This window comes from Bos taurus, chromosome 26 (assembly GCF_002263795.3).
Source record: "Bos taurus isolate L1 Dominette 01449 registration number 42190680 breed Hereford chromosome 26, ARS-UCD2.0, whole genome shotgun sequence".
Taxonomy (NCBI): Eukaryota; Metazoa; Chordata; class Mammalia; order Artiodactyla; family Bovidae; genus Bos; species Bos taurus.
The window spans coordinates 42,604,529-42,891,796 of NC_037353.1; the positions used below are offsets into that span (position 1 = coordinate 42,604,529).

The 287,268-nt window shown below is 44.2% G+C and overlaps 8 protein-coding genes, 2 long non-coding RNA genes and 1 other non-coding gene across 25 annotated transcripts; 7 read left to right on the plus strand and 4 right to left on the minus strand.

Moving 5' to 3' along the window:
• The first annotated feature begins 2,936 nt into the window (after positions 1–2,936).
• On the plus strand, positions 2,937–85,480 carry LOC617705 (deleted in malignant brain tumors 1 protein-like). Its single transcript, XM_059882146.1, has 37 exons — positions 2,937–2,955; positions 3,049–3,366; positions 4,946–5,161; positions 6,047–6,364; positions 6,487–6,558; positions 9,632–9,949; positions 10,937–10,966; positions 13,033–13,104; positions 13,766–14,172; positions 24,416–24,784; positions 27,922–28,369; positions 29,003–29,035; positions 31,246–31,278; positions 33,317–33,470; positions 35,374–35,591; positions 37,888–38,229; positions 40,212–40,241; positions 40,973–41,126; positions 44,207–44,428; positions 44,626–44,674; positions 45,747–46,149; positions 47,787–47,813; positions 48,583–48,736; positions 50,592–50,809; positions 51,615–51,926; positions 55,288–55,408; positions 56,000–56,430; positions 57,206–57,229; positions 58,440–58,484; positions 67,702–67,740; positions 68,493–68,525; positions 76,110–76,421; positions 77,069–77,112; positions 77,776–77,920; positions 78,446–78,621; positions 80,889–81,256; positions 84,744–85,480. Exons 1-37 carry the CDS (start codon positions 2,937–2,939, stop codon positions 85,033–85,035), a joined length of 6,966 nt encoding a protein of 2,321 aa, XP_059738129.1. The 3' UTR covers positions 85,036–85,480.
• On the plus strand, positions 70,601–71,816 carry LOC132343973 (uncharacterized). The gene is made up of 3 exons (XR_009493018.1): positions 70,601–70,688; positions 70,869–70,907; positions 71,549–71,816. It is a non-coding gene; the product is annotated as an uncharacterized lncRNA (long non-coding RNA).
• Positions 85,481–85,546: 66 nt separating the features above from the next.
• LOC100295742 (protein FAM24B) lies at positions 85,547–92,121 on the minus strand. Of its 2 annotated transcripts, XM_024985957.2 has the most exons (4): positions 91,848–92,121; positions 90,935–91,055; positions 89,622–89,810; positions 85,547–85,735 (listed from the first exon to the last, which is right to left on the minus strand). In XM_024985957.2, exons 1-3 carry the CDS (start codon positions 91,927–91,929, stop codon positions 89,627–89,629), a joined length of 387 nt encoding a protein of 128 aa, XP_024841725.1. In that variant the 5' UTR covers positions 91,930–92,121; the 3' UTR covers positions 85,547–85,735; positions 89,622–89,626. The 2 variants fall into 2 exon arrangements, with proteins under 2 accessions (XP_024841725.1, XP_010818441.1); XM_010820139.4 differs by lacking the exon at positions 85,547–85,735 and having other exon boundaries at positions 89,479–89,810.
• An 8,909-nt stretch (positions 92,122–101,030) lies between these two features.
• On the plus strand, positions 101,031–120,324 carry LOC510536 (ATPase PAAT). Its single transcript, XM_002698555.6, has 6 exons — positions 101,031–101,345; positions 102,037–102,240; positions 103,050–103,122; positions 106,099–106,305; positions 114,359–114,813; positions 119,116–120,324. The coding sequence occupies exons 1-6, from the start codon at positions 101,182–101,184 to the stop codon at positions 119,348–119,350; spliced, it is 1,338 nt and encodes a 445-aa protein (XP_002698601.1). The 5' UTR covers positions 101,031–101,181; the 3' UTR covers positions 119,351–120,324.
• A 4,678-nt stretch (positions 120,325–125,002) lies between these two features.
• FAM24A (family with sequence similarity 24 member A) lies at positions 125,003–127,837 on the plus strand. Its single transcript, XR_001495233.3, has 3 exons — positions 125,003–125,506; positions 126,283–126,403; positions 127,527–127,837. It is a non-coding gene; the product is annotated as a family with sequence similarity 24 member A (long non-coding RNA).
• A 6,776-nt stretch (positions 127,838–134,613) lies between these two features.
• On the minus strand, positions 134,614–183,374 carry C26H10orf88 (chromosome 26 open reading frame, human C10orf88). 8 transcript variants are annotated; one of them, XM_010820142.4, is made up of 7 exons: positions 183,285–183,374; positions 164,009–164,099; positions 151,737–151,940; positions 150,861–150,933; positions 148,022–148,228; positions 141,108–141,562; positions 134,614–135,773 (listed from the first exon to the last, which is right to left on the minus strand). In XM_010820142.4, exons 2-7 carry the CDS (start codon positions 164,074–164,076, stop codon positions 135,539–135,541), a joined length of 1,242 nt encoding a protein of 413 aa, XP_010818444.1. In that variant the 5' UTR covers positions 164,077–164,099; positions 183,285–183,374; the 3' UTR covers positions 134,614–135,538. The 8 variants fall into 8 exon arrangements, 7 of the variants coding, with proteins under 7 accessions (XP_010818444.1, XP_059738079.1, XP_024841698.1 ...); XM_059882097.1 differs by lacking the exons at positions 164,009–164,099; positions 183,285–183,374 and adding an exon at positions 137,948–138,093 and having other exon boundaries at positions 135,685–135,773; positions 141,108–141,202; positions 141,352–141,562; positions 151,737–153,273; XM_059882096.1 differs by lacking the exons at positions 164,009–164,099; positions 183,285–183,374 and adding an exon at positions 153,494–153,954.
• PSTK (phosphoseryl-tRNA kinase) lies at positions 163,080–176,311 on the plus strand. Of its 3 annotated transcripts, none has more exons than XM_005225847.5 (6): positions 163,080–163,341; positions 165,925–166,216; positions 166,672–166,870; positions 169,500–169,575; positions 172,080–172,173; positions 176,041–176,262. In XM_005225847.5, exons 1-6 carry the CDS (start codon positions 163,126–163,128, stop codon positions 176,238–176,240), a joined length of 1,077 nt encoding a protein of 358 aa, XP_005225904.1. In that variant the 5' UTR covers positions 163,080–163,125; the 3' UTR covers positions 176,241–176,262. The 3 variants fall into 3 exon arrangements, with proteins under 3 accessions (XP_005225904.1, XP_005225905.1, NP_001193369.1); XM_005225848.5 differs by having other exon boundaries at positions 163,080–163,323; NM_001206440.1 differs by having other exon boundaries at positions 163,118–163,323; positions 165,925–166,180; positions 176,041–176,311.
• A 90-nt stretch (positions 183,375–183,464) lies between the features above and the next one.
• On the minus strand, positions 183,465–201,392 carry IKZF5 (IKAROS family zinc finger 5). 2 transcript variants are annotated; one of them, XM_005225852.5, is made up of 5 exons: positions 201,291–201,392; positions 199,637–199,759; positions 190,252–190,448; positions 188,131–188,313; positions 183,465–187,535 (listed from the first exon to the last, which is right to left on the minus strand). In XM_005225852.5, exons 3-5 carry the CDS (start codon positions 190,382–190,384, stop codon positions 186,592–186,594), a joined length of 1,260 nt encoding a protein of 419 aa, XP_005225909.1. In that variant the 5' UTR covers positions 190,385–190,448; positions 199,637–199,759; positions 201,291–201,392; the 3' UTR covers positions 183,465–186,591. The 2 variants fall into 2 exon arrangements, with proteins under 2 accessions (XP_005225909.1, NP_001077182.1); NM_001083713.1 differs by lacking the exon at positions 199,637–199,759 and having other exon boundaries at positions 185,128–187,535; positions 201,291–201,326.
• Positions 201,393–201,460: 68 nt separating this feature from the next.
• On the plus strand, positions 201,461–253,731 carry ACADSB (acyl-CoA dehydrogenase short/branched chain). 4 transcript variants are annotated; one of them, NM_001017933.1, is given in 11 exon segments: positions 201,461–201,652; positions 235,155–235,314; positions 235,529–235,629; positions 238,276–238,482; positions 239,191–239,361; positions 240,533–240,658; positions 241,988–242,080; positions 246,126–246,215; positions 247,596–247,733; positions 250,084–250,183; positions 250,911–251,384. In NM_001017933.1, coding segments are annotated over 11 exon segments (1,299 nt in total). In that variant the 5' UTR covers positions 201,461–201,610; the 3' UTR covers positions 250,982–251,384.
• LOC132343974 (protein lin-28 homolog A-like) lies at positions 221,754–222,651 on the minus strand. Its single transcript, XM_059882098.1, has one exon. It carries the CDS (start codon positions 222,649–222,651, stop codon positions 222,046–222,048), a length of 606 nt encoding a protein of 201 aa, XP_059738081.1. The 3' UTR covers positions 221,754–222,045.
• Positions 253,732–281,812: 28,081 nt separating the features above from the next.
• On the plus strand, positions 281,813–281,919 carry LOC112444541 (U6 spliceosomal RNA). The gene has a single exon (XR_003032897.1). It is a non-coding gene; the product is annotated as a U6 spliceosomal RNA (small nuclear RNA).
• The last annotated feature ends 5,349 nt before the right edge of the window (positions 281,920–287,268 follow it).

The following is a 287,268-nucleotide window of genomic DNA, read 5'->3' on the forward strand; positions in this document are numbered from 1 at the left end:
GTCAGGCACCATGAGCCTGGGTTTCTGGGCCTTGAGGTGTGTCCAGTGCGATAGTATCTCTCTAGAAGAGGAGATTCTGCCCCGTGGTACTCAGCTGGGTCAAGAGCATGCAGCAGGTCTGCTCTTTGCTAATGGCCTCAGCCATTGTGTCATCACAAGTCCTCCCCCCAGCACTTGGCCGCCTCCAACTTGCTTTCTATCTCTACGGATGTGCTTCATCTGATTAGTTCCTATAAGTGAAATCATACAACGTGTGGTATATGAAATCATACAACATGTGCCTTTGGTGTCTAGCACAGTGTTTTCAAGGCTGATGGTTCCTTTTTAAATGTTCTGTATTGAATGAACTTGTCCACAGCTAATTGAATTCTTCTCCTGGAAATGTGAAGCAGGTGAATAAAGTCCTTCTTTCTGTGCTGTGTTTAGTCACTCAGTCGTGTCCGATTCTTTGTGACCCCATGGACTGTAGCCTTCCAGGATCCTCTGTCCATGGGATTTCCCAGACAAGAATACTGGAGTGGGTTGCCATGCCCTCCTCCAGGGGATCTGCCCAACCCAGGAATCGAACCTGCATTGCAGGTGGACTCTTCACCATCTGAACCACCAGGGAAGCCCCCTTGTCTTCCTGTTTGGTATTAAATGTCAGGAGTCATTTCTCTTATACTGTTGCTTTCCCAGCAGCTCTCTCAACTTCTGCCGTCCCGGAAGATGTGAACTACCCAGCTGTATCCTCAGGTAGGTCAGTGAACTGTGAGGTAAAGCAATGAAGATGGGTGTGGTACGTTGTTACATGCCACTTCAGCATTTTAAGCCCAGAGGAAGGATGAGTTGTAGGTCAGGGCCGGGGACAACTCACTGCCAAGGGCTCTATAGGCAACGTGGTGCCCAGTGTCACCTTCGGAACCAGATTTTAAGCTCCAGAGGACAAGGGTTTTATCTGCCTTTCTCATCACTGTATCTGCAGCACTTGTCACAGTGGTTGGCACATTAGAGGCACCCAGGGAAAGTTCATTGGATCAGTAAATGAAGTGTAAGCCCTGCATGGGTTTCCCAGGTGGCATGGTGGGAAAGATTTCACCTGCCAGTACAGGAGACACAAGAGATGCAGGTTGGATCCCTGGGTCAGGAAGATCCTCTGGAGTAGGAAATGGAAACCCTCTCCAGTATTCTTGCCTGGAAAATTCCACAGACGGAGGAGCCTGGCAGGCTACAGTCTGTGGGGTTGCAAAGGGTCAGACATGATTCATCGACTGGGCACGTGAGCCCTGCATGTGTGGATGGGCTGTCTGGCCCTGCTGGGGTAGCTCTGGTCTTAGTTAAGAACAGTCCTTCTAGACGGTGCATAGTGGCGGCAAGTCCCTCTGCTCAAGAGACCCAGGCATCACTCTGGAAAATGCTGGTAGCCCCCTGTTGGTGCTCACATCCCTCCTCAGAAAGAAGTGCTAGGATTTCACATGTGAGCAAACTAATGAAGCCAAATTCCACCAAATATTTTTGTTTTTCCATCTCAGCAGATAATGAAGAGTTACCAACTGACATACCAGGTATGGCAATGATTTCATCACTGGATCTACAGATACACAGCCTTACCGTGCAGATGGGTGGTACCTGGATGGTCATGTCATCAGATTACACAGTGTCTTCCGAGGGGTCGACGATCAAATCTGTCTGGATACTATGATTCTTAGAACTTTTGCCCGATTCTTCCATGATTGTTTTATTACTGCTGAGCATCCTTATGCAGAAAGGGGACAAGGCTTTGGTTGGGGGCGGGGGGTCGCGGGCAGCAGAACACATTTACAAGTTTTCTAACAGCAGCCTGAAGGTCACCCCAGCCTCATTAGAAACAGGTCATTTGTTATGACATGTGGCCAGCCCAGAGGTTCTGGTAGTGCTGTGGCATAGCTGGCAGCTGTTCACCAGCTGCTGGTTGAGTCCTTTTCCAAAGTGCTCTTGTGTCTGGTCTCAGAAAGAGATGCTTCGGTCCTAATCACCGTTTTCCCTGCTGTTCTAGTTCTACCTGTGGTCGACTCACCAGCACAAAGTCGAAGAGCCAGTTTTCCTTGGCCCAGCCCATCAGGTCAGAACCTTCCTGGCAGGATGTACCACTGCTCTCGTGAAACCCTGGGGGGATTATCAGAGCCCAGGAAGGACCCTAGGGAGTTGCACGCTCAGAGGCCTCAGAGGAGCTCAGGGCAAGACCATAGTAAGACAAGAAGGGTCACGGCCTCCAGGACTGGGGTCGGTCAGCTAAGCCTCCGTCATGGTTTCAGCACTGGATCATCCTTCTTTCCAGAGAAACATTTTAAAGTTCAGAATACACAGAGAAACAAGAAGTCAACAACCACATTGATGTCCCCTTTACCTGGACATGACTGATGCTTACATTTTATTATACTGATGTTTCAGTCTTATCAAAAAATAAAGCATTATAAAAATTATAAAGATAAATTGAAGGTTCCCCAAATTCCCCAACTCCAGGCTCTGCTCTCTCCTTCCTCAGAGAAGCACTGTCCTGAATTCTGTGTTTATAGTTCATTTTTAACATTTTATGAATAGGAATCATGTCATCTTGGTGCATGTTATTTTGTGGTTTTCTTTCACACAAATTACATTAGTCCCTATATATCGTTTAGTACCTTTTATTCTTTACTCGCTGCACATTTGTGAGATTCATCCATGTTGATATACACACATATATGAAAATATACACATCTCACTGATTTGAGCTGCTATAATATTACATTTTTTGAGTAAGCCATTTATTTTCTTTTCCCCACTGATGGAGATACATTTTCCTAATTTTTCACACCTGTCCTGCAGATGTCAAGTCCTAAAGCTCCAAATCCATAGTCTACCATCTAATCTGCTTTGTTGAGTAGGTGGTAAAGAGCACGCCACTGAGCAGGGTAATTATTAGGCAATTCTTGCCTAGAATGCGCTCAGACGTGTGGAGTAATCAAAGGATTACCTTTAATTTGTAAGCCAGACAAAGGGCGAGTTCCATAGGGAAGTCTCATGAACTAACCTTGACGTTCTCTCCCGCAGGAGACTGGCCCACGCTGAGGCTGGTCAACGGCCCTGGAAGATGCTCTGGGCGGGTGGAGGTTTCCTACCAGGGCAGCTGGGGGTCGGTGTGCGGCAAGGGCTGGGGTCTGAAGGAGGCGCACGTCGTATGCAGGCAGCTGGGGTGCGGCTGGGCGGTGTCCACGCCTCCCGGTGCCCACTTCAGCCCGGGCTTCGGAAAGATTCTCCTGGACAATGTGCACTGCAGTGGCGAGGAGAGCCACCTGGCCCTGTGTGCCCACGACACCTGGTTCACTCACAGCTGTGGTCACGAGGCGGACGCTGGAGCCATCTGCTCAGGTGAGGGGTCCCAACGACTCCCCGACAGAATGGATCATGACAGCAAATGAGCAGTGAGGCAGGGACCCCCTCCCGAGAGGGCTGGTGGTTTCCTCTGCACATTAACAGTTTTCAAAACCCGGTCCCCTCCTGGGGGATTTGGGCTATCTCTATGTCCCATTCTGTTGTTGTTCATTCGCTAAGTCATGTCTGACTCTTTGTGACCCCATGGACTGCAGCACACCAGGCTTCCCTGTCCTTCACCATCTCCTGGAGTTTGCTCAAACTCACGTCCATTGAGTCGGTGAGCCCATCCAATCATCTCATCCTCTGTCATCCCCTTCTCCTTGTGCCTTCAATCTTTCCCAGTGTCAGGATCTTTTCCAGTGAGTCAGCTCTTCACATCAGGTGGCCACAGTATTGGGAGCTTCAACATCAGTCCTTCCAATGAGTATTCAAGGTTGATTTCCTTTAGGATTGGCTGGTTTGACTCCTAATCCTATCTGGCTAATACTGATCCTGTGAGATAGAAATGGGGTGAAAATGACCGTGTTAAATCATGCTTTAAAGCAGTTAATGGAGGCTGGTTTGCCTGGTCCATATCGCTTGAAGCCTAAAAGCTTTCCCAGTGCCTAGTTCAGTGCTCCATGCAGACGGAACTCACGGACGTGCGGCGCTAACCTGGCTCTCCTGTGCTCACGCTCTCCTCTAGGAAACTGCCTCATCCTGGGCTGCTTGGCCCCTCTTCTGGGCAGCTGCTAGAGGGCAGATCCCAGGCACTCTTTAGGGGTGGCTTGGTGGATAGCTCAACACTGAAATGCAATACCAGCAAAAAAAGGGAGTTAGAAACTAGCCAACTACCCTGTCACCCGGTACAGTAATCCTCCCCCATCAGAACTAAGTTCCCAGGCCATTGCAGACTGGGGCCACTGAAGGAGTATAAGTTAATGGTCACTGGGACTTCCCCTGGTGGTCCAATGGTTAAGACTTCATCTTCCAATGCAGGGAGTGCAGAGTTGATCCCTGGTCAGTGAGCTAATATCTCACATTCCTCATAGTCTCCCCCCGCCCCCAAAAAATCATAAAACAGAAATAATAAAGACTTTTAAAATGGTCCATATTAAAAAAAACTTTTTAAAAATGGTCATTGACTTTAGGATGTAATAGTTTTCTATGATTATGCCCACTAGTCATCATAATCACTTTTTTGAAAGAAAATGACCATCTATCTTCTGGAGTGATTAGATCAGAAATTTATCCCCCTGGAGTCTGTAAGATCTGATCTTCCTTAATAAGCAAAGAAACGACACCAGTTAAAAATGTATATTTATGTGATTTTAGAGTACTTTGGTCACTGGGAAAAAACTATGGGGCCATTTCCATCACTCCTTTTTATCCTAAAACAGCAGTTGTTGTTTTAAAATTTTAATGAGCATCAGAACCGCCCAGAGGGTTTGTTAAGACCCAGATTGCTGGGCCACGCCCCCAGAGTTTCTGATTCAGTAGGGTGGGGTGTGAGAATTTGCATTTCCTACACGTTCAGGATGGTTATGCTGCTGGTCTGCCGATCACACTTTGAGAACCACTGTCTGAAAACAAGGAATCTTTCTTATTCTGATAATTAGGAGCAGAGTCATCATCTTCATCATCCTCATTGTCATCAGCATCACCTTGGCCGTTGTCGTCATGGCCATCATCTTCACCATCAGCACTGTCATCCTCCTCACCATCATCAACACTGTCACCATCACCACTGTTGTCAGTGCCATCAGTATCAGCACCGTCGTCACCAACACCACCATCATCACCATCATCAGCAAAAACTAGTCTGTCTGGTAAGTTGAACTTTTTATTTGTGAGTCACTTCCCTGGTTGTTTTTAGTTTATGTGCTTTTATGGAAGGAAAGTTATGACCAACCCAGATAGCATATTGAAAAGCAGAGACATTACTTTGCCAACAAAGGTCTGTCTAGTCAAGGCTATGGTTTTTCCTGTGGTCATGTATGGATGTGAGAGTTGGACTGTGAAGAAGGCTGAGTGCCGAAGAATTGATGCTTTTGAACTGTGGTGTTGGAGAAGACTCTTGAGAGTCCCTTGGACTGCAAGGAGATCCAACCAGTCCATCCTAAAGGAGATCAGTCCTGAAATATTCATTGGAAGGACTGATGCTGAAGCTGAAACTCCAGTACTTTGGCCACCTCATGCGAAAAGTTGACTCATTGGAAAAGACTCTGATGCTGGGAGGGATTGGGGGCAAGAGGAGAAGGGGACGACAGAGGATGAGATGGCTAGATGGCATCACCGACTCGATGGACGTAAGTCTCAGTGAACTCCGGGAGTTGGTGATGGACAGGGAGGCCTGGAGTGCTTCTTGTTTCACTAGATACACTGAAATCTCTTATTTCTATCGCTGTCCATGGTAGAGGTAATAACACAGGTTCTTGTTGGGAGAATCTAGGAATTCAGGCAGTTTCTTAAAGAAAGCTTCACCTTTTGGAAAAGGGGAGGATAAAGTCTTCCTGAGGGGACTTGAAATTGAAGACTATTCTGGCTCTTCTTGCTATCTGGGTGGCTGAGGACTGCATGAGCTTGCCTGATTTTAAAATAGGGATGTGACCACCTGGAAATGATAAAGGATAAAGGGAGCTTTCCAGAGATGGGAGGGCAGACCCCAAGTGCCTCTCCTCCGTGTTCCTCCCAGGGGCCTGGGTGGCTGTGAGGCTGGTGGGTGGTCCAGGGAGATGCTCAGGCCGCGTGGAAGTTCTGGTCCAGGACACATGGGGGACCGTGTGTGATGACTTCTGGGACCTGGCCGAGGCTGCTGTCGTGTGCCGCCAGCTGGAGTGTGGCCAGGCGGTGGTGGCCCCCACGGGGGCCCACGTTGGGGTGGGTTCTGGGAAGATCGTGCTGGATAACATGCAGTGTGTGGGCAGCAAGAGCCACCTGGAGCAGTGCATGCACGGGGGCGAGGCCGGGCACAACTGTGGGCACCAGGAGGATGCCAGTGTCATCTGCACAGGTGAGTGGCTGGCATCTCCCAGGACATCACCGCTTTTATGCCCCTTCAGACATCTCGGCCCCTATTCACACCCGTTGTTCAGCTGTTCATAATAAGCCAAGCTGATGTGTTTCAACCCTCAGGTGCTGACGATCCACCAGCCCTGACTCCTGTCCCCGGGTCTGAAGCTGCTTCCTCTGCCCACACACTCACAGGTAGGTCCTCTGTGCCTGCTGTATTTGCTCTCAGCCCTATTAATCTTCCAGAAGACACCATTGTAAAGATACTTACTATAGTAAGTACAAACCGGTCAATCCTAAAGGAAATCAACCCCAAATATTCATTGGAGGGACTGATGCTGAAGCTGAAGCTTGAATACCTTGGCCACCTGATGCAAAGAGCCGACTCACTGGAAAAGACCCTGATGCTGGGAAGGATTGAAGGCAAAAGGAGAAGAGGGCAGGCAGAGGATGAGATGGTTGGATGGCATCACCGACTCAACGAACATGAGTTTGAGCAAACTACGGAGGATAGAGGAGGACAGAGGAACCTGGCGTGCTAGAGCCCATGGGGCACCAAGAGTCAGACGTGACTTAGTGACTGACAACAAAAGATGCTTAAGGGAATAGCAGTTACTGTGCAAGGACTGCTGATAAGAACAAAAAAGGGCAGGGTATTTGGGATGCTCATCCATCACCTGACATTCTTGAATGTTCCTTCCCCTTCAGTTATTTATGGGAAATCCATATTGTATCCCACTGATTTAGGAACTGAATCTACTGTTAGTCGATTTGAAAAGGATCCAAAGGAGTTAAAGGCATTATTAAAAGCAGACAATATTTGTACACCTGTCAGGTGGTGGTAGCTGGGCGAGCTCCCTCAAATTGATGTTCACAGAGGCCGCAAGGATGCAGAAGGCAGCAGAGCTCCTGGTGCTGAGGCAGCCCATGTGGGCACCTCTCCCCCGACATCTGACTTGTCTGAGTCACCATCTTCTCTGGCAGAAGCCTTCAGCACCTGCAGATCATTACTGAAGGCTGAAGCCAACTCCATCGGCAACTAGTTAAAATTGAAATCAGACATCAGTTCTTTACACTGAACATTCAGTTTGTTGGGTTAATTGCCATTTGACATTTTAAACACTGATTTGGTCCAACTGACCCCATAATTAGATGGCAGTAAGAAGGTTTGCTTGGATTGATGTTTTATGAGACAAAACGAGGTACAAGAGCTGCTCAAAGATGCCATGTTTGTCTCACGTTGCTTGGGTACCATGCAGTCTAGGCAGGTTTGCCAAACACCTAGGGAGAGCCAGAGAAGTCCATTCATTGATATGAATGCTGCGTCTCCATGATAGAACACAGCTGGTTGTTTCCTGAAAGGGAAAGAAGAGATGGCAGCAAAGAGATCCCACAATAAACTCATGGAGAGAGCACGGATGCACCGACCATGGGGAATATTCTAAACCCTCATCTTAGAGACTGGATAACTGAGCTTAAAGATGGGGGAAGAGAGGTCTTCCCTGCCTAGAACTTTGTAGGGGAGCCAGTGGAGGACCCAGTGCCTTGTATTTGAGTCTGACTTTTCAGAATGTTCTCATTGCAAGGATTTTCCTTTCCTACGTGGGGTTAGGAGGCTCCTGATCTCAAGCGATGTCTTGTTTGTACCTGTTTGCAGGTGCTGGACTGTCAGCTACCATACCCACAACGGGCCCTCCCAGCCTTCACTCCACCCTCCCACCAGCAGGTAATGCCTTTCTGTGACTTGGCCAGTCCTGTGCTTAGCATTTTCTGAGAAACTAGTGTATGCCATGCACAGAATTAAGTGTGGTCCACAGTAATCATAAAGGAAGCTGCTATTCCCAGCATTTCACAAGAAAATAAACAGAGACCCAGAGAACACAGTGAACTGCTCAAATAACTAGTCACACAGTCATAAGTGGCAAAGGCTGGATTCACCCAGACCTGTTAACTACAAGGATCATGTTGGCTTCACTGTGTTTTTCATGTTGGCTTCACTGTGTTTTTCATGTTGGCCTGGATAAAAGCTACCTAGACAAGGAGAAGGTATGAATAAGGACTAATTGCTCATGCCAAGACTATTTGAGAAAATTATATGGAAATGTTAAGTATATTATTAAGCTGTCTACGAAGCGAATTTATTATAATAAAGGATATGATAGATAAAATGTTAATTATTAATTCGGATTTTCCATGTTTCTCATCACTGTTTCATTTGGGTAAAATCGATCTCCTAAACTGGGCCTTCCCATGAGCTGATAAACCCTCCATACAACCATTCTTGGCATATTTCTCCAAATATGGTCTAGTACAATCTTTTCTTGCCTGGAGAATTTCATGACAGAGAAGCCTGGCGGGCTACAGTCCATGGGGCTGCAGAGAGTTGGACATGACTGAGCAACTCACATTTTCACGTTTTTCAGTCTTTTTGACATTGCCACGTAGCTGGGAGGATGTTGTTTCCATCTTACAGTTGAATTATAAGAAAAAGTGGAGTCAGGGCCAAGCTTTGGAGCAGAGAAGTGACGTCACTGTTCTGGGAGCTCAGTTGTGCCCCTGCAGTGGGAGCCCTAAACTACAAGCCTGAAACAAGGCTAGGAATCCATTTAGAAAAACAAGCATCCTTTTTTATAATTAGTCGGACAACTGCTTAAAAAGAAGTAGCTTTTCACTATTGATGGGAGCTGCCCCTCTACCTCTACTTGATGAGCTGACATTTCTACAAGTGCATCTCCTGTGTGATACCTTGATAGCATCACCAGGTAATCAAGGAGTGTGAGTTGCTCAGTCCTGTCTGATTCTTTGTGACCCCACAAACTATATAGCCTTCCAGGCTCCTCTGTCCATGGAATTCTCCAGGCAAGAATACTGCAGTGGGTAGCCATTCCCTTCTCCAGGGGATCCTCCCAACCCAGGGATTGAACCCACGTCTCCTGCCTTGCAGGTAGATTCTTAACCATCTGAGCCACCAGGGAAGCCCAGTAATCAATGAACAAATCCTTTAAAAGTGACCTGGGACTATCCACTCCCTGCTCTGCTGGGCTGATTCATAGAAGACAAGTCCTCCCAATGAAAGCAAATAGAAAAGCCAAATAAAGTAAAGAAAGCTGCAAAGCCTATTCTTTTACTCTTGGTGATAAGGATTATGTGACCCAGAAACACCATTTCTGAATAGTTTATTAGCGCCTACCCACGTACCCCAGTAGAGGAAACCTTCCTGACCTCAGAGAGCTGCGTCTCAATGCCTCTCCTCCTTGTTCCTCCCCAGGGGCCTGGGTGGCTGTGAAGCTGGTGGGCGGTCCGGGGAGATGCTCAGGCCGCGTGGAAGTTCTGGTCCAGGACACGTGGGGGACTGTGTGTGATGACCTCTGGGACCTGGCCGAGGCCGCCGTCGTGTGCCGCCAGCTGGAGTGTGGCCAGGCGGTGGCAGCCCCCACGGGGGCCCACTTTGGGGCAGGTTCTGGGAAGATCGCGCTGGACAACCTGCAGTGTGTGGGCAGCGAGAGCCACCTGGGGCAGTGCGTGCATGGGGGTGAGGCCGGGCACAACTGCGGGCACCTGGAGGACGCCAGCGTCATCTGCGCAGGTGAGCGGCTGCTGTCAGTACCTGCCTGGAGGGCTGCTCCTGTGGCCTCCCTACTCATCCCTACACACACACACATACCCCAGTGATACACACACACCCCACAGCCCAGCCTCAGGATGTCAGTGGGCCAGGCAGGCAGCCTGGCTCCTTCCCAGGTTGTTCAGCCACCCAACCACCCCCTTAGCTGCAGCGATTGCCGAATATGACTTATAGGCTGGATCTCAGCTCAGAAGTGGCTGGTTACGTTTGAAAATTCTAAGCTGAACTTCAGTTCAGTCGCTCAGTCATGTCCTATTCTTTGCGACCCAATGACCTTGAATTTAGCCAAATCAGAGTGTTCGGCATAAAAATCCAAATTCTTACATTTTGTGGTGAAAATAAAAGTAGAAGTGCATCAGGTTCAAAGCAGCAAATTCTCTTGTTTCATTAACTGACTGGACAGTCAGCTTTCTGGACAGGGCAGAAAGCTCTGCCCCTCTGGACACTGAACAGCTTTCCTGTGCGCACAACTCCCACCACTCAGGTCCCTTGTTTATTTTACCCCTGTGGGTCCTCACTAACGTTTGTGCGTGTGACCTCAGGGTGATGGACCAAGTTGTCAGCTGGTATGCCAGGCCTTCCACATCTGGGCCTGGTGACCTCCCCAGAACTATGTGTCCCTCTGGCTGACTCTCTGCCCCCCAGTCTTTCCCGATTCTGCCCCACTGGTGACTTGAATAACGTCCCGACGAATGACGAGCTCTCAGGCTGCACCTGCCCATGTGGAGCCACCCTTGTCAACTCCTGAGGCACCCAGGGAGCAGTGGTCCCGGGACAGCCCAGGTTTGCTGCCTGGTCCTGTGTCCCAAATCCCCAGGAAATGCCAGGCTCCTCATGGGCAGAATCTCTGCCTGTCTGCTGCCCACCCCTCTCTGCTTGTAGGATGTTCACAGTAGACGTTCTCCCATTAAGATGTGGTAACATGCATAGTCTGTCTCCATGTTGCAGGTGCTGATTCCACAGCTGCTCCGGCTACAGGTAGGGCCCGTGTTATGTCTTCTGCTAGACTCTGCATGATGTGAGAAGGTCATGAAGCTTAGAGTCAGATCCTGGTTTGATTTGCAGCTTCTTTCTTTCACTCATCTGTTCATTCAACCATGTGCCAGACTCTGTGCCAGTGAAGCACGGGGGCCATGCAGTGGTCAAAGCCCTGGACCCTTCTTTCATGGGGTTTACTCTCTAATGGGAGAGACAGCATGGCGTATGACCCCCTCAGTTAGACGACCACAGCCAAGACATGTCATCTCTCCTTCCCAGTTCATCTCCATTCCTCTTCATTAAAGTGGGAATAATATGGAGAATACAGAGTAAGCTCATGGACTGCGTGTGCTCAGTTGCTCAGTCGTCTCTGACTCTTTTGTGATCCCAGGGACTGTAGCCCACCAGGCTCCTCTGTCCATGGGATTTCCCAGACAAGAATACTGGAAGGGGTTGCCATTTCCTATTCCAGTGGACCTTCCCAACCCAGAGATTGAACCTGTGTCTCCTGCATTGACAGATGGATTCTTTATCACTGAGCCTCAGGGGAAGCCCTGTTGCTGCTGCTGCTAAGTCGCTTCAGTCGTGTCTGACTCTGTGCGACCCCATAGACGGCAGCCCAGCAGGCTCCCTCGTCCCTGGGATTCTCCAGGCAAGAACACTGGAGTGGGTTGCCATTTCCTTCTCCAATGCATGAAAGTGAAAAGTGAAAGTGAAGTCACTCAGTCGTGTCCAACTCTTAGCGACCCCATGGACTGCAGCCCACCAGGCTCCTCTGTCCATGGGATTTTCCAGGCAAGAGTAGGGAAGCCCCAGGTCACGTATTAGATGATACCTAAAGATTCCTGGCACCTGGAAGGTGCTCACACAGCCATGGTTCCTTCCTCTGGTCATGTGCCCACCTAAAGGAGGGCATGTGGGGATCAGAAGACCCTGAGCTGTTGGAATCTGAACCCAACTGGTTTCTCTTCAGCTGAATAACCATGGGCTTCCATGGTGGCTCAGATAGTAAAGAATCTGCCTGCAGTGCGGGAGACCCAGGTTCAGTCCCTGGGTCAGGAAGATCCCCTGGAGGAAGAAATGGCAACCCACTCCAGTATCCTTGCCTGGAAAATCCCATGGACTGAGGAGCCTGGCAGGCTACAGTCCATGGGGTCACAAAGAGTCAGACACGACTAAGCGACTTAACTAACTTTTCAGTCTCCGTGTCATTAGAACAGGCACATTGGATGCCGTGCTCCCTAAAATTCTATGCTTTTGATGTTCTGTGACTAACAAGGAGGGAAGAAATAGCCACATAGGTTAGCTGAATTAAGTGTACACCAGTGGGAAAGCAAAAGATGGTTGTCGAAAAACAGAGATGTAAGTCTTACAATAGAAATTGAGAGACACCTTACCCTCTAACATTTTGTTATGAAAAATTTCTGATATACAGAAAAGTTTGAGGAATATAACCATTAACTCCTACCTGGATTCTGTGATAAATTGATCAATCCATCTATCATTCATCAACTTACCTTTTGTTAAGGTTTTATTTATGTGCTGAAGGTTCACCCCTGTTAAGGTCCAGTTTGATGAACTTTGGTGATTTGTACACGGTTGTGTAATCACCACCGCGGTCAAGATGCACAACCGTTCCCTCAGCTCCAGAGGTTCCCTCGAGCATTTCAGACCTGCTACCCTCCTCCCTGCCCTCTCCCCCAAGGATTTGCTGAGTGACTCTCCTTGCTTTGTTTAGGTGAAGTCATTACGCCCCTGGGGCGAGGGTAACCAAGAAAGAGGTGATGGCCCCCTGAAAGCCCTCATGCAGCAGGCCACTTAGGGCCAACTGTCTTTGCTTTTGCAAAGTGGCCATGCGGCCCATGTCAGTTTGTCAACAGGCAGTAACGCCATGTTTCATCTGAAATGGGGATCTAGGGGATGGGAGGTCACTGGCCTTAGCAGTGTCATCATTATTCTTGCTGAATCCTGATGGAAGGCAGCTGCCCCTTGGAGTAGCTGTTTACCTTCTCGCGATGTTCTGACTCTTCCCTCACATCACTCCTTCCTTTTCCCTCCATCAACAGCCTATGAGAACCTACTTCCCACGTCACTGGCAACATCGGTGGCCCAAAACCCACCTGCTTCGGTGCCTCCAGGTAAGGCCGTTCCTTCTTGTCTTCTGTCTTTGGATGGGACAGAGGTGACACGGTCACACGCCTTTCATCGCCCAGCAGGCCCCCCAGGCTTATTCATACAACTGTCTCCGGGCTCCCCTGGAGCCTGTCATGAGGCCTTATAGCTCCAAACCATTACCTCTGCCACAGGCTATTGACCAGGCAAATCTCAGGCCACAAGCCCCAGGGGTTGAGGACTAGGAAAATAGACTCAGCCTCCTGGGAGGAGTGGGAGGGTCACACTGCAGAGAGTGCAGAGAGCGAGGCTAGAAGGTGAGCAGTCTTAACCCAGGTGCGATTAGCTTGGCGTCAGTTCTCAGACTGGTTGGCATCAAAGTGAAATTTTGAGCTTCATCAACATTCTGTTTTCAATTGGTCTGAAGTCTACATGGTTGCAGTCAGCAGTTTTCATCTGGTCAGGGTCCACTTCCTGCAAATACGACTTAGGATTCTGTGTCAGGCCTTTAAAGATGGATGCCATCAGACGCCTTAGAGCTGCACGTTGACATGGGACCCTCGTGGCAGCATGAAGGGTGTGGGTACAAAGCCACGGAAAGAAAGGAGAGCCAGGGTGACAGAGGGCAGTTGGTCCTCAACAGGCAGAGGGAGCAGCCAGCACCCTGAGACCCCTTTCCTCCCCCAGGAGGCTGGGCCCCCGTGCGGCTGGTGGGCGGCCATGGGAGCTGCGCCGGCCGCGTGGAGGTTTTCTACCAGGGAGCCTGGGGGACAGTGTGTGACAGCCTCTGGGACCTGCCGGAAGCAAACGTTGTCTGCCGGCAGCTGGGCTGCGGTCGGGCCATGGAGGCCCCGGGCAAGGCCCACTTTGGGGAAGGTTCCGGGAAGGTCCTCCTGGACAACATGCAGTGCAGGGGGCATGAAGAGCACCTGGACGAGTGCTCCCACGCTGGCTGGTTTGCCCACAACTGTGGGCACAGGGAGGATGCTGGCGTGGTCTGTTCAGGTAACCCCGCTCCCTTCCCGGGCAGAGCCCAGCTGGGCCCTTTGAGAAAGTCCTTTCCTAGGGACAGTGTAAAAAAATCACAATTGAGAGTAAAGCAGGACAGGAACTTCCCTGGCAGTGCAGTGGTTTAAAATGCTCCTTCCAGCGTGGGGAAATTGGGTTCGATCCCAGGTTGGGGAACTAAGATCCCACAGGCCACAGAGCAACTAAGCCTGAGCGCTGCAATTAGAGAGCCTGCAACAAAGAACCAGTGCAGCCAAAATTTTGAGAAAAGAAAAGAAAGCAGGATGTTTTTCACTGATAGCAGATGTTTTTATCTCTCCCACTTACAGATGCTGAATACTCAGTGGCCTTGCTACCAGGTGGGGAGTTCACATGTGCAGTTTCTTAAAACCTGGTGGGGGAGAATTCTGCAGGAAATTGAATGGGTTCTGTACTCTAAGCCCATAGAGTGGCTCAGAGATGTGGAGTCGCTGACTGTCCACTGGGAGAGAGGAAGAGCCCTTAGAAGTCATTTGGTCTCACCTCACCATCTACCTCTTCAATTCACTGTGCATTTCACGCTCAGGAAGCAGATTCAAAATTTCTTAAACTTCTGCACAGCGCTTTGGGATTGTGAGGGGCTGGCAGTGAGATGCGGGTGGGGAATGGTTGAGATGGGAGAGGCAGTTATGGACACTTTCTGTCCAAGGGCAGCAGAAGGCTGATGGGCCAGACCTGGCCCAAGTCAAGGCTCAGTTTAATTCCTACCCTCTCCTTGGCCCTCTCTCTGATCCTGGGCATTCTGGCCCCACATTGCTTCCTTGGTGTTGGTTTTCCCACGTGCTGTCAGCGTCAGTACCTGGAGTTTTCCACACTTGTGCCCCCTCTCCTTTATCAAACCCCTGGCCCCTTAATGCCTTGCCCTTGGCCAGCTCCTGGCCAAAGGGTGAGCCATGACCAGAGCTGAGTGGACAAGCTCTGATAAAGCTGCAGTCACATCCCTTCCTGGACTGTCAGCCTCAGGAGGTGGGAATGGATTGGTTATCGGAGAAAGTCTCCAATGGGAAGTTCTAGGTCAGGTGTTGCTGGCTGGAGAGATGTTGGGGACAGCAAGGAGCCACAGTGACCTTAGGTCCTGACCCACCATCTCTGAGCAGCACAGGTCAAAGGAAGCAGTCAGTCAGTGCCTCTTCCTGTACTTGCACTGCAGCCTCCTAACTCCCCACACTGGGGTCACAGAAATTGGCTACAGGAGCCAGAATGTCCCATCTTTCGTTTTCTTAAATTCCCAAATTTTAAAATATCTCATTTACATTCTCTGATTCTCTGTATCCTTCTCTGTCCTTTCTTTTTCATCTTCCTTTTTTTTTTTTGTTTTGTTTTGTTTTGTTCCTCTCCTCTTGCTGGTGTCTTGGTCTTTCAGAAGCTCCATTAAACTTTTCTTAGTACCTCTTGGAGATAAAGAGCTAGGATAACATGACAAGAGAATGTATGCGTCCACGTCGGAAAGATCTGGATCAGTGCGTCTTCCCTCCTGCACGTGACCACCGCCTGCATGCTCTGCTTCACCCCCAGAGACTGGCTCAGGAGCTCTGGGAGGGGCCCTGATGATGTGTCTCTTCCTGGCTCCTTGGAGCCTCCTTGTGGGCTGTGTCCCCCTCGGTGCCAGCCAATGACCCCACTGCGTCTGATGACGTCCTTTGTCTTTGACAGGTCCCCCTTTGGATGTTGTGGCGGAGACAGAGGCTACAGGTGAGACCAGGTTGTCCTTGGCTGCCCTGATCATCGTCATCTAGCTCAGGCCCTAACGTGATTTTTCGAGGAAATTGAGCAAAATACTACTGCCCTAAGTCACCCCTCTGAGCCTGCATTCTGAGAGATTTGTCCAGTAATGAAGGTCAGTGAATTTATGGTTCCAGTTCCATTTCTATTAGTCCAAGAAGGTAATCCAAATGATCAAGTGTGGTCAGCCTTCCTGGTCTCCCAGCATGGACACCACATGTGCAGGACAGACATGGGGCCATCAGCACAGCCACACTGCCAGGGCACTACCCCAGGGCGTCATTTCAGAGGGCTTTCACCACAATGGGCACCTTCTGTGCCCTCTCTCCTTCTCTGACTCTCTGTGTCCTTCTCTGTCCTTTCTTTTTCATCTTCCTTTTTTGGTTTCTTTGCTTTGGCCAGTACCCTGGGCTTTCAGAAGCTCAGGATAAGCTTTTCTTAGCACCACCTGGAGCTGAAGGGCTAGGATAACGTAATGCCTGGAGGGCCTGGCTGGTCCTTCTAGGGAGGAGCCAGCTGAGTGTAGGTCTACTTCTTACCAGGTAATCTGATGGAGAGTGCTGTTGCTGCAGCTGTCACCTCTCATTTTGAACTAAACATTGGACAGAAGACAAACAGACAAGCAGGTGGAGAATCAAATGGACAGGTGGATGGACAGGTGGACACAGAACAAATCAGAGCTGGAGAGGGTGGATGACTCAGGGCAACGTCTTTCCACTTAGTGGATTTTCAGTGGTCTAATTTCTATAAATGACAAGTGCTAGTGGGTAGAACACTGCCATCTTCATATATAGAAGCTCCACATGAGCCTGACCTTAATCGTGAAAATAGTAGTTTATTCATTATTACTGACGACATGGTAAAAATCAAAGCTATAGGATATAAGACGCAGTGTAACCGAAACTGGAGTCTGGCTGCTCACTCCTCAAAAGCCAAGAAAGACAAAGTTGGTGGAAAGGAAAGTTTGCCTTATCTTGGATGCCAGCAGTTGGGGGCTGGGGGAATGGCACCTGTCCTAGGGCTGACTCCCCTTTCCCCGACATTCAGGGGGCAAGAGTTTTATAGGCTGAGGGAGGGGGCTCCATGCAGAAACAACACAGTCAGCTCTGACCAGTGTCATCTTGGTACAGTTACAAACTAATTCAGTTCAGTTCAGTTCAGCCAGTCAGTCGTGTCCAACTCTTTGTGACCCCATAGACTGCAGCACTACAGGCCTCCCTGTCCATCACCAACTCCTGGAGTTTTCTCAATTCATGTCCATTGAATCGGTGATGCCATCCAACCATCTCATCCTCTGTCGTCCCCTTCTCCTCGCGCTTTCAATCTTTCCCAGAATCAGGGTCTTTTCCAATGAGTCAGTTCTTCTCATCAGGTAGCCAAAGTGTTGGAATTTCAGCTTCAATATCAGTCCTTCCAATGAACACCCAGGACTGATCTCCTTTAGGATGGACTGGTTGGATCTCCTTGCACTCCAAGGGACTCTCAAGAGTCTTCTCCAACACCACAGTTCAAAAGCATCAATTCTTTGGCTCTCAGCTTTCTTTAAAGTCCATCTCTCACATCCATACATGACCACTGGAAAAACCATAGCCTTGACTAGACGGACTAGACAAATTAACTACGTACAGTTAATTTTCAGTTCCGGGCTCAGTTTGTTTCCATTTCCTCTGAGGCCAATTCTCAGAATTGAGGCAGCTTCTGTCATGGGTACACTCTGCCCATCATATAGTTAACCTCTCCACCTGGTGGGGGTTTCAGTATCTACAAGACAGCTCACAGGATAGGGCTCAGAATATTATTTACAGCCCTTGAGGAGGAACTAAAGGTCTCTGACTTTGCTTACTAACTGCATTGTTATTATTGGGTCTCCTTTGACTGGTTTTCCTTTGTTTCTGCATGTTCTCCCCTCTCTGATTAAACTTAGTCTTTAGCTAAAGCTTTTCTGCAGACAAAAGGCAGGTGGAGGACGTGGGGGATGGGCAGGCAAGGACCATAGAGTCCTGATCCATTTTACCAGCACTGGGGAGTAACCAAGGGAAAGGTTCAGGCTGATTCTGGATAACTGCCCTACCCAGAAAGCGCATGTCAGAGGCAAAATTCTCTTGAGATCAAGAGATACTACAAACTTCAGACTTAATGTCATGTCCTAATTCCTAAGTTTACAAGAATTTTTTGACTAGGTTATACCTCTGCTACATCCTACGATGTACCCAACAAAGCAATGACCCATGAAACCTTTTGAGGGGGGAAAAAAATGAAAGAAAAAAGAATGTCAACTATAGTGAACTGAACAATGAAAAAAACTGAAATTCTGAAATATCTCTCTGCTTTTAGGAAAATCTCAGTGTGGCAGAATCATTACTAACTCATCTGGAGCGATCAGGAATCCCCCTAGGAATAAAATGCATGACAACATAACGTGTGTGTGGGAAATCAGAGCCAATGCATCTGACCACATACGACTGGCATTTCCGTACCTTAAGTAAGTCAGAAGGACTTTCCTTAAGTGCACCGTGTAGTGTAAGATTCCAGACATTTATTTCTTTGGTTGATTCCTGTAATTAAAAGAGTCTTTTCTTTTTAAGTTTCTATTTTGAGCTAACTGTTGGAGAAGACTCTTGAGAGTCCCTTGGACTGCAAGGAGATCCAAGCAGTCCATCCTAAAGGAGACCACTCCTGGGTGTTCATCGGAAGGACCGATGCTGAGGCTGAAACTCCAATACTTTGGCCACCTCATGCAAAGAGTTGACTCATTGGAAAAGACCCTGATGCTGGGAGGGATTGAGGGCAGGAGGAGAAGGGGACAACAGAGGATGAGATGGCTGGATGGCATCACCGACTCAATGCACATGAGTTTGGGTGAACTCTGGGAGTTGGTGATGGACAGGGAGGCCTGGCGTGCTGTGATTCATGGGGTCGCAAAAAGTCAGACACGACTGAGCGACTGAACTGAACAGACACATAAAAAGCTACAAAAATAACACAGAGTCCCATGTCCCCTTCACTCTTCTTTCTCCATTGGTGACATCTTATATAACTATAGAATAGTATCAAAAACACAAGTATAATGCTGTTAGCTGGAATATAGACTTACTCTGTTTTCACCATTTTTCACTTGCACTTATGTGTGTGTGTAGTTCTGTGCAATTTTATCCAATGTATATGTCCATGTCTAGGTCCTCTGCGTTTCCCCAGTGGCTCAGCAGTAAAGAATCTGCTGGCAGTGCAAGAACCGCAGGAGACATGGGTTCGATCCCTGAGTCGGGAAAATCCCCTGGAGGACGGTATGGTAGTCCTCCACTGCAGTATTTTTGCCTGGAGAATCCCATAGACAGAAGAGCCTGGAGGGCTACATTCCACAGGGTCGCAAAGTGTCAGCCACAACTAAAGTGACTTAGCACACATGCACGCATGCCCAGGTCCATGAAACCACCACTACAATCTAGAACAGCCATCCCCAACCTTTTGAGCATGAGGGACCAGCTTCGTAGAAGACAATTTTTCCACAGATGGCATGGGATGGTTTCAGGATGATTCACATGAATTTTATTTATTGTGTACTTTGTTTTTATTATTGTATAACTCCACTTCAGATCGCTAAGCATTTTAGGTCTCGGAGATCGGGGACCTTGGATGTAGAAGCAGAGAGTGTGTCCCCAACCACAAAGGGGTGACTACTTTGTCCTGCATGTTTACAGCCACCCCAGCCTCCGTCCCTGGCAGCCACTAAACTATTCTCCGGTTCTATGCAGTTTTGTCATTTTGAGACCCTTCAATCTATGGTGTCATACAGTATTCTTTTAAGATTCACTTTTCTCACTCTGCTTAAGGCCTTTGAGCTCCATCCAGGCTGTTGCCTGTATCAAGAGTTTGTTCCTTATCATTGCTGAGAAGGGTTCCGTTGTGTGGAAACCAGAGTTTGTCTAACCATTTCTTCCAGTGAAGGACGTTCGGGCTGTTCCCAGCCCCTCTATTGTAGGTGAAGCTTGTATGAGCATTCATACACAGGTTTTGGCATGAACTTAAGTTTTAATTTCTCTGGGATTGATGATTGAGAATCAATTGGTAGGTCATGTAGTATGTACATTAAAGAACACGTCAAACTATTTTCCAGAGTGACTGCCATTTTGCATTCCTTCCAACAACATATGACAAATATAATTTCTCCATATCCTAGCCAGCATTTGCTGTGATTTTTTGTATTTTTGTTGTTTTTGTTCAATTATGTCTGTCTCTTTGCGACCCCACGGACTGCAGGCTTCCCTGTCCGTCACCAACTCCTGGAGCTTGCTCAAACTCATGTCCACTCAGTTGGTGAGGCCATCCAGCCATCTCATCCTCTGTCATCCCCTTCTTCTCCTGCCTTCAGTCTTTCCCAGCATCAGGATCTTTTCTAATGAGTTAGCTCTCTGCATCAGGTGATATCCATTAATTTTTGTATTGGCAAAAATTTTTTAGCAAAAACCATTTTTATCAAGCAGGTCTTGTATATGTGTTGTTAAATGTATATGTTGGTGTTTCTTTTTTCTTTTTGAAGTGATTGTAGATAATACTGTTTTATAATTTTGGTTTCCACATGTTTGTTAGAAATATGATTGATTTTTGTGCCCATGAATTTGTAGTTAAAATGAAATTCACCTTGTATACTTTGTATAGGGGTGTGTGTGTGTGTGTGTGTGTGTGTATGTGTGTGATGGGGTGTGAGAGAGAGAGCTTGATAGTATGTGTGTATGTATTTCACCTTGCTGGCTGAAGATACAGATTCCATGGAACCCTCAGACCTAATAAAACAGGAAAATATAAGTTTTAATATTAGAAATTGTCAAGGTTGATATCATTCATAGGTGAATGTTTTATGGAAACTAACCTTCAGAAAAAAATTATTTATTGCTCTTGACTTTTGCTTCATCAAACTATGACTTGGAACAGACATCGCATCAGGCTGAGATGTGAAAATGGTTTTCTGATTCCCGCGTTCTGTACAAAACTTCACAATAAGGAACAACAAAATCAGATGACTTCCACAAAGCCAGCTGAGCCGATTTGGCAGTGCACCTCCCTCTCGGGCAGGTCGGCTGCTGAAAGCCTGGACGCAGGTTGTTTGAACCCTGGAGCCACATCCTAGGGGCTGCCCATTGGCTGGCCCTGCCCTTGGGCCCAGGTTTCAAGGTACCTGTGGCCTCAGGGTGCTCAAGGCCTCATCAGGGTTACACCTACGATTCCAGGCTTCTCTCCCCTCTTCTAGTTAAAATCCCATTCCCAAAGGTAATGGCTCTCAGAAAAAATGGGGTAAAAGGAATTGACTATGTTTGGGCCCACCCTCGTGGCTCAGGCAGTAAAGAATCTGCCTGCAGTACAGAAGACCTGGGTTCAATCCCTGGGTCGGGAAGATGCCCTGGAAAAGGAAATGGCCACCCACTCCAGTATTCTTGCCTGGAGAATTCTGTGGACAGAGAAGCCTGGCAGGCTACAGTCCATGGGGTGGCAAAGAGTTGGACATGACTGAGGGACTTCACACACACACACACACACACACACACTATGTTCGAAAGATGACAGCCTTTTGATCTTGCCCCAGCCTCTTGATAGCAGCAGAATAGTCTGCCTCACAGCAGACCTCTGAGATCTGCTGAGGGGGAGACTGAAGCTCCCATGGTGCTTGCTTCCCCAGCCTAGACTGCACCAGTGAGTATTTTGAAATCCTGGACGGCCCTCCATCCTCAGCAAAGTCCCTGGGGAAGACCTGCTCTGGAACCTATCTCACCTACTCGTCGTCCTCCAGCTCATTGACGCTCGTGTACTACCGAAGTTACAACAACATAGGGAAAAACTTCACTGCGTATTATTACTCTGAAGCCAAAGGTAAGAAAGGGTGGCTAAAGGAAAACGATCTGGAGCTGGGCTGTCTGCTCGGGGACTCTGGGATTTCGGGCGAGAGACTCAGCCTCTCCATGCCTCGGTCCTGCCCTGTGTAACGGGGAGAAGAGAGCCTTACTTCTTAGGTTTGCTGTGAGTGTTCCCGGAAAAGATGCAAGTAGAGCCCTCTGCACGGTGATGCATGTCATAAATGCTCAGTAATTGGCAGCCTCATCACGGGCTGGTCTTTCTCATGTAACCATCTGACATCAGGCAGCCCACTAGGAAGACACTGCTGAAGTTACTGTGAGTACTGGGTGGGTGTCTAGAGAAGAAGGTGTGATCCCAGCCTAAGGGAGTCTCATATACAACCTAGAAGGAATCCAAGACAAACACATGGCATAATTCAAGGACAAGTAAAGCACAGTGGCCCTAGTGGTAAAGAACCCGCCTGCCAACGCAGAAGATGTTCGAGATGCGAGTTCAATCCCAGCGTCGGGAAGATCCCCTGGAGAAGGGCCCGGCAACTCACTCCACTATTCTTGCCTGGAGAATCCCATGGACAGAGGAGTTGTCCCGAGGACATGCACTGATGGGTCCTGTACTATTTACCACAAAGAGGAAAGAGTCTGAACTGGTGAAGAGTTCTAGCATCCTCCGTGTCCAGGAAGCTGCTCATAAATCTCTGTAATCTTAGCAAGTGCCAGGGGAACTCACTGAGCGAGCCCGGGGAACGTGCTGTTAAACACAAAGGAGACACTCTGGGGCACAAGGTGGGCCAGGGGAAGTCACTGGGATTGGCATTTAACCATTACTGATGATGATTCTCTTGTGTTTGCAGATGCTGTTTCACAGACTCCACATCTAATCAGTGAGTCACCTTTACTGACATTACTTAATCTTCATTCGATGTTCATGGTTATTCGCTTGTCCCCGCTCCAGGTGTTTTTACTGTCATAGTCTGACCTCTTTTATATATGTTCCCTAATTTCCTTTGTAAATCCACCTTATTTGAGAGAGGCTGTCCACACAAGTTACACAAGTATGAAGACAGTAGTAGAACTAAGTTACACACAGTAACCGCTGGGTACTGTATATTGATAAATTAGTCATTTGATTTCCTTAATTCCTTGTTTTTATCAAAGACAATGAAAGGCATCTAATCAGACACTCCACATGCAGGGAAAGTTGATAACAAAAACCTAAAGCAGAAGCTTGCAGAAGAAAGAGCTGTTTTCCCCCGAAGAGCACTGATAGTCAATGTATTTTAACACGAAATGGCACAATGTAAATGCCAAGTTTCCATGGCTGGCCAGAGGAGGAATATTACTCTCGTTGGATCTCACAGCCCTGGCCAACATCGAGACTCACCTGTAAGGAGAATTTGACTTCGGAGGTCACAAAGTATAAGGACGATAGGAAAAATGAATCGGCCAGAATTTTGGCATTTAGTGGAGATCTCAGACTTGTCTGCATCCTCCCATTTTACTCAAGGGTGTCTTCTTGTATCCACAGCAATCCCAACAGCAACACCCAGAATGGTAACAGCAAGACCAGGTAAGCCACGGAACACACACACATACCCATTGTCCTTGCCTCTGGGTGGCTGTGTTTATGTCTGCATCTGTAGCTGCTTCGTAGGCAGAGGTTGGACCGACTGCAAGTGGTTCGTCTACTTGCAAATATTTGCCCGCTGATCCTGTGCAGACTTTTCAGGGCCATTCAGAGCTCTTGGGATCTTTTGGCTCTAGGATCCTAGAACGAGCAGAATTCATTTTTTCAGCACCTTTCGGAGTCATCAAAGTCTGAGCAACTTATAAGCACCCTCCAGTGGGTTTCTGCCTTTTCTTTTTACGGCCTGTCCTGCTCATTTTTAACCTCACACCTGTATCACTAATACACTTGTTCCAAGTGAGTAGAGTGCCAGATGCATTCTAGGGGCAGTGAGCTAAAATAGCAGAGAGAAGAAAAATAGTGAACTTTGGAATCAGGAGAAATGAGTTGAGACCAGCTACTGACCAGACATGGGATTTAGGCTAAGTCACTTTGCTTCTCTGGGCTTCCCCAGTGGCTCACCAGTAAAGAATCTGCCTGCAATGCAGGAGCCATAGGAGATACAGGTTTGATCTCTGGATTGGGAGGATCCCCTGGAGAAGGAAACAGCAACCCACTCCAGTCTTCTCCTCTGGAAAATCCCATGGACAGAGAAGCCGGACAGGCTATAGTCCATGGTATCACAAAGAACTGGACATGACTGAAGCAATTTAGCATGCACGCATGCACTTTGGTTCTCTAGCTATCAGTGCCCTCAGAGATAAAACTGGCTTATCTTCCTGAGTTACTATGAAGTTGTAGGTGGACACACAAACACATATACACACACAAAAGCACTTCAGAAAATCACAAATCACTGTGCAAGTTATTCTGTTTTTCTGCATTTAGCCAACACAGGTTGGCATATAGCTCTAGCCCAATAGATGTTCATTTAATGCATGTTTTAGGCTAAATGTTGTTTTGACAGTTTTAATGACTTTAGTGTCACTTTAGTGACAGTTTTGTTTTTTATTTTCGTGACTAGTTGACTGACCTTTTACTGAGTTCTCCATCCCGAGCAGTCGTGTGGGGTGAGGAGCTCAGCTAGCCCCAGAGGAGTGAGCATGCGCCCAGGAGGCTATGCTCACCCGGTCTCTGTCTGTAGGGGACTGGCCGGAGCTGCGGCTGGTGGGCGGCTCAGGACGGTGCTCAGGACGCGTGGAGGTCCTGCATGAGGAGGCCTGGGGCACCGTGTGCGATGACCTGTGGGACCTGAATGAAGCTGAGGTCGTGTGCCGGCAGCTGGGGTGCGGTCAGGCCGTGTCCGCCCTCGGGAAGGCCCACTTCGGCCCAGGCTCTGGAGACATCTTCCTGGACAACCTGCAGTGCGCTGGGGCGGAGCGCCACCTGGGCCAGTGTGCCCACTCGGGCTGGTCGGAGCACAACTGCGGCCACCACGAGGATGCTGGGGTCATCTGCTCAGGTAGCCTCTCTTCCTCCTGCCAGTCACCACCCAAGTGCCTCAGGACCACCCTGCTAGAATTCAGAGTCAGCCAGGGATGAAGACGGGCTTCCCTGGTGGCTCTGTGCTAAAGAACCTGCCTGCCAAGCAGGAGATGCAGGATCAATCCCTGGGTCAGGAAGGTCTCCTGGAGAAGGAACTAGCAACCCACTTCAGTATTCCTGCCTGTGAAATTCCATGGACCTGGAGGCCACAGTCCGTGGTTGCAAGAGTTGGACAGGACTTAGAGACTAAACCGCCACCACCAGGGTTGAAGACAGGAATCTCAAACATGTAGCATTTGATGTTTGCTTTATCCCTTTAGGGCTTCCCTGTGGCTCAGCTGGGAAAGAATCCACCTGCAATGCGGGAGACCTGGGTTCAATCCCTGGGTTGGGAAGATCCCCTGGAGAAGCGAACGGCTGCTCACTCCAGTATTCTGGCCTGGAGAATTCCATGGAATGTATAGTCCATGGGGTCGCAAAGAGCTGGATACAACTAAACAACTTTCATTTCACTTCACTTCACTTATCCCTTCTGAGTTGGTTGAACAGATAAGATTTCAACTGATTCCCAGAATAAAATCTTAAAATTTTCTAATTTGAGAGTAAGAATTACCAAAGGAATGTGTGCTTTACTGCACATAGACATATGAAAAAAAAAACATGATTAATTATGGGGATTTTTAAAGAGTATTTCTAAATATCTTTGTTTAAAGGGGCAGCCAATGTAGTAAATCTAAGGAAGATTGAGGAGCTGGGCAAACTCGAGTCTGGATCTCGGAACTGGTAATGATACTCAGACAGCATTTGATCAACTCTTAAGCTCTTGGAGCCTCAGTTTCTTCATCTGTAAAATGAGGAGACTGCTTGCTTTCTGGCAGGATTGCTGAAAGGGCTCCTTCAAGCTGTCTTTTGGATAGTACCTGCAGAGTATCAGTACCTGACAAAGGGCTGCATTTTTGGCAGTTTTTACTACCATTTTCCTCATTCAGTCATCTAACACCAGAGAATCAGTAAACTAAAATGGCTGATTTTAATTGCCTTGAGACAGCTTTTCCAAAGTACTTTGGGACAGAGACTTCCACAGCGGTCTAGTGGTTAAGACTTCACCTTCCAGGGCAAACGGCGAGGGTTCAATCCCTAGTGAGGGAGCTCCGATCCAACATGCCTTGTGGCCAAAAAACAAAACATAAAACAGAAGCAGTATTGTAACAAATTCAATAAAGACGTTAAAAATGGTCCACATTAAAAATATATATATATATATATATATATATATATCTTTAGGTGTGAACAGTTAGAAGTGAGTTAATCACCTCTGGAAGGTCTAGTAACAGCCCTTTCCAATAGCGAGATATCTCTGTAAACTAGCAGCTGTAATACCTGGTGTGATTCGAGAGATTTGGTAAGTAGAACTTGAAAGAGCACTTGTTCATAGACATGCCACATGAGACGGAGTTGGTGCCTGGAGCTTTTAACTGGTTGTTGTTGTTCTGTCACCAAGTCATGTACAATTCTTTGCAACCCCATGGACTGCAGCATGCCAGGCTTCCCTGTCCTTCACTCTCCCAAATTCATATCCACGGAGTCAGTAGTGCTATCTAACCATCTCATCCTCTGCCACCCTCTTCTCTTTTTGCCTTCAATCTTCCCCAGCAGCGAGGTCTTTTCCAGTGAGTCAGCTCTTTGCATCGGGTGGTTTAACTGGGGCACGTCTTTTTTTACTTAATTTATTTGTATTTGCTTGGCTGTGCCAGGTCTTAGTTGTGGCACTAGGGGTCTGAAGTCTTCCTTGAAGTGTGCTGAATCTTTAGACATGGCATGCAAACTCTCAGGTGCAGAATGTGGGATCTAGTTCCCTGACTAAGGACTGAACCTGGCCCCTTGCACTGGGAGGATGGAGTCTTAGCCACTGGACCACCAGGCAAGTCCCAGGAGGCACATATTTTAAAACACTGTCTTGTTTGCTGGAGCATTCACTCACCCATATGCTTACTTGGAGGTGTCTTATCTGTGGCACATCCAACCCAGTCACAGCCTCATGGGGTGTTTTTTATTCCTAAGTTTCAATGTACTGGGGAATGACTGTCCAAATCTGAAGTGTGGAGTGTTAGTCACTCAGCTGTGTTCTCAGACTCTTTGTGATCCCATGGACTGTAGCCCACCAGGCTCCTCTGTCCATGGAATTCTCTAGGCAAGGATACTGGAGTGGGTTGCCATTCCCTTCTCCAGGGGATCTTCCCGACCCATGGATTGAACCCATGTCTCCTGAACTGCAGGCAGATCCTTTACCATCTGAGCTACCATGAGATGCCCTCAATGTGAAACTCATCTGCTACAAAATCAGGAGTCTAGGTCATATCATCCCAAATGTGTGCATCCATCTGACCATTTTCTCATAACACAGTAACCAACCAACAACCAGCAAGAAACTTCCTATATCTATAGCCGAATCTGTTTCTCCCAATACTGTGATATTTACAGGGACTCATTTTTCCCATATCAGATGAATAATCATTTATAAGGATGTAAGGAAAAATTTTGCTGTTGGTTATGAAAGTCAGGATTTCAGAAAAAGACTGACATATTTTTTCTCTACGTGAACAGATGCGGGAGACTCATCTAACAGCTCAGGTAGGTCACGCCTTTTTTTTGATGGGACTTGAACATCAGCTCTTTGTGATTTATTGCTGGGCTCAGTTCATCCTTTGTCTAAGCTCTGATATTTTCATGGCTTTAAGATGCCATTTAAAAGTGTTATTTGGAATTACTCCTTTTGATATCGTTACAGGTGATGGCATCTCTGTGTGTGTGGGTTAGAGACACATACGTGCAGGTGTGAAATGGCACTTCAGGGTCTTTTTGCAAAAGCTTTCCCCTTACTCAAAGGCATTTCCCTGAGTCTGTCCTTGACCGGGTCCTTCTCAGTGTTTTAAGGGGAGTCTTGCAGCCGTACCCCATCACTCTCTTGAGCGAACCCTGGTCTTTCTTTACACGGCCTTGTACTGGTGTGAGAAAGCATTACACTCGCGTCTGTGTTTAATTAACAGACTGCAGGCTTCCTGAGGCAGGAGACATACCTCTTTGATTTGCAGCCGTATCATTAGAGCTTAAAATGAAAGGCAGTCAGTTTCACTTCGAACACTGTTGAAGTGACATTACACTGACTGAAGGCCCCACAGTCTGAATGCGACTCAGACACACATGAGAAACGTGAGGGACGGGCCCCAAGGGTCAAGACAGGGCATGTCCCCGCACACCGGCATTGCCCGCTGGCCTCCTGGGGACTCACGGGCCCCTCTCTGTCTGCAGGGGACTGGCCGGAGCTGCGGCTGGTGGGCGGCTCAGGACGGTGCTCAGGACGCGTGGAGGTCCTGCACGAGGGGGCCTGGGGCACCGTGTGCGACGACCTGTGGGACCTGAACGAAGCCGAGGTCGTGTGCCGGCAGCTGGGGTGTGGTCGGGCCGTGTCCGCCCTCGGGAAGGCCCACTTCGGCCCGGGCTCTGGAGACATCTTTCTGGACAATCTGCAGTGCGCTGGGGCGGAGCGCCACCTGGGCCAGTGTGCCCACTCGGGCTGGTCGGAGCACAACTGCGGCCACCACGAGGACGCTGGGGTCATCTGCTCAGGTAGCCTTTCCCCGCTCAGGCTATAATTTCAGATGTTGTGGTTGAAGACATTGTGAAACTATGCATCCCAGGTGGAATTTTTCAACCATCCATCTGCTCATTCTGTTGTCAGCCAATCCATGAGTGCCCACCGTGTGCCAGGCCCTGGGCTCAGGCACGGTGTCCAGTGTGCCAGGCACTGGGCCCAGGCACACGCCCTGCCCTGGGCAGCCCCCGGTTGCACGTGGGAGACCTCGAATGTTAGGGTGAACTGGCACCCCACAGCCCCGCCTTGCTGAATCCTGGGCCCACCCCACTCCTAGAGATTGTGATCAACTGGGTTTGGGAAGGGACAGTGGAATCTGCATTTTAACAGATGATCCGGGTGATCCTGCATAAGAGGGGCCACAGGTAATCCAGCCCTGGTGACCACGGAAGGGGCAGAGTTGACCCAGATGCTCTACCCCAAGCTCTGAGGCCAAGGACCCTGCCGGAGGAGGACTGGAATGACCCAGGAGCAGCGCTCTAAGTCCTGGGCCCAAAAAGACCATGGTCCTCCCCACTTCATCCCCACTGGCCTCCTTGTTACCCTACCTCCTCCAAACTTTGGATTCACTAAAGAGAGTGACCTGTTGTCTTTTTTTGTGCATTCAGATTCAAAAGACCTACCTCCTCCCACACCTCCAGGTATGTCCATATTTTTGTTGTTGTTGTTCAGGCAACTTTATAATAATAATAACATCGAATACTTATAAATGCTTTCAGGCACGGTTTTGGGGCCTTATACCTATGTAACTTATTTAATATGCACAATAACCTCTTAAAGTAAGTAATTTGCTTATTCCCATTTTCCAGATAGGTAAACTGAGATACAGAAAATTAGTAATGTACCAAGGTGTAGCCATTGGACTTGAACCACAGGTGTCAAGGCTCTTGACCACCAATCTAATATACCACATCTGTTCATTGGCCCCAACTACACAAAGACCAGGCAAAAACTAACACAAAAAGTGGGAGACATTTAGCTCAGGCTACTACTTTAATCTTCAGGAAGTGAAACTGTTAATCCCTCAGCATGTCTGACTCTTTGCAGCCCCATGGACGGTAGCCCACCAAGCTCCTCTGTCCATGGAATTCTCCAGGCAAGAATACTGGAATGCGTAGGCATTCCCTTCTGCAGAGGATCTTCCTGACCCAGGGACTGAACCCAATTCTCCTGTATTGCAGGCAGATTCTTAACCATCTGAGCCACTGGGGAAACCTGCAAAAAGGCATTTTAAATATTCTTTTACAGAAAGAGTAACTTGAGATGCACAGAGGTTAAGTGACTCTCGTAGGATCACTCAACAAGTTAGTGTGGAGACTAAGCTTTGATACTAATCAGTCTGACCCCAAAGTACATACTCTTGGGAATCTTTTGCTTGTTTTCAAACAGTTTTTAAAGTTAATGATTGAATGATATTCTTATATAATAAAAACTGAAGATTGGAAAAGCCAAACACCACATGATGTGATGATTCTGAAATGATGCTGAAGGCAGTGAAAAGGTGTTTTGTTTCATTGCAACAAACAAACAAGCCTGATGCTAGGGTTTCTGAATAAACTCGTTTATTTAATCCCTACAATTGAGGATTAGGGAGATCAAGAAGCCCTCCCAGGATAACTCAGTTAGAAAGCAGTAAAACTGGAATTTTAAGCCCCATCTCTCACCCTTTGAATCCTGTCCGCACACAGCCTCAGAAAACACCGCAGGGCACACGTCATTAGCAGGAGCATCTGACTCAGTCATCTGCCTGAAGAAGACCTGAATGTGTTCTGAGTATTCCTGGAGGGAGACCAGCTTTGTGTGTTGGGGTCGTGAGTGAGAGGAGAAAGGCCATCTAAAGTTAAAGGGCCAGCGCGGGGGTCAAGGGCAGTGGATATTCAAATTAAGCCTCATCTATAGTTTGCCCATTTATGTAATTCAGCTAAACTGAAAATTACATGGATGATGGTGAAATGGGGAAGACCATATTTCATGAATGTTGGCTCAGCGGTAAAGAATCTGCTTGCAATACAGGAGACTTGGGTTCGATCCCTAGGTTGGGAAGATCCCCTGGCGTAGGAAATGGCAACCCACTCCAGTATTCTTGCCTGGAAAATCCCATGGAGAGAGGAGGCTGGTGGGCTACAGTCCATGGGGTTACAAGAGTCAGACACGACTTAGCGTCTACACCACTGCCACCGTATTGCATGAAAGGAGCCATCTGGCCCTCTCTTGCTGCTCTAAAATGTAGTGGTTTAAAGCAGCAACCACTGAGTTATAGGCCACGGTTTGGTGGGTCAGGAATTGGGGCAGGGCTTGGCTGGGAGAGCCTTCTGCTCCACGCAGAGTACAGCAGGTCCTCCCAGGGGCTGGTCTGGAGAGTCCAGGACAGATGCACTCTCATGCCTGGGGTCCTGGTGGGGGCTCAGCCAAGGGCCTGCTTCCTCTCCAGGTGGGCTCAGGGCCTCTCCAGCAGGGGAAATCAGACTTCTTACAGAGTGGCTCAGGCTGGCTCAGGGTGCCGTGAGCAAGCCCGTGTTCCCAGAGACAGGAAGTGGAAGCTGCCAGTCTCTTATGGCACAGCACAGCTTCTGCCATATTCTGCTGGCCAGAGCTTCCACAGAGACCACCCAGGCTCCAGGGAGGGGACCAGGCCCCACCCTGTGACCAGAGGCATGTTGGAGAACCTGTAGTCTTCTTTAGCCTGCCCCAGGACAGTAGATAACATTCAGTCAGCACCTTCACACTTTTCTCCATTTGCCCTAAGTACATGGACATTTCTAAGGAAACCCTTTACATTTTGCTAACTTGTAGATGAGACTAATTCTCCTGATGTCAGCATTATCTTCCTTTTTATTTTTTTCCCTTCTAGGTCTTTCCACAGCATCTCAGGATCATGTAACAGGTAGTCGCTTGTTTTAAACTGATATGGTAACTCCATTCCAAAAGAACCATCAGAGGAAATGCTAGGGGGTGTGCCCTGGATGGGGCACAAAGGCTGGCTTAGTGTGGGTGAGGGGCTGCCTCTGCTGCCCAAGCTACACCCGCCGCAGCCCCTCCCACGAGAAGGTGGGGCGGCCAGGACTCAGCCTGAGGATGCCCTCTGTCCTCATATGCCCCGCCCCCACCTCGCTGAGGGTCGTGGCATTAGTATGGCCAATGCCTGGAAATGCTGACTTTTTAACTAAAGCAGCAGCTGGGAAGGGGTGTGTGGATCTGCCCAGATCAGAGTAGGCAGGAGGGTGACAAGGGACTCAAAGAAAATGTGGCTCAGTCCATCTGCCCATTCTCAGCCAGCCTCCTATGGGCACAGTCCTGTAATAGGTGCCCGCAACAGGTACCAGCCCATCACTGCCTGCCATGTGTAGTTCAGTTCAGTTCAGTTCAGTCACTCAGTCGTGTTCAACTCTTTGCGACCCCATGGACTGCAGCACGCCAGACTTCCCTGTCCATCATCAACTCCTGGAGTTTACCCAAACTCATGTCCATTGAGTCGGTGATGCCATCCAACCATCTCATCCTCTGTCGTCCCCTTTTCCTCCTGCCTTCAATCTTTCCCAGCATTCAGGGTTTTTTCAGATGAGTCAGCTCTTCCCATCAGGTGGTCAAAGTACTGGAGTTTCAGCTTCCACATCAGTCCTTCCAATGAACACCCAGGACTGATCTCCCTTAGGATGGACTGCTTGGATCTCCTTGCAGTCCAAGGGACTCTCAAGAGTCTTCACCACTACCACAGTGCAAAAGCATCAATTCTTCAGTGCTCAGCTTTCTTTATATTCCAACTCTCACATCCGTACATGACCACTGGAAAAACCATAGCCCTGACTAGACGGACCTTTGTTGGCAAAGTAATGTGTAGAGGCTTCGGGAAACCCAGTCCCAGGGGGTTTCAGTGTCAGTCTGACGTTTGTAACCTACAAACAGCAGTCCACACTAGCTCCCTGGGCTGCCTGTGTCCCTCACCACTTCCCACCCTCCATCGTGGGAAAGACCAGGAACCTGTGAGATTCCAGGAGGGTTGCAAGGTGCTCAGGGGAGAAAGAAGAAAGTTCAGCATCTTCATAGTTTGGGGTCAAGGTCAATAAAACGTTATGCTTTCAGATTTCCTCTAAAATAATTTGATGATTCTAAGCTTTCTGCTTGTTTATGTGGTGTGCTGTTTCAAATTTATATGTTTGTGTGTGTATAAATTAATTATATTACATAATATAGTTATAGTGATATGACAACCAGAATGGAAGAGTTAGATTTCACTTGTTTAATTCTTTAAAGTCCAAAATCTATAAGCTCCAGTCTGAGTAGATATTGAGATGAAGGAAAGACAACCTACCCAGAAAAAGTGGTGAAAAAGTAGTTAAAGGGAGGGCCCAGTCACACCCTCCCAGAACAGTCCACACCACCCCCGTTGCCTTTGTCTTCAGTTCCTCAGACCCTCAGATCCTCAAAGTCACCCCTTCCCCACCACGTACAGCTCCATCTCTGTCTCTGCCTCTCTTCCCCAAACCCTCAAGCCGATCAGCTCCACCTGTCTCCCAGCAAGTGAGACCTTCCACTTTAGAAAGAGTCAACAGGACAGAGATAATATTTTCTCCATTGGATGACAGAGGGAGGAGGGCAGGGACCTCTCGCGTCAGTGCGTTCTGTTGCTGCTGCTGCTTCTAAGTCGCTTCAGTCGTGTCCAACCCTGTGCGACCCCATAGACAGCAAGCCCACCAGGCTCCTCTGGGATTCTCCAGGCAAGAATACTTGAGTGGGTTGCCATTTCCTTCTCGAATGCATTCTGACCCATCACAATTAGACTGAATAGGCTCTCCTTCCCAGAAGATGCTTAGGCTACAGATCTATTTATTCAGACTACAGCCTGACTCCACCAGGTCCTTAGTGGGATGACGTAAGTGACGCCATGGGGACATATCCTGACATCCTTTTTCTTGCTGTTTCAGGAGAAAGGAACTCTTGTGGAGGGGTCATTTCTAGTCTCTCTGGCTCATTTTCCAGTCCACTGTATCCAGAAAACTACCCAACAGACATCCAGTGCGTGTGGGAGATCCACGTGGATAAGAAGTTCCGCATAGAACTCATGATTCCAACTCTGAAGTAAGAAAACAACTCTTTACAAGAAGTGCATGCATGCTATGTCACCTCAGTCATGTCCGACTCTTTGTGACCCCATGGACTATAGCCCACCAGGCTTCTCTGTCCATGGGATTCTCCAGGCAAGGATACTGGAATGGGTTGCCAAGCCCTCCTCCAGGGGGTCTTCTGAACCCAGGGATCAAACCCATGTCTCTTAAGTCTCCAGAATTGGCAGGCAGGTTCTTTATCACTAGCACCACCTGGGAAGCCCCCTTTAAGAGTCTACCTAAATAAGAATATTGCCTTGAAAAATTCAATAAGTGGTTTAATTCACGTATTTGACTTAACGTTACTATGAGGAGTTTTTTAAATTTATTTTAAAAGATTGTCCTTTTCAGCTTTGCCCTCATTGTACACTGGGTACCAGTATTTATCCTCTTAGACTTTTTCTTTAATATGAGTTTTAAGCAAACAGTAAAAGGCTTTACCTACACACACTTTAGGCAACTACTCCAGCCATGAGCCCTGCATCCTGTATATGTTGGCTTAAAATGAAGTGAGATGGTAGTCATTGCTTCATCTCTGACATAAAAAGACTCTTCCAAGTCACTGCCATTCTTTTATTATCAGTTCATAAAATAAAAACTGACATTTTTAGTGTGCTCAGGCTCTGTACTGTGTATTCTATATGCTTTGTCACATTACAGCGTCACTATAGCCCTAATAAAGATGTCCTTATCATCCCAGTTAAAGACTAAGAAGCTGAGACAGAGAGGTTACTCACCAAAGGCCAAGCTTCTAGGTCCATTGGATGTCAAAGGCCCCGCTCTTCACCAGTGTACAGAGCTGTAAGGAGAGTCTGTGCAAAGCCCTTCTCCTTGTTGACTATGACACGCACCATGCAACAAACACAGCAATACTGTGAAATGCTATGAAAGCCCCCCTTTCACATGCACTCCACTGTTGCCCAGCCCATGGACTCAGACATGGCCTATCACAAAGAATATTCTATTATCTTTGTCAACTGAAACCCTAAAGACACAGCCCACAATGAGGTGAGAACCTTGAACCCACACCTCTAAAACCTATCATGTTATCAGTTATCCATTTCTTCAGAATCAGCCCTCAGGACTTCCCTGGTGGTCCAGTGGTTAAGCCTCTGTGCTCCCAATGCAGGGGGCCCAAGTTCGATCCCTGGCTGGGGAACTATAAGATCCCACGTGCCATGTGGCGGGGCCAACAACAGCAACAACAGCCAATCAGCCCTCATACACATCCCTGTGAATAATTACAAAGTGCAAATACTGTTCCACATGCTGACATTGTTTTTATTTCAGAATCAAGTTTTTCCTCCCTAAGAATTTGGGTATGAAGAATGTTGTGAAATACAGAGTTAGGAAAATTGGGCTGTGATGTCACTTACATGTTGATCAGTTGGGATGACTTTATTGTTAAGATTTTATGTGTGGTGTACATTTGCATCTCCCGAGGTTTCGTGTAAGTTGTGATTGGCTAAAATCAGTATGATTTCTAAGTTTCTATTACTGAGTTGCGGCCATAAGCCTCACACATTCTTCAGAAAGAGATAAAAGAAGTTTTGCTAATAAGGCATCTGAGGTTAACTGACATTTTATGTATTAATATGCAATTCAAAGTATAATCCAAATGGTTAATTCTGTGTGTGTCATATTTTTCAAGCTTTAAGATCTAGGAAGCCCTGGGACTTCCCTGGTGGCCCAGTGGTTAACAATCTGCTTCCATTGCAGGGGGCACAGATTTGATCCCTGATCAGGGGAACTAAGATCCAGCATGTCACATAGCCCAACCAAAAGATAAATAAACAAAAATAAACCTAAGTAAGCAATTTTAAAAAAAATCTAGGAAGCCCTAACCAGCTGTTAAGCCTCCGCTGTGATTCCCCTAGACTGGAAGATATCCTTGGATGCCCGTACGACTCAGTCGAAATCTTCGATGGCCCCAGGATCGCCTCACTCTCCATGGGGAAGTTCTGTGCCTCAGCGGCTGTGATGTTTTTCTCCTCCTCTGACATCCTGACTGTGGTGTTCCGAAGTGATTCCAGGATCACCAACACTGGCTTTTATGCTCTGTTCAATGCGATACCCCAGGGCAGAAGAGAGTCAGGTAGGAAGCTTCAAGTAGGCTTTTGGCCTTGAAAAAAAAAGAATAGTTTTCTAATTTAAGGGATTCTCCTATTAGCAGAAGCATGGGCTTCAGTTTTAAAAGCTCCCCTACAATTAGCAGAAAGGCCCTGCTGTATCACTGCTAGCTTTTTCCACTAAGAGGGTCTCGTGGGCAATTGAAGTAAAGCAGTGATGGGCTTCCCAGGTGGTGCTAGTGGTAAAGAACCCAACTGCCAATGCAGGAGATGCAGGTTCCATCCCTGAGTCAGGAAGATCCCCTGGAGGAGGAAATGGCAACCCACTCCAGTATTCTTGCCTGAAAAATTCCATGGACAGAGGAGCCTGGCAGGCTAAAGGCCATGGGGTCACAAAGAGTCAGCCACAACTGAGCGACTGAGCGTATGTTGAGCCTATATGTGAATGGGCAGGCAGCTCCTCTCCACGGCTGCCTCCGTCACAGCCCACCGCCCGGGACCTGTTACTGTCCAGGGTGCTGAAAGGTAAAGTCTGACTTTCAAGAATCCTCCTCCCTCCACCAGATGGCTCACTTTACATCTTGCCTCCTTTGAACCCTAGACTCACCACATTAGAGGCTTCAGTTCAGTTCAGTTGCTCAGTCATATCCAACTCTTTGAGACTCCATGAATCGCAGCACGCCAGGCCTCCCTGTCCATCACCAACTCCTGGAGTTTACTCAAACTCATGTCCATTGAGTCGGTGGTGCCATCCAGCCATCTCATCCTCTGTTGTCCCCTTCTCCTCTTGCCCCCAATCCCTCCCAGCATCAGAGTCTTTTCCAATGAGTCAACTCTTCTCATGAGATGGCCAAAGTATTAGAGTTTCAGCTTCAGCATCAGTCCTTCCAGTGAACACCCAGGACTGATCGCCTTTAGAATGGACTGGTTGGATCTCCTTGCAGTCCAAGGGACTCTCAAGAGTCTTCTCCAACACCACAGTTCAAAAGCATCAATTCTTCAGTGCTCAGCTTTCTTCACAGTCCAACTCTCACATCCATACATGACCACTGGAAAAACCACAGCCTTGACTAGACGCTTGGGGACTCCTTAATGGATAGACCCTATAGCTCATCATTCCAGAGCCAGGTCCAGTTTGCACCCAAAAAAATACTTACTGCCAGTTGTGGGGCCACAGTAGCTCAGGTCGCTAGGAATTCAAGTAGAAACTTCCAGTTTGTCTTTTAAGGGTGGGGGGTGGGGGGCAGGGAGGGTGTTTCTGAATGAGGCAATTCCTTATGTATTTGACCTTCCATAGGCATGTGTGAGATCTTGCCCTGGGGAGGCTAAGTAAAGTCCAGGAGTTGCAATCCAGACCATTCGTTGACTCAGGATCATCATGTATTCATCCAATAGTATTCACTAAGGTCCTACTGTGTGCCAGGCCCAAGTAGAAGTGCTGGGGACGCAGCCGACAGTACAGTGCCCTCCCCATGTAGTTTACAGTAGGGTGGGTATGGGTGAGTGGGGGAGGATCAAGACACAGCAAACAAGCAGGTAACCAAGATGATGTGGGGGTGGTGATAAGGTTGGGAACACAGAGCCATGTGGGATGGAGGAGCTGCTACTGTGGACTGAAAGGGGATGGACGGCCTTGCTGAGCAGGCCATGTGTGAGGAGTGACCATAAAGGGGCATTCCAGGCAGAGAAGAGCGATGCATAGGCTCTCAGGGAGGAAAGAGTTGGACATGTCAAAGAAACTGAGAGAAGGCAGAGCCTGTGAGCTCAGTAAGGGAAGAATGTCCCCAGGTGTCGCCAGGGGACAGCAGGTGATTCCAGCGGGACACAGCCTGTCAACCCAGAAAGAGCTGGTCCCTTTGGGCTTTATGGAGTCATAGACTCCCTTGTGGCCAGGTGCCTTCAGGGGATTAAATCTACACTTATCCAAACACTTGTCCAGGACATGCCCAGAGAAGTAGCCAGGAGCCCATTGCCCCAGGAACCCAGCTATGTGACCCAGAGAAGCACACAGCAAGGTCTGCAGGACCCGAGGTGTATCGGGGCCGAGCACTGTGCTTCGTGCACGTGCTGTTGTTGACTTGGCACCCCATTTTACAGATGAGGAAACTGAGGCCCAGGGAGATGATTTGCCAAAGGTTACACAACTAGGGAGCAGGAGAGCTGGAATCTAAACCCACCTCTCTCATGTATTACAGACTCAAGACAGCCTTAATAAGGCTTCATTCTTGCATTTATTTGACTTAGCTGCAAATATGGGAGCTAGAAATCCTTCCTACTGAAAACTACCTAAACTCAAAGGTAAAATCTTATTTTGTTTGGAAGATGAGCCAGAGCTGCAGATGGTGGGCAGTTCTGAACAGTGCTCGGGACGTGTGGAAATCCTGCACCAGGGAGCCTGGGGCACTGTGTGTGACGACCTGTGGGACCTGAACAAAGCCGGGGTCATGTGCTGGCAACTGGGGTGTGGTCGGGCCATCACTGCTCCGGGAAAGACCCATTTCAGCCCGGGCTCTGGAGACATCCTCCTGGACAACCTGCAGAGTTTGGGGATCGAGAGCCACCTTGGCCAGTGTCCCAGTTCTGGCTGGTCAGACCCCAACTGCGGTCACCATGAGGATGCTGGCGTCATCTACTCAGCTACCTGTCTCTCTCTTCCAGGGGCAGGTTTTTTCTGATCTTTCAGCAGCTCAGATAGAGGAAGGTGCGCACAGAGCAGGGCTGGTGACCTGGCAGAAGGTGTCAAGGAATGCCGAGAACTAGGCTCTCCTGGGAACACACACTCCAGGGCCACATATTTGTCAGGGGGTGTTTTCTGCAGCTCCTCTCAGGTCTGGAGCTGTTTACCAAACATGCCCTTTCTTGCTTGTGTAACAGGAAACCTGCCTGCTTGGGACCTGCCCACACTGGAAAACCAGCACTTGTCCTGATATAATTTAACTCAGATGTCCTAAATCTATCTTTTTTTAATGCATGCAGATGCAGGGGACTGGGCTCCAGACGTGACTCCTGCACCCCCAGGTAGGTCTAACCCTGCATTTCCAATATCTCTGCAAAGTAAATAAGAAATCTAACCTCTTTCAGAGATCTAGGTTCAATCCCTGGATCTGGAAGATCCCCTGGAGAAAGGAATGGCAGCCCACTCCAGTATTCTTGCCTGGAGAATTCTATGGAGAGAGGAGTCGGGGGGAGGGGAGGCTATAGTCCTTGAGGTTGCAAAGAATCAGACATAACTGAGCAACTAACATGCACAACCTCTTTCAGCATCCAGACACAGGTGGACAGTGACCTAGACACTGGAAACACCCAGGGAGCTTTAAAATTTTATGATACTCAAGCTGCACCCCAGACCAGTCACATCAGAACCTCTGGGTCTCACCCAGTCACCGGTGATATTTAAAACTTCCTGTGTAATTCCAGTGTGTGGCCAAGGCTGAGAGCCAGCGGCTTGTATCATAAGCTGAGAGTAACATTGCCCAAATGAAATAGCATCCGACACTCTCCTCTCTGGACGGCAGATCAGGGAGGGGCAGGAGGGACTGAAAGAGGATGTTCCATCACAGTGGCGGAGCAGAGGGTTGATCTGGAGTAGAGGAGGTGGGAAGGTCTACCTCTCAAGAACACGAGTTAGAGAATGAAAGTGTGCAGGTAAACAAAGATGCACCGAATGTCGAACTCTCCCAGTGGGTCAAAAGCAGATTGGGCGTGAGAAGCATAAACAGTTAGGGCTCCTCTGTGGGCCTCCTGGCTTAGCCAACACAGCAGGGATAGAGGAAGGTACACCTTCTTCAGGTAGACTACTCAAAACCCATGTGATCCGCACCCCCCCACACTGGAGACTCCAGCTGAATCAGAGCCTCCGGCACTCGCCTGCCTCTGCAGAACAAGTTCTTAGCTGCCATCTTCCCTGATCACTGGCACCCTGGGCCCCAGCCAGCCTCCTCCCAGCCTTACCCAGTGACTGCTGCCACCCTCAGCCCTCCGTGGGAGCCTGGGTTGGGGAAGGTCAGGGGCGCACCTCACAGTGTTTGGGGGCCAGGCAAGGTGACTGGCAGCTGCCCCAATCCTGGGCTGGTGCCACTATGGCACATGTGGAAGGACACTTGGTGGGGGCCTCTTTTCCTCCAGTCCAGGTCCCGCGGGCATCCCAGGTGGAAGACACCATCCCTTGGAGGCTGCCCTTCTGGGGTGGGTTGCAGAGGTGGGCCCGTGGGAAGGGGCCTGTCTTACTTCCTTGGACTCTGTCCAACCTGCCTTTCCCCACCACGGCTCTCAGCTTCCCAGGTTTTGTCCCTTGGCATTTTGGCACCTGATAAATGTCTGCAGGGACAGTGGCATGTTCACGAGCCCAGTGCTGTGACTGTGGGTGATGCCTCATGACTGGTCACTCTAAGGACAGCCCTTAGGTTGGTGGACCCAGCACAGAAGAGAAAACAAATCACATGACTGCGTTGTCTGTGATTTTGTGGTGAATCACTGAAAGAAGGGGAGAAGCTACATCTCAGTCGGGGAGCAAAGAGAAATGAGTGTGTCCACACCATGTATTGAGACTCAAGACTAGTAGCAGCTTCATTCATTTGCACTTAAGTAGAAGGTCATGTCATTGGGTGAAGCTCTTTCCTGATTTTCTTTGGTTTTGATTTTTGCAGCTGCTGTTCCCCAGGTGTCTGTCCTACCAGGTAACTCTCTTGCATTGGAAGTATAACCCCTATAAGGATAGAATGATGATTGTTGTTCAGTCACTAAGTCATGTCCAACTCTTCGATCCAATGGACTGCAGCATGCCAGGCTTCCCTGTCCTTCGCTGTCTCCCGGAGTTTACTCAAACTCATGTCCATTGAGTCAGTGATGCCATACAACCATTTCTTTGCATGTTGATGTATGGCAAAACCAATACAATATTGTATAGTAAAAAATAAAATAAAATATAAAAAAACAACAATTTCTTCTACTTTTATGAATTAGAATTGTGGTGATAATTCATAAAAGTAGAATAGACATCCACTGTCCTGGTTGCATGAGGGAGAGGAAGTGGGGGATGGAGCCCTCCCAAATGGGTGGATTGTCTGCATCTCAGCTGAGCTGATTTGCATGACAGGAAGCTAGGACAGGATTAATGAAGTGTTTGACACCCCACAGCTGCCATGTATGTATCCAATCCATTTCCAGCCTCACCTACAATCTTAGGGTCCTGCCTACCCATCACACATCTTTCCTCCACCCTCACCCCCACCCCTTGGGGGTACAACCACACTCCAGCCAAGCCACGGCTATGTCTACACCAGCATGATCCCTTCCCATTTTGTGATTCACTCTTAAGCTTGGTGGGATTCTGGATTCTATACCTGGGAAAAGATAAGGTACCTGTCTGAAGACTCCAGTCATGGGTCTCTTCATCCCGTTTTCACAGGAGGAAGTAGCTCCTGTGGGGGTGTCATTTCAAGTCTGTCAGGATCCTTCTCCAGTCCCCGGTACCCAACCAATTACCCCACTGACGTGGAGTGTGTCTGGGTGATCCACCTGGCCGAGAAGTTCCGAGTAGACCTGACGATCCCCAGCCTGAAGTAAGAGTTGTGTCTTTCTCTGCTTCAAGAGCCGGTTTGGATTTGAATCTGTGCTTTCCCCAAGAGGTTGCCTTTCCAAGTGCCTGAGTCATTAGCTGCTATAACAAAAATTTAATAGACTGGGTGTCTTAATAAACAAAAGAAGTTTATTTTCTGTAGTGGCCCCATTGTGTAATGGTTAGCACTCTGGACTTTGAATCCAGTGATCAGAGTTCAAATCTCTGTGGGACATAACTATCTTTTGGGCTTCCCTGGTGGCTCAGATGGTAAAGAATCTGCCTGCAGTGTGGGAGACCTGGCCTCGATTGGGTCAGGAAGATCCCCTGGAGAAGAGACTGGCAACCCACTCCAGTATTCTTGCCTGGAGAATTCCAGGGACAGAGGAGCCTGGAGGACCGTGAAGTTGCATAAGTTGGACACCATTGAGTAACTAGATGACGTGACATGACGAACAAAAATATAATAGATTGGGTGTCTTAATAAACGACAGAAGTTTGTTTCTCACAGTTGTGCAGGCTGGCAAGTCCTAGATAAGTATTCCAGCAGGTTCAGTGTCTCGTGAGGACCTGTTCCCAGGCTCATAGATGGCTGTCTTTCACTGCGACTTCAGGTGAGAGAGGGGACCTGGAGCTTTCTCAGCCTCTTTATAAGGGCACTAATCCCATCATGAGGGCTCTGCCCTAACAACCTAGTAACTGCCCAAAGTCCCCACCTCCTAAGACTATTACTATTGAGGGTTAAGTTTCAAAAAATGAATTTTGAGGGGACACAAACCTTCTGCCTACAGCACCATCTGACAAATCCTTTCACATGTTAGGTGAAAACTGGTCTGGTCATCTGAGCTTAAGGAGTTTTTTTAAAATTCTTTTTTCATATTGTATTTTTTTATTAATTTATTTATTTTAATTGGAGGCTAATTACTTTACAATATTGTGGAGGTTTTTGCTTTACATTGACATGAATCAGCCATGGGTGTACATGTGTCCCCCATCCCAATCCCCCTCCCACCTCCCTCCACATCCCATCCCTCTGGATCATCCCAGTGCACCGGCTTTGAGTGCCCTGTTTCATGCATCAAACTTGGACTGGTGATCTATTTCACGTATAATAATATACATGTTTCAATGATATTCTCTCAAATCACCCTAACCTCACCTTCTCCCACAGTGTCCAAAAGTCTGTTCTTTATATCTGTGTCTCTTTTGCTGTCTCGCATATAGTGTCATTGTTCAGTTCAATTTAGTTCAGTCGCTCAGTCGTGTCTGACTCTTTGCAACCCCATGGACTGCTTCACGCCAGGCTTCCCTGTCCATCACCAACTCCCAGAGTTTACACAAACTCATGTCCATTGAGTCGGTGATGCCATCCAACCATCTCATCCTCTGTCATCCCCTTCTCCTCCTGCCTTCCATCTTTCCCAACAGCCTTGAGTAGTGTCAATAGAAAACAGCCTACAAAATTTTAAAAATTTATTCAGTTTGGTTCAGTTCAGTCGCTCAGTCATGTCCCCACAGACTTTTCAACCCCATGGACTACAACATGCCAGGCCTCCCTGTCCATCACCAACTCCTGAAGTTTACTCAAGCTCATGTCCATTGAGTCAGTGATGCCATCCAACCATCTCATCCTCTGTCGGCCCCTTCTCCTCCTGCCTTCAATCTTTCCGAGCATCAGTGTCTTTTCAAAATGAGTCAGTTATTCACATCAGGTGGCCAAAGTATTCGAATTTCAGCTTCAGCATCAGTCCCTCCAATGAACATTCAGGACTGATTTCCTTTAGGATGGACTGGTTGGATCTCCTTGCTGTCCAAGGGACTCTCAAGAGTCTTCTCCAACACCACAGTTCAAAAGCATCAATTCTTCGGCACTCAGCTTTCTTTATAGTCCAGCTGTTGTTACCATATTTCTAAATTCCATCAGATCAGATCAGATCAGTCGCTCAGTCGTGTCTGACTCTTTGTGACCCCATGAATCGCAGCACGCCAGGCCTCCCTGTCCAACACCAACTCCCGGAGTTCACTGACACTCACGTCCATCGAGTCAGTGATGCCATCCAGCCATCTCATCCTCTGTCTTCCCCTTCTCCTCCTGCCCCCAATCCCTCCCAGTATCAGAGTCTTTTCCAATGAGTCAACTCTTGGCATGAGGTGGCCAAAGTACTAGAGTTTCAGCTTTAGCATCATTCCTTCCAAAGAAATCCCAGGGCTGATCTCCTTCAGAATGGACTGGTTGGATCTCCTTGCAGTCCAAGGGACTCTCAAGAGTCTTCTCAAACACCACAGTTCAAAAGCATCAATTCTTCGGTGCTCAGCCTTCTTCACAATCCAACTCTCACATCCATACATGACCACAGGAAAAACCATAGCCTTGACTAGATGGACCTTTGTTAGCAAAGTAATGTCTCTGCTTTTGAATATGCTATCTAGGTTGGTCATAAGGGTGTTTTTCTTTCTGACTTACTTCACTCTGTATAATAGGTTCCAATATCACTTAAGGAGTTTTAATCACTGAGCTCAACTTCCCGTGCAGTTGGAGAAGACCCCATGAGCATCCCTGAGGCCATCATGGAGGGAACCCCAGCTGGGGTGACCCACACAAGGACCCCACCCCTCCACTCTCAGCCAGCTCCGTTTGGGACACAGCCTCTTCCTCTGGCTGAACCCCAGTCTGTTCATCGTCATTACCTTTTCTGACCTTTATTCTTCCGCCTGGTGCTACGCACAGTAGATCATCTTCCTCTTCCCTCCGAAAATGTCTATCCTGTTCCTACTAAGACTCTTCTTTTGCATATTAAATAGCCTGAGTTCATTCGTTCCTCATATTCCCCCTTGGTGGGGGAGCTGAAATAGACCAGGAAAGACAAGAGACTGGCTGACCTGGACCAGTCCCAACAAGGAGTGGGACAAAAGGGCAGACTCAGGCAGCATCAGAGGGGTCAAGTCCATGAGGGAGATGTGTGGTTGGAAGGAGATGCAGGGGTGACTGCAGTTTCTGGCTGCATGTGATTCAAAAATTTGACTTTATGTATAACATTCTGGCAGATTTCCTTGGGGAGCTTAACTCTGCCTTCACCTCCTCAGCTTAGAGGACGTCTACGGGTGCCCTTACGACTTCATCGAAGTGTTCGATGGACAGCAGGTTGCCTCGCTCTCCTTGGGCAGATTTTGTGCTGGAACTGAGCTCACATTCCACTCTTCTTCAAACATCCTGACCACGGTGTTCAGGAGCGACTCCAGGATCACAAACACGGGGTTCTACGCCATGTACAGCGCCATCCAGCAGGACAAAAGGGAGAGCGGTGGGTATCCTAACTTGGACTTCAGGGGGATGTCCTGTCTAATGTGCACCCTTTCCCTTTAAGAGAGGAGATGCTTTTGTAAATCTGACCTGTGGGTTCCACCCGCATTACTGACATCTGAGTGACATCACTCTGACACTGACAGCCCCCAGATCACCCCTCCCCCTGCTCTGTCCCTCAATGTCGTCTTCCTCCACCAAGATGTCCCCCTAAAGAGATAGAGAGCCGAGTCTCACGTCTTGCCATGGCCGTGCGTGTTGAGGGAGGGCCCATGACAACAGCCTCCTCTTCTCCAAAGGAAGCAGAAATGCAGTAAGGCAGATCTTTCTAGAACAAAGCCGTCTCAAACTACAACTGCCAACCCACCTGCTTCCAGCTGAGTTCAATACAGAAACCATCCAGAATACTTCCTATACAAGATAGGAAGATGATTACAGAGCTCTCAGCAGATAATGCTGAGGGTGACTGTGCAACTTATCCCTCAGTCAGGGGACTTCAGAGAGTATAAAAAGGACTCTGAAATAATTGCCAGTAGTAGTGTTAGTCGCTCAGTCATGTTCGACTCTTTGTGACCCCATGGACTGTAGCCCCCCAGGCTCCTCTGCCCATGGGATTCTCCAGGCAAGAATACCTGGGTGGGTTGCCATTTCCTTCTCCAGGGAATCGTCTCCACCCAGGGATCCAACCCAGGTCTCCCACATTGCAGGCAGATTCAACAGGCATTAATTGACCTTCCCCAGTCATAAACCAGGAAGCTATAACAAACCTAGACAGCCTATTAAAAAGCAGAGACATCACTTTGCCAACAAAGGTCCATCCATAGAGACAATGGTTTTTCCAGTATTCATGTATGGATGTGAGAGTTGGACCATAAAGAAGGCTGAGTGCAGAAGAATTGATGCTTTTGAATTGTGGTGCTGGAGAAGATGCTTGAAAGTCCCTTGGACAGCAAGGAGATCCAACCAGTCCATCTTAAAGGAGATCAGTCCTGAATATTCACTGGAAGGACTGATACGGAAGTGGAAGCTCCAATACTTTGGCCACCTGATGTGAAGAGCTGACTGATTGGAAAAGACTCTGGTGCTGGAAAAGATTGAAGGCAAAAGAGGGGGTGGCAGAGGATGAGATAATTAGCATCACCAATTCAATGGACATGAATCTGAGTAACCATCGGAAGATAGTGGAGGAACCTGGCGTGCTGCAGTCCATGAGGTCACAAAGAGTTGGCGGCAACTTAGTGACTGAACAGTTCCTGGCACATCAGGACATAGGGTCTCCCTATCTAGAGTCCAGCAGCTGAATATGCAGAAAGGTGCCCATAGGAGAATGTCAGAGATCCTCTCTTGGGCAGAAGGTTCCAGAGAGATGGGGCACAGCCCCGCAGCTCAGGAGACTCTGCTTTCCCGTCCCCAGGTGAGTCCCTGAGGCTGGGGAATGGCAGTCACAGATGTGAGGGTCGGGTGGAGGTCTCCTACAACGGCACCTGGGGCACCGTGTGCGACGACAGCTGGGACCTGACGGACGCCAGGGTCGTGTGCCAGCAGCTTGGCTGTGGCGAGGCCTTGTCAGCCCCAAAGCAGAGCTACTTCGGTGGAGGCACTGGCCACATCATCCTGGACAACGTGCAGTGCGTGGGGAATGAGGCCAAGGTGTGGCAGTGCCCCCACAGCGGCTGGTTCTCCCACAACTGCGGGCACCACGAGGACGCAGGCGTCGTCTGCTCAGGTGAGCCCCCAGGACACGGCACACCTTGGTGGGGGGGAATCTCACCCCAGCAGCCTCTGGGAAGGGGCGTGACTTGGGAGTAATTGGAGCTGTGGGCTCCAAGCCATCTTTTTAAGTCAGTTTGCTGAAGAGGTAGTTTGCTTTCTCTTGAATTGTTGTGCTTGTAAAATGCTCAAGTGAAGTGAAAGTCGCTCAGTTGTATCTATTTGTGACCCCTTGGACTATATATTAGCCCATGGAATTCTCCAGGCTGGAATACTGGAGTAGGTAGCCTTTCCCTTCTTCAGGGGATCTTCCCAACCCAGGGGTCAAACCCAGGTCTCCCGCACCGCAGGCAGATTCTTTACCAGCTGAGCCACAAGGGAAGCCAGAAAATGCTCAAAGTCCCACCTTAAAAGCTCTGGTGAGGAACTTTCCTTGGGGTCTTGTGGTTAAGGCTCCATGCTTCCAGTGCAAGGGGTATGAGTTTGATCCCTAGTTAGGGAACTAAGATCCCATCTGCTGTATGGCAAAAAAATAGTCATCATAGATCACTCATATTTTTTAAAGAAAGCTTCAGTGGTTAAATAGAGGGTTATATTACCAGGGTTTTGGAAAAGACCCTGATGCTGGGAAAGAATGGAGGCAGGGGAAGAAGGGGACCACAGAGGATGAGATGGTTGGATGGCATCACTGACTCGATGGACATAAGTTTGAGCAAGCTCCAGGAGATGGTGAAGGACAGAGAAGCCTGGCATGCTGCAGTCTATGGAGTCAAAGAGTTGGATACAACCTAGCAACTGACCAACAACAGCAACGTGTCCAGTGAGTCAGTGATGCTATCTAACCATCTCATCCTCTGCCGCCCTCTCCTCCTTTCACTTTCGATCTTTCCCAGCATCGTGGTCTTTTCCAAGACCTTGATGGATTTAGTGCTACACTCCTAGCTGCCCAGAACAGAATACGTTTGATAAAAAAAAAAAAAACAGGCAAATAAAAATTTTAAAAAGCCTGATTTCCTTTTGTGTGACTGTCTTAATCCATCTCTTATTCTCTCTTCTGTCCTGGAACAGACATTGATGGCAACCCCAAATGTTTTCACTTCCAAACATTTTAACCCACTGCCAGGTCCCCAGTATGAGTGAATCCTAGCTACTTTTTCATCCTGTAATTGGGACACCATCTGATTAAATTATTTCTTGTTAAGTAACAAGAGCAAGGCAGTCCATCAGCGTTGGCAAAATGGTGGGGCTTGGGGGCGGGGGGGCATCAGAGGGTGAGAGGAGAAAGAGGTAGGAGGGAAGGAAAATTCAGATTCACCAGAAATGCAGTCTCTGGTCACTGGGATTTCCTGAATCGGTGTTCGCATGCAGTGGGGTGGAGTCGCTGTAGGGGTTGGGTTGGTAACTGCCTGCAGTGGTGATCATGCAGAGCAAGGAAACAGAAACCCAGGGTCAGCTCTCGACAAGTTGTATCAAGCTACACTTGTCTGCATACTTGTCCAGACACCCAGCCTCTCGTAGCAAGGGTGTATCCCTGTCCGCTACCGCACAGAGCAGTCACAGATCTGCACATGGACGTTTTTGAGTACTTTAAAGGAGTTTTCTGAATAAAAGTCCTTGCTTACAGTATCATTTTTTTTCTCTGTATTTTCACAGGCTCGACTGATGACAGCTCCCCTACAGGTACTTCAGCTGTATTTAAAGGTTTCTTGTGATTTTATGTTTGCTTTGTTTTCAATTGTAGAATTTGAAGCAACCAAATGAATGCTATTGCTTCCTTTTACATATGAGAAGCTCCAGCACAGAAAACCCGTTAGAAAAGCCACTTCAAAGCCAGTATTTCAGCCACAAAGTGGATGCTTTAAGTAACTGTGGTCTTGACTTCAGCTAGGGTTTGGACATAACACAACAAAGCGTCTCCCAACACAGCTGCTCTGTGAGCACAAAGTCACGTTGCACTGAACAGGGAGCCTTTGGCTTGCATCGTCTTTGCTCCCTTTTCATTAAAACACGTGCTCAGACCTGTCAGTGCACATGGGTTCACAAAGCCCTCTCAACCTTGTGTCCTGATCATTTCTCCTCACAAAAACAGTATAAACTCGGGACTTTCCTGGCAGTCCAGTGGGGAAGACTCCACGCTTCCAATCAGGGTTCAATACCTGGTCAGGGAGTTAAGATCCCACATACTGTACACATGGCAAAGAAGACACACACACACACACACACACACACTATAAGCTTGAGAGGACACAGGAAATGATCTTATCTAACAAAGAGCAAGCTGGGAAACTCCAAGAGCCTCCAAAGCTATTTTTTTTTTTCATAGTTACTAGCAAAAGCAGCTCTAGAACAAGTCCTCCTTATTCTGTTCCTAGCCCCTCTTGATCCCTCTAAAAACACCAGCAGAGGTTGGTGCCTCCTTCTGATGGGGTTTCTTTACTGTTTCTCGCAGATGAAAATATCCATTGTGGCGGTTTGCTGACAAGTAATTCGGGCTCATTCTCCAGCCCCTGGTATCCTAAAAAATACCCCACAAATGTGGTGTGTGCCTGGGACATACAAGTGGATAGCAGGGCGCGTGTCAAACTTACCTTCGAAGTGATAAAGTGAGTACATAGCTCCTGCTTTTACTCTGCTCTTGACTTGATTACACTGCCTGCTACCACCACCACCACACCCCACCCTCGCCAAAAAGTCCAGCTTTCATATTCAGTTCTCAAAAGTAAGGAAGGCCTTGGAGACCCATCCAGTAATACTGATCAAAAAAGGTTTTTTAATTGTATGTATTTATTCATTTTGGCAGTGCTGGGTCTTCGTTGCTGCGTGGGCTTTCCTCCAGGTGCAGCGAGGGGGCTGCTCTTCGTTGCAGTGTGCAGGCTTCTCAGTGGTGGCTTCTCTCGTGGAGCACAGGCTCTAGGGCACACGGGCTCAAGTAGTTGTGCCCGGGTTTAGTTGCCCCTCGGTTTGTGAGGTCTTCCCAGACCAGGGATCAAACTCGCGCCCCTTGCTTTGGCAGGTGGATTCCTAACCACTAGACCACCAGGGAAGTCCCCAGATCAAAATTTAAACACGTAGATCTTTTAACCCAGCAATTCCAGTTCCAGGAAATTGGTCTACAGATAAAATCTTGTGTGCACTGAGAAAAATCTTGGCTTATAGTAGCACTAGGTTGGAAGCAGTCTTATTGCCCACCAGTAGGGGGTGAGTTAAATAGATTTGGTACATCTATCTATTGCTATCACACAGTTCAGTTCAGTCATGTCCGACTCTTTGTGACCCCATGGACTGCAGCACACCAGGCCTCCCTGTCCATCACTGACTCCCAGAGCTTGCTCAGATTCACATCCATCGAGTTGATGATGCCATCCAACCATCTAATCCTCTGTCATCCCCTTCTCTTCCTTCCTTCAGTCTTTCCCAGCAACAGGGTCTTTTCCAATGAGTCAGTTCTTCACATCAGGTAGCCAAAGTACTGGAGCTTCAGCTTCATCCTCAGTCCTTCCGATGTATATTCAGAGTTGATTTCCTTTAGGATGGACTGGTTGGATCTCCTTGCAGTCCAAGGGACTCTCAAGAATCTTCTCCAATGCCACAGTTCAAAAGCATCAGTTCTTCAGTGCTCAGCTTTCTTTACGGTCCAACTCTCACATTTATTCATGACTAATGAAAAAATCATAGCTTTGACTAGACAAACCTTTGTTGGCAAAGTAATGTCTCTGCTTTTTATATGTTGTCTATGTTGGTCACAGCTTTTCTTCCAAGGAGCAAGTGTCTTTTAATTCCATGGCTGCAGTCACCATCTGCAGTGATTTTGGAGCCTAAGAAAATAAAGTCTGCCACTGTTTCCATTGTTTCCCCATCTATTTGACATGAAGTGATGGGACTGGATTTTAAAGCCAGCTTTTTCATTCTCCTCTTTCACTTGCATCAAGAGGCTTTTTAGTTCCTCTTCACTTTCTGCCATAAATGTGGTGTCATCTGCATATCTGAGGTTATTGATATTTCTCCCAGCAATCTTGATTGCTGTCTCACATGTAGGGTGTATTGCTATGGAATGATCTGTAAGATCGTGGCCAGTAGTACAGGGACTGACATTATGCATAGACCATCTCTGGAAGGAAACAAATGGAAACTGTTCATTGGAGCTGCTTGTGGGAAGGGGACTAGTCAGAGCTCGAAGAAAAGTTGCTTTTAACCATGTGCCCACCATTACCACTTAAACTGTATTCCTTATGCTTGTAATACATATTCAGAAAATACAATTGAATGAAAACTTCAAAAAATTAGAAGATTTTTAGAGTTGTGAAGATATGCACTGCCTGCACCGATGGGGTTATGGCTCCCTCCATCCTGTTTGAAGAGATGCAGGTTCCAGGCAGCTCTTCTAGAGCGGAACAATCTTGGTGGTGCCTCCTGGGGGAAAGTCCATGGCTAGATCTGAACGCTGTCATGACTTCACAGATTGGAAAACTTCTACAACTGTCCGTATGACTTCATTGAAATCTTTGATGGCCCACAAAGTGAATCTTCTTCGCTGGGGAGGTTCTGTTCCGGCACAACCCCAGTATTTACCTCCTCGGCAAATCGCCTGACCGTGGTCTTCCAGAGCGACGCCATTGTCACCAATGTTGGCTTTTCTGCATCCTATGAGGCTGTCCTGCAAGATGAGAACAACACTGGTGGGTTCGCGGATCATCATAGCCCCTGGCCCTGCCTGGCAATGACAGGAAGGGTGGATGACTGACTCTGTGGTCAGGGAAAGGGGTCCCGAGCGCCTTAGTTTACCCTCCAGATCTGGCTAGAGAAAGTGGTTGAACGCCCAGTGCTGCCATGAAACCACACGTCCACATACATCTGACGACAGAGCACGTGACCCCGGGTGAGAGGGTGCGTGGCTGATGCTGTCCCCGAGCCTTTGCACTCAGAACGCCTGCCTAGACGATGTGGGTCCTGACTAGGGCAACAGCAGCCAGGTCCCCAAGCTTTGTGCTTCCCACATCACACAGGGAGCTTGGGGACCTCCTTTGGGCTCTGTGAGCAGGCAGTCCTGTCTGGGAAAGAGCTTTAAAAAGCACGTTGTCATTGTTTTGTTTTGTCACTAAGTTGTATCCAACTCTTTTGCAAACTCATAGACTGTAGCCTGCCAAGCTCCTTTGTCCATGGGATTTCTGTCAAAAATACTGGAGTGGGTTGCTGTTTCCTCCTCCAGGGGATCTTCCCAACCCAGGGATCCAACCTGTGTGTCCTGCATAGCAGGCGGATTTCTTTATCGCTGAGCCACCTGGGAAGCCCTCAAAAAAGCCTACGCCACCCCAAATCACATTGACCAGAATCATGAAACCCAAAGTACCTTTGTAGGCTCTTTAACCCACCTCAGTCCCTTACTAGAATGAGAAGAGAGCCCTGGGAAGCTTGTCAGCTCAGAGGAGAGGCACAGAACTTCCTTGAAGGCAGAGCAGTGACCCGGGCGTGTCTGTTTCCTAGACGCGATGCTCAGGCTGGCCGACGGCAGCCCTCCCTGTGAGGGCCGCGTGGAGCTGCACTTCAACGGCAGCTGGGGGACTGTGTGTGATGACAGCTGGGACCTGCAGGACGCCGAGGTGGTGTGCCGGCAGCTGAGCTGCGGCGGAGCAGTGTCAGCCCCCGGGAGGGCGAGATTCGGCCGAGGCCTGGGCCCCATCGCCCTGGACGACGTGAGATGTGTGGGGACTGAAGCCAGGCTGTGGCAGTGTCTGCACGGCGGCTGGTTCTCCCACAACTGTGGCCACCACGAGGATGCTGGCGTCGTCTGTTCAGGTGAGCCTGATGCTGGGGCCCGGGGTGGGCAATACGACATTCCTGCTCCATGAGTCTTCACCCAAGTGTACTTAGAGCCATGAGGAAGTCCTGGATGGTCCCTGTTTCCCAAGCTTCAGCCCTGCATGGTCCCCGTCATGCGCCACCCACAGTGGTTGTTGTTCTTGTAGTCGCTAAGTCATGTGTGACTCTTTATGACCCCGTGGACTGTAGCACAACAGGCTTCTCTGTCCTCCACTATCTCCTGGAGTTTGCTCAAATTCATATCCTTTGAGTCGGTGATGTACCTAACCATCCTATCCTCTGCCACCCCCTTCTCCTTTTGCCTTCAATCTTTCCCAGCATCGGGGTCTTTTCCAGTAAGTCAGCTCTTTGGATCAGGCACCCAAAGTATTGGAGCTTCAACTTCAGCATCAGTCCTTCCAATGAATATTGATGATTGATTTCCTTTGACTGGTTTGGTCTCCTTGTAGTCCAAGGGACTCACAAGAGTCTTCTCCAGCACCACAATTCAAAAGCATCAATTCCTTGGTGCTCAACCTTCTATATGGTCCAACTCTCACCACATCCACACATAAGTACTGGAAGAAACAGAGCTTTGACTATACAGATCTTGGGAAAGTGATGTCTCTGTTTTTTAATACGCCGTCTAGGTTTGTCATAGCTTTTCTTCCAAGAGCAAGTGTCTTTTAATTTCACAGCTGCAGTTACAGTCTGCAGTGATTTTGGAACCCCAAAAAGAAAATCTGCCACTGTTTCCATTTTTTCCCCTTCTATTTGCCATAAGGTGATGGGACCAGATGCCATGATCTTAGTTTTTTGAATGTTGAGTTTCAAACCAGCTTTTTCACTCTCCTCTTCACCCCCATAAAGAGGCTCTTTAGTTCCTTTTCACTTTCTGCCATTAGAGTGGTGTCATCTGCATATCTAAGGTTGTTGATATTTCTCCCAGCAATCTTGATTCCAGCTTGATATCTGAGGTTGTTGATATTTCTCCCAGCAATCTTGATTCCAGCTTGTGATTAATCCAGCCCGGCATTTCACAGTATGTACCCATAGTTGAGTTTTCTTAATGCTTTCCTTTATATCAACTCTTCTCTCTTCACTTAAGTGAATTCATTTTACAAGGAAAATTTATATCATCACAATATGGAGGGTCAGGATCACTTGCCATGAATAGAAAATACATAGGAATAAATACAGCAGCAATAAAACAAAGTTAAAATGGTTAAAAATAAATAGTGAACTACCTAACCAATTCACAACTACCTACATCTGAAAATATCCTTAAGCAGAACAGAACTAAATGCAAGCTTTTATATTTTAATTCAATGAATGCATGACTCTGAAAATAGAAGTCATGTAACCTCAGATTTTCTGGCCCCCCACCAGTGATGGGTGATGCCTTGGGAATGGTCTCTCGGTTCAGACCCTCACCCGCACCAGTTTCACAGGTAACCAGGGATGCTCTGAGAGTCACAGAGCTGGGAGCCCAGCTCCTCACCCAGCATTCTTACTCCTCAGTTGTATCCCAGTTGAGCCTCTGCAGATAAATTCAGTACTTGGAGTCAAAAGCCCCCCCTTTATCTCCACATCCTTCTGGCTTTGGCTGGCAAGAGGCAAACTGGTTCATCAGCTAGACTGGCAGCAACCACCTGAGACAGGAGGAAAGAACAAGCAGGGGGTGAAAGGCCTGAAAGGTTCTGAGAGGAGGAGAGAAGTGAAGAGCAGAATCAGTGCTCTCAGCAAAGCAGGAGCCATAGCATCAGAGGACAAGGCTGGGGACCTACGGGGCAGGAAGGTTTGGAGCAAGAGCCCTGGGTACCCAGGAGGTGGTGGAGGGGGGCGCAGAGGGGCCTGACCCAGCTCCACCACCCACTCTGGGGACCGTCTGCTCCTTCCCAGCGCTGACCTTGCCAGTGTATGTCTTTGAGACAAACGTGGTTCTGCCCTTTGCAGACTGACGTTTAGTCTGGGAGGCAAGACCACACCCAGGAAGAATTACCAAACCAAACCAACTGGCAAGATAGGTGCTCCACACAAGTCGACCATCCCTATGGCCTTTGTTTGCTACCCGCCCGCCCACCACCAAAATCCACAAAAATGACATTGCAGTTTCCGGCAATGGGACAGAAATAAAGTAGGACATATGGACATTGTAGCCATGGCAACTCAGGGCCATTCTCAGATGCCCAGATGGGGTACAGTTTCTTCCCCAAACAAGACATACACCTCATTGCTTCAAACAAGCAAATCTACCCCCTTGAATTTAAGAAGAATCAAGGGATGTAATCTGATTTACATGTCTCTTGATTTACGTCTCTCGTAGCCTCCCTGCCTTACTCAACACCGTCAGCGGCTGTGGGCCACCCAACTTCAGGTAATTGCAGTTGTTCTGAACTAAGTGGCTATAACTTGCCTTGGCAAAGTCACCATGGGAGATAGGGTTGTGATTCAAGGACCAGATGACCTGAGTTTGTTCCCCTGGCTTCACCTTCACCAGCAGTGGGACCTTGAGCAAATCCCTGAACCTCTCCATGCCTCGGTTTCCTCTTCTGGCTAAGGATGAGAAGGAAAATCATAGCATTGGTATCGTAAAGCCAGGCTGGGGTTCACTGGATCTCTCTACATAGAGTAGGGGGCTGCTTGCTGTGTGGGGCTTGCCAGTCAGATGTCAGCTATCTTCTTAACCCCACTTCCATCTCCCTGTCTTCTCACCCACTCCCTTCCATCACCCTGCAGGGTGTTGCGTCTGAAATTGCCTTCTGCTTGACAGAACTGTAAATGAAGGAGCCAAAATCACCACTCCTTAAGTCTTTCCCTGACTCTGATTGGCCCAGTCATTGTCACATTTTGAATTAGGTCAGCTCCTTTTCCATAGTCTTTAAGAATAAAATAAAATGTGCTGAGAAGAGTTAGAAAAAAAGAGAAGTGAACCCTAGCCTTTAATGAGCACTAGAGTAGGTTATACTGAAGAGCAGTGATCCCCAAAGGATGCTTGTTGACTTTAAAATATACCTACTGTTTGTTCATCTATCAACCCCTCTACTCCATGCTTTTATTTTCTTGAGCTTGTATGAGTTGGCTTGTACCTTTCCAGACACACCAGTTGGTGTGTTCTCCCCACAGAGAAAGGACTTGGGAAGGGAATCGAGTTAGAAACTAGATAATCTACAAGCCAGGGAGCCCTCCCCCCTCAAGCTTTGACTGACAGTTAGATATGTTTGACACTTAAAGAGGTTGTTGTATAATTTTTTCTTTCACGTTCTGTCTGTCCTTAGCGTCTTTTCCAGTGCCAACACAGGTGCCCACATCAACAGGTAATCTTTCCCACTTTCTTCAACTGCCTTCCCTTTCACAGTTTTAGGTCAGAAAAGCTCCAGCATTACCATGGGAGAAAACGTCCCTGCAGAAAACACCTTCCTCCGCAGCCTCAGGCCGTACACATGGCTGCTGTTGAAGGAAGGGCTGATGAAGTCCAGGTTCACCTAGAAAATCCGCCTTTGGAAAGGGAGAGGAAAGAGGCTGGGAGATGCAAGGATGGCTTGTGGGAACCGGAGTGGAAGCCAGCAAGGCTGGAATTGGTGTACCTGGCTGACCCCACATCTCCACCCAGTCCTGCTGTGAGCTTCCCTCAGCTGTGTTCTGAACATATCCAACCTCTACTCTTTTTTGTAACACTGCCCTTTGACCGTGGGGAGCGGCCTGTGATGACTGCCCTTTATACTTCCCAGAGCATCATTGCATGCGGTGACACCTGATCCTGGGGATGATGTACATGCAAATTATTGTTCTTGTCACTTGATCAGTGTGTACAAGGCTCTCAGAGAATCTTACACACACACACACACACACACACACGTCCACACAACAGTTAGTGTGTGCCTGATAGCTTCTCATGAAAAGTCCAACAAACCCTGTGAGTGCCAGAGACCAAGACGTCACAGCAAGAAGGGGCAGCTGTGCAGGGAGGCAGGGCTCTGGAGCAGCTGACTAAGGAGCAAAACCATTTCTTAGTCAGCTGTAATGCTGAAAAAACACAAAGTAATACCCAGGGCAAACTTAAAATGAAGAGGGGCAGTAGATTTGTTCTCATCCATGGTCAGTGCCCAAATTCCAAGAGATACGGACTCTTTCAGTGGCCTCTCTGCACAAGCCTTGATGGGTGTCATTGTTTGGATTGTCCACCAAGGTCTGGGCCTGCGGCTGGCTGATGGGTCAAACCGGTGTGAGGGCCGAGTGGAAGTCTGCCATGCCGACACCTGGGGCACCGTGTGTGATGACAGCTGGTCCATCGAGGATGCCCACGTGGTCTGCAAGCAGCTTGGCTGTGGCCGGGCCATGTCTGCCCTCCCGGGGGCCAGATTCAGCCCCGGGGCAGGCAGCATTCTCTTGGACGATGTCAACTGCACAGGCAGTGAGTCTTCCCTGGCGCAGTGCCCTCACAGCGGCTGGTTCACCCACAACTGCGGGCACCATGAAGACGCTGGTGTCGTCTGCTCAGGTGAGCACAGGTGTCTTCTGGGCCAGGCGCAGAGCTGCCCAGGCCAAGCCTGGAATTTTCACATTGAGTCTGGAATTCCTCCATGCCTTCAACCTTTCACTGTACTCCAGATGGCAGATTTCTATTCTAACTCTGAAAAATATGCCAGCTGCTTAATATATGGGAGGACACCATCCAGCTTGAGTGTCTGCAAAGATTAATCAGTTGTAAAATAAAGAAACTAATAGTACTTATTTCATAAAGCTGATGGGTGGATTAAGTGAAACATTCCTTGTAGAATACGTAGTCAAGCATATAACACATTGTCAATGTACAAAAAGAATCCTGCCAGTGCAGGAAACCTGCGTTCGATTCCTGGGTCCAGAAGATCCCCAGGAGGAGGAAATGGCAACCCACTTCAGTATTCTTGCCTGGGAAATCTCATGGGGAGAGGAGCCTGGCGGGCTACAGTTCAGTGGGTTGCAAACAGTCGGACATAACTTAGTGACTAAACACACACAAAAACACAAATGTGCAAAAACTTTAATTATTTTACTGTTGGCGGTGGTATTTTGGTTGCCAAGGCAAACTCTGTCTGAATCACTAGCTCAGAGATTTTAGCCAGGTGAGACAGCCCACAGCTGGCTGTGAAAACCCAGAGGCACAGCCCTGGATGCTTCAGGACAGTTGTTTCCCAGGCCTGTTGAGCAGCATGCTAACTGAGACTGTGATCTTTGAACCACTCCACCACCCTGGCTTCTGTTAATCCATCCTCCTGTTTCCTTTATCTCTGCAGATTCGGCAGCTGCTGGGAATCCAGGTACTTGTGTGCTCACATCCATTTTACTTGCTGATTGGTGACTAGCCATCTGGTGCAGGGTCCCCACGCTGGTCTTCCTTCCCAGTCTTAACTTAACCATGATGCTCTGAGGTCCTGACCCTTCCACCCTCCCAGAATGTGAAGCTGCCCCCAGTTCCGTGGGGGCCCTGCTTTGTACCCAGAAGGGAGGCTGTCCTGGGTGTTAGCATGCTGATATGTCATTGCTTCTGCATGTGAGAGCTGCACTTCGGTAAGACTCTGAGACACTAGTTCTTGACCCAGAACGGTGGCTCATGCTGCAGAGGCCATGGGGGCCAGAGACAGGAAGGTCTGGGGGCAGGTGGGCCTGGGTAGGAGCGGCTTCTCCCCTGGGAACACCCCTACCTGGGGCCTGGGATGCTGCCCCTGAATTCTGTGGCACTAACAAGATGCCCCCATCCTAGGGATCCATATCTGCATGATCCCAAAGTGAAAGTGAAAGTCGCTCAGTCCTGTCCGACTCTTTGAAACCCCATGGACTATATAGAGTCCATGAAATTCTCCAGGCCAGAATACTGGAGCGGGTAGCCTTTCCCCAGGAGATCTTCCCAACCCAGGGATCGAACCCAGGTCTCCTGCATTGCAGGCGGATTCTTTACCAGCTGAGCCACCAGGAAAGCCCAACAATACTGGAGTAGATAGCCTATCCCTTCTCCAGAGGATCTTCCTGATCCAGAAATCACACTGGGGTCTCCTGCATTGCAGGCGGATTCTTTACCAGCTGAGCTATCAGAGACAGCATCACTCTTAATTCTGCTATTTCCTTATTACCAACTGGAATGATGTGTACACATTTACGAGCTATCATATTTTAAATGGCAACTACTTAATGAGATATTAGAAGGGATGGTTTAAAGGCAAACTCATATGTGTGATTAGGATGGTACCTGAGAAAAACATGGGCTTCCCTGGTGGCTCAGACAATAAAGAATCTCCTGCGATGCAGGAGACCTGGGTTTGATCCCTGCGTTGGGAAGGTCCCCTGGAGAAGGGAATGGCTACCCACTCCAGTAGTCTTGCTGGAGAATCCCATAGACAGAGGAGCCTGGCATGCTGTGTTGGACACAACTGAGTGACTAACACTTTCACTTCACTGAGAAGAATATGAACTTTCATTGTGCTTGTTTGGAATGTCCTCATGGTGACTTATTTTTCTTTTTTATCTCTATAGTTACTTCAACTCCTGGGGAACAGTCACATGTTTACCAACCAATAGGTACTGTTTCCATTCTTATATTTTGAATCTGTTTTTCTAAGGCTGGGGTCCCGCCATTAGTGGCCAAGAGAAATGTAGCCAACATTATTCTCATAGTCCTGTATGGAGAAAAATCTGCTCATTAAAGGAACATGGGTGTTCCTCATGTAGGGACCTTTTCAGGGAGAACAAATAACCCACCTGCCCTGGGTTATAGTCATGGAAAGGCCTTATGAAGGCCCTGACCCACACAGGGCTCTGGTGGGTCCTTCTCAAAGAGGAAGCCCACCAAGCAGCCCCAAACCCTGGGACTCAGAATCTGAGGACTGACTTCGCCTGCTTTTAATTCAGGGCTCAGTGTCACTTAACCAAATCCTTACCTTCTTGAGCAATGATACCATCTCTTCTGCTACTTGTTCTCCTAACCTCTGACTTCCTCCATCATTCTCCAATGAATATAGTTTTCAAATTCAAGAAAAGTGAAAATAACTTTGTCCTGAAAATTTCATAATATACTTTGAGAGATCAGAGCTAGAAAAGCAGTCTGAATCCTAAGCCTTCAGCTGAACTGTGTTTAATTTTGAGAGAAACAACTTGAGAAATGACACCCGAGAGAGGATGAAGACTGGTTATTTTTATTTATTTATAATTTATTTACTTGGCCATGTCATGCCTTACCTGTGGCATGTGGGATCTAATTCCTAGATCAGGGGTTGAACCCTGATTCCCTGCATTGGGAACATGGAGTGTTAGCCCCTGGACCACCAGGGAAATTCGTAGAAGGTTATTTTTAGGTGTGTGTGTCTCCTTCAAGGGGCTTTCCTGATGACTCAGTGGTAAAGAATCTGCCTGAAGTGCAGGAGACTCAAGAGATGCAAATTCCATCCCTGGGTCAGGAAGATCCCCTGGAAAAGGAACTGGCAACCCGTTCCAGTGTTCTTGCCTGGGAAATCCATGGACAGAGGAGCCTGGTGGGCTACAGTCTGTGTGGCCGCAAAGAGTCGGACGTGACTGAGCATGCACACACACGCATACTACGTCTGCAATAAGCCAGCAAGGTCACTTGTGTTCCATAAAGAAACTGCCCAGTGAGGAAAGCACTGTAGAGTCTGTGCTAAATTTCAGATACAGAAAAGCCGTCCTTTTCTTTCTTCTGGGCATGTCATTCCCCGTGAATGTATGCAAAGTGCCCACAAACTGGGGTGGATTCTCTAGCTGGAAAGTCTTCTCATTTGAGAAGGGAGGGAAGCTTGTCAAGCCGGCCTGGCTCTGGGCTCCTGTAGATCTGCTGGTGGTGAGGCTGGCCAGCGGCAGGAAGGAGGTGTGAGGGCCGCGTGGAGATCTACCACCACGGCACCTGGGGGACGGTATGTGACGACCCCGGGACCCGCCGGCCGCCTGGGTGTTGTGCCGGCAGCTGGGCTGGCGGCCCTGAGGAGCAGTCTGTTTGGTGATGGCTTCGGCCCCATCTCCCTGGACCACGTGCCATGCGTGGGCGATCGGCCCACCTGGGCCGGTGCTGGCACCTCAGCCTGTCTATCCACAACTGTGGACCCCACGAGGATGCCGGGGCCGTCTGCGCAGGTACCGGACCTTCCCTGAGACCTGACCTCCTACCCTAGCAGCAGAGCCCCATCTGCCAAGCAAGCCGACCCCACAGGGTTTGGGACTCCAGGGCAGGCGAACGACTTATAAGGAAGCTTGAGTCCCATCAGGGTCCCCCAAACACAAGGTCAAGTCCCCTTCTCAACATTGTTCAGCAGGTCTCTGGGTCATTCCTAGCCTCTCTTCATTTGCTGATCTACCCAATGCTGAGTCAACACCCTTGAGTTCACTTTAGAGTCCAGTCCCTCCCATCTTCAAGGAATTGCCAGGTCCCCTCTGTCATCCACCCGCTGGGGTAATTCATTGCACTTCCTGTGTCTTGAAATGATCTGTTGTGAGCTTTAAAGCCGACTTAGTAGTGCTGTGTTGGGAAATTCCATGAACAAAACCGGCTTCCTCTCACCTATGTCCCTTGTGAAAGCGTCAACGCTACTTCTTTTGGCCCCAATGATTTGAGATAGTTTCCCTTTCTTCTTTTGATAATTCGGCCCAATTATGCACTATACGAGACTGCCAAAAAATGTAAAACAGAAAAGGAAATCTGATGAAAACACCCACTGCCCAGCTTCTCTTACTTTTTAAGAACAAAGACCGGAAGAATAGGATTCAGTCCATCCGTCCATTTATTTAACAGAAATTTACTGAGCACTCTGGGCTCCCCAGGTGGTGCTGGTGGTACAGAATCTCCCTGCCAATGCAGCAGATGTAAGAGATGTGGGTTCAATCCCTGAATTGGGAAGATCCCCTGGAGAGGGAATGGCAACCCATTCCAGTATTCCTGCCTGGAGAATTCCATGGACACTGGAGCCTGGTGAGCTACAGTCCATGGGGTCTCAAAGAGTCGGACGGGACTGAGAACACAGGCACTGAGCACTTTATATTCACCAGACACGACTCTAGGTGACTATAGTAACAAGAGCAGCAGACAGCCATTCTGCCCCCAGAGTGCTTACATTCCAGTGCGAGGCTTCAAGATCACGTCTGTGTTTCAGCCATGATAGATCATTACAAGAATAAATGAACGCTGAATTGGGGCTCATAATACCCTTTCTTGTGTTAAACAACCACTTTCTCCTAACACTTAGACAACTTAGTACTATGTCATAAGCTAGTTTGTTGGATGAAGATGAGAAACCAATGTTAGAAACCTAAAGTCAGGATTGGGAAGCTTCCTGTATGTGCGTGATCAGTTGCTTCCACCATGTCTGACTCTTTTGCAACCCCATGGACTGTAGCCCACAGGCTTCTCTGTATATGGGATCCTCCAGGCAAGAATACTGGAGTGGGTTGCCATCCCCTTCTCCAGGAGATCTTCCTGACCCAGGGATCAAAACTGTGTCCCCTGTATCTCCTGCTTTGCAGGTGGGTTCTTTAGCCACTGAGCCACCCTGGAAGCCCAGGAAGGTTCCTAGTACTTTGCAATTCTAGGAAATGTTTTCTCTTCACTGCATCCAGGAAACAGGCTTTCTGATCCACCCAGGGAGATCACACTGTTCCCACAATAATAAATGTTTGCTTCCCACTTCCTTCCTCATGCATCCCTGTCTCTGTTCCAGTCTCACCCAAGCAGCCTTTATCTTTTTTTTTTTTAATTTTATTTTATTTTTAAACTTTACATAATTGTATTAGTTTTGCCAATATCAAAATGAATCCGCCACAGGTATACATGTGTTCCCCATCCTGAACCCTCCTCCCTCCTCCCTCCCCATACCATCCCTCTGGGTCGTCCCAGTGCACTAGCCCCAAGCATCCAGTATCGTGCATCGAACCTGGACTGGCAACTTGTTTTTTACATGATATTTTACATGTTTCAATGTCATTCTCCCAAATCTTCCCACCCTCTCCCTCTCCCACAGAGTCCATAAGACTGTTCTATACATCAGTGTCTCTTTTGCTGTCTCGTACACCGGGTTATTGTTACCATCTTTCTAAATTCCATATATATGCGTTAGTATAATGTCACATTTCAGGTCTTTTTGTATCTAATTTGCATATCTGAGGTACAAATCTTTAAAATATTGGGTTGGCCATAAAGTGCATTTGGGGTTTTCCCTAAGCTGGAACCTGAAAACCCAAACGCACCTTGTGGCCAACCCAATCAAACAGTAGCTTCTAAATTTCTTACAAGTGGGTGGGATTTTTGTTTGGATTTTATGTTATTTTGGCCTCTGGTTTGTTTTTATCATTTCAGCGTCAGCCACAGAAATGATCACCTCACCTGGTAATTTTATTTTCTTGCTAGCTTGATATAAATCATAGATATATAGACTGCCTTGCATACAGTTAGGGTTAAAGTTTATACCTCATATGAAGATAACCAGCAAGCTCATATCAAACTAACATAAAGTACTCATATATTTCTTGAGTAACGTAGGCGTGAATTGGACAGATACTGATTACATGCCTTCAGTACGTAGGACACTGTTCATCATGCTTCTGAGTCCTTGGTGCCAGAGTAGGGAAGTCAGGAGCTTTGTTCATACTCACAACAGTGTCCACACATTTGGGAATTCAGTGAGTTAATTTTTAACTCACAGGACTTCAGGTGTCTCAGGCAAAAAATATACCTTTAGTCTGCATTTTCAGGAAACAATCTAGTCCCACATCTCCCATGTGTGTTTCACGTTATAGCACACCAATCCAATGATAGGTGAACTTTTATAAAGCATTTACGGGACTTCGCTGGTGGTCCAGTGGTTAAGACTCTGTGCTTCTGCTGCAGTAGACAAAGATTCGATCCCTGGTCTGGGAACTAAGATCCCACATGCTGTGCGGTCAAAAAAAAAAAGAAAGCATTTGCATGGCTAAGTAAGTTGAAAGTGGAAGTGAAAGTCACCCAGTCGTGTCTGACTCTTTGCGACCCCATGGACTATACAGTCCATGCAATTCTCCAGGCCAGAATACTGGGGTGGGTAGCCTTTCCCTTCTCCAGGGGATCTTCCTGACCCAGGGATCGAACCCAGGTCCTGCACTGCAGGCAGATTCTTTACCAGCTGAGCCACAAGGGAAGCCCATAATAAGTTGGGGAAATACAATACCCCTCTCTTGAGGATTCAGTCTATTAAAATGTTCAAGCTCTGGCAAGCCCTACCCTAAGGGATCTTCTTTAAACTTGGCAATATGGAATGTTTCTCAAACTTCTTTGACTGCTGAGACCTTCCGGGTTTGAGTAGAAATGCAGCATCACAGAATTTGGAGCCAGAGAACCTGGGATTATGGTCTGGCTCCAGCCTTATACCTTTGGGTGACAACTGGCCAAGTCCCCTTCCTTCTCAGAGCCTCTGTTTCATCATCTGCAGAATGGGAGGGTGGCACTTGTCCGAGGATTGGGTGGCACACTCCTGGGCAAGCTGTCAGTGATGGGAGCTTGTTGTCGCATCCCTGAGGGATGTGTGTGCTGCCACCTCTTGGGACCTGCCTGGTTCTCTAGGTGAGCAACTCACGTGTCCTTTGGTAAACTCCCCTCTTGTGGACACTGGGGATCATCTTAGGACCTGAGTTGATCAATATACAACCAAGCAAGTTGGAGAAATACCATCTCAACCCAAGTCAATTCAACTCAAATATTCTCTGAACTGTAAACAGTTATGTAAGTAGCTCACGGTTCCTATTTTTAAAGTCTCAGAGCCCTCTGCCAAACTTGATAGAAATGGATATTCTATGGAAAATCAGACGATGAAACAGATATGTCTCCTTGGATCTACGAGAATCAGCTACCAGATGTCTCAGCCAAGGACAAATTCAATATGGCATCATCGCAGTGTAACATCTTTACAAGAGTCGGAAGAAATCTTAGAGATTGTTCAGACCTGAAGTTACAAAGACGCAGCTGGCAGACTAGTTTTGACCTACAGATTGGTTTTGTTTCAGACAACAGAGTTTTGCCTATGCGAAGTTTCATTCTTTTTAATACCACATTTTAAAAGTAGGAGATTTCATATAAAAGTCCAGATTTCAAGCTTTGATGGGGAAGCCAGAGGCTGGGAAATACAAGTGTGAATTTTCACAGGGCACTGATTGTCCAGGGCAGAGAGGAGACGGGTTTCCCTTTATGGGCACATGCTGTTTGTCTAGTTTCCTCCTGGCCCGTGCCAATTATTTCTGGACCTGGAGTCATCTCCACTTGGATGTTTGGTGCCTCTCAAATTTTAATGTGTCTATAAATCACCTGGAGATCTTGTTAAGATGCAGATTACGATTCAGTTCCTTGAGGGAGAGTGAGGGGTGGGGTGGGGTTTTAAATGTCTGCCTTTCTCACAGGATGGTGCGGATGCTGCTAGTCCATGGACTTCATTTTTCAGATGCATCCTCTGAAGTTTCAAGATACAAAGGAACTTGTCCAAAGTCACATGCCTGTTTACACACAGAGAAGAGACTAGAACCCAAATCTCCTGGGTCCCAGACCCAAGTATCACCTCCTTCACTATTTATTTCCCTTAGCTTAATGGAAAGGAGAACAGGAGAATCAAATAGTAACAGAGCATAATCAAATATGAACAAGACTGGGACATAATTTGTAAGCAGGGTAATTCTTTTAAAAATCTTACCAATGAACGTGATTGAAAAGATTGGTATTTAATTACAGTTTTCTATAAATTGTGCTTGTTTTGACAGTTCCTGCCTCAGTTTCAGCCACAGATTTGGTCCTTGTGACTGGTAACAAGTTTTCTGCTGATTTGTCCTCTTACTAATGTTAAGAGATAATGATGTGTTGAAATTCTACCTAAAGAGTACTGTTGGCCCAGGGGTCACTTGGCTGAATTAATCCCTTGGAAAATAGACTAGAATCCAGAAATAGACAAATATACAGTGAAGTTGAGGTCCCAACACTCAAGGAAAGCACTTGCATACACCTGGGAGTGATCCACAGAATCTACTGTTCATACTTCCTACACACACTTTAACAATTGGCACTCTGGTCTCCCTGCTGACTGTGTATTATGAGAGACAACAGATTAGGGAGGAGGTGCAGAGACTGGGAGGGGGAGACCTCATAGAAGAGCCACAGTGGTAAGGGCAGGAAATGCTAACAGACAGCCACAGAAGGGTTCAGAAAACCGTTCAGTGTCACCAGCCTCCCAGGGTCCAGCCCGGGTTGGATCCAGGGATTCCCTCAGGAGTACGGTGTTGGCGATTAGAATAGCAAAGCAGAGATTTATTAGATGCTCAATAATAACTGGTTTATGCGGAAAATCAATATAATCTGTGACACCAGGTAGGCTCTGTCCACGGAGGCCGCAGGCACCCTCTCGAATAGCGGAAGGTGCCCCACCTTAGGCACCTTCTCGAGTGGGTCTTAGAAGCCCAGGCAAGTAAGTGGTCCCAGAGGACCCCCACGCTCAAATTATTTTGGCCTGAAGGAAGAACAGAAGAGAAAAGGAGGAAAAGGAAACAAGAAAGAACGACATGGGGAGACCAAGCTTTGAGCAAGGCCCATAGCTTTATTTTCAACAGGGGCTTTTATACCCTAAGTTGCACATAGAGGATAATCAGATCAGATCAGATCAGTCGCTCAGTCATGTCTGACTCTTTGAGACCCCATGAATTGCAGCACGCCAGGCTTCCCTGTCCATCACCAACTCCCCGAGTTCACTCAGACTCACGTCCATCGAGTCAGTGATGCCATCAAGCCATCTCATCCTCTGTCATCCCCTTCTCCTCCTGCCCCCAATCCCTCCCAGCATCAGTCTTTTCCAATGAGTCAACTCTTCGCATGAGGTGACCAAAGTACTGGAGTTTCAGCTTTAGCATCATTCCTTCCAAAGAAATCCCAGGGCTGATCTCCTTCAGAATGGACTGCTTGGATCTCCTTGCAGGGATGTGAAATCATGCAAAGTCAGCAGTCTTTGATCCTTATTGAGACCAGGCTTTCTTTTCTGCAAATTTATTGTATACAAATGGTTTAGGTGATTTATATCATCTTCTGGCCAGAAGGCCTGTTAACATTTTATGACTCTGATAAAGGTTTGTCAACCATAAGACTTATTTTCTCTAGGAGTAATTATTTTAAAGTTTGGCGCCATCCTCCAAAGGTGTTAGATAAAGTTGCATTCCGATAGGGCAAAGGTGCAATGGGTTTACAACAAAGGAAAGAATTTATTACCTTAAGAGTCTAAAGTTGTTAACACCAAGGCCACTACTTATTTTTTCTACATACCAACTGTATTAATTAATACACTTCCAAGGAGACAATACAGGGGATGTGGAAACTTGGCAGCAAGCATTGGCTCAACAATGAAATCTTCTACTAGTTCTATTCTGACAATTTCTAACTCTCTATACTATTTGAATATCTTAAGCTCCCCGTGCCTCTCACAGTTGGGAGACTGTAAACAATCGTATGCATAGCTGTAGGAGTCCAGGTAAACCTGTCAGGCAAGTTAGAGAGCCATCTATGGGGTTTGTAAACTAAAACACTCTTGTCATGCCCAGGAACTTTATTAACTGGAGCTGTAAGTTAACTCTTTTTCAGAGAGAGAGAGATGGTGGTGGGGGACAGCCCCCCGTAAAGTCAGAGGTATAGGTGAGAGCACAAAGCAGTAAAGTAGGCAGACTCTGGTTTTGGGGGTAGATGTTTGAGAATTTCCAGGGGGACTCCTGAGGCTCGGATCCCAACTTTGCATATGCCGAGCCTTCTTCCTCATGACCTTTGCCACGGGCGGAATTCCTCACACTGGCTCTCGGCACCAGCCTTTTTAAATATCACAATTTGAAGCAAAAGTACCCACTAAACTCAACATCCTTTGAGATACCTCCTTAATACAACCTTGAACAGCAATGGTTTCTTCTTAATGAGCCTGAATCACGCAAGTTAATATATGACCAGTATCTTCTGTTTAAGAGGGCAGGGAAACTTGGTTTCTTTCAGGAGAGTTTTAATTTATAACAGCTCATGTTTTTATTTTTGCTATCCAAAAAAAGTTTATTGAAGGATAGATGATTTACAGTTTTATTTACAGTGTTAATTTCTGCTGTACAGCTAGTGACTCAGTTACATACATATAAACGTATTTTTATATTCTTTTCCATTATAGTTTATCACTGGATGGTTCCCAGTGCTATGCAGCAGGACCTTGCTGTTGATCCATCCCATATATAATAGTTTGCATCTGCTCACACCATCCCTCTTGCCATTTTGCCAGAGGCTCTGATATTCTAATGAACAGAAGATCTGTATTTAAGAGACAGAGAAATGTACAGTTTATCTTGAAGAGATAGGATAAGTGATAAGCTTTAATTAGGAAGACAACAAAATAGGAAAATATTAACACAGAATACAGCAGACAATTTGACTGTGGTTAGCATTGCATAGAAAAGATTTAAAACCGCCTAATAAACATTTAACCTCAGAGCAGGGCCTGATAACAGAGAAATGGCTGCAGAGCGTGTTTCCACTTTGGTTGACTGCTGTGTGTGTACAAGCACAGTAGTTCAGGGCACACACCACTCGTGTTTTTATTGAGGTGCTTAAACATTTATTCAAGAGGGTGGGAGACAGTTCTCACACTTAAATTTTTCCAACAGCAAAGCCTGGTTAATGAGATAATAGGAAAGGTACAATCATGTGTATTAGAAAAAGAATAAGAACTTTCTGATCCACTGACTAACTTTGCTGTTTGTGTTTCATATTCAGGCATCCTTCCGACCTCAGCAGAAGTGACTCCTTCACCTGGTAATGCCCTCTGCCCACTGCAAATGTAGATGGATGAGACAGCAAGGTTGCCTGTGTATGCCACCAGGGCCAAGGCTAGGACAGCTCTGGGGAGGTGTATCGTCAGGGTATTGTTGTCTTTGGAGCAGAGTGCCTTGTCTGGGCCAGACCCTTTAGCAGGCGTGGGGACTCGAGGGGTCAGGCAGGCAGAGAGGGGGTCTCCCTGGCCAGGTCAGCTCGCCTGTTGCAGGTTCTCACAGCATCGCGAAGCTCTCCATAGTGCTTGTCACAGGAGCAGTTCTGCAGAGCAGGAGCCATACCTAGTTTTGTTGGTTGCCCCACTCTAGCGTTTAGCACAGTGCCTACCAGAATAGATAAATAAATCAAGACTTACTGATTAAATAATGAAGTCCGTGGTTTCCATAGGCTTCCCCAAAGGCTAAGTGGGTAAAAAAAAAAAAAAAATTGACCTGCAATGCAGGAAACTCAGGTGTGATCGCTGGGTTGGGAAGATCCCCTGGAGTAGGAAATGGCAACCCACTCCAGTATTCTCGCCTGGAAAATCCCATGGACTGAGGGCCTGGCGGGATACCGTCCATGGAGTCACAAGAGTCGGACACGACTAAGCACGCACACATGCACGTGTGGTTTACGACAGCACACACGCATGGTTTCTATGCTCCAGGGACAGAGAGAAGAAAATTAATTAACTGTAATACAACTATTTTTTGCCATTTGGCAAGTTTTGATCAATTGTCTTTTCTTATCTCCAGCATCTCTGAGTATTGCTGTAACCACCTCAACAGGTAATTAATTTTGATGTTATTTCGGGCTTTGTCTGTCTTATAAATTATTCTCTTATAAATTACTTGCTTATAAATTATTTGATTTTCCAATGAGCTCATTAAATAACTATTTATGTCATGATAAATTCTTTGAAAGTTTTAAAACATGTTTATGATAAATTCTTTGAAAGCTTTAAATATGTTTATACTGACCTGACTCAAAAAAGGCCACACTAACTGCCTGGGCCAAGGGTGAAATTAGTCCAGCCAATTCAGCCAAACACAAGCACTGAGTCATTCGCTGGACTGACTGGTGGTCGAATGTCAACCGTCCATGAAGGAACCTTCTCCTGAACACCAGCCATCATGTAGGTGTTGTGAGACTGGTGGAGAGTCAGACCACGGCTTTTACTGATCCTTCTGAATGTTCATCCAGCATTCATTGAAGATGGCCACGTGCCAAGGTAGTGAGGGATGCAGAATTGACCAGGGTAACAAATAACTCTCCTCTTGGATGTTGTTGGACTTTGAGTGATGCCATTATCTGAGGAGTTACTGTGTAACTTTTTTTTTTTCCTCTTTCTTATTTTTTAAATTATGTAAGTATGATAACACATTTACAGGAGACTTGGAAAGTACAGGACAAAGTTACATATAGTTCTACTAAATATTACAATTATTTTTAAGTAGATAAATTAAGAGTTTTAGTTGGAGTTTGAATATCAAACTCTCAAAAATTAATAGAATGAATATACAGAAAACTAGAAGGGAAAGAACCATGAAACAACTCAGCATAATTAAGATTTATACAATTTTCACACAAATAGAATACAAATTCTATTCAAGTTGCCACAGGCTGTAAACTAGAAAACACTAGAACATATCCAGGAACATGAAACGAGGTGCAAAAATTTCATGGTCTAAAGGTATTGAGCTCATACGGAGTCTGTTCTCTTATCACTCTGGAATAATGTTAGAAATCAGTATCAAAAGAGATTTGAAAATAACCCACATATTTTCACCCGTGTGACTTTGGACTTAATAATTTGACAAATAGTGTTAGAGATTTATTTGGGTGAAGGACAATAAAGAAGATGCTCTACACTACTCCAGGTGTTGAAGAATTATGATATAAAGCATCAGAGTCAGAACCAAAATATGGTCTTTATTACTGATATAGCTCAGAGAAGAAAATGGCACACCACTCCAGTACTCCTGCCTGGAAAATCCCATGGATGGAGGAGCCTGGTAGGCTGCAGTCCATAGGGTCACTTAAGAGTTGGGCACGACTGAGTGACTTCACTTTCACTTTTCACTTTCATGCATTGGAGAAGGAAATGGCAACCCACTCCAGTGTTCTTGCCTGGAGAATCCCAGGGATGGGGGAGCCTGGTGGGCTGCCGTCTATGGGGTCGCACAGAGTCGGACACGTCTGAAGTGACTTAGCAGCAACTGATAAAGCTAAGAGATGCAGGGCACCTCTTAGTATGAGACAAATGGACTTTTTATACTCCTCCTCACCCTCAGTCTAGATCTTGAGACAGCCTACCTAGGGAAAGTTCCGGTCTGCAGAGGTCACCCTTTCCTGGGTCACCATCTCCCACTGATTTAAGGGGAAGCAGGGAAAAAGCAAGTCCGCCATTTATGGAATCTTTGTTAGATGAACGCCATACAATGGAGAAACTTGGACCAATGGTTGTTGCCCTCTGAACAGCTAGCCTCCAAGGGGAGAAGGGAAGGGTCTCCAAGAGGAGACCCAGGGGGTAGAGGGGTTCCCTGGGGCAGTAGAGGATTTGGAGATGCCCTGCCATAGCTCCTGTCTAGACAGTAGGCAGACAAGCCAAGTCAGTCATACTGATCTCTGTTGGCCATTTTTACGTCTTTATTATCTTATAGAAACATGTATGCCTGGTGTGGCTGTCTTATTGCTGCCTTGTTCTTTTTGTTCATCTGCAGCTTCGTTGTCAGCCAGTGTGACCTCCACACCAGGTAAAACACTCTCTAGTGTCCCATAAGCATCTCTTCTTGGAGTTCCATTGATCAGACTAGGCTGTCGCACGGATGTTTTGTACCCAACACAGTCTCAGTAAAAACCCAGGAGTCTTCTCCACTGGTACATAAGTTTCTTCATCTCTTTTTCTACAGATCTCTCTTCAACCTCAGCAGATATGACCTCTCCATCTGGTAAATGCTCTCTCACTGTGGTGTTTAAATGAACCAGACTAGCTTCTTACTTTGTTGTCCTACTTAGAAAATAAGCCCGCTTAACGACCATTTTGGCCACAAAGTAAACCCCAATGAAAAGACACACAAAGTATCTTTTTTCTCATTGCTAAGTGTCCTATTCTCTTTGTTCATGCACAGATGTGTTCTCAGCCTCAGCAGAAGGGGACACCCTCTCTGGTAATGTTTTCTGCCTGTCACATTTCCTAAGTTTAAACTCCCCTCTTTAAGAAGTGAGCATATACATTGAATATTTTGTCTACAGAATAAGCCCCAATGTAAACAGAAGTCCCAGCCTCCTTTTCACAGAAATTAAGCTTCACGTTCTCGTTCACGCACAGACACAGAAGTGGTCCCTCCACCAGGGAACACCTCCTGCTTGTCACACTGGTCTTGATTGGATGTGCCCAAGAGGGCTGGGGGTCCACACCTCCACCTGCTGCGTGGTCCTGTGATGATTCAGGCGATACTTTGACCCCTCCACCCAGACACACCCACTAGGGGATGGACTGTGATAGTGTTGGTTTTATCCATTCACCACTTCCCTGGTGGCTCAGACGGTAAAGTGTGGGAGAACCAGGTTCAATCCCTGGGTTAGGAAGATCCCCTGGAGAAGGAAATGGCAACCCACTCCAGTATTCTTGCCTGGAAAATCCCACGGACAGAGGAGCCTGGTGAGCTACAGTCCATGGGGTCGCAGAGTCGGACACAACTGAGCTTTTCACTTTCACTTTCTTCTGTTTTCAACCACACTGTTTTTGAAAAAAATCATCCCATCTCCTTTTCACTAATACTCGAGTTTGATCCTTCTTTGTTTGCAGATATGACTCCCACTTCAAGCAAAGCTCCTTCTTCACCAGGTATCTCTCTGCTCTCTGTAGTAGCTCTGTGAGTGGCTTTCTGAAAGAATCCAGCCAAGAAGAAACGCTTCCTTTTTCCCTAACAGAGGTGGGGAGAGAGCACAGGAAAGGCTGGGGAAGCTCCAAGCCACTAACCACCCCCACCCCCACATTCCTGATTCACCTCGTGGAGCCAGAGCGAATGCGACTCCCACATCCTGTGCCCTGAAAGGCAGAGGGGTGTCAGAAGAGTGTGCTTTGGGGTCTCTTGGGTCTGAACTGTGGGTGATCCAGGCCTGTGTACAGGGCCTCCCAGGTGGCGCCAGTGGCAAAGAACCTGCCTGCTGATGCAGGAGATGTAACAGATGTGGATTCGATCCCTGGGTGGGGATGACCCCCTGGAGGAGGACATGGCATCCCTCTCCAGTATTCTTGCCTGGAGCATTCTATGGACGGAGGAGCCTGGCGGGCTACCGTCCATTGGGTTGGAAAGACTTGGACACGACTGAAGTGACTTATCACACACACGCACTCACAGACATGTATATAAGCTGAGTCTCCACATCTTCATCCATAAAATAGTGATAATACTTAGCTGGCATGTTTATGTTAATAATTAGAGTCGTAAATTATGACACATTGTAAATGCTCATAATGGGAATTGTTAATCTACCGTGTTAAAGACCAACTTCACATACACTGTTTCACCCCCTGCATGCACAAGTCCACAAGATAAATAAGCAGAGGGGATTCTTTTATATACAGCTTAAAACAGTCTTATTTTTTTAAAAATTGTGGTCTACAGCGTAAAATTTCAATGAATTCAAATGTTAAAGCTTTATTTTCACTAGAAATTTTTTTGGCAGCCACAGATCTGGTTTCAACAGAATCAACACCATCACCTGGTAACAATCATATGCCTGTTGCTAAATTAATCCTTAGTTTTATAGTAGTTTATACAACCAAACGCTGTCATAAAGCCCATTGTTACTCTTCCTACCTTGCTTCCTTCTGAATACTTTCATATGGGATTTTAATATTAGATATGGTCTCTCTCTTATCTAAAAATATTTCTGGAATCTCACTTGATTTTCTTCATTTCATTTTCAGCCTTTGTAAAAATCTAATGTTTTGAATTCCTCCTTTCAAAACTTCAGTGCATTTATAAAATTTTTCTGATCATTGAATAAATTGTTTGATAACTATCGGTTAAGACTCCATGCTTCCAATGCAGGGAGCACAGGTTCAATCCCTGGTCAGGGAAATAAGATCCCACATGCTGCACAGCACAGCCAAAAAATTTTTAAAATAAACCAATAATTTAATTTTTGGAAAATAAACAGCACACAACACTACTTGTTACATTTTGATGCAACTTAATGGCCAAAAAAAAAGTAAAATAAAACCTAATGAACAGTATTTAGGCACTCAAACTAAAGCAAAAAGTTTTTAAAAAGCATTAGTGTCTAAACTTAGAAAAAACATTTGGTTCATTTTCAGCTTTGAATATAAATATGTGACTTCGAGGATATGCATGTTTTTAAGCTTGTTTTTTCTTTTTTACAGTTTCAGTTTCAGTTGATGAGGAAGTGACCCCGTTACCTGGTAATTTTTGTTTGTTTCTAAGCACTAAAACTATCATATCATTATTAATACTGTTATTTCATTTTCATTGAAATTTCTTACCCTTTACAGAAAACTTTATAGCTTTTAGGTGCATGTGTGCAGGTACAGATGTGTGCACACACGTACATTTTGTAGGTTAGAAGCCTTGATGCACCTCTCAAGACCTCACTCAGATGTTTGCCTTTATTCATAGTTCAAACAAGAATCGTTATCTTGCTTCCAGTATCTCAGTAACAGTCAATGAGGAGAGCAACTCTCCTGGACAAGGGCATTTCAGTCACAGAGAAGCAGATGCCGGAGATGTTTGTTAACGTTCACTGAGCATCTTCTATGTGCTGAGCAGAGCAGGAAATTGAAAAATAGTCACTGGCAACCAATTTATATGAAGGCAAATCATCTTATACACATTGTGGGTGTAGCACCACCTACATAATATAGGTTTTCTTTTTAAATTAGTTTTACTTTTTAAATCACCTTTTTTGAAGTATAATTATGTACAGTAAATTGCACACATCTGTGAGTTTTGTCTCATATATACAACTGTGTGAGCACCACCACAGTCAAGACCTAGAGCATTCTGGGCCTTCAGTGGTGTGTGTGCGCGTAGTTGCTCAGTCAAGTCCCTCAGTTGTGTTCAAAGGTGGTCCAGTGGTTAAGAGTTGGTGCTTCCAATGCAGGGGGCACAGTTCAATCCCTGATCAGGGAACTAAGATCCCACATGCCTCAGGACAAGGCAAAAAAATTTTTAAAATTAAATTAAAAAAAAAAAAAGATTTAGAGTATTTCCATCCCCCAGGAAGTTCCCTCATGCCCCTTTACAGTAAATCCTTTCCACTTCTCCCAGGCCAACTGATCTGTTTTCTGTCGCTATAAATAGATTTGGTTTTCTAGAATCTCATAAAAGTGAAATCAAAGCGTATGTGTTTTTGTGTCTGACTTTTCAACCTTACTTAACAAATTTTGAAGAAACATTTATTTGGCTGCAATGGGTCTTCGTTGTGGTGTTCAGGATCTAGTCCCCTGACCAGATATCAAAGCCAGGCTCCCTACATTGGGAGCTCCGAGTCGTAGCCACTGGACCACCGGGGAGGTCCCAATGAATTGTTTCTAAGATTTGCCCCAGGTGCTTCCATATGTTGGTAATTTGTTCTTTTTTTTCATTTTTATTGTTTCTGCTTAGTAATGATGCATTGTGTGGACATACCACAATTTATTATGGACATACATATCACAATTTATTTGTCCATTCTTCTGTGGATGGACATTTGAATGTTTCCAGGTTTTGTGTATTGCTGAGAATTCTGCTGTTTATGCATCTTTCTGAGGTCGTGTGTTTTCTTTATCTTGAGTAAACATCTAGGAATGGAATAACTACATTACATAGTATAGAGGTTTTCATTGAGGTATAATCAATACCTCAATAAACATTAACATATTAACACAACATATTAATATATTTACATATAACATATCAACATAATTAACATAGTAATATAATTAATATTAACATAACATAAAAAATAAACATTAGTTTCAGGTGTACAATATAATGATTTAATATTTGTATATACTGCAGATGATCACCACAGTACTTTGAGTTAACATCCATCACCAAACATAGCTACAAAAATTTTTTTCTCAAGAGGAAAATTTGCAAGTTCTCTCTTCAGTTCAGTTCAGTTGAGTCGCTCAGTCTTGTCCGACTCTTTGCGACCCCATGAATCCCAGCACACCAGGCCTCCCTGTCCATCACCAACTCCCAGAGTTCACTAAGACTCATGTCCATCAAGTCAGTGATGCCATCCAGCCATCTCATCCTCTGTCATCCCCTTCTCCTCTTGCCCCCAATCCCTCCCAGCATCAGAGTCTTTTCCAATGAGTCAACTCTTCACATGAGATGGCCGAAGGACTGGAGTTTCAGCTTTAGCATCATTCCTTTCAAAGAAATCTCAGGGCTGATCTCCTTCAGAATGGACTGGTTGGATCTCCTTGCAGTCCAAGGGACTCTCAAGAGTCTTCTCCAACACCACAGTTCAAAAGCACCAATTCTTTGGTGCTCAGCCTTCTTCACAGTCCAACTCTCACATCCACACATGACCACAGGAAAAACCATAGCCTTGACTAGATGGACCTTTGTTGGCAAAGTAATGTCTCTGCTTTTGAATATGCTATCTAGGTTGGTCATAACTTTTCTTCCAAGGAGTAAGCATCTTTTAATTTCATGGCTGCAGTCACCATCTGCAGTGATTTTGGAGCCCATAAAAATAAACTCTGACACTGTTTCCACTGTTTCCCCATCTATTTTGCATGAAGTGATGGGACCAGATGCCATGATCTTCGTTTTCTGAATGTTGAGTTTTAAGCCAACTTTTTCACTCTCCTCTTTCACCTTCATCAAGAGGCTTTTTAGTTCCTCTTCACTTTCTGCCATAAGGGTGGTGTCATCTGCATATCTGAGGTTATTGATATTTCTCCCGGCAATCTTGATTCCAGCTTGTGCTTCTTCCAGCCCAGCGTTTCTCATAATGTACTCTTCATATAAGTTAAATAAGCAGGGTGACAATATACAGCCTTGACGTACTCCTTTTCCTATTTGGAACCAGTCTGTTGTTCCATGTTCAGTTCTAACTTTTGCCTCCTGACCTGCATACAAATTTCTCAAGAGGCAGGTCAAGTGGTCTGGTATTCCCATCTCTTTCAGAATTTTCCACAGTTTATTGTGATCCGCACAGCAACTTTCAAATACATAATACAGTCTTATTAACTATAATAGTCACCATGCTGTACATCACATCCCCAGGAATTATTTTATAATTGAAAATCTGTATCCATAATAGTTCTTACAATGTGACTTTAATTCATTAAAAGAAGCTTCACTGGATAGATGTGATGAGTTAGTGCCTCTTGCCTCCTGCAGACCTGCCCCTGCGCCTGGTGGGCGGGCGCGGCCGCTGCGAGGGCCGGGTGGAGGTCCGGCACGAGGGCGTGTGGGGCACAGTGTGCGACGACCACTGGAGCATCAGAGACGCCCGTGTGGTGTGCCGCGTCCTGGGCTGCGGGCGCGCACTGGGCGCCCTGGGTCGCGGCCGCTTCGGCCCGGGCTCGGGGCCCATCCTGCTGGACGACGTGCGCTGTGCGGGCACCGAGGATGCGCTGGAGCACTGCGCCCACGCGGGCTGGGAGCGCCACGACTGCCAGCACTGGGAGGACGCGAGCGTGGTCTGCGCAGGTACCCGGGCTCCCCTGCCACGCCGGCCCCTCCCCGGGGTCTTCCTAAGGCTCCACCCGTTCTTTCCTCTCCAAGCATCCCTAAGGTCAGAATTCACCAGCCCGAGGAATGTCAGGTGGGCCATGGCCCCAGATTCTAGAATAAAAGAGCATATTTTATTACATAGCCATGGTGGTAGATGTTTTAATCAGACAGAGGTGGCACTTTATTAGCCAGTTTTTCTAATTCCAGTTCAGCGCAGTATTTGCCCCGAAATATAGCTAAAAGTATATGAAGCCAAGAAAAGAAGTGACAACTTAAAAAAAATGATTAAAAAATATAGAATTTGTCTGTTGTCCCCTTATAAACCTCTGATAAGGGCACAGTCCTAGGTGGAGTCCCTTCCCCACCTTGACCTGGCCCTTGGAAGTCAGAACCCTGCACTGTCCTGGGTTCCCCTTGGTCCCTTTCATCCAAGATTCAGTGAATAGTTTTTGTCACCAGCCATTTGTCTTGGCATTTGACTTCCATGGGCAGACCTTCTGTGTGGAGTCATCCTCCCCTATATTTGTCCTTAATGTATCCACTAAATCTCACAGAGTGATGGAATTCTAAGGTTTGGTGAACAAGGTTAGCTCATTTTGGCTCTTCCATCCCACTTTTTATAGGTGAATCAAAGGCGTCCTTGCTGTTCCTTGTGCCTTATGTGCAAGTTTCTCTTGTTTTGCATAGAAATGGGGCCCAAATAGGCTATCAGAGCCCCCTTGAGACAGTTAATTCCACAAGGAGCCATGTAGTGTGAGTCAGCCTTGGGGCTGAGGGGTCCTTTTTCTCCAGATCCTCACTTTTACTGTCTGTTCACAGTTCCAGCTATTCCTCATGCTGTTGGGGGGCCCCCTGTAAATGGTAATTTAGCTTCTATTCTCAGATTATACACCAAAGGGTTTCTTTTTCATCAGGTTCAGCAGCCAAAGGACCAGTGGTCTGGGGCTGAGAGCGTTTGAAGGGCTGAGGGAATCTGGCCAGCCGTGCTTCCTTCTGGGTCCTGGCCCTGGGTTTCTGTCTTGCCTTGCTTCTGGGAGGGGAGGGCTTGATAGCCATGAAGTGTGCATTTCCCAGCCTGGGCTACTGTGCACGCCATGTGCATGGGAAGGGACGCCAGCCAGGGTTCAACCATGCGATGAGTTTTATAACCTGCAAAGCCCTGTATTTACTAGTCTCTCTCTCCAACAAATCTTGGTGTTGATGACACCATTCTCAACACTACTTTATCTATGCCAGAATCCCTCCCTCCAACTCCATCAGGAGGCCCTGGGCCCTCCTTTCCCTTGCATCACCCTGGAGTATTTCCAGGCCATTGCTTCAGCTTTAATAGGTGAATCCAATGAGCCCTTTTTCCTACAGTTCATGTCCACTGCTGGCTATGTTGTCCCCGTCCAGTGCTTCTACACAGATGACCTTTGCTTTTCTTTGTCCCCCTTCACCAGGTGCGGCTGACTCTGTGGTACCCAAGGACAATGGTAAAGTCTTCCTCCCTCCTAGGGTGTGAGAATCCAAAAAGGGGAGCTAAGAGACCCATTGTCTGTGGAAGAATGAACAGACTATGTGAGGGGACCAGTTTCTGTGTCTCCCCTGAGATCTCTTGTATCTCCATCCTCTTGCTGGGCTTTAGGAGGCTGGGGAGGAAGTCCCTTTGCACCCCCTCCCTTGGCTTCCATTCCTTCTTTCTAACTTAACCCTCATACAAAGGCTCAGATGGATGTTCAGGCTCAGATGTTCTTACCATATGAGATGAGCTGTCCTTTAAATCCTTAGAAGAGGCTCTGACTCTGGGACATGTTCTGTGGGTAGGACCCTGTGGGTATGACATGACTTTTGGAAAGAAGGGGAAATATAAAGTCAATGGAAGTCAAGTTGGGTGTAGTGGGTGATGAAAGCCAACCCAGGGCACTGTCCATGGTACTTTTATAAAGTAAACATAACTCACACCCCTGAGGGCTCCAGGTTCTCTTTGTAACTTTCTCCCCATCCTCCCCCTTCTGCAGCCCAGCTCTCCTGCTGGCCTCACCTTTTCCAAGTTGTCATTGACCGAGGCTACCTCCGGAGGCTGGGCTACTCGTCCTGGGACATCCATTTAAATGATAAGCTGTGTCGCCCCCGAGTCACAGGGCACTACCTGATCTTCAACGTTCCCTATGGCCACTGTGGCACAGTCAGACAGGTATGAAACTGACAAGGTGGTGGTACCCTTCTATGGATGGAGGCCGAAAAGAGAGGCTTGGGAGAATCAACCACCTGTTAAAAACCTGAATAGGGACAGAGGAAAGGCACAACCATGACTTTGGTTCTGAGTTCCATGAGACCTGGAGCAACTCATTAATTTGTCTAAAACTGCCCTTCCTTTTGGGAATTTGGAATACATAGTAACAAGTACAGAATGCTGATGATCTGATGGGTGGATGGATGGACAGATGGACGGATGGATGGATAGATGGATGCTCTTCTCTAAGCTGCAAAGCCAAAGCATTTTGTCACCACATGCTTTTTTATTCAGCACTAGTGCCCACCTACCATGTGCAAGCTGTAGTGTTGGGCTTGGGGAAGACAGCCTGAGTGCTGTGTTTCTAACCAGGTTTCCCAATGTAGGAAACAAATATTAAGATATTTATGTATAATGAAATGAATATGTTTATTTCATTTTGCTTAACCACCTACTTATTTCACAAACCAGTATCATTGAAATTAAGGAAACAAGTATACCAAAGATACAGGAAGCGTGTATAGCCAGAAAATCATGTTCATAGGCACATTTAATAATGTAACAGGATACAAAGCAAGATCCCTATGCTATTCATGTATTCTTTCACATCCCTGTTTAGACACATGCCCAAAAAAAGAGCACCCCAAACACTTGACATTGTTGGAGGTTGAATGCATTCCAGCAGTCTCCATGGTGCTAAATAGCCACTTTAAGTCCGTACTTCACATTGCATCTATCTGTGCAGACTGTGATCATTCGTATCCTCTTTGTTCTAAAAATTCTAATTTTTACCTCAGAGGTTTCTTCCCCAGCAGTCTGCTGGAAGCTCCCCAGTGTCTGGGAGGCCAGCAGGCCCTGGACATTTCCAGGCACTGGGGAGAACCCTGAGCTGTCCTTTCTGGCCCTGGCTGGCCCAGCTCCCTCTGCAAGCTTCCTGTGCTGACCACAGTTCTAGGGCCAGAGCAGATAGCAATTCAGGAACTGCCTGCAGTGGTGGCAAGTCCCCAAGCACCTATGGGGAAAGGCAGCTCTATTTCCCCATAAAAAGGGCCCATGTCCGATTTCAGAGTCAGGGAATGAGCATCCTTCTAGGTGCTGAGGACCCAGCAGCCACTGTGATTGACAGGACCGCAGCTCCACGGCTCTTACACTGGCGAGAAGGGAGACACAGGTCCCGAATAAAGACAGATGAGAGTCCTTTGTCGTGAAGAGGATTAAGGAGACCGTCAAACAAGGCAAAGGATAGAAAATGCTTTGGGGTGGAAGACCACTTTTGAATAGGGTGGTCAAAGAACCGAGGCCTGAAAAAGGACATAAAGCAGGTACAGAGGAAGAGGAGGAGGGCTCCAAGCAGGGGGTCAGCAGAGGGGTGCAGAGGCCCCGAGGCAGCAGCCAGCTTGAAGAGGTCACGGGAGAGACTCAGGGCTGTGAACCACAGGAAGCCCAAAGTCTGGTCGGAATTGGGCAGGCCCACACAGTCCTAGAGTTCAGTTTTTCTTCTAAGCTGTGCGTTCTCTACAAGGGTGACATCCCTCTCAAGGGGGAAGAGAGATACGGGTTCTTAGGGGCAAAAAGAAGAAAGGAAAACAAAGCAGACCAGTGAGAAACACTGCTGTAAGCTGTTGGGGCTTTCCTTGGAGGGTTTCAAGGCAGACTGCCACTGGACCTGAGTCGCACGGGCCAAGGCTCCCTGGAATAAACATCCCTGGCCAGGATGAGTCTCCATGACGCAGCAGGCTATGGGAAGGAGGCTGCTGGAGGCCCCTACTCATCAGCCTCCAGTACCTTCTTGGCCCCTTGAAGTCATGTTGGCTTTGAAGGAGCAAGGCTGAGTGAGGGTCCATAGGGCCAGCCCCGCAGCTCACAAGAAGCCAGGGCTGGTCTGGGGGTCAGAGCAGGGCAGAGCGGTAGAGGAATTCAGCAGCCAGAGTGGACCTCCCACCCTGTCTTGTATTCCCCAAGCCTGGCCCCCACAGAGGGCAGAAGGGAGTCCAGACTTGCATACTAGGGGTTCCCTGCGTGCACCCCAGACTCCCAGAAGCAGGGACATAAGGTCAACCCCTCATGATCTCAGGTACCAGAGAGGTCATGCCTGAGACCTCATGCCCTCCAGCTTCTCAGCAAACTGGCTCCGAGTGGTGGGCACAAAGCAGAGGTCTTCGCTCCTGAAGAAAGCACTGGGCAGGGAGCCGGGAGCACAGGCCACCAACTCTCCCCTCTCCTCCCAGGAAAGCCGCGGCTCCCTCAGCTACTCCAACTCCGTCACAGGCCGAACCAGGGGCCACCCGGGTCGAGTCGTCCTGCGGCACAGGGTGCCTCAGCTCAAGTTCACCTGCAGGGTGGATGGCCCGTCAGCAGTGGAAGTCGTTCCTGGGGAGAACGCTAGCTACGATGTGTCCATATCTTTCCTCGAGTTGCCCCTGTCCCAGCACGGAGAGAACACGGGGCAACACTACGCCAGCCGGAGGAAAGAGGTCTTCCTCCAGGCCACACTCCACAGCCCCAACCCCAGCCTGCGGCTCTTTGTGGATACCTGTGTGGCTTCTCCAGACCCCAGTGATTTTACAACTGTCAAGTATGATTTGATCAAGCAAGGGTAAGGAAAGTGGAAGGCCCTGTCTGGTTGATGTGGTTGACTATTTACTTATTATTCCTTTGGGGGACCTGTTTTGTTTTGTTTTTTAATAATTTTGTTTATTTATCTGGGCTTCCCACGTGGCTCGAAGGTGGTAAAGAATCTGCCTGCCAATGCAGGAGACGCAGGTTTGATCCCTGGGTCAGGAAGATCCCCTGGAGAAGGAAATGGCAACCCACTGCAGTATTCTTGCCTGGAGAATTCCATGGACAGAGGAGCCTGTCAGGCTGCAGTCCATAGGGTCACAAAGAGTTGGACACAACTTAGAGACTAGACAACAACAGTTTATTCATTTATGCTTATTTTTGCCTGCACTGGGTCTTCACTGCCGCTCACTGGGCTTTCTCTGGTTGTGGTGAGCAGGGCCTTCACTGCGGTGGCTTCTCTGATTGCAGAGCATGAACCCACAAGCACACGCGGGCTTTGGTAGTTGTGGTGCACAGGCTTAGTTGCCCCCTGGCACGTGGAATCTTCCGGGACCTGTCCCCTGCATTATCAGGCAGATTCTTAACCACTAGACCACCAGGGAAGTCTGACCGTTATCTTCTTAACTGGCAGTCCTAAATCAGAACATTGTGCCCAGAGTCTTCATCCTGTCCAGAGGTGGAGCCCAGACCCTAACCATCCCTCTGATCCCAGCTGAGGGCAGATAATTATAGGAAGTCTAGACAACATCCCTTGAATCCCCAGAGAGTCCTAGGCAGAGCCTGTGCTGTCTCAGGCTCTGCTGACTCATGCCTCTCTTCCCTCCAAGTTTTATAACTATTGCATTCCCCATTCCTCAGGGTATTTGGCCAGCACTGATGGGCTGCTGGGTTATCCTAGGCTAAGCTCTTACAGTGATGAGGTTTATTCTGGCACCTTTGGTTAGACATAACATTTGCCAAATTAGAACTCAGGCAAGATGTTTGCCTTTATAGCTCTTTTATCCCCCAACCAGCGCAAAATGCTTATGGATGGGTAATTGGCAACCAGTGTGAAGACATCAAAAACTCACTTTCTGATGGAAGCTCCAGAGTGGTAAGAGCCACTAAAGCGGTGAGCGCTTCCTAAAGCCCCTGAGAGGCATCATGGTGCCTGATTCCAAAAGTTGGGGAGGGCAAGAGGCAGCACCTTCCACAGGTAGAGTGAGCCACGGTGTGGGAAGTGCACAGATGTGGTACTAAGCCGCACTGAGTCAGAGAGAGAAAGCTCTTCCCTTTTAGGTCTCCCGTTTCAAAACTTGGCAAGGAGAGGGAGTTCCCTAGTGGTCCAGTGCTTAGGATGCAGTGCTTTCACAGCCGTGGCCCAGGTTCAATCCCTAGTCAGGGAACCAAGATCCTGTAAGCCGAGTGGCTACATATATCAGAGAGTCCAGAATTTAACAACTGTCATACTTCTGCCTATTTTATTAACAGGTTTTATTAGCTCTTCTTTCTCTAGTTTCCTAAGATGGGAGCTTGTTGTTGTCGTTCAGTTGCTAAGTCATGTCCAACTCTTTGTGACCCCGTGGACATAGCAATGCCAGGCTTCCCTGTCCTTCAGCATCTCCCTGAGTTTGCTCAAACTCATGTCCATTGCATCGGTGATGCCATCCAACCATCTCATCCTCTTTTGGCCCCTTCATCGTTGTGTAATGCCCCTTTTCATCTCTAATTATCCTGGCTCTGAAGTCTGTTTTGGCTGAAATTAATATAGCTAATCCAGCTTTCTTTTGATTGGTATTAACTTGGTAAATCTTTCTCTATCTTTTTACTTTTAATTAACCTTTATCTTTATATTTAAAATGGTCTTCTTATAGACAGCATATAGTTGGATCTTGTTTTTTTTTAATCTACTCTGGCAGTCTGTGTCTTCCAATTGGTATATTTAAATCATTCACATTTAAAGTGATAGTTGACATAGTTGGATTAAAATCTGCCTCCTAGTAACTGTTTTCTATTTGTTGCATTTGTTCTTTGTTTCTGCCTTCAATTCTCCTTTTGCTGCCATCTCTGGTTTTAATGCAGGTTTAATACATTTTATATGCTGGTTTTAATTGAGCATTTTATTTTATTCCATTTTATCTCCTCTAAATATATCATTTACTTCTTTCTTTAGTTTTTCAGTAGTTACACAAAATAAATTTTAAAATAAATTAAGTTCACCTTCAAACAATATGTACTGTGCTGTGCTTAGTTGCTGGAGAAGGCAATGGCACCCCACTCCAGCACTCTTGCCTGGAAAATCCCATGGACGGAGGAGCCTGGTGGGCTGCAGTCCTTGGGGTCGCTAGGAGTCGGACACGACTGAGCGACTTCACTTTCACTTTTCACTTTCATGCATTGGAGAAGGAAATGGCAAACCACTCCAGTGTTCTTGCCTGGAGAATCCCAGGGACGGGGAAGCCTGGTGGGCTTCCGTCTATGGGGTTGCACAGAGTCGGACACGGCTGAAGCGACTTAGCAGCAGCAGCAGCAGTGCTTAGTTGCTCAATGGTGTCCGACTCTTTGCGACCCCATGGACCATAGCCCGCCCAGCTCCTCTATCCATGGGGATTCTCCAAGCAGGAATACTGGAGTGGGTTGCCATGCCCTCCTCCAGGGAATCTTTCCAACCCAGGGATCAAACCCAGATCTCCTGCATTGCAGGAGGATTCTTTACCATCTGAACCACCAGAAAAGCCCAAGAATACTGGAGTGGGTAGCCTATCCCTTCTCCAGGGGATCTTCCCAGCCCAGGAATTGAACTGGATCTCCTGCATTGCAGGTGGACTCTTTACCAGCTGAGCTACCAAGGAAGCCCCTCGAATAATATAGCTACCAGCTTTAATCTACCCTTTTGAAAAAATAGAGTAGGTAATAGTTCTGGCTAGCATTTACTTTGTTTTGTTTTTCTGTTATGTTTTACAGTGCCTTTCTGTTTCTGGCTAGGAATGGTGGTTTTTTTCCTCTCATCAATTTAGTTCAGTTCAGTCACTCAGTCGTGACCAACTTTTTGTGACCCCATGGAGTGCAGCATGCCAGGCTTCCCTGTGCATCACCAACTCCCAGAGCTTGCTCGAACTCATGTCCATCGAGTCGGTGATGTCATCCAACCATCTCATTTTTTTCATAAAAGAAAGAGTGGGTAGTGGGAGGAACTCTGGTTGAAATTCAGAGGTTTGTGTCCAAGCCCAATTATTTGAGCCAGAATTAATCCACACCATGCTTTAAATTGGTACTTCCCAGGTGGCACAGTGGTAAAGAATCCAGCTGCCAATGCAGGAGACACAAGAGACGCAGGTTTGATCTCTGGGTCAGGAAGATCCCCTGGAGTAGGAAATGGCAACCCGATCCAGTATTCCCACCTGAAAAATTGCATGGACAGAGGAGCCAGGCAGGCCGCAGTCCCTGGGGTCAAAAAGAATCCACACGACTGAGCGACCAAACAGCAAACAACAGCGTGCTTTAAGTTAATCCTCTTGACCTGGGGTTTTTCTTCCCATCAGGTGCATCAAAGACAATACTTATATCAACCTGCACTCCCGGCAAAAGAATGTAGCCCAATTCAAGTTCAACATCTTCAGCATTCTCACCAGCTATGACGTGATCTATCTGCAGTGTAAGGTCACCATCTGCAAAGTGGGGGACCACTCCTCCCGCTGCTCCCAGGGCTGTGCAGGGCGAAGTAAGAGGGCCACAGGCCCCAGGAAGGCCACAGAAGAGCAGACTGAGCATTTCCAAATGGTGGGACCACTGGAGATCCACAAAGGAACTGATCAGAGAAAGACTCATGGGTGATTTCTCCGAGTTCCACATCAACCTGTTAGAAATTAGAAGCAAATTCTATTTCTGCTCAGCAAAATAATGTTGGATAAATCTGAGGTCGTCCTCATAGAGACAGATAAAAGGGCTAAAGAGGTTCTCTTCGAGGTTCTCTTCAAGGTTGATTGCTAAGTAAATCTTGTCTGACTACCAAATTTCTAAGGCAATTGCTGTCTTTGCAGCTAGGAGTCTTGCATTTTATAATTCTTCACTATCAAGAACTTGATCACTGTCTTAAACTGTACAACATGTCATAAAGAAAGTTATCTCTTGATACCACACTGCACTTAAAGGTATTTTTGGCTCCTTAATGTTTAGATGCTAGTAGTTGGATCTTTTTGTTTCTGTCACCCTGGTTGTGTGAGAATTTATTTTCAGATCTTGCCAAGGGCCCTGTGAAGAATAAACTAAGTGTCTATCAGAAAATCATTGCTTTTTTTTTTTTTAATATAGGCATTGGTCAGTTGAATCAAATGTCATTTACTCATTGTCGTTTACACAAAATGAGCTTTATTTGTCTGTTTCGAAGAAACCAAATTGGGCCTTGGCTTTGTTGAGCTTGGGTTAAGCTTGCAAATGAGAGCCTGAGCAACAATCACAGGAACCCTTGGGGACTGCTCTGTGGGGTACCACGTGCTTAGTCTGTCTCCCAGATCTTCAAAGCCTTACAGGAAACCTGAAAAGCAGACAAAGAAAGATTAGCATAGTCCCAAATCCTCCCTGAAAAGAAGGGCAGCACCCACATAATCTAATCTCTCATTATATCTGAACAGGAAGAATTCTGCATTAGGTTCAGTGCCCTCAAAGTTGTCTTTAAAGAAACAGACTTTTTTTCTCTTGTTTTTCAAGACATATTTAGTAACAGTATTTAACACATGAGCTCTCAAGTCCAGGGGATATACACTATTGTCAAGTCCCTCAGGGAGGAGGGCAGGGTTTGATGGGGCCCGGAAGTGAACCCCAAATTCCTGAGAGATAAAAATCTGATAAGTGACCGGAGGAGGGACATTGCCTCTAAAGTGAGACATGTCAGTTTCACTGCAAACACGCCCTTCACTGAAAACCATCTTGGTAAAAGTAAGTTCCCTGCGGATACATAGTAGAAGTTGATGTGTAATTAATGGTCAGTTTGATGAAGATAGCATCTTTATATCCAAAGTTAATTATCTCTCACAAGTAGCTTCATCCTCAGTCACATGAAACAGTGATTTTAGCATCTGGCATCTATTTTGTGCAAGTGCTTCAAATTAAAAAAAAAAAAAAGTTTTTCCAGATTACCAAGAGCTGCTAGAGTTTCCACTTTTAAAAGTTCGCCCATTAACTGTACTTATCTAAATCTTGCAGAGAAAGGCTAAGAGCTTCCAAAATTAGCACCTTATGGCCTTTAGCAAATCCCTAATGTGAAAAGTGTTGACAATTAATGCACTGAATTTTCAAGAATAAATAAATAAGGGACTTCCCTGGTGGTCCAGTGGCTAACACTCCACCCTCCCAAGGCAGGGGCCCTGGGTTCAATCCTCGGTCAGAGAACTAGATCCCACGTGCCACGACTAAGAGTTCACGTGGTGCAACTAAAGTTCCCACATGCCCAGCTAAGACCTGGCACAGCCAAGTAAATACAGAAATGAATTAAAAATAAATAAATAAATATGGCTCCAGTGAACTTCCAGTTCAGTACTCTGGGTGTAGTTCAGGGAATGGGACCCAGGAAGCTGCTCTTTCCAAAAGCACTCAGGTGATTCTTAGGAATGATGAAGTTTGAAAACCCCGGCTACTGTTAAGCACCTCATGTCGAACGGATCAAAATGCACTTAACAAGAACAAAGGTACAAACCGGAAGCTCCAATTAATACAGACAAAAATGGCCTGAGAGAAGCCTGCTCTCTCTAGCCAAAGAACCAACAAAGAGGCAGCTGGGCAGTTCTAGAAAACTCTGAGGCCATAACTTACTTGCTCCACGGGTGAAACTGTGGCCCCACCCCTTGCCTAGCCAGCAAAGGTGAAGTGGGGAGCCTGGACTTCCACCTGCTCTCCGTGCCCCTTACCTACCCTCTCCCCTCTCCTCCCCTCCCCTCCCCAGGGTGCTATCAGAGAAAGCAGAGTAAAGAGCTGGGCAATGAGGAGCCCCCTGCACCCTCGAGTCAGGTGGAGCCTGGACTTTCAGCTCCACCCAGCAGGTCAGAGACACTCCTTTGAGGCTGCTAAAACTATAGAAAAATAGCTTTGATATATATATATATTACATGCTAATCATGCATTGTATATAGCTCAATCACTCCACTACAAAGGAGTTTGTTTTTTTTTCAATAATTCCTGGTGATGGGATTTTACACTCTCTAGTGGGTCACAATATTTGACAGGTTTCACAGTATTACGCTATTACACCTGATGCATTTCTGAATACCCCTCTTGCATGGCCATCAGCAGGTGTTCAGTCAGTTCCTGATATCAGTTCCTGATAGAATGGTTGATGGGCCAGTAACCAGACAGTTTTCAAGTGCTGCTTGTAAATAATTTGATTTCCCCAACCTAGTTAAGTTCTTTTCACATTAGAAAAGATCTTGCCAGTAGCTGCGTTTAAGATGTATGAAGGAATGCAGAGGAGACTGACCTGCGTGGCCACTGGGGGAAGTATTTGGAAGATCTACATGAAACTATTAACAAGAAAATGGGGGGAATCTGTTTTGATTTGGACCTGGAATTCAATCAGGCACCTAAAGACTTGTTTGCCTTTATCTCCATGGTGTGTCCCCTGGCACACTGTATACTCATACGTAGGAGTAAAGAGAAAGCCTTTGGGCATCAGGAAAGTGGCTGCTGGTTAGGCGGCCCTCCCTCCCATTTTACATTAAGGAAACTGAGGCTCAGCGAGGCTAAGCAACTTCTGCAGTGGCAGGAGCTTGTGAAAGGCACAGTTGGTTTTGAATCAAGTCTGCCCGGTTCTAAAGCCTCTCTGTTATGTTCTGTTCCTACTGCCCACCAGAGGGGTGTCTCAAAGAACCCCTTACTCCATCCTGCCTCCCTCAAGGACCCTGCAATGCCTGGACTTAGGGTGTACGCCCCACATTTGGAACACACTTGCACAGGGCCTCCCGGGTTCTGGGCACTGTGCTGACCACTGAGTGGGGCTCAGAGAGAAATTGCACTGATGCTCAGGGGCTTGCTGGTGACAAGAGAAAATCCAAGTGCACTTGAACTTCTAAGATGAGGCAGGAAGTAGTAGATGCCAGGAGAGGAAATGCTCCAGGGACACTCAAGAAGGACTCGTCACTTCCAGCTGGCAGGTTTGGGGCAGGCTCCAGGGAAGGTGCAGGCTTGAATTTGCCTCTCGAAACCCTTACTGAGACTGGGGACACTCATGTCACCCTCCAGGCAGCTTCTCGGCCGCTCCAAGGGCTACTGTGTGAGAGCAGCTCACCTTGCTGGCTCTAAAGTGCTGAATGACCTTCCTCAGCCAAGCCTCAGCTAGATGAATGCCTCTCCGCCAGGAGGCGACCTCTTCCAAATGCTTAGTTCTACCATCGTTTTCTCCCTGTGAGCCTAGAGGTAGTAGTTATTTCTCATTATTTCCTGTTTTCCTTTTTCATCCTTTTTAGTAGGTAACCAACCACTTGTTACTAGTTAATTCCTTGAGTAAAACACGGGATGCTGACTAAGCAAAGGTTGTGCTAATGAGGGAAAGGACAAACTCTGGTTACAAACAGAGAGTCTGGGGTTGGAAGGGGGTTTCAGAGGCTCAGAGGAAAGAGCAGGGACAGAAAGGAGCAGCCCGAGCAGGAACGAAGAGGGGTGCATCCTCCTGCCTGTTGCTGAGACCAGAGGGATCGGGGCTTCACCACTCTTTACCACTCTTCACCACTTCTTTAACCTTCACAGGAGGTTAAAGACACTGCGGTTAAAGATACTGAAACAGCCGAGTCAGCAAAAATCAGTGTTAACAGTGATACAAAAAGAAGGAAAATCGGCTTCTGAAGATTTGGAGGATAGCAGGAGGAGGCATCTCAGGTTTTTTAAATGTCCTTTTGACACCACAGAGCTCAACCCCATCGTTACACAAATTAGGCGCCCTCCACCCAGAGAAACCCCGCCTGCCTAATACCCTCTGGGATGAATGGCGGTTCCCTCCTGGCCATGTAACATTGTCCACGGCACAGCAAGCTGGGTGAGAGTGAAGGAAGCCGGTAGAAGGAGAAGGGCTCGGGCACGGGAAGTTTACAGCAGAGTCTGAAACTGGAAACACTCTAACATCTATTTTTTTTTCCCCTGGGGTTGTATATATAGATGTATTTTCTACTCTTAACTCTCCTTATATTGCAATATAACATGATAAGCTAACTGCTCCAAGTCCCAAAGTAGGTAAGACACAAATGTAAGTACTTTTCCAACTAACAACAACAACAATACTGGAGGCAGAGAGGGTTATTTTCAATATTGCATTTATTCAAAAGCACATAAATATGGTATATAGTACATGATATAATGGAAACAGTATAAAACTTGACTTGAATAATAAAAGACTCTACTAAGAAAGAAATATTGTTCATGAAGATATTTGTACCCACCCAAGTCAGAGCCCCTCGTTTACATTACAGCAGCACGGAGGCAGGGCATCGAAGCCGGGATACAAGTTACATTCGTCACAGCACTGGAGGCTGGGATAAGACCCAGTGGTGAGGGCCGCACTGACCTTGTCCGGGTTGACCGTGGCTGGATTATTTTTTAAGGCCAAACAAACAGGTACCTTTGGCATGCTTAAGAAAAGACATACACAGAGCATAGGATTAGAATTTTTCTTCTCGGTCCACCTGTTACAACTGTCAGGGGGATCTGGAGAATTTGGGCCTGGAACCAATCAAACCCATGACACCAGCCCGAGATGAAAGCAGCTTTGCCCTCATCCCAAGTTCCTGTCCAACCCCTTCCTCTCCTAAGAGTGCCAGAAACGTAAGATGAGGTTCCAGCAAATGAGGGAGAGTGAGCTGCAAGTGCGGGTCACCCAGGTGATCACTGCAGGTCCGCCAAGTGCAGAGCACAACCCGGGAGGGTGCCGAGTCCACCGCCCCCGGGTGCTGGGGGTTACCTTCCTGCTCACAGGCTGAACTTCCCTAGAATGGGAACACGGCTGCTGCTTTTTTTTTGTTTGTTTGTTTGTTTTGTATTCTCCCCACTTATCACATAAAGAATCTGAGACATGGAGAAGCACAGTGCCTTGATCAAACACATACAAGTAGAGGAGGAGCTGGAAATAAAAACCGGGTCATTCAAAGCTTGAGGCAGGACTCTGTTCAACAAACATGCTGCCTTCTTGGAACGTTAATGCGTGGGAACACCACTGCTTCTGACGACCAGTCTCACCCATATTTGAAGGCTCCTTGCCCCCAAATTTAACGCTCCCTTTTCAGATCTACACTCCCTGGTGAGGCAAACCCCAGGATCTTCACACAACTCAGCTTCCCCAGGGTCCTACAGGCCCATCCCACTGTGCCCAGAGCCAGGGATCTGCTGAGAGCTCCCCAACTCAGGTGGGGGGAACATCAGCTCAGCCCATCCTCCGAGTGAGCAGAGGCAGACTCAGTCATGCCATCTTCAGTCTGCAATCCTATGGAATCAACCTGCTGAGGGTAAGGGAGGGCAAGGGACGGCAAAGCAGTGCAGACCCAGCAGCTGAGAACATTCTCCTTGTGAGCTCACAGCCCCAGACCAGAAGGGGTAGAAAGCCAGATTCTACCCTCCCCGCCATGATCCTCTCAAACTCTCCCACTGTTCCTGACCTCGCCCAGGGTGTGGCCAGAGGGCCAGGGATGACCCTGCTCAAGCACGGAGCCCCAGGATCCCATGTGAGGGGGTGTTAGCCCCTCTTACCCACATCACTCACTTCAGTGCGTTGGCTACTTTGTAGTAAAGACCGATGACAACGGCCATCAGAACGAGCATGGCCAACAGGATAGCGCCACCAATGCAGAACATAATTATCGCGTTAACTTTGGAGCTTTTATCTAGGCAGAGAAGTACAGGCAAGCAGTGAACCTGGCTTCCCTCCCCACAGTCACTTAGCAACCACAATATGCTTCCTTCAGTGGAAGAAGAATGAACCCTATGCTTGTAAAGCACAAATGAGTCTCCCTAGGGGGGTGCCCAGGACCATAAGTGGGCCCAGAGATGGGGAGAAAGGTTCATTTCTAAGTGAGATGGGACTGAAACACAAAGTCCAGAGAGAAGGAAGGAAAGACAGTGGGAAGAATCTTTTTCTCTCTTTCACATGCAGTAAAGTGCCGCTGTAAATAACCTGCCTACACTGGAGCAAATGGTTTTACTTCCAAACATCTGGGCCTCCAGGTTCACTTTCAGAGTCACCTCTGCTCACTTTCAGAGTCAGAATTAAACCCCTGCTGTACATTAGGCTTAAAAATCGCCGACAGCAATTATTAAGGGAACAACTTTCTTTAAATGTTATGTTCATTAATCCTAAGAATATACTCATCTCTTTTGTAAGAGATATGTGTTTCAGGAAAAGGAAGTTTTTCCATTCTCCCTCTGACAACTGCCAATTTTCTCCTAAACCCTAAATCTTTCCAGGAAGTCCAAGTTATGTGGAATAAGCAGTTTATTTAATCTATTTATGCTATTAAATAACATAAAATTTTATGTTATTAAATCTATGTTATTATATCTATTTAATCTATTTATTTAATCTATTTATCTATTAATCTGTTTATTTATGCCCTTAAAATGGGATAAAATGACCCAGAAGAGAGAATGAAACCATCCAACTGCCAAAGCATACTTACGAGAATCTAAGTCGTCAAAGCTGGATGAAGGCTGACAGTAAAAAAAAATTGCAATTAAAATAAACTTGAGGGAACAGTACATCTTATCAGGGATTTCTCAAACCTTTAATTTGAGAAAGAAAATTCTAACTGTCCCTGTTAGGAGTAAGTGAGATGTAAGTTTGAAGAGCTCGCTTTTAGAAGTGCAGCCTCCACCAGAGCAGAATGGAGAGTCAACTGTCCAGCTCCAACTTCCGTGCCAATCAGGCCATAAGCTGTGTGACATCAACTCTTTGGACATCAGCTCTCTTTCATGGAGTTCTGAATTCCATCCCATGTTCAGATTTTTGTGGTACCAATGGACATGTAAATGCCCAAATACTATTTTAAATCATTTCATTTCAAAATCACATTTTCAGGTTCTGTTTCTCTCAGAGGACTTTTTTAAGGTTTGACTGTTAATCAAAAGCAAATCTGGGGGTTCAATATAATAAAAAGACAGTGATGTGGGGAGGCTAATATCTAAAAATGGTCAATATTTCTAAAAGTACAATTATAGAAGGCTACTTAGACTCTGTTTTAGCAACACGAGGAAGTAGTATATACTTATAGCCACTTAAGTATATACTTGTAGCCACTTAGTAGGATTCAGATATAAGTTCACTGGAGGAGGGCACAGCAACCCACTCCAGTATTCTTGCCTGGAGAATCCCATGGACAGAGGAGCCTGGTAGGCTACGGTCCATGGAGTCACAAAGAGTTGAACATGACTGAAACAACTTAGCAAGCATAGGTTCACTGACTTCAGAATATTATCATACTTCATGGTTAAGACAAAAAGATTTCAAAAAGCAATTTGAATATCAGGATATCTTTTAAATCGGGGTTCTATGATTTCAAGGTACTCACATCAACAAAGCTTGTTCCATTAAATGAAAGAATTTAACTACAAAGGGTTAGTCCTTGTTGCTCTGGCCAAATCCTTTATGAGGTTACAAACAGCAAGGGAGTTATCACCAAAAATGGTGGCATAAGATCTCTGAAAATTCTCTCCTTTATAAAAGCAATGAAAATCTGACCAAAAAAAAATTGTCAGAATCAGGTTTTTCTGACTCTGAATACTAACTATAAGCTTTCAGCAGCTCAAGGAATATTTAAGAACTGAATTTCAGTATGAATAGCACACTTGCATGCTTTGTGGCACTGTTTCATTGTTCATTCTCCAGCTCCATGGAAGCCTTATTTTCAACAGCCCTGATTCCAATGCAGCCAACCAGATGGAGCAGAATAGAAGTAGAGCTCTTTCAAAGCCTCATTCTCAAGAACTGTCATTATCTGACTCATCTGCTGTTTTTCTGAAAGACCTCGCTTGCAAAAGCTATCTGTATTTGACCCAACTTGGAGTCCACTCAGTGCAAGAAGTCTTCTCACAGAACTTTCGGCAAAAAGTTTTCACTTCCTGGCTCTCTGAGCAGTGGATAATATTTGGGGTAAATGATTGTTGTTGGTCAGTTGCAAAGTCATGTCTGACTCTTTGTGATCCTATGGACTGTAGCATGCCAGGCTCCTCTGTCCTCCAGTCTCCCGGAGTTTGCTCATACTCATGTCCATTGAGTCAGTGATCTCATCCTCTGTCATCCCCTTCTCCTCCTGTCTTCAGTCTTTCCCAGCATCAGGGTCTTTTCCAATGAGTTGGCTCTTTGCATTAGGTAGTCAAACTATTGGAGCTTCAGCTTCAGCAAAAGTCTTTCCAATGAACATTCAGGGTTGATTTCCTTTAGGATTGACTGGTTTGATCTTCTTACAGTCCAAGGGATATTCAAGAGTCTTCACCAGCACCACATTTGAAAGCATCAATTCTTTGGTGCTTAGCCTTCTTTATGGAAAAACTGGTGAATTAGATCCATAGAGGTTTTGAACAAATCTAAAGGCTGTGCACATATGTAGAGCTGTGTGCATGCAGAGTTATGAGTATTCTCCAGAAAGACATGAGATGGCCCTGTGTATTATATCCCAGCTGACCTTTTTCCAAGCAGGAAATTAAAGGTAAAAGCAGTTTTCAACTTCTTGGCTGATACTACTGAAGGCATGCCCCAGTATGCACACAGAGCCCCTCATGAAAGACTGGGCAGTACACTGGATGCTGGTGGCTCAGATGGTAAAGAGGCTGCCTGCAGTGCAGGAGACCTGGGGTCGATTCCTGGGTTGGGAAGATTCCCTGGAGAAGGAAATGACAACCCACTCCAGTATCCTTGCTTGGAAAATTCCATTGACAGAGGAGCCTGACAGGCTACAGTCCATGGGGTCACAAGGAGTCAGATATGACTGAGTGACTTCACCTGTCCAATCATTAGCTGCCTATTAAACTAATCAATAAAGATTTCAGTGTTCACACATGACAAAGAATACTGACTTTATACAGAATTAGTTGAGAAAAGTCACTAAACAAGTATAACAAAACTTGGAAAATGGGAAGAACCTGATTTCCAGAGTTGCCATATTGTATTACAGTGTTTTATCTTGCTTTTGGGGGAGTAGGGGGGACACAGCATGTGACCTGTGGGATCTCCGTTCCCTAACTAGGGACCGAACCCAGGCCATGTGATAAAAGCCTGGAATCCTAACCACTAGGCCATCAGGGAACTCTATGTTATTTTAAATGTGCATTTTTCAATAAAAGGCAAGACGTGCAAAGAAAGAGGAAAGTATGGCCCATAAAATGAGGAGGAGGCAAGAAATCAATAAAAACTTTCCCTGAAGAAGCCCAGGTGTTGGCTCTGCTTGACAAAGACTTTAAATCAGCTATTTTAAACATGTCTAAAACACACCACTTCTAAAGAACTAAAGGAAAGTATGAGAATATGAAAAAAAGAAAAATTCACTGGAGGGGTTCAACAAATGATTTGAGCAGGCAGAAGGAAGAACTAGTAGACTTGAAGATAGGTCAGTTGAGATTACCCATCCAGTCTGAGGAACAGAAAGAAAAAATAAACTAAATGAACTTCCAATTTCCACTCCAAAATGTAAAGAGTTTGGGAACTGTCATCCTCAAAACAAGAAAAAAATCAGAACAAATTGAACACCAAGTCTTCTTAAGTAAACAAGAGAATTGAAGTCACAGGGAAAATAGCCACCTCTCCTCCCCAAGGGCTTCCCTTGTGGCTCAGCTGGTCAAGAATCCACCTGGAATGCAGGAGACCTGGGTTTGATCCCTGGATTGGGAAGATCCCCTGGAGAAAGGAAAGGCTACCTACTCCAGTATTCTGGCCTGGAGAATTCAGTCCATGGGGTCACAAAGAGTCAGACATGACTGAGTGACTTTCACTTACTTCACTCCCCAAAAAAGCTAAGAGGCAGGTAAAATCAGAGAATCATAGCATACAGAGTACCAGGAGCAGAAGCCACTGCTGGGACCAGCAACGGGTAGTAACACTTAAATAGTAATTGAGGAATTGCTGGAGAATCAATGAGGACTAACTTAAGAAAAAAGAAAAAAAAAACATTCCCCCTGAGGTCTCAGTTTTGGTTTTAGTGGACGGGGGCACACTTTCGTGAGCTTTATCTCTAAGAGATCAATTAGGTTCTTACGGTGAACACTGAAAAAAATCCCTCATGCTTTTGGTCTCCAGTGACACCATTGTGGAGGTGTCTTTGTTACTGCTGGGAGATAATAAAAATCCTGAATTTCCTCTAGGCTTCCTCTGATATCACCCCAGCAGTTAGGTGGAATAGTGTTTCATATCTACCAGGTGAGTGTGGGAGTCCAGAGTTCCCAAGGTCTCCACTGACACCACAGAGAATAGGAAGAGGTGTTACTTACTACCTAGGGATGAAAGCAATGGCAACCCACTCCAGTACTCTTGCCTGGAAAATCCCATGGACAGAGGGGCCTGGTAGGCTACAGTCCATGGGGTCGCAAAGAGTCAGACACGACTGAGCGACTTCACTTTCACTTTTCACTTTCATGCATTGGAGAAGGAAATGGCAACCCACTCCAGTGTTCTTGCCTGGAGAGTCCCAGGGATGGCAGAGCCTCATGGGCTGCCATCTGTGGGGTCGCACAGAGTCAGACACGACTGAAGTGACTTAGCAGCAGCAGCAGCAGCAGGGATGAAAGTCTCAGCTCTACTCAGCCTTCACTGGCACTAACCTGGAGAGAGGGGCTTGGGAAATCTCTTTACAGCCTGGTGGAATGGAAGTCTAGTTTCTCCACGAAGTCTCTGCTCGGAGAGGGGAGTAGTGGGGAGACAGGGAAGAGTAAGGTCATGGTTTTTTCTGTGATATTTGGCTGGAATACTGTCTTTTTAGGCTGCCTGTTTCCTACTCCTTTGGATAGAAACATAGGCTTTTGTTGGGCTTTTTTGTCTGCCCCCTGTGGTATTTGTAGGTTGCCAGCTTCTTCAGATCCAAGTCTGGAAATGTGAGGAAAAAACAAAATCCAGGGGACTCACCACTAGGTTTCCTTGAATCTAGCTAGTCTGTTTTCTTCTCTCCATCTTTCAGAGTCTTGCTTTACACGTTCAGGGTTTAGTTGCATAGTTAATACAAAACATAACGTAACTAGACAACATATTAAAAAGCAAAGACGTTTGCCAAAAAAGCCAAGAGGCAGGTAAAATCAGAGAATCATAGCATACAGAGTACCAAGGGTCCCTCTAGTCAAGGCTATGGTTTTTCCATGTGTGGATGTGAGAGTTGGACTATAAAGAAAGCTGAGCGCCAAAGAATTGATGCTTTTGAACTGTGGTGTTGGAGGAGACTCTTGAGAGTCCCTTGGACAGCAAGGAGATCCAACCAGTCCATCCTAAAGGAAATCAGTCCTGAATATTCATTGGAAGGACAGATGTTAAAGCTGAAACTCCAATACGTTGGCCACCTGATGCAAAGAATTGACTCACTGGAAAACACCTTGATACTGGGAAAGATTGAAGGCAGGAGGAGAAGGGGACAACAGAGGATGAGATGGTTGGATGGCATCACCAACTCGATGTACATGTCTTTGAGCAAGGCTTGGGAGTTGGGAAGCCTGGCATGCTGCAGTTCATGGAGTCGCAGAGTTGGACACAACTGAGTGACTGAACTGACTGAAGGAAAGGTACATCTACTCCATCTTACCAGAACATGTAGGATTTTGAAATCAACCCTCTATTTAATGATGAAAGCCACTTTCCCGCTGTATTTCTCCACACCCAATGTATCTTCATGCCTGAGCCTTGGCCAGATGGCTCGCTAGTCTCCTCTATCTGCTGAAATACTAATCCTGCAAAGCTTCACTAAAACACCGTCTTCTCTGTAAAATCTTCACTGATTCCCATCCGGCCTGCCTCCCATGTTCAGATCAGATCAGATCAGATCAGTCGCTCAGTCGTGTCCGACTCTTCGCGACCCCATGAATCGCAGCACGCCAGGCCTCCCTGTCCATCACCAACTCCCGGAGTTCACTCAGGCGCATGTCCATCAAGTCAGTGATGCCATCCAGCCATCTCATCCTCTGTCGTCCCCTTCTCCTCCTGCCCCCAATCCCTCCCAGCATCAGAGTCTTTTCCAATGAGTCAACTCTTTGCATGAGGTGGCCAAAGTACTGGAGTTTCAGCTTTAGCATCATTCCTTCCAAAGAAAGCTCAGGGCTGATCTCCTTCAGAATGGACTGGTTGGATCTCCTTGCAGTCCAAGGGACTCTCAAGAGTCTTCTCCAACACCACAGTTCAAAAGCATCAGTTCTTCGGTGCTCAGCCTTCTTCACAGTCCAACTCTCACATCCATACATGACCACAGGAGAAACCATAGCCTTGACTAGACAGACCTTTGTTGGCAAAGTAATGTCTCTGCTTTTCAATATGCTATCTAGGTTGGTCATAACTTTCCTTCCAAGGAGTAAGCGTCTTTTAATTTCATGGCTGCAGTCACCATCTGTAGTGATTTGGGAGCCCAGAAAAATAAAGTCTGACACTGTTTCCACTGTTCCCCCATCTATTTCCCATGAAGTGATGGGACTGGATGCCATGATCTTCGTTTTCTGAATGTTGAGCTTTAAGCCAACTTTTTCACTCTCCACTTTCACTTTCATCAAGAGGCTTATTATTTCCTCTTCACTTTCTGCCATAAGGGTGGTGTCATCTGCATATCTGAGGTTATTGATATTTCTCCCAGCACTCTTGATTCCAGCTTGTGTTTCTTCCAGTCCAGCGTTTCTCATGATGTACTCTGCATATAAGTTAAATAAACAGGGTGACAATATACAGCCTTGACGAACTCCTTTTCCTATTTGGAACCAGTGTGTTGTTCCATGTCCAGTTCTAACTTTTGCTTCCTGACCTGCATACAAATTTCTCAGAGGCCTCCCATGTTAGTTGCTTCTTTTTCTCTGCCTCCAGACCTTTGCTTGTACATCTCTGAAAATGTGAATTTCATTTACCTTAAGGTTTTCCAGCTCCTGCTTTAACTCTAAACAAACATTTGTCTTAAGTAAAGGAACCTACTATGCTCATCCTCACTGAACCCAATACTTTGAATTAAATTAACTGTGGGTTTCCTTTCCTCTCACTCAAAAACGTTTTATTTTTCCAAGTTTTTTTTTTTTTTTTCCTACTCCTTCCTGTTGAAGCAGCAATGATTCTGAGGTAAACAGTCTTGAATGAGTTAAGTCATGATTAAGGACACAGGCTATGTTGACTTTCCTTACAGAGCTGACCACTTCATCTCTTGGTTTCCTTCTATTCCTGTGGGTACTTGATTGCTGAGTTATCTGATAACTCTGTACATTGAAAGTGTTCTTTTCAAGATATGAATCTTATTAGGAACAAACTCTGGATCCCCCAAGTATCAGAAAGAGTCTAGAACCCATCAGGTGTTAGCATGTGTCATGGACAATGCCTCAAACATGAATTTTATCGAGTAACAATTTACCCCACCGGAGCCTCCAAATTCAGACATAGAAATAAATTCAGACATACCCATTTACCCCATGAAAACTTCATGAAATTAAAAATGTCATGTCCATAAAGATTCTGAAACACAGTGATACTCATTTGTTGAGAACTTGTCTACTTTTGCTGTCAAGGTAAAACAGCAGCCTCAAGTAGTGTCAATAGAAAACAGCCTACAAAATTTAAAAAATTTATTCAGTTTGGTTCAGTTCAGTTGCTCAGTTGTGTCCCCATAGACTTTGCGACACCATAGACTGCAGCACGCCAGGCCTCCCTGTCCATCACCAACTCCCAGAACATACTCAAACTCATGTCCATAAAGTTGGTGATGCCATCCAACCATCTCATTCTCTGTCGCCCCCTTCTCCTCCTGCCTTCAATCTTTCCCAACATCAGGGTCTTTTCCAATGAGTCAGTTCTTCGCATCAGGTGGCCAAAGTATTGGAGTTTCCGCTTCAGCATCCATCCTTCCAATGAATATTCAGGACTGATTTCCTTTAGGATGGACTGGCTGGATTTCCTTGCTGTCCAAGGGACTCTCAAGAGTCTTCTCCTACACCACAGTTCAAAAAAAATTTATTATCTGGCTCTTTACGGAAAGCTTGAGAATCTCTGATGGAACATCAGATGTATGCTCTCATCAGACTGTTACATCTCCTTTAACTTCTGTCTCATGTCTGAAAGTGGATAATATAAAAACTTTTAAAATAAAAAAATAAAATGCACATCACAAGAAAAGGATACAAGTCAAAATTTTTTTTCATAATTGCATATTTACTGAAAAATACATCAGAATAATGTAAATATGACTTACTAAAGCAAGTGAAGAAATAAAAATATACTTCAACCAAAATGCTAAAAACAAAACAAAAAACCTCCTCGCGAAAGAAATAAAAACCATAAAGATATTTGTTCCCAGCATTTCCAGGTTAGATTCCTTCACACAAATGAACTGTGGCAGGGGTGGGAAAAGAGAGCTCACCTGTAATTGGTGAAATGCCACAATATTATTCTCTAAGGCTCCATAACTTAAGTATCTAACAACTAAAGACGTAGGAGATACTAGATTTTTCAGGATTATCTTCTTCCAAACTCTGTTACATGCTTCTTGTGTCAATGTCATTGCTTTCAATGTTTTGCTTCAACAGTCTCGAGATATATTCTTTACAATTAGATTTGTGAAGTTTATTCTAAGACCATGCTGCTACTGCTATTTAGACCCTAAGTCTCATCGGAGTCTATGTGACCACATGGACTATCGTCTGTCAGGATTCTCTGTCCATGGGATTCTCCAGGCAAGAATATAGGAATGGGTTGCCATTTCCTTCTCCAGGGGCTCTTCCCGACCTGGAATGAACCTGAGTCTCTCGCTTGGCAAGTGGATTCTTTATCACTGAGTCACCTCTACGGTCCATTTTTTTCACAAGGTGGGGCTGACAGAAAGGCATTATAGGTTTAGCTATCCCCCGGGCATCTGGAAAGTTCCAATACCACTTTCCCGGACAAAAGCTTAAAGGCCCTTCAGGTCCAGCTCAGATTCTACAGCTCCACAACGGACCCAAGGCCGCCTTCCTAATTGCTCCTCCTGGGGCCTGCAGTGCAGACCAGTGGGGCAAGCCCCTTCCGGCCCTTGTCTTTCTCCACTTTCCATCCGGCCCGGTGGGGCCCGGTTCTGGGCCCGGGGGACACGAGAGGGGTTCGGATCGGTGACGTCCCAGGGCCCCAAACCATCCCTAGAAATTCGCCCCGGCCCCACAGCTGCGGGGTACACTGTCCAAACCTCCTCGGCGAAAGCCGAACTGCGGGCACCCACCTGATACCCTCGGAGGAAAGTGCGTGTGGGAGCCGGGTGAGGAGTGACAAGGCGACTCCACGGCCCGCTCGCGCAGTCCCCAACCCCCTGCACCACAACTGCCATCAGCAAAAACTATCGGCGTCCACTCCAGAGACACCCAGGGTCGAGAATAGTTCCTCCAGATCTCGAGAGGAACGGACACCACACCGAGGAACGGACACCACACCGAACTCGAGATGGACTCTCCTCAATGGACCAACCCAACTCGGTCAGGCCAGCAAAAGGGGAGCAACACCACCTGCTTCAGTTCTAGGGGTAACGTCGAATAACGGCGGCGTTCCCGCATGCTCTGCATCGAGCCTGCGCAAATCCCAGGGCTTGGACGAGGCTGCCAGTGCGCATGTGCCTCCCTACCGCTCTTTCCCCAGCGGCTTGGGAGCCCCGCCGCCTAAACCGGCCGATACGCGCATGCGTGTTTACGGTAGCTGGTCTCTTCCAGACGCCGCAGGGAAGCCGTGGCTGTCAGGTTTGCCGCCGGCCGAGCCGGAAGTTGCCCTTAACCTTCCTTGGTCTGGCGAAAATTAAAGAGCTATAAAGAGAGGTTCCGGAGCCGGCCTGGTCCGTAGGTGGCCGAATGGAGACCGAGACCGTACACGGGCCACTGACCCGGCGCCCGACCCTGGTCTCTTCCTGGGATGCCGAGTGCGGAGCCTTAGCCCAGAGTCTCCGTCTCATCCGGGCTGGTCTCGGCGCCCGGGACGCCGACTGGGAGGAGCTGCTGGCGCCGCCCGCCTCGGGGTGCGCTGGGCCGGCGGGGACTGGGTTGTGCTCAGGGACACAGCCGCGCTCCAGGGGGAGCCGCGAGGGGAGACGGGGACCCTGAGGGGAGAGGGTCTGCGCCCGAAATGCGGGAGCCGAGCGGGTGACGGGGCTGTGCGGGCGGCGAGGGCGAAAGGGCCGGGCCCGGGTGGCGGGAGGACAGAGGGGCGTCCGCGGGAAAGCTGAGGGGACTCGGGGGTGAATGTTGGGGGCGAGGGGGCAGGTGAGCGGGAGACACACATCCCCCTTGAGTCCATCTCGTCGGCTCCTGAGGCCCCTTGTCGGGATCAGAACCGGCCTCTTATCCTGAAACAAAAACCTCCTATCTACCAAAACAGGCATTAAAAAATCCAAATGTCGAAAATCTTCATAAGCTTGATTTTGAAAATGGCACACATTTGTCATTTATTTCACTTAACTATTCAGGCAGTAACAGGAAGTCACATACAATGTAGATAGAAGTCAAGGGAAAATAGTGGAGACCCTCGTCTAAAGCATCGTTTCGTCATGATTTCTTTATTGAGCATTCATTTGGTCAGTGTTTTGGAATGCACTTGGACTCCAAATGCAGACCTAAGTGAATTGGATAATATGTCAACCCTGTGGCCCAGTAAGTGGATTAACGAGAATGTTCGGAGGACTATAGGTATATTCTTCATTTTCTTTTCAGCCAGGATCAGGTGACTTTGAAAAGGAACCTGAACAACCAAGATGAAAACCCCTGCTTCCTTTACTTGAGATGTGACCCTCATGGAGGTGAAGAAATCGTTTCTATTGGCATTTTAAGTTCAGCAAGAAATATGGAAGTGTACTTAGGAGAGGAGTACTGTGGAACCAGTAGGGGCAAGAATGTTTGTAATGTTCTGGATAACAGGTTTGTGACTTAATGAATGTGGAAGTGTTCTTCTGAAGTAGTGTTTTATTTTCTTGAGCTTTTACAGTATTTGTTGATTCTCTGACATTGGTGCTAAATACTAGGAGAGAGAAGATAAAAACATACCAGCAGACGTAGAAGTTTAGGCCTTTAGGGATCTTAAAGACAGTCTAGAGCAGCCTAGTTGTTTTTATAAATGTGGAAATGGAGAGCTAATGGAAGAGAGGGAAGTTGAAATAAATGAATAAAATATCATAGCTAGTTAGTGGAAGAGTTTTATTAGAATGAAACTCTGGTAAGTGTTTCACATTTGTTTTATTTAACTTACAAGGCTCTGTTTTCCAAAAATTAATTTGTCTTATCAGTCTAGAACTTTGAACATTTTCCTGTAGGAAACCCTTTACAAATAGTGCATGAATTTAAGACTGCCATACCAGCGTACTTAACCCATTATTATACTTTTTGATTTTTTCCCCCCAATTTCTTAGGAAGATTCTGTCTTAATCGTTGCTTAATATGAATCAAAATGTGAACCGTGCATGTTGTATATAATGGATATATTCTTGAGCTTTATGGTGTGCCCTGTGCATGGTTATACAGTGGGTATAATTTAATTTTTGCATGTAGCTAGTAACTGGCAGTTAGTGTTTTTATATCCAGTGCAACTCCACAGGAAATTCAAACTGTTTATGTCTCACCAGGAAAACTGAATTTCAGGATTTAAATATTGTCCTGGAAACCTTTATTTTTAAATGTAACTCTTATAAATGATAATGTATGAAATTTTTTATAATTTTTTTTATTTTTAGTGAACATGAAAAGATTACTTTCTACAAAAAATATCTAAAATTGGAGTCTCCCACACATGCTTGTAAAATAAAGGTAAGTCATTCCTAAATTTTAACTAATTTGAAAACTATAGTTGTTTTTCTACTATATATACACTTACTTTCTGTTGATTTGGTAAAATAATTCAACTTGGTCTCTAGTTCTAGTTCAGAAATATTAGTAAACTGTAAAAAAAAATTATTTTCTAATATGCATTTGTCTTTTAAAATTTGAACATTTATTACATTGCTATGTCATGACATGTACTGTTGATAATACAGTGGTATTTTACTTTTAAGCCTTCAAAAACTGTGATTAAAAAAAGAAAATTTTTAACTAAGTTATAGTTTATTTACTTGAATATGTAAGTTTAAAAGATTTGTTACCTTTTTATGAAACTTAGGTGTCAAAAAAAAGCACATGCAGTTTTGGCCCCCAAATATTTAGAAAGATAAAATATAATTAGAGAACTTTCAGACAAGGGTAACACAAAGGTGAAGAGAATTGGACTGTTGTCTTCAGCATAAACAATATTGTTAAAGTGAAGTTTACTGATGTCATCGGGTGTAGGGAAAGGGTATAGAGCTGAAAACCATAAGCCCTGGCTATTAAGTAGGCTCTTCTGCTGACTAGCAGAGTAATCTTGAGCCAGTTTCTTCATTTTTGTTTGGACCTACTTTATGGGTAATATTAGGGAACTGAAGAAAATAAATTATTGAATTGATTATTTTTATCTCTAAAATTCTATGTTGATTATTCAGTTCAGTTCAGTTGCTCAGTCATGTCCGACTCTTTGCAACCCCATGAATTGCAGCACGCCCAGCCTCCCTGTCCATCACCAACTCCCGGAGTTCACTCAGACTCATGTCCATCGAGTCAGTGATGCCATCCAGCCATCTCATCCTCTGTCATCCCCTTTTCCTCCTGCCCCCAATCCCTTCCAGCATCAGAGTCTTTTCCAATGATTCAACTCTTTGCGTGAAGTGGCCAAAGTACTGGAGTTTCAGTATCATTCCTTCCAAAGAACACCCAGGACTGAGCTCCTTTAGAATGGACTGGTTGGATCTCCTTGCAGTCCAAGGGACTCTCGAGAATCTTCTCCAACACCACAGTTCAAAAGCATCAATTCTTCGGGGCTCAGCTTTCTTCACAGTCCAACTCTCACATCCATACATGACCACTGGAAAAACCATAGCCTTGACTAGACGGCTTTGTTGGCAAAGTAATGTCTCTGCTTTTGAATATGCTGTCTAGGTTGGTCATAACTTTCCTTCCAAGGAGTAAGCGTCTTTTAATTTCATGGCTGCAGTCACCATCTGCAGTGATTTTGGAGCCCCAAAAAATAAAGTCTGACACTGTTTCCACTGTTTCCCCCTCTATTTCCCATGAAGTGATTATTATTACTTATTATCCCATGAAGTGCTAATTATTACAGAAGAGCAAAGATGTTGTTTAGGTGTATATACTAATAGCTTCTAAAATTGTTTAAGGGATTCATTCATCCACACATATTGGAATGCCTATTAATGACAGCTATGGTACTTGACATTTAGGAATTAACAGTTATGAAATGAATTGGAATGAAGCCATCACATTACTAATATTATAGTGGGCAAGACAGATAATAGGTTGATTCAGTGTGGAAAATAGGCACTACATTCACTCCTGAGAAAGGTTTGGGGATTAAAAAACAGAACAGGAATAACATGGAAGTTGAAATGTGGGTGTATACATTTCATAAGGTATTTACTCACTTGCTGATGACAGTCGCATCTTTGGTGCAACACTTTTTAGATCATGGACCTGTATTCACCTGTGTCTTTGTGTGATGTATGGGTTTGTTGTCTCTGAGGGTGAAAGGGATTTGTAACTGTGCTGTGGAAGTACCTCGGAGTGCAGAGAGTTTCATTTAGGAAAATCTTTGGGTTTGTATGAAGGCCTTTTCTGGGCCAGTAGTACCTTTAATAGTATACGAAAGTTAAATGATAGTTACTGATGTGTATCTTTGAGCACTCACTCAGTGATATACACTGGACATTGTAACACACAATCCTTATAACAACTATGTGTGAACTGATTTTACCCCTGACTCAAGTTTGGCATCTGCCCAGGGTCACCCAGACACAGCCCTCACTGAGTTCAGGTCTGTCTGATTCTAAATCCTGTTTGCATTCCACTTTGAACTTCCCTGGTGGCTTAGACAGTAAAGCATCTGCCCACAATGCAGGAGACCCGGGTTCAGTCCCTGGGTCAGGAAGATCTCCTGGAGAAGGAAATAGCAACCCACTCCAGTATTCTTGCCTGGAAAATCCCATGGATGGAGAATCCTGGTAGGCTACAGTCTGTGGGGTCGCAGAGAGTGGACATGATTGAATGACTTTAATTTACTTTACTTGCTACTGTGCAGTCTACAGCACACAGGAAACATCTTGATTTAGAAGCATGAACAAAATGAGGCAGCATAAAGCACTGGAAAAGCTCCTGGGAAAGAAGTCAGAAGAACTAGGCTCAAAGATTGACCTTTATTTACTCTCTTGACAAATTAGAAAATCATTGCGAACTCATCTTTTCTATGTGCAAACTATTGAGCTCTCTTAAGTCATCTGGACATTCTGTTAGAATTCCTTTAGAATTTATTCTAAATTCTAAAATACTGAACTGTATTAACTATCAGCCAACACTTTGCATGGGCTTCTAGTGAGTCTTATTTAATATCACATAATATTATGACAAATTTCAGTATGTTAAGGACTCAGATTGGAATAGTTTATCTTTAATTCTTTTTTTTTTAAAACTATTAAGTAAAACATTATTTACACTTAATTTTTTTAATTACAAAAAGACTTTTTAAAGTTGATGTAGTTCTTTATAGCTTTTTTCTATGACTAAAGAAACTTTAAAATGTACTTGAGGTTAATTTTTAGACTTTTGAATGCTTCAGTGATACTTCAGTATTGACAAGAAATGACCTTAAACAATGGTTGTTTTTATTACCATTATTAATTTTCCTGGTCTTTTGTGTTATAATAGCTGCTCTCCTTTGGTGAAAAGAACTGTGTGTTCATCAGTAAAGTTGTGGTACACGTAAGGCAAGTCTCGGCACATTCTTCAGCAGGCTCTCCCACTCTAGGATCAAGGATAGACCTGGAGAGGGTCCAAACCATCATGGAGTCCATGGGGTCAAAGTTATCACCTGGAGCTCAGCAGTTGATGAATATGGTGAGATTCCAGCAGCAGGTGAGTAGGAATGGGTTTCTTTCCAGAAACCATTACAATTCTTTAAATGATAGCACTTTATTACAACATGTGGTGACATAAATTTTTTCCTTTTAGCTTTTATTATTGATTTCCCTGTTATCTTTACTGACTTATGTAAAAATTGCAGCTTGCAAAAAAAATGGTTTTTCAGACTTCACAATTTTCTGTGAATTCTCTAGCTCATTCATTCAGCAAGCATTTACTTAGCCCCTTTTTCATAAATAATGCACTGTTTCGATTACTTAAAAAAGTTCTAAGGTGAATTAGTCTACAGCCCGTCTGTAAGGATTTCTATAGACTTAATAGAGAACTCAGGGCATGGAAGTGGGGAATGTTGAGAAACACTGATGGCTGCTGCTGCTAAGTCGCTTCAATTGTGTCTGACTCTGTGTGACCCCGTAGACAGCAGCCCACCAGGCTCCCCCGTTCTTGGGATGCTCCAGGCAAGAACACTGGAGTGGGGTGCCATTGCCTTCTCTGTGAGAAAGACTAGGAAAGGGTTATTAAAGAAAGTGGCATTTTATCTGGGCCTTTAAAGAGAAAGGGTGGGATTAAGCAAGTGAATTTGGAGAGATGCAACTTAAGAGAGAATAGTTCAGATTAAATCTTCAGTGCTGGAAGAAGTAGGATGTAGCTAGGAATGGAATAGAAGTTCATTTCTCTGGAATGAAGATATGATAGGAGAAGCTTCAGGTGGACTGGGGCTGGATCATAGAGGATTTTGAATGCTGTTATAAAGTTTGTGGGTGTCTTTTAGCTTTGCATGACAAAATGTGGTCCACTGGAGAAGAGAATGGCAAACCACTTCAGTATTCTTGCCTTGAGAAACCCATGAATAGTATGGAAAGGCAAAAAGATAGAATACTGAAAAATGAACATATACTACTGGATATCAGTGGAGAAATAACTCCAGAAAGAATGAAGAAGCAGAGCCAAAGCAAAAACTACGCCCACTTGTGGATGTGACTGGTGATAGAAGCAGGGTCTGATTCTGTAAAGAGCAATATTGCATAGGAACCTGGAATGTTAGGTCCATGAATCAAGGCAAATTAGAAAGTGGTCAAACAGGAGATGGCAAGAGTGAACGTCGACATTTTAGGAATCAGAGAACTAAGATGGACTTGAATAGATAAATTTAACTCAGATGACCATTATATCTACTACAGTGGGCAAGAATCCCTTAGAAGAAATGGAGTAGCCATCATGGTCAACAAAAGAGTCCAAAAGGCACTATTTGGATGCAATCTCACAAACGAAAGAATGACCTTTGTTCATTTCCAAGGCAAATCATTCAGTATCACGGTAATCCAAGTTTATGCCCCGAACAGTAACGCTGAAGAAGCTGAATGGTTCTATGAAGACCTACAAGTCCTTTGGAACTATCACCCAAAAAAGATGTCCTTTTCATTATAGGGGACTAGAATGCAAAGGTAGGAAGTCAAGAAACACCTGGAGTAACAGGCACATTTGGCCTTGGAGTACAGGATGAAACAGGGCAAAGGCTAATTGAGTTTTGCCAAGAGAAGGCGCTGGTCATAGCAAACACCCTCTTCCAACAGCACAAGAGAAGGCTATACACATGGACATCACCAGATGGCCAACACTGAAATCAGATTGATTATATTCTTTGCAGCCAAAGATGGAGAAGCTCTTTATAGTCAGCAAAACCAAGAGCGGGAGCTGACTGTAACTCAGATCATGAGCTCCTTATTGCCAAATTCAGACTTAAATTGAAGAAAGTGGGGAAAACCACTAACCATTCAGGTATGAACTAAATCAAATCCCTTATGATTATACAGTGGAAGTGGGAAATACATTTAAGGGACTAGATCTGATAGTCAGAGTGCCTGATGAACTATGGACGGAGGTTTGTGACATTGTATAGGAGACAGGGAGCAAGACCATCCCCGAGAAAAAAAATGCAAAAAAGCAAAATGACTATCTGAGGAGGCCTTACAAATAACTGTGAAAAGAAGAGAAGTGAAAAGCAAAGGAGAAAAGGAAAGATATACCCATTTGAATGCAGAGTTCCAAAGAATAGCAAGGAGAGATAAGAAAGCCTTCCTCAGTGATCAGTGCAAAGAAATAGAAGAAAACAATAGAAGGGGAAAGGCTAGAGATTTCTTCAAGAAAATTAGAGATACCAAGGGAATATTTCATGCAAAGATGGGCTCAATAAAGGACAGAAATGGTGTGGACCTAACAGAAGCAGAAGGTATTAAGAAGGGGTAGCTAGAATACACTGAAGAACTGTACAAAAAAGATCTTCATGACCCAGATAATCACGATGGTGTGATCACTCACCTAGAGCCAGACATCCTAGAATATGAAGTCAGGTGGGCCTTAGGAAGCATTGCTATGAACAAAGCTAGTGGAGGTGATGGACTTCCAGCTGAGCTATTTCAAATCCTAAAAGATGATCCTGTGAAAGTGCTGCACTCAATATGCCAACAAATTTGGAAAACTCAGCAGTGCCCACAGGACTGGAAAAGGTCAGTTTTCATTCCAATCCCAAAGAAAGGCAATGCCAAAGAATGCTCAAAGTACCGCACAATTGCACTCGTCTCACACGCTAGTAAAGTAATGCTCAAAATTCTCCAAGCCAGGCTTCAGCAATACATGAACTGTGAACTTCCAGATGTTCAAGCTGGTTTTAGAAAAGGGAGAGGAACCAGAGATCAAATTGCCAACATCCGCTTGATCAAGGAAAAAGCAAGAGAGTTCCAGAAAAACATCCATTTCTGCTTTATTGACTATGCCAAAGCTTTTGACTGTGTGGATCACAACAAACTGGAAAATTCTGAAAGAGATGGGAATACCAGACCACCTGACCTGCCTCTTGAGAAATTTGTATGCAGGTTAGGAAGCAACAGTTAGAACTGGACATGAAACAACAGACTGGTTCCAAATAGGAAAAGGAGTACATCCAAGCTGTATATTGTCACCCTGCTTATTTAACTTCTATGCAGAGTACATCATGAGAAACGCTGGACTGGAAGAAGCACAAGCTGGAATCAAGATTGCTGGGAAAAATATCAATAAGCTCAGATATGCAGATGACACCACTCTTATGGCAGAAAGTGAAGAAGAACTAAAGAGCCTATATGAAAGTGAAAGAGGAGAGTGAAAAAGTTGGCTTAAAAGCTCAACATTCAGAAAACGAAGATCATGGCATCTGGTCCCATCACTTCATGGGAAATAGATGGGGAAACAATGGAAACAGTGGATGACTTTATTTTTTGGGGCTCCAAAATCACTGCAGATGGTGACTGCAGCCATGAAATTAAAAGACGCTTACTCCTAAGTTATGACCAGCTTAGCATATTAAGAAGCAGCGACATTACTTTGCCAACAAAGGTCAGTCTAGTCAAGGCTATGGTTTTTCCAGTAGTCATGTATGGATGTGAGAGTTGGACTATAAAGAAACCTGAGCACCGAAGAACTGATGCTTTTAAACTGTGGTGTTGGAGAAGACTCTTGAGAGTCCCTTGGACTGCAAGGAGATCCACCAGTCCATCCTAAAGGAGATCAGTCCTGAGTGTCCATTGAAGGGACTGAGGTGAAGCTGAAACTCCAATAGTTGGCCACCTGATACGAAGAGCTGACTCATTTGAAAGATTGAAGGCAGAAGGAGAAGGGGACAGCAGAGGAGGAGATGGTTGGATGGCATCACCAAGTCAATGGACATGAGTTTGGGTAAACTCCGGGAGTTGGTGATGTCCAGGGAGGCCTGGCGTGCTTGCTCCATGGGGTCACAAAGAGTCAGACATGACTGAGTGACTGAACTGAACTGATTACATGTAAAGATGGGTCAGCAGGAAGTGAGGCTGCAAGATGGAAAACATCTGTTATTTCTCATCCAGATGAAGGTTAAAGAGGGCCTAAACTTGAAGGAGGAACCTGGTGCTGGGCTGTGAGATGCTACAACAGTGGTCCTGGTGGGACTTGACCATAACTTAGTATGAATTTTGTGGGAGAAAAACAATCCAGTGAGAAACTGAAGTTTTGAAGATGCTGATACTAATAATACACATGGAACACAACAGAGGGAGTGACTTGGGGAAAAAGGAGTTTAATTTGGAAGTATTGAATTTTAGGTGTGAAACTTTAAAACAAGAACAAATTAAAAAATCAGATAACTTCTGTGAGATTTGCCAATATTAATTTAATAGGAGTATCACTGGAGGGACTTCCCTGGTGGCTCAGATGGTAAAGCGTCTGCCTACAATACAGGAGACCGGGTTCAATCCCTGGGTCGGGGAGATCCCTTGGAGAAGGAAATGGCAACCCACTACAGTATTCTTGCCTGGAAAATCCCATGGATAGAAGAGCCTGATAGGCTACAGTCAATGGGGTCGCAAAGAGTCGGACACGACTGAGCGACTTTCTTTCTTTGTTTCATTGGAGGGACGGGCAGACTTAGGAGAACAGGAGAGCTGGTGATGATCTTGGAAACCTCAGAATGGAGAGCTTCCAAAAGAACAGAGTCCATCCTCTTCGTTCTCTGGTACAGTGATCTCACCTGCACAGCTCAGGAGGTTCCTAACAGATGCTCCTGCTCCAGTGCTCCCTCTCCACAGAGCAACCAGGATGATCTCAGAGGGTCCATCAGACTCGACTTCCCCTGTGTAATGTCCCCGAACTGCTTCCCCTCACCCCAGAGTTAATCCAGATTCCTCACCCTCTCATCTCAGATCTGGGCCATTGTTCCCTCTTCAACACCATCTCCTGTCACATCTCCTCAGATGCTCGTCTCTGGACATTCTGAGGTGTGTGTTCCCCAGATATCCACCTGTGCTCCCACCTCAGGACCTCTGCACTCTTAACTGTTCTCTTTGGCCAGAATCCCCTCTTCTTGATCTTAGCAAGTCTGCCCTTTTCTTGTTCTTTCAGCCTCATCTTAAATGTTCCATCTTGAGCGATACTGTCCCTAACCACCCTGTTTAAAATAATTAGCCTCTTCCTCCAAATCTCTATCATATTTTCATCAGAGCTTTCTTGACTATTTTTGTTTTCATGTATTGTTCTGTTTATCTCACTCATATATAAACTTCGTGCAAATAGGACCTGGCTGTCTTGTTTATGGCTCCAGGTAAGTACATAATATATATGCCCTTCAGATTATCAACAAGTACTCCTCAGAGATCTTCAGGGAGTCGATTTGAATAATGATAAGGTGAAAGTGTTTAGTTACTCAGTCATGTCCACCTCTTTGCGATCTCGAGGACTATAGCCCTCCAGGCTCCTCTGTCTATGGGATTCTCCAGGCAGGAATGCTGAAGTGAGTTTCCATTTCCTCCTCCAGGGGATCTTTCCCACCGAGGGATAGAACACAGGTCTCCCACATTGCAGGCAGATTCTTTACTATCTGAGCCACCAGGTTGGGTGATAAGATGTAAAGTGTCTCATGAGCTCTGTAACTATCTGTTGAGTATAAAGTAAGAATGTTTCATAATCAGAACCCCTCCTCCTGTGGAAGGGGTGTGAAGACACATACTCTTTAGAACCTTCATGTGTTAATTGGGGCAGGGCTTGTCCAGAAGGGGAAAGGAAGGATCTGAGAGCAGCTTACCGGCCTCTCCCTGTTTTGCCTGTGCCTTGTGAAAAATTTTATTGAAGTGATTTCTTATTTTTTTGTTTTGAAGTTCAGATGTGCTGATTGTTTTTGCTTAAGCAGTTTAGAATAATTGAGTGGGAATTCTGTCTCTAAATTCCTGGTATATGATTGTCATTTAAAGTTATCTGAGTGAAAGCTGTGAGAAAATATATTTTCTCAAAGAAAACATATTCAGTTATTCAAGATTTTTATTGTTTACCTTTTACATCTTTAAAAAAATAAGATATTTTTTCTTGCTTTTTCAAAGTGATACTTATACACGCACATTCTTTATAATTAAAAAAACTAAAGATGATCAGAAATCCTACAAGATGTTCATAAAAAATTTTTCAGAAATCTTGGAGTATATGTATACATATATTAAATAAAATATACATGTATAAGTATATGGACACAATTCTACATAAATGCTTTCATGATTTTTAGCCTGCTGTATGTTTTTTCGCACATGTTAATAGCATATGACATGTGCCCTAAACAATCAGTTCATATGAATCATTTTATACATATTTTTCTGCCTACTTTAAAAAAGGTTTGATGTCCCTTGCAAGGCAACATACGACAGCTCAAGAAAATTAAGAATTGAATAAAGGCAAACAAAAGAAGTAGAATAGCCACCAGCATCTAAAGTTAGTTCATTTACTGCACTGTTGTATAGACTAACCTGTGAATTTCTCACCATTTAATACAAAGTAAAAAGTCACCTTAAGAGCTTTTCTCTAGAAGAATATGACTAATTTTTATGATCAGTGAATTTCTTGAAATAATATTATATCAGAAAAGAAAAATTCATATAGCAGATGCCTTAATTGCATTTACATTTTTCTAATTAAAATTTCTGGCAAATTGTCATTTACAGTTTTGACATTAAGTCCACTGTTTATGTAATTGCAATTTTGTAGAATTTTCAATTTTTTATCATAAAGTTTTCTTGTAGTATCAAAATTATGCTACCACCAAAAATAATCGAATTTTGCCTTTGTGATTGAGTAAAGCTTCTTTTCACCAAAGGAGAGTGGTCTAATTTTTAAATTTTATAAGTATGATTGTATATAATCATTCTTTAGGAATAATTTAATATTTACTTAAAACTTGCATTCAATAGAAGAAGATAAAATTTTGTTATAAAGGGAGTTTCTCCACTGGGCAGTTCAGTAGAAGTTCCTTGGGGCCCTATTGCTCCCACATACCAACTTCCCTGGCTCTCATTATTCGTATGTCCTGTTGTATTTTCCCTAAAGTATCACCGTCTGCATCCACAGGATTTCTTTCTTTCTTTGTTGTCTATCTCTCCCTGCTGCCTAGATTGTACTGTCCACACATCAGTGATTTTCTTTTTTTATTCACTGGCTTATTTCCAGGGCCTGAAACAGTACCTAACACAGAGTAGATTTCTGGAAAATATTTGTTGAATGAGTAAGTTTGAGGCTCACTTAATCCAAGAATCATTTTTCAAATATCCAGAAAATATATGGACTGAGTGTCTTCACCTAAGCTTGAATAATACTTTTCTTAGTCTCTCATACAAGGTATTGAACAATAATATCACTGTGAGATGATATTCCCTGATAAGTATCTCTAGTAGAGATCTGGGTTTAGAATTTAGGATGGCACCATAAAATGTAACAGTTAGCTAGGCTAGAGGTAGTTTTGCTTTTCTCTTGTGGAAAAATTGAAGAACATAGCAAGAGTATGCCTCCCTGTAGGAGACCGTGTAACCTCCTATCAGATGTGAGCCGGTCTTCTCAGGAACGAATATAGCCTAGCTGGTTGAGTTGAGGCCACAAAATGTAATCATTACCCTATAAATTATTACAGCAGACATGGCCAAAAGGTAGCTACCTCATTTTAATCACTGAAAATGTTAAAAAAAAAAATGCAGACTTTTAAGTATATAAGTAGAACATCAAACTTTAAGCAAGTAACTATCTAGTCTATCTTCCAGTGAAAACAAACTGTATTTCTTTAGGGTGGCCTACATTTGTGACAGTAAGCAGATGATTTTTAATTCTAGGAAAATTATCAATTATTGTGACTCATTAGAAAATACCATAGATTAAGGAGGGCTTTGTAGTAGAAACATTAAATATGCCTGTGCAATTTTACTAAGTATGCTTGTATTTACTTGAAGATTTTCCTTAGCAAAACTACACTGAAATGACTAGAAGTCTTGACTCTGGAGCTGGGTGTCCGGGGTTCCAGTCCTAGTTCTGCCACCAATGACCGTGTTACCTTGGCCGAGTTAGCTTTAGTCTTTTCTCCTCAACTCAATACTGGGACAGTGGCTGTGGCCTGCTCCACGTGAACGTTCTGAGGCTCAGATGGAAGAAGGCACCTTGCCTGACTCGAGGTCACTCCAGAGTTAGCTGTCACTATCATTAATGTTCCTGCTCTTTCCTCATCTGCCTTCCTTAGAATTGTGTTGCCATCGGAGAGCAGCTCCAGTCGATCCTGGGAAACACGGGACACAAGCACGTGATGGGGCTGCCGTCCTCGTCTACTCCGGGAGCCTTCGACAAGTCATCCTGCACACCTTTTCCTTTCAGAACTGGATTGACATCTGGAAACGTGACTGACGACTCGGAGGCTACCACTGAGAAGAGTCTGCAGCCAGCTGGTGGAGGAAGTATGAGCAGCCTCCAAGAGTGTAAAATTGGGCCACAAAGCCGTTCTATTCTTGAGAATGATCTGAAGAATGCAGTATCTTCTTTCTTATCAAAGAAAGCAGGTGACAGCTCACACATACCTAACTCCGAGTTGCTGCCTTTTCTGCAGAATTTGTGTGGCCAGGTGAGCCATCTCCGGGTGGGACCCGGCACCAAGTGGCAGGACAGCATCACCAAGCCTGGCGGAGGCGCCGGGGGTGTCACGTAAGTGTTTAGACCCGTGTGGTCGAGATGGGGTGTGGGGGAGGGTGCGGAGGCAGGTGGGGGAAAGAGGTTTGTTTCAGTAGCTTCTGCCTGAACTTGTTTGCGGAGAGAACTGTGGGAGCTTTGACATTTCACCACTGACACACGTAGAAGAAAGAAATATTCTGCAGAGTAGAATGTGTTGCTTTGAAAGAAGTGTGTAAATTGGAGGTGCCGAGCACTTCTCAGGCCTTTGGTGGGAGGAGTATAAGCAGCAGACAAGGGTCGGAGTAGAGAGTTACCTGTATGAAGGGAGAGGAGCTGTGGTAGCCATGATGTGCACACTGTTTGCCTGATTGTATGAAGTGAGCCATTGCAGTGGATTTTCCTTGTAGATCATGTGTGACCAGGCTAATTTTGGAGTCATCCAAACAGTTTCCAGCTAATTATTTATAGTATACAGCCTCTTATCCTCTGGTTTCATAATTCCAATTTTTTCCAGTCCTGCTCTGACTAAGTGGCAGCTATTTAGTATGTTCCCCATCCTTTATATAAATGGATTGTGTCCAAATATTGCACTGGAATTCAGGACTCTAATCATAGTCCTGGCTTAACTATTTGAGTTAACTATTTCAATCTTTGGAATTATACTTTTATTACGTATAAAATGAGGTAGTTCTGTTGGTTGAATTTTTTTTTAATGTTCCAATAGCATTCAGTTTGAGGAGTTTAATAAGTTATTGAAACAAAAAAGTGGTTCTTACTTGAGAAGGACAAGGAAAGATAACAGTAGTCTTTAAATTACTTTAATATTAGGTTGGTGCAAACTTAATTGTTTTTGGACCGTGAATTTTAAATCATTATAACTAAGCTCAAATACATCTTTATTAGTCAGAGTAGGAACCACTACAATCAACATATTTTTACCAACTAGAAATAAGTTTGTTTATTCCTGTAGTGTAAAAATCTGTGCCTCTGGATCCAACAAACTCTTGGAAAGCATTTTCTGCCTCTTGCTGGTTGTGGAAGCATTTTCCCTGCAAAAAGCCATTGAGATGCTTGAAGTGGTAGTCGGTTGGCAAGAGGTCAAGTGAATATGGCAGATAGGCAAAACTTTGTAGCCCAGTTTGTTCAGCTTTTGAGGCATCAGTTGTGTGATGTGCACTCAGGTGTTGTCGAGGAGGAGAATTGGGCCCTTTCTGGTGACCCGTACTGGCTGCAGGGGTTGCAGTTTTCGGTGCACCTCATCGATTTGCTGAGCAATCAGATGTAATGGTTTTGCTTGGATTCGGAAAGCTATAATGGATCAGATGGGCAGCAGACCACCAGGAGTGACGAAGACCTTTTTTGGTGCAAGTTTGGCATTGGGAAGTGATTTGGAGCTTCTTCTCAGTCCAGCCACTGAGTTGGTCATCACTGGTTGTCTTATAAAATCCACTTTTCATCATGTCACAATCCAATCGAGAAATGGTTTGTTATCATTACATATAGTAAGAGAAGATGATACTTCAAACCATTTTTTTTTGTTTTTGGTCAGCTCACAAGGCAAGCACTTATCCAGCTTTCTCACCTTTCCAATTTGCTTCAAATGTCAAATGATCATAGAATTGTTGACGTTGAGTTCTTAGGCAACTTTCTTGGGTAGTTGTATGAGGATCAGCTTCAGTGATTGGTCTCAGTTGGTCATTGTCAACTTCTGTGGCCGGCCACTGTGCTCTTCATCTTCAAGGCTCTTGTTTCCTTTGCAAAACTTCTTGAATCCCCACTGCACCATATATTCCTCAGGAGTTCCTAGACCAGCTGTGTTGTTGACGTTGGGAGTTGTCTCTACTGCTTTATTTTCCATTTTGAAGTGGAATAAGAATGTATTCCATTATCAAATAGCAGGTTTCAACAGTGCAAAACTGCAATTACTTGTGCACCAACCTAATACTTTAAAAGTATTAAATTACTTTAATACTTTAGACTTCCTTACTTCCTAATTATCAGAGAATTTCTTTCATCATGAATAGGTTTCTGTCAAATATTTTTCCTATGGCCATTTATATGATCATGAATTTTCTTCTGTAGTCTGTTCTTATGGTGAATTACGTTAATTTCAAAACTTAAACCCACCTTGCATACCTAGAGTAAATCCCACTTAGTTGTGGGCTGTAATTTTTATACAATGTTGGATCTGATTTGCTAATATTTTGTTGAGTATTCTTGCATCTAATTTATTAGAGGTACTGGTCTAAATTTTCTTGTCCTGTCTTTGGTTTTTCCTGTGAGGATAATACTGGCCTCATAATATGAGTTCCACATCTTAAAAGAGCTTGTGTACAACTGGCATTATCTCTTCTTAAGGTGTTTGGTATTGATAGGAGTCCTCAGTGCAACCAGCTGGGCCTGGATATTTCTTTCTCAGAGACTGTTAAATTACAAATTCAGTTTTTAACAGTAAAGTTGTCAGTTCTCCCCATTGATATGAAGATTTAATGCAATACATACTAAAATTTCACAATATTTTGTAGACATAGGATTATTTTAAAAATTCTATGAAAAGCAAAAGAGGAAAAATAGCTAAGACAACCATGAGAAAGAAGGATGAAGTGGGAGGAGTCCCTCTTCCAGTGTTGAGTCTTCTATAGCGAGAGTATCAAGACAGGGCAGTGATGGCGGAGGGGCAGACACAGGGGTCAGTGGAGCCCAGTAGAGGGTTCATAGACAGACCCACACAGGTGAGCTCAACTGAGTTTTGACAGAGGTGCAACAGCAGTACAGTAAAGGAAGAAGAAAGAGTCTTTCTGACTCATGGTGCTGGAGCAGATGGATATCCAAAGAGCAAAAAGTGAACTATGACCCAAACCTCGTACCTTATACAAAACTTCACTCAAAATGGATCAGAGCCGTACGTGTAAAACATGAAGCTATGGAAGTTTTCTAATAATCCATAGGAGGCAGTCTTTGGGAACCTAGACGAGATTTCTTAGATATGACACGAAAAGCAGGATAATTGAAAATATATTGAACCACATGAAAATGCAAAATTTTGCTCTGTGAAAGACTCTGGGGGCTTCCCAGTGGCTCAGTGGTAAAAAATCCACCTGCCAGTGCAGGAGACAAGGGTTTGATCCCTAATCTGCCAAGATCCCACATGCCGCGGGGCAACTGAGCCTGTGTACCACATCTATTGAGTCTGTGCTCTAGAGCTCGGGAGCCACAACTGCTGAAGCCCGTGTGCCCTAGAAGCCACTGCACCGAGAATCCTGCATACCACAGCTAGGGAGGAGCTCGGCACAACTAGAGAGAAAAGCCCATGCAGCAACAAAGACCTAGCACAACCAAAATAAATAAAAAAGAATTAAAAAAAAAAGGACTCTGTGAAGTGGAATAAGATACGAATTCCAAACTGGGAAAAAATTTGCAAATCACAAGTCCAATAAATGACTTACATCTAAAATATAGAAAGGGCTCTTAAAACTCAAAATTAAAAAGTCCAGCTAGCACATGGGCAAAAGACAGAGAGAGACATTTTACCAGAGAGGATATACAAAAGCAAATAAGCACATGAAAAGATGTGCTATTGACCTCGTGGCTATTAAGGAAAGGCACATTAAAACCACCTGATACCACTCCACAGTTATTCCAATGGCTGAAATAAAAAGTGTAAAATGGTGACAGTACCAAATTCTGATGAGGATGTGGAGAAACAGGATCTCTCATACATTACTCATGGAGATGTAAAATGCTACAGCCACTCTAAAAAATACTCTGGCAGTTTCTAATAACTAAGCGTATTTAGGTACCGTGTGCCTCAGCAGTCATGCCCCTGGGCATTCATTCCAGAGAAAAGAAAACATCTGTCCACATAAAAGCCTGTACACAGTTGTTCATAGAAGCTTCTAGTGATTTAGTAAGGTGGTGTGGATAAAAAAAAAAAAAAAAAAAGCACAAGTATTTCAGTTATACCATTGCTTAGGGAAGTACTTAGAAGACCTTAAAAAAATTCACAAGATGACTTTAGATTTGGAGCTCAAAATAGAAAAAGACCCTTTCTATCTAATGATCTATTCTTTGAGGGTAGAAGTTCCATCATCTTCCTTTTTATACTCTCACTTCACTTTGTGCTTAAATGTTTAATGAATTAAAGAAATAAGAAGGCTTTGGGCATTCAGTGTTGTGGTCCCCTGCTGGGTATGTGTTGGAAATATGTTGCAAGGAGACAGAATATAGTTATGGAGACAAATTTCAAAGTTGTGGCTACTTTATTGTACTGCAGTTTGGTTGTTTTTGTTAAATATTAAGGAAAATTGTTACATTAATATTTAAATTTACTTCTAGACTCGAAGAGCAATCCATTTGTTCCTATTTGGAAAAGATTCTTTCTAAAAATTTGGAACTGATGGAAAAGAAACTTACAGACTACGTTGATCAGCGAATATATAAACTCCAGGAGCACATAGATAATAAGATGGCTTTGTTAATGGACTTGCTGCAGCGTCCTAACTCCCCACCCTCTGGGATGCCTCTACGACATTATGACTCTGGAGAAGGACTTTCAAATGGAGAAAGATAAGCACTCAACATGTACAAAGTACTACAGCTATTTATTACATATTTATTATAAAACCAAACCGCCAAGAGTTAAAGCAACTATTTAATGTCATTTGCGGATCGCTGTTTATTTGCATAAAGTGACCTCAGTGTCTTTTTACTGTACTGTTACTGTATATCTGGTACTGTACACTAAGATTTAATGTGGTAGGGCCATAAATTATTCTTGTTTCCCATATTTTTCACTTTTGTAAGAAATTCACATACACTTCTGGGTTGCTCAGATGTTCAGATTTTTTTAAGGATTTCTAAGGCATTTCATTAGTTTGTACTATATATGTGTTTGATTGGAGTACTCTTGTAATTTTTACAAAGACCTTATGTTTAGGGGTATATAAAGTGCTTAGAATAGTAAGTAATATTTTTTCTTTTTCTAATTAATTATTCTTATAAAACTGGGTACTTAAGACTTGCAACCTTTAATTTCAAATCACCATGTTACCTTTTTTATTGTTTATTTCAGATAAAAACTTAAATGTGATGTTTGGCATGTGTAAAACTGGTTTACATTGGGGCTGTTAATTTTGTGTTCTGTCACATTGTAGCTGTGGATGGAAAAGTAATAATTAGAACTGACCTATTCTTTGTTAGGCTTATTACTTTCAGATTCAGTGTTTGGTGTAAAATGAGAGAAGTCATCTTGTTTTATCTCAGTCAACCCAGGAAGCAGAAGAAACTCTCTGCTTTTCGGAACTGATACAGGCTCTTCTTTCCAGAGCCCATTTCTGTTTAATGTATGAAATGCTGAGATTCTGCATTGAAGCATTAAGGCACATAAATCAAGGAGATTACACTTCTCTCTGGCAGACTTAATTTTCAGAAACTATACCTATCATATATGTGTTGTTAGGTGATATATTTGCCTCTAAAAAATAAATGAATTCACTCTGGAAATTAAATGTTTTCACCTAAAACAAAAAGGATGGTTTACACTCATTTAGTATTTTGATGAATTTATTTCTTTGAAGTGAGAACTAATATAAAGTTTATTCATTTATAAATCACTCTGAAGTTAGGGACATGAGGTTGTTGTTCAGTCGCTAAGTTGTGTCTGACTCTTTGTGACCCCATGAACTGTAGCATGCCAGGCTTCCCTGTCCTTCACCATCTCCCGGAGTAGGATTGTACAATATATAACTTTTACCAGTCTTTTCCTAATTTATTAACAACCTATGTAGCCATTAGATGGCATTTCTTTTAGCGCATAAGAGAAATGCGTCTCACTTAAAGTTGAACCTCTCATTAATAGTTTACACAGCTTCTGATAATTGTGGTCTATTTTTTGATTCACAAATTGCTTAATATAACTAGAACACATATGCTGTGTTTTATAAAATAATTAAATACAATATTTATGATTATATATAATTCAGATGAGCTTTAATTCCTAATCTTCCATTTTTAAATTTTTTTCATGTTAATAAAGACCTAAATTGCATTTTAAATGTATTAGAGATTCATGTGTGTGTTTAGTCGCTCAGTTGTGTCTGACTCTTTGTGGCCCCATGGACTGTAGCCCCACTAGGTCCCTCAGCTCATGGAATTTTCTAGGCAAGAATACTGGAGTGGGGTGCCATTTCCTACTCCAGGGGGATCTTCCCAAACCAGGGATCATAGGTATTGATTTTCTTATATTTATAAATTTCTACACATGTGTATATGTAATTGCTTTGTTACAGTCATTATTGCCTAAGGAAATACTGCCTGGATTTGCTCAAACGGGAGGAGCAGACCCACAGTATGTACAAAATCTCTATTAAAGTCTTATTTTTTCTAGTAACTTTTCTCCACTTGTAGGTGGCACAGCTGGTAAGTCCATTCTGGACAATGAGGGTTGGCAGATGCACCCATGTCAGGGTAGCCACAGCAGTTAGAGGTGGCGGCATGGGATGTGTGGGTGATCAAAAATGAGATCAGGAGACAGGTTATGTATTTTAATTTCCACACTGCCTCCCCTTTGAGGATTGTTTCACCTCCGTCTTTCCTATGGTGACATATAAAGGTTTCCATACCTCTGTCATCACTGGATTTTCAGCCGTTTAGGGGAAGGACAGAGAGTGTACTTGCATGCTGCTGCCACATGACTTGTCGTGAAGAGTCGAGAGGCTCACTGGCGGCGCTTCCTCACTCAGCCCCAGCGTAGCTTTCCAGGCGCACCAGCCACCACCACCATGTGACCTGCTGTTCCAGCCTGTCCCTTCTTCCCAAGCCCCCTTGGGCTGTTGGCCCCAGTCCTGCACACTGACCCCCCACCTCTCCCTGCCCTCATCACAGTCACACTACTGTCCAAAGCTCAGCTCAGGTGCTCTCTCCATTCCTCAGCAAGTGGCTGGACAAGTGAAACCTAGAGACAACACTTAAGGCTCTTCTTAGGGGGACAAAGTTGGCTTAAAGCTCAACATTCAGAAAACTAAAATGGCATCCGGTCCCATCAGATCAGATCAGATCAGATCAGTCGCTCAGTTGTGTCCGACTCTTTGCGACCCCATGAATCACAGCATGCCAGGCCTCCCTGTCCATCACCAACTCCTGGAGTTCACTGAGACTCACGTCCATCGAGTCAGTGATGCCATCCAGCCATCTCATCCTCTGTCGTCCCCTTCTCCTCCTGCCCCCAATCCCTCCCAGCATCAGAGTCTTTTCCAATGAGTCAGCTCTTCACATGAGGTGGCCAAAGTACTGGAGTTTCAGCTTTAGCATCATTCCCTCTAAAGAAATCCCAGGGCTGATCTCCTTCAGAATGGACTGGTTGAATCTCCTTGCAGTCCAAGGGACTCTCAAGAGTCTTCTCCAACACCACAGTTGAAAAGCATCAATTCTTCGGCGCTCAGCCTTCTTCACAGTCCAACTCTCACATCCACACATGACCACAGGAAAAACCATAGCCTTGACTAGACGGACCTTTGTTGGCAAAGTAATGTCTCTGCTTTTGAATATGCTATCTAGGTTGGTCATAACTTTCCTTCCAAGGAGTAAGCGTCTTTTAATTTCATGGCTGCAGTCACCATCTGTAGTGATTTGGGAGCCCAGAAAAATAAAGTCTGACACTGTTTCCACTGTTTCCCCATCTATTTCCCATGAAGTGATGGGACTGGATGCCATGATCTTCGTTTTCTGAATGTTGAGCTTTAAGCCAACTTTTTCACTCTCCACTTTCACGTTCATCAAGAGGCTTATTATTTCCTCTTCACTTTCTTCCATAAGAGTGGTGTCATCTGCATATCTGAGGTTATTGATATTTCTCCCGGCACTCTTGATTCCAGCTTGTGTTTCTTCTAGTCCAGCGTTTCTCATGACTTCATGGCCAAATAGATGGGGAAACTGGAAACAGTAGCAGACTTGTGGCAAATTTTATTTTTGGGGAGCTCCAAAATGACTGCAGATGGTGACTGCAGCCATGAAATTAAAAGACACTTACTCCTTGGAAGGAAAGTTATGACCAACCTAGACAGCATATTAAAAAGCAGAGACATTACTTTGCCAACAAAGGTCCATCTAGTCAAGGCTATGGTTTTTCCAGTAGTCATATATGGATGTGAGAGTTGGACTCTAAAGAAAGCTGAGCGCCGAAGAACTGATGCTTTTGAACTGTGGTGTTGGAGAAGACTTTTGAGAGTCCCTAGAACTGCAAGGAGATCCAACCAGTCCATCCTAAAGGAAATCAGTCCTGACTATTCATTGGAAGGACTGATGCTGAAGCTGAAACTCCAATACTTTGGCCACCTGATGTGAAGTGCTGACTCATATGAAAAGACCCTGATGCTGGGAAAGATTGAAGGTGGGAGGAGAAGGGGGTGACAGAGGATGAGATGGTTGGATGGCATCACCAACTCAATGGACATGAGTTTGGGTAAGCTCCGGGAGTTGGTGATGGACAGATTCTTGGCATGCGGCTTTCCATGGGGTCACAAGGAGTCGGACACAACTGAGGGACTGAACTGAACTGAAAGCAGTTTAGGTTGACTCAAGCATATGACGCATGTCAGATAGAGGAAAGGCTTGAAAAGGTAGTAGCCTGGGTCTGGCTCAGGAAAACCATCACTGCTTCACTGCAGATCTTTAGCACCAAGTTAGCAGCAGCTCAAGCAGGAGGGTGACCTGATTACCCTGAGCCTTGGGAAGAAGACCAGAGTAGAGCTTTGTTCCTGGCCTCACTTGCAGGATTTCCTGGCATCCTTCTTTGGGTGCTGTGCATGGATCAGTAGAACCATGTAACATCTGACTGTCTGATGAGTTAAGTCAGTTGCTACTCACTCGTTCTGCAGGCTTTGCCAGAATCAGCTGGGGAACTTGTTAATTGTGCAGGTTCTACAGCCCAACCCATTCTAAGGAATCACACCAGAAGGAGAAGCAGTCCCTGAACAGGGGCCTTTCAGAAGCTCTTAGGGTTCTCATTAGATGATGGGCTGAACTGGAACAGCTCGGCCCAGAGCCATCCCATCAGCCTCACCTGGGAACTGGTTGAAAGGCAAATTCAGCTTTTACCCCCAAATCAATGAATCAGAATCTATGTGGTGGGGCCCAGCAGAGAACCTGGTGAAGGTTGCATCAGATCAATCTTTTCACTTCCACACTTTGCATCTGGATCAAGCTCAGAAACAGAACACATCTGTGGCTGGATCAGAGCCACCATCAAAGGCGTCAGCTGCTCACAACAGCATCACAGTTTACAAAGTATTGATACTTCTGTCTGCACCGAAACCTCTCACACATTAACAGCCACCACCACCGTCAGACCACACAGTGTTCGTTATCTTTTCATATTTGAGACAAAACAACAGGCTCAGAGAGCTGAACTACTTTGCCAACCATTCTATCAAGTAAATGGAGGGAAAGGGCCTGGAATCCAGGACTCCTTTCCTTCTCTTGTTTCCATCCTCTGTTCTCTGTGCCCATGGAGGTCAGACTCCCCAAGACTCCAAAGGTACAGAACCCATGGGTTGATTCCCCCTGAATTTAATGTGAGTCCTGCTGACAAGCCCAGGCTAGCCCAGCACCAGTGGCAAGGTGGACAGTGCAGGAGCCCCCCGACAGCTGTAGCTAGGAGACAAGCTCTGCTCACTCCCTGGTCATGAGACTCCCCTCCACTGATGGTGTGCCAGTTGGCAACCCAGAGGGGATTCCACCATAACAGTCACCTTTGCCCCCATGGGCCAGAGACTCCTTCTCCCACCTAGATGCACCCATGGCTCTAGCTGGGGGATCTCCAGTTCTTTCAAGCGGCACTGCTGGGGGCTTGGGAGCCCCGGTATCACCGAAAAAATGGATCAAAATAGCACCTGGAGGGACTTCCCTGATGGTCCACTGGCTAAAGCTCCACACTTCCACTGCAGAGGGCATGGGTTCGAGGCCTGGTTGGAGGAACTAAGATCCCTCATGCCTAAAATCAAGTAAAAACAAAACGGCACCCAGAGTCTCCACTTTTCATGTTACTAGACTGGCCGGGTACAAGTAGCTTTATACACTTGACAGAACAGGTATCCTATTCAGCTTTGATTTGTCATCCTTTTAACTTGTATGAAAATCTTCCAATGTCAATGAACATATGCTTGAATCCTAGTAAATGCCTCCGCATCATTTTATTGTGTGGTAACAATAAAATTTTATTGTAACATAAAGTCTTCAATAATCACACTCTTCAGTGTAAGAGTGTTTTTCAGCTCCCCACGTTTCTGTTTATTTTTTTCACTGAAATTTTAAACCTGCTTTTGATTACTAGTCAAAACCTGAAAATTATTGTAAGGGACATATGACCTGAAAAGGTAAAGACTTAGAATTAAGTGATTCAAAATGATCTTTCTGTTTCATGGGGGCTAAAATATACCTACACATGGAACAGAATTCAGAACTCCATGGAAGAGCTGGTGTCCAGAGTTGATGTCACACAGGCCGTGGCCCAATAGGGATCATAGGACCGGAGCTGGAGAGAGGCTGGGCTTCTAAAGTGAGCTCTTCAACCTTGCATCTTAAGTCCTCTAACGGGGATGATTCGATCTCTCTTTCTCAAATTACAGGTTTGATAAAATATCCTGTTCCCTGCAGGGCTTTTTGGTGTTATTTAAAAAAAAATTTTTTTTTTCCAGTTGGACTTCATCCAGATCTAGAGGATTTAACTGTAGTAAGTATGTTTAGCAGTAGAGTTGTTTATGCTTCTTTCCTGACTCACTGGTCCCAAATTTCATTGCGTTAGGTTAAGCAAATTGCTTATTCCAGGCAAACGATTTCCTGGGAGAATAGGGGAAAAGAGCAGTAAGGCCTCTTGTCTCCTGTAGAGACAGAATGAGGAAAAAAAGTCTCCGTGAATCTCCTGAAACCATGAGATGGCGTGACACTTGTCAGTGGGAGAATTGAAAACCTTTTCCGTAAGATATAATCACTTATAAAACGGGTTTGTGTATTTTATTACACAGCCTAATGTTTTGAAACAGTCTTTCCCTGAGTCATTCCCATAAAATAGTATTTTTAAATTTGCTGGACAGCAAGGGGCCAATCCTGACTCTTATCAGTAAACATATTTCATGAGACCCGGGTGGTTGGGAGTAAAGCCCTTTGCTCAAGTGCGGGCTTGTTTTCGACGGACAGCTGCATGTTACTGCCTGTGAAAGGAAAAGACTCTTCTCAAGTTTTCTGTCGATTGCGTTCCCTCTGGACTTCGTCTTTCAGTCCTTTTTCATCCATGAATAAACCCTTCACCCAACCTGGACCACTTTGGGATGCTAGGCTTCTGGGAAGATTCATGTTTCCATGCATAAGGAAGGCTCTGTGGTTTGGGTTCTGTGTCCCCCCTCTGAAGGAAGCATACTGTGGTTGCTAAGTGACTGGGAGGCGGGGGAGGGGGCGGGAGCTCACACTCACACTCACACTCACACTCACGGCTCACACTTCTCTGCCCAGGTGTGTGAGAGATGTTTGACCTCGAGATCATGATCGCCATTGGGAGCGCCTTACTGATTACAGCTTTCGTGCTCATAGGTGTCGTCATCGGTCTTTACTACAAAGTAGCCAACACGTTAAAGTGAGTGATGTGGGTAAGAGGAGCTAACACCCCCTCACATGGGATCCTGCGGCTCCGTGCTTGAGCGGGGTCATCCCCGGCCCTGTGGCTGCACCCTAGGTGAGGTCAGGAACAGCAGGAGGGTTTGAGAGGACTGAGGCGGGGAGGGTAGAATCTGGCTTTCTACCCCTTCTGGTCTGGGGCTGTGAGCTCACAAGGAGAATGTTCTCAGCTGCTGGGTCTGCACTGCTTTGCCATCCCTTGCCCTCCCTTACCCTCAGCGGGTTGATTCCACAGGATTGCAGACTGAAGATGGCATGACTGAGTCTGCCTCTGCTCACTCGGAGGATGGGCTGAGCTGGTGTTCCCCCCACCTGAGTTGGGGAGCTGTCAGTGGGTCCTTGGTTCTGCGCACAGTGGGATGGGCCTGTAAGACCCTGGGGAAGCTGAGTTGTGTGAAGATCCTGGGGTTTGCCTCACCAGGGAGTGTAGATCTGAAAAGGGAGCGTTAAATTTGGGGGCAAGGAGCCTTCAAATATGGGTGAGACTGGTCGTCAGAAGCAGTGGTGTTCCCACGCATTAACGTTCCAAGGAGGCAGCATGTTTGTTGAACAGAGTCCTGCCTCAAGCTTTGAATGACCCGGTTTTTATTTCCAGCTCCTCCTCTACTTGTATGTGTTTAATCAAGGCACTGTGCTTCTCCATGTCTCAGATTCTTTATGTGATAAGTGGGGAGAATACATTAAAAAAAAAAAAAAAAAAAAACCCAGCAGCCGTGTTCCCATTTTAGGGAAGTTCAGCCTGTGAGCAGGAAGGTAACCCAGCACCCGGGGGCGGCGGACTCGGCACCCTCCCGGGTTGTGCTCTGCACTTGGCGGACCTGCAGTGATCACCTGGGTGACCCGCACTTGCAGCTCACTCTCCCTCATTTGCTGGAACATGATCTTACGTTTCTGGCACTCTTAGGAGAGGAAGGGGTTGGACAGGAACTTGGGATGAGGGCAGAGCTGCTTTCATCTCGGGCTGGTGTCATGGGTTTGAATGGTTCCAGGCCCAAATTTTCCAGATCTCCCCCCGACAACTGTAACAGGTGGACTGAGAAGAAAAATTCTAATCCTATGCTCTGTGTATGTCTTTTCTTAAGTGCTGCAAAGACACCCATTGCTACGACCATTACCTGTAGTGATCAAGATAAGGTCACCGAGGCTGCAACCTCCACCCCCGAGTCTTACCCCAGCTTCCAGTGCTGTGAAGAATGTAACTTGCCTGCCAACTTTGATCCCCTGACATCGTGCTTCTGTGACATAAACAAGGGACTCAACACAGAATGAGTAATAGAAGGTGGTTATAAATACCCACTGCCACCATCTGACTAGTTACAGAAACAAGGACTCTGTCGTGAATATTTCCTCCTTATTTGTTATGAATATGTTGTATTTACATATAGTAAGCAAATATGTTTTCTTTCTTATTTCCATACCATGTAACATAAGATGTACTGACTTTATGTCAGTGTTTAGTATTTAATTTTACATAGCATTTATGTTCTAGGCTTCCCAGGTGGCTCAGTGGTAAAGAATCCATTTGCCTAGCAGGAGACTCAGGTTCGACTGCTGGGTCAGGAAGATCCTCTGGAGAAGGAGATAACAACACACTCCAGTATTCTTGCCTAGGAAATCCCATGGACAGAGGAGCCTGGCGGGCTACGGTCCATGGGGTTGCAGAGTCAGACACAACTTAGCAACTAAACAACAACAAATATCCTATTCTGCTTCTCTGGAGAATCCTAATAGAGTTGGATAGGACATGAAAAGCACTTGCAAACTAGAGCATTTTTAATAACATGAAAAGTGAACAAATCCCCTCCCTTCATCTCAGGGCTTCCCTAGTGGGTCAGACAATAAAGAATCTGCCTGCAACTCAGGAGACCCAGGTTTGGTCCCTGCGTCAGGAAAATCCCCTGGAGAAGGGAGTGGCTACCCGCTCCGGTATTCTTGCCTGGAGAATCCCATGGACAGAGGAGCCTTGGGATCGCAAAGAGTCGGGCACGACAGAGCGACTAACAGTTTCCTTCATCTCAGTGTATACTTATTTTCTTGAGCACCTTCTGGATTTAATATAGTGGATTCAGCAAGACAAAGTACAGATACAGAAGCTTTGGTTCCTGAATTCAAGTATCTGTTCAGGGTGCAAAATCATGCACTGGAAACTGGAAACCTGTAGGTCAAACGAGATTCGGAATCTGTTAGAGGCACAGCAAAGGGCATGGAGGCAGCAGAGGAATAATTAATGGGGTGGTGTGGCGGACAGGTGAGAGCCTTGGGAGGCTTTCAGGAAAGAAGACATTAGCATTTGAACAAGTGGAGGAAGAGATGGAGAGAAGGCCCAGGCTGAGGTGTGAAGCTGGCTGGCTGGAAGAGTGAGCTGGGCTGAGACAGAGATGGTGTCAGAGGCCATGCTAAGGGGCGTGGCTTCACCCTACCTTGGGGCCTCCCCCACTGAGTTGAGGGTAGATCTGTTAGGGGAACCACTGAGTTATCTTACAAAACAGAAAACCCTGGTAAGGAACACGGAAATAACAAGCTACCACCAACTGGAAGAATTCAGGAAAGGTCAAAAGGAGAGAGGAGGGACCTCCCTGGTGGTCCAGTGGCTAAGACTCTGAGCTCCCGATGCAAGGGCCTGGGTTCGATCCCTGGTCCAGGAAGTATATCCCACATGCAACTAAGACTGGGCACAGGCAAATTAATTAAAAAGACTGAGGAGTGTCTAAAGCTTAAGACACCTTCAGACCTTGTAAAAGCTCATTTTTTTCTTTTCCATGTTAAGCTGAACAAATCACTTGACTATTTTATCATTTAAGATTAGATGTGGCTATAACAAAATTTCAAATAACAGTGGCTTGAACAAGTAAGAATTTGATTTCTCTCCTCTTCAAGATGTCCAGCGGCAAGCGGTCAGGCTGGCCGTCTTTGCCACATCAGGGGCCATGTTACTCTATGTGGGTTCTTTCCCCGAAGACACAGCATGGTCCAAGGTGACTGCTGGTTCTCTAACCTTCATGTTTAAATTCTAGAAAAGAAGAAGGTTGAGAAAAGCTGTGCCTTCCATTTCTCTTTAAATCCCCTGTGCTAGATATGACATGGTCTCAATTAGCCACAAGGGATGCTCAGAAATGTCGTTTTTATTCCAATTGAGAATGTGTACTTGAATTTTGCTAAGTCAGTAGATATCAAGTGTTCTCACCACACACACACAGAGAAACACACACACACACACACACACACACACACAAATGGTAGCCGTGTGAGTGGTAGCTATGTCAATCAACTTGATTTTGGTAACCATTTCATGATGTACACATACTAAAACATCATGTGGTATACCTTACATATATAAAATTTTTATTTGTTAATTCTACCTCAATAAATAATACTTACTGGGATTTCCTTGGGGTCCACTGGTTGAGACTTTGCCTTCCAATGCAGGGGGTGCAGGTTCAATCCTTGGTCAGGGAACTAAGATTCCACATGCCTCATAACCAAGGAACCAAAGCATAGAAGGGAAGTAGTATTGTAGCACATTCAATAAAGACTTTAAAAATGGTCCACATCAAAACAAAAAATAAAAAACTTTAAAAAGTGTTCAGTTCAGTCACTCAGTTGTGTCTGACTCTGCGACCCCGTGGACTGCAGGCCTCCCTGTCCATCACCAACTCCTGGAGTTTACCCAACTCATGTCCATTGAGTTGGTGATGCCATCCAACCATCACATCCTCTGTCGTCCCCTTCTCCTCCCACCTTCAATCTTTCCCAGCATGAGGGTCTTTTCAAATGAGTCAGTTCTTCTTATCAGTGGCCAAAGTATTGGGAGTTTCAGTTTCAACATTAGTCCTTCCAATGAACACTCAGGACTGATCTCCTTTAGGATGGACTGGTTGGATCTCCTTGCAGTCCTAGGGACTCTCAAGAGTCTTCTCCAACACCACAGTTCAAAAGCATCAATTCTTTGGTGCTCAGCTTTCTTTAGAGTCCAACTCTCACATCCATACATGACCACTGGAAAAACCATAGCCTCGATGGACCTTTGTTGGCAAAGTAATGTCTCTGCTTTTTAATATGCTGTCTAGGCTGGTCATAGCTTTCCTTCCAAGGAGTCTTTTAATTTCATGGCTGCAGTCACCATCTGCAGTGATTTTGGAGACCAAAAAAAAGTCTGTCACTGTTTCCACTGTTTCCCCATCTATTTGCCATGAAGTGATGGGACTGGATGCCATGATCTTTGTTTCCTGAATCTTAAGCTTTATGCCAACTTTTTCACTCTCTTCTTTCACTTTCATCAAGAGCCTCTTTAGTTGTTCTTCACTTTCTGCCATAAGGGTGGTGTCATCTGCATATCTGAGGTTATTGATATTTCTCTCAGCAATCTTGATTCCAGCTTGTGCTTCTTCCAGCCCAGCGTTTCTCATGATGTACTCTGCATAGAAGTTAAATAAGCAGGGTGACAATATACAGCCTTGACATACTCCTTTTCCTATTTGGAACCAGTCTGTTGTTCCATGTCCAGTTCTAACTGTTGCTTCCTGATCTGCATACAGGTTTCTCAAGAGGCAGGTAAAAAGTGTTATTTTTACTAAATACTATTTGTATAAGTATATCCCCCATCAGCCAGAGAGAAGAAAGAAAAATAGAGACTTCCGTGGTAGTCCAGCGGTTAAGACTTCGCCTTGCAATGCAGGGTGTGTGGGTTCAATCCCTGGTCAAGGAACTAAGATCCCACATACCTGTAAACCAAAAAACCAAAACATAAGAAACAGAAACAAAATTGTAACAAATTCAATAAAGACTTTAAAAAGAAGGCAAGATAAAAGTTAACCGTTAAGATTCCATGATGAAGTATGCGTTCATTCACATTCAGTTAATTTCTTTTAAAAACTGTCCTCCTTCAGGCTCTAAGAAATTTTTCCTCTTTGTGAACCCCGCATCACAATGTCATGCATGTGTTCTCCCCAGAGCTTCACACTGAGGACATAAAGTCCTGATAGCTAACCCTGTGATGGGGGAAACACAGTTCACTTCTAGCAACGTGGCCGAGTGGGGATCTCCCGGTGGGGAGCGGAAACCCACAAAGCCCTGATCCTGAAACTCAGCCCCAGTGAGGACGGCTCCTGGACAATAAGAGAGCAGAAAACAACACATCAGAATCATCTTTCCCCACTTTCAGCAAGTGGAGACTTTGATCTCTGAACAAGGAAGACTGAAGTCTCTGCCCACACTGAAAAATCTATTAGTCAGCTGCTTATAGATGATGATGATGGGCATGGCTGATAAGTCACTGACTGATGGCTGTGCCCCCAGCTCGAGCTCACCGGGAGCTTGAGAACTTGTCTCGGATCATTCTGTTTATAAATGGGATGACCATTTACAGAGTTAGTAGCCAGCTAGTCTAGTTCCAGATTCTTGTCCCCAAGACACTGAACTTCTAGTTCTGGGCTTTTCTGTGCATTATAATCAGCAGGGGAGCTTCCCAAAACCTAGACCTATGAGCTGAACACCCTAGACTCAGATCACAATCTCCAGGGGTAGGACCCAAGAGCCAGTGGATTATTTTTAACCTTTTATTTTGAAATAAATATACATCTACAGGTGGTTTTGTTTTTTTTTGTTTGTTTTTTTCTTTTTTGTAAGTGCCCAGGTGATCTCAGTGTGAGGCCAAGCTGAGAACAGGGCACTAAACTACAAGACTGTCTCAAGGTTTCATGAGAACTGCCTCAGTTAATCTTCTCAACAGCCTTCTCTCAGGGGCAGATGTGATCTAATTCCCAGTCAGTGGCTAAGAAAGTCCAGTGTGCTGTGCTCCCTCGCTCAGCTGTGTCTGATCCTTTGCAACCCCATAGACTGTAGCCCCCAGGCTCCTCTGTTGAATTTTCCAGGCTCCAATAATGGAATGGGTTGCCATTTCCTACTCTAGGGGATCTTCCGGACCCAGGCATAGAACCCACATCCCTTGTATCGCCTACGTTGGCAGGCAGGTTCTTTACCAGCTGAGCCACTGGAGAAGCCTGAGAAAGTCCAGAGAAGTCACTGCATGTGACCAAAGGCGCAGACTAATGGAAGGCGGAGACGAATTGACTCCAAGCAACCTACCTCCAGAGCCTGTACTCTTCCTTACCCTGTCCCAGTGGTTCTGAAACTGGACAGAGTATCAGAAGCACTTGCAGAGTTACTAAAAGCATAATTGCTGTGCCCTACCACACCCCCAATTTGATGACTCAAACAGGGTGGGTGGGGCCTGAGAATGTGCACAGGTAACAACTTCCCAGGAGACACTGATGCTGCCACACGTTGAGAATCACAGCCCTACACCACTGACATAGGCCTGCCTTCTCTTTAACCCTCAAGGAAATAAAAGAGAAGTGGGGCTTTCAAATTGCCTGGAATTCTAGGGTTATTAAGAATCATATGACTCCCCTGGTGGTACAGTGGATAGGAACCCATGCACAGGGTACATGGGTTCAATCCCTGGTCTGGGGAAGATTCCACATGTGGAGCAACCAAGACCACACGCCACGGCGACTGAGCCTGAGTGCCCTGGAGCCTGTGCTCTGCAACAAGAGAGACCACTGCAATGAGAAGCCTGCGCATCACAACTAGAGACAGCCCAGGCGCAGCAGTGAAGACTCAGCATAGCCAAAGACAGGGAAGAGGGAGATGAGCATTCAACTGTCGCCTCCTGTGTGCCAGAGCTGTACCAGCTGCTTCATGTTCAGAGTATTAGAAACTCATACAAGATGGAAGCTGCGCTGTTCCCATTTTACAGCAGGGAAAACTGAGGTTATCAAAAATATTGAATCCCTCATGCAAAGTTAGACAGCAGTTAAGTGACCAACAAGGAAGAACTCAGATTTATCTATCCTGGTGTTTTTTCCTCTACATCATCATGGACTCATGTTCTCCAAGAACACTTAGAAAATGTCATAATGGTAGAATACTGAAACCCTGGGCTGCTGTCCAATGCAGGGCGTGGGACTGCCTTTAAGAAGGAGGAAGTAGTGATGTGAGGGCAGGAAGGGACAATGAGGAAGATGCTGTATTTGCTTTCCCTTGAGAGATGAGTCACTTCACCTTTCAATAGCCGTGGATTTCAAATGTCAAAGGAGATCAATTCAAAATAAGAAGGTTCTACACCAAAATCTACATGGGCACCTGGAACAGAGGATGGAGATAAGGAGAAGGAAAGGAGTCCTGGATTCCAGGCCCATCTTCCCCACATTTTTTTAAGAGAGAGATTTCGGTGTCTACAAAGTGGAAAATTCAGTTGAAGAATATTTGATATCAGGTCTTTTCAGTCTTAAACCTTTATATATCTTTTTGATATAACCATATTTCTGTTTCAGATGTAATCAAGGTGAGACTTGTAATATGAATCACATATCTGGAAGGAGGCATTTTTTAAAATAATTTTAATTTTTGGCTTTGCCGGGTTTTTGTTGCTGCATGGGCTCTTCTCTAGTTGCAGTGAGTGGGCTTCTCAATGTGGTGGCTTCTCTGACTGCAGAGCACAGGCTTAGGTCATGCAGGCTCCAGTAGCTGCGGCTCCCAGGCTCTGAAGCACAGGCTCAGGAGTTGTGTGACACATGGGCTTAGATGCTCCGAGGCATGTGGGATCACCCCAGACCAGGGATGGAACCTGTGTCGCCTGCTTTGGCAGGCCGATTCTTTACCACTGAGCCACCAGGGAAGCTCTGGAAGGAAACACTTTGTAAATCAACAGACTACAACTACCAGGCACTGTAAAACTGAACTAAAGGGTCCAGCGTGGAGTGACGGGCATTTCTCCTGAACAACAATGGAAATACTAGCTTACAGCTATGTATGTTGTCCCATGAATTAGAAAAGAATAGAAAAATACGCAAATTCTCGAGCGGCTATAGTGAGAGTATGTCCCATAGACTGTGCCACCTTCGTAGTGTGATACAAATGAATGAGTATGCAGATTAGTCCTCATTTGAAAGAACTGACCACAGTATGGAGTGCAAAACACCCCCTTTCATAAAGCATTTTAAGAAAAGATGGCTGAGGGAGGCAGGCTCAAGAGGAAGGGGATATATACACACTCACGGGCAGATCTGCGTCGTACAGCAGAAACCAACACAACACTGTAAGAGCAGTTATCCTCCAGTTAGAAAAGAACATTGAAAAGAAAAACATTCTGTTTCCTTAGACAAGCAGTTTCCAGAGTGGATACATTTATTTTTTAAATGTGAATCATCACCCTTCAACACACATGATAGTTATAATTTCTAAAAATTAAGCCTGCCTGAGAGAACTGAAATCTCTTTGATTCATATGCCTCAACCCCTCAATGCAGACCCTGAGAATTTCATGCTTTAAATATACAGAAAAGGGTTCTAGAAAGAGGAACCTGTACCAGTCCAGAAAGGAAAACAGTTCCTTTTATCTTTTGGATTGACTGAGATAAAATAAAATAACTTCTCTCATTTTACATCAAACACTAGATCTACAATAACATTCCTAACAAGGAACAGGCTAGCTCCGATCGGTGCTCCCCTCTCTACTGCGACACTGTACTGAAACCGATAATATCAACCTCAGTGTAAACTACTTTCACACATGCCAGACACTGCACTTTCCTCATTACCTGAGATAAACAATACGAAATGTAAATGAGTGATTTGAACGAAAGTTTCCAAGTCTTAAGGATCCAATTTTTCAAAAACAATCAACTAGAAAAAGTATAAAATACTCTAAGCATTATTTTTCAGACTCTTAAGACTATAAAAAGTCTTTGTATAAAAAAAAGTACTTCAACGAAACACATATACAATACAAACTAAGGAACTGCTTTAGAAATCCTTAAAATCTTAAACATTTAATCCAGAAGTATACATAAATTTCAGTAAGAGTGAAAAATATTACAAACAAAAATAACTGAAGATCCCACCGTGTTAACCTAGTGTACAGTACTGGATTTACAGCGCGCGCAGGAAAACGAACACTGAGGTCACTTCACGTAAGTAAGTGGTAACATTTCAAAGGACATTAAATACTTGCTTTTCATAAATTTCTGGGGTGGGGTTTGGCTTTGTAATAAATATGTAATAAATATCTGTAGTACTTTGTACATGTTGAGCATTTATCTTTCTCCATTTGAAAGTCCTTCTCCAGAGTCATAATGTCTCAGAGGCATCCCAGAGGGTGGGGAGTTGGGACGTTGCAGCAAGTCCATTAACAAAGCCATCTTATTATCTATGTGCTCCTGGAGTTTATATATTCGCTGATCAACGTAGTCTGTAAGTTTCTTTTCCATCAGTTCCAAATTTTTAGAAAGAATCTTTTCCAAATAGGAAGAAACAGGTTGCTCTTCTACTCTGAAAATAAATTTTAAAAAATATTATGACAATTTTCCCTGGTATTATAACAAAACAACCAAAATACACTACAATAAAGCAGCCGATACACATTGCTGAAATTTGTCTCCACAACTACATTCTGTCTCCTTCCAACGTATTTCCAGGTTCTGGACACATACAATGTCGAATGCTCAAGGCATTATTATTGCTTCAGTTCTTTAAGTATTTAAGCATAAACTGAAATTAAGAATATAAAAATGAAGATGACAGAATTTCTACCCTCAAAAACAAGTGTTTAGATACAAAGGGTCTTTCTTTTTGGTTTTGCGCTCGAAATCAAAAGCAATCTTGCTTTTTCTTTAAGGTCTTTCTATGTCTTCCAAGTCCTTCCCCAAGCATTTTAACAGTTTTCTCTTTTCTTCATCTGAACAACCTTCTAAAGCGTTGGAAGGACGAGGACAGTGAATTTCAGAGTGTGGTCCACAAAACCCTAGGATCTCCTCATATTTTTCCAGGCATTCCATGAGGTCAAAAGTATTTTTTATAATAACACTAAGTTATCTGAACATGAATTGTACAATAAATGCACAATGAACTCTCCAGAGGCCACACCGTGTACAAGGTCATTACTGTGACGACTAACTGCTATATGGTTGTGTATTCTGTTTCCTAGAATTCTTTAAGGTAGCAGGTTTAGGGTACAGATAAGTGTTTTTCTCAGAGGGAATTCAGTTTGTTCTCAGTATTTCTACTGCGGTCTTACTAGCTATATTGAGTTATACATGCCATAAGGCAACATATATGAAACTACAACCCAAAGTCAATACAGTTTTACATACATGTGAAACAATACCATTCTCACTAAACTTTCTAAAAAGAAAATATGGTATTTTTTCAAAAAGATATTTATGTTACTATGTAATGGGTTTATTGTTATTTCTAAACTAATAAATATTTTTATATAGCCTACATAAATAAAAGTTCTTTGGAGTGCTCAATTATTTTTAAGAGGATAAAGACCAAAAACTTTGAGAACCACTACTCTAGAATGTAGTGGTTTCTAGAACTCATGCATGGATGAGATAGTTGGACTGTAAAGAAGGCTGAGTGCCAAGGAACTGATGCTTTTGAACTGTGGTGCTGGAGAAGAGAGTCCTTTGGACTACACGGAGATCAAACCAGTCAAACCTAAAGGAAATCAACCATGAATATTCACTGGAAGGACTGATGCTGAAGCTGAAGCTCCAATACTTTGGCCACCTAATGCGAAGGGCCAACTCATTGGAAAAGATCCTGATGCTGGGAAACAGTGAAGGCAGAAGGGGGTGACAGAGAATGAGATGGCTGGATGGCATCACTGCCTCAATGGACATGGGTTTGAGCCAGCTCCGGGAGATGGTGAAGGACAGGGAGGCCTGCCGTGCTGCCGTCCGTGGGGTCGCAGAGAGTCAAACAACAATGGCTAAACAACAACACTCTAGAATATATAAGAAGCTTTTTATTGTTCCCTTTATTTTCTTCTTTTTCTTAATGTATATTTATTTAAAAATTTTTAATATTAATTATTTTAATATTTATTTTCAAATAACTATAGATTCACAGGAAGTTGTAAAGACACTATATTTGTGCAGTACCCTTCACCCAGTGGTCCTGGTTGGTCTTTACTTCTTACCTAACTATGGAATAATAATGTCAGTACAGTGTGGGTATGCCATTTTATCACACGTACACACATTCATGTAAATATCACCACAGTCAAGAGACAGAACTATCCCTTAACTACAGTGACCTCCCTCTGCTCCCCTTTCACTGTCACATCCACTTCCCTAATCTCCTCCATCCCAAACACCTGGTAATCACTTACAGTGTTCATCTGCATTATGAGAATGTTACGCAAATGGATCCATGTAACTTGACCTCTTGAGATTCTCTTTTGTAGATCAGCATAATGCCTTTGCCAGACAACCAAATTGTTGCATGTGTCAATAGGTAATTCCTTTTTATTGCTGATAGCATCCCATGATATGGATATACCAGGGTTAATTTAACCATTCATCAACTTTAAGACATATTGGTTGCTTATAGTTTGGGGCTTTTACAAATAAAGCTTCTATGAACAATTGTGTATTGATTTTTATGTGGAAAAAAATTCTTGGGGGACTTCCCTGGTGGTACAACAGATAGGAACCCACCTTCCAACTTAGGGGACATGGGTTTAATCTCTGGTCTGGGAAGATTCCACATGCCACAGAGCAACTAATGAGAAGCCCGTGCCAAGCAACGAAGAGTAGCCCCTGCTTGCCACAGCTCGAGAAAGCCCATGAGCAGCAATGAAGACCTAGCACAACCAAAAATATATTAATTAAAAAAAAAAAAGAAGTTTTCATTTCTCTGGGATAAATTTCAGGAGTATGATTTCTGAGTCACCTGGTAACAACATGTTCAGCTATGAGAAACTGCCAAACATTTTTTAAAGTGGCTGTACCACTTTAAGTCCCCATGAGCAATGTATGAGAGATCCAACTTCTCATTGGTATTTGGTTTTGTCGCCATTTTTAAACTTTTTATTTTAACCATTTGAATAACTGTATAGTGGTATCTTGTGTCTTGTGGTTTTCATATGCCCTTCCTTAATAGCCATGAGGTCAACAATAGCTCATCTTTTCATGTGATTATTTGCTTTGTACATCTTATCTGGTATAAATGTCTCTCTATGGTCTTTTGCCCATGTTCTAATTGGATTTTTTTTTTTTTTATGTTGAGTTTTCAGCACTCTCTATATTTTAGGTATAAGTCATTTGTTGGATTTGTAATCTGAAAATATTTTCTTTCCCACTCTGAAACTTATATTTTATTCCTCCTAAAAGAGTCTTTCACAGAGCAAAAGTTCTAACACTTTCATGGAGGTCAAACATTTTTGGTGTCTCGTCTAGGTTCCCAAAGACTGTCTCCTGTGAATTATTAGAAAACTTCCACAGCTTCATGTTTTACACGTACGGCTCTGATCCATTTTGAGTGAAGTTTTGTATAAGGTACGAGGTTTGGGTCATAGTTCACTTTTTGCTCTTTGGATATCCATCTGCTCCAGCACCATGAGTCAGAAAGACTCTTTCTTCTTCCTTTACTGAACTGCTGTTGCACCTCTGTCAAAACTCAGTTGAGCTCACCTGTGTGGGTCTATCTCTGAACCCTCTACTGGGCTCCACTGACCCCTGTGTCTGCCCCTCTGCCATCACTGCCCTGTCTTGATACTCTCGCTGTAGAAGACTCGACACTGGAAAAGGGACTCCTCCCACTTCATCCTTCTTTCTCAAGGTTGTCTTAGCTATTCTTCCTCTTTTGCTTTTCATAGAATTTTTTAAATAATCCTGTCTATGTCTGCAAAATATTGTGAAGTTCTAGTATGTATTGCATTAAACTTTCGTATCAACGGGGAGAACTGACAACTTTACTGTGTTAGAAATTCAATTTGTAATTTAACAGTTACCAGGAAAGAAACCATCCAGGCCCAACTGGTTTCATTGGAGACTTCCATCAATATCAAACATCATATGAAGAAAGTCACATCAATTTTACACAATCTCTTCTAAAATATAGAACTCAAAAAGAAGTAGAATTCATTTTATGAGACCAGTATCACGCTCATAATATAAAACCAGACAAAGACAGTAAAAGATAAATACAGACTAGTATCTCCAATGAATTCTATGTAAGAATACTTGACAAAATATTAGCAAATCAGTTCCAGCACTGTATAAAAAAGAATTAGACACCAGAATCAAGTGGGATCTATTCTAGGTATGCTAGGCAGGTTCAGTTTTTGAAACGAATGTAATTCACCATATGAAGAGATTACTGAAGAAAATTCATGATCATATAAATAGCCATAGGAAAAATACTTGATAAAATCCTGTATCCCCCTATGATGAAAGAAACTCTGATAACCAGGAACTAAGAAACACTAAGCTTCAGAGGCCCTAAGCAATCTGACTTCTCTCCACCTTTTATAGTCTTTGTGTGTTTGCTGTATTATATCCAGGGATTTTTTTATTGTTAATAGGGAGGATCTGAGAGAACTGGAGACATTCCAGCTCAGCTGGAATCAGAAAAGTGGAAGTGGAAGTCCTTCAGTCGTGTCCGACTCTTTGCGACCCTATGGACTATACAATGCATGGAATTTTCCAGGCCAGAATACTGGAGTGAGTAGCCTATCCCTTCTCCAGCGGATCTTCCCGACCCAGGAATTGAACCAGGGTCGCCTGCATTGCAGGCAGATTCTTCACCAACTGAGTTATCAAGGAAGCGCAGTTTTTAAATGTTTAGGTTTCTTCTTCCTTTGCCTTGTCGTATTTGTTTGTTTTGCCAGTCACACGTTAACACTGATGAAGACTATCAACAATTAAAAAACACTGTTACCTTTCCTTGTTCTTCCCAAGAACTACCATTTGTTTCAATAACTTACTAAACTCCTCAAATTTCAATGCTATTAAATACATTAAGAAAATTTCAACCAATACAATGACCTCATTTGAGATGTAAAAAAAGTCTAAATCAAAAGACTGAAATAGTAAGGTAAAATAGTTAAGTCAGAACCATGGCTGAAGTCCTGAATTCCCATCTAGTGCAATATTTGGAAACATTCCATCTATCTAAAGGAGGTGTGTGTGTGCTCAGTTACGCCCAAGTCTTTGCAGCCTCATGGACTGTAGCCCAGCAGGCTCCTCTGTCCATGGAACTTTCCAGGCAAGAATACTGGAGTGGGTTGCCATTTCCTAGTCCAGGGGATCTTCCCGACTCAGGGATCGAACCTGCATCTCTTGCATCTCCTGCACATACTAAACACTTAACTACCCCTCAATCAAAGTAGGAGTGGAAAAAATTGGAATTCTGAGATCAGAGAATAAGGGCCTGTACACTATTAACAATTACAAGCTGAGAAATGTTTGGATGACTCGAAAATCAGCCCAGGTCACACAGGATCTACAAAGAAAATCCGTTGCAATGGTTCAGTTCATACAATCAGGCAAACTGTGCACGTCATGGCTACCACAGCTCCTCTCCCTTCATACAGGTAACTCTCTACTCCGACCCTTGTCTGTCGCTTATACTCCTCCCACCAAAGGCCTGAGAAGTGCTCGGCACCTCCAATTTACACACTTCTTTCAAAGCAACACATTCTACTCTGCAGAATATTTCTTTCTTCTACGTGTGTCAATGGTGAAATGTCAAAGCTCCCACAGTTCTCTCCGCAAACAAGTTCAGGCAGAAGCTACTGAAACAAACCTCTTTCCCCCACCTGCCTCCACACCCTCTCCCACACCCCATCTCGACCACATGGGTCTAAACACTTACGTGACACCCCCGGCGCCTCCGCCAGGCTTGGTGATGCTGTCCTGCCACTTGGTGCCGGGTCCCACCCGGAGATGGCTCACCTGGCCACACAAATTCTGCAGAAAAGGCAGCAACTCGGAGTTAGGTATGTGTGAGCTGTCACCTGCTTTCTTTGATAAGAAAGAAGATACTGCATTCTTCAGATCATTCTCAAGAATAGAACGGCTTTGTGGCCCAATTTTACACTCTTGGAGGCTGCTCATACTTCCTCCACCAGCTGGCTGCAGACTCTTCTCAGTGGTAGCCTCCGAGTCGTCAGTCACGTTTCCAGATGTCAATCCAGTTCTGAAAGGAAAAGGTGTGCAGGATGACTTGTCGAAGGCTCCCGGAGTAGACGAGGACGGCAGCCCCATCACGTGCTTGTGTCCCGTGTTTCCCAGGATCGACTGGAGCTGCTCTCCGATGGCAACACAATTCTAAGGAAGGCAGATGAGGAAAGAGCAGGAACATTAATGATAGTGACAGCTAACTCTGGAGTGACCTCGAGTCAGGCAAGGTGCCTTCTTCCATCTGAGCCTCAGAACGTTCACGTGGAGCAGGCCACAGCCACTGTCCCAGTATTGAGTTGAGGAGAAAAGACTAAAGCTAACTCGGCCAAGGTAACACGGCCATTGGTGGCAGAACTAGGACTGGAACCCCGGACACCCAGCTCCAGAGTCAGGACTTCTAGTCATTTCAGTGTAGTTTTGCTAAGGAAAATCTTCAAATAAATACAAGCATACTTAGTAAAATTGCACAAGTATATTTTAATGTTTCCACTACAAAGCCCTCCTTAATTTATGGTATTTTCTAATGAGTCACAATAATTGATAATTTTCCTAGAATTAAAAATCATCTGCCCACTGTCACAAATGTAGGCCACCCTAAGGATATGCAATTTGTTTTCACTGGAAGATAGACTAGATAGTTACTTGCTTAAAGTTTGATGTTCTACCCAAATACTTAAAGTCTGAATACTTTTGTGACATTTTCAATTATTAAAATGAGCTACTTTGGGGCCATGACTGCCATGATAATTTATAGCATAATGAATACGTTTTGTGGCCTCAGCCCAGCTAGGCTGTATTACTTCCTGAGAAGAATGGCTCACCTCTGATAGGTTACAGTTTCCTCCAGAGAGGCATGCTCTTGCCATGTTCCTCAATTTTTCCACAAGACAAAGCAAAACTATCTCCAGCCTAGCTGTTACATTAGATGGCTCTACCCTAAACTCTAAACCCAGAACTCTACTAGAAATTCTTTTTTATTAACTTATCTGTTTATTTATTTTGTTGCACTCTACCACACAAGGGATCTTAATTCTGCAACTAGAGTTCGAACCCATGCCCACTGCAGATGGAAGCTTGGAGTCTTAACCACTGGACCACCAGGGAAGTCCTAGAGATTCTTATCAGGGGATATCGTCTTATAGTTAACACTGTTCAATACCTTGTAAGAGAGACTAAGAAAAGTACTATTATTCAAGACCAGGTGAAGACACTTGATCCATAAATTTTCTGGATGTACTAAAAAATGATCCTTGGATAAAATTAGCCCAGAACTCATTCATTCAACAAATATTTACCAGAAATCTACTCTGTGTTAGGTACTGTTTCAGGCCCTGGAAATAAGACAGTGAAAAGCAAACACAAATTTGTATATATACTCCCAGAATTCTGAAAAATTAAATCTTTATCTCTGAACATCTTAAAGGATTTGCTTTAACTTTTTAATCACCTTGAAAAAACAAGGACAAAGAGAATATTTTTATTTTTTAAGATGAACAAGGTAAATAGTGAAAATTCTTAGAATAACTGAATATATTTTCTTTGAGAAAATGGCCCAGAGCTTTCACTCAGATAACTTTAAATGACAAGCATATGCCAGACACTATCAGACAGAATTCTTACTCAATTATTCTAAACCGCTGAAGCAAAAACAAATCCAAGTCAGCACATGTGAAATGCAAATACAAGGAAATAAGAAACCACTTTAATAAAACTTTTCAGGAAACAAGGAACCACAAGGCACATGTGAAGCAAGGAGAGGCCAGGAAGTTGCTCCCAGGCCCTTCCTTTCCCCTCAGGACAGGCCCTGCCCCAAAGAACACGGGCAGGCTCGCAACAGTGTGCGTGGCTACACCCCTTACACAGGAGGAGGGGTTCTGATCATGAAACACCCCTCCTCTACACTCAACAGATACTTACAGAGCTTATGCGACACTTCTCAGAAAGACAGTCCATGGATTACTTGTTTGCAAACAAAAGCAATTCCAGAGAACCAGGTATATCCCATGAGAATTCCATAAATATAGTCTCCCCATAGAAATAGGATATTTATTAGCATGTTTAAAAGAAGATTTCACAGGATCTCCTTTCTTCCCCAGGGTGTTTACCAAATGCCCGCACAGGTAAGGATTTAGCATATGCATATAATGGGAAACAGGTTACAATAACATGTGCTGCTGGTTGGAGGACTTGCATTTCTGGATGAGACAAAGCTACAGAGACACACATCAAGCTTGAGAGTAAGGTAAGAGTTGGGCAAGCACTCCTATGATTTACCTAATGCACTTCTGAACTGACATAAATTCATGATGAAGAAAGCATATTGTTTTTGGAATTAAATACACAAGCAAAAAAAAAAAAAAAAAAAAACCCTTAAAGACATGGCCAAAAAAACACCTGAAACTTTGCCATCATTTCTTTTCCAAACACAAGTTTTTAAAAGTATCAGTCATGAATTGATTTTTTAAAATCCATTAACCGTCTTGAATGTTTCCAAAATCTTTCACATACACAAAGTTTCTTCTGTTTTTAAATTTTTAATCTCTATGTCCATTGGATCTTTCCCCTTAAACATTTGTTCTTAAAATACACTATGCATAGGGCTCATCTGCTGTTGCTGGTTAGAAATAGCTGAGTCCTGAATCACACCCTCAGGGTTTCAGGTCACAACTGAGGGCCAGTGTTCTGTCTCTACAAGCTTTCCAAGGGATTCTGATGCAGGCAGGTTCCTATCTCTAGCCTTCCTGAAACAACCTACTTTAACCTGGCTACCTCCACATTCCAACTACTCATTTACTATCTAATCCCTCAGAACCTGGTTTCCATCTCCTCGCTATTCAAGCTGGCCCATTAAGGATCTGCAAAAGAAGCTGAGTTGATAATCAAGGAGCATATACATTAGAGTCATAAATAAGACAGATCAGATTCCTGTTTGCACAAAGCTTATATTTTAATGAGATAAAAAGAGCAGTAAATATACATGTATATATGTGTGTGTGTATATAAAACAACAAAAATAATGAAGAAAGCCATGATGAAAATATGTTTGTGTGTGTGTGTGTATAAAACAACAAAAATAATGAAGAAAGCCATGATGAAAATATGATACAGATAGTGCACCAGTGTGGCTGGTGAAGGTCTCACTCAAGATGGAACACTTAAGATGAGGCTGAAAGAACAAGAAAAGGGCAGACTTGCTAAGATCGAGAAGAGGGGATTCTGGCCAAAGAGAACAGTTAAGAGTGCAGAGGTCCTGAGGTGGGAGCACAGGTGGATATCTGGGGAACACACACCTCAGAATGTCCAGAGACGAGCATCTGAGGAGATGTGACAGGAGATGGTGTTGAGGAGGGAACGACGGCCCAGATCTGAGATGAGAGGGTGAGGAATCTGGATTAACTCTGGGGTGAGGGGAAGCAGTTCGGGGACATTACACAGGGGAAGTCGAGTCTGATGGACCCTCTGAGATCATCCTGGTTGCTCTGTGGAGAGGGAGCACTGGAGCAGGAGCATCTGTTAGGAACCTCCTGAGCTGTGCAGGTGAGATCACTGTACCAGAGAACGAAGAGGATGGGCTCTGTTCTTTTAGAAGCTCTCCATTCTGAGGTTTCCAAGGTCATCACCAGCTCTCCTGTTCTATGTCTGCCTGTCCCTCCAATGATACTCCTACTAAATTAATGTTGGACAATCTCACAGAAGTTATATGACTTTTTTATTTGTATTATTTGATTTAAACTTCCACATTCATCTTATGATCTCAGCAGCATTGCTAGATTGTAAACAATTAACCTTTAGATAGTAAACATGAAGAAATTTATCCTTAAATAGAGGAAGCAATGCTAAATAGCACAGAACTAACACTGTCAGTGTTGAATTCAGGTCTCCTGACATCAGAGCCGGACTATAAAGAAAGCTGAGCGCCGAAGAACTGATGCTTTTGAACTGTGGTGTTGGAGAAGGCTCTTGAGAGTCCCTTGGACAGAAAGGAGATCCAACCACCCATCCTAAAGGAGATGAGTCCTGAGTGTTCATTGGAAGGACTGATGTTGAAGCTGAGACTCCAATACTTTGGCCACCTGATGTGAAGAGCTGACTCATTTGAAAAGACCCTGACGCTGGGAAAGATTGAGGGCAGGAGGAGAAGGGGACGACAGGGGATGAGATGGATGGATGGCATCATTGACTCAATGGACATGGGTTTAGGTGGACTCTGGGAGTTGGTGATGGACAGGGAGGCCTGGTGTGCTGCAGTTCATGGGGTCTCAAAGAGTCGTACACGACTGAACTGAACTGACATCACATTTCTGCTACTCTAAACAGTGGCTCCTGCACTCCGCCTCCTCACCCTTCTCCCTGTGCTCCGAGAAAACACAGTTGCTTGCCTGTGGTCTTCCTTCCTGGCCCCGGTCTCTCCCTTCACCACCTTCTCTGTCATCTACTAGGGATGCCCCCGCCCCTGTGTTTCCAAAGGCTCACAACGTCACCCCAGGAACATGGTATTCACATAGAAAACTCAATACTCCCAAAATAAACTTTTTTTTCCCTCCAAGTCACTCCCTCCCTTGCATTCCCTGTGTATTATTGACATCACTATCTTCAAAAGTTTGGTTTCACGTTTGATTCTATTTTTCTCCCCAAAACCCCATACAAGTTACTGTCAAGTCCTAATGGTTCCACTGTTGTGGCATCTCACAACCCAGCACTAGGGTCCTCCTTCAAGTTTAGACCCTCTTAACCCTCATCTGGACGAGAAATAACACAGAGATCCTTTGCTTCCTGCAGTCTCACTTTCTACTGACTCCTCATCTTACACGTAATAGTGAACTAGAGTTAATTAAAACAGGTAAAACATGCCCACAAGCTTCATAAAAGCATTCAAAATCCTCTATGATCCAGCCCTAGTCTACCTGAAGCTTCCCCTATCGCTTCTTCACTCCAGAGAAATGAACTTCTATGCATTTCCTAGCTACATTATACTCCTTCCAGCACTGAAGATTTAATCCATACTGCTCTCTCTCTCTCATGTTGCAGCCCTCTTCAGCAATACTTGAACCGTGAACTTCCTGATGTTCAAGCTGGTTTTAGAAAAGGCAGAGGAACCAGAGATCAAATTGCCAATATCTGCTGGATCATGGAAAAAGCAAGAGAATTCCAGAAAAATATCTATTTCTGCTTTATGGACTATGCGGGTCACAATAAACTGTGGAAAATTCTGAAAGAGATGGGAATACCAGACCACCTGACCTGCCTCTTGAGAAACCTATATGCAGGTCAGGAAGCAACAGTTAGAACTGGACATGGAACAACAGACTGGTTTCAAATAGGAAAAGGAGTACATCAAGGCTGTATATTGTCACCCTGCTTTTTTAACTTCTTTGCAGAGTACATCATGAGAAACGCTGGGCTGGAAGAAGCATAAGCTGGAATCAAGATTGCCAGGAGAAATATCAATAATCTCAGATATGCAGATGATGCCACCCTTATGGCAGAAAGTGAAGAGGAACTAAAAAGCCTCTTGAAGAAAGTGAAAGTGGAGAGTGAAAAAGTTGGCTTAAAGCTCAACATTCAGAAAACTAAGATCATGGCATCTGGTCCCATCACTTCATGGGAAATAGATGGGGAAACAGTGGAAACAGTGTCAGACTTTATTTTTATGGGCTCCAAAATCACTACAGATGGTGACTGCAGCCATGAAATTAAAAGATGCTTACTCCTTGGAAGGAAAGTTATGACCAACCTAGATAGCATATTCAAAAGCAGAGACATTACTTTGCCAACAAAGGTCCATCTAGTCAAGGCTATGGTTTTCCCTGTGGTCATGTTCTGATGTGAGAGTTGGACTGTGAAGAAGGCTGAGCGCCGAAGAATTGATGCTTTTGAACTGTGGTGTTGGAGAAGACTCTTGAGAGTCCCTTGGACTGCAAGGAGATCCAACCAGTCCATTCTGAAGATCAGCCCTGGGATTTCTTTGGAAGGAATGATGCTAAAGCTGAAACTCCAGTACTTTGGCCACCTCATGCGAAGAGTTGACTCATTGGAAAAGACTCTGATGCTGGGAGGGATTGGGGGCAGGAAGAGAAGGGGACGACAGAGGATGAGATGGCTGGATGGCATCACTGACTCGATGGACGTGAGTCTGAGTGAACTCCGGGAGTTGGTGATGGACAGGGAGGCCTGGCGTGCTGCGATTCACAGAGTCGCAAAGAGTCGGACACAACTGAGCGACTGAACTGAACTGAACTGAATCCCACCTATGTAGTCCCTTAATAAGACCACAGAGACCTTTAGGGACAGGCCGTAGACTAATTCACCTTGGAACCTTCTGTAGTAACTAGAACAGAGCATCATTCACAAAGAAGGGGCTAAGTAAATACTTGCTGAGTGAATAAATGAGTGAATTCATAGAAAATTATGAAGTCTGTAATAGAAATATTCTGTTTGTAAGGGCATAAGGCTACAGAATGTTACTTTTAGAAAAGTTAGTAAAGATAACAGTCACATCAATAACAATAGTTAAGTGGGAAAGATTTATGTCACCACATGTCCTAATAAAAAGCTATTATTTAAAGAACTGTAATGGTATCCAGAAAGAAATCCGTTCCTACTCACCTGCTGCTGGAATCTCACCATATTCATCAACTGCTGAGCTCCAGGTGATAACTTTGACCCCATGGACTCCATGATGGTTTGGACCCTCTCCAGGTCTATCCTTGATCCTAGAGTGGGAGAGCCTGCTGAAGAATGTGCCAAGACTGGCCTTACGTGTACCACAACTTTACTGATGAACACACAGTTCTTTTCACCAAAGGAGAGCAGCTATTATAACAAAAAAGTTCAGCAAAATTAATAGTAATAAAAACAACCATTATTTAAGGTCATTTCTTATTAATACTGAAGAAAGAAGCATTCAAGAATCTAAAAATTAAATTCAAGTACATTTTTAAGTTGTCTCTAGAACAGTAAAAGCCAAGAAAAGATTCAAAAGAACAAGGAAAATATAAAAAGCCCTTTTAAGTAAAAGATTACGTATAAATAATGTTTTATTTAATAATGTTTTCTTGTTTAAGGAACTAAAGATAAACTGTATCAATCTGAGATCTTACCATCCTGAAACATGCTATATCATTTAATACAAAAGATGACTGTCCAGGATCCCATGCAAAATGTTTGTGAAGTGCTAAATATAACTCAGTATTTTAGAATTAAAACCATAAGGAATATTAAGACAACCTAACAGATCTCAATAGTTTACATATGAAAAACAAGTTCACGGTGATTTTCTACTTTGTCAACAGAGTAAACAACGGTCGGTCTTTGAGCCTAGTTCTTCTGGCTTCTGTCCCAGAAGCTGTTCAGAGCTTTATGCTGCCTCATCTTGTACGTGCTTCTAAAGCAAGATGCTTCCTGTGTGCTGTAGGACTGCAAAGTAACAAAGTGGAAAGCAAACAGGATCTAGAATCAGACAGACCTGAGTTCAGGGAGGGCTGTGCCTGGGTGACCCTGGGCAGATGCCAAACTTTAGCCAGGGGTAAAATCAGTTCACATGGTTGTTATAAGGATTGTGCGTTACAATGTCCAGTGTATATCACTGAGTGAGTGCTCAAAGATACACAGCAGTAACTTCATTTAACTTTCATAAACTATTGAAGGTACTACTGGCCCAGAAGAGGCCTTCATACAAACCCAAAGATTTTCCTAAATGAAACTCTCTGCACTCCCTGGTACTTCCACAGCACAGTTACAAACCCCATTCATCTTCAGAGACAACAAACCCATACATCACACAAAGACACAGGTGAATACAGACCCATGATCTAAAAACTTAGTGTGGCACCAAAGATGTGACTGTCATCAACAAGGAAGAACCTCATGAAATGTATATACCCACATTTCAAAATGCATATTATGCTTTTCAACCGCCAGCCTTTCTCACCAGTGAATGTTGTGTGTATTTTGCACACTTAATCTACCTATCTTGCCACTATAGTATGAGCAACATTCCAGTTTATTTCATAACTGCCACTTCCTAAATGCCCAATACAGCAGCCGCTATCTATAAGCACTCTAATATGTGTAAACAGCCTCTTGATGAAAGTGAAAAAGGAGAGTGAAAAGTTGGCTTAAAGCTCAACATTCAGAAAACTAAGATCATGGCATCCAGCACCATCACTTCATGGCAAACAGATGGGGAATCAGTGGAAACAGTGGCTGACTTTATTTTTCTGGGCTCCAAAATCACTGCAGATGGTGACTGCAGCCATGAAATTAAAAGATGCTTACTTCTTGGAAGGAAAGCTATGACCAACCTAAACAGCATATTAAAAAGCAGAGACATTACTTTGTCAACAAAGGTCCGTCTAGTCAAGGCTATTGTTTTTCCAGTGGTTATGTATGGATGTGAGAGTTGGACTGTGAAGAAAGCTGAGCGCTGAAGAATTGATGCTTTTGAACTGTGGTGTTGGAGAAGACTCTTGAGAGTCCCTTGGACTGCAAGGAGATCCAACCATCCATCCTAAAGGGGATCAGTCCTGGGTGTTCATTGGAAGGACTGATGTTGAAGCTGAAACTCCAATACTTTGGCCACCGGATGCGAAGAGCCAACTCATTTGAAAAGACCCTGATGCTGGGAAAGATTGAGGGCAGGAGGAAAAGGGGACAACAGAGGATGAGATGGTTGGATGGTATCACCGACTCAATGAACATGGGTTTGGGTGAACTCTGGGAGTTGGTGATGGACAGGGAGGCCTGGCGTGCTGCAGTTCATGGGGTCGCAAAGAGTCAGACATGACTGAGTGACTGAACTGAATATGTGTTGGATGAATGCATCACTTTATTAAAATGACTTTAGAAGCCATTAGTGTATACACCTAAACAACATCTTGGGATAATCAGTTCTGTGCTCGTCTGTAAGTAATAATCAGCACAGAATTTTAAAGATAAAAATAATCCAAGAATTTTCTTTAGCTCCCTATTATTACCCATAAAGTAGGTCCCCAAAGATGAAGAAACTTGCCCAAGGTCACTTCTTTAGTCAGAAAGAGGCTCGCTTATTAGTCAGGACTTATGAGATCCAGCTCAGTACCCTTCCTCTAGATCTGATGACATCAGTAGAGTTTACCTTAATAAAATTTTTCATGCTGACAACATCAGTCTAAACTCCTTTAACTTTGTGATGCCCTCGTCTGAAATTTCTTTAATTGTGTCCAACACTGCTATACTAACAAAAGTACATTGACATGACCATAGGAAATAAATGATCAAATTTTAAAAGAATGTTGATAATATTTTAGAAAAGAATTTCTTTTTACATGTGTTTACTAAGTATTTTTGAAATAAAACCAGGGACCACACTGGACTAACTACATTATCAATTTATGGAAATAAATATATCTATATATTAGGAAAGCAACTGTAGTTTTAAATTAGCTACAATTTAGGAATGACTTACCTTTATTTTACAAGCATGTGTGGAAGACTCCAACTTTAGACATTTTTTGTACAAAGTAATCTTTTCATGTTCACTAAAAATAGAAAAGAACTGATTTATTAAAAATTGCATACATTATCACTAAGAAGAGTTATATTTAAAAATAAAGGACAATATTTTAATCCTCAGATTCAGTTTTCCTGGTGAGGCATGAACAGTAGAGACTTCCTACTGAATTCCACTAGATATGAAGACAACATCTGCCACTTACTAATTATAGCAGAAAATTAAATTAGATATCCAGTGTATACTCACGCAGCACTGAGCATATTTTAAAGCTCAACAATATATCTGTCATACACCGTACAGACAGTACATAAAACAGCTCATACTTTGATTCATATTGAAGAAAGATTAGAACAGAATCTTCATAAAAAACTGGGAGAAAAAAATGAAAAAGTCTAATAATGGGTTAAGCTTGCCAGTACAGAACAGTTTTGAGCTCACGCACTATTTGGTAACGGCATCCTACAAGAAAATGTTCAAAGTTCCAGGCTGAGTGACAAAGTGATTTTTGGAAAACAGATTCCTTATGAGTTAAAGAAAACAAATAAGAAACTTACCAGAACTTCATTTGCATCAAACTTTTTCCCAAACTAGCTATGATCTTTTACCAACTTCTCTCTCTTCCATTAGCTCTCCATTTCCACATTCATACACACAATTAGACTGATCTAGACTGTCTTTAAGATCCCTAAAGGTCTAAACTTCTACGTCTGCTGGTATGTTATCTTTTCTTCCCTAGTCACCAAGTCAGAGAATCAACAAATACTGCAAAAGCTCAAGAAAATAAAACACTACTTCAGAAGAACACTTTCACATGCATAAGGCACAAACCTGTTATCCAGAACATTACAAACATTCTTGCCCCTACTGGTTCCACAGTACTCCTCTCCTAAGTACACTTCCATATTTCTTGCTGAACTTAAAATGCCAATAGAAACGATTTCTTCACCTCCATGAGGGTCACATCTCAGGTGAAGAAAGCAGGGGTTTTCATCTTGGCCGTTCGGGTTCCTTTTCAAAATCACGTGATCCTGGCTGAAAAGAAAATGAAGAATATTATGTAGTTTATAGTGCTTCCCTGGTGGCTCAGATGGTAAAGAATCTGCCTGCGATGCAGGAGACCTACATTTGATCCTTGGGTTGGGAAGATCCCCTGGAGAAGGGAATGGCAACCCACACCAACATCCTGGCCTGGAAAATCCCATGGACAGGGGAGCCTGGTGGGCTACAGTCCATGGAGTGACCGAGTCGGACACTTTGTCTGACATTGTCTGACATTGACTGAGTGACTAACACACACACACAGCTCTGAATATTCATTGAAAGGACTGATGCTGAAGCTGAAGCTTCAATACTTTGGCCACCTGATGCGAAGAGCTGATTCATTAGAAAAGACCCTGATGATGGGAAAGATTGAAGGCAGGAGAAGGGGATGACAGAAGCTCAGATGGTTGGGTGGCATCACTGATTCAATGGACGAGTTTGAGCAAGCTCCAGTAGACGGTGATGGACAGGGAAGACTGGCCTGCTGCCGTCCATGGAGTTGAAAAGAGTCGGTCACAACTGAGCGACTGAACGACAACATGCAGTATTATAGTTCCCTGTCATTAACAGAACACTGTTATTAACCCCCTTAATGGGCCACAGGGGTTGACATGTTATCCAATTAATTGATATTTGCATTTGGAGTCCAAGCACCCTGCAAAGCACTGATCACATAAATGCTCAATACGGAAATCATGAGGAAATGATGCTTTAGACTCCAGGGCTCTCCACTCTATTTCCCCCTGGACCTCTATCTACACCCTAAGCGACTTCCTGAAAACTGCCCGACCAGTTAATGACTTACTGGTCAGCTACTGTGAATTCAAAAACCGTTCAGAAGTTAGGGGTTGGGGGCAGGTACAGAATAAAGGGGAACAATGTGCCATTTTCAAAATTAAACTGATGATTTTTCCACATTTGGATTTTTTTTAAAGGCCTGTTTTAGCCCACGGGCTTCCCAGCTGGCTCAGCGGTAAAGCATCCTTTGCAAATCCAAGAGACAACGGGATACGCGGGTTCGATCCCTGGGTGGGGGGAAGACCCCCTGAAGGAGGACACGGCAACCCACTCCAGTATTCTAAACTGGGCAATCCCTAGGACAGAGGAGCCTGGCGGGCTACAGTCCATAGGGTCGCGGGTCACCAAGAGTCAAGACACGACTGAAGGACTTAGCATGCATGCATTGGTAGACAGGTTTTTGTTTCAGGACAAGAAGCCGGTTCTGATCCCGACAAGCGGCCTCAGAGGCCGACGAGATGGACTCAAGGCGGGTGTCTGTGAAACGCTGTCTCCCACTTAACTGCCCCCCCGTCCCCAACATTCACCCCCGAGTCCCCTCAGCTTTCCCGCGGACGCCCCTCTGTCCTCCCGCCACCCGGGCCCGGCCCTTTCGCCCTCGCCGCCCGCACAGCCCCGTCACCCGCTCGGCTCCCGCATTTCGGGCGCAGACCCTCTCCACTCAGGGTCCCCGTCTTCCCTCGCGGCTCCCCCTGGAGCGCGGATGTGTCCCTGAGCACAACCCAGTCTTCGCCGGCCCAGCGCACCCCGAGGCGGGCGGCGCCAGCAGCTCCTCCCAGTCGGCGTCCCGGTCGCCGAGACCATCCGGGGTGAGACGGAGACTCTGGGCCAAGGCTCCGAACGCTGCATCCCAGGAAGAGGCCAGGGTCGGGCGCCGGGTCGGTGGCCCGTGTATGGTCTCCATTCGGCCACCTACGGACCAGGCCGGCTCCAGAACCTCTCTCTATAGCTCTTTAATTTACGCCAGATCGAGGACGGACCAGGCCGGCTCCAGAACCTCTCTCTATAGCTCTTTAATTTACGCCAGATCGAGGGAAGGTGAAGGAACAGGGCAACTTCCGGCTCGGCCCCCGGCAAACCTGAGAGCGGCCGCAGTTCCCCGTTGTCTGGAGACCAGCTAAGGTAGACACGCACACGCGCGCCGGCTGGATTTGGCAGCGGGGTTCAAAAGCACTGGGCCGCGGTGGGATGGCTCCCGGGAAGCGCCAGATTAGAGCATGCGCCCTGACAGCTCGTGGGCCACCCTCTGGGCTATGCGCAGGCGCAGTGCGGTGGTCAGACACCCCGCCCCCACCCTCCCAGCCTTTACTTAACTTTAGGTTCATTCACTCAGTCTTGGCCCATTCCTTCCGACCCAGGAACTGCAGCACACCAGGCTTCCCTGTCCATCACCAACTCCCAGAGCTTGCTCAAACTCATGTCCATCCAGTCTGTGATACCATCCGACTATCTCATCCTCTGTCATCCCCTTCTCCTTCTGCCTTGAATCTTTCCCAGCATCAGGGTCTTTACCAATGAGTCAGTTCCTCACATCAGGTGACCAAAGTATTGAAACTTCAGCTTCAGTCCTTCCAATGAATATTGAGTACTGATTTCCTTTAGGATTAATTGGTTTGATCTCCTTGCAGTCCAAGGGACTCTCAAGAGTCTTCTCCAACACCACAGTTCAAAAGCATAAATTCTTCAGCGCTCAACTTTCTTGAGAGTCCAACTCTCACATCCATACATGACTACTGGAAAAACCATATCTTTGACTAGACGGACCTTTTTCAGCAAAGTAATGTCTCTGCTTTTAATGTTCTGTCTAGGTTGGTCATAGCTTTTCTTCCAAGGAGCAAGTGTCTTTTAATTTCATGGCTTATTATTTAATTATTTAATTTCATGGTGAGTTTTAGCATTCACCATCTGCAGTCATTTTGGAGTCCAAGAAAATAAAGTCTGTCCCTATTTCCATTGTTTCCCCATCTATTTGCCATCAAGTGATTGGGACCAGATGGCATGATCTTAGTGTTTTGAATTTAATTCTAAGCCAGCTTTTTCACTTTCCTCTCTCACCTTCATCAAGAGGCTCTTTAGTTCCTCTTCACTTTTTGCCTTAAGGGTGGTATCATCCACATATCTGAGGTTATTGATATTTCTCCCTGCAATCTTGATTCCAGCTAGTACTTCATCTAGCCCAGCATTTCACTTCATGTACTCTGCATATAAATTAAATAAGCAGGGTGGCAATATACAGCCCTGATGCACTCCTTTCCCACTTTGGAACCAGTCCATTGTTCCATGTCCAGTTCTGTTGCTTCTTGACATGCATACAGATTTATCAGGAGGCAGGTAAGATGGTCTGGTATTCCCATCTTTTAAGAATTTTCCAGTTTGTTGTGATCCACACAGTCAAAGGCTTTAGCTTAGTCAATGAAGCAGTAGTAGGTGTTTTTCTGGAACTCTCTTGCTTTTTCTGTGACCCAACGGTTGTTGGCAATTTGATCTCTGGTATCTCTGCCTTTTCTAAATCCAGCTTGAACATCTGGAAGTTCAGTTCACGCACTGTTTAAACCTGGCTTGGAGAATTTTGAGCATTACTTTGCTAGTGTTTGAGATGACTGCAATTGTGCGATAGTTTGAACATTCTTTGGTTTTGCCTTTCTTTGGGATTGGACTGAAAATTGACCTTTTCCAGTCCTGTGGTCACTGCTGAATTTTCCAAATTGCTGTCATATTGAATGCATCATGTCCACAGCATTGTCTTTTAGGATTTGAAGCAGTTCAGCTGGAATTCCATCACCTCCACTAGCTTTGTTCCTAGTGACGCTTCCTAAAGCCCATTTGACTTCACTCCAGGATGTCTGGCTCTAAGTGAATGGTCACATCATCGTGGTTATCTGGGTCATGAAGATCTTTTTGTATAGGTCTTCTGTGTATTCCCGCTACCTCTTCTTAATACCTTCTGCTTCTGTTAGGTCCATACTGTTTCTGTCCTTTATTGTGCCCATCTTTGCATGACATGTTCCCTGGTATATCTAATTTTCTTGAAGAGATCTCTAATTTTTTCCATTCCATTCTATTCTATTCTATTATTTTCCTCTATTTCTTTGTATTGATCACTTAGGAAAGATTTCTTGTCTCTCTTTGCTATTGTTTGAAACTCTGCATTCAGATGGATATATCTTTCCTTTTCTCCTTTGCCTTTAGCTTCTCTTCTTTTTTCAGCTATTTGTAAGTCCTCCTCAGACAACCAGTGACTTTGAGCTTAGAGAAATAGCAGGTAGTGGGGATGCCAGTGCCTCTTTGGACCTGGTCCAAAGAGGAGAGTCCCTCCCAAGGTAAGTGTGGTGTCCTCTTTCTAGAGACCTGAAGCACCTCCTCCCGACCCTCACTCTCTGGAACAGACCCTGAGCCTTTCCGCCTACGGTGGTGATTGGGGGGGAGGGGGGACGGGGGAGGATGGGGACAGGGCGGGCATGGAGTCGGATTTTCTCTCCTCACCCCCCTTCCCACACACGCTCTTTCTTTCGAGGGTGTCAGGTGGATGCCAACAGTTCGACTTTAGTCTCAGAGATTTGGATGTTGTCCATGGCAGCTGTGGGGCCAGGGCAGGTGGTATCTGAGCAAGGTTAGGGGCTCTGGGACGTAGGCCTCTTGTCCACGGGGCCACCAGGTCAGATGGAAGGTGGAGAAACAGTAGGGCCCGAAGGGGGTTGCCCCCCCACTCCACCCCTGAGCCGTCTGCACTCCAGGCCCCTGGAGGAGCAATTAGGAAGTATTGGGTCTGTGGTGGAGTAAAACCTGAGCTGAACCTGAAGGGCCTTTCAGCTTTGCCCAGAAAAGTGGGAGTGGATGGAATTTTCTAGATACTCTCAGGGTAGGAAGGTATATGATCCCTCCCCACCACCACCACCCATCCTCTTCATGAAGCCCATAGAGATGAGTTTTCCATGTTCTGAAAGGAAAAAGGGAATCAGAATAAGAAAGTGGAATGTCAGAGTTTGAAAGGTCTTCCTTCTTGTTCTAATAAATTAACTTTCATTGACAGTAACATGTTTGCACAGTCCAAAGAAAATAAGCTCTTCTTCAGAAACATCAGTCTGCACTTGAAGGAGCGGGGTCAACATTATCACCGGACTTCAGCTTTTGTGAACAAGGCTGAATGACCAGGAGTCAGGAAACTGGACTTCTGTGATCTCTCCTTTCTTTTGCACAGCCAGTGAAGTCACGAAATCTTGGTTTTCTGAAAGCAAATCTATCGTATCTTTCTTCCTCTCTGCTTCTGTTTTGAAGCACTAACTTTCATCTGAACAATTCCAGGAGCCTCTTTACTGTCCTTTAGCCTTCATTCCCAGTCACTTCCGTCCCACCCTCTGCTCTGCCCTCTGCTGCTGCTTCTGGTGCTTGCTGCTCTTGAATGAGTACAGCCTTTTTTTTTTTTAATTTTATTTTTAACTTTACAATATTGTATTAGTTTTGCCAAATATCGAAATGAATCCGCCACAGGTATACCTGTGTTCCCCATCCTGAACCCTCCTCCCTCCCCATACCCTCCCTCTGGGTCGTCCCATTGCACCAGCCCCAAGCATCCAGTATCGTGCATCGAACCTGGACTGGCGACTCGTTTCATACATGATATTATACATGTTTCAATGCCATTCTCCCAAATCTCCCCACCTTTTTTGTACTCTGATTCCTGCCTGCCTCCCTGCTCTCCCTCCTACCTTAACCTTTGCAAAAGCAGTTCCCTTTTCCTGGAAAGCCTGTTATTTTGGAGCAGAGAAAATCCTGTACATCATTCAAAACCAAGCAGATCTCCACCCTACTACAGAATTAATTAAACTCATTCCTCCATATGACTATTATGCTTTTTAGGTATGTCAAAGAAAATCCAAAACTGGAGGTTATGTTTATTAAAAGTCCTTCCAGGGATATTTTGTTCCATTATGTTGCAGGTTAAGGGGAAGCTATAGAATCCTTCCTACCAGTTTAACCTTTGATAGTTTTGCTTTTATATACAATTTAACGTGAACAGCCAGTGTAAATTTTTTAGGATTTAGTTACACTTATCTCTGTGCTGTGGACAGTTTATTTTTCTCACTTTCCTCCTGAAATAAATTTTTTTTTAAACCAGCAGAGTATGTCTTTATTTATGTGTGAATTCCTAGCATTTAACAGCATTTGATACACAAATACATTGAATGGATAACTTTCACAGTGTTAAAATACAAGGCTCATTTATTGTTGTTGAAGGATTTGGTTGTTTTAAACATCTTTTTAAACACAATGATGGAAGTAAGCAAACAGTGAAAAATCTCTGTTGGAAATCTCTAGGAATTTCTTTCTTCTGAGGAGATAGTTTTGAAAGCTTAAAAAAAACAAGGAATTGATATCTATTCATTGTTGCTATGAGCCAGAGGTTGGTAACATTCAGATTCTCCTTTATCTTAGGAGAAGCTGCTTGTACCCTTGATCTCTCCTTAGACACTTAGGTGATTCTCAGGATTAGTGAGAACGATGATTACTCTGGCTCTAAGTACCCACGTTCACATTAGTTCATTTACTTTGCTTTCAGCCTCACAAGACCAGGAGCAGTCTTTGGGAAATCAGAAAAACACTTGATACTGTAAAATTAGTTCAATATTTGGTAACATTTAAAAATCTGGCTCACATTTTAGGCTATCTTTGTTAGTTTTTCTTTTTTTTAAATAAGGAAAATAAGTAGGAAGGTAAGACTGGTAACTTAGTGATTCAACTGAAAATGACATTGATGGTAAGGTATAGAAAAGGAGCCAATAAGTTTTAAGTTTTACATTGGCCTAAACTTTAGAGGCAGAGAAGGCAATGGCAACCCCCTCCAGTACTCTTGCCTGGAAAATCCCATGGATGGAGGAGCCTGGTAGGCTGCAGTCCATGGGGTCGCTAAGAGTCAGACACAATTGAGTGACTTCACTTTCACTTTTCACTTTCATGCACTGGAGAAGGAAATTGCAACCCACTCCAGTATTCTTGCCTGGAGAATCCCAGGAGCAGCAGAGCCTGGTGGGCTGCCGTCTATGGGGTCGCACAGAGTCGGACACGACTGTAGTGACTTAGCAGCAGCAGCAGCAAACTTTAGAGGAGGAGTTGCTGAAATGGGTACGAACAATACCACTTTGGAGACTTAAAGTAAGGAAGTTCATTTTTATGGGTCTGTAAGTAGGTAGCAGCCAAAGAGACAAGCATTTACTAAATGTCTAGTCCAGTTCAGTTCAGTTCACTCGCTCAGTCATGTTTGACTATTTGTGATCCCATAGACTGCAGCACGCCAGGCTTCCCTGTCCATCACCAACTCCCAGAGTTTACTCAAACTCATGTACATTGAGTCATCAATGTACGTGACTTGATGCCATCTAACCATCTCATCCTCTGTCATCCCCTTCTCCTCCCTCCTTCAATCGTTCCCAGCATCAGGGTCTTTTCAGATGACTCAGTTCTTCGCATCAGGTGGCCAAAGTATTGGAGTTTCAGCTTCAGCATCAGTCCTTCCAATGAATATTCAGGACTGATTTCCTTTAGGATGGACTGGCTCTATCTCCTTGCTGTCCAAGGGACTCTTAAGAGTCTTCTCCAACACCACAGTTCAAAAGCATCAATTCTTCACGCTCAGCTTTCTTTATAGTCCAACTCTGACATCCATACATGACTACTGGAAAAACCATAGCCTTGACTAGATAGACCTTTATTGGCAAAGTAATGTCTCTGCTTTATAATATGCTGTCTAGGTTGGTCATAACTTTTCTTCCAAGGAGCAAGCGTCTTTTAATTTCATGGCTACAGTAACCACCTGCAGTCATTTTGGAGCCCAAAAGAATAAAGTCAGCCACTGTTTCCACTGATTACCCATCTATTTGCTGTGAAGTGATGGGACAGGATGCCATGATCTTAGTTTTCTGACTGTTGAGTTTTAAGCCAACTATTTCACTCTCCTCTTTCACTTTCATCAAGAGGCTCTTTATTCCTCTTCTTTTTCTGCCATAAGTGTGGTGTCATCTGCATATCTGAGGTTATTGATATTTCTCCTGGCAATCTTGATTCCAGCTTGGGCTTCATCCAGTCCAGCATTTCTCATGATGTACTCTGCATATAAGTTAAATAAGCTGGGTGACAATACACAGCCTTGACTCCTTTCCCGATTTGGAACCAGTCTGTTGTTCCATGTTCAGTTCTAACTGTTGTTTCTTGACCTACATACAGACTTCTCAGGGGGCAGATCAGGTGTCTGGTATTCTCATCTCCTTAAGAACTTTCCACAGTTTGTTGTGATCCACACAGTCAAAGGCTTTGGCATGGTCAGTAAAGCAAAAGTAGATTTTTTTCTGGAACTCTCTTGATTTTTCCATAATCCAGCAGATGTTGGCAATTTGATCTCTGGTTCCTCTACCTTTTCTAAATCCAGCTTGAATGCCTCAAAGTTCTCATGTACTGTTTAAGTTCCTGTACTGTTGAAGCCTGGCTTGGAGAATTTTGAGCATTACTTTGCTAGTGTTTGAGATGACTGCGATTGTGTGGTAGTTTGAGCATTCGTTGGCACTGCCTTTCTTTGGGATTGGAATGAAAACTGACCTTTTCCAGTCCTGTGGCCATTGCTGAGTTTTCCAAATTTGCTGGCATATTGAGTGCAGCACTTTGACAGCATCATATTTCAGATTTGAAGTAGCTCAGCTGGAATTCCATCACCTCCACTAGCTTTGTTAATAGTGATGCTTCCTAAGGCCCACTTGACTTCACATTTCAGGATGTCTGGCTCTAGGTGAGTGATCACACCATCATGATTATTTGGGTTGTGAAGATCTTTTTTGTAGAGGTCTTATGTGTATTCTTGCTACCTCTTCTTAATATCTTCTGCTTCTGTTAGGTCCATACCATTTCTGTCCTTTATTGTGCCCATCTTTGCATGAAATGTTCCCTTGGTATATCTAATTTTCTTAAAAAGATCTCTAGTCTTTGTCATTCTATTTTTTCCTCTATTTCTTTGCATTGGTCACTGAGGAAGGCTTTCTTATCTCTCCTTGCTATTCTTTGGAACTCTGCATTCAAATGAGTAGATCATTCCTTTTCTCCTTTGCCTTTAGCGTCTCTTCTTTTCACAGCTATTTGTAAAGCCTCCTCAGACAAGCATTTTGCCTTTTTGTCTTTGGTTTTCTTGGGGATGGTCCTGATCACTGCTTTCTATACAGTGTCACAAACCTATGTCCAGAATTCTTCAGGCACTCTATCAGATCTATTCCCTTGAATCTATTTGTCACTTCCACTGTATAATCATAAGGGATTTGATTTAGGTCATACCTGGTCTAGTGGTTTTCCCTACTTTCTTCAATTTACGTCTGAATTTGGCAATAAGGAGTGCATGATCTGAACCACAGTCAGGTCTACTAGAGTACAGAATAAACGTTAGTTAATCTCAGCAACTACAGGTGAGATTTTGGAGAGGTTACGAACAATGCGTGCTGTCCAGGTCGTGTTTGAGTTAAGGTAAAGTAGTTCAAGGTCTTTTTAAGTGAAAATCTGTTTGTGAATAGAAAGGGGTTCCAGTAGGCTTAGCTCTAGGAATTAGAAAGAAATTAAAGAAAGAAACTTACCCTTTGACTAAAGTTTTTCCACAGACAAAAAGCTGGCTGAGGATATGGTTGGCAAAGACCGCGGGGTTCTGATTCCTTTCAGGGAGAGGTGAATAGGTAGAGTACAGAGGATTTTTAGGGCAGTGAAACTATTCTGTATAACACTATAATGGTGGTACATGTCATTATACATTTGCCAAAACTCATGGAATGTATAACATCAAGAATAAACCCAGTGTTAGCTATGGGTGATAATGTGTGCTGTGCTGTGCTTAGTTGCTCAGTCATGTCCAACTCTTTGCAACTCCATGGACTGCAGCCGGTCTGGCTCTGCTGACCATGGAGATTCTCCAGGCAAGAATACTCAAATGGGTTGCCATGCCCTCCTTCAGGGTACCTTCCCAACCCAGGGATAAAACCCAGGCCTCTTGCATTGCAGGTGGATTCTTTACTGTCTGAGCCCCCAGGGAAGCCTAAGAATACTGGAGTGGGTAGCCTATCCCTTTTCCAGGGGATCTTCTCAACCCAGGAATCCAACTGGAGTCTCCTGCATTGCAGGCTGATTCTTTACCAGCTGAGCTACCAGGGAAGCCTGATAATGATGTGTAGGTTCATCAATTAATAACAAATGTACCATCCTGGATGTTGATATTCGAAGAGACTTGGGTAGGGGTGGGCAGAGGTGTATGTAAATTCTCCACTTTCTTTTCAATTTTGCTGTGAACCTAAAACTGCTCTTAAAAAGTAAGCAAGCAAAACTAACCGTGTTTAAACAAGAAAAAAAAAAAAAAGTTGCCAAGGAAAAAGAGAGGAAATGAGTGTGAGCGTGGATGAGGGATAAAAAACAATAATAAAGGAGAGGGATCTTGCACTGGGCCTATGACAATGAACTGTCATGAAATGAATGTTTAGTTCAATGGTCACCTTCAACCCAAGAGAAAGAAAATGAGGTTGATGTATGTGCACCTGCTCTGTAATCACAAATATATCAGATACAACACCAGGTTATTAATTATATTTTGCCCCAGTATATACTCATTCTCATTCACTTGTTCACCACATTTTGAACATATCTCCTTATGACGAAGAAGTAACCTCATAAGACAAGCTGAAAGCTAGACTCTGAATGCAATTTTTCTACATCACATTCCCCATAGAGGGAATCTGTTTTATACTTCCTCACATCTTAGCATTTCTTTTTTTAACACTAAAAGCTTTCTCTGCGTGAATGCACTGGACTTGGAAGTGTAAGGAGGAATGTACCTTTCCTGCCTTCATTTCCCGACACTTGCTGCCGGCTGGTGGCGTTACCGCGCAATAACTAATATTTTTCGCCTCTCCTCCTGTCACCTGGAAGGAACAGCGGAGCACAGCTGTCGGACTCAGCTGCAGCTCGATGGTTCTTTTTCTTTTAATTGCCTCGCCGCGCAGCTTAAGGGATTTCATTAATAGCTCCCCAACCAGGGATTTATTCTTGCCCTCCGCAGTGACAGCGTTGACTGGATCCCACGGAATTCTTAAGTCCAACTTTTCTGATCTTTTAGGAAACGCATTCCCGTGAACTTGCCAGCCTAGGGGACTCGACTCACAGTCAGTTCAGCACCACTGCTTCAAGGGTCCAAGGGGACAATCTCGGAGATGACCGAGACGACAAAGGCCTTTTTGATCCGAAGACTCGCCTAGTTCTCTCTCGCGCCCCCAGGAGGCGCAACCCGGTGGTGGGGAACTGCGCATGCGCGGTTTGACGGCCATTGCGCCGTCAACACTTCCGGTGGCCTCAGGTCTCCCGCTACAGCATGAAGATGGGGGAGGACGTCAGAGGAGCGCACAGCGAACGGCCACAGAAGCTAGTCCTCTGCGTTCTCTGCGGCCTGCCCGCGGCAGGAAAGTCAACTTTCGCGCGCGCCCTCAGACACTGGCTACAGCAGGAACTGGGTTGGGCGGTGGGAGTCGTCGCCTACGATGACGTCATGCCGGAAGCGGTCCTTGAGAAGGCAAGCGCAAGCCCATTGGTCAGTACGGAGGGGGCGGGGCGTAGGCCGGAGTTCAGTTAAGCTCAGTTGCTCACTCGGGTCCGACTCTTTGTGAATCCTTGGACGCCAGGCCTCCCTGTCCATCACCAACTCCCGGAGTTTACTCAGGCTCACGTCCATTGAGTTGGTGATGCCATCCAACCATCTCATCCTCTGTCGTCCCCTTCTCCCGTCTTCAGTAGGCAAGGAAAATGTATTATTGGAGGAGACCCTGATGCTGGAAAAGATTGAGGGCAGGAGAAGGGGACGACAGAGGATGAAATGGTTGGATGGCACCATAGGTGTACTGGATAATGCGTGGTGTGGGAGAAGGATCCCTGATGGAGGACAGATGGGGGTTCGAGGAAAGTGAGCTGGTTTGCACTGAATAAGTTGACTGTGAATATGACAGGTACAAACAGCCACCAGTATAGGGTTAGATTCTGAAGTTAGCGTGCAACGTGGAAATCTCCCATTGTCAGATACCCTCCTGAAAATCCTTTGGGAAGGTTGTTCTGAAAGGAGGGACAGACGCTGTCAAAAATTCCAACACAGCAAATTTAACAATCAGCCAGGAAAATCCAGGTTTTATGGGGCTTTAAGTTATGCAGTTTGAGGGAAACCCTTTTAAAGAAGAATACAAAATTACAAGTAACAAGGTACTTACTAGGGTGCCTCCTGTGAAAGTCCAGTCTGTACAAATGAAGAATTCTGCCTCTGAAGCTGGATCTTCATTCGTAATCGGAGTAAACCTGCCACTGCAAGAATGGGAAAAGATGTCAGTTTCTTAGTTGACCACCAGATGAAGTAATAGGCTTGTGTTTGGGTACCAAGCCATACTCAGCTTTAAGCCCTCAGATCACCCTCAGTGTGATGAGATGCATCCCTTTGAGAAGCATGTGAAAACAGAGACTTTTGAGGGAACAGTAGATTGATGGCACTCATCTCATGCTAACTCTAGAGAAAATACTCAGTGACATATTCTGAAAATTTTAAGTAGTTTTGTCGTTTGGTGCTGAATGTAGATGAGTTCACATAAATAAAATGCAAATATGGTGTGATTTCAGTCTGAGTATATTTGCAAAAATACATTTGGCATGTGAAAAATTTTGGACTTCACCAGCAAAGTTATATATTTCCCCATTCTTGGTTAATTGTGAGGTAAATATGGTATCAGTCCAGTAGTACCAGTGGATTTACTTTGGTAATAGTATTTCACCACTCTGGAGGAAGCTGGAACTTGTCGATAGAGATTGTATTTGCTGTGGTTTTCCCTGTTTTCTTACTGTATTTTTTCCACTTTCCCCCTACAAAGGCCCTGGGGCTCATCTTGTTACCATGATTAGGATATCTCACATTTTAGGAAGTGATGTGTTGCTGTTTTCTTTTCAGTGGATTTCACCGTTATATTGGGTTAGCCAAAAAATTCATTTGGGTTTTTCTGTAGGAGGGCACAGAAAAATCCAAACGAACTTTTTGGCCAAACCAATATTAGTTTTGTGTGCTGTAATCTCAGTGATGTTATGGGGTGTGGACAGACAGGAGAGGGATCCTCATCTCCCGTCCTTGTGTTTTCCCTCCAGCCTTGACCTCATAACTGAGTCAGTGCTCTCCAGAGCCCTTGAGCAGCAGCAAGGTTACTTGTGTTTCCAAGCTATTTATTCTCTTCCCTTCAATCTGCTTACTCTATCTTTCCCTATCCCATTCCATTTCTATTGTTAGCCTGAGGTCCTTTCATCTGGACTCAGAGACTTTTCAGCTGATCCTCTTTCTGTCTGCAACTTTTCTTATTTCAAGGGCACATGGGCATTGCTATATCTTAGCCAGACTGTTTTTATTTTGGCAGGATATTTATTTTGGTTCCTTCTTTCTCCTAGATGGTAACAGCTTTTCATTCTTTCATTTACTCACTTATTCAGTCATTTCATAAACACTTCTGGAGCATCTATTAGGTGTGAAACCCTCTGCTGAAGGCTGGGTATACAGCAGGCTATTGATCTAGCAGGGACATGGAGCTGCTTAAACAGTGTAAACCCTCTTAGAGTGGAGACTCAGTGTATACAGGTGTCGTGGCAGGCAAGGGAGGGTCTGCATGCCTTCTACATGGTTGAGTCTGAAAGGTGTTCACAGAGAGCTAATATCGCTGACTAGTTTTTCAGCAGACGGAATAGCATATGTGAAGACATGAGTATGGGAAAGCAAGCTGTGACTGCTGCTGCTAAGTCACTTCAGTCGTGTCCAACTCTGTGCGACCCCATAGACAGCAGCCCACCAGGCTCCTCTGTCCCTGGGATTCTCCAGGCAAGAACACTGGAGTGGGTTGCCATTTCCTTCTCCAATGCAGGAAAGTGAAAAGTGAAAGTGAAGTCGCTCAGTCGTGCCCGACTTAGCGACCCCATAGACTGCAGCCTTCCAGGCTCCTCCATCCATGGGATTTTCCAGGCAAGAGTACTGTGACTAGTGTTGTGACTAGAGACCTCCAAATGGTTCAGAAATTATCATATGGAGCAGGGGGGGTGTTGAGACATGACCACAGTACTGGCCAAAGCCTAATATAATTTTCAGTTCTCTGGTATTTTGCAGCCATCCCAGTGGAAATTGTTTCGCCAGGAACTGTTGAAGTTCCTTGAACACTTCTTGCTGGCTGTCATTAACGGGTGTCAGATGTCTGCCCCACCCAGCAAGACTGAAGCCATGTGGAAGGATTTTATAACCTGCTTGAAGGATCAAGATCTGATATCTTCTGCAGCTGTTGAGGCCCAGGCTCTCTACCCCTTAACGAAGACTGCTGTGTCTAGACCTCTGCTTTTGATTTTAGATGACAACTTTTATTATCAAAGTATGAGATATGAAGTCTATCAGCTGGCTCGGAAATGTAATTAACACATTTTTTTTTCTCACACACAAAGATATTTATTCATGTATCAAATTTACTAGTGCTGGGACTTCCCTAGTGATCCAGTGATTAAGACTTCACCTTCCAATGCAAAGGGTGAGAGTTTGATCCCTGGTCAGGGAGCTGATATCCCACTTGCCTTGTGGCCAATAAACCGAAACATAAAACAGAAGCCACACTGTCGAAAATTCAGTAAAGACTTTAAAAATGCTCTGCATCAAAAAAACAAAACGAAACACCAACGATCACTGTTTTTGGTGAGAACTTAAGTGGATTAGGAGGTTCATATGGATTTACTTCATTTTCAAAGCTACACGTGCAGTACTGCGAATGGTCTTTGCTTCTGCAGATGGGATAACTCATGTAAATACGTTTAGTTCACATTTTGGAAAAATACTTCCCGAGTAATTTTGTGGTTTTTGAATTGTTTTCAGATTCATCAGGCTTTTGCCAGCTGTTTTTAGATTGTGCTCTTGAGACCTGTCTACAGAGGAATGCCCAGAGACCACGACCACTGCCTGCCGAGACCATCCACCAGATGGGAAACAAAATAGAAAAGCCCAACCCTGAGAAAAATGCTTGGGAACACCACAGCCTCGCAGTTCAGAGTCCAGCATGTGCTTCAGAGGCCAGGTAGCCCCACTCAAAGGTGTCTTTTCACCAGGTGCCTCGCTGAGCCAGGCCCTGGGCTGCATACTTCTGTATCCATTTGATTGCTCTTCACACAAGCCTTGGAGAGAGATTATTTCTTCCCCTTTGTGTAGAAGAGAAAACCCAGTGAGGAAGTTTAGCTTGCCCAGAGTCACTGCGATTGTCAGCTACACCTGAGAGGTGAATCCAGGTTTGTTTGCAAATATGTCCTCTTGTTAAAGTTATACGGTTTCCCAGGGATCAGGGCAGAGAGTTCAGAGTAGGCTACCTCTCTGATACTCTTGCTGAAGTAGTGTAGTCTAGATTGCCCAAGTGTTCTTTCCTTTGTCAGTTTTTTTTAAAAACTTTTTATTTTTTTGGCTGTACCACGAGGCTTGTGGGATCTTAGTTCCATGAGCAGGGATCAAATCCACATCCTCTTCACTGGGAGCGCAAAGTCTTAACCACTGGACCACCAGGGAAGTCCCCCCAGTAGTTTTCTTATACAGAGAAAAGGAATGGAACTGAATCCTGGTTGTGCCTTAAATCTCACTCCGTTACACTGCTTGTGTAGGTGTGAGGCTTGTGGCTATGCTGTCTAATGCATTTGATTACTGAAATAGGTCTTGAGAGTTCTAGAGTTCTAGTTTACAACATTTCTGATAGAAATTTCACCGATGATGGAACTGTTCTGTATTTGTCCTCCCAGTATGGTAGCTGCTGCTGCTGCCAAGATACTTCAGCAGCTGCCAGCCACATGCAACTGACCATCAAGCACTAGACATAAAACCAGTGCAACTTATGACCTGAATTTTATTTATTTGGCTGCCCTGGGTCATCTTTGCTGCATGTGGGCTCTCTGTCTAGTTGCAGAGAGTAGGGCTGCTCTCTAGTCACTGTGCATGGGATTCTCCTTTCGGTGGGTTCTCTTGCTATGGACCACAGGCTCTAGAGCACAGCCTAAGTAGCTGTGGCCATGGGCTCAGCTGCTCTGAGGCATGTGGGATCTTCCCAGATCAGGGATCCAACCCATATGTCCTGTATTGGCAGGTAGATTCATAAACACTGGACCACCAGGGAAACCCCGTGACCTGAATTTTAAATGTGATTTTGATCACTTTAAACTTAACTGGTTACATGTGGCCTGTGGGTGCTGCAGGAACAGCACAATTCTAGAGGTATGTCCCCCACGGTCCCTTAGTTCCCGCCTCACTGGTGTCCATATGCGATCAACAGTTTTTAAAAGGCTAATGTTTTAAACTCTGTACTCTGTATTCTCTTCCAATCATATAAATCTTTTTCTTAAACTCATTCTTCAAAATGTTTACTTCCCAAGATACAGTTTCCATGCATTTTGTAATACTCTAACATTCTAAAAACATTCAAAATTGGATTTAAGTATTGTTCATAGGGTTAATGAAATAAGCTATGGCTGAGATTTCTAATTTTAACTTCCCATAATATCTTGAAACTTTGAGCAGGCGAACACATAAGTGATCGATGGCTTGTGTTTCTGGAATACTGAAAATGTTTTCCTTCAGAAACGAATGGCTGGTTGAGATATTGAGATATCCCATGAGAGCAGCCTAAGGTTGTCATCACTGCTTTGGGGGCGAGTTCTTACTAGAAGTAGGAAGGAGTATGAGCTTTGCCAGTGCCAGGGCCAACCCGGAGCAGAATCTGCAGGTTTGTCTTGAGTCTTAAGAACGTGGTCCAGGGACTTCCCTGATGGTCCAGTGGCTAAGACTCTGTGCTCCCAAAGCAGGGAACCCAGATTCAACTCCTGGTCCAGAAACTAGATCCCACATGCCACAGCTAAAAAGATTCCACATTCCACAGCTAAGACCCTGTGCATCCAAATAAATAAATATATAATTTAAAAAAGAAAAAACCTAAACCAGGGAGGAAAAAACAAAAAAACCCATGGTCTAAAATAGTCCCAGCATAGCTGTGAAGGGGTTGTCTAAAATCTGGTGGCCTTCTATTGGAAGTTGAAAGATGATATGACAAATATGCCTTTCCCAGGCTTCTGTGAAATACTACAGCTAACTGGTGGTTCAGCACTAAAGAATCCGCCTACAGTGCAGGGGCTGCAGGTTTCATCTCTGGGTCAGGAAGATCCCCTGGAGTAGGAATTAGCAACTGACTCCAGTATTCTTGCCTGGAGAATCCCATGGACAGAGGACCCTGGTGGGTTAGAGTCCATAGAGTCACAAAGAGTTGAACATGACAACTGAGCTCACATACACAGACACACACACACACACAAATGAGTAGAAGCCAGGAAATAAAGACTAAGCATGCTTCTCTGGGGAATATAAAGTTGTAGGTGCCTAAAGTTCAGCACTTAATGAGAGAAAAGAGAGAATGTCTTTTCAAAGCTTATTAATAGGGGTCTTGGGAAATTAGTATTTTTTACAGGAGGGATTTTGGGGGGCTTCTTGAAATTCTACATTTGAATTTTGCAAGTAGAAGGTAGCTTCCAAATCACTTTGCTTTTCCCCTTCTGTTTAGGATTTTAGATATACCACTTTTACTCCTCTAGAATTCAGCTTAGTGCTCAAAAACACAAGTTCTTTTAAAAAACAGGTGTTTGATATAAGAATTTATTTAATCCTACCTCCTCTTACAGGCTGAAGCTGACTGATTTATTGATTACTGCTTTGGAAAACCCAATAAAACACGTGGAGGAGAACTTGGAACAAAAAGTAAGTCTTCCAGTTGAGATTTAGCATAAATGAGAAGGAACTTTCTCTCAGAAGAAGGATCTTCTGTAGGAAGAGCCTTTGGAGCTGAGTGTGAAGAATGTGTAACGTGTGGAAGATGATCTCTGTCCCTGCCCCAGCGTCTCACCAGCATCCAGCCCGATACCTGGGTGCAGTGGTGCTCTGGAGGCGGCCTGCGCTGCTTGCTCAAAGGCAGCTGTTAAATTTTCAGAAATGGTGGAGCCTGCTGATGTTACATTGGTAGCATGAAGTGGGCATGGATGGGAATATTTATACCATTGTTATTGTCGTTCACTCACTCAGTCGTGTCTGACTCTTTGCGACCCCAGGGACTGCAGCACGCCAGGCTGCCCTGTCCTTCATCATCTCCCAGAGCTTGCCCAAACTCGTCCTTTTGAGTCAGTGATGCCATTCAGTCATCTCATCCTCTGTCGTCCCCTTCTCCTCCTGCCTTCAGTCTTTCCCAGCATCAGGGTCTTTTCCAATGAGTCACCTCCTCGAATCAGGTGACCCAAAGTATTGGAGCTTCAGCTTCAGTCCTTCCAATGAATATTCAGGGCTGATTTCCTTTAGGATTGACTAGTTTGATCTCCTTGCAGTCCAAAGGACTCTCAAGCGTCTTCTCCAGCACCGTAGCTCAAAACCATCAATCCTTCAGTCCTTAGCCTTCTTTATGGTCCAACTCTCTTATCTATACACGACTACTGGAAAAACCATAGCTTTGACTAGATGAACCTTTGATGGAAAAGTAATGTCTATGTTTTTTAATATGCCATCTAGGTTTGTCATAGCTTTTCTCCCAAGGAGCAAGCATCTTTTAATTTCATGGCTGCAGTCACCATCTGCCAGTGATTTTGGAGCCCAAGAAAATAGTCTGTCACTGTTTCCATTGTTTCCCCATCTATTTGCCATGAAGTAATTGGGACCAGATGGCATGGTCTTAGTGTTTTGAATTGAGTTCTAAGCCAGCTTTTTCACTCTCTTCTCTCACCTTCATCAAGAGGCTCTTTAGTTCCTCTTCACTTTTTCCCATAAGGGTGGTGTCATCTGCATATCTGAGGTTATTGATATTTCTCCCTGCAATCTTGATTCCAGCTAGTACTTCATCTAGCCCAGCATTTCACTTCATGTACTCTGCATATAAGTTAAATAAGCAGGGTGACAAGATAGAGCCTTGATGTACTCCTTTCCCAATTTGGAACCAGTCTGTTGTTCCATGTCCAGTTCTAACTATTGCTTCTTGACCTGCATACAGATTTCTCAGGAGGCAGGTCAGGTGGTCTGGTATTCCCATCTCTTGAAGAATTTTCCACAGTTTGTTGTTATCGACACAGTCAAAGGCTTTATCATAGTCAATAAAGCAGGAGTAGATGTTTTTCTGGAATTCTCTTACTTTTTCTATGATCCAGTGGATGTTGGCAGTTTAATCCCAGGTTCCTCTGCCTTTTCTAAATCCATCTTGAACATCTGGGAGTTCTTAGTTTACATGCTGTAGAAGCCTAGCTTGGAGAATTTTTAGCTTTACTTTGCCAGCATGTGAAATGAGTGCAATTGTGTGGTAGTTTGAACATTCTTTGGCAGTGCCCTTTTTGGGGATTCAAATGAAAACTGACCTTTTTCAGGTCACAGCAGTCCTGTGACCACTGCTGAGTTTCCCAAATTTGCTGGCATATTGAGTGCAGCATTTCACCAGCATCATCTTTTAAGATTTGAAATAGGTCATCTGGAATTCCGTCACCCCCACTAGCTTTGCTTGTTGATGCTTCCTAAGGCCCACTTGACTCCTCACTCCAGGATGTCTGGCTTTAGGTGAGTGATCACACCATCGTGGTGATCTGAGTCATTAAGATCTTTTTTGTATAGTTCTTCTGTCTGTTCTTGCCACCTCTTAATATCTTCTGCTTTTGTTAGGTCCATACCTTTCCTGTCCTTTATTGTTCCCATCTTTGCATGGTATGTTCCCTTGGTATCTCTAATTTTCTTGAATAGAGAATCTTTCCCATTCTAAATAGACAAACACTATAGATGCGTTTGTTTCTGTCTTCGAGAGCCTATTCTTAGACATTAACCAGCATACTGCCTACATGGAACCCAATTCACAACTTGATGTATTTCATTTAGACCCTCTCCTAGAGAAGAAAGGGGCTTCCCTGGTGGCTCAGATGTAAAGAATCTGCCTGCAATGCAGGAGACCTGGATTTGATCCCTGGGTTGGAAGATGCCCCTGGAGAAGGGAATGGCTACCCACTCCAGTATTCTTGGCTGGGAAATCCCATGGACAGAGGAGCCAGGCGAGCCACAGTCCATGGGGTGACAAAGAGTCGAACACAACTGAGCGAATAACACTTTCAGTAGAGAAGGATACCTGGAAGAGAAAAGCCACTTTTACTTTTCTTTCAGTGTCTTCACCTATGTATCACCTACACTTTGCTCATTTCTTTTGTACAACTAGGTAACTGTCCCAATAACAATGTCTTATTATCTAGGAAACAGACAGACTTATCGGTTCAACTAACATTCTTCATCAAGCTGATCAGACCCTCCGAAGAATTGTCTCTCAGACAATGAAGGAAGCCAAAGGTATGCTGAGTAGTTAAGACTCTATTCATTGAGACTATGCTCTACTGCTACTCTTGTTCCCTGGACACGAGTACTTTACGTACTTTCATTTGTGACGTTTACATCATGTTTTCAGTTTAAATGTGCAACTCGATTGTGTTATACTTCTACCCCTGGAATCAGGCTTTCATCCATCCAGTAGGTTTTTATTGAGTGGCTACTCTGTACTAGGCTTTATTCTAGATATTGGAACGTTTGGAGGGAACCGAATGTCATAGTGAGGAGACACACACACAAAAGAAATATATGAATATATGCCAGCGCTCTGAAGAAAAAGAAAGTAGGGTAAGACAGTGTAGTGATGGGAGGATTTATTTTTAAAAGAGCAATCATGAAGACTTCTCAGAGGAAATGACATTTAAGCAAAGATGCGAATGAAAGGAAATAGCAAGCCATACTGATGCCCAGAGGATCTTTCCAAGTAGTGCCAAAAGCTACTTTATCTGTACCAGGTACAGCTGGTATATTCTAGAACACAGAAGAAGCCATTGAGTCTAGAGTGAAGTAAGGGATGGGGAGAGGTAGTCAGGCCCAGCTGGAAAATCGGCATGGCATCTGAACAAGCTCAGTGCACTGTCAGCCTGAACTTAGATGAAATGTGTGGTAATTACAGTTCTGGAAAATTATTCCTTTAGGTTTTGAATATCGAACTCTTTACTTTTACTTTTTGTAAATCACCCTTGATTTACAAAAAATAACAGCAGCTTAACATTTCTTGAACTCCTTTTATATGCCAAGAGCCTTATATATTATTTCTAGTCTTCAGAATCCTATCAAGGAAGTGTAGTTTTACACATGGGGAAACGGAGGGTCTGAGAGGATACGTATATCTGCTCAAGGCTACACTGAACAGTGGCTATATACTTGGGCAACTTGGGGCTCAGAGATAAGTCTGATTCTAGTCTATGCTTTCTGTTATGCTCCCACACATCCCCAACATTTATTATTAATCCCTTTAGAAAAACTTAGGACATTGGAAAAAGAAACAGTATACTAACCATATTATGTTTTTCAAACTTTTTTTAACCCTGATCCATAACTCGATTTTAATACTGTAACCTAGTGTGTGTAGCCCCTTACGTGAACACACTCCTGCATAGAAACAAGTTTCACAAAATGCTCCCATGATTAATGAGCTCTACTGTAGTCTATTTGATTGCATCTTAGAAAAACACTGGTTGCAACATGCAACCTGGGTATGGGTTATAATACAAAGTTTGGAAAACAGCTGGAACAAAAATGGTCTCACGTGAGAAAGAAAACAAAAATAGTTGTAGTAGAAGTTTTCAGCCGTTTGCCTTTGTCTGTAAAATGAATTAGGACCATGACATCACTTCATGGCAGATAGAAGGGGAAAATGTGGAAGCAGTGACGGATTTTATTTTCTTGGGCTCCAAAATCACTGAAGATGGTGACTGCAGCCATGAAATTAAGACACTCCTTGGAAGGAAAGCTATGACAAATTTAGACAATGTATTAAAAAGCAGAGACATCACTTTGCTGACAAAGGTCCATATAGTCAAAACTATAGTTTTTCCAGTAGTCATGTATGGATATGATACTGCTGCTACTGCTAAGTCACTTCAGTCATGTCCGACTCTGTGCTACCCCATAGACAGCAGCCCACCAGGCTCCCCCGTCCTTGGGACTCTCCAGGCAAGAACACTGGAGTGGGTTGCCATTTCCTTCTCCAATGCATGAAAGTGAAAAGTGAAAGTGAAGTCGCTCAGTTGTGTCCGACCCTCAGCGACCCCATGGACTGCAGCCTTTCAGGCTCCTCTGTCCATGGGATTTTCCAGGATAGATATGATAGTTGGACCATAAAGAAGGCTGAGTGCCAAAGAACTGATGCTTTTGAACTGTGGTGTTGGAGAAGACTCTTGAGAGTCCCTTGGACTGCAAGGAGATCAAAGCAGTCCATCCTAAAGGAAATCAGTCCTGACTATCCATTGGAAGGACTGATGCTGAAACTCCAATCCTTTGGCCACCTGATGCAAAGAACTAACTCCTTGAAAAGACCCTGATGCTTGGAAAGATTGAAGGCAGGAGAAGGGGGCAGCAGAAGATGAGATGGTTGGATGGCATCACTGACTCAATGGACATGAGTTTGAGCAAGCTCCAGGAGATAGTGAAGGACAAGGAAGCCCAGCATGCTATGATTCATGGGGTGGCAAAGAATTGGACATGACTTAGTGACTAAACAACAACATAAAATCAAGGGGGACTGGGGTTATACCCAAATTACTCTCAATTCTCTTCCTATCCATTAAAATGGGTTTTTCCCCCCCTCTTGGTGAAGGAGATGGCACTAGCTTCTAGAACTCTGCTTAAATAAAATTAAATAATTTGGTTCTCTTTCCATCAAGAAGTAAAAGGACAATCCACAAAATGGGAGAAAATATTTGCAAATCACATCTCATAAAGGACTTATACCCAAAATATATAAAGGACTCTCACAACTCAATAATAAAGACAAATAACCCTATTTTTTAAATGGGCAAAAAATCTGAGTAGAAATTTCTTTAGGGAAAATATACAAATGGCCAGTAACTGCATGGAAACACACCTGGCATTATTAGTTACCAGGGAAATACAGATCAAAACCACAGTGAGATACCACTGCACACTCACTAGGCCAGCTAGAATCTAAAAGTCCAGGTTTCAGTGAGGATATGGTGAACTCAGAATCCATGGACACCACTGGTGGCAGTGTAAAATGGTGCAGCTGCTTTGGAAAACAGCCTAGCAGCTCCTCAGAAGATTAAATGTAGTTACCATTGGACCTAGAAATGAAAACATATTCATATAAAAATCTGTACACAAGTGCTTGCTGCTGCTGCTGCTGCTGCTAAGTCGCTTCAGTCGTGTCTGACTCTGTGCGACCCCATAGACGGCAGCCCACCAGGCTTCCCCATCCCAGGGATTCTCCAGGCAAGAACACAAGTGCTTATAGCATAATTATTACTAACAGCCAAAAGGTAGAAGTAACCCAAACGTCCATCAGCTGACAAACATATGGATATGTCCATCTATCCATAAAATGGATTATTCAACCATAAAAAGCAAGAAAATACTACAACATGGATGAACCTTGAAAACAGTATGTAAAGTGCTAGAAGCCAGTCACAAAAGTCACATAGTGTGCATCCAGTCATGTGAAATGTCCAGAATGGGGAAATCTGGAAACACGAGGTGGAATACTGGTTGCTTAGGGATTGAGGGCAGAGAGAGGGGCGATGGGGCAGGAGGGTGATGTTAGCTATCACAGATGATAAAAATGTTTTTTAAGATTGACTGTGATCATTGCTGCTTATATCTGTGAATATAATAAAACTACTGAATTGTAGTTTAAATGGTAAGCTGTAATGTTAATTTTACCTCCATAAAGCTGTTCAACAAAAAAAATCAGTTCTCAGTCACACCACCCACATGGTTAGTGGCTGCTGTACTGAAGGGCAGACGCAGAACATTTCCATCATTGTAGGAAACTATACTGGACAACTATTCTAGGCATATGAGCTTCAAACCCAACTGTCATTTTCTAGCTCTGCTCTTTGGCCTTCCTACCTGTTAATCCAATAAGATTGTAAGTCGACTTATTTTGTCAACAAAAAGCCTTTTCTGCTCACACGTTTCGTAGCAAGTTGTTTAAATGATTTGCTTGTATTGCATTAAGGTGACCTTTGTCTACATGTATATTATACCAGCTCAATTATTATTTGTAGAAGAATCTGAATGGTTTGTCTGAAGTAATCAAATTAATTTCCTAGTGTCATCAGTCCAGCTAAATTTAATCTACCCAAATAATTTTGAGTATCTTTATCTTAGATGAACAGATGTTTCCGTACAACTTGAAGCTTTTGGCAGAAGAACTTAACAAGCTCAAAGCAGAGTTTTTGGAAGACCTAAGACAAGGAAACAAAAAATACCTGTGCTTTCAACAAACCATTGACTTAGCAGATGTTATTTCTTTTTTCCATTATGAGAAAGATAACATTGTAAGGAAGTATTTTTCAAAGCAGCATTAAAACTTCTGAATCTCCAATCAAATATCTAATTTGGTTATGATTTTTCAAACTAATTAAAACAGTTATGTATTACTGGATGTGTTCTAGTCTAATAATGTGAATTGCCTAATGCAGAGTTCCAAAGAATAGCAAAGAGAGATAAGAAAGCCTTCCTCAGCAATCAATGCAAAAAAATAGGGCAAAACAACAGAATGGGAAGGACTAGAGATCGCTTCAAGAAAATTAGAGATACCAAGGGGACATTTCATGCAAAGATGGGCACAATAAAGGACAGAAATGGTATGGACATAACAGAAGCAGAAGATATTAAGAAAAGGTGGCAAGAATACACAAAAGTACTGTACAAAAAAGATCTTCATGACCCAGATAATCACGATGGTGTGATCACTCACCTAGAGCCAGACATCCTGGAATGTGATGTCAAGGGGGCCTTAGGAAGCATCACTACGATCAAAGCTAGTGGAGGTGATGGAATTCCAGTTGAGCTATTTCAAATCCTGAAAGATGACGCTGTGAAAGTGCTGCACTCAATATGCCAGCAAATTTGGAAAACTCAGCAGTGGCCACAGGACTGGAAAAGGTCAGTTTTCATTCCAATCCCAAAGAAAGGCAATGCCAAAGAATGCTCAAACTACTGCACAATTGCACTCATCTCACATGCTAGTAAAATAGTGCTTAAAATTCTCCAAGCCAGGTTTCAGCAATACGTGAGCTGTGAACTTCCAGATGTTCAAGCTCGTTTTAGAAAAGGCAGAGAAACCAGAGATCAAATTGCCAACATCCGCTGGATCATGGAAAAAGCAGGAGTTCCAGAAAAACATCTATTTCTGCTTTATTAACTATGCCAAAGCCTTTGACTGTGTGGATCACAATAAACTGTGGAAAATTCTGAAAGAGATGGGCATACCAGACCACCTGACCTGCCTCTTGACCTGTATGCAGGTCAGGAAGCAACAGTTAGAACTGGACATGGAACAGACTGGTTCCAAATAGGAAAAGGAGCGTCAAGGCTGTATATTGTCACCCTGCTTATTTAACTTCTATACAGAGTACATCATGAGAAATGCTGGGCTGGAGGAAGCACAAGCTGGAATCAAGTTTGCTGGGAGAAATATCAATAACCTCAGATATGCAGATGACACCATGCTTATGGTAGAAAGTGAAGAACTAAAGAGCCTCTTGATGAAAGTGAAAGAGGAGAGTGAAAAGTTGGCTTAAAGCTCAACATTCAGAAAACTAAGATCATGGCATCCAGTCCCATCACTTCATGGCAAATAGATGGGGAAACAGTGGAAACAGTGTCAGACTTTATTTTTGGGGGGCTCCAAAATCACTGCAGATGGTGACTGCAGCCATGAAATTAAAAGATGCTTACTCCTTGGAAGGAAAGTTATGACCAACCTAGACAGCATATTAAAAAGCAGAGACATTACTTTGTCAACAAAGGTCCGTCTAGTCAAGGCTATTGTTTTTCCAGCGGTCATGTATGGATGTGAGAGTTGGACTATGAAGAAAGCTGAGTGCCGAAGAATTGATGCTTTTGAATTGTGGTGTTGGAGAAGACTCTTCAGAGTCCCTTCGATTGCAAGGAGATCCAACCAGTCCATCCTAAAGATCAGTCCTGGGTGTTCATTGGAAGGACTGATGTTGAAGCTGAAGCTCCAATACTTTGGTCACCTGATGTGAAGAGCTGACTCATTTGAAAAGACCCTAATGCTGGGAAAGATTGAGGGCAGGAGGAGAAGGGGACGACAGAGGATGAGATGGTTGGATGGCATCACCGACTCGATGGACATGGGTTTAGGTGGACTCCGGGAGTTGGTGATGGACAGGGAGGCCTGGCGTGCTGCGCTTCATGGGGTTGCAAAGAGTCGGACACGACTGAGCGACTGAACTGAAATGAACTGAAATACCTGTTAAAAAAAAAAATTAGTCCATTCTTTGGACAAATTCTTAGAAAGGTACAATCTCCCTAGACTGAACCAGGAAGAAATAGAAAATATGAGCAGACCAATCACAAGCACTGAAATTCAAACCATGATTAAAAACCTCCCAGCAGACAAAAGTCGAGGACCTGATGGCTTCACAGGCAAATTTTATCAAGAGAAGAGTTAACAACTATCCTTCTGAAACTGTTCCAAAAAGTCACAGAGGAAGGAAAACTTCCCAACCCATTTTAAGAGACCACCATAACCCTGATATCAAAACCAGACAAAGATACCACAAAAAGTAAAAATTACAGGCCAATATCACTGATGAACACAGATGCAAAAATCGTCAGCTAAATACTCGCAATCCATATCCAACAATACATTAAAAAGTTCATACACCATGATCAAGTGGTGAATCCCTGGGACTTATCCCAGGGAGGCAAAGATTCTTCAGCATCTGCAAATCAATCATTGTGATACATCATACCAACAAATTGAAGAATAAAAACCATATGGGCATCATTCCTTCCAAAGAACACCCAGGACTGATCTCCTTTAGAATGGACTGGTTGGATCTCCTTGCAGTCCAAGGGACTCTCAAGAGTCTTCTCCAGCACCACAGTTCAAAAGCATCAATTCTTCGACACTCAGCTTTCTTCACAGTCCAACTCTCACATCCATACATGACCACGGGAAAAACCATAGCCTTGACTAGACGGACCTTTGTTGACAAAGTAATGTCTCTGCTTTTTAATATGCTGTCTAGGTTGGTCATAACTTTCCTTCCAAGGGGTAAGTGTCTTTTAATTTCATGGCTGCAGTCACTATCTGCAGTGATTTTGGAGCCCCCCAAAAATAAAGTCTGACACTGTTTCCACTGTTTCCCCATCTATTTCCCATGAAGTGTTGGAACCAGATGCCATGATCTTAGTTTTCCGAATGTTGAGCTTTAAGCCAACTTTTTCACTCTCCTCTTTCACTTTCATCAAGAAGCTTTTTAGTTCCTCTTCACTTTCTGCCATAAGGGTGGTGTCATCTGCATATCTGAGGTTATTGATATTTCTCCTGGCAATCTTGATCCCAGCTTGTGCTTCTTCCAGCCCAGCATTTCTCATGATGTACTCTTCATAGAAGTTAAATAAGCAGGGTGACAATATACAGCCTTGATGTACTCCTTTTCCTATTTGGAACCAGTCCGTTATTCCATGTCCAGTTCTAACTGTTGCTTCCTGACCTGCATATAGGTTTCTCAAAAGGCAGGTCAGGTGGTTCTGTACATAGAAGATCCTAAAGATGCTACCAGAAAACTACTAGAGCTCATCAATGAATTTGGTAAAGTTGCATGTTACAAAATTAATACAAGAAATCTGTTGCATTTCTACACACTAACAACGAAAGATCAGAAGGAGAAATTCAAGAAGCAATTTCATTTACCATTGCATCAAAAAGAATAACATACCTAGGAATAAACCTACCTAAGGAGACTGGTGGCGCAGATGGTAAAGCATCTGCCTACAATGCAAGAGACGTGGGTTTGATACCTGGGTCAGGAAAATCCCCTGGAGAAGGAAATGGCAACCCACTCTAGTACTCTTGCCTGGAAAATCCCATGGAGAGAGGAGCATGGTAGGCTACACAGTCCATGGGGTTGCAAAGAGTCGGACACAACTGAGCAACTTCACTTCACTTCACTAAGGAGACAAAAGACCTTTAGTCTGAAAACTATAAGATGCTGATGAAAGAAATCAAAGAGGACATAAACAAATGGAAAGATATACCATGTTTGTGGATTAGAAGAATCAATATTGTCAAAATAACTATACTACTTACAGCAATCTACAGATTCAATGCAATCCCTGTCAAATTACCAATGGCATTTTTCACAGAACTAGAACAGAAAATCTCAAAATTTGTATGGAGACACAAAAGACCCTGAACAGCCAAAGCAATCTTGGAGGGGGAGAAAAAGAAAACAGAGTTGGTGGAATTAGGCTCCCTGATGTCAGACTATACTACAAAGCTCGTCATCAAAACAGTATGGTACTGGCAGGAAAACAGAAACATAGATCACTGGAACAGGATAGAAAACTCAGAAATAAGCCCATGCAGCTATAGTCAATCTATGACAAAAGAGGCAGGACTACACAGTGTTGGAAAAGACAGCCTCTTCAACAAATGGTGCTGGGAAAACTGGACTACCACATTTTAAAAAAATGAAATTAGATCATTCCTTAACTCCATATACAAAAATAAGCTCCAAATGGATTAAAGACCCAAATATGAGACTGGACACTATAAAACTCTTAAGAGGAAAACATAGGCAGAACACTCTCTGACATAAATCACAGCAACATCATTTTTGATCCATCTCCCAGAATAATGGAAATAAAAGCAAAAATAAACGAATGAGACCTACTTAAAACTCAAAAACTTTTGCAAAGGAAATAAAATGAAAAGACAACCCACAGACTGGGAGAAAATACTTGCAAATTATGTGACTGATATGGGGTTAAGTCTCCAAAACTTAGAAACAGCTTGACACTTAATAGCATCAAAACAAACAACCTACTCAAAAAATAGGCAGACAACCTGAATAGACATTTATCCAAAGAGGACAGATGTCCAACATTACATGAAAAGATGTTCAACATTGCTAGTTATTAGAGAAATGCAAATCAAAACTACAATGAGATACCACCTCACAGCAGCCAGAGTGGCTGTCATCAAAAACTCCACAAACAAGAAATGCTGGAGAGGGTGTGGAGAGAATTTAAATTGGTGAGAATATAAATTCTCACTGTTGGTGACGATGTAAATTGGTACAGCCACTATGGAAAACAATATGGAGGTTCCTTCAGTTCGGTTCAGTCGCTCAGTCGCGTCTGACTCTTTGTGACCCCATGAATCGCAGCACGCCAGGCCTCCCTGTCCATCACCAACTCCCGGAGTTTCAAACTCATGTCCATCGAGTCAGTGAGGCCATCCAGCAATCTCATCCTCTGTCATCCCCTTCTCTTCCTGCCCCCAATCCCTCCCAGCATCAGTCTTTTCCAATGAGTCAACTCTTCACATGAGGTGGCCAAAGTATTGGACTTTCAGCTTCAGCATCAGTCCTTCCAATGAACACCCAGGACTGATCTCCCGTAGAATGGACTGGTTGGATCTCCTTGCAGTCCAGGGACTCTCAAGAGTCTTCTCCAATACCACAGTTCAAAAGCATCAATTCTTCGGCACTCAGCTTTCTTCACAGATATGTGAAGAAACTCTTACATCCATACATGACCACTGGAAAAACCATAGCCTTGACTAGACGGACCTTTGTTGGCAAAGCAATGTGTCTGCTTTTTAATATGCTATTTAGGTTGGTCATAACTTTCCTTCCAAGGAGTAAGCGTCTTTAATTTCATGGCTGCAATCACCATCTGCAGTGATTTTAGAGCCCCCCAAAAATAAATTCTGTTTCCACTGTTTCCCCATCTATTTGCCATGAAGTAATGGGACCAGATGCCATGATCTTAGTTTTCTGAATGTTGAGCTTTAAGTCAATTTTTCCACTCTCCTCTTTCACTTTCATCAAGAGGCTTTTTAGTTCCTCTTCACTTTCTGCCATAAGGGTGGTGTCATCTGCATATCTGAGGTTATTGACAGTTCTCCCGGCAATCTTGATTCCAGCTTGTGTTTCTTCCAGCCCAGTCTGACAAAGAGTCATGCTGTTAAATGCTTCCTGACAATGTCACATCTGACAAGTGACTGATTGAAGGAGTTTCTATTATGACAAATGAACTGATTTTATTTCCTGCTCTTACTTCATTCAATATGACATTCTAGGTGATGTTGCTGCAAATGGCCTTATTTCATTCTTAATGGCTGAGTAACATTCGAGTTGGACTATAAAGAAAGCTGAGCGCCAAAGAATTCGTGGGGTCGCAGAGTCGGACACGACTGAGTGACTGAACTGAACTGAACATTCCATTGTATATATGTACAAACAGTCAGACTCGACTGAGCCTGAACTGAACTGAATGTTCACTGCAGCACTGTTTATAATAGCCAAGACATGGAAGGAATCTAAATGTCCATGAACAGAGGAATGGACAAAGATATGGTGCATATATACAATGGAATGTTCAGTTCAGTTCAGTCACTCAGTCGTGTCCGACTCTGTGACCCCACGAATTCTTTGGCGCTCAGCTTTCTTTATAGTCCAACTCGAATGTTACTCAGCCATTAAGAATGAAATAAGGCCATTTGCAGCAACATCACCTAAAATGTCATATTGAGTGAAGTAAGAGAAGGAAAAAAATCAGTTCATTTGTCATAATAGAAACTCCTTCAATCAGTCACTTGTCAGATGTGACATTGTCAGGAAGCATTTAACAACATTTGTGTGCTGTTTTGGATCTGTCAGGAAATTTTCTGTTCCTTATGAATTCGTGAATATTCAGGAATTAAGAGGAGAGGCAAGCTCCTCTCCTTGGGGCTTAGGAATCCAGGCATTTCCTTCATTATTTTTTCTATACGGTGACAAGCACCCTCTTCCTTCTTATGAACCATATGGTAAAAGTGATTATTTACAACCTTATCTCTTTCATATGCATGACCTCATGGTTCCTTGATAACTTGTAAGTTTTGATTTTATCTCTGCTGAAAATAGCTATCTTGTAAGACAGTATAAATACCTACACAATGTTGAATAAGACACCTTTGCTCCATCAGAGCTTTGGTCCCCGTGTCTTGCTTTCTCTCTCTCTCTCCCCCTCTCTCTTTCAGGCTGATCCCCTGGAGCACACAGGCTCTCTGAGTTCACTTTCCTGCCCGGGCTTCTAAGACCCTCTCGAGAAGGTGCTCTGCGCCTTCACCCCATCAAGAGGGCGCCATGTCAGGGGCTTTACTGGCTTTCTGCGTAAACCAAGGAATATCAGCCTCACTCTCCTTCACTTTCTTATCAGTTGTCTCCAGACCACCAGGTTCCGGTCCATTAAAGGACCCCAACATGACACGAATAATTGAGCAGCAGAGGAAGCCTTCCTCATTCCTGTGCCACAACACTTTAAGGGGGTTACACCTTAAATAAAGAGAAATTAGGAAGGAGACAAAACGCTAATTACGTTACCATTTTTGTTGTTGGTAACTCATGTGACAGATCTTCTCATGGGTAAGGCTTTCTACAAATCCAAACCAATGTAGCCATAAAACCTTTTCTGTAAAAAAAAAAAAAAAAAAAATTAACATTGACATACTGAAAAAATATTAACAAAACTGGATCCTAGTTTTCAAAAAAGAAAAATCGAGATCCATTAGAAAGTGTGATTTTTTTATTCATACATTACAAAAGCAAAGCTTCATTCACAATATGAACTACATACTAGATAGAGTTATTTCAGCATTAAACTGCTCTCTGGAATCCCTAAACAATATAGTGTGTTCTGCAACCATACTCAAGTTTTATATTTTACATACAAAATACGTTCTTTACATCAAAGTACATATTAATGAAACCAAGTTCAAGAAATCATATAACCTCTAAGACTACTTAATGAAAAGTCCTTAGCAGGGAATTTCTTAAAAATAATATTTCCATTTGATAAATATTTTTGTAGAACTTAAATGAGGTTTATCTCTGGACATTTTTTTAGGTAATATTCCCTTTGTCAAACAGTTCTGCAGATGAATGGCAAACACATTTCTAAAATGAGACAGCACTGGAAAATATCCAATTAAATTTTTTCAAAGTAAAAGTCTAGCCTTTACTTGAGTTTCAAGAAGTTGTAGCTACATACTATATTAATAAAAATCTGAAATAAAATTATTCCCTGTTAATCTCATCACAGTTTCTTAAAAAAATATTAGTGGAGATAAATTATCTACCAACTTTAAAAATCTAAACTTATGTTCACTGAACAAAAATAAATTTAGTTTCAAAACATTGCCTGTTATCAGCAAAGTATTATAAATAGTGCATGTTAAACTTTTATCAACTCATTTCTATAAAATATATGATTAAAAATAAAATGGGAGAAACATATTCAATACTTAATGGAAGATAATATCTTTCCAATACAGAATTCTCAAAAAATTTAAATAAAATCCTAAATATTTTAAAATATACAATACTAAAAAAGTTTCTAAGTTAGATTTGCTTCAAAAACATTAGTGCATTTAGAATTAACTGTAGCTTTCAAGCACTGATACCTTTGGAATACAACTATGCTCTTTAAGTCATAGGAATTTTAACATTATACATTCTAGTTTGTAATTATGAAAAAATTATCTTAACTAAAATGCTCTTTCAAAGCATCTTTAATTGTCAGGAAAAAAAACAAACAAACCATATTTGTCACTGTTTGGCCCAGAATATACAGTTAATAAACTGTTTTTAACATGAGTTCTTCCTTTTTGTTTAATGAAAACTTCCATTTTCTATTTTGTGGTATTGCTTTTATATGAAGAATAAAATAGAAGAAAAAAATAAATACAAAAGCGTCCAAATGACAGCACCCTGTTTCTGACAGTATATACATATGAGGGTCAAGTTACACATTTGCAAAAGGCTGCTCTAAAACTGATCCGAGGAGCAAGAACTCCAAGCAACAGAGCAGAAGAGACTGCAGACTGGAGATTCACAGGCCTCAGACTGACAAGGAGCGCTGTCTAGAGAAACTCCTCAGTGCTGCTCTTTCCACAGTGCAGTGGAGACCAGATTAAACCACAAGAACTCATTTTAATGGCTTTGTAGTATTTGGAAGAGAGAGCAAAATATCCATTAACTTGGCACTTGGGGGTTTTTGTGGACAGATACCACCAATATTTCCCTTTCACTTACTTTAAGAGTAGAAGTCCTTTTTAGTTAATGCTTAATAATTAAAATGTTTGCTTTAAGAAGCCAATTAGTAACACTTTCAAGAATTGAACCAAATTAAAAATAAAAATTTTGCAAAGTACACAGAAACCAACAGTTAGTAACAATATATTTTATTGTTTGACCAAGCTGTCCTCAGAGTAAGCTAGTTATTACACAATATAAAAACAACAGCCTCCTATTCAAAATTATTCTAGATTTATATAGCAAGTTTTATTTTTGTAAACAAATATGTTTAAATGCATTTTTATATCTATATCCTCTTCTACTAAGGCGACGATTCAGTTCACAGTTTTCATATAGTTTTCTTGCTGTACATGAAAGACTGGCAAAACTGCAAGTAAGTGTTATAACTTGAATTCACAGAAAATATCTTAAATAGCCAATTCTGAAGAGGAGAATAGAATGTTGTGGACATATGTTCTCATTTTTGTAAATGTTACTTCACCAACACATTTTCCCGTTTGTTTCTATATCTACCTTTTCTTGAAAATTATGGGCAATACATGGATAGAAGGCAGGAAAAGGAAACTTCAGATTTTTTTTTGTTTGGAAGGACCACATTTCCTAGGAATAAGATGGATGACTTCCACTGTACCTCTTTGGTCATCAAAGGAATGGAAGGAATAACAGATTCTCAGTTTGGTTGTAAAATTCATATGTAACATTAGAATGAAGATTTAAATGAAAAATTCAAATTAAAAGGAAAAAAGGCATCTTCATAGATAACCCTCTGATATTTCTAGCGTTCTGGAGTACTTACTGGTAGTTTTTAAAATAAATTACAATAAAAAGAATACAATGGAAAACTGCTGTGTTTAAACTAGAAGCTGAATAAGCAGGTATTTTAAATATTAAACTCCACTTTCAATTTACAGTTTTAAAGTTTCATTTATTTTCAGAAATTTTACTTCATATATTTATAACTTTAATTTTAAAAGAATTAAATGTTTTACATTTGCCCTTATGGAAAAAAGAAAGATTTACTACACTGATACTGCTTTACTATTACCAGTTGAAATTAAACAACTTAATTTAACAACTAAGCTACGTTAACTAATTTTTAATTAAGGGCAATTTCAAAGGCAATTCCTCTAAATATCATTGAAATAAGTTGGAATAGATTTTGAAAGAGAAAGTAATTTATTCTACCATTTTGAAATTATGGCAGAAATAACACCTAGCTGTAATTTAGATGTTGAAATACCAAGAGTATCCATCAGCCTTGACGTTTTTATGGACTGTAAATGTGAGAAATTTAAATAACCACTTGTAAGATTATGATTGTACTCAAATTCTCAAATGTCTAAATGAAAGGAAAAAAGTTAAGATACCAATGTGTCCAACTCTTCTAATACATAAATGACCCTGATGAGGCTTCTATGAAAAAAGAAAACGGACATTTTGTTTCCACTGTCAAACTTATACTCTGTATGTATAAAACTTTAAATTAGCAGACACCTTATTAGGGATGACACCACCCCACCCCTCCCCCACAAAAAACAACAGTAAACTGCAAAACACAAAAAGGCCAAGCGAGGAAAGCAGAGTGTGATTGTGTTCAGTGTTGGTTATGTTGCCCTCTTGCAAAATGACAGGCAAAATCATACTTGTTTTTACATTTGCACCCACATATGTTACACTGAAAAGGATTTTCATACCCATGACATCCCATGTGAATAGTGTAAAGGATATTATCGGCAAAGTACATGTCACAGTGCTGGCAGTGGTGGAGAAGCTGCGGGTCCTGGACTGGCAGGGTGGGAGCTGGAGTGCTCGGCTGGCTGTTTCCCATGCTTGGAGTACTTGTGTGGGCACTTGGCTCACTGCTCGGCCCTGCCACCGGACTGTAGTTCCTCTGGCCGTGTGGCGGCCGAGGCTCTGGGCTGGCGGGAGAGGAGCTCTGAGGAAGACTTGCGGACACGGCAGAAACCACTGCCTGGGCGGAGGGCTGCTGCATCATAAAGGGCTTCTCCTCGGCGCAGGGAACTACGTCAGGGGACGCGGGGTTTTGGTTTTCAGGTGGCAAACTGGACAGCTGTCCAGCTAGAGTTGAGAGCTGGTTTAAAGGGTTGTCGACCATGAGTTCTTGGGGGTCTCTTGGCAGGCCTCCAGTTGGTGTAGTTTTCGCCATACTTTCATAGGAGTCAGTCTGGATATTTGGGATTTCGTGGGTAAAATCATTAAGGTAGTCTGGCTTCTGAACCACCATGGAAGGTGGGCTTAAGTTGATGAGTGCTCTTCTGCTATAGTTCAGGTTGCTAGTTTTCTTCTGTAAAACCCCCCACATTTTCTTGCTGCTTAAGGAAGACCTAGTACCTTTAATTGGTACCATTTTATGCTTGCGCCTTCGATGATGGGACAGGTTGCTTCGGTCACTGCAGCGGAAGGAACACAATTCACATTTGTATGGTTTTTCTCCTGTATGGGAACGCATGTGGGCTTCCAGATGACGCTCATAGGCAGATGCAAATGGACACAAGTGACATCGATGAGGTTTCTCACCTGTTTAAAAGGAAAAATGGGAGAGAAACTGCAGGAGTAGCTCATTTATGAAAAGTTTCATATTTTGTCCATTCATTATTTAGAAACTCATCAAAAATAAAATGCTTTTCGGAAATACACACATGTACAAAAGATTATTAAAATCCGTTAAAGAAGCTGCATACAACAATCTTCATACTATACTGACTAGTGGAATATATTCCTTTCACAGAAGGGATGGCTAAGGCAACGTCTAAGGGTTAGCAGTGTTGCCTGCAATTTTACAGAAACCTCCTCCCTAGTCTGCAATGGCAATGCACTTAGACAGGATAAAGATAAATATATTTATCCTTCATTCTGCCTTCAGCATTAAGCTGGCCAACATGAGAAGCTGACAGATACTGAGTTTAGATCACAAAGGAAGATAGCTAAGGAAGGGAAAGCTTACAAGGGACCTTCCTTCCTTGTATGCTGTCATGCTATTGCTTTGTAAAACTGGATTCACTTCTCCATTTACTCAAACCTTACATCAACCTTCATTTTCAAACAATCACAACTATTTATATGACAGATCAACCTGCCCTCCTTGGCCCCTCTCCAGCCCCTTCTCTGTTACCTGTGTGAATTCTAATGTGTTCAATGAGCCGGGCGGTGCCTTTGCTGGCATAGTTGCAATACCGACACTTGAGCTTTCCATCAAAGGTCCTTTCAAACCCGTCTACTAACATTCCTGAGTTTTCATCCAGGGAAACTTCAACAGATGGGTGATCAAGTCCATTTTGATCACCATCTGTTCCAGCTACAAACAAAGTATAGCAAAAGAAATTATTCATCTCAGCATCAACTCAATTTAGCAATTTAGTGTTGAGTGGTAGGAAATCTTTCATAAACTGACAGGTCACTTAGCATAAAAGTTAAATTCGAAAAAATCACACAGTCCTTCTGAACTGACATTAATTCCATACAAAAGCAGCATCATATGAGGGGGGTCTCAAATCACTAACACATATCAGTGCTCAATGTGCTTTTGAGGAAGAGAACAGGGCATTACCTTTATCTGACAGGTAAGGAGAAAAGGGGAGTAAACAGTGATGGCAATTACATGTTTAAGATTCTAGCCGCTTCTACAAATACAATGGGCTGTCATGATCATCTTCACAAATCCTAGTCTATTTAATCTAGAGTAATTCATGTTGAGTTTTATAGTGCCACTCAGCTTACATCTATGTTCTAGACCCTGGGTTGCATTTAGGATCTTAAAATTCTAATTAAGCACATAAAGGGGAATATTGTACCTGATATCTCTGGATGTTATAACCTGTAAGAATTTCAGTTAACAGATGTTCTGCTGTTCAATTTTAATCAACTACTTTGTATAGGTAAACTGAAGGAGCAAGTGCTCAGGTCTGGAAAACCAGCAGATGGTGGGGACTACAACCCTGCTCTCTCGGATCTGAGTCCAGGAATTGTACACTAGAGCATTAAGAGGGAGTGTCTATTCCTCCAATTTCATGGGAAAAGCACTTCTACACCATCTTAAGGAGGCAGCCATGGATGTATGGACAGTTTGAGCCCTCTGCTCTACGGCTTCCTCCATACCTCACCAGGAGGAGAGAAGGGACTTTGCTGGTTGGTGCAAGTCCAAAATCCAGTGGGCCCATTGCACAGGAGGGACAACAAGGCTCAGTGTCCCCCTTTCTCCCATTGCTTTTCTAAGGCAGTGACTTCCAAAATTTTACATGCATATGGAATCACTTGGGGAGTGTATTAAAATACACCTACTGATACAGTAGATCTGGGGTGGGACCTGATAGTTTGCATTTCTCACCAGCTCTCTGCTGTTGCTGGTCCCTGGATTGCAAAGCCCTAGGCCATCTAGGTCAAAGGTTAGCATACTTTTCCCACAAGGGTCAGATAGCAAATACAGGCTTTGTGGGCCACGGGGTCTCTCACAGCTACTCGACTCTGCTGCTATAACTCAAAAACAGTTATAGAAAATAGGTCAGCAAGCATGGCTATATTTCAGTAAAACTATGGATGCTGAAGTTTAAATTTCGTGTTAATTTTCATGTGTCATGACATTATTTTTCTTTTTCCCACCAACCATTTACAAATGTAGAAACCACTCTTAGCAACCACACCAGCAGTCCAGATGGGGCCCACAGGCTGCAGTTTGCTGCCTCCCGAGCGAGGGTCAGGAAGAGACCCCAGTCTTCGTGTGGGAGCAAACCCGCCGGTCTCTCTGTAGGGCAGACAGGACAGGTTCAAGTACTCACTGCTTTCTCTTGGCTAGTTTCACCTCCTAGGTGAGCACACATGGTGGGCCCTCTCTTCATTTTAAGAGAAGAAACAGAAACCTCTATTTTGTCTCAGGTCTAATACAAAGGCCTTGTGTAGTGAAGATGGACTCCCTTTGGGCTCCTTGTACCCACTGTTAGCTAATGGAACCTGGAGAATGGGAAGGAAATTTAGAAACCCCAACTTTTGCACAGGAGAGAACGCATCTCTGGACCCCAGGGTGAGCTCTGGGGCGGGGGCGGGGGCGGGAGGTGGGGGGGTCCTCTCCCTCAGCAAAACCTGACCCGTTTAAAGAAGGGGGGAAAAAAACTGCCCATCTTCTGCCCAAAAGAGAATGATTCACATTAGCGAGCAACAGTGGCTTCATACTATGGATAACAACACACAAACATTACATGTATAAAAAATGAATTATTTAATGGTATTAAGAGGAATCTACCTCCCTGAAGAGCCTCTGCTTCTTTGTCCCCACTAACTGATCCAGAAATCATGTTGACATGATGGGTCTGCTGAGTTAGGTATTCCTGGAAATCTTTCACAAAGTCCAAAGGCTCCGGTTTCTTCTCACCCATCTTTGATTTTGATATATATATGTGTATATATATGAATATTTCTGGAGTTTACAGTTCGTTATACCTATAGGGGGAAAATAAAATAATTTTACACTATTTAGGGAGATGCAGTATGTATTAAAACAACAACACTGACGAAGATTATTATGGGCCAGGTACTACAAAGCAAGAGAACACAGTCCCTGCTTTTAAATACCTTATAATCTTCCTGGTGAACTAAAGAAGACATACAAAAAACAGTCAACAAGTCATATATTTAATATTTAAATAAACTGGGATACAAACTTAGTTTGAATGGATGGAAAGAAATTACAAAAAGAAAAACCCAGATGAAAGAAATCGGCATATCAGCAGGGATTATCATTGCAGGAGACAGTAGAGAAACCAAGTGGCTCAAACAGGGCTGGTGGAGAGAACTTCTGGACGATGCCCATGGTGCCGTCCGTACCACGGCACTGTACCAGTGCCTGCGCTGGCCGGTACAGGTGCCACTCGCCACATGCAGCTACTGAGTGCTCAAATGCGGCTCATACAAATGACTTGAGTTTTGTTTAATTTAAAAGTGAAATAGCTACATGTGGCTAGTGACTACCATATCACACAGCAAAGGGTCTTAAAACAACATTCTCACATGAATGAGAACTCTAGAAGTAGGTGATCTAGAACAGTGGTGGCAAACTTTCTGAAACGGGCCAGATAGGAAATATTTTAGCCTGTGACTGTCACTATAGCTAAAAGCAGCCACAGACAATACGTATAGGAATAAACGTGATCATGGTCTAAATTCAATTCAGTTCAGTTGCTCAGTCGTGTCCAACTCTTTGCGATCCCATGAACCACAGCACGTCAGGTCTCCCTGTCCATCACCAACTCCTGGAGTCCACACAAACCCATGTCCATTGAGTCAGTGATGCCATCCAACCATCTTATCCTGTCGTCCCCTTCTCCTCCTGCCCTCAATCTTTCATTCATCAGGGTCCAAGCAGGCACAGAGCCAGGTTTGGCCTACGGGCTGAAACTTTGTGACCCCTGCTCTAGAAATCCAAATCACCACCTCTACCACCACTCACCATCCTACTCATTCTGAGAAAAAGAAAAAAAAATTTTACAGAAAAGAAAAAAATACCTGATGCTGACGGAGAGAAACTCTCATGTCAGATTTTGCAATTATAAACTAAAAACTGGTCTTCACATAGGTGTTTGGCCCAAATTCACAAATCAAATAACCAAAAAGTTTTCTAGTAAAAACAAGCTGAGGAAGTCTAGCACGTAGGAGACAACAAGTTTTTCCTTCCAATAAAAACATATTTATGCACATGTTCTAAAATACGCCTTATGCTAAAAATTTCTTTCCCTAAACCCCAACTACTTAATGAGTAATTTACTATCTAAGAAAGTTATCTTTGATAGCCAGCAGTAGGCATCTAAAGCTAAAGGTCAGTCATGTCTCAGTATATATGCTTAATTTTTTCTCAAAGCATAGCACACACACAGAAAAGCACAGCAGTCCTAAGGGTAGAGGCTTGGTGAATTGTCACAAAATGAACACATCCATGAAATCAACACTAATGTCTAGAAACAGAAGGCTACCAGCATGCCAGGAGCCCCGCCGTGTACCACCAAGGGCTCTACATCCCTGACAGCTGAAACTGCTGGCCCAAAGGGTATGCATATGTTCCGCTTCAGATAATGCCAGATAGTTTTTCAAAGTGAGTATTCCGATCTGTACTCCCATCAGTGCAGAACAAGAGTCTTGTTGCCACACACCCTCACCAACGCCCAGGTATTTTTTTGCCTTTTTCATTTTAGCCATCTTGATGGGTGTATGGTGGTATCACACTGGTTTTAATTTGTATGACTTGATAATTAATTAAGCTGTGTACTTGTTAACTTCCCACTTATATAACCTCTATTTCATACCCAGTGAAGCATCTGTTCAAGTCTTTTGTTCATTTCTCTATCAGGTTGTCCATCTAATTAATATGTAAGAGTTCTTAACAATATTCTGGATATGAGTTCTTTATCGTGCTGTGCTTAGTCGCTCAGACGTGTCCGACCCTTTGCAACCCCATGGACTGTAGCCCACCAGGCTCCTCTGTCCATGGGATTCTCCAGGCAAGAATACTGGAGTAGGTTGCTATGCCCTCCTCCAGGGGATCTTCCCAATCCAGGAATCGAACCCATGTCTCCCACATTGCAGGTGGATTCTTTACTAGCCACCAGGGAAGCCCTTTATTAGATATGTATATCTTGAGAACTTCTCACACTCTGTGGTTCGACTTTTCACTTTCTTAATGGTAACTTTTGATGAACAGAAGTTCTTAATATAGTCCAATTTACCCATCCTCCCCTACCTTTACATTTAGAGTTGCTGGTATCCTTGCCTATATTTTACATGAAGATGTTCTCCTGTATTTTCTTGTGAAATTTTTATTATGTTTTTACCTTTCATATTTTTATCTGGAATTGAGCTTTGTGTATTGTAAAGTTACAAGTCAAAATACACTTTTTCTCCCCATGGAGATATCCAACTATCCTAGCAACATGCATTTGATAGACCAGTCTTTCTCCACCAGCCTCTTTTCTCACCTTTCTAAACCAGATGATATATGAGATGCTATTTCTGGATTCTTCATTCTGTTCCATTGGCCTATTTTTGTCTGTCCTCACACTACCACCACATAGTCTCAGTAATAAAAATCTTAATATCTCAGTAATTTAAGTCCACCAGTTGTTTTTCTCCTTCAAGAATATTTGGACCACTCTGGGTTCTTTTCTTTATGGTCTGAGCCACCACCCTTTTCAGCCTAAGTGTTTCCGTGGCAAGAATTACAGTGTTGTGGAAATGAGGTAAAAGCACATTTTCCAATTAACAAAAGCGTGATCAACTTTAAAAAAAAAATTTTATTTTTTTGGCTGCTTTGGGTCTTAGTTGCAGCGTACAGGGTCTTTAGTTGCAGCATGTGGGATCTAGCTCCCTGACAGGGATCAAAGCCTGGCCCCCTGCATTGGCAGCATAGAGTCTTAGAAACTGGACCAGCAAGGAGGTCCCAGAAAACTTGACCAACATTTTAAAAACAAAAACTTCTATTTTAATTAACTTTAACTAGAAATCTACTAGAAATAGACTAACTTGACAGTGTTGCTACTATTGATTGTGTTACACAACAATTAGTTTTCATTCCAATCCCAAAGAAAGGCAACGCCAAAGAATGCTCAAACTACGGCACAATTGCACTCATCTCACACGCTAGTAAAGTAATGCTTAAAATTCTCCAAGCCAGGCTTCAGCAATACGTGAACTGTGAACTTCCAGATATTCAAGCTGGTTTTAGAAAAGGAGAGGAACCAGAGATCAAATTGCCAACATCCGCTGGATCATGGAAAAAGCAAGAGAGTTCCAGAAAAACATCTATTTCTGCTTTATGGACTATGCCAAAGCCTTGACTGTGTGGATCACAATAAACTGTGGAAAATTCTGAAAGAGATGGGCATACCAGACCACCTGACCTGCCTCTTGAGAAACCTATATGCAGGTCAGGAAGCAACAGTTAGAACTGGACATGGAACAACAGACTGGTTCCAAATAGGAAAAGTAGTTCGTCAAGGCTGTATATTGTCACCCTGCTTACTTAACTTATATGCAGAGTACAACATGAGAAACGCTGGGCTGGAGGAAGCACAAGCTGGAATGAAGATTGTTGGGAGAAACAGCAATAATTTCAGATATGCAGATGACATCACCCTCATGGCAAAAAGTGAAGAACTAAAGAGCCTCTTGATGAAAGTGAAAGAGGAGAGTGAAAAAGTTGGCTTAAAGCTCAACATTCAGAAAACTAAGATCATGGCATCCAGTCTCATCATTTCATGGCAAATAGATGGGGAAACAGTGGAAACAGTGGCTGATTTTGTTTTTCTGGGCTCCAAAATCACTACAGACGGTGACTGCAGCCATGAAATTAAAAGACACTTACCCCTTGGAAGGAAAGTTATGACCAACCTAGACAGCATATTAAAAAGCAGAGACATTACTTTGTCAACAAAGGTCCATCTAGTCAAGGCTATGGTGTTTCCAGTGGTCATGTATGGATGTGAGAGTTGGACTACAAAGAAAGCTGAGCGTGGAAGAATTGATGCTTTTGAACTGTGGTGTTGGAGAAGACTCTTGAGAGTCCCTTGGACTGCAAGGAGGTCCAACCAGTCCATTCTGAAGGAGATCAGTCCTGGGATTTCTCTGGAGCGAATGATGCTGAAGCTGAAACTCCAGTACTTTGGCCACCTCATGCAAAGAGTTGACTCATTGGAAAAGACTCTGATGCTGGGAGGGATTGGGGGCAAGAGAAGGGGACGACAGAGGATGTAGATGGCTTGACGGCATCACTGACTCGATGGACGTGAGTCTGAGTGAACTCTGGGGGTTGGTGATGGACAGGGAGGCCTGGTATGCTGCAATTCATGGGGTCGCAAAGAGTCAGGCACGATTGAGACTGAGCGACTGAACTGAACTGAATTGAATTGAGGAACCAATAAGAACACGGGGGCTGGTTTGGTTTCCCTTGTTCACTGGCCCCAGATCGATACATTTTATTTTTGTCTTTCCTGCCTTCCTCTCTCCTAACATTTAATTTGTTCTTTATTCCAGACACATTCAGCCAAGTAAGAACCTGCAGGTAATTCTCACTTTTCTTAAGGCAACATGTTTGAATAGTTTCTTTGCTCCTTTTTTAGAAGATGCCTAGGGGGTCATTATTATTACTGTCTCTTTTCACCATTTTCTACAAAGTTGAGGCTACTGAAAGTCTGTCCTCTGGATGAACAGAATATTATTGTGGTATTAGAATCAGACACGACTGAAGTGACTTAGCAGCAGCAGCAGCAGGTTAAAGCTACTACCTTAAAGGCTCTGAACAGGGTCTTCTCTAGCCTTAGTTTCCTATTTTGTAAAATGAGATAACAGTACCAATTTGTAGTACTGTTTTAAGTTTTACACATAAGTGTAAGTATCTTGCAAGATGTGTAGTTTATGGTATGTTTTCAGACAACAGCAGCTATTTCTGCAGCCAAAAATGGTTATACCTTAGATTAAGAAATTCCCCACTGTCCAAAATTCCAAGTGTCTTATGTTACCATTTTATATATCTCATCTGTGGTTACAATGAAACAAACATGGTCCACTTTTCTCCATTATTCATATATTCCAATTTGCAATTTCCCAAATCAATTTACAATTTCCCAAACTCATCTCTTCTCATTTTCCTCCTTTAGGCCACCTCTTTAACTCACTCGCTTTAATCTGGCTCAGCTTTCTCAGTCTTAAGGATTACTGCTGGCTTCTGAACAGTTTGCTTCAGTTGTTTTCCCATCCTGTCTGGTAGGCCGAACTGCTTTTCTATGCTTCCTAATCACTGTATTAATATTTATGACTTTACTTGATTCTGCCAATTATTTGTCCTTTAAAATCTGCCCTTTGCTTAGGAAAAAAGAAAAAGTTGGCCAGTCAGGTACAATGAAAAAGATCATCAAGAATAAAATTAAAAAATATAATAATAATAATAATAATGATCTGTAATAGGGACTTCCCTGGCGGTCCAGTGGTTAAAACTCCACACTTCCACAGCAGGGGGCATGGGTTAGATCCCTGATTAGGCAACTAAGATCCTCCAGGCTGCACAGTGTAGCCAAAAAAATAAAAATAATCTATAAGAAGATGGACAGGGAAGCCTGGTGTGCTGCAGTCCATGGGGTAGCAAAGAACTGTACATCACCGAGCGACTGAAATGGTAAGATTATATCTCAATAAAACTGAAAAACACACCTCAAAATATACAGGGATGGGGAGAAACATAAAAATATACATAAAAAGGTAAGAAATAATAACAGATAAAGATGCAGAATAAATTCCAAAATGATAGAGAAAAATAAAGAGAAATGCTTTTTAAAGAAATGATCAAGAAATTTCCAGAATTAAAGATTTCTTTCATTTCAATCTGAAAGGGAGCAGAGTGCAAAATAGAACATGTAATAAAATAACACTTAGACACATTATTGTGAAATTTTAAAACCTCAAAGACAAAGGGAGTAATAGGAAATTTCTAGTGAGAAAAGACTGCCAACCCACATAGAAAAACAGAGTAGCAGCACTGGGTACAAAGAAACAACAAACTTCCTCAAGCTGCTAAAGGCTAACTTCCGAAAATCTACATCACAACTAAGGGAGAAAATTTAGATGCATTCCCTCTAGAATCAAGAACGCAAGAATGCCTGCTATTACTACTGCCAGTCAACACAGGTAAAGGCTCCCCACCCAAAAAAAATAGAAAAGAATAAGATCTGGGAAATTGTTTTTTTTAAATATAAAAGCTGTTAAGGCCCTACAGATTGTGTTCTAATTATAAAGGCTGTGGTTTAGAAAGAAATCCTCCTGTTTCATTTCAACTTAGCATCACTTTTTGCCGATCACTTCATATAAAAACTGATGTTTCCACTGGAAAGTATCTGAATATACTTCTTAAACAAGCAAGATAAATTTTACCAAATCCTGATTAGAAAGCATAACACTGCTAAACTACACACGACAAGGCAGGGGGGAAAATGCACAAGACTGCAGGGAAAAAATGCAGGACATTTTTATACATGTGTCTCAAGTTTTAAGAACACAAATGAGCCTAATCACAGAGGATGGCTGGCATATTCTGACAGTCCTGGCTATTATCACATTGTCACATTACAAATTTCACTCTGTTCCCCGCCATAAATTTGATTTTCAATCAAAATGCACGATGGACTTAAAAAAACAACCACAAAGGATGCCAATGAAAAAAGGGAAGACATTGGTCAAGAAGCAACAGTAAGAACTGGACATGGAACAACAGACTGGTTCCAAATCAGGAAAGAAGTACGTTAAGGCTGTATATTGTCACCCTGCTTATTCAACTTATATGCAGAGTACATCATGAGAAACACTGTACTGGATGAAGCGCAAGCTGGAATCAAGATTGCTGGGAGAAATATCAATAACCTCAGATATGCAGATGACACCACCCTTATGGCAGAAAGCAAAGAACTAAAGAGCCTCTTGATGAAAGTGAAAGAGGAGAGTGAAAAAGTTGGCTTTATTAAAGCTCAACATTCAGAAAACAAAGATCATGACATCTGGTCCCATTACTTCATGGCAAACAGATGGGGAAACAATGGAAACAGTCAGAGACTTTATTTTTGGGGGCTCCAAAATCACTGCGCATGGTGACTGCAGCCATGAAATTAAAAGACGCTTGCTCCGTGGAAGAAAAGTTATGACCAACCTAGATAGTATATTAAAAAGCAGAGACGTTACTTTACTAACAAAGGTCTGTCTAGTCAAAGCTATGGTTTTTCCAGTAGTCACGTATGGATGTGAGAGTTGGACTATAAAGAAAGCTGAGCGCCGAAGAATTGATGCTTTTGAACTGTGGTGTTGGAGAAGACTCTTGAGAGTCCCTTGGACTGCAAGGAGATCCAACCAGTCCATCCTAAAGGAAATCAGTCTTGAATATTCACTGGAAGGACTGATGCTGAAGCTGAAAAACTCCAATACTTTGGCCACCTGATATGAGGAACTGACTCATTTGAGAAGTCCCTGATGCTGAGAAAAGACTGAAGGCAGGAGGAGAAGGGGACGACAGAGGATGAGATGGTTTGGATGGCATCACCAACTCAATGGACATGAGTTTGAGTAAACTCCAGGAGCTGGTAATGGACGAGGAGGCCTGGTGTGCTGCAGTCCATGGGGTTGCAAAGAGTTGGACTTGACTAAGCGACTGAACTGAACACTGTAAACTTGAGAGAAACTCTATTCTTAAGAATTTTAAATATATCGATATGGTTTATAACCACAGATATCCTGCAATGATTTAAAAACTGTCATTCCATCCCTAAGCATTTTTGTGCCCACTCGACCTACATCACCTCCTCTCACGCAGACCTGCAAGACCCCTCCCCCACGGCAGACTTGCAAGCCCTTGCGGGGTCTAGTCTATAAAACAAGCAAGTATATATGATATGCCTAAATACGAATAGAGTCTACAGTTCAAGTCAGCAGTTCTAATCACAATAATTAGAAAAAGAACAATAATTCTGAAACCACAGAAGACTTCCTGATATCGAGGGAAAAAAATTTAAGGGTTTTTGTATCCAAACCATCTTCCTATCTTTAATAAAGTACTCGTCAGTCTCAGGACTGAATGTTTAATTTAAGAACTCCATAAATTAACTGGTATTTAGAGATGCAGCTAAGACAGTGTTTAAAACTTTTGCAAATGTTAACATAAAAATCTACTTTCAGAATCAGCAAACTATAATGTCCTCATTACCATACTTCATGATTATTATTTCCTATTATACAGCAAAATTCTGAGTCCTCCCTGTGATCCCTCTGATTAAAGTTAAGCTGGCATGGTATTCCACAGGTTCTAGATACATGTCTATATAGAAATTGGCTAGAATGCACCTAAATTATTTTTATGCCAACAGCTCTCCCCAACTACCCATTCAAAACTCACAATAAGGTTCTTACAAAACAACCAGAAATTACCCATGCTAGTGAAAGACAGAAGCATCTAAGAAATAAGTTTTGATATCCCAAAAGAACACAAAAACCTCTTTAAGCAAGTAACTTAAACTTTTCTCTGACCTTCTCTGGGTCCTGATATTCAAGTCCTCTGATCTCCTTCAGTCTCAAACTAAGAAAGGGAAGTTGCTCATCAAGACACCCACAAGCCCTCTTACTAGGAGCTAACGGAGGCATCATGATGCAAATTAGAAGACAATCATAAGAAAGAGAGGTAATATGAGAAGGAGAAGGGGCTCTTTAACCTACCTTCCTCCCAAACTCTATTTTTTTAATAAGCTACAGGAGGTTTTGAGAACATGATTAGGCAGCAGTAGGATCTATTTTATTTAATCTACATAAAGTAGTTGAATAACTTCCTTTCACAATAACTTAATTTGGGGTTTAGACAGCCTATATACATACAGTGACTGCAGTTCAATGAATGTATATATACTTTTATACTGATTGCTACAGAATACGTATCAAATGCTTCCTTTGTACAGAGAACATGGAACTTCAGAAATAATTGGAACACATTTCCTCTGGTTACATAACTGTCAAAAAAGCAAGTTCTTCAAAGGGAAAAGGGACATTATGAGGCTTTGAGAAATTATAAAACATAAATAAAAACACGTTGGAAGAAACAAAGATGTATGCAATCTAACCTTTTCACCCCAAATCAGTTCCTCCTTTTTCTTGCCACTCCAACATTGATGAAATGTAGAGTAATCGAAATTTACTCTGGAGACACACCAAGGGACTCCCAAAGGCCATGGAGGGAATTTCAACTAAAATTGAAAAGCCATACAGAGTTCCACAAAGAAAAATATACCACAAATCAAAACCTTTGTGACAAAAAATTAGCATACACAGGTTTAATAAGCTAATAAAATAACGTGCCAATTTTACTAGTACCAGAAAACTAAGCTAAAAGGTAAAGACCAAAGCAGCAGCTTAATTTCAGCAAAAGCTCCAACTAATCAACAAAGAGCTTCAACATGCATCAGTGTGACTATCGTTTTTTTTCCCCGCTGGTGGATTTCTTAAGATTTCATTTTTGGCAAAAATTTTGTCTAAATTAAATAATTTATTTCATTTGTTCATAGTACACTTCTAAAAGGCTCAGGCTTAGTACGGCCAAACAGCTGTAACTGCATGAAAACAAGGTACTAGCCTAGCCCCACAGGGAAACATTTGCGGGAAAAGGTTTAAAAAAACAAACCCACCAGGCACGCCTAATAACGGCGTATCTGATCCCCATCTTTATTAGCCTCTATCGCAACTCAAAACACTTCGGGTTTCCTTGGGAAACTCTTGGGATCCCTGGAGGTAAAAAAAACACCAAACACCTCAATTCTCTGTAACGAACTCCCAAGATTATATTAACATACATAGTCGTGTTAAATGCACAACATAAATCAAAACTAAAGGGAATCTGTAAAACTGTTAGCTCAGATGTTTAAATAGTCATTCTAAAGAAGTCGTGTGTCTTCCAAACTGAAGTTCTTCAGAGCTCACAACTTAAACAGCCTGTACTTCTTTTCCCACTAGTCGATCCTCTTCGGACCTAAACAGCACACTGAGGGGACACTAACTGGGCCGCACGGTTAGGGGCAGCCGGAACCGGTTTAACTTCACTTTAGATTCAGTTACCGAGCACTTAGGAGGTGGATGGCTTGGCTACTCGCACTTCAGCCAGTTACGTTAAGATTTAAATCCTGCACGAACCTCAACAGTTCTTTGTTGCAAAATCCTCCCTACATCTCACATCTCCCCCCAAGTAGAGAGAGTGCTCAAGTAGTAGAAAAGGATCAAGACAGGACTGTCTGATAAAAGACGGGAGGTTTTAAAAGTCCTCCCAACCTGCAGCCCGCAACTGGCGTCGGGGTGGCATCCTCACCAGGATTCGGAACGCCTAGGAGACCCGCGCCTCAGCGGAGCCCCCCAGGCCCAGGGACCTAGTGATGACGCGGACCTCGGGGCGCGCCCCCGCCCCCGCGACCACCTGTCAGAGCGAGAGAGGCTACTCCCTACCCAGGAGCCTCCAAGCCCCCAACTGACGGCGACCCCACCGCAGGCACCGCTCCCTCGGGGCTCCGGAGGCCCAGACACCGCACCCTCCGCGCTCCTGTCAGGAAGGTCCCGGGTCGCGACCCCAACGACCGACCGACCAACCACGCCCGCCCCTCCGCTGGGGCTGAGTTCCGGGCGGAGTCAGCCGGCCCGTCGCGAACACCCGGCTCTTTCCCCCCGCCGCTCCTCCATAACCGCTCTGCTCAGCCCTGTCACCGCCGTCCGAGCCGACGACCAGCTACTTACCGCCTGACAGTCGCACCGAGGAACCCCCACCGCCTCGTTCAACGCCGCTGCCGTCGCCGTCGCCCCCGCCGTCTTCGTCACCGCCGCCGCCATGTTTGTTGTGTCTCCGGTTCCCTTCCCGCCCCACTGCCGTGCCCAACTCTCGCGTGAGCAGAACGAAAAAGCGAAGAGAGGCTATTGTCCCTCTCGGCGTACCGTCGGGACGCGGGGCCGGGTGAGTGGGCGAGGCTGTGGCTCTACCTGCCTTCAGGTGTTGGCGTGCGGCCCAAGGGCCCCAGGCACGTCTTCGCGGTATCGATAGCATCTGTTTTCTAGCACTGATGGAGCGAGCTACTGTTCGGCTGCTGCGCGGCGGCGCGCTGGTGAGTGCGTTCGAGGCCGGCTTCTTGGGGAGGTCCCAGATGACCTTGGCAGCGGCAGAGGGGTCTTTTCCAACAGGACTGGGGTGGTGTATGCCCCGTCCCTGTCCTGTACCAGCTGTTCCCTCCCTCCGCCAGGTCTGTCCCAAGACCCGTTACCGCGGGCGGGCCACGACCCCGACCTGTTTCCAGGCCTCTGGTCCAACAGACCTCAGTTTCCGTAAGGAAGGCTGGGAGTAGCAGCTGGGGAGAAGTAGGCGAGGGGCTGGTCTACAAGCTTCTTTGGAGGAGCAGTCAACCTTGCGTGGGGTCGGAGAGACAACAGCTGCAAGGAAGCTTTTGCAGGTCATTGGGTCCTGAGAATCTTTGGAGGCATTTTGCAGAGATGTCACTTATCTGATGCCGGCTTTTCCCAATACATTTTCACCGCCTACCCTTACCCCCTAAAAAGATTGTTGAAGTGTGAGCAGCCTCATTCTGCGCAGTGTTCACGCCGGTCCTCTGTAACGCGGCCCTGCTCCAGAGTTAGAAAGGGACCTCGGAGTTGGTGGGCCTCACCGGCCAGAAGGAGAATTTCCTCTGCCCTTTAACCCTGCTGGGACGCGAGCATCTTGCACGGGTAGGCTCACCGTGGCATCGTGACACAGGGGAACCTTTTCCTATCCCTCTCCCTAGAAAGGGAACTGAAACCTACCTCTCAGGAGTTGTACCGAACTACGCTTTCCAGACCTCCAAAAACTGTAGACTCTTGCGTCGGGTTCTCATCACATTGAACCTTCAGCCCTTAAGATGCGCTTTCCAGAACTATCGCAATGCACTCCCGTTTGTTGGTGCACTTTATGGGAACTTTCCCACCGCTGGCTGTTTGCTTTTTATACTTATTTGCTTTTGTCTTTAGTGAGTTATAGGCCCTCTGCTGTTTCAGTCTGATACCCAGAGGCAAGGCCTTTTGTTTCATTAGAGATAATTAATGTTTGGCTCTGTTACAGGCTTGGGGTATTAAGGAAATTAGTAAAATCACATTAGTGTGTTGTCACAAAGAACTATGTTTTTATGGTTATTGTTTAATACCATTTTATAACCACTGTGTAATACTTTAGCAAAGAAAGGCCACCGTAATTCACAATTTGAGCCTCTTTCATGTTCTAGAGCCAACATTTATTGATCACATACTATGTGGCAGCCATGTGCTTGGTGCTTTACCTGTATCATTTAATTCTCACAACCATTCTAAAAATTAGTTTATAATCTTTCAGAAGCAGAGGCTCACACTAAAAAAGGTTAAGTGACTTGACTTGCTAAAGTCTATTAACTAGAAAATGGTAGAGCTGGTGTTCTAACTGGTCTGTGTCTTGCCACTCACACTGTTCACTGAACCCAGGGTAGATAAGGCAAGACCAGGGAAGCTGGAAGAAGACTGAAGGAGCTGCGGGGACTGCAGACGTGTTTATTCTCTGATCAGTGGCAGCAGCAGCAAGGAGTCTTCAAAGACTACTTACTGATGTACTAAGACAGACAAAGTGGCCCATGGCCAAGGGGGCGGACAGGCCCAGTGCTACCAAGGTCAGAATATCACTGTTTACAGAACATAAGGTGTGAGACCATGAGAGTGGGACAGGAGAACCTGACCAACTCCATGTTGTCAGTTAATTTCTCCACAGTCTGTTTCTAAACTTAACCTTCCTGCACCAATGCCTCCTCTTCCTCAGATATCAAAAGCCTATTGTTTGGATTTGTTATTGTGGCCTTTGGAGCTCTTTGGGCTTCCCTTGTGGCTCAGCTGATAAAGAATCTGCCTGCAATGCAGGAGTCCTGGGTTTGATTCCTGGCTTGGGAAGATAACCTGGAGAAGAGATAGGCTACCCACTCCAGTATTCTGGCCTGGAGGATGCCATGGCCTGTATAGTCCATGGAGTCGCAAAGAGTCACGACTTTCACTTTCACTTGTAGCTCTGTTACATAAGTTAGCAAAAGCTGATGGACAGGATGTTGCCTGTAGCAGAGTGGGTTAGAACGTGGGTTCCGTAGACTGATAGCTCAGGTCATGGGCAGCTTATTTAACCACTTTGGGTCTCAGTTTCTTGACCTGTAAAATGGGGAGAATAACAGTACTTATACAGTGGGATCATTGTGAAGATTAAATTAATTCATATGTAGGTGTGAGTGAAGCACTTGGAACAGTGCCCAGCATAGAGTCGGCTCTCTTTAAGTGTTAGCTTATTATTGCCTTGCATGAATTATTGCCAGTGCTAAAATAAATAGTTCAGAGAGATGTGCTTACAGGAGGTGGGGGTTGACATGAGCACCAAAATAAGGGATATCTTAGGTTTAAGTAAAGCTCAGAGGGGTGAAGCTTCCAGACCAAGGAGATGTATTAACAAAGGTGTGGAGGTTGGAATGAGGAGTAATTGTGCCAGGATAGCTGATGTCGTGCTTGCAGAAGGATGGAACGAATTCAGCTGGCAAGACTCTACCATGTTCAGAGGTTATGTCTGTCTGTACTTGTTCCTACAGCAGTGAATATCACCCAAACAGCATTGCCCACAGTCACAGACAACAGCCTTTTTTGTTTACACAGCATTTATAATGCTATTACTCATCAGTACAAAAAGGACGGTATTTCTTTGCAATTTGTTTACCACCCTCGTTTCTCTCTGGTGCCCCAAAGGCTAACCATAAAGATCTTCTCTGGCAGCCATAAGATTCTTTCTCCTTTCGCTTACAATCCTTGAGTACTAACCCTATCTTAGACTCCCGTTGAGATGGAGAAATTACACATTTTCTAAATGGAGTGGCTTAGTGATGGGCAAAGATTGGGATGTTTGGAGGAAAAGTGATTTAGGGGGAACAGAGGGAAAATAATGCTCTGCTAGACTTTCAATTTTAAAAAATGTCAGTGAAACGTATCTCTGGAGAGTTTGGGAAGCTGGGCAGGATGAGGATCTGGAAATCAGAAAAATAAGAACTAAAGAAGTAGGTATTAGCCGAAGTCACAGATGAGCATGGGACATCTGAGGGCCTGAAGCTCCAGAGAGCACAAGTCTGTGCCTCTTGGGGTACATTACAATCCATTCTGGGTGAATGTTGCAGAAAGGCAAAGCAAAAGAAGATTAAATGTAGGATATCCGAGGAGGCTTTGTGGCAAATGTACTTTATTCAGAACTGGAACAAAAGAAGGAGAGGGCTATTTCAAGTCCTTTCGTAAGAGCAGAAGTACAAGCAGAGATTGTGCCACGTAAAACAACCTAAGGAAAGCAAAGGCAAATGTTTTTTGAGAAGTTCCAAATACAGCCCCCTAACCCAGGGTAAATTTATGATGCTGGATTGAAAATTTATGATGCTGGATTAAAAACCTTGGTTCACTGAACCATGAATAACTGCTTGAGGCACTAGCGCTGTCGTCATGCTTTGGCAGCCACCTGGCCCCTGCTGGCATTGGACTGTGCCACGCCTGTTCTGCAACTTAGCTGTGCTAACTCCGTTCTTTGTTTTATCTGCTACCAGCCTGGTTTCCCTGAAGAGGAGGAAGGGTCAAAGAAACTCCCAGCTCCCAGAAGGTATTGGAGCCAAGTTAATTGCACAATTGAAAAACCAGATTCATTAATAATTCCTTCTTTTAAGATTCCTTTGGAAATAAAGGGAAGTTAATCTCTGCTTTCATTTGTTTTTCCTTATTTATTTATTTATTTGTTTTTAAATATAAGTTTATTTATTTTAATTGGAGGCTAATTACTTTACAATATTGTATTGATTTTGCCATACATCAACTTGAATCCGCCATGGGTGTATACATGTTCCCCATCCTGAACCCCCCTCCCTCCCCATACCATGCCTCAGGGTCATCCCAGTGCACCAGCCCCAAGCATCCAGTATCATGCATCGAACCTGGACTGGCGATTCATTTCATATATGATATTATACATGTTTCAATGCCATTCTCCCAAATCATCCCACCCTCTCCCTCTCCCACAGAGTCCAAAAGACTGTTCAATACATCTGTGTCTCTTTTGCTGTCTCACATACAGGGTTATCATTACCATCTTTCTAAATTCCATATATATGCGTTAGTATACTGTATTGGTGTTTTTCTTGCTGGCTTACTTCACTCTGTATAATAGGCTCCAGTTTCATCCACCTCATTAGAACTGATTCAAATGTATTCTTTTTAATGGCTGAGTAATATTCCATTGTGTATATGTACCACAGCTTTCTTATCCATTCATCTGCTGACGGACATCTAGGTTGCTTCCATGTCCTGGCTATTATAAACAGTGCTGCAGTGAACGTTGGGGTACACGTGTCTGTCCCGCTGCTGGGCATACACACGGAGGAAACCAGAATTGAAAGAGATACTTTCATTTTTGTGCACTGGTGGTTTGGGAAGGAGAACGTGCTGACTTGCAAAGGTTACACAGAAGGCAAACAGGTCTCCTTTATGCTGGTTCCTGGCACTGTACTCTGTCTTGGCTGATTTAGCCCACTCTTGAGGCAGTCTGCTGTTCTTCTAGAAGGTGGTGGCATTGTTAGGAACTACTAGTGACTGGAATGAAGAGCTAGAGAGTAATGGAAGGGAGAGATTACATGTTCAGTAGTTTTGGGGAACACCTTAGAAGAGAAGCTACTGTTTGGAGAGAAAGCATGCAGGGATTCAAGAGATTCTGTTGCTAAAGTTTTGGCTCGAGCATATTAAAACAGAAAAAGGACCAGCTTTAAAACCTACAATGAGGTATGCAGTACTTATGTCAGATCTTAAATGGCTATCCTATGTTTAGTCAGAATTGACTAGGAGCTGTATCTTCCAAATCTAAATTCTGTGTTAATTGACCTATCAATCTATAGAACTGTTTATATGCCATATTACGCCTTTATCCTCTCATGGAGCATAAAAACCTCAGAAAATTACAGTTCTCATCTTGATTAGGTTAATTAACCTAAAGCAGTAACAAGAAATGAACATAATTAAGCGCATGCATGCGTGCTAAGTCGCTTCTGTCATGTCTGACTGTGTGACCCCATTAACTGTTATAGCTCGCCAGGCTCCTCTGTCCATGGGGTGATTCAGGCAAGAATACTGGAGTGGATTACTGTGCCCTCCTCCAGGGATCTTCCTGACCCAGGGATCGAAGTTTCATCTCCTACATTGGCAAGTGGATTCTTCACCCCTGAGCCACCTGAGAAGCCCATAATTAAGCAAACTGACATTTAATCTTGTATGTATTATCGAATCTTGTATGTATTATCTTGGTATGAAGGACCTTCCTCCTCTTCTTCTATTTCCTTTTTGGAGTAACTCATATATATTTTCAAGAGGAAATGGCAGCCCACTCCAGTATTCTTCTGGAAAATGCCATGGACAGAGAATCCTGGTGGGCTACAGTCCATTGGGTCCCAGAGTTGGTCAGGACAGAGCAACTAACACTTTCACTTTGCTTTCACTTTGAAACTGTTTTTCACCTTAGCCCTACCATTGTCCATTCTTCCCAGCAGGGTACGGGAGATCCTGTTTCTCCTCCTTGCCAGCAGTTGGAGTTCTCAGTAGATTGTTTTAGTATAGCCATTCTGATAGGTGTGTAATTATATCCCACTGTGTTAATATACTTTTAAAGTAATTCTTTCAGTTCAGCTCAGTTCAGTTCCTCAGTCGAGTCTGACTCTTTGCGACCCCATGAACCAGAGCATGCCAGGCCTCTCTGTCCATCACCAACTCCCAGAGTTTACCCAAACTCATGTCCATTGAGTCGCTGATGCCATCTAACCATCTCATCCTCTGTTGTCCCCTTCTCCTCCTGCATTCGATCTTTCCAACATCAGGGTCTTTTCAAATGAGTCAGCTCTTCGCGTCAGGTAGCCAAAATATTGGAGTTTCAGCTTCAACATTAGTCCTTCCAATGAAGACCCAGGACTGATCTCCTTTAGGATGGACTGGTTGGATCTCCTTGCAGTCCAAGGGACTCTTGAGAGTCTTCTCCAACACCACAGTTCAAAAGCATCAATTCTTCGGTGCTCAGCTTTCTTTACAGTCCAACTCTCACGTCCATACATGACCACTGGAAAAACCATAGCCTTGACTAGATGGACCTTTGTTGACAAAGTAATGTCTCTGCTTTTTAATATGCTGTCTAGGTTGGTCATAACTTTCCTTCCAAGGAGTAAATATCTTTTAATTTCATGTCTGCAGTCACCATCTGCAGTGATTTTGGAGCTCAGAAAAATAAAGTCAGCCACTGTTTCCACTGTTTCCCAATCTACGGAAGAAAGTAGGGAAAACCACTAGACCATTCAGGTATGACCTAAATCAAATCCCTTATGATTATACAGTGGAAGTGAGAAATAGATTTAAGGGCCTAGATCTGATAGATAGAGTGCCTGATGAACTATGGAATGAGGTTCGTGTCATTGTACAGGAGACAGGGATCAAGACCATTCCCATAGAAAAGAAATGCAAAAAAGCAAAATGGCTGTCTGGGGAGGACTTACAAATAGCTGTGAAAAGAAGAGAAGCGAAAAGCAAAGGAGAAAAGGAAAGATATAAACATCTGAATGCAGAGTTCCAAAGAAGAGCAAGAAGAGATAAGAAAGCCTTCCTCAGCAATCAATGCAGAGAAATAGAGGAAAACAACAGAATGGGAAAGACTAGGGATCTCTTCAAGAAAATTAGAGATACCAAGGGAATATTTCATGCAAAGATGAGCTCGATAAAAGACAGAAATGGTATGGACCTAACAGAAGCAGAAGATATTAAGAAGAGAGGGCAGGAATACACAGAAGAACTGTACAAAAAAGATCTTCACGACCCAGATAATCACGGTGTGATCACTCACCTAGAGCCAGACATCCTGGAATGTGAAGTCAAGTGGGCCTTAGAAAGCATCACTACGAACAAAGCTAGTGGAGGTGATGGAATTCCAATTGAGCTATTCCAAATCCTGAAAGATGATGCTGTGAAAGTGCTGCACTCAATATGTCAGCAAATTTGGAAAACTCACCAGTGGCCACAGGACTGGAAAAGGTCAGTTTTCATTCCAATCCCAAAGAAAGGCAATGCCAAAGAATGCTCAAACTACTGCACAATTGCACTCGTCTCACATGCTAGTAAAGTAATGCTCAAAATTCTCCAAGCCAGGCTTCAGCAATATGTGAACCGTGAACTTCCAGATGTTCAAGCTGGTTTTAGAGAAGGCAGAGGAACCAGAGATCAAATTGCCAACATCTGCTGGATCATCGAAAAAGCAAGAGAGTTCCAGAAAAACATCCATTTCTGCTTTATGGACTATGCCAAAGCCTTTGACTGTGTGGATCACAGCAAACTGTGGCAAATTCTAAAAGAGATGGGAATACCAGACCACCTGATCTGCCTCTTGAGAAATTTGTATGCACGTCAGGAAGCAACAGGTAGAACTGGACATGGAACAACAGACTGGTTCCAAATAGGAAAAGGAGTACATCAAGGCTGTATATTGTCACCCTGCTTATTTAACTTCTATAAAGAGTACCTCATGAGAAATACTGGGCTGGAAGAAGCACAAACTGGAATCAAGATTGCCGGGAGAAATATCAATAACCTCATATATGCAAATGACACCACCCTTATGGCAGAAAGTGAAGAGGAACTCAAAAGCCTCTTGATGAAAGTGAAAGTGGAGAGTGAAAAAGTTGGCTTAAAGCTCAACATTCAGAAAACAAAGATCATGGCATCCGGTCCCACCACTTCATGGGAAATAGATGGGGAAACAGTGGAAACAGTATCAGACTTTATTTTTCTGGGCTCCAAAATCACTACAGATGGTGACTGCAGCCATGAAATTAAAAGACGCTTACTCCTTGGAAGGAAAGTTATGACCAACCTAGATAGCATGTTCAAAAGCAGAGACTTTACTTTGCCAACAAAGGTTTGTCTAGTCAAGGCTATGGTTTTTCCTGTGGTCATATATGGATGTGAGAGTTGGACTGTGAAGAAGGCTGAGTGCCGAAGAATTGATGCTTTTGAACTGTGGTGTTGGAGAAGACTCTTGAGAGTCCCTTGGACTGCAAGGAGATCCAACCAGTCCATTCTGAAGGAGATCAGCCCTGGGATTTCTTTGAAAGGAATGATGCCAAAGCTGAAACTCCAGTACTTTGGCCACCTCATGCGAAGAGTTGACTCATTGGAAAAGACTCTGATGCTGGGAGGGATTGGGGGCAGGAGGAGAAGGGGACGACAGAGGATGAGATGGCTGGATGGCATCACTGACTCGATGGACGTGAGTCTCAGTGAACTCCAGGAGTTGGTGATGGACAGGGGGGCCTGGCGTGCTGGCGATTCATGGGGTCGCAAAGAGTTGGACACGACTGAGCGACTGATCTGACCTGAATGGGACTGGGTGCCATGATTGTAGTTTTCTGAATGTTGAGCTTTAAGCCAACTTTTTCACTCTCCTCTTTCACTTTGAAGAGGCTCTTTAGTTCTTCTTCACTTTCTGTCATGAGGGTGGTGTCATCTGCATATCTGAGGTTACTGATACTTCTCCCAGCAATCTTGATTCCAGCTTGTGCTTCCTCCAGCCCAGTGTTTCTCATGACGTATTCTGCACAGGAGTTAAATAAGCAGGGTGACAATATACAGCCTTGATGTACTCCTTTCCAATTTGGAATGAGTCTGTTGTTCCATGTCCAGTTCTACCTGTTGCTTCCTGACCTACATACAGATTTCTTAAGAGGCAGGTCAGGTGGTCTGGTATTCCCATCTCTTTCAGAATTTGCCACAGTTTGCTGTGATCCACACAGTCAAAGGCTTTGGCATAGTCCACAAAGCAGAAATAGATATTTTTCTGGAACTCTCTTGCTTTTTCAATGATCCAGCAGATGTTGGCAATTTGATCTCTGGTTCCTCTGCCTTCTCTAAAACCAGCTTGAACATCAGGAAGTTCACGGTTCACATATTGCTGAAGCCTGGCTTGGAGAATTTTGAGCATTACTTTACTAGCATGTGAGACGAGTGCAATTGTGTGGTAGTTTGAGCATTCTTTGGCATTGCCTTTCTTTGGGATTGGAATGAAAACTGACCTTTTCCAGTCCTGTGGCCACTGGTGAGTTTTCCAAATTTGCGGACATATTGAGTGCAGCACTTTCACAGCATCATGTTTTAGGATTTGGAATAGCTCAATTGGAATTCCATCATCTCCACCAGCTTTGTTCATAGTGATGCTTCCTAAGGCCTACTTGACTTCACATTCCAGGATGTCTGGCTCTAGGTGAGTGATCACACCATCGTGTGCAGACTTATAAATGAAGACAAGTATAAGAACAGTATGACACAAGTTTTTTTTTTTTTTTTTAACTTATGAGAGGCATACAGAGACCTAAACATTGGCCTACCAGCTGTTTTAGCAAGATGCTAGGGACATAGGAACCATGATATATTTGCTAATGGGAGGGAGAATGGTTTAACTGCTGCGAAGCACAATTAGGGAAAATTTATCAGTATTTTGAGTTTATTTTGCCCTTTGCTAGAGAATTCTTAGGCTGCAGGTAGAAATAAAATGCACAGATGTGAAATTATGTAGATCAAAAGTTACTCTTTGCAGCATCTTTTAAAGAAACTTTACTTTGAAATATATAATTAGATTCACAGAAAGTTAAATAAACACAGATAGTAGAGACAGAGATTCCCTTGTCCATCACTCTTTGATTCTCCGATAGTTACATCTCAGTAGGAGAAACCTATATGCAGGTCAGGAAGCAACAGTTAGAACTGGACATGGAACAACAGACTGGTTCCAAATAGGAAAAGGAGTACGTCAAGGCTGTATATTGTCACCCTGCTTATTTAACTTATACACAGAGTACATCATGAGAAACACTGGACTGGAAGAAGCACAAGCTGGAATCAAGATTGCTGGGAGAAATATCAATAACCTCAGATATGCAGTTGACACCACCCTTATGGCAGAAAGTGAAAAGGAACTAAAAAGCTTCTTGATGAAAGTGAAAGTGGAGAGTGAAAAAGTTGGCTTAAAGCTCAACATTCAGAAAACAAATATCATGGCATCTGGTCCCATCACTTCATGGGAAATAGATGGGGAAACAGTGTCAGACTTTATTCTTTTGGGCTCCAAAATCACTGCACATGGTGATTGCTGCCATGAAATTAAAAGACACCTACTCCTTGGAAGGAAAGTTATGATCAACCTAGACAGCATATTAAAAAGCAGAGACATTACTTTGCCAACAAAGTTCTGTCTAGTCAAGGCTGTGGTTTTTCCAGTGGTCATGTATGGATGTGAGAGTTGGACTGTGAAGAAAGCTGAGCACCAAAGAATTGATGCTTTTGAACTGTGGTATTGGAGAAGACTCTCGAGAGTCCCTTGGACTGGAGGGGATCCAACCAGTCCATCCTAAAGGAGATCAGTCCTGGGTGTTCATTGGAAGGATTGATGCTGAAGCTGAAACTCCAGTACTTTGGCCACCTGATGCAAAGAGTTGACTCATTGACTCATTGATGGCATCACCAACTTGATGGGTATGAGTTTGAGTAAACTCCAGGAGATGGTGATGGACAGGGAAGACTGGTGTGTTCATGGGGTCACAGAGTCAGACACGACTGAGCGACTGAACTGAGTACAGTTATTGAAACCAGAAAATTGATATTATTGTAATAACAAGGAAATAACAACCCATCAAAGTGGTATGAAAATTACTCTAACCCTAAACCATTTGACCATTCAGCAGCCTCAAGAGCAGTATCTATATTTAAACAGCCTCCTAATAGTAGCTGTGCAGATATAAACAAACTTTCTTTTCTCTTGTAAATCTATTGTCAGTTATTTTCCAGCGCCCCGACCCCAACCCCTACCATTAGAACCCAAAGGGGTCATCCCAATCAAAGATAAGGTGTCTGTATGGGCATGGATTTATCTCTGGGCTTTCTATTTTGTTCCATTGATCAATATTTCTGTCTTTGTGCCAGTAGCATACTGTCTTGATGACTGTGGCTTTGTAGTAGAGACTGAAGTCAGGCAGGTTGATTCCTCCAGTTCCATTCTTCTTTCTCAAGATAGCTTTGGCTATTCGAGGTTTTTTGTATTTCCATACAAATTGTGAAATTATTTGTTCTAGCTCTGTGAAGAATACCGTTGGTAGCTTGATAAGGATTGCATTGAATCTATAAATGCGACCCAGAGGGATGGTATGGGGAGGAAGGAGGAGGGTTCAGGATGGGGAACACGTGTATACCTGTGGCGGATTCATTTCAATATATGGCAAAACCAATACAATATTGTAAAGTTAAAAAATAAAATTTAAAAAAATTAAAAAAAAAAAAGAAAACTAAACAAAACAAAAAGGAAGCATACTCAGAAGAAATCACTCCCTTCTTTACACTTTGTATCTTGTGCACATTTTACCATAGCACTTGCAATATTCCAAAGACGTACAGTGATTGTTGATATATAATAAATATTCAATAAATATTCTTTGAAGAAAAGACTTGGAGAAAGAAAAGCATTCAAGCAAGGGTAGAATAGTCTACTAAAAATTAGTTCTTCTAAACACACAAGAGCTCCCTAGACAATGGGTAAGACATTTGTTCTTAATTGAGAGGAAGGGTATGAAGACAAAGGGATGTAAGATTATGCCTTCTGTCATTAAGAAGACTGACTTAGATTAGGGAGCTATGATTAAAAGTTTAAAAATGAAAAAAAAAAAAAAAAAAAAGAACCCAAAGGGGTAGAGAAGTTCTCTTCCAAAAAAGTATGTACATATATTTCTGTGATATTTTATCTCTTGCAGATTTGTATAACCAAGTCCACAGTCAAGGTACAGATGGACACATTCACAGCAAAGAACTTCCTTGGTGCAGCATTACTTATGAAAACAAAGGGAATTATGTTACATGTTAGAAACCTCTCTAGTATATATTGCTACTTGGGGTTGGGAGAAACCAGAATAGGGTACATAGTGTGCTCGGGGTACATAGTGTGCTCTCTTTTCGAAGGACCGCCTGGAGGAAAATAAACAACTGTGTTTCTATTTGCTTTATGTTTGTCTGTGAAGAATACCAGATGGGTGTGTTAGAAGCTCCCCTATGGGAGGCTGGATGGAGATAGGGCGATAGCTTTTTTGAAGATCTGGTCAAACCAAAAAGTTTTAAGTAGGGTAGCTGAGGGTGTGGTGTAGGGGGATCAGGGAAGGCACATTTGTGGATCATTTATGTTGGACAAGTGGATCACTTGGCTTTAGAAAGTTGTGAGGGGGTTGAGTTTTTACTCTCCGAAGTCAAGCGTGAAAACCACAAATTCTGGCTCATGCTATTATTACATATTAGAATCATCTGTCGATTGAAAAAAAAAAAAAAAGCACAATGTAAAAGTTGAGAATTATGGTTTTATCACCAGATGGTCAACACTGAAATCAGATTGATTATGTCCTTTGCAGCCAAAGATGGAGAACCTCTATACAGTCAGCAAAAGTAAGACCGGGAGCGGACTGTGGCTCAGATCATGAACTTATTGCCAAATTCAGACTTATTGAAGAAAGTGGGGAAAACCACTAGACCAGTCAGGTATGACCTAAATCAAATCCCCAATGACTATACAGTGGAAATGAGAAATAGATTAAAGGGACTAGATCTGATAGACAGAGTGCCTGATGAACTATGGACGGAGGTTCATGACATTGTACAGGAGACAGGGATCAAGACCATCCCCAAGAAAAAGAAGTGCAAAAAAGCAAAATGGCTGTCTGAGGAGGACTTACAAATAGCTGTGAAAAGAAGAGAAGCGAAAAGCAAAGGAGAAAAGGAAAGATATACCCATTTGAATGCAGAATTCCAAAGAATAGCAAGGAGAGATAAGAAAGCCTTCCTCAGCGATCAATGCTAAGAAATGGAGGAATACAATAGAATGGGAAAGACTAGAGAACTCTTCAAGAAAATTAGAGATACCAAGGGAACATTTCATGCAAAGATGGGCTCAATAAAGGACAAAAATGGTATGGACCTAACAGAAGCAGAAAATACTAAGAAAAGGTGGCAAGAATACACAGAAGAACTGTACAAGAAAGATCTTCACAACCCAGATAATCACGAAGGTATGATCACTCACGCTCACCTAGAGTCGGACGTCCTGGAATGTGAAGTCAGGTGGGCCTTAGGAAGCATCACTATGAACAAAGCTAGTGGAGGTGATGGAATTCCAGTTGAGCTATTTCAAATCCTAAAAGATGCTGTGAAAGTGCTGCACTCAATATGTCAGCAAATTTGGAAAACTCACCAGTGGCCACAGGACTGGAAAAGGTCAGTTTTCATTCCAATCCCAAAGAAAGGCAATGCCAAAGAATGCTCAAACTACCACACAATTGCACTCATCTCACACGCTAGTAAAGTAATGCTCAAAATTCTCCAAGCCAGGCTTCAGCAATATGTGAACCGTGAACTTCCTGATGTTCAAGCTGGTTTTAGAAAAGGCAGAGGAACCAGAGAACAAGTTGTCAACATCTGCTGGATCATCGAAAAAGCAAGAGAGTTCCAGAAAAGCATCTGTTTCTGCTTTATGGACTATGCCAAAGCCTTTGACTGTGTGGATCACAATAAACTGGAAAATTCTGAAAGAGATGGGAATACCAGACCACCTGACCTGCCTCTTGAGAAACCTGTATGCAGGTCAGGAAGCAACAGTTAGAACTGGACATGGAACAACAGACTTGTTCCAAATAGGAAAAGGAGTACGTTAAGGCTGTATGTTGTCACCCTGCTTGTTTAACTTATATGCAGAGTACATACTGAGAAACGCTGGGCTGGAAGAAGCACAAACTGGAATCAAGATTGCTGGGAGAAATATCAATAACCTCAGATATGCAGATGATGCCACCCTTATGGCAGAAAGTGAAGAGGAACTAAAAAGCCTCTTGATGAAAGTGAAAGAGGAGAGTGAAAAAGTTGGCTTAAAGCTCAACATTCAGAAAACTAAGATCATGGCATCCAGTCTCATTACTTACTTCATGGGCAATAGATGGGGAAACAGTGGCTGACTTTATTTTTCTGAGCTCCAAAATCACTGCAGATGGTGATTGCTGCCATGAAATTAAAAGACACTTACTCCTTGGAAGGAAAGTTATGATCAACCTAGACAGCATATTAAAAAGCAGAGACATTACATTGCCAACAAAGTTCTGTCTAGTCAAGGCTGTGGTTTTTCCAGCAGTCATGTATGGATGTCAGAGTTGGACTATAAAGAAGGCTGCTGCTGCTAAGTCTCTTCAGTTGAGTCTGACTCTGTGCAACCTCGTAAACGGCAGCCCACCAGGCTCCCCCGTCCCTGGGATTCTCCAGGCAAGAACACTGGGGTGGGTTGCCATTTCCTTCTCCAGTGCATGAAAGTGAAAAGTGAAAGTGAATTCTCTCAGTCGTGTCCGACTCTTCGTGACCCCATGGACTGCAGCCTACCAGGCTCCTCCACCCATGGGATTTTCCAGGCAGGAGTACTGGAGTGGGTTGCCATTGTGTTCTCTGCAAAGAAGGCTGAGTGCCAAAGAATTGATGCTTTTGAACTGTGATGTTGGAGAAGGCTCTTGAGAGTCCCTTGGACTGCAAGGAGATCCAACCTTTCCATCCTAAAGGAGATCAGTCCTGGGTCTTCACTGGAGGGCCTGATGTTGAAGCTGAAACTCCAGTATTTTGGCCACATGATGCAAAGAGCTGACTGATTTGAAAAGACCCTGATGTTGGGAAAGATTGAGGGCAGGAGGAGAAGGGGACGACAGAGGATGAGATGGTTGGATGGCATCACCAACACAATGGACATGGGTTTGGGTGGACTCCGGGAGGTGATGGACAGGGAGGCCTGGCATGCTGTAGTTCATGGGGTCGCAAAGAGTCAGACACGACTGAGCGACTAAACTGAACTGAACTGATGTTTTATTCAGCGGACACTCTGAGGACTTTTAGCCTGGAATGCATCCCCTTGGCTCACTCTGAGGGACCAGTCCAGAGAGGTAAGGGAGGAACCAGGATACATAGGAGCTTTTGCAACGAAGACCAGGTAGTCAGACCATCAAAAGATTTCTTTTAATTAAAAGAAAACTGGACATCTCAAGTTAGTGAATTTAGCACTTTTCTTTGGGCTTCCCTAGTGGCTCACAGGGTAAAACCATCTGTCTGCAATACAGGAGACCTGGGTTCGATCCCTGGGTCAGGAAGATCCCCTGGAGAAGGAAATGGCAACTCTTACCTGGAAAATTCCATGGATGGAGGAGCCTGGTAGGCTACAGTCCATGGGATCGCAAAGAGCTGGACACAACTGAGTGACTTCACTTTGTGCAGGAAGATGCAAGAGTTTGGGATCACTGAAATCACTCCTTTGATAATGAACCTTAGCTGTCCAGGCCCACCTGCCCGTGCTTTCTCTCCCTGAGTTTTCTTGGGGCTCACCTGTGGGGCAGCTATAATGCCATGACCTGGTGGCTGCAATGTCCTTTGTTACTGATTTGGAAGGCAACATTTTTTTTTCACTCACACAGTTCAGGGAGCTTTTTAGAAATGTGGAACCCCCAGCTTCACCCTGAGTCTCAAAGCAGAGCTTGAATTAGTGGGGCTGAAATAGCTCTCCCTTGCTCTAAGCTCCCTTCAAAGATCTGGGTATGTAGCCAGGAGTGACAACAGCTAATTTAAATCATGGTGGTGGTAGGGGTGGGTGGGTAGGGGACTTGTTTCAAAGATACTAATAGTCATTGGTAAAAGTTCCCAGAATAAACCAGTTTCTTGAGTTTAGTTATGTGTAACTGGTATTCGGTAGTTAGATTTAAGAAATCCATAAAATTGTTCTGTAGTGTGATGCTGAATGTATTAACAGCTACATCTAGCATTTAAAAAAAAACAAGCCTACTTTGAAAGCCCGAAGACTATGCGGTTCAGGCATTTATACATTTTAACACATCTTAACATCAAAATTTTTATCATTAGGCCTTTCTAATAACACAGATAAGTGTGGGAAATAATATAACTGGTACCCAGTTCCACACCACCCACTTCAGCTATACCCCCCACTTTTTTTTTTAAAGAAATAATTATGACATCAACCCTGCGCTTCCACCCTCTCCTTGGAGGCAGCCTGCAACCAGGGCCCAGCAGTGAGGCGAGTTAGGGTCACAGGAAGGCAGACCAGACAAAATGTAGCTGGTGTAACCCGGCTTACTGCACACAGCACACAACACAGGTTAGTCAGAGTGGGGAAACCAGACAAACAAGGGGTAACGAGCTCCTCCTGTTTGTGATGTCCTTCCTTAGACTTTGCTGAACAATTCCTAGATGGTGGGAGTCCACAGTGGCCCCTGTGACTCCATCTTGACCTACTGAACATAGCCTAACTCATATGAGTCTCACACAATGTAAGTAGCAATCCTGACCCAAGAGAAATCACCATGAAACCACACTCCTGAGGTTGATGTGTATGCTTCCCGTTTCTGTTTTTAAACTACATCTGTGTTTACAGAATGTATACTAACATTTGCTGTGTATTTAAAAGTGTGCATAAATGCTATCTGCCTGAATAAATTCTTTTGCAAATTGCCTTTTGTGTTTAATACTATATTTTCAAGACTTCCCCGTGTTGATATTTGTATCTCCGTAGTTCACTTTAACTGCTCTAAAACATTCTGTTAAGTCAATGTGCTGTACCACAACCTATGCACTCCTTTGTTGGTAAGTAATTGGATTCTTCATTTTTTCCCCCATTTCAGGTGTCACAGCATTCTTTGCATGTCTGTACTTGGTGTATGAGCTCCAGTGGAACTGCTGAGCCTTAGGACATGTATGTCTTATGACAGTGGTTCCACCAGTTTGTACATGTAAAGTAGAGGAGACTATTCCTCTCCACCCACTTGGCAACAGCTTGTTTAAAAAAAAAAATAAGCCTAATTCATGAATCTTATAACAGAGAATAAGGAAGACTTTATTCGGGAAGGGACTTCTGCGTTGGGGTTTGCAGTGGGGGCGCGAGGTGAGGCTCTGCTCCAAATGCAACAAGGAAAGGTGGCTGTCTATAACCAAGGAGTGGGGTGAGGGCTGGTGGGTGGAAAATTACAAAGAAGCAGCAGAAGTAAGGGGAATAAGAAATAACCCATGCTCTTCAGGATCTTGCTTCAGGGGGACCAAAGGCATCAGATACCAAGGATGAGGGGTTTTCATTAATGTGACCCAGCAGGATTCTTATTAAAACTGAACAGAGTGCAGCTTGAACTCAGCCCAAGGTTGGGGCCCCATCACAAAGAGGAGCTTGACTTTTTTGGTAAAGGAGAGTCTTGACAAACTTCCCTGGCACTTCAGGGTCAAGTAGGGGGCAGAGGAGTAGCTAAAGGAGGAGACTGAGGAGAGACTGAGGAATGCCGGGCAGGAACGGGTGGGAGGAGGAGGACAGCAGAGTGTCCTGGGAGTCAGAGAGATGGGACGCCTGGAGGGAGGAGGGGTCAGCTGAACTGGGTCAGCTGCAGTGAGTATATTGAATTTTGAAAAGCATGAGGATGCTTGATCTTGTAGGGAAGAGATCCTGGTGATGGGGCAGCGGGGTGGGGGGGTGGCAAGCCACGTTGGGGTGGGCTGAGGAATGTCCCAAATACTAGGGGCAACGATAATTGGTTAGAAGTAAAAAAACCTTCAGTGTTCATGGGGAGACGGGCCTTCAGTAAATGGTTCAGTTAGATTAGTGCAGTAGCTCTTACAGGTCTGGTCCAGACCCCTGTGTCAGCTGCTCACCACTGTCTTTTTTTTTTTTTTTTTTTCCAGTACCAATAAGTTTTATTCATTGTATATTCCCAAGGAAAACAAAGGAAAGGGAAAAGGGTCAGCGTGTGTGTTACAAAATGATAGCAAATGGGAAAGGAAGTATCTGGCACAGCAAAATCAGCCATCAAATAAACACTGCCCAGATGGGGTCGCCAAAGCCTGATGGGCTATGTCTCCTGCAGTTCAGGAATGAGAAGGGATGAGGAAAAGAACAGATGGGTACATGCTTTTCTACCCTCCCTCCCTCCCTCCCCATAAACTCAAGATTTCATACAAAGCTTTGGTTTCTAGCAGTAAGCATGGAGTTACATTCGTCCGTCTGCTATTAAACAATCTTGTGGCTACTTTGACATAAGTTTCTTGCACCTGCATAAAAGTTCCTGAGTGACTTGGATATACATTCATCTTTCCTTTCATGGTCTCCCAGCCCCACCTTCTACATGGAAGGCCCCCTTCATTGCTCCTCTCTACCTTTGGAGTTGGTCTTAATCCAACCAAATACATCAGTCCATTTAGCATGAGTTACATCAAGGAATGGACAGGACTCGAAATTGGGAACAAGGGATGGAGCAATCTTAGCCTTTTCAGGGTTTTTGCACAAATCACTTAATCACAGATACCCCACAAATTAAATGTATAGGTATATGGTCTATTTCGGGGGGGCACAAAGGTGGAAAGAAGAGGGAATAGGAATCTAGTTTTCAGGACAGATCTTGTTTGAAATAGGAAATAGAGGAAGGGGAACACGAAAGTGTAGTTCAAGACCCCCCCCAACTTCAAGAGGGGCCCCCAAGCTTATGTTTCAGATCTCTTTGCCTGGTGCAGAACATTTTGTCAAAGATGCTTTGGCTATTTTTCTCAATATAAAAAGTTTGTAAACAATAAAACCCCAAAAGAACATGGAGAAGACCAACACATTATATTTACACAAACTAGGCCACCTAGCAGTCACCAAATCAGCTACTTGTGAAGTCCTACAAAGCCCAGACAAATATAATAACTAGAGGGGGGCAGCAGCTGGGGGAGACAAGGATCAGACACACATCACCCAATGCGTTCTATTGCATTTGCCCCGTGACAACACAGTGAGGTAGGTCTGCAGTGATCTCACAGCTTGTAAACGAACCCGCCGCCCCCACCGCCCTTTCTCCTTTAGCTGCCATGAGACTAATCACTGCTGCAGCAGAGTAGGACCCTGGCTCTGGGAACCACAAAGAAGCCATTGCTGATGGTCTCTCCAGAAGCTAAGAAGGAAAAGCCCAGCATCGTTAAAGATCTTGTCCTTGCTTCACATATCCATCCCTGGACAGCTCAAGATGGGTACAGAGGCATTATTCTTATAAACCTCTCCTTACCAACTTCCATTTTTTTATAAAAACACACACACCCTGTTGTGCATGGTCGGCCTAGCCCAGTCAGGTGGAGGATGGATCTGGTATATAAAGTGAGTAATGTGCCCTAGGATTATAGATCTGGAACAGGAATCCTTTGTCACACATACAGACGACCTTTGCCTAATCTTGGCTTCCCCTCTCTGCACTTCTTACCTGGCCCAGCCTCTCCTAACCTCTCTGCACCACGTTTTCCTGTTCAGACCAATTTCCAATCTTTCAGTAGGAAGGAGACCAAGTCATGGGGCAACCCAGTTAAAACCTAGTCTCTCATGAAACGCTGAAGATGGAGGGATTTCAGGAGGACACCATGGCAGAAGAGCCAGCTGTAATTGGCAAAAATGAGGTCGTTCAATAGGCTATACACTCCAAATAGTTGTTCTCTCTGATGATACAGCAACAAAAAGCATTCCTGCTGTGCAGACCCAGAGCTGCTGCTGACTTATCCCTGAGATTGCTCACGTACCTGAGAACACAGTGCAGGAATGAGGGCCTTCGATTAAAATACACAAAAATACAAAACCAGAATATTTATATTACGAAAAAAAAAAAAAGCTAAAATGCACAAGATACCTCATTCGCACACTAGTGCAGTTGGCATCCTGGAGAAAGTGGGACCCAAGGTACAGTCACCCAAGGCAGCAAATAAATAAAATTGAGTTGGCCCAGAATGGGGTGCGAGTGAGCTTAGAAGCAGCAAGTCAGCTGTTCCCTCAATCACCCCTTTACCTGTCATCATAACCCATTACTTGGGACAGTTCTTAGCATTCTGTCCCAAGAGGGGGTTATGAGGAGAGAAGACGAAAACCCTGCCGCCCCCCTGAGATGTTTCCTCCCGTGGAATGTAGTGGCTTGTTGGTTGGGTCCATCAATCTGTTCTCTTCTTAATCTTTACACTCTGATATGGGAAATATTATTCCACAATCTTCTTTAAGAGTAAAACAACTTCCCTACCCAGGCCACTTTCAAAAGCTGGAGATTCTGGGGGTGGAGACTCAGATAAAGCATGCAGGGAGGGTTAACCCTCAAAGCCCTCGTAATGCATTTGGAAAGAGCTAATTGGAGTTTCTTTGCCTCACCCCTTCTTCCCACCAAGAGGGAAGAGGGGGTGATGCTGTGGACTCCAGCCTCAGATATATGGCAGTGCCAGCCGCCCCCTACCCACCCTGTCCCCACTTTCTCCACTCTGCCAATTGATGCCTGCTCCTCAAAGCTTTCTGATCACAAAAGGATAGCCCCCACCCACTGTGGCTTCAATTCTGGGTCTCTGGGAGCATGGCAAAGCTATGGATCTCTTCTTCCTCCTCCGGAAAGTAGGCTGGCTTTCCCTGGGAGCTGGGAGCTTGCTGGGCCTTCAGTGGGCACGAGGCTACCATATGGTTGATGCTCTGGCAGAAATGGCACTTCTTGGGCTGCGGTGGCAGTTTGCATTCCTTGGCATGATGGTCTAGACCTCCACAGTTGTAGCACCTGTCTCCCTTTGATCTGCGTTTCTGCATATTCTTCCCTTTGGGCCGCCTTTCACTCCCAATACAGAACACCCCCCAAGGGCCAGTGACTCTGAGAGATTCCAGGCCCTTGGCTGACTTCTTAAAGGTGAACTCCACGGCCTCCCCCTCCTTCAGGCTCCGGAAGCCCTCCATGTGCAGCTTACTCTGGTGCACAAAGACATCCACCGGGGGGTCGAGGGCGACCCCCGCGCAGGCGGTCATGGACAGGAAGCCGAACCCCATGGGCACGTTGAACCACTTACAGATGCCTGCCCCGTGCAGCAGCCGCGGCTCCTTCGCCGCGCGGGCCGCATCCTCCGGCACCTTAGCGCAGCCACCTGCGAACTGCTGGTTTGACACAGAGCCCATGGTAGTCGGCTGAGTCCGCGGCCCCGGGCCCCTGCTTGGGTGGCTGCTGGCCCCAGAGAAGTCCGGAGGCAAAGGGGTGGCTCGGGGAACAGGCAGCTACATCTTCCCCAGCACAATGTCACCACTGTCTTTTTCTTATTCTGGAGTGTTTGGGATCGGCAGTCCCCTCTACAGACTAGGCCAATGCAAAGGCTCTTCTTAAGTGGGAAATAACAAATCTAAGAGTCATTTTCACAATCTGCTCAAAATAAGGGCCGAGGACCTGAATAGACATTTCTCCGAAGAAGACATACAGGTGGCCAATTTGTTGTTGTTCAGTGGCTTAGTCGTGTCTGACTCTTAGCAACCCCGTGGACTGTAGCACGTCAGGCTTTCCCTGTCCTTCACTATCTCCTGGAGTTTGCTCACATTCATGTCCATTGAGTCGGTGATGCCATCCAACCATCTCATCCTCTGTCTCCCCCTTCAACTGACTTCAATCTTTCCCAGGATCAGGATCTTTTCCAGTGAGTTGGCTCTTTGCATCAGGTGGCCAAGGTATTGGAGCTTCAGCTGCCATGTGAAAAGATGTTCAACGTTGCTGATTATTGGAGAAATGCAAATCAAAACTACAATGAGATATCACCTCATACCAGCCACAGTGGCTATCATCAAAAAATCCACAAACAAGAAATGTTGGAGAAGGTGTGGAGAGAAGGGAACCCTCCTGCACTGTTAGTAGAAATGTAAACTGGTACAGCTATTATGGTAACAGTATGGTGTTTCCTTAAAAAAACTAAAAGTAGAGCTACCATATGACCCTACAATCCCACTCCTAGGCATATATCCAGAGAAAAACATGATCCAGGAAGATAGATGTACCCCAGTGTTCATTGCAGCACTATTTACAATAGCCAAGACATGGAAGCAACCTAAATGGCCATCAACAGAAGAATAAAGATGTGGTACATATACACAATGGAATATTACTCAGCCATTAAAATGATATAATGCCATTTGTAAAAAAATAAAAGATATAATGCCATTTGTAGCAACATGGATGGACCTGAGATTGTCAGACAGAGAAGGAGAAATACCGTATGACATCCCTTATCCATGGAACCTAAAAAGTAATGATACCAATGAACTTACAGAACAGAAACAGATTCACAGACATTGAGAATGAGCTTATGGGTGCCAAGGGAGAAGGAATAGTTAGCAAGTTTGGGGTGGACATGTACTCATGGCTGTATTTTAAATGGACAATTAACAAGGACCTACTGTATAGCTCATGGAACTCTGCTCAAATATGTGGCAGCCTGGATGAGAGTGGGCTTGGGGAGGCGAATGGATACATGTATATGGATGGCTGAGTCCCTTTTACTATTCATCTGAAACTGTCAGAACATTGTTGATTGGCTATACCCCAATACACAATAAAAAAGTTTATAAATATTAGCACTTAAAAAAGCTTCACTGTACATGAGCCAAAGGTCCTTTCATCTTGATTAGAGATAGCCCTTTAAATAGTGGGCTTCCCTTGTGGCTCAGCTGGTAAATTATCCTCTTGCAATGTGGGAGACCTGGGTTCAATCCCTGGGTTGGGAAGATCCCCTGGAGGAGGGAAAGGCTACCCACTCCAGTATTCTGGCCTGGAGAATTCCATGGACTGTATAGTCTACAGGGTCGCAAAGAGTCAGACATGATTAAGTGACTTTCACTTCATTTCACTTCCAGTATATATAATCCCAGGGCTACAGGTCATGGGGCATCTATTATTCATCCTAAGGTAGATTGCTGGGACAAACTTCTGAAAGAAGCATAGAGCATCTTTTAAAATAATTTGATTAAACTTTACAGGTATGTAGCATGACAACAAGGAACTATCTGGGCAGTGGGTCTTAGAGCTCAGTTAAAAGAATAGAATCAGGCACTGTACCTGCCTCCTGAGAAATCTGTATTCAGGTCAAAAAGCAACAGTTAGAACCGAACATGGGACAACGGACTGGTTCTGAATTGGGAAAGGAGCACATCAAGGCTGTATATTGTCACCCTGCTTATTTAACTTATATGCAGAGTACATCATGCGAAATGCCGGGCTGGATGAAGCACAGGCTGAATCAAGATTGCCAGGAGAAATATAACCTCTGATACACAGATAATATCACCCTTATAGCAGAAAGCAAAGAGGAACTAAAGAGCCTCTTTATGAAAATGAAAGAGGAGAGTGAAATAGTTGGTTTAAAACTCAACACTCAAAAAACTAAGATCATGGCATCTGGTCCCATCACTTCATGGGAAATAGATGGGGAAACAATGGAAACAGTCAGAGACTATTTTCTTGGACTCCAAAATCACTGCAGATGGTGACTGCAGCCATGAAATTAAAAGACACTTGCTCCTTGGAAGAAAAGCTATGACCAGCCTAGACAGCATATTAAAAAGGTCCATCTAGTCAAAGCTATGGTTTTTCCAGTAGTCATGTATGGATGTCAGAGTTGGACTATAAAGAAAGCTGAATGCCGAAGAATTGATGCTTTTGAACTGTGGTGTTGGAGAAGACTCTTGAGAGTCCCTTGGACTACAAGGAGATCCAACCAGTCCATCCTAAAGGAAATCAGTCCTGAATATTCATTGGAAGGACTGATGTTGAAGCTGAAACTCCAATACTTTGGCCACCTGATGCCAAGAACTGAGTCATTGGAAAAGACCCTGATGCTGGAAAACATTGAAGGCAGGAGGAGAAGGGGATGACAGAGGATGAGATGGCTGGATGGCATCACCGACTCAATGGACATGAATTTGAGCAAGCTCTGGGAGTTGGTGATGGATGGGTAAGCCTGGTGTGCTGCAATCCATGTGGTCCCAAAGAGTTGGACATGACTGAGCAACTGAACTCAAAAGAATCAGAATTGGATATCCAGTGAAACATCTCTTATCTAAAATTACCCTTGTTTTAATCAAATATAACCAAATTAAGGTTAAACTTGTTTGTAAACTGAATCTGGTTAATTGATCATAGTGGCTCCTTTAAATTGGCTATGCTAGAACATTTGATAAGGAGTCTCAGGGCCAGGAAAACCATACCAAGGGCTTGTCATATATTTTTGCGCTGTGGATTTAGGTGAAGTCCTTGCTTTTTGAGATCCCCAAAATACTGTGAGATTTTTACACCTGTTAAGATGTGGCCTTCCTAATTTCCCTGATAAAGCTGCTGGGAACGTAAGCATTTTCAATCTCTGGAGGGATCAGGTGGAGAGGAAAAAATGTTTCAAGTCTGCTAACAAATGTATAATTTACCAAATTGCTGTCAGTCATAATTAGCTTAAGGGGAAAGGGTTTCCTCATATCTTGGAAAGTAAGATTAAAAGGTGATAATATTTTACAAAACCAAAAAGTTATAACCATATTCATCAGTGTATTCAAGTCAACTAGTTTCTTTTTAACATTTTATGAAATCAGTTTCCATTAGACTTTATATATCTTACCTAGTTCAACAGTATGATTTAAAAGTTACTAAAAACCTGAAATTGTCAAAAAATCCTTTCTTTGAATCTTCTCGAAGATTAAGCAGTTTTATGATGCACCATTTTAAGGGCAAGTCACTGCAGCTGGCAGCTCCAACACAGAGCCCAGCCCCACGTTGGGTACGAAAATGTGTTACTGAATTCAGGTTTGGCACTTGCTACTCAAAGGCAAAAATCAAGAGGCAAATGTCAGAAAAAAGGGAAGATGCTGTAATCAGAAAACCTGGAAATATGGGGGAAAGGTGGGTTCATGTCCTGAGACCACCTCCAAAGATTCTGCTCAGCCCTGACAGTTTTTAAAGAGGGAGAAAAAAGGGGGAAGAATATCAGTGAATCCCTGAGGCAGAAGGTTGGATTCCGCCTCCTTCTCCATTGTATGCAGATTGGCTGATTCTCTTCAGATGTTATCTTGGGGTTGAAGAGCTAGTCTTTCATTCTTGGAAAAGAATCAGCAGGGTAGGCAAGGCATGGTGTGCATTCTGGGGAGTAAGTCAGGAGTTAGGTTAAATTGTTCTGTGCTCTCATTTCTTTAAGCAGGTTCTCTGAAGGGAAGAAGACAGAAATGGGGAAACAGGAAAGGGGCCAAAGAGCTGCTTTCACAGGTCTGTAGTGTCAAAATCGAGTTGAATAGAAGGAGCCTCAGTAGGTGCTGGAAAGTTGCTTGTTGGTGTGGAGAAGCCTCTCAGATGTTGGAATTGGTCTCAGAATCATTACAAGCGAATCACACTACCACACTGAGATGAGGTGAAGAAAGAACGTTCAGAAACAGTCTTGACTGGGTTCAGTTCAGTTCAGTTCAGTCGCTCAGTCCTGTCTGACTCTTTGCGACCCCATGAATTGCAGCACACCAGGCCACCCTGTCCATCACCAACTCCCAGAGTTTACCCAAACTCAGGTCCATCGAGTCGGTGATGCCATCCAGCCATCTCATCCTCTGTCGTCCCCTTCTCCTCCTGCCCCCAATCCCTCCCAGCATCAGAGTCTTTTCCAATGAGTCTACTCTTGAGTTGGCCAAAGTATTGGAGTTTCAGCTTCAACATTAGTCCTTCCAATGAACACCCAGGACTGATCATTAGAATGGACTGGTTGGATCTCCTTGCAATCCAAGGGACTCTCAAGAGTCTTCTCCAATACCACAGTTCAAAAGCATCAATTCTTCGGCGCTCAGCTTTCTTCACAGTCCAAACTCTCACATCCATACCTGACCACAGGAAAAACCATAGCCTTGACTAGACGGACCTTTGTTGGCAAAGTAATGTCTCTGCTTTTGAATATGCTGTCTAGATTGGTCATAACTTTCCTTCCAAGGAGTAAGCATCTTTTAATTTCATGGCTGCAGTCATCATCTGCAGTGATTTTGGAGCCCAAAAAAATAAAGTCTGACACTGTTTCCACTGTTTCCCCATCTATTTCCCATGAAGTGATGGGACCAGATGCCATGATCTTCGTTTTCTGAATGTTGAACTTTAAGCCAACTTTTTCACTCTCCTCTTTCACTTTCATCAAGAGGCTTTTTAGTTCCTCTTCACTTTCTGCCATAAGGGTGTGTCATCTGCATATCTGAGGTTATTGATATTTCTCCTGGCAATCTTGATTCTAGCTTATGCTTCTTCCAGCCCAGCGTTTCTCATGAGGTACTCTGCATATAAATTAAATAAGCGGGGGGACAATATACAGCCTTGATGTACTCCTTTTCCTATTTGGAACCAGTCAGTTGTTCCATGTCCAGTTCTACCTGTTGCTTCCTGACCTGCATATAAATTTCTCAAGCGGCAGGTCAGGTGGTCTGATATGCCCATCTCTTTCAGAATTTTCCACAGTTTATTGTGATTCACACAGTCAAAGGCTTTGACTGGGTACATGGGGCTCAAGACAGAACTGGTCTCAAGCACTCTGATTAATTTGATTCTCACGGTGTAGTTTGTTCTGAATGATTTCAGGTATGTTTTATGTTTGAGTAAGCAAATTCATCCTAGATCATGAGCCCATAGTCAGGTTTCTCATTGTCAGAAGTTAAAACAAGAAAAACTGGTTGGAATGAACTCTTGTGAAGTCTGATGCTTAATGGAATTAAAAAAAAAAAAAAGATTTTTGCACATGTTCAGTGAGGAGAGTCAGGAGGGCACAGTGGAGGGGACCGGCTACTAGGCTGCAAGGTCTTGTTATACCCGATCGTGTCCTTGGAAAAGACCTCTCCTCTGTCTTCCTTTTTACCTTTCAGACGTGTGAAAGCTTCTTGACCGAAACACTTGAAGGATGTTTCCAACACCACTTTGTTAGCTAGAACGTAGCTGAGAAGGGCTGCGATTCACTCGATGAGTTAAACAAGTTTCGCCAGAACACTCGGCAGTTGGGCCTTCTTAAGCTTTTTTGTGCTGTTTGTGGAAGGTAGACAGCAATGTAGTTGGGTATATAGACCTTTTCTCAAAATGTTTTAAAATGCATAAAATATATAGGATCACAAAGGAAATCAGTTACCATAAAAGTGATACGTATACCTTATATTGGGAAAGAAGAATATGTGCTTCTTAAGTAAGACCTGACAGAAGTTTGGATAACAAGTATAGTTTTGAAGTGGTGATGAGCCCCCAACAATATTTCAACAGATGTAAAGGTATCTGTGATTTGGTGACAGTCACAGATGATAACGACTGTAACTTGTTGCCAACATTCATGATCAAAGAATGCTGATTTCTCTGATTAGCATTACCTGGCGTGCTGTGATTCATGGGGTCGCAAAAAGTCAGACACGACTGAGCGGCTGAACTGAACTGAATCAAATATTAGCATAATCTCTAATATTCCAGTTAGAGGTTAGTGAAATAAAATATAGTTCTCCCCCCATCTGTGTTCATGGGCTTTGTTGTTCTGCCCATAGGAGCCTGCAGACCCCAGATTTGATCATTAGTACTTCTGAGTGCAGCAGAACTCTGGGCGGTTGAGTAGGAAACAGATCAGACTCAAGCTTCAAAAAGTATTTGGCAAGGCATAAATAACCATTATTCCATTCAGCTAGCAATTGCTGCTCTATACAAAAAAATGTGATGATATGGTGCAATGGGTTATAACCGTGGAAAATCATTTTGATGGAGTGGACACCAAATTGCAGAGGCTGAGGTCAACACTGAAGGGCAGGGGGCAGTTGAAAATCATCATGGAAACCTTGGGCTGAGCTGTTAAAGGCAAGGCAAGGAGACATCTCCTTTATTAAGAACTGCTGTATTAAAAGGAAATCTTTTTTTTTTTTTTTCTGCCCAAAAGGAGAGGTGTTATCTTTCAATGCTTTAGTTTATAATGGATTCCATTCACTTAGCATATACAGCCACTATTTTATGATGAATATCTTCAGTAATCTCCTATACTTGTACACCACTTCTTAAAAGTACGTTTGCCCCTGTTATCTTGTGTCTAAAGTAACTGCTATGGGTTGGACGGTCATATACTTTATCAGTAGCAATATTGAGACTAAGGGGGTCACAATTGTGTCAGCGGGGAAAACTGGATGCAGTAAGACCCCCTGGCATCTTAAGTTTCTCAGTGCTGGGTTTTCTGCTGAAGATCAGCTTTGGTAGAAAGGTGATGTACAGTGAGTTCTGTAGTGGGTTTAGTGAAGCAAATCTCCCCTAGAAATAAGAAATGTGGGCAGTGTATTACCGCTTTTGACGTGCAATAGGCAGGATTCCGAGCATTTTGTGGAGAACGTAGCTTGGCCCATTCTTTGATTCCTTCAAATATAGATTGAGGGCCCCATCCAGCCACTGACCAGAAGGGCACCCACACTCACCTCCAGCTCCCCTTCTCCCACTCTTCTTCCCTCCTTGTGCCTGCTACTGCTGGTCACTCTGTCTCCTTCTGCTGCTTAGCAACACTCCCCTGCCCCACCCCTGGAGAAGTCGGATGGGGGGCCCCTTCATATTTGCATTTCTTACTTCACTCCTTCTTGTCCTGTGTTTTCATTCTTGTCGTCTGTTTAAACAGGAAAAAAGTGGTGTCTTCCCCCTACCTTTTATCTAGTCCCAAGTTTTCATGTCTCAGCTCTGTCTTTTAATGAGGAAAAAAAAAGGTCCGTGCAACTTTGCCCTGAATTGTCTGTCTCCTAATTCTCAAAACAGAATCAGCTAGAAAAATTGAGATGGACACATTTTTTTTCCCCCTGACTGGCCAGTATTTCTTTTCCCCAGGAGAACCCAGAGCAGACCGCATGTACTCTTAGGCACAGAACTGCAAAGACTAACCCATATGTAGGCGAGATTAACAGTGATGTCAGACATGGTGACTCTTGTTTCTTTTTTCCTCTTTTTATCAATAAGTTTTTCAGTGAGAACTCAAAGCTATTAACAGAATATATTGCAATATATTACTACATATGCTTTTTTTTTTCAGGCCAGGCTTTACTGGGACTCCTGCTGCAGGGTAGGGGTGTATGAGAACAAACCAACAGGTTCCCTTGCTTGCTCTGCCCCCCAAGGAAGGCTGCGCTTGTTCCTTATATGCGAAAGGGTAGGGACGTGTCCAGGGCTCAGGTAGGAGGGTGGCTTGCTTAGGTGGTCTGCCCACCCCTTAAGTGGTGTGTGCTGTGGCATGCTTTTGCTCCAGGCTCTTCAGACACGGCAGTTGGGATTTTTGGTCTCTTTGTATCTTTTGCCCAGAATCTGCCCTAACTGCTCATGCAGGCAGTTATTTTTCATCCCATTTAGTTTCTTTGTATTTTCTTGCTGGAGGAGAGGTTGTTCAGGTATAAGCTTTGCAGCAGTGCAGCAAAGGGTCCCAGATCCCAGACCTGTCTCATTCCCCACTGAGAGACTCTACATTGTTGTTCTTAAGATGCTGAAGGTCTCTTCTGAAACTTCCTCCTGCTAGACAGGGACCGCAGACCCTAGAGGTATAGAAGTCCCTCGATGACTGTTCCAAGGACCTGTAGGGACCTGGGCCACTCTCCACTGGAATGGGCTGAGTTCCTTGAGCCATCATGAGCCTTACATCAAGCTGTTGGAGCCAAAAGGACACAAACTTAACCAAAAGGTTAAACAAGCAAGGGATGTAAAGGAGAGCAATAGCTATTGAAGGACCTAGAAAGAGAAGGAACCTGGTTAACTTTGGTCTTCCTTAATGTTGATAAGGGAGGCAGTATCATCTGGGCTTGTTCAGTTGACACCTCTCTGCCTGGACTTGTGCAGTTCAGTTCAGTTCAGTTGCTCAGTCGTGTCCGACTCTTTGTGACCCCATGGACTGCCAGGCCTCCCTGTCCTTCACCAATTCCTGGAGCTTACTCAGATTCCTGTCCATCAAGTTGATGATGCCATCCAAGCATCTCATCCCCTGTCATCCCCTTCTCCCACATTCAATCTTTCCCAGCATCAGGGTCTTTTCCAATGACTCAGTTCTTCACATCAGATGACCAAAGATTGGAATTGCAGCTTCAGCATCAGTCCTTCCAATGAATATTCAGGACTGATTTCCTTTAGGATGGACTGGCTTGATCTCCTTGTAGTCCAAGGGACTCTCGAGAGTCTTCTCCAACACCACAGTTCAAAAGCATCAGTTCTTCGGCATTTAGCTTTCTTTATAGTCCAACTCTGACATCCATACGTGACCACTGGAAAAACCATAGCTTTGACTAGACAGACCTTTGTTGGCAAAGTAATGTCTCTGCTTTTTAATATACTGTCTAGGCTGGTCATAGCTTTTCTTCCAAGGAGCAAGTGTCTTTTAATTTCATGGCTGCAATCACCATCTGCAGTGATTTTGGAGCCCAAGAAAATAAAGTTTCTGACTGTTTCCATTGTTTCCCCATCTATTTGCCATGAAGTGATGGCACCAGATGCCATGATATTAGTTTTCTGTATGTTGAGTTTTAAGCCAGCTTTTCACTCCCCTCTTTCACTTTCTGATATCAAGAGGCTCTTTAGTTCCTCTTTACTTTCTGCCATAAGGGTGGTGTCATCTGCATATCTGAGGTTATTGATATTTCTCCCGGCAATCTTGTTTCCAGCCTGTGCTTCATCCAGCCCGACATTCCGCATGATGTACTCTGCATATAAGTTAAATAAGCAGGGTGACAGTATACAGCCTAGGCTTGTGTTTCCTTACTACTAACTTTTATCTGCTCTGGCACATTGATCCAAGTGCAGCAGGAAGTAGTTGTTCTGTCAGAAGAGTATCAAGAGTCAGACTGTTGTCAAGAACCATGTCAGGCAAGGGAACAAGAGTGTTTCCAAGTTCCCATAAGGCTTCAAATAGGACCCAACCCACTAAATCATTTTACTTAGCTGTCTGATGGTGCCTGTCTTTTGAACAGGTATCTCAGAGCTTCTGGCTTACAGGTATACTATTTTCTGTATATATTTCTGTATATATTTCATGACCTGCAGGGTTTCTGAGGGAAAAAGCTTGAGTCTGGACAAATGTACCCAACTAGATATCCCCTGCAGTTTGACAGCAATAGGAGTGGTTAAATGTACTCTATAGGAGCTCTTCCCTTTTGACAACAGGTGGTCTTGGAGAGACCCCTCTCTCCAGGTTTTAAGAAGAATTTGGTCCCCCGGGGTTTTTTTGTGTGTGAAAGTGCTACTCCTTCCTCTGTATTTTTAATGGGGGCTGGCTGTGCCTTGGGGCATAGTCAGATTGCCTAATTTGCTTTTTTTTTTTTTCTCAACTTTACATTTGCTTTTTAATTTTGCAAAGCTTGACTTTGTTTCTTGCCTGTTCCATGAACTCTGTCTTGTCCTGACAGTGCCCTCAGCTTCTCAGAACTGGTGAATTCTGTCCCAATGTGCTCTCAGGCATTTGGCAGATCTTGAGTATATTCTGTTAATTTTTGTTGGCCGAAAGGAAAACACTAATTTTTTTTAACAGCTTCACTGAGGTATAATTAACATAGCAATATAATTCACGCTGTGTAATTATAGTGTGGTTGAATGGTATCTTCATATAATTTCTTCACATATGCAATTTACATTTATCCATTTATTTAACTTCCTATCTTTTAATACCCCTACACCTGACGTCCGATTCCCTGCATCCCAAACCACGGTTGTCTGTGCTCCTTCTCATCCTCTTTACCTCCATCTGCCTAGCATTTTCTGGGTTCTTCCCAGGTAGAGGTGATACTAGATATCCTATGTACTCTTTTTTTTCTTTTTTAACTGGAGGGTAATTACTTTATAATATTTTTTTGGCCTCTGCCATACATCAACATGAATCAGCCACAGGTATACATATGTCCCCTCCCTCCTGAACCCCTCTCCCACCTCCACCCATCCCACCCCTCTAGGTTGTCACAGAGCACTGGGTTGAGCTCCCTGTGTCACACGGCAAATTCCCACTTGCTATTTACTTTACTTACGGTAATGCATCTGTTTCCACGGTATTCTCTCAATTCGCCCCACCCTCTTAACACATGCCTACGGAATACTGAAAGACGGCACTGATGAGCCTGGTAGCTCAGAGGGTAAAGAGTCTGCCTGCAATGCGGGAGACCCAGGTTTGATCCCTGGGTCGGGAAGATACCCTGGAAAAAATGGCAACCCACTCCAGTACTCTTGCCTGGAAAATTCCATGGACGGAGGAGCCTGGTAGGCTACAGTCCATGGGGTCGAAAAGAGTTGGACACGACTGAGCGACTTCACTTCGTTTTCACTTCACTGATGAACCTACTTCCAGGACAGCAATGGAGATGCAGACATGAAAACAGACTTATAACAAGCACTTGAAATCAGATGGTGTCTCTTTCTTTTCTTTTCATTGAAATCGGATGGTCTCTCTCTGTTTCTGGTCAACAACAAATCCATTGTTGACCAGAAGTTGAAGAACTTGGGACCCTGTGACAGGGGGACACACTACGGGCAGGAGGGGCTAGGCTTGCAGTTTCCCTGAGTTACAACCCTAACTGCTTCTCTTAGAGCACCACTGCTGTATTCTTAGGGATCCAAGGAGAGTTGGTCATTACCATTTGTTGAACTCCTACTCTACAGTGGGTACCATGTTAGACCCTTGATGTGGATTGCTTCCACAAGGTTATTATCCTTATTTTCCAAAGGTTATTTCCTTATTTTTACAACGAAGAAAACTAAGACTGAGAGATTTTAACAGAGAGGTTAAAAACCACCTGCCCAAGATCCGCCTGCAATGCAGGAGACCCCAGTTCGATTCCTGGGTCAGGAAGATCTGCTGGAGAAGGGACAGGCTACCCATCCCAGTATCCTTAGGCTTCCCTTGTGGCTCAGCTGGTAAAGAATCTGCCTGCAATGCCGGAGACCTGAGTTCGGTCCCTGGGTTGGGAAGATCCCTTGGAGAAGGGAAAGGCAACCCACTCCAGTATTCTGTCCTGGAGAATTCCATGAACTGTATAGTCCATGGGGTCACAAAGAGTTGGACATGACTGAGTGACTTTCACTTTTCACTTCAAGATCACATAAGCAGCCAGACTGACACAAGTTCTTTTGGACTCTGGAGCCTGTTTTCTTAACCTGTATCTTCTGGTACTAATTAATGAGAAGCTGAAGGAAAAAAAAACACTGGCCACAGAAACCCAAAAAGCAGAGCTTCTTGCAGCCAGGCAGGGCAACTGGGACACTCAGCTCCCTCAGCTGTCCCCGGGCCCTCACACATCCCTGCCCCACGAGAGAATTCTCTTCACTGTAGTCAGTCAGTACTGTTAGAGTCCAGTTTTCCTAGCCAAGAAGTTACAGAAACATGTCCTTTGAAGAATGAGTTCCACCTGGAACGTTCTGTTTCCTCAAAGGGAAGAAGTAATTATGTGGGGAGACGTGTTCCTTTAGAACAGCTCCTTCCTGGATAACCCAGCTTGGGTTTTTGGTCACAGGATGGTGAATCCTAACACGCCAGGCCAATCTCTCTTATTTTGCTGAAAGAAGTTACAAAGGGTGGGTTTGTAAAGGTAACTCCCAAAGCAGCTGACGTTCCCTCCTCTCGACGTGCTTTTCTGCCCTCGCGCGCGTGCGTGTGTTCCCCACTCAATGGCGACTGTTCCCACAGCTACGAAGAAACTTCCCAAGCTGCCTGTCTTCCTGGAAAACTCCTCCTCATGCCCTAAATTCTTCTCAGTCAGAAGCTCAGCTCAAAGCGACAAGCAATGGACCACCTCTTGCCCCTCTGCAAACATTTACGGATGAGGAGATGATGATAAAGAGCGCAGGTGAGTGAACCCGGGTTCACCGCAGGTCTCCTCGGGTCACGTGGCCTTTGGTATTCGATCACACGGCCTGCGACAGGACTGGGGGAGGCGTTCTCCTGAGTTTGTGAATGGGATTTTTGTCATTAATTTTAAGTCCTCCTTTTTTCTTTTTTTAAAATTAATACATGCCAGATTTATAAGATAAAGACTTACTAGTATTTTTTTCCCCCTACAGTTAAAAAATTTGCCCAGGAACAAGTTGCTCCTTTTGTTTCAAAAATGGATGAAGATTCAAAAATGGAAAAATCCGTAATACAAGGATTATTTCAACAAGGGGTATATAATTAATGATTATTTTAATTTCAAACTTTCATAAATACCTTCCAGTGTTAAAATGTATGCATACTTTTAAATTTAGGAATGGTAATGATGGCATGATTTCCTAGTCAGAATTATGTGACTTCTCTTTCAGATTGAGAGCCTAGTTAAAAAAAATTTTTTAATTGAATTAACTTTAAAATTAGAAATACCGGTGCTTTCTAAGTAAAATGTTAGAAGCAAGAGTGATTTCTTCAGACCAGTGGTATTCAACTGGGGGCTATTTTTGTTCCCCAGAGGACATCTGGCAACGTCTGAAGATGTGGTAGTCACAACTAGGTGTGCTGTGACATCTAGTAAGATGCAGGCCGAACATTGCAGAGTGCACAGGATGGCCTGCTGAGACACAGAATTATCCAGCTCAGCAACGCCAAGGTTACGAAACCTTGCTTTAGTAAAGCTTCACACCAGAGCATCTACCCAAATCTCTGTGTATGTAGGAAACCTAAAGCAAGAGGTTCGCATCTGGCATCCATCAGAGTTAACCCGGGCAACCAATTTCCAACTTTTTAATTGGAAACTCATGGTGCTTTAATAGAAGCACAGTATATAAAATAGATAAAAATAGAAATGTTCTGACTGTGAGTATAGGGAGAGGTTATCAGCATGGGAGCCCCACGGAGAACATTTCAGAATCACCGGACTCTTCATCTCTTCCTTCTGTATGGGTGGGAAGATTTTTTTTTTTTTTTTTTTAAAACTAAGACTATCCCTGATAGCTCAGCTGGTAAAGAATCTGCCTGCAGTGTGGGAGGCCTGGGTTCGATCCCTGGGTCGGGAAGATTCCCTGGAGGAAGGCATGGCAACCCACTCCAGTATTCTTGCCTGCAGAATCCCCGTAGAGCCTGCTGGGCTATAGTCCATGGGGTCACCAAGAGTTGGACATGAGTGAGCGACTAAGCACACACATGCAAGGCTACCCAGGTGACGCTAGTGGTAAAGAACCTGCCCGCCAATGTAGTGGTAAAAGAGATGTAGGTTGGATCCCTGCATTGGGAAGATCCCCCGGAGGAGGGCATGGCAACCCACTCCAGTATCCTTGCCTGGAGAATCCCATGGACAGAGGAGCCTGGTGGGCTACTGTCCATGGGGTTGCACAGAGTCGGACACTTAGCAACTTAGCACACAAGGCTGTTCCAGAACTAATAGTCCCTATTAGTTCAGAGCCATTGGCTTAAATCTTAACCAGTTATCCTGTTTGAAAATTAACCTTTTCCAGTAATTGTTTTATTTCTTACTGTTCAAATAATACTAGTTTTTTTTTTTTTTAATACCATATAGTAGTAGTTTTTCAGCTTTCTTTTAGCAGCGAAACTGTTGGGAAAATAGAATCTTATGTGAAGTCACAGTGGTTCAGAAAGCATCCATTTCTCAGCCAGGTCCATTTACAGAACCTCAAGGCTTCTCTGAGAGGTCTTGGGGTCCCACAGTTTGAGCTTCGCTCTCGTGAGGGGGTAGTTCTTGCAGGCAGGGTCATCTGCAGCGACAGGTTGCCTGCCACATCACAGTCACTCCTGCCTGCTTGTCACACACCCCTTGGGGGGTCTGCTTCATTTCACATCTTGCATCAGCTATTCTCAACCTCACGTGACTCCTAACTTCTGACCTCTACAGAGGTCACCTGCCAAGATAATTGACAAATATGTCCATCGGTGACCTTTTTAGAGAAGCAGTGTCTCTGACAGCTGTTAAAGATACGATAGTCTAATATTCTCACGCCTCTGTCAGCCTTCAGGCACCTCCCAGTCCTGAATTCTTCCTCATAGAACATCATTGCTGGTTTGCTCAGCTTTTCTATCCTCCCCTTTATGGTTCTCACTTCCTATCAGCTAAGTTTGCCATCAGCTAAAAACATAACAGCCATACCCTGGCTGCAGCACGTGCGACTCCCTACTACCTGGAGAGGGCAGAGAGAAGCATTCCTCTTTGCCTGGTCACAGCTTTGTGTCTCCCCCCACCCACCTTAGTAAAAGGCAGATTTATTCTATGTGAAGAGAAGTCAGAGTATACACAGTTTTGGGTCTTGAATTACATGTGCACACATTCTCTTGCTGAAACAAGGACACTTAAAAAACAGAATATTGTGGATGTTTCATGTTCCAGACTGAAGACTGGTTACTGAATAGTCAGGCAGTTACTGAAAAGCCTTGAGCAGTTTTGACCACGATTGTCAGGCACCTGGGCCTTATCTTGTGTGATTCTAGAAAACACTAGACCACATGTGGTCTGCTAACCATCTGAACTTGCTGAAATGGCCCCAAAAGGAATGGCCATTCAGTTATTCATTCAATTATTATCTCAGTTTAAAGGGTCAAGGTCTCTTATTTTTGTTTTTTAGATCCCAAAAGCAAATAGTTGATAGTTCTAGCATGTCATTTTATCTTTTGAAAATATATTTCTGTTATAGATTTTCCTGTTTGTTATAGATTTTTTTTTTGTTACTTAGAGGGATAGAGCCATACCAAATAAAAATAATATATGCATACAGAACTTAAAAATCAAGAACATATATAATTACAAATTATTTCTGAACTCATTCTTGCAAGAAATTGTCCCATATAAAAAATAGCTTTCTTAATGTATGTTTCCTTCTTTTTCCTTTAGTTGATGGGTATTGAAATTGACACAAAATATGGAGGAACAGGAGCTTCATTTTTTTCCTCTGTCCTAGTGATAGAGGAGTTAGCCAAAGTTGATGCATCTGTGGCTCTGGTATGTGACATTCAGAACACATTAATTAACAGGATGATTGGAAAATATGGAACAGAAGAACAGAAGGCTACCTATTTGCCCAAGCTAGCTACAGAAAAGGTGAGTTGACATGAGTTGTTGAAATGGATCTGATCTTGTCTAAATGTAGGATGTTTTCAGGAGAAAAGTAGCTACAGTGTTGGCTTTTCTGTTTAAGACCACAACACAGCACCACTAATTACTCAAGCAATGCTCAATAAATTAATGAGCTCAGACGGTAAGGAATGTGCCTGCAATGCAGGAGACCTGGGTTGGATCCCTGGATCAGAAAGATCCCCTGGAGAAGGGTATGACACCCCACTCCAGTATTCTTGCCGGGAGAATTCCATGGATAGAGGAGCCTGGTGGGTTACAGTCTATGGGATCGCAAAGAGTTGGACATGACTGAGTGGCTAATACACACTAGAAAAATACACTCGGAAAATTTAGAGAATTACCTTTGCACAACTAAATTATTTCTCTTTTGGGCCTAATTATATCTATTGTTTTGATTGATGGTTTCATTTACATTGCAATTATGAAAACCAGTTTAATGAAATGTAACTTTGAATATGTGTGCTTAGATCTTTAAGTTTGACCTAGACAAATAGTGGGATGTATTTTGGGAAATAATGCTGTCAGAATGCTCTTACTATTTCGATACATACAGGCTTTTGGAAGTAGCCAGAAGTTTTTGATTTTCAAGTGTTGATTTTGCTGTAAGTGGGTATTTGTTATGCAGAATATAAATACAGGTCTTAATTTGGAATTTTTTCCTCACATGTGTAGGCATCAAGTATCTGCATTTCAGAGACTGGAGCAGGTAGCGATTCATTTGCTATGAAGACCAGAGCTGATAAAAAGGGAGATTATTACATCATCAATGGGTCAAAGATGTGGATTAGCAGTGCTGAGATTGCTGGGCTGTTCGTGGTGATGGCAAATGCAGACTTTTCTGCTGTAAGTTTGAAGAAAAACGTGCTAGCCATTGCCCCTCATCTTTTCTCTTTGTTTCTTTTCTTTACTTGCATTTTCTTCTTAGGACTTAGTCTTAAATTCTCCATTCTCCTCAGAATTGGAAAGGTTAGACAGCTGACATCTTTTCATCCACTTATTTACTAACCTCCTAAAACAAATATTACAATTAACAATAAATTTTAGCTACATGGAGGACCATTTAATTAATCTCCTAATCTGTTAGATAGGAGGCTAAAATCTTAAATTTTATAGAATTTCAGATTTTCTGTTTAATAATGAATTTAAGTAGCTATTTAGTACATTTATTTATTTTTGATGTGGATCATTTTAAGTTTTTTTGCATTTGTTCCAGTGTTGCTTCTGTTTTATTTTTTGGCCAGGAGGCTTGTGGGATCTCAGCTCCCCAACCAGGGATTGAACCCACACCCCTTACATTGAAAGGTGAAGCCTTAACTACTAGACAGCCAGGGAAGTCCCGTAGCACATTTATTTTTTAAAATTCTTTTTCTAGCACATTTATTTTTAAGAATGTTTTATTACATTCTTAAAATAAGAAGGGCTTATTCTTATTTAAAAGAAAAAGGGCTTCCCAGAAGGCTCAGGAGTAAAGAATCCGCCTGCCAATGCAGGAGTCACAGGAGACACGGGTTCAATCCTGAGTCTGGAAGATCCCCTGGAGGAGACAATGGCAACCCAGTTTTCTTGCCTAGAGTATCCATCATGGACAGAGGAGCGTGGTGGGCCATAGTCTCTGGGGTTGCAAAGAGTTGCACATGACTGAGCACGCACGCACACATTCAGTTGAAAAATAGACATATAGCAAAATGGTAAAGATTGCTTTTGTTTTTTCTCTAGGGTAACATTTAATAAAATTTTGAAACTTATAAAGTTAAATGTAAGATGGGGAATTAGTTAATCATGTAATACTTTGTGTTGCTTAATAATTTTGATAGCAACAGTAGTTTCTGAAAGTGTGAAGTAGATTTTGAATCTACTTGCACCACTCTGGTTTCATAACACACATGGTACAACTCTGAGTTCATTAGTAATTAGTGCTGAAGTCTGCTGTCAGTTTTCTGTTTACTTTGAGCCCTTTGGAAACAAGAGATCTTCTCAGTCCAAGTGGTGATAGCATTTTAAATCTGCATTTCAGGGGTATAAAGGAATTACCTGCTTCTTGGTCGATGGTGATACCGAGGGCCTTCATGTAGGGAAACCAGAGAACAAATTGGGAATCAGAGCATCTTCCACCTGCCCAGTCACATTTGAAAATGTCAAGGTGGGTATCTTAGACAAGGAATAAGCTCTGCCTGTATGTATAGTTGCGAGTAAGGTATCAAAATTATTAGTCCTACACAGGAGAGTATTTTGTAAACCTCTTGAACAGTGATCTTAGTTGAGGTCATGACCTCAGTGTGCTTCTCACAAGCGTTGAGACCAAGGTTGAAACCCTGTCTGCCCAGCCGCTGGTCTCAAGTGCCAACCCAGAAAAGTCATCTCATTCATAGTTTAGCAACCTGTTACTTGTGCACCAAACATGGCTTTGGAGGAGGAAGCCCACAGCAAGGCCACAAGGTGGGGCTGTTGCCCAGGAAGAGTGGAAAACAGCCAGGCAGCCCCACCGCAGGTGAGAGCTGAGTCTTGAAAAAAAAAAGAAGCGATGACTGGGATGGGGTGCTTTAGACCTGACTGAGGTAGGGCAGGGTGCGATCCATCAGCTGCCGCTGGTGAGAATGTCGCCTTTTTGGCTCCCTGGTGACTGTGTATGTGCTCCTGGGGTGTCCTTATGGGGTCGTGTGAGCCTCCCTGCTGCACCCCAGCTCTCTTTCTTCTCCTCATCTCCCTTTGCTTTCCCCACGCTGCCCACTCTTGTCTCCTAACTGCTCATGTTAAGAAGCTAAGTGTATTTTTTTTAATTTCTCTCCTGCTATCCATAAAGCAGGTTTATTTTTGTGGCCATGCCACACGGCTTGTGAGATCTTAGTTCCCCAACCAGGGATCAAACCTGTGCCCCCAGCAGTGAAAACACAGAGTCCTAACCACTGGACCACCAGGGGATTCTACCAAGTGTATTTTTTTTTTTATTGCTCCTAGTCAGTAAACGGTGTAATCTGTGTCTTCACTCCTGCTTTATCTTGTGTCCACATGCACGTGTCCACACACACCCCTCCGTTGATTTTTTCACAGTAATAGTCTAAACGGAAGAGAGGCTGACAACCCGTCCACGTTTTCTGCTATTCCTGATCATTTATCTCACACTGTAGCATACAAGTAAGAGTTTGGGGGGGGTGGGCAGAAATTGTTATTCATTTATGTTGTTGATTAATTGTATGAGATTTCATTCTTCTAGATTCAAAAGATGTCTGTGCTAGGCTCTGGAGGATGCAGTAGTGAACAGCGTGGACTTGAGTTCTATCCCCCTGAGAGTGCGTGGGAAGCAGTTTAGAAGGAGTTTCAGAGACATACTGGACAATTTTCTAGGAGTTTAATGAATACTATGCTAGAGTGTTATCACAAAAACTAAGAGTATATATGCATTTAAAAATATATAATCAAAATGAATTATGGCAAATTAAATTGAGAAATAACTGCACATTTTTCTTTGCAGGTTCCAAAAACAAATATCCTGGGGCAAGTTGGGCACGGCTATAAGTATGCCATCGGGAGTCTTAATGAAGGCAGAATAGGAATCGCTGCACAGGTTAGTCAAATTTTACCCTTTAACTTGATTCTTCCACACACAGTCAATTAAAATGTAAAAAGAAAAAAAAAAAAAAAATCAGTAAAACCAGTGAGTATTTGAAAGCTCTTCAACACAAGATGGCGCCCTTCCCTTCCATGAAGCAAAAGAATAGCTTCTGGCTGTGATTTCTTTAAAATTCCGCTTTGGTCAATTATGTAATGTCCTGAGACCCAAACAGTGGCTTAGAGCTAACAGTTTTTTTCTGCTTTGAGAGCATTAAAGTATTATCTAATACCTGGATCGATAACTTAAGTACATTGTAGATTAAATGTGGTATTTCTTTTTTGAAAATCAACTTTTCAAAGCATGCAATTCATTTTGCAATTTTAAAAATGAAGAACAAGTAACATTCAGGGGACTTCCCTGGCAGTCCAGTGGCTGACTCCATGTTCCCAGTGCAGGGGCCCGGGTTTGACCCGTGGTTGGGGAACCAGATCGCACGAGCCACAGCTGCAGAGCGCACGTGCTGCAAGGGAGATCCAAGATCCCGGGTGCCGCAACCAAGACCCAGCACAACCAGATAAATAAACATTTAAAATAAGTAAATAAATCTTTCAGAAAAAAGGAAGACGTTACAGTCTAATGTGTAGTGAGAGTCTCTGTAGATAATGAAAGATTTTTACTTAATGTTTTGCATGTGAAAAGCAAACAAGTTTTTGCCCTGGCACTTAGAGATAAAATGGCAACAATTAAACAGATATACAAGATAAGAACAATTCAATTTTTTTTAACCAAATTTGCCCTTTAAATAGCATATTAAATTTTTCTATTAGATGACACCAGTTGCTTTCTAGAATCACAAAGTGAAATCTTTGGTTTTATGAATTCATTTTTGTAACATATTAACTTTTAATCAATGAGTATTCAGAACTCAAAAACTTACAGCTTTTAGATTTTGAAGATACTGCATATATCAACTATTTGGAGTAGTTAAATTATAATTTTACTCTAGATTTTTCTTCACTACTGTTAATCTGCTAATAAAATATTCTTAGCTCAAAACTTAACCCATATTTCCCACAAAACACAAATAACATATCAGTCAGGAGAACTGGCTTATCTTTTCATTTTAAAGTTTTTCCTGTGATTCAGCTTCATCGGATATGGCATTAAAAACTATAGCATTGGATTTTGTTCTTCCCAGACACATAAATAATACAGATGGCTGGCAGTAAATACACAGCCTGGGCTTTAGTGTAATTACTCCAGGTTATCGTATAACCTAATTAAAAGTTAAGGTCAGAAAAAAGAGAAACAAAGAGTAAGATCTGGTAGTTATTATTTCTTGATTAATACTGTGAATGCCTTTTAGAGAGGGAGGCACCTGTAACTGAACTGAAGGCGTCCATCCTTAAAACTCTGTAGTTATAAAGAATTTTAGTTTTTCATTATTTATAGTGAACATTGTACACTGTTTTGGAAAAGCCTCTGTTGCCTGACAAGTGATCACTACAATTTGTGTCCATAAACTATATTGTTGACATCCTGTGAACTTTAGTTGTAAGAGTTTAGCAGCAGCATCTTCTCTCACAGCCGAAAGTACAGTGAGTTGCTGCTTCATTTTAATTTGCTTTGGGGGTTTTGACTTGGTTTGGGTTTTGTCCTTAATATAATGGTGCATAATATTCCATCCTCCAGAAAGTTCAAAGTAAAAGGCTGAGGAAAAATTTGAATGAACACTAATGAAATATTGATAAGTTTGTGGGCAATTCCCCCCAAAGCTTAACTATTGATTTTCTTTTTCCTTTTTCTAAAACCTACATGGTTTGATGTAATTAGATAGTGATTTAACAGCTACCTAATGTTGAAATGTAGAAACAGTTTCTAAGCTCAGATTCATTCAGTTCTTGTGGAGATGGGGATGGCAATGAGACAGTCCAGCTATAACTGCCACCATATCCTGATTTGTTCCTCAAATGTATACACTGATATTTTTACTGGCATCTCTGTGTCAGTGGTCCCCAACTCTCGCTGTGCATTAAATCATTAAAGAGTTTTCAGAATGCTGGTGCTCAGGCCCACTCTCCCTCCCCCTTCCGTCCCACGCCCAGGGTTTGGGTTTGGTTGCTAGACCCTCACAGCGTTTGTTTGTTTGTTTTTCCACCATTGAAAATAATTTATTGAGGTGAGGTTTGTGTAACAAAATTAATCATTTTAAAGTGAATAATTCAGTAGCATGTGTTATATTCCCAATGTTGCTTAGCGGTCACCACTCTTATCCTAGAACATTTTCGTCGCCCCAGAAAGAAGTGCTGTGCTTTGAAGGACTCACCCCGAGTGCTGGATAGACTCTTAGCTTTATGGTCCCTCTCATCAGTTCAGTCACTCAGTCGTGTCCAGCTCTGCAACCTCATGACTGCAGCAGGCCAGGCAGATGGAGGGTTCTGACAAAATGTGGTCCACTGGGCAAGGGAGTGGCAAACCACTTCAGTATTCTTGCCTTGAGAACCCCATGAACAGTATGAAAATGGTCCCTCTCATATCTGCTCTAAGTCAAGCGGCAAGGGAAGGAGGGTGGCTGAGCATTTGTGGTCCTGGAGAGGTTACTGCTCAGGGCGGCCCCACATTGGTATTTTTATTATTTGAGTTCCCCTAGATGATTCTAACAGAGAAGGCAATGGCACCCCACTCCAGTACTCTTGCCTGGAAAATCCCATGGATGGAGGAGCCTGGTAGGCTGCAGTCCATGGGGTCGCTAAGAGTCTGACATGACTGAGCGACTTCACTTTCACTTTTCACTTTCATGCGTTGGAGAAGGAAATGGCAACCCACTCCAGCGTTCTTGCCTGGAGAATCCCAGGGACGGGGCAGCCTGGTGGGCTGCCGTCTATGGGGTCACACAGAGTTGGACACGACTGAGGTGACTTTGCAACAGCAGCAGCAGATGGTTCTGACGTGCTGTCAGGATTGAGAAACACTGCTCCTTTATGTCCTGACATCCAACCCACCGAAGTTCTTGTCATTCAGTCGCTAAGTCCTGTCCGACTCTTTGTGACCCCACGGACTGCAGCGTGCCAGGCTTCCCTGTCCTTCACCATCTTCCAGAGTTCACTCAAACTCAGGTCCATTGATTCGGTGATGCCGTCCAACCATCTCATCCTCTGTCACCCTCTTTTCCTCCTGCCTTCAGTCTTCCCCAGCATCAGGGTCTTTTCCACTGAGTCAGTTCATCGTAATCGATGACCAAAGTATTAGAACTTCAGCTTCAGCATCAGTCCTGCCAATGAATATTCAGGGTTTTCTTTAGGATTGACTGGTTTGGTCTCCTTGCTGTTCAAGGGGCTCTCAAGAGTCTTATCCAGCACCAAAGCTCTTATTAATCCTGATCATATATGAAATGGACCAGAAGATAGAAGGTTCAGAAGCAATAAAATTTCTGAGGCTTAGTTTGCGTCTAGAGACTCAAGCTTAAAGAAGAAGAATCCGTAAAAGTGGGCATCACCACACCAAAAAGTCTGCCTCCATGCTGGAATCAAATATACTCTTCTTCATAGGAAATTAGTCACATTTTCTCCCAATTCACGACTTTATGACTTCCTAATCTAAGCTTAGTGACGGTGGCAATAGAACACAGAGAAAGATGGAACACCCTGCCTTCCTGCCTGCTTAGTCACATCCAACTTTTTGCGACCCCATGGACTGTAGCCCACCAGGCTCCTCTGTCGATGGGATTTCCCAGGCAAGCATGTGGAGTGGGTTGCCATTTCCTTCTCTGGGGAATCTTCCCAACCCAGGGATCGAACCTGAGTCTCCTGTATTTCCTGCATTGGCAGGCAGGTTCTTTACCCTCTGAGCCATCAGGGAAGTGTTCTCCCAATTACTAGAACTTAAGTTCTATAAATGCAGTGGGTGAAGGTCATTAACATATGCCTCACCATCTTGGTATGCCTAGTTCTTTCTCTACCCCAACTTTTCAATTTGCCTGTAAAAAGAATTTGTAACCTGAATAATCAAGAACATAAAGTATTAATAAAAAATAAGAAATTCTGATTTTTTTTAACAGATGCTGGGAGTGGCTCAAGGCTGTTTTGACTACACTATTCCATATATTAAAGAAAGGAAACAATTTGGCCGAAGGGTATTTGATTTTCAGGTATGTAATTATTAGCATCTTTCTACTGTTCCATACTCGAGTCTTCCTGTTAGTGAAAAGCTTTGTCACAAAGCCGCAAGGGAATCCTCTCGGGGATTTTAATGCGAGAGGCGCAGGGAGGAAGGAATAGGTCTCAGTGTGTATACTTGTGACTGCATTGACCTTCTCCAAGGGCAGAACAGTAGTCTTTGAGGCCTGGTTATGGCATGATTGAGGATACACCGGTGAGCACTTGGGAGCTGCCTCCTCGTGGCTTCCAAATTCCAGAGCCTGGGGTTTGTGGTCAGACATCCTGGGTTAGAATGTTGGTTCTTTGTCTTGCTGGCTTAGTCCTTGAGCATGTTACATCACCTCTGCAAACCTCAGCTGCCTCATCTGTAAAATAAAGGTAACACTACATACTCTTTAGGATGATTTGGAATCAAATAGATGTTTTAAGGGGCTTCTCTGGTGAATCAGATGGTAAAGAATCTGCCTGCGATGCTGGAGACCTGGGTTCGATCCCTGGGTTAGGAAGATCCCCTGGAGAAGGGAACAGCTACCCTCTCCAGTATTCTGACCCGCATAGTTCCATGGACAGAGGAGCCTGGCAGGCTACAGTCTATGGGGTTGCAAAGAGCCGGACACGACTGAGCGGCTTTCACTTTCTTTCAGATGTTTCAAGTGCTTGACACAGTATTAAAAATAACACTCACATTTTTAAACATAATTCTACGATAATTTATCTTTTAAATCTTCGCGTGCATGCTAAGTTGCTTCAGTTGTATCTGACTCTTCTCGACCCCATGGGCTGTAGCCCGCCAGGCTTCTCTGTTCATGGGATTCTCCAGGCAAGAATACTGGAGTGGTTTGCCATGCCCTCCTCAAGGGAATCTTCCTGATCTAGGGATCAAACCCGAATCTCCCACGGCTCTTACATTGCAGGCGGATTCTTTACCACTGAGCCACCAGGGAAGGCTTTAAATCTTGGCAGTTGTTAAACAATTTACATGAACTTTGAAAAATTTTTCAGAAGCAATATGTGGAGTGGTTGATTTTAGATTGCAGGTTTTAAACTGCCCTCTGGTGGCTCAGTAAAGAATCTGCCTGCAATCAGGAGGCCTGGGTTCGATCCCTGGTTTGGGAAGATCCCTTGAAGGGAATGGCTACCCACTCCAGTATTGTTGCCTGGAGAATTCCATGGACTAGAGGAGCCTGGCGGGCTACAGTCCATGAGGTCGAAAAGAGTTGGATACAACTAACTAACACTTTTGCAAAATGAATGGGTTTTTTTGGGCAAGTATGTTTGAGTCCGTCAGTGTTCCATATACAGGCGGGATTTTGACAACGAGTTGGGTTTCCAGAAGCCGTGATTCTCTACATTGGATCTGACCATTGCAGGGGCTCCAACACCAAGTGGCTCACATGGCCACCCAGCTGGAAGCTGCTCGACTCCTGACATACAATGCTGCGAGGCTCTTAGAGGCTGGGAGGCCGATGATTAAAGAAGCATCTATGGCCAAATACCATGCGTCAGAGGTAAAACAAACAAGAGTAATGCAGTCTTTTAGATTTTTTTTAAAAAACTTATTTTGTATTGGAGTATAGCCGATTAACAATGCTGTGATAGTTTCAGGTTGCAGTCTTTTAATTTTTAAGAAATTTATTTATTAAGCCTGTCATTTAGGAACGTTGCTTGAACATTTGTTTGTTTTTCAAGTAAAATAACATGGACCTTCTAGTTCCTACACAGGAAATGCAAGAAAGTAAAGCTGCCATAGGAAGGTGCTTTAACTCTCTAAGGTTTCCATGTTCTCATGGCTCTCGGGTGGAAACCAAGTCACCCAGGTCAGGTGGAAAAGCCACTGTAAACCCCTAGGTGGGCCTCAGCTGAACACTGGCATCGTGGCTGTGGTTCCAAGTTGGGGCGAAGCGAATGCCCTGGAGATAATGTGAAATAGAAAGTCGCAGGAAGATACCATCCTCGTGTTGACTGTACTCAGCATGTAACACACTGGGCTTGGGCTGAAACTTGGTCGCATCACAGGGCTCGGCAGTGTGTTAGTCACTCCCTGGCCTCAGATATTTCTTTAACCCCTTCAGTCCCCAGGTCTAATCTTGTGCCTCAACCTCCCTTCTGAGCTCCAGACTAACAGATCCGCTTCTGCTTTACCCACCCCGCCCCCTCCCCCGACCGCCACCCTCCCTTCCCGCCCTGCACAGTCACAAACCTGAGTCCCCTCAACGCCCCTCCTTTGCTCCCACTCCCTGTTGAATCCGTCATCCTGTATGAGAATTCCGCCCCTCAATTTGTCTCGAATTTGTTTCTTTCTCCCCTAGTTTTTATTACCAGTCGTCTAGTCCAAGCTGTGCCACCTCTTCACCAAAACACCGGAGGCAGCTTCTGACTTCTGGTTGGTCCCTGTGGCTTCCTCCAGTCCAGTGTCCCTTTCAAGGTGTCCATGAGGCATGCTATGCTCCAGTTTTAAACCCTTCAGTGACTCCTCACAAAAAATGGGAACTTTTTATTCACCTATTGTTGCTTTGAACAAATTACTGAAAATTTAGAGACAGGACAGTTCTGTCGTCTCACAGTTCTGGGGTAAGACATCTGAAATGAGCCTCACGGGTGGTGCAGTGGTAAAGAATCCGCCTGCAGTGCAGGAGACGCACAGAGACTTGAGTTCGATCCCTGGGTCAGGAAGATCCCCTGGAGGAGGACATGGCAACCCACTCCAGTATTCTTGCCTGGAGAATCCCATGGACAGAGGAGCTGGCAGGCTGCAGTCCATGGGGTTGCAGAGAGTTGGACACGACTGAGCGACTGAGCACACACACACACACGTGCACACACATTCACACACATGTGTCTGCACACGTGTGCATGCACACACACACGGGGTGAAATTTGAGTGTGGAGCTGCCTTCCTGGGGGCTCTGGGTGAAAGTCCATCTCCTCTTCTTCCCCAGCTTCTAGAACACACTCACTTTCCGAGACTCAGGACCCCTTCCTCCGTCTTCACAGCCAGCAGCGTGTAGTGTGTTAGATATTCCTGTGTCTGTGGTCACAGCACCCTTCTCTACTTCCCTCTTTCCCTTGTAAGGACCCTTGTGATGACACGGGACCTGCCCAGATAACCTGGGATCATCCCTTAACTTAACCAGCCTGCAAGTTCCTATGCCGTGTAGGTGATGCACATTTATACTTTCTGGGGATTCTCCTGGGGACACCTTTGGGGGCCAGCAGATTATTTAAACTGCTCACATCACATGAGGCCCACTGCTGCCCACACCCATCCCCTTTTCACAGCTCACCCCGACCCCAGCCCACTGGTCCTCAGGCCTTTGAGGTCGATGAACCCACTTCCCCGTTGGAGCCTTTCTATGCGTCAGTCCTCAGTTTGAAACGTCCTTTGACTTGTCCTTTAGTTGTCAGCGAGGCTGTACCTTCCTCACCCATTGCCCCATCTACACCACGGCAGCTCCTCCCGCAGGCTCTTCTCTGGCCCCATAGTTTTTCAGTTTTGGTGATCGTGCTTCAACATATGTCTCTCTGAATGACCAGCAGGACCTAAAGGGCAGTGACTGGTCAGCACCCTGGCAGAGTGGATGATACAAGAAGCCCTTGGTTAACATTTGCTGAGTAAATGACACCGTCGACAAGTGTACAAGTCTAAAACAAAGACCCTAATTCTCTTAAGAATTTTATGAACTAATAGGAAATTTTCCATAAATGGTACAGAGACTGGGACGAAGAAATGTTAATTTACAAAATAACCTCGCTCCTTCCAATTGCCAGTGGTAGTGAATCCACGTTACTAAGAATGTTTTAGTGTTGGTCATGTGTAAGTTATGTGGTTTCAGCGTGATTTGTGCTTCTTTTTGGTAGCTGGCAGGCCTCATTACCAGCAAGTGTATCGAGTGGATGGGAGGAGTGGGCTACACCAAAAGTTACCCTGTGGAAAAATATTTCCGAGATGCGAAGATTGGTAAATAGAGTTTTTAACACTTATTTTGTTTTATTTGACTCTTAGGCGTTTTAGGCTGTTGTGTTGGTTTGATGTTTTTGTTGTTGCTACTGGCACCTGGGCAGAGGCAGTTTTAAGTCTTCAGTTACTATGTTTCTTGGCTCTCCTTTTTTTGTGGCTGGATTTTTCCCCCACTACTTCTTCCTTCAAAAAAGTAGATTTATTATTTTTTAAACAACAAATTGTCTTTTTAAATGCCTCAAGGCCTCTGAAGGCCTTTCAGTAAAACCACAACAAATTCTACTGTCTTAATTTTTCTTTTACTAAAAATGTTAGTATTTTTGACTGGCTTAATGCTGTTGCTGGAAGCTCAGTTCTAATTTTAGACATTAAGTGGGTAACCAAGCTTGAGCGTTACACTGCTCTACTGCCAGGTGGGAAGATAGAAACTCAGCCAGTTATAAAAGCTGCCTATTCCCAGGAAACCATCCAGGCTTATGCATTGATAGTTTAGGAACGGGAAACTCACCTGTTTAATACTGATTCTGGAAATGTGTAAATCAGGTGGAATATTGTCATCTCTTAGGTAAGATTACCTTGTAAATAATACCACATTTAGGGGACACTGCATAGTGTTCCTGGTACAGTTTTATAGTAAGTGCAGAGGTGGTGTTTGCAGACCTGATTTGTGTACAGACTCTTCCTGTGGCTCCACTCCTTTATGTTCCTTTTCTCCCCTTTCTTTAAGGCACAATTTATGAAGGAACTTCAAATATCCAGCTGAACACCATCGCAAAGTGCATCAGTGCGGAATACTGACAGGACAGCCAAAGAAGCGGGCCCCCTCCCTGGTGCCACTGGTGTTAAATTTTAAACTGTGTGCCTTGTTGGGGGCTGTGGACCTCCATCTCACTGAGTGATTTCATTTGGGCCCTTCATCTTGGATCTGAGACCCTTTCTGTCTTTTCTTTACAATCTGCTTAACTTAGGCACAGAAAATCATTTTTAAAATTTGGGAATAAGTGTACCATATTTTCTCCAAAACTATTTTTAAAGCTCTGTATGCATTATCATTCTAGCTACTGAATGTGTATGATCCCGGGTCCCCGTGACCCAACTAAAGAGCCCGTGTGCTTCAGCCAAAGATCCCACATGACAGAAAATCTGACACAGCCAGATAAATGAAAAAACATTTTAAAATAAATAAATAAAAGATGATCGGACTTAAAAAAAAAAAAGTCTCTACATTAGTTTTCAAGTATGAAGTTTAAATAATTTAATAATCAGAATATACTCAACATTGTAATATTCATTTTACCAACGATGCTGTTTACTTCTGTTTATATTGAATACTTAAGCTTCAATTTAAATTGAATACTGAGTAAAATTGTTTACTCAAGCTTAGTTATTGAGCTTTATCATGATAGGTAATTCAGAAATTATACTTTAGTTTGGTGATTCTCCAGAGGGGTTGTCTTACCCTCTTAATGAAGTGTATTAAAATCTTGTAAGGAAGGAGAAATACAAGAGAGCTGTAGGGGTCAAAAAGCAGATTGAGATATTATTAAAAAAGGACATATCTGGGAAGGCAAAAATCTGTTGTTTTACAGTCAAATTATAGAAAGGCAAAGCTCAACAAAATATCTAGCTGGCAATGCCAGTTCTTCAGTATCAGGGATTCTTGACCAGGAGAAGAGGATCTAAGTCCTCTGTCCCCTAGAGGGGAGGTGGACAGTGAAGGGCTGAGTGTGTTGTATTTCCTGAGACAGGGCAAGGATTAGAGGCGTTGGAGAATGTTTCACCGTTCATCCAGTTGTTTAAAGCAATCACTGCTGTCAAGTGGGAAGCACTTTAGTACTTTAATGAAAGGATGACGTTTATTAAGAAAACTTGACATTTTCAAAGTAATTTTGCTTTACACATTGATGTTCTTCAAATTTGTATAATGCATATCATGGTTAAGTATTCAGAATTGTGTAAGTACAGTGGAGATAGGAGTTACGTTAGAATATTAGAAAGACATATGGACAAATTTAGACTTCTGATCAAAAGAGATTAAGTCTACTTAACTTTCAGATAGGGAGCTGACAGAAACTAATCATGCAGTCTTTCAGAACAAAAGGACAGTGCTCTGATAAAGAAAGTAGGGATGGATGAATTGTCCTAAAGCGGGGCAGGGACATCTTTGATTTCTGTGGTTATTTGAGTGAGGTGGGCTTTTCAGATGACAGAGTAGAAACCAACATCAGTAATACTAACTTCCTCCCCTGGAGTTATAAACATGTGAAGCTACAATAAACCTTGTTCAGATTAGCAGTACGAGAGAGGCTTCTGTGTATACCTGAACCTTGAATTTATATTTCATATTGATACAGTTCTAATTGTGTGTATGTTTTTGTACATGTTCTCAAATAACAGTTGAAAATCATGTATTATAGTTAATATCTGTCCCTACCTTCTTCCATTAGTGAATTTTGTTATTGTACCATTTACCAAAGAGGATGTGGTAGGTTTTCCTCATAGTTCTTCCATTATAGCTTTTCTTAATAACCATGACTTTGAGGGTTTTGAGTTTGTGTCCAGTGGAAGGACAGGCTTGTTTACCTCCTGAAACCTGTCATTACTCTTTGTTAATTTGAGGATAGGGCCATTACGGGGCCCAGAAGGAAAAGCCCTGAACACAAGCACCAAGTCATATTTATGTGGGCAGAGCTGGACTCACCCCAACTGCCACGTTAGTATTGTCAGGAATTTCACTTTACAACACAAAAATGAATCGGTGTCAAAGATTTTAGAATTATGGAAAGCTCCCAATTCCTGGTGTCTCGGTAAAGAATCTGCCTGCAATACAGGAGACCAGAGTTCAGTCCCTGGGTGGGGAAGATCCCCTGTAGAAGGGAGTGGCTACCCACGCCAATACTCTTGCCTGGAGAGTTCCATGTACAGAAGCGGGCTACAGTTCATGGTGTCACAAAAAGTCAGACACAACTAAGTGACTAACACTTTCACTTTCAAATCTTAGAAAGACTTTAGAGACCCATCCAGCCAACTCTCTTCATTTTAAAAGTGAAGGATTCATATAGCCCAAAATACTTACCCGAGATCATCCGTCCAGGGCCAAAGATAAAACAGAGATCCAAATGTACTGGCTCCCAATTCTGTGCTCTTCCTACTGTTTACCACTGTCTCTGTTCAACACATTCTGGATTTCATCCTTGCTATATTTCAGTCCTCTTATTGGTTTATTTTAGGTTTAACTGATAAAAGAATAACATGTCAGAAGTGTTAAGACTGATGGGTGTCATTACTTACATTTATAAATCACCTGACGAATATACCAGCTCTCCTAGGATGTAGCTGGTATGTCAGATATGAGGATGATTGTAATCACTTGGCTTTATGATTATGGTATGTTTTAGAAAATGCACTAATCCTTGCTGATGTATTTTTGCTTATCTCAGAAAGTGAAACTTTTGTTGTAATGGTACACATCAGACTGTAATCAGTGTTACAAAATCAATATTCTATGGAGAATGAAAAAATAAAGCACTACCTGGAGGCTTTTGCTACTTTAATAAAGCAAAATTGTTTGTTATGCATACAGAAGTAAGAAAACAATGTACTCTTCCCGCAAGACAGACACTGTACCTTTGCTTACCAAGCTGGTAGTTTGCCTGTCATGTAAGCTGATTTTGTTTGTTTTCAGGGAAGAGACCAATTTTAAATTCATGATGCTAAATAAGATTTTTACCAGATTGATCATCCCCCTCCCCTGCTTCTTTTTAAGGCAAAAAAAAAAAAAAGCAGCTCTTCAGTGGAGAGGTCACTTCTTTTGAGCACATCTTCACGGTATGTATGGGGTTTCCCTGGTGGCTCAGACGCTAAAAGCGTCTGCCTGCAATGCGGGAGACCTGGATTCGATCCCTAGGTTGGGAAGATCACCTGGAGAAGGAAATGCCAACCCACTCCAGTATTCTTGCTTGGAAAACCCCACGCACGGAGGAGCCTGGTAGGGTACAGTCCATGGGGTCGCAATGAGTCAGACTTCACTTCACAGTATAGCTCACATAAATATCCAGCTGATATTTATCCCTGTGTTTGTAGTATCGCGTCTGGAAATCTTGCATTGTCGGACCTTTTCCTCAGTGATACACTGTTGTCTAAGCTCACAGGAGGTTTCAGCCTATCTCTTCCCCATTATTTCCTACAATGTTTTAGAAATCTAGATATCAGTCCATCTGTATGTCTGTCATTCAGTGATATGTGTCGGGCAGTCCCTGCGGCCAAGAGCACAAGGTGCTGTGCGCTCCAGGCTGCCACGCAAAGATGAGTAAGACGGTATTCTTAGCAAAATGTTTATGCCAGGTGTCTTTTTTTTCCTGTTCTCATTAGTGAATCCTCACACATAGAAAACCACCAAGGCCAACCCTATGCAAAAGTATTTAGGGACGTCCCTGGTGGTCCAGTGGTTAAGACTGGAGGAGGCCTGGGTTCCATCCCTGATGAAGGAACTAGATCCCACAGGCCACAACTAGGAGTTTGCATGTGAACTAAGACCTATCACAGCCAAATTAATTAGTTTTTAAAAAACTCATCATTTAAAACAGTATTTCTTTAGATCCATTAGAATGATAACAATAGCACTAAGATCTCTCACGTTCTTATCACGTGCCAGGCATTATTCTACACTCTCGACACGTTTTTTAACTCAGTCCTATACAGTAGGTGCTCTTGTGAGCCCATTTTAAAGGCAAGGAGACTGAGGCATGGAGAGGGCATAAGTTGCTTATTGATACATGACAGAAATGGTTCAAACTCAGTCTGGCTGGTGAAGGCCCTGTCAGATTCCTTCCTTTGGGTCATTAAGGTTTGTTTGTTTTTAGGAGTGTCCTAATAAAAAGGTCGCTGCCACCTAGCCCTTTACTAGCTAATAATTCTAAAGGAATTGTTTCAGATCATTTCAAGCAGAAAAACTAGCTGAGAACATGGCCTGTAAGACAAATAAACAGGCGTGGTGGGAGCATGTGGGTTTGGCAAGAAAAAATGGCAGGTGGGTGGATAGGGCAATAGGCAGATGCAGCAGAGGAGTGAGAAGGGTACTGAAAGGGAACTAAGGAGATTCCAAAAGAGACAATTCATCTCCATCACAGCCGTCAAAGAACTGCCCCGAGGAAGGAAGAAAGATGGAGCAGGATACAGATCCGAGCGGGAGTGGCTGCAGGATGTTCTACTTGCCATCACTTGTATGGGTAACTCACAGTATGAAGGGAAAAAAGACACGTAACTTTGAGGACTTCCCTGGTGGTCCATTGGTTAAGAACCTGCCTGCCGATGCAGGGGACATAGGTTTGATCCCCGGTCCAAGGAAGATCCCACATGCCCGAACGCCACAACTGGTCAGCCTATGAGCTGCAATTTCTGAAGCCCATGAGCCTGGAGGCCAAGCTCCGCAACAAGAGAAGTCACCTCAATGAGAACCTCGTGCGCCACCACGAAGAGCAGACCCTGCTCACTGCAGCTAGATAAAATCCATGAGCAGCAAAGAAGACCCAGTGAAGACAGTACATAAAATATAAATTTTAAAAATAATTTAAAAAAAACTTAACTTTACACAGCTTTTTTCCCCAAAGAAATTATGGTAAGTGGAAAACAAAGCAAGGTAGCCAAACAGTAAAACTTAGAGGTATAAATGGGTTAAACTCACCCATTAAACTATGTTCAGTTCAATTCAGTTAAGTTGCTCAGTTGTGTCCGACTCTTTGCAACCCCATGAATCGCAACACGCCAGGCCTCCCTGTCCTTCACCAACTCCCGGAGTTCACTCAAACTCACGTCCATCGAGCAGTGATGCCATCCAGCCATCTCATCCTCTGTCGTCCCCTTTTCCTCCTGCCCCCAATCCCTCCCAGCATCAGAGTCTTTTCCAACAAGTCAACTCTTCGCATGAGGTGGCCAAAGTACTGGAGTTTCAGCTTTAGCATCATTCCTTCCAAAGAACACCCAGGACTGATCTCCTTTAGAATGGACTGGTTGGATGTCTTTGCAGTCCAAGGGACTCTCAGGAGTCTTCTCCAATACCACAGTTCAAAAGCATCAATGGGACAAAAGGAAAATTTAAATCCCAGATACAGAATGTTAGTAACACCTAAAAAAAACAGCAGCATAGGAAAGCTGAAATGAAGAGGAGAAAGCCCATTCAAAATGCTACCAAGAGGGAAGCAAGAACAGCAAACTTAACATCAAAATGGAGTTAAAAATAATTGTAAAATGGCAGAAAAGGATGTCTAGTAAAAAGACAGGAAGCCTTCACCAAGAAGGCCCAGCAGTCATGGAGGTTACATCTCCTACAGTGTTGCAGGGAACTACAGACAACCAAACAAATAATAAAAATACAGTGAAAACATTGATAAAGTCATAATCACAGCCTCTGACTTAGAAATCAACAAGTTAAGTAGGAAATGGTAAGAATAGAGAGGGACTGGGTAGCATAATCAACAAGTTTGACATATATATTTATGTACAGGGAGAAGTTTTCCTTTTCAAATGCAAGTGAATTATCTAATTTTGAATTTTTGCCATAAAGGAAGCTTTTATAAATGCCAAAAAAGACAGACTTATAGGCACCATTTACTGTACACAGAAGTAAATAACCAAAAGGTAGGCTGCAAAAAAAAAAAAAAAAAAAGTCATAACTTTAAATAACCTTGGTTAATTGGAAAATGAACATATACATTACAGATTGTCGACAAAAGAAACCCAGCTGTTTCGGTCAGTGCCTCTGGGAGGATGGACAGGAAGGCATGTCAGGGACTTTGAGGGCAGCAGAGTTTGCGGTAGTGACAAATTAGAAATGGCTAGGTGGGAGAATAAATAAATCGTGGGCATACACACCATGTAATCCGGTGCAGCAGTTTAAAAGAGTAAGACCCATGTTCCGAGATTAAATCATCACCAAGTTCCATTGTTTAAGAAAATAACACATCACGTAAGATTTGTGCACAAGAGTACAAATCTATATATTCTGTAAGTCCAAGCATGTGTATAAATTCTTGGAATAAACTCGGAAAATACAGTCAACACGCTGGGGGCTGCCCTGGGACTGGGGGTCAAGAGGGCAGCCACGGGAATCACTGGTATCATCCTGACTATTTGAATTTCATAATTATATTAGAGCGTACAATTGTAATAAAGTAAATATAATCTTGTGTGATTTAAAATAAAATTAAAGCTACCTATAGGGTTACTGGAAGTTTTCCCTCTGTGCATTCATTTACCTTTCTGCTTTTGTCAAATAGGCACAGCCATGCAGTCAGCTCCATTCAGCCACACGGACTGAGAGGACAGAAAAGGGGTCTGACACCTAATTCCTTGAAGGTTTAACCTCTGTGGATAAACAGCGCTGACCACTTTGAAAGACCCTCCCTCACAAAGCAGTGTGTGTGTGCTGAGTGGGAAGACTTCCCGGGGAGGGGGGGGGGCGGCCTCTCTCATGAACTGGACCATCCACCCTGGCCTTGGGATTAGCAGCTTGCCTTTGGTTGCAATTTGATTACATGTGATTTGACTTGAAGTACTCAAATATAATATTTTCTTGGACCAGAAAAAAAAAATATTCAAAGCATCTCAAGTCCAAGGACCCCGGTTTAAATTAGGTGGGCAGAACCAGGGCCTGGGGGTTAAATCTGACCCATTGCCTGGTTTTCTTATGACCCGCAAAGTAATTTCTTTTTTAACATTTAAAATGCTATATAAACATGGACCTGATATCCCCAATTGTGCTCCTTGCCTATGAAGCCTAAAGAAAACCTGGCCAACCCCTGATGAAAGTGTTGCCTCCTAAGTCAGATCCTACCGAAGTTGGTCAGTTCATCTGGGTGTCACATCATAAAAAGAGAGAAAGAAGACCTTCCCTAGGAACTTGGATCTTTATTCTCTCATAATTTCACTTGTAGTTGGTCTAGGCCAATTGAATGGAAATTGAACAAACTCCTGGAGATAGCGCAGAGGACAGAGGAAGCCTGGCGTGCTGCAATCCATGGGGTCGCAGAGAGTTGGACATGATTTAGTGACTGAAAAACAAAGCCCGATTGGCTCCCTCCTTCAGTCTACAGAAGCGCTCAGGTATCTGCTGGTCCTCAGCACCTGCTCCTTTAATCCCTTTTTGGTTGGTGTTCACTTTTGTCAGTGAATGTAAATGATTTTCTTAAAGTTATCTTTTTACCCATAATTGGTGACATTATAGCATTGGATACCCCTCTTCTCAGCTTCCTTTGCTTTTTGACAAACATCTACTTTTGATCGTTTCTTGGTGTTTTTTTCCCTTACATGGACATTCTTTCATTTATCAAGATTCTACCATGACTCATCTACTATCCTTTGTATCAGCATCCTCACTGTGCTTTAGAGTAACTTCTGGAGTCTTGAAGTGCAGACCATAGAATATCAGTCCCAGAATTCCCAAGTCATTAGACATGATGTTTCTTTTCAGATCTGTCCCAGTAGGATGTCCAGCAGGCTCTTGGAAATTTATATGTAAAGTGCAGGAGGGGACTTTCCTGGTGGTCGAGTGATTAGGACTGTGAGCTTCCATTGGAAAGGGCATAGATTTGATCCCTGTTTGGGAAACTAAGATCCCACAAGTGATTCGGCACAGCTTTAAAAAGACAACCAAACATAAAATATGGTGGGAGGTTGAGGTCCGAGAGACAACGTAACAGTTCCTACTGGTGTAAAGACAGCCTTCTCCTGGGCCTTCTGTCCTCTACCACCTGCAGTCCTTGTGGAAAGACGGACTTCCTGACCTACCAGTCAGATCCCTGGGCCTGGGGTCTAGAGTCTGCCTTTGTCAGGGCCCTCCCTGAGCATTTTCATCACACACTCAAACTTGAGTAATGTTTGAGTAATGATTCCAGCCGCAAAGTCCGAGTTCCTTTTCAACTTGTACAGCACCCCAATATAACAGAACTGACTAAGCAAACCCAGAAGTCTCCAAACACTCACCTGATCAGAGGGATAGAGCAGAAGGAACGAGAGGGGCACCTCCTCCTACCAAATCCAGAGGTGACTTGCTCATTGAGAGTGGCCATCATTCTCCCAGGGCGCCAACTAGAAGCTGTGCACTTAGTTCCGTGGAGCCAAAAGCAACTGAGGACAGTGTGTTCATTGCAGTTCTCCTGCCCCAAAACAGGAGGCTTGGTGAGGCTTGCCTTAATGAGAGTTTACCTTTGTTAGCAACAGAGTTAATGATTAGATAAATCACCTTAGATTTGGTGTTTGCAGCCATGAAATTAAAAGATGCTTGCCCTTGGAAGAAAACTTACGACCAACCTAGACAGTATATTAAAAAGCAGAGACATTATTTTGCCAACAAAGGTCCATCTAGTCAAGGCTATGGTTTTTCCAGTAGTCATGTATAGATGTGAGCTGGAACCTAAAGAAAGCTGAGCGCTGAAAAATTGATGCTTTTGAACTGTGGTGTTGGAGAAGACTCTTGAGAGTCCCTTGGACTGCAAGGGATCCAACCAGTCCATCCTAAGGGAGATCAGTCCTGAATATTCATTAGAAGGACTGATGCTGAGGCTGAAACTCCAATACTTCGGCCACCTGATGCGAAGAACTGACATATTTGAAAAGACCCTGATGCTGGGAAAGATTGAAGGCAGGAGGAGAAGGGGACGACAGAGGATGAGATGGTTGGATGGCATCTCCGACTCAATGGACATGAGTTTGAGTAAACTCTGGGGAGTTGGTGATGGACAGGGAGGCCTAGCGTGCTGCAGTCCATGGGGTCACAAAGAGTTGCACATGACTGAGTGACTGAACTGAACTGAAATTGGTGTTTTAAAATCTAATCATTTCTCTTAGAAATTGTTCTTTTTTTTCCTCTTGGAGATGTAAACGCAATAAAGTAATACCAGAATTGTAAGGTTTTGCATCTTTGGATGGTTGGGGAGTCTGAGCGGAGCACCTCTGATTGAGTAGACAGCTTCTGTGGGTCCTTTGAGTTATTTTGCACTTGGTCATATGAAGAAACCTGTCACTGTATCATGCATGTACAGTTCCTTTGAGTATTAATGCTCCATCTTTTCAACCTATTGATTTTTCCAAGTAGACAGAAGAAGCTCAGGATATGCTGCTTATTGATTGCTGCTAAGCTCATTTTAAGTGTATTTCGTAATAAAGAGCATCTTGAGGCTGAAACAACCCTGCACTTGTCCAGTGGATGAGAATTCTTGGGAATTACTCAGGTTGAAATGTACCAACACTAAAAACTGACTAGATACAGAAAGGCATGGGTGTTGCTTTGCTCAACATTAAAAAACTGAGGCTCCATTCATCTACCGTCATGTTCTAACAGGTCATCATTTGGTGTGAACCTTCCTGCTGTCTTGGAATTAACACACGTCTCACTTCAGTTGGCCTTGTGTGTGGCTGTGGTGCTCAGTCATGTCCGACTCTTTGCCATCCCATGGGCTGTAGCCTCCTCTGTCCATGGAGTTTTCCAGGCAAGAATGCTGGAGTGGGTTGCCATTTCCTACTCCAGGGGATCTACCTAACCCAGGGTTTGAACTCACCTCTTGCACCCCGTGTATTGCCAGGCAGGTTCTTCAACACTGAGCCACCTGGGAAGCCTCCAGTTGACCCTGGTGGTGGTGTTGGTTTAGTTGCTAAGTTGTATCTGACTCCTGCGATGCCAGGGACTGTAGCCCACCAGGCTCCTCTGTCCATGGGATTTTCCAGGCAAGAATACTGGAGTAGATTGCCGTTTCCTTCTCCAAGGGATCTTCCCGACCCAGGAATCGAACCCAGGTCTCCTGCACTGCAGGCAAATTCTTTACCGACTGAGCTATGAGGGAAGCCCCCAGTTGACCCTAAATTCATACAAATGTTTGCAGCCTCCCAGCAGGTTTGCTGGTCTAAAATTTCTACTGGGCCTCAGCAATCCATGATAAACCCCAGAAGAATAAAAATTCCAAGGGTCTTCCCTGGTCGTCCAGTGGTTAAGATTCCACACTTCCACTGCAAGGGTTGTGGGTTCAATCCCTGGTCAGGGAACTCAGGTCCTGCATGCCATATGGCTTGGGCAAAAAAAAGAAAAGAAAACATTTCAAAACAAGTTAATGCAAGTTTCAAAACAAGCCTTTGCTTCTAATGTTTTTTGACCCCTAATCCCTCTACCATTTTTAGTGCCCTACTTTCTGACTTTCCCATGATGATTTCAGCATGCATGAGACAGAACATGAGCCCATGCCAACATCTCTGCAAATGTTCTCTGAAGGCGAGGAGGCCAGGCTCTGATAGCCCTGAGCCTGGAGCTAGCCTTCCACCAGAGGTTTCATTGGGTTTTTTAAAATAATTAATTAAGTTTTTGGAGAAGGAAATGGCAACCCACTCCAATATTCTTGCCTGGAAAAACCCATGGACAAAGGAGCCTGGTGGGCTGCAGTCCGTGGGGACACGACCGAGTGAAGTCACTTGGTTGTACCTCACAGCTGGTAGGATCTCAGTTCCTTGACCAGGGATTGAACTTGGGCCATGACAATGAAAGCCTGGAATCTTAACCACTAGGCCACCAAAGAACTCCCCTGGTCTTATTGTTTTAGTCAGTTATTACTTTATTTATTTAGGCTCTGCTGGGTCTTCCTTGCTGCAAAGGGTTTTCTCTGGTTTCGGGGAGCAGGGGCTACTCTCTAGTCGTGGACCAGCGGCTCCTCATCGCAGTGGCTTCCCTTAGTGTGTTTAGATCTTCTGGACTTCCCAGGTGGCGCTAGTGCTAAAGAGTCCATCAGCCAATGCATTTCGTTCCCACCTGGACACCTTACTTAGCCAGGTGATTGTTAATTTTCCCCATAAAAGCAGAAGAAAAGCACTCAGGAAACCATATGGCACAATGGGGAAATGCCCAAGACAGGGTCAGGATAACCTCCTCTTGAGTTCTTTGTTCCAAAAAGTTAAGGAAGACGGATCCTGCTTGTGCGCACAGGCCTGAGAGTTGGCACAGGAGGTAGAATGGGATTGTAGATAATATGCTTTCTATAGGATCTTTTCCCTTGAGGACAAAGAAGTATGCATGGAGAAGCCATGCAAAGAGTCAGTGGTGAAATGTAGCCACTCTTGCCAGAGACCCCCAAGGCCCAAGGAAACAAATCCCCGTGACAGTCAATCCTCATTCATAACATGCACACAGAAAAGGAGCTAGAACAGCAAAGGCAAGGGGAGGACAGCACCTTCCCAGTCTCCCTCCATCCATTCTCAAGCCACAGCCAACCCCAACACCAGAGGGAAAAAGGAAAAAGTCAAGAAAGACCCTGAACTCTTCCCCATACCAGGCACACACACACACACACACACACGCCACAAGCTGTTAGAGACAGAAACAGATGGGGCCGCTGCTGGGATTCTGTTCACAGGAGCCTCAGAATGGATATGAGGGGGCTGCCCTGATGGTCGAGTGGTTAACTGCCTTGCAATGCAAGGGACACCAGTTCGATCCCTGGTCCAAGAAGATCCCACATGCCTTGGGGCAGCTACGCCTGAGCACCACAACCACTGAAGCCTGCACACCTAGAGCCTGTGCTCGCCACAAGAGAAGCTGCTACAACGAGAAGCCTGCGCACCGCAGAGAAGAGTAGTCCCCCTGCAACTAGGAAAGCCTGCATGCAGCAACCAAGATCCAGCACAGCCAAAACATAAATATAAATAAATATACTTTTTTAATGGACACGAGGCTGCGGTTTTTAAACGAACCGAGCTGTCTTTTGGGGAGTGGGTGCTGCATCGGGTCTTAGCCATGGCACTTGGGATCTTTTGTTGAGGCACACAGATTCTCTAGTTGCAGCACATGGGCTTCTGTAGTTGCAGCACTCAGGCTTAGCTGCTCCATGGCATGTGGAATCTTAGTTCCCCGACTGGGATTGAACCTGCATCCCCTGCATTGCAAGGCAGATTCTTAACTGCTGGGCCACCAGGGAATTCCCAACAGGGCTATCTTAAGAACGAACCAAGGCTATTCAATGAACCAAAAATGATTCTGACTTTGTCACGCAGACCTGAGATCTACAACCGTCAGAGAGCTACACTTAGCAGGAGAGAGGGCTTAGGCAGAGGGTGATTGGGGATGGTTATTGGAAAACATTTCCACTGAGCCTCAGTGCACTATTTCCTTCCTGCTCACTTGAGTCAGTGGACCAAGGTCCACACCCATCACCTGTCTTTGGACCCCCTCCTGAGAGCTTCAGCTGCCCATGATCTTTGGGTACCCAGCTCTGTCCTCTCTCAACTCTGGGGGCTACCTATGGCTTTTCAAAAGAATCCCCAAAAGCAAAGCAGCTATTTCGACAAGATAACTTGAAAGGTTTCCTGAAAAATCTTGTAAATGTCCAGCTGCTTGGGACCATAGGGCTTTGTTAGCTGCCTCCTTATTGACATCCAGGGAACCTGAGTCTGAAAAGAGCAAATTCCCTGCTCCCACGATCATGAAGTCAATGACCAGGAGGGTTGAGCTTTGAAATCAGAGTGCAGTGTAAGGATGTCCGTTCCCTGATGTCTTAATTATGCAAACCGAGGTAGCTTACTTGACTTCTGTAAAGTTTTATTTTCATGATTGGAAAATGAAAATGGTAATACCAATACCCTCCTCGAAGACTTGCTGTGAGGAATGAGAGATACGATGTGTGTGAACCACAGTGAAGTACCTGGCAGATAGTAAGCCATTCGACAAACCTTAGCTCTTATCACCAGCTGGGACCACATGCAGGTCTCCTGGCTTCTCATTCAATACCCTTGTCAGATCAACTGCCAGTGAGTACGACAGAAAGTAAAGTTGAAAAACTTCTGAAGTCTCGCTTTTTCTCAAATTATAGCAGCTCCCCTACCCTGACCCGCTTGGTTAGAGGTTGGCCATCAAGGCCACTGCCACATCTGGCTGTGCAGCCAGCAGAAAATGCACAGGCCGTTCAAGCTCTCGGCTTCCCACTCCAAGATGGTCTGCATGACATTTGGGTCAATCAATTTACAGATAATGATTCTTGCCGCAGAGCGGTGCATGTCCAATCACAAGAAATAGGGGTCCCCAATTGATTTTTGTGGACTGGTTTCATTTTCTCAGAAAGCTTTTCAGGTCAAAACATTGGCCGGAGCTAGGGTGCTGATAGGAGGTGGCATATTTCCATCTGCTTTTGCCCAGAAATGTCTGGCTATCATTGTGCTCTGTTGAATAAAATTGAAATCATCAAGCCCTTTGAGGCATTGCAAGGACATTTTTCAAGCAGGACTTTTAAACCAGGGGGATGGGGTGGGGGAGGACACAGAGCATCTGCCTAGAGGAGATCCACACACACACATGCATATACATATACATGTGTGGGATCTTTTTTTCTTCAAGATAAATTTCTCACAGCAACATAGTGATATTCAAGAACCTGAGTGTGTGTGGAGAGGGGGCTGTTTTCCTGAACCGTGTTTTCCACCCTCCACGTGTGGACTTCATTTTTAGCATCTTTAAAATGAAAGTATAAGGAAGCCTAAATAAACAGTTAAATGAGTAATTAAAAATAGGCAAATGGCTCTATTTCTCTCCTAAACTGGTTGATTTATGTCTTGTTGTAGCTTTTTTTTTTTTTTTTGAGGACACAAAACTATTAATTTATGTGTGCGAAGAACAGTGAATTAATCCCAAAGAGCCCTGCAGCCTTTAAAGACCTGAATCATATGTTGAGCTCGTTTAAAACTTGCATAGGAAATTAAGGGAGAATAAAACCCTTTAATTTGAAAAGTGCATCTATAGTTGACGTCCCTAGGATATCTGCAGGGTCATTATTCAGAAAGGTTAAGGAGGACTTTATTTTTTTATATGCACTCTGTATTTCCCAGTTCCAGCTCACCATGGTGCATTTCAACTTATAAAGAGTAGGAGATAACTGGGGGAGGGGAGCTTTTTATTCACTTGCCACTTAATTTCCTTGCCGCCACGCCAGTCCCAGCTTAATGAATGTAATTGCTACCTTTGATGAAAATACTATTATCAAGATCACACATTACATTGGAAAACAGTTTTTCTTTAAACACAGCTACTGCAGTCTCTAATTATGCATGTAACAAGTGTCTCCCGAACAAAAGAGCATGTTGTCTACAATTGCTAGGAATTGGAGCAAGGCAAATTCGAACAAAGAACAGATTAGATTTGCTCCCGCTCCACAAAGCCCGTCCCTCTGATTAATTTCCTGCAAAAACTAAAACAATTCTCTTAAAAGGCGCTCACCCCCTTCTCCAGAATGATCCATATGCCATTTGGATCTTTCTATAGGGTGATAATGGCCCCTGATTTGAACTCGTGTTGGAAAATAAGAAAGAGCTTTTATGAACTTCCTCTTTCATATGCAAATGAGCGGCACAGGATCTTGAGGGATAATGAGCCCCCCCAAAAAGTGACTTTTCAGTGGCTATAAAAGAGCTCACTGGTAGGGGAAAGACGGCTTTGAGCATTTGCAACCCAATTATTTTATTAGTTTCAAGGAACGAGGCATCTTTGGGAAAATGCTTCCTGAGCCTGAAACTGAGGAATACCGAGTTTTCTGGGGTTGATGGTCCTAAAAGACAGTTTCTTGACTTATGCACAGAATTTTCAAAATGAATCCATGATTAAACATAAAGTACACTTGTTAGGTTTAGTATGGCACTTTGCTATTGATTTTGGAGGCTGCACTTGGCAAGTTTTCTTCCCTCAGATTATCCTATTATCCTGTAACATATCAATTCTACACCTCCCAGCATCATTCAAACCCAGAAGAAAAAAGCCATGTTAGTTTCCAACACATTACTAGTTATGAATACGAGGTCTAGAGTCAGACTGCCTGGACTCAAATCTCAACTCACGATTTATCATTTTTATGACCTGGAAAAAAATAAGCTTTCTACGTCTTTATTCCCCAACTGTAAAATGGGGGTAACACTAAGCAGAGTAGTGAGGATTAAGTAAGACAATACTTGTGAAATGTTTGCATCAATACCTGACATATAGTAAGCAATCAATACGTTTTGCTTATTACTGTTATTAAGACTTGGGAGACCATGATGATTTCTGTTTGTTGTCATTTCATTTACTTTATTTTACTATAGTTTTAATTTAAATTCATTTGATTTTTAAAAATTGTGAAAATATGATAACACATTTACAGGAGACTTGGAAAATACAGGACAAAGTTACATATAGTTCCACTATATATTACCATCATTTTTTAAAGTAGGTAAATTAAGATTTTTAGTTGGAGTCTCAATATCAAACTCTCAAAAATTAATAGAATGAAATGATAATATAATAATGAAATATAATAGAATTAATAGAATGAAAAGTAGAAGGATATAGTAGACCTGAAAAGCACGATAAAGCAATTCAACATAACACACAAAAGCAGGATACAAATTCTGTTTAAGTTCCAATAGACTATAAACTGGTTTCCCTGGTAGCTCAGACCATAAAGAGTCTGCCTGCAATGCAGGATACCCAGGTTCGATCACTAGGTGGGGAAGATTCCCTGGTGAAGGGAATGGCTACCCACTCCAGTATTCTTGCCTGGAGAATTCCATGGACAGAAGAGCCTGGCAGGCTACTGTCCATGGGGTCACCAAGAGTTGGTCACACTGAGCGACTGACCACACAGACTATAAACCAGGAGACGTTGGAAAGTGACCAGGGACGAGAAAACAAGGTGCACAAATGTCATGGTCTAAAGGTATGAAAATCAGACAAAGTCTGTTACCACTGTGGAATTATGTTAGAAATCAATAGCAAAGATATTTGAAAATAACCCACATATTTTCAAGTGTAAGGTGATATTTACACAGAGATCTTTGACTTAGCCATTGAAAGCCTCAATAAAAAGACTGAAAAAAAAAACAGAGTATGATTGCAGAAAATAAAGTATTTAAATGAGAAATTAATATCAAAAATAGTTTAGAAACCCCATGTATTTAGAAATTAAATTTTCACTTTTAAATGATGTGTATATCTAAGAAGCCATACTAAGGAAAATTAGAAAATATTTTTTAACAGATTGTGGAAACAGGTAGGCATCTTTTACTATTGTGGTTATTTAAACTATTACTCATTTTAATACCATTGTACCATGATTGGTCAACAGAAAATAATAGAATTCTATACCACTAAAACTGTCATTTAACAGAAAAATCTGTAATCACTTTTTAAAATCCAGATGCACATTAGAATTATCTTGGAACTTTTAAAAAATAGCACAAATGCCCAGGTATCTTTTTTTTTCCTCCAAAGCTCCAGAGGTGATTCTAATGAAGAGCCATGTTTAAAAACAACTGGATGATATGATGATCTTTTACTTTTATCTAGTTTGTTACACTTTTTCTATTTCATATTCATTGTTCCCATTTTAGTTAATTAACACTTTCCAATTTCTCTCTCTTTTTTTGTTGTTGTTGTTCTTTCTCAAGCCTTTATCAAGTATAGTAGAAAAACTTTTATATACATATATGTAGTATGTATAATATATATGTTTTAGAAAACATGAATTTTTGCTTAGCTAAAAATTTATGACATTTTGGTTCCACTTGTTTGACTAAGTATGAATAGAATGCTAGATTTCTAATTTACATTCATTCAAAACTTTGATGCCATTTATTCTGGCTTCTAGAATTACTGCTAAAAGTCTAGAAAGCTTATTAATTTAGTGATTTAAAAAAAAATTTGAATGAGGCTTGAAACTTCTAATCCGAACCTGAGAATATAAAGAAATACTGTGTTGTAAAAAACAAAACAAACAAGCAAGCAGGAAATTAACATGTGATATAGTTTTATTAACTAAAGTACAGATTTTGTTCAAATTTCACAAAATTGTATGTTAGTGCCCATTATTTATGTTCAGACCTTATTCAAGATTCCACACTGTATTAACATTTAGTTGTACTGAGCAGCTTCAGCTGCATGTAACTGACAAATTACAAATTTGTCAGAATTACAAATTCTGACAAATTCTCTTTTCATTTTTTTTTTTATCCTGTTGATGATGTTTAATGAAATGGATATCCCCAAGTACTGCACACCACTTCCTTGGATCCTGCAGCCTCTTGCCCCCAGGGAAAACGGCAGGAAAGTTCCATCTTAGACTGAATCCTAAACCCTGTCCAGGGATGAGAAGGCTACTGGGACACAAATTAAGGAGGGTACAGTTAAATCGGGAGCTCTTTTTGATAGAGTTGCTTGTCCTTTTCAGAGGCTCAAGTCCCCTATCAGGATGAGTCCCGGACGTGGTCCAGGAAGAGCCAGCATAGACCAGGAAGACGAAGCACGTTGCCTCCACTACTCCTGGCCAGGAGAAGGATCTGGATACATAAAAGCAGGGGCACCACACAGGGGTCCTTGTTATCCTTGGACTCAGTAGTCGAGTCCCCCAGTCACATCACTTCCTCAGGGCAGTGAGAGTCAACACAACACTGCTTGCTAAGAAACGTGCCATCTGTAAATGTGGTGCCCAGCAAACCCCTTCTGCTAAACTCTGGTGTTTGTCTTTGCCCACTTACACAAAACTCAGACAAACTGATCGCAAAATCAAAATGCAAATTGTACTAAAGTTACAGGATTTCAGGAAGTGAAAATGATGCTGAAGAAGCCTTCCAGTTCTGTGCAAAGCCACTGACAGAGAAGGATCTGGCCATTCTTGATTTGAAGGGAAAAAAAGGACAAAGGTGATAACACAGCAGACACTCAAAAGGGAATGATTTGAGTGTCGTGGATTAACGAACACCTTTGTGAAAATGTATGAAGACTTTGGATCATTTTGCAAAAAAATGACACCTGGGAAGATCATGCTGTGAAAATTAACCACAAAGAATGGTTACAGAGTGAGTCATTGCACAATTTTCTGCTGAAAAATTTATACCCCCAAATCAACATTTGATTCATTCTTTGCTCAAAGATTACAGATGGTATTATAGTCATAGATTAAAACACAAGATAAATTAATTTTAATAAATTGGAATACCATTTATAAGTTTTAAGACAAATTTAAGCTTTAAGATGAATTCCACATCTTTTTAGTTTTTACCATTTACTAAGAAAGGAGATCCCTGCTTAACATAGGTCCATTTAAAGCACTAATTTTCCTTAACACAGGTCCATTTAAAATGGGCCTTTTCTAGCACTAATTTTCCTAGGATGAATGGACCTGGTATAACCCAGGTGAGGTCCCAGGATCCCCAGGACAAAAGGCAGACATTCTTTATGTTATGATTCAGAGCTGCTGAGATTCATCACTTGCATGCATTTGCCCAGAATAAGTGAGCAGGGGAAACACACACACACACACACACACACGAGAGAGAGAGAGAAAGAGAGAGCAATCAGGAATCAGTTGCCCTGAGCTCTCACCCTCAGGTTCCAGGTGGGGCCAGCCTCTCCAGGTCTCTGTTACCTTGGTAGGGAGGGCTTTCCCAATATGAGTGGCTTCTCCATGGCAAAGGACCATTGGTGGTTGGAGAGAAATTGTTCCAGGAGGACTGGACTCAAGCTCAAATTACCAGGGCTTCAGGACTTGGACCTAAGAGGGATAAAAATCGGAGCCAAGTAGGCAGCACTGGTTTGGCCTCAAGCATGTCCCAGAATCTGAGAACAGAGCTCTGCATGTACCAGGCAGTGTTCTGGCCCTACCCTCATCCACCACCCCATGTGCAAGGAGAGGGGCCACCTGGGGGCTGAGAGCCAGCAGCGAGTCCAGAAACGCCCACTAGCAACGGGAACTCAAGGAGATCAAACCAGTCCATCCTAAAGGAAATCAACCCTGAATGTTCACTGGAAGGACTGATGCTAAAGCTGAAACTCCAAAACTTTGGCCACCTGATTCAAAGAACTGAGTCCTTGGAAAAGACCCTGATGCTGGGAAAGATTGAAGGCAAAAGGAGAAGGGGCGGGGAAGACAGAGGATGAGATGGTTAGATGACATCATCAATTCAGTGGGCATGAATTTGAGCAAACTCTGGGATATAGCGGAAGACAGAGGAGCCCGGCGTGCTGCAGTCCATGAGGTCGCAGAGTCGGACACAACTTAGCGACTGAATGACAATAAACAGGAACTCTGTTCTTTTACAGGAGCCTGATGGAAGCAGCCTGCCTGCCTCTTGGTCCAGGCCCCAACCCCGAGAGGGAGGCCCCGTGGGCAGAGAAGCACAGGTGGAGATGCTGGCACTGCCCCAAGAGCACCCAGTGCCTGCTGGGACCCCAGGCAACCTGAGTGCTGGTGGAGGGCTCCCTGCAAGGCCCACACATCCATCACTCCTCCTGTCCTCTGGCTGCCTGCATCTCTGGAAATTGGCTGGAGCAATCGCTCTAAGGATCCTCAACAGGGGGACAGCATTAAAGACAAGAGAGCTTTGAAGCAGCATCTCTGACTCTAGATGGCGGCGCAAATGGCCGGCCATTTCCTGGTCCACTGGTTAGCGGAATTAGCATACTGTGCGTGGGGCAGCCTCCATCCGTCTCCTGCGCTCTCATTATCAGCGGCAAGGTGGAATTGGCAGCTAACCTTTGAGTCCATGAAGGGTAATGTCCCCCGCTCCCGAGAGGACACTCTCACCCAGGACGGGCCCGTCCCAGGACCCTGGGACATTGTCAGCGGGCCATCCGGGCAACTGCTGCGTCTGTAGGAGCTGGCGTTCGTGGAGGGCTTGGGGTGAAGATGAACCCCAGGGGAGCTCTGGGTAGGTTTGGAGTCGGGAGGCCTGGCCTCTCTCTGGCCTCATCAGTAACTCAGGGGTTGTCCAGCAGGTCTCAGAAGTCCTCTAAGCTTCTGGGCTGTCCTCACCTTCCCCAAAGTCTGGGGGAAACAGCCACTCCATGATCCATGATGGCTCCCTCCAAAGGTAATTGGAGGCTCTAGTCCTGCCAGGCTGCAACCCCAAATCTGTCCAGCAGGAGTGATTGGCTGTAGCTCCTTCCCTGTTTGCTTGTGGCCAATGCACTGCAGGCTGGTTAGGGGGCAGAGTCCCTACGGGAAAGAAAGAGAGACTACCTTGGGAGAGGGATCCGTCCTGTGGCCCTGTAAAAAGAATCTCTAGGATGCTCCGGCTGTCTGCTCAGAGGCACCTCCTAGGTCAGCTGGCTGCTGGAGCTGTGTGAGGCCTGTACCCTCTCAGGTGGCCGTGGGTGGCCGCCAAGCTGACCTGCCTGGGGCTTAGGGCCTGCCAGGGCTGGGTCTGTACACAGGGGATTGGATCACTGCTGGGGTGCCCCGAACAATTGGTTGCAGGGTGTTATTTATAGATTTTACTAAGTGTAACTTCTTTTGTTAAGGCCAGGAAATTGGGGTCCCGCAGCGCTGGACTGGACCAGGCTGTGGGATGTGACCTTGGGTTTTTCCCCGCTCTGGGACTCAGTTTATTCATCAGTTAAATGGGAGGTTGGACTTCCCTGGTAGCTCAACTGGTGAAGAATCCGCCTGCAATGCAGGAGACCTCGGTTCGATTCCTGTGTCGGGAAGTTCCCCTGGATAAGGGATAGGCTACCCAACTCTGGTATTCTTGGGTTTCCCTGGTGGCTCAGAAGGTAGAGAATCTGCCTGCAATGTGGAGGACCTGGGTTTGATCCCTGGGTTGGGAAGATGCCCCCAGGACCGGGGCATGACAACCCACTCCAGTATTCTTGCCTGGAGAATCCCCATGGACAGAGGAGCCTGGTGGGCTACAGGGGGTCGCAAAGAGTCGGACACGACTGAGCGACTAAGCACAACACAGCACGAATGAGCAGTTGGACTAGACTGTGGCTAAGAAACCTTTCAGCCTTGACCTGGAGGACTCCATAAATGTTCATGGGGCCTGGAAAATGTGCCCACTCGGGGGCCTTCCAACCTTGTTTTGTGGAGTGTTAGGTTTGGGGTGGAGGAAGCTGGATGGTGTGACTCAGATGCCCTGACTCAACCTTCTCCTTCTGGAAAGGGCTCAGGGCATGACTGCGTAACCAGGGGCAGGGAAATGCCGTCTGGCTCCCAAGAAGTGCTCTGTCCACCCTGCGGGGACACCAAAGTCTCCCTGGATCTGGCTTGCTCCCCAGGAGAGGAGAGGTGGGGCTGGGGCCTGCTGTGAAATGGGGTGGCCTTTGTGATCAGCTTCATCCACCTGTACATTGATTACGGCTGTACTCACACCTCACATGTGTACTGAGCTCCTATTTATCCCTCAAGTCCCCACTCTGTTGCTGGCCTGCCCTTCCACCTCCCCTTCTCTTCCTGTCCCTGCACAACCATCATCACACAGTCTGACCTCTAGCTGGCACGTGGAGGACTCATCAGTGGGCAGTGAGTCCATAAGCCCCTGTAGGGCAGGCACTCTGTTCCCTAGTACATGGTACAGAAGGTCCTTAACCAAATTTTGCTCAATGAATGAATGAGTGGAAGAAGTGAAATGAGCAGATGTGTTGATGAGGACATTCCAGGATGAAGGGTATTGTGGGCAAAGGTCGGGGGTGGGAATAGCCCAGTCTTCAAGGAGTAACCAATAAAGACAAGTGTGGGGTGGGGAAAACCTAAGTCCCCTTTTCATTACTTATTTCACTGGTACTTGGGTATTTGTCTTAATATTGGTATTATGCACTAGACTGTGAATCCCACGTGTCCCTCTGACTGTTTTCACAGGACTTTGCCCAAGACTGAGCACAGAGTAGGTATTTAATAGGTGCTCACTAAATAAATTAATTAGATAAAATGGGATGTCTAAGTGGACAGTCCAGTGCTCATATGGCAGGTCCACAAGCACCAGAGACCCAGGCCCATTACAAGATTGCCATAAAAAATGCAGGATCCCTAGTTAAATTTGAATTTTAGATGAAAAATAGATAATTTTAAAATTATAAGTATGTCTCAATTTTTGCCTAAGACATACTAATCATTCATTTTTATCTGAAATTAAAATTAACTGGTGTTTGGGGATTTTGTTTTTTTCTTTATTTGCCTTTTGGGGGGTTTTGTTTTTGGTATCTTATCTTGCTAGTTTTATTTGTTTGAATTTGCTAATCAAGCAAGCTATCCTTCCCTCTTTACATTTGTCATACTTTTTCTTGTCTTATATCCTCATGATGGCTTCAGAATCACAAGATGGCTGCTGGGGTTCCAGCCTTCTTGTTTGTGATTTATGAAAGAAGAAGGATAAAGCAAGGACGGATAAGGGACACCTGTCTCCCATTTGAGTCAACTTTTTAAAAGAGATTTCATAAGTTGAATTATGGGCTGGTTAATACATGGGGCACAAAAAAAGCAAACATGGCAAAATATTAACAAGTATTAAATCTGGGCTATGGGTGTATATAGGTGTCCATTACCCTGGTCTACGTTTTCTTCATGCCTGAAAACTGTCTTAATAAAAAGGTTGCTTCTTTTTAAAGATCGATTTCCCATAATCCTCGCCCAATAACTTTTGCTTTCGTTTCATTGGCCAGCCCTTGTAGAAGGGGGGTCTGGGAAATGTAGTCTTTGAACTGGATATACCAATGCCTGGATGTAATTGAGGTTATGTCAATGAGAAAGAGGAGAAGGCATTGGCACCCCACTCCAGTACTCTTGCCTGGAAAATCCCATGGATGGAGGAGCCCGGAGGGCTGCAGTCCATGGGGTCGCTGAGGGTCGGACATGACTGAGAGACTTCACTTTCACTTTTCACCTTCCTGCATTGGAGAAGGAAATGGCAACCCACTCCAGTGTTCTTGCCTGGAGAATCCCAGGGGTGGGGGAGCCTGGTGGGCTGCCGTCTACGGGGTCTCACAGAGATGGACACGACTGAAGTGAGTTAGCAGCAGCAGCAATGAAAAAGAAGGGAGAACAGACATTAGGCAGGAACTCACAGCCTCTGTCCAGGGCACGATTCCTCAGCTTTCTCTGCACAGCACACAGAGCATCTGGGGCTGCAGTCCCCAAATTTCTGCTTTGGCTTCCTGTTGAATCCAGCTCCTCCTGGTCTCATCCAACCTTGTGATGGGACTTCTACCCTTGGAATGGTGACTAAATCATAGTCAATCCCTCTCCCAAGGGCGGGTATGGGGAGGAGCCCTGCTGAAGCCCAGACCTATGCATTCTGCAGCTTGTCCCCTGTGTGGTCTTTGCCAGGGTGCTGAACCCTGGTGACCTGTGAGGTGGCCTCTAAAGAACATGCAGCCCAGCTCCTTCCCTCCCTCAATGGGAGGGGCTTACATTTCCCAGGGCAAAGACCCCACAAGAAGTGTATCCATCCTGTGTGGGAGGAAGATACTTGAGCAGAAAGCCACATTCTGAGCTGTTGTCCCAGGTAAGATGGCTGTGTAGTCCCCAGCTGTCAACTAACCAGGAACTAAGAGTACCAGGGGTGGTGCTTGGGGTATACCACAGGCCCTCAAAGCCACGAATAAACACATGCTGTACTGTCCTCTGCATGCTTACAGCATAGCAGGCCTGCTGTGAATATTTGGGGAAGGGGCGAGGGAGGCACTCTGGTCCATCCACTAACAGGTGAACTGTGATCTATCCATGCAATAGAATATTACCCAGTCATAAAAAGGAATGACATATTGATCCGTGCTATCACTCGGGTGAACCCTGGGAACATTATGCTGAGTAAAAGAAGCCAGCCGTACTGTTTGATTCTACTTATGTAAATACACAGAATGTATCTGCCCATTCTACAAATCTACAGGGCAAATCTACAGAGACAATAAGTAGGTTCATGGTTACTGAGGCATGGAGGACTGAGGGAAAATAAGAAGTGCATGCTAATGAGTTTGAGGTTTCTTTTGGGATGGTAAAAATGTTATGAAATTGTGGTGATGTTTGCATGTATCTACAGATGTATTGTGCTGTGCTTAGTCGCTCAGTCATGTCCGACTCTTTGCAACCCCAAGGACTGCAGCCCGGCCAGGCTCCTCTGTCCATGGAGATTCTCCAGACAAGAATACTGAAGTGGGTTGCTATGCCCTCTTCCAGGAGATCTTCCCAACCCAAGTCTCCCACATTGCAGGCAGATTCTTTATTGTCTGAGCCATCAAATCATACACTTTTAGTGGGTGAATTGTGGGACTTGACTGGTGGTCCAGTGGTTAGGCCTCTATGCCTCCAGTGCAGAGGGCACTGGTTTGATCCCTGGTCAGGGAAATAAGATCCCACACGCCATGGGGAGTGGCCAAAAAGTAAGTAAGCAAATAAATAAATGGGTGACTTGTATTTGTGAATAGTATCTCAATAAAGCTGTTTTTTTTTTTTTTTTAAAAAAAAAAACAACCTTCTGGAAACAGGAGATATTTTTATCAACAGCAACAATATCACAGTAAGTTAAAGCTGGCTAGGACTCAGCGTATGGTGGACTCCCAGGAAGCCAACCTGGAAGATTCCCAGCATGGACTGGAATTCCAGAAGCCGTGTCCAGCTGGCACGGAGTGGGGAGGAGTCCTGCCTGGTCCACCGAGCAGCGAACGGCTCGAGTGAACGCGCCTCCACTTACATATATCGATCGTTTACCTCCCTCTGTTCCCAGCGCTGATCTATGAGCAAGAGGAAAGGAAAAAGGAGCGAGGGCTTAAACTCTTATCACTAAAGTGAGTCTCCCTCTACATTAAAAAACTATCCAGACCCTGTGGCAGGAATGGGTTCTGATCTTGGGGCATAAATTTGTGTGTGGGGAAAAAAGACTTATTGGTGAATTTAGCAGTATTTTTCGTTGAACTGGCAGTTGCTAACCATTACACCAGTATTTATTTGATTCTTAAAGAGTACAAAACCATGGACCACAAATAAAGAAGATGGAGTAATAGTTTGTGGCTGGGCCACTAGCTTTAAACTTGAAATGAAGTGTCCAGTTTTGAGTTACTGTGTCCAACCACCATTTGTACAGTTTGAAAAGTGGGAGCATTTTTCCAGGCTGTCAGTGAGACTGTAGTTCATTCCCATGAATGATATCGCTGAAGGAGCAGTTGTTCTGCTATGAGCACTTCACTCATGACCAGAATATATTAAATGTATTAATCTGGGCCTCCCGGCGTAATTTAGGAAGGGCTTCTATTTGACACATCCCTGTACATCCTTGTTTTATTGCTTGCTCCCGCAGGTAACAATGTCTCAAAGGTCTCGCTCCTGAATGAAGTTAAAATTGCATGTCACCCAATAGCATATGCAGTTTTGTAGCTTATTTTGCTGTCAAAATTACCACCCTGCAACAACATGAGACGTTAATGGGGACGTGGCGTGATTTACCTCGCCGGCTCTGGGCCCCGTGGCCGGAGAGGATGCCCCACGTCCAGGCGGCCACGTGTTTGGGGAAGCTGTGACACCTCAGCCCTTCAGCTCTGCCTTTGGTACCCAAACTACGTCACCCCACGTGGCAGGCCTCTCCTGAGATGAAAATAAGTGGTGGGTGAGATTGCCAAATAATTGTTAGGCTTGTTTTAAGTCACTAGGGAAGAAAATGTCTATTTCAAGCAAGTTAGTCCTCCAGGGACAGAGAGGACTCCGCCAATTTCTCGGTGAGGCCGGAGACTGTGGTCTGTTAAAAGCATGTCCAAGGCTTATGTAAAAATATCTAATTTTAAGGCTAATGGGCTACAGCATACTAACGCATATATATGGAATTTAGAAAGATGGTAACAATAACCCGGTGTACGAGACAGCAAAAGAGACACTGATGTATAGAACAGTCTTATGGACTCTGTGGGAGAGGGAGAGGGTGGGAAGATTTGGGAGAATGCCATTGAAACATGTAAAATATCACGCAAGAAACGAGTTGCCAGTCCAGGTTCGATGCACGATACTGGATGCTTGGGGCTAGTGCACTGGAACGACCCAGAGGGATGGTATGGGGAGGGAGGAGGGAGGAGGGTTCAGGATGGGGAACACATGTATACCTGTGGCGGATTCACTTTGATATTTGGCAAAACTAATACAATTATGTGAAGTTTAAAAATAAAATAAAATTTAAAAAAAAAAGGCTAACGGGCGCCTCCTTGACTTATGATTTTTTTAATAATTAAAAAAGATGTTTTTAACTGGCATATGATTGCTTTACAATGCTGTGCTCGTTTCTACTGTGCAGCAACATGAATCAGCTTTATATATACACGTATCCCCTCCTTCTTTTGACTTACAATTCGACCCAACATTTTCCTACCCTGTAAAAGCCAGCATCTTTGGAATGTTTGTTGTCTCGAGGAACAAGAGAAGCCCACAAAGCTGGGCTGTGCCTTTAATGAAATGATGGCTTGCCCATGGGGGAAGAATGCTGGAGGCGGCTCAGAACCACCGGGAAGACTGACCCAGTGGCTGGGCTGCGTTTGAACTCTCATGGTCCTAGACACTTTTCCCTTTGTGTGCTCCTCCTGCCGTTAAAAATGAATTAAAAAATACATAATTTAAAATACTTGTAAACTATATAAATATGTATATAAATATATAATGGACTTGTGTATTTTAAATTGCATTTTATGACTGCATTGGTATGAAGACAAGTAAAAGTTGGACTAGATTCATGATTAGAAAGACTTTATTGAGCTATTAAATTTTCTGCTTCTAATTCTGGAAGAAATGAAAATTAAAACATTTCTTTGGGTCCTAGGGACAGTGCCTGGTGGGTACATCGGCCCTGACCTGGGTTACAGGATCCAACCTTCAAATCCTCCTCTGAGAATTTCTCTCTTTCAAGGACAGGACTTCCTGACCGAGGTAGCTCATTGGAGGAGCTAAGATGAAGGGCATCGTGTGTCCCCCATCATGACCCAGACCGCTCCCCTAGCTGCCCTATGGTTCCCCAGCCCCCGGTGATGTCAGACACGCTTTCCTTAAACGGCTCCCTCCATTGATCTGCTTTAATTTCAAAATAGGACCACGGCTGTGGATTTTCCAGTGCATTTGAGAGCCGGGGACCGTTCGTGAATGCAGGAGCAGAACGCTCCAACTGCGGGCATGGTGGGCTGTGATGATAGGAAAGGGCGTTAATGATGGGCCGTGATGGCTGACCCTTGACCTCATCGACCGCAGCCCCACTCCCCAGCTGAGTTTCTGCAGTCTGGTCATCTGTGAGGGGTTTAAAGGGCAGCTGTTGTCCCCGGTCAACCAGCCTGCCATTAATAATGTTTTCATCCATGACAATGACAAACCCGTGGTACTTGAGGAGAGTTTATTAAGGTCCGTCTATAAATAAGAATTAAATTTTTTAAAAAATGGGTTGACACGGATAAACAGACAGACAAATAAAGTGATTGGGCAAAACAATAAATATAAGAATGGACAAGACGCTTGGAGAGCTCTGCCCGGTAAGGGAGGCCCAGGCCATTCTCTCTCCTCCAGCCTCCCTGCAAGTTTAGATTTCGTGAAGCTGCTTCAGAGCACATAGGTTTTGTGAATCTCGGCCCTGGCTAATATTTTGTCATGTAATGCCTGTTCTCTCAGCTGATAAAAAGAATTGCAGCCATTTCTCTATGTCAAGCATATAACTGAGGGCTGGTAAAATTTAAATGTCTCATCTGTCCCTGGCTTGCATGCAAATGGCCTGACCTGAAAGCTCGGCTCCAGGCCTGCGGGCAAGTGACAGTTGGTGCCGGCTTGCTGGTCCAGCCCTTGTCTGGGGACTGACTCAGCAAAGTGGCCAGGGAGGCTCTGAGCCAGAAACCTGTCTTCCTGTAGCCTGGTCCTGGCTCAGAGGGCAGGCTTTCCCCTCTACAGCCTTCATGTGTTTGGGGTGTTGGCACAGACCATTCTACGCCTTTACTTAAGTCACACGGCTTGTTCTACTCAAGTTTTTAACAATCGTGATGATGATTCTCTTTCTGACTGTGCTGCATAGCATGTGAGATTTTAGTTCCTTGACCAGGGAACAAACCTGAGCCCCCTGCAGTGGATTAACCACTGGGTCACCAGGGAAGTCCTGAGAATCATGATGATTTTTAATGACACACTTAAACTGTTTTCAATACTCTTTTGCGTGTGTCGGCTCATGGAACCCTCACAAGAAAGGCTCAGGGCAAATTTGATGATCTCCATTGGGAAGATGTTCTGGGCACAGAGAGGCTAGGCTAGCTTGAGTCTCTCAGGACACAGGAGCTGAGCCGGTCACTGTCCACCAACTGTGAGGAGAAGAAGTGAAGAAGGCAGTGGGCAGGAAGCCCAGGCTCCGCAGGGAGATGGGACTGTCAGTGTTCCACCTGCCAGGCACGCCCATTAGCAAGGACCTGGAGTCATCTTGGCCTCAGTGATAACAAGGGAGCATGGTGGTTTTTACTGCTGTTCAGTCGCTCAGTTGTGTCCGACTCTTTGCAACCCCGTGGACTGCAGCACGCCAGGCTTCCCTGTCCTTCACCGTCTCCTGGAGCTTGCTCAAACTTACGTCCATCAAATTGGTGATGCCATCCAATCATCTCATCCTCTGTCATCCCCTTCTCCTCCCACCTTCAATCTTTCCCAGCATCAGGATCTTTTCCAATGAGTGAGTTCTTCGCATGAGGTGGCCAAAGTATTGGAGCTTCAGCTTCAGCATCAGTCCTTCCAATGAATATTCAGGACTGATTTCCTTTAGGATGGTCTGGTTGGATCTCCTTGCAGTCCAAGGGACTCTCAAGGGTCTTCTCCAGCACCACAGTTCAAAAACATCAATTCTTTGGCACACAGCCTCCTTCATCAGTTCTTCGGCACTCAGCTTCAGCATCGTGGTGTCAGGCCCTAAACAACCTTCGGGGTCTGGCTGGTGCTTTATGCCACATGAGGGAATGTTGCTGTGTTCCTTCTTTGAGAGCAATGAGACTGGTGCTTTATGCCACATGAGGGAATGTTGCTGTGTTCCTTCTTTGAGAGCAACGAGACTGAAGCACTCGTGGGAGTCAATTCTCAGGTAAAGAGAATCATCAGTCAATCAGAATGTCCCTAATGCAGAAGCAGACAATAGACAAGACGACGAGGTCCCTGAAATGTTCTGCCCCCTGTGGCTTCTCTTGTTGGCTTGATCCATGACCCAGGCCCAAGCTGGGGGTCTTGGGGTCCCCCAAAGACTGGGAGCTGTACACAGTTCCCACCTGGAACCACAGGCAGCTGCTACGTGTCTGAAGGACCTTCGTGCTCTCTCTGTGGGAGCCTCGGTTTCCCCCCGGGCGGTAGGGATGACACCCTTCTTGTCTCTGAACCTCAAACAGCTCTCTGAAACTCAAACAGCTCTCTGAAAGAGCCTCAGAAATGAGGGTCGAGGGGCACACACCATGGTCTGGTCAGGCCTGGGAGCTGTAGCACTATCTTTAAAAAGAGAGATTTTATTTATTGATTCGGCTGCGTTGGGTCTTAGTCATGGCACGCAGGATCTTTCATTGTGGCGTGGGGGCTGTCTCTAGTTGAGGTCTGACTTCTCTGAGTTGTGGTGCGGGTTGAATAACTGTGGCTCGAAGGCTTCATTGCCCCCCAGGAATGTGAGATTGGGATCTTAGTTTCCCAACCAGGGATAAAACCTGCATCCCCTGCATTGGAAGGTAGATTCTTAACCACTGCACTGCCCGGGAAGTCCCTGTAGCACGATCTTACATTGGCCTTGTTTTCTGAGACTCTGAGTGGTCCAGGCAACCAGCATTCACCTGGATTTCTCCCCATTTTTTTTGGTACCCAATTTGACAGCAACATGGACAGCCCATGAACACTGGCCTGGAAAGGCCCTGACAAGTGAGGTGGGAGACAAGAAACGAGGTGGTATTTCCCCTTACCTCTTTGAATGACCGCCCACCCACCCCAGAGGACTCTGCCTGCTCTTCTCACCCACCATGATGAGCAGCACAGGTGTCTCTGCCCTGGAGCTCGAGCTGGGGGAGCAACTGGTCCAGCCTAGGGCACCCACGTGTGAGGCACAGGGTGGGCAAGGCAGGTGGGAAAGTGAGGTGGGGTGGGGGGAGTCTGGCGCGCTCGCCAGGAGAGGGAGAGGCCTCCTGCAGGACCCCAGGCGGCCCCCAGGCAGGGGAGAGGGTCCCTCCAGATGCCACTCCCCACCAGCCATGGGAGCAATGGAAACTGACCACAGACACACCCGTGCCCCTGGCAGCAGCCCCTCCTGGGGTCCTTCCCCTCGCCTGTGCCCTCCCTACCCAGCCTCTCCAACCTGGCGCCCGCCCTCTCCCACATCCTCCTTGCTCACTTTCTTCATGATCTGAAATTGCACGTTTTCCCTTTAGGGCCTGTCTGCCTCTCCCCCTAAGAGTGCAAGTGCCTGGGGCCCAGGGAGCAGGGGGCTCCCCCCTCAATAACGCGGGACCAGGAAGTAAATGTGAGGGACACTCATGACCCAGAACAATCTTCCACGGGTGGACACCCCCAACCAACCAGCACCTCTGCTGGGAACTGCAGCCCCTCCCTGAGCGAGCAGACGTGCCCCCATTCTTCCTGATTCAGCTCATGGGCCTGCTTTCCAGGACTCTCCAAAGAGCTTTCTAGAAGCTTCCAGAGCAGGAGTGAGGAAGATTCCTGACCTCCCGTCTCCGATCCCAGGCTTGACGTCTAGGGGCACAGGGGCCAAGCTGTTGCCGCTGTAAACAAGATAGGTTAAGGTGGTGGCTGTGCCCGAGGGTCAGACCGGGCCACAGAGACTGTGGTGGGAGAAATGGATCTGGCCTGGGCACCTTGGGTGGACTTCACTGGTTTTTCCCAGTGTTAAAATCAAAGCCCAGTGCTCGCTTCGGCAGCACATATACTAAAATTGGAACGATACAGAGAAGATTAGCATGGCCCCTGCGCAAGGATGACATGCAAATTCGTGAAGCGTTCCATATTTTTAAAGAGACACTGATGTATAGATCAGTCTTATGGACTCTGTGGGAGAGGGAGAGGGTGGGGAGATTTGGGAGAATGGCATTGAAACATGTATAATATCATGTATGAAACGAGTCGCCAGTCCAGGTTCGATGCACGATACTGGATGCTTGGGCCTGGTGCACTGGGATGACCCAGAGGGAGGGTATGGGGAGGGAGGAGGGAGGAGGGTTCAGGATGGGGAACACAGGTATACCTGTGGCAGATTCATTTCGATATTTGGCAAAACTAATACAATATTGTAAAGTTTAAAAATAAAATAAAATTTTAAAAAAAAATCAAAGCCCAGGGGCTTCCCTGTTGGTCCAGCGGCCCACACTCCTCACTCCCAGTACAGGGGGCTCAGGTTTGATCTCTGGTCAGGGAGCTAGATCCTGCATGCCGCAGCCAAAGAAGTAAATATATATTTAAAAACTCGAAGCCCAAAAGGCATGTAATTGGACTTCTTTCAAAAACTGGCAGCCGTACTTCAACCTGTAATCACACCATAACTGGTGATGCCCCACAACCTCTAAGCTTCTGAGATTCCATCTGTGTGACTCATGACGGCCACCCCCTCGGAGTTAGAACTCACCACGGTCTAACGAACGTCATGGGGGTGAAGGTGCCCCTTCCATTCCTTCCTGCATCTGATTCGCTCTGTGACATTTTAATCAGTTCGAACTGGAGCAAATCTCCCTTAATCACCCTCTGGAAATCTTTAATTGTTAAATTTTTTTTTTTTTTTGCTGCTTAAAGTTTCATTATTTTTAAATAATCCAATTTTACGGGCATTGCATCCTTAATGTGACCTAATTATAGGGGATGTTTTGGTAAAGAAGCAGTGGGCTGCTTCATTCGGGAGTCCTTGCCTTCCCACGAAAGTGGCTGCCTTGAGGATTTTCAGGATTCTGATCATTGCACACTGTAATTATACGTATTTTTACTGGCAGCTGTGAAAATGCTGCGTTTCAAATAATTAAATGAAACACAACCAGAACTGCACGAGAAGATATACACCTTACATAAAAGCAACAAAATTGGCTTCAGATTACATCTTCAGAGCTACCTTAATGAGGCCCCAGCTAATGCCCATTTTTCACTGTCCCCCAAGAAGCAGTGGGAAATGTATGAATTTGTCTCCAAATAAGTGAATTTGGGACATCTGAGTCCTGGCTCTGCTTCTTCGCCAGCAGTGTGACCTTGGCTGAGCCACTTTCCTCCTGGGTTTTTGTTTCCTTACCTGTAAAACGGGGTTGATGATAACAGTACAGCTTGCCAGCACAGCTGTGAGTATCAAGTGAGACGATGGAAGTAAACCTGCTTTGTACAAATTAGAAAGACCTGATGAGCTGCTCAGAGCCTCAGCTTCCCCAGAGGATGAACTGGAGGAACTGAAGGCCTGGTGTCCGTCAGCCAAGCCAACGTCCCCCACCACTGGGCTTTGTCCTGCCCTCAGGCTGGACACCCCAGTACGCTCCCTATCATCTCAGGAGCCCCACTGACCCAGGGCCCCAGGGTCAATGTCCTGACATCTCCATTTGGACTCCCTGTTTTCATTCTCCTTGAGGATGACTGGAGATCCAACGAAATGGGTATTTCAGGAAAACCCAAAGCACAGGGCATGGAGCCACTGTCCCCAGAGTCAGGCTGCTTTGTTTTTACATAAAGGTAAAACTTGACCACATGGTGGAATCAACCATGAATGTTTTTGGTGAAACCTTTCATAAAATAATCTGAAAATAAGCTTTCAATACACATTTCTTAAATGAATGGATGGACCAGAGCCATCAAAAACAAAAACAAAAAGACAAACTTTGGGGGAATATAAATAGAAATTTGGAACACCTTAAACTGCTAATCCTTTGAATGTCTCCTTATTCCTTAAATCTGAGTCTGGCCCCTATTTGAGTAAGAAGGCAGGTGCTCGGTTTTCCCGTTGCAAGCAATTCAAGTGGGACTCTGGTCAGCAGGCTTGTTCTCACTGTGCCATGGAACCCTCAACTGGAGTGGATTTCTCCATGGCATCGGACATTGTAGACCCATCTGAGGTTTAAATACACAGGTGCATATTGACAGGACCAGTGTCCTTCAAGGAGGAGAGACGTGCAGGTGGACCGTGGCCACCTTCACCATCTGCTGGTGCCCATTCGCCTGCCCCCTGGAGTCACTATCACTTTCCGATTCTACTTACTGTAACCTTTTCCCTGCTCTGTGTGCCACTTGTTCACTCTTTGACGTGACTAATTAATTATAACCCTTGCTTGAAGAATGACACCATTTACTGAAGTCACTTCAGATGCCACTCCATGGGCCCAAGGGCCACCAGAGGCATCGAGGGAAGTAGACCATTGTCCTGCTGGACTCTGGGCAGCAGGCAGTTTGCAGCATGGCTGTTGTCGAAATATGACCATAGCCTAATGAAACTGAAAGCAGGAAGTGACTCTCTCAGCAGCAGGGGAGATGGCTGGCAGGAAGAACTCCGGGATGGGGGTTTCTGCCAAGGGGGGTCCTGCCCTGGCTGCACCCCCAGGCCCCTCCACTCCAGAAGCTGTAGCATCCCCCGAGGTGGCTGCTGCCGTCTCCCTCCAAGACAAAGGTGCCGTGGCAACTGTTGCGATTAATCACCCCTGACATCTGAAGGATTGACTGCTGGGGTCGTTTGGCAAAATGGCAAAGCCCAAGGGACTGCACGGCTCCTTCCCACCTGAGGAGACTGGGAGCATCGCCGGCCTCTTAGAACCTCAGTGTCCTTGTCTCTAAAATGGGACCAGGGATAATGAGTGTCATACTAATCATTTAGAGCTTCCCAGGTGGTACAGTGGGAAACATTCTGCCTGCCAATCCAGGAGACACAAGAGATGTGTGTTCGATCCCTGGGTCAGGAAGTTCCCTAGAGTAGAAAACGGCAATCCACTCCACAATTCTTGCCTGGAGAATTCCATGGAGAGAGGAGCCTGGCGGGCTACAGTCGATGGGGTCGCAGAGGGTTGGACACGACTGAGCGCACACACACATGCAAACACTAGTAATTTGGTCATAGGCTCATCCATGTAAAATAAACAGCAAATATACAAGTATATTGAATAATATAGTACTTTCACTCATGTTAACCATATTTTATCCTTATGATAACTTTGGGAACTTTTTATTAGCGTGATGATTTTACTGATGAGGAAATTAGTGTTCCAAGAGGTCCCGTGACTTACTTGTGGTCACTGAGCTGGCAGAGGGGTGGTGCTGGTGATCAGCTCAGGGTGCCCTGCACTAGTATGTACCCACTGGCTCCTCAACGTGCATCACAGGTTCAGTTTCCTCAGCAAGTCCCTCCAAAGAGCCAAACAAACCACTCAGCAAGACCATTTAGATCAGTGCTGTCAATATTGTGGACATGGTCACATGTGGCCACATGTAATCAAAATGAAATCAAGTTTAAAATCTAGTTCCTGAGCCACAGCAGAAGTCTCTGGTGCTGAGGAACTGGCTCTGTCAGACCATGGTTCATCCCCTTTTAAAACCAATTTTTTTCCCCCATCTCTGGTCTATAAGTATTTTTTTAAGAAGGAAAGGAAAAAAAAACCTACATTGGGATCGACTTCTGTATCAATCCACGCTATGTTGCCATCCATGATTTAAGACTGTAGAATCTTGAATAATCTATATCATTTTAACAAATAAATGATTTACTATGACAGGGGAAAAAATCTAGTTCCTGTTTTACCAGTTGCTGTGGCTGGTGTACTGGGCCGTACACTGTTCACGCTGGCTCAGAAAATTCTACTGGACTATTTATTCCTAACCTTCCTCTCAGCCCTGTCTTTTCTCCATGGGCAAAATCTTTCTTCAGGTCAAAAAAACTTAGCTTGTTTCATCAGCACCAGCCAGTTAGGAGATGGCAAGTCTTCTCTAATTTGTAGCAAATCTGACAGCAAAGACAGAGATGTTACAATCTTGATCAGAAAGAACAAAATCCTGCTGGGGGAAAAGGGAAAATTCACTCATCAAGTATTGTTTAAATTATTTGAAAATATACTGCATCTGTTTAATGTTTAAAGCCAAAGAAAGTGGCAAAGTAACCGAGCATGAGATAGCTTTCAATAAATAATCATGGAATAAATAGGAATATTCGCATGGGAGCCCTGGAAATGCACGAGTAGTTTGGTACCAATAAAATGCAAAGGATAAAAATAAAATACAATACAGCAGCAAAAGTATTTATATAAATCATGAAAATGTAAGGAAAGAAAAAGAGCCAGCTGCCCCAGCTCACATTTGGAACAAGGTAATATGAGAAATATAAGTCTGCCACCAAAGACTGTATTAGAAGCCAGGAAATAACGAACACGATTGCATTGTAGTTTTTCCAAGGGTGAAATTTACAAACGATTTACTATAAATGTTTACCCAGTGTACAATAGAGAAATGTGATCAGAGATAATTTATCTTAAAATTTTCAGCACATTCTTACGTATTCCACTTGAGAAGGGAACGTGGGGCTTTTAAACGTGCTATTGTATGTTCACCTCCCCCAGAGGCCTCCCACCCTCTTTTTTATTTTTATTTTTTTTCCTTTTTGGCTTAACTAAAGCGACTGGACAAAGTTGTCCCTTCAAACCTCTGCTAAGAAAGTCAAGTTGTGTGGCCTGCAGTGAGGTATTAATTGATGACCAATCAGATCAATACCCATTCAATGAATCCATTTCAGAGTGAAATCCACATCCGGAGGAAGGAACACTTTGCTCTTATAACCTACATGGAGAGGGCTGATAGATGTCTCCCTGTGGGTCTCCTGCACCTAATAGGGTTCATACCTTTGTTTGTTGGACAAACTATTCTCTAGACCAGTTCAAGTTAAAGACAAAATCTTTGGAGCTGGAAGACAGACATTCAAGGTCAGCTCTGCCCTTATCTGCCCTCAGGCCTCCCCCAAACTGTTTAGTTTGTTTTTTAGTAAAGGGGACCCATGGATGTGATGTTAGAAGCACTTTTATACCACGAAGCATTAGGTGGTGATGTTATTGTTCAGTCGCTAAATCAAGTCTGACTCTTTGTGACTCCATGGACAGCAGCATGCCAGGCCTCCCTGTCCATCACTATCTCTCAGAGTTTGCTCAGATTCACGTCCATTGAGTCAGTGATGCCATCCAACCATCTCATCCTCTGTTGCCCCCTCAGTCTTTCCCAGCATCAGGGTCTTTTCCACATCTTCGGATGAGGTAGCCAAAGTATTGGAGCCTCAGCTTCGGCATCACTCCTTCCAATCCTTTAGGATTGACTGGTTTGATCAGCATTAGGTGAGTGTCAGGTTATTATAGTGAAGGATTTTTCTGGGTG

Excerpts from the sequence above, each read along its gene's own strand:
- LOC617705 (XM_059882146.1), top strand. Across the intron at positions 6,559-9,631 it reads CTCTGCCCACACACTCACAG|GGGCCTGGGTGGCTGTGAAG; the intron begins GTAGGTCCTCTG and ends GTTCCTCCCCAG. Across the intron at positions 44,675-45,746 it reads TCTCACGTCTTGCCATGGCC|GAGAATGTCAGAGATCCTCT; the intron begins GTGCGTGTTGAG and ends AGGTGCCCATAG.
- LOC100295742 (XM_024985957.2), bottom strand. The coding sequence starts at position 91,929 with ATGTACTGTTCCCTCAAGTTTATTTTAATTGCAATTTTTTTTTACTGT. Across the intron at positions 91,056-91,847 it reads CTTTGACGACTTAGATTCTC|ATAAAAGCTCCAAAGTTAAC; the intron begins GTAAGTATGCTT and ends TTCTCTGCCTAG. Across the intron at positions 89,811-90,934 it reads AAAGTAGCCAACGCACTGAA|CATGCCAAAGGTACCTGTTT; the intron begins GTGAGTGATGTG and ends TCTTTTCTTAAG.
- LOC510536 (XM_002698555.6), top strand. The coding sequence starts at position 101,182 with ATGGAGACCGAGACCGTACACGGGCCACTGACCCGGCGCCCGACCCTG. Across the intron at positions 101,346-102,036 it reads CTGGCGCCGCCCGCCTCGGG|CCAGGATCAGGTGACTTTGA; the intron begins GTGCGCTGGGCC and ends TTTTCTTTTCAG. Across the intron at positions 103,123-106,098 it reads CACATGCTTGTAAAATAAAG|CTGCTCTCCTTTGGTGAAAA; the intron begins GTAAGTCATTCC and ends GTGTTATAATAG.
- C26H10orf88 (XM_024985926.2), bottom strand. The coding sequence starts at position 152,173 with ATGTCAGACAAAGTGTCCGACTCGGTCACTCCATGGACTGTAGCCCAC. Across the intron at positions 148,229-150,860 it reads CACATGCTTGTAAAATAAAG|CTGCTCTCCTTTGGTGAAAA; the intron begins GTAAGTCATTCC and ends TTGTTATAATAG. Across the intron at positions 141,563-148,021 it reads TGGTGAGATTCCAGCAGCAG|AATTGTGTTGCCATCGGAGA; the intron begins GTGAGTAGGAAC and ends TGCCTTCCTTAG.
- PSTK (XM_005225847.5), top strand. The coding sequence starts at position 163,126 with ATGAAGATGGGGGAGGACGTCAGAGGAGCGCACAGCGAACGGCCACAG. Across the intron at positions 166,217-166,671 it reads CTATCAGCTGGCTCGGAAAT|ATTCATCAGGCTTTTGCCAG; the intron begins GTAATTAACACA and ends AATTGTTTTCAG. Across the intron at positions 166,871-169,499 it reads GCATGTGCTTCAGAGGCCAG|GCTGAAGCTGACTGATTTAT; the intron begins GTAGCCCCACTC and ends CTCCTCTTACAG.
- IKZF5 (XM_005225852.5), bottom strand. The coding sequence starts at position 190,384 with ATGGGTGAGAAGAAACCGGAGCCTTTGGACTTTGTGAAAGATTTCCAG. Across the intron at positions 188,314-190,251 it reads AGCAGAGGCTCTTCAGGGAG|CTGGAACAGATGGTGATCAA; the intron begins GTAGATTCCTCT and ends CTTTGTTTGTAG. Across the intron at positions 187,536-188,130 it reads ACACATTAGAATTCACACAG|GTGAGAAACCTCATCGATGT; the intron begins GTAACAGAGAAG and ends CCTTTTAAACAG.
- ACADSB (XM_059881754.1), top strand. The coding sequence starts at position 208,273 with ATGGGAAAGACTAGGGATCTCTTCAAGAAAATTAGAGATACCAAGGGA.
- LOC132343974 (XM_059882098.1), bottom strand. The coding sequence starts at position 222,651 with ATGGGCTCTGTGTCAAACCAGCAGTTCGCAGGTGGCTGCGCTAAGGTG.